At 36.8% G+C, this 288,358-nt stretch overlaps 1 protein-coding gene across 1 annotated transcript; it reads left to right on the forward strand.

Annotated features, from left to right (window-relative positions):
* Positions 1 to 28,785: 28,785 nt before the first annotated feature.
* LOC131031552 (galactinol synthase 1) lies at positions 28,786 to 30,665 on the forward strand. The gene is made up of 3 exons (XM_057962689.1): positions 28,786 to 29,401; positions 29,610 to 30,065; positions 30,304 to 30,665. The coding sequence occupies exons 1-3, from the start codon at positions 29,072 to 29,074 to the stop codon at positions 30,538 to 30,540; spliced, it is 1,023 nt and encodes a 340-aa protein (XP_057818672.1). The 5' UTR covers positions 28,786 to 29,071; the 3' UTR covers positions 30,541 to 30,665.
* The last annotated feature ends 257,693 nt before the right edge of the window (positions 30,666 to 288,358 follow it).

Below are 288,358 nucleotides of genomic sequence, written 5' to 3' on the forward strand. Positions count from 1 at the left end.
ATCCTGATATCATTTGTGAGGCGGCTTCACGGACCATATCGATTATTCACTCTTTGAGTAGCCTTTTGGTTTTTTAGGTTGCATTAGTAGCTCAACCTACTCTTGATGGTAGCGGTGGTGTTGTTGACACATCATCCTCGGCTCCACACATATGCCTGCCCCATAGTTGTGTCATGTGTGGGCACGTAAGCTTGGGTCTAGTTGGAGAGCCCGTTGATCCTCCTATGGATAGTGCAGATTATGAGGTGCATGAGATGCATGATGCAGCAGATGTTATTACATAGACTGGAGGATACCCTGGGGAGTCCTCACATGCTAGAGGCGAGGAGGCACCGTCATCATACATTGATGATGTAGTGGTAAGATTTGTATTTTCACAGTTCATGTTATATTTTAATTAAGTATTTATAGATTAGATAATATTAAGTACTAATTTTTATTTACATGGTCTATTTAGCAATTGATGATCGAGGATGAGCTGAGACAGATTTAGGAGGGCACCTTGTCGGCCATTTCATTTGGCCTTGATAGCTTGACGGTACATATATTATTGCACCTAGTCGTTTGTATTTTATTGTACATACATGCTCATCATTTATATTGGTATTAATTAGATTATGTAGTAACTTGCATGTATATCTTATTTTACTCTTGTAGGGCACAAGCAAGACGAGTGCGGGGCAGTGTGATTTAGGATCTAGTAGTGCAGTTGGAGATAAGGGAAAGGTAATTGAATGCAAATATGATTGAATGAATAGTTTAAATAACTTATAGTGATTATACATGTCTAGACATAGATTGATAGTTTCATATACTTGTTGTGTATATATAAAGAGAATTCTTGGCTTCACATCCTTGATGACTACACCCAGTATACCTGAAGAAGAAGAAGAGATGCCTCGAGTAGATATGTGTTTATTTTATTTTTGATTAGTAGATATAATTTGTCATTATCAGTGACAATTATATGCTAACTTGTATCAATGTCATGTTTCTGAACATATGTAGGTTGTGTATTAGAATATTCAAAACATACCTCCTCTACCGAAGACATACATCAAGAGTCCTACAAAACTAGAGAGAAAACATGGAGATGAGGTAAACATGAATAGTTCAATTATATAGTTCATTTTTATGTTAACTTTTACTAATATTAATTGTGGTTTGTTTTTCTTGTGCGGGATCCTTCAGAGCCAAGCAGTGCAGTGAAGAGGATTGATTTTGATGATCCATCAGTAGCTTAGGATGTTATAGATAGTTTTGGGATGCTTACATGTCTAGTTGGCATGTATATTTTGTATATGGACATACATTCACGTATTTAGATATACATTTTGTTTCAGTTGGCGTTTATGCCATATTTGTGTATGGACATACATTTGTAATCATTTGACATTTTTATATATACAAAAGTTGATATTCGATCATATAAATTGTTGCTCATTTGTGCGTGGTGTTATCATGGAAATCTTTAATCTTCATTCCAATAATTAACAATGGTTAATAATGGCTATTTAATGAATAATACAATTCATTTCATTTCATCATAAGTGTTGTTTTTATAATGAACAATACAATACAATTCATTTAATGAACAATACAATTTATGAACATTACAATTTATTTAATCAACAATACAATACAATTCATTCAATGAATAATACAATTCATGAACAATACAATTCATTTATTGAATAATACAATACAATGCATTTAATGAACAATACTTGATACAATTCATTATTACCCTATGCATGGTCCTATTTTTCCCCCCACCTCAGTCGAATGCTTGGGGTTTTATTAGGGCAGTAATTTTTCTGTTGGCGAAAAAATCATCAGTCTCACTCAATCGAATGTTGTCGCATGGTCGATTTCTCGTTCTGCTCATCGCGATGACGAACCGTCAGCTCTGACATGTCCAGTTAGGCATTATTACCCTATGCATGCTCCTATTTTTCCCACCCACTTGATCCAACGCTCGAGGTCATACCCTACCAGCATCGTCCCTTGAGTGCCCTAAGTGCTCAAAATTGTTAAACTTTGATGGGCCCTAACTCAGAATCTGTGGCACCTACAAATGATCTCTTTGAACCTATGGGCCATGAGAGGGGTCCCTACAAAAGCTTATCTCTATTTTTCAAGTTGCCCTACGGTTTTATTAGGGCAGCAATTTTTTTGTTGGCAAAAAAATCGTCAATCTCACTCAATAGAATGTTATCGCGTGGCCAATTTCTCGTTCTGCTCGTTGCGATGATGAACCGTTGGCTCTGACATGTCTAGTTAGGCATTATTACCCTATGCATGCTCCTATTTTTCCTCCCCACTCGATTCGATGCTCGGGGTCATACCCTAGCAATGTCGTCCCTTGAGCACCCTAAGTGCTCAAAATTGTCAAACTTTGGCAGGCCCTAACTCGGAATCCGTGGCACCTACAAACAATCTATTTGAACCTACGAGGCCATGAGAGGGGTCCCTACAAAATTCTATCTCAATTTTTCAAGTTGCCCTACAGTTTTATTAGGGCAGCAATTTTTTTGTTGGCAAAAAAATCGTTAGTCTCACTCAATTGAATGTTGTCGCATGGCCGATTTCTCGTTCTGCTCATCACGATGACGAACCATCGGCTCTGACATGTCTAGTTAGGCATTATTACCCAATGCATGCTCCTATTTTTCCCCCCCACTCGATCCGACGCTCGGGGTCATACCCTACCAGCATCGTCCCTTGAGCACCCTAAGTGCTCAAAATTGTCAAACTTTGACGGGCCCTAACTTAGAACTTGTGGCACCTGTGAATGATCTATTTGAACCTATGGGGTCATGAGAGGGGTCCCTACAAAAGCCTATCTCGGTTTTTCAAGTTGCCCTACGGTTTTATTAGGGCAGCAATTTTTCTGTTGGCGAAAAAATCATCAATCTCACTAAATCAAATGTTGTCGCGTGGCCGATTTCTCGTTTTGCTCATCGTGATGACGAACCATGAGCTCTAACATGTCTAGTTAGGCATTATTACCCTAGGCATGCTCCTATTTTTCCCCTCGACTCGATCCGACGCTTGGGGTCATACCCTACCGACGTCGTCCCTTGAGTGCCGTAAGTGCTCAAAATTGTCAAACGTTGACAAGCCCTAACTCGGAATCTGTGGCACTTGTGAACGATCCATTTGAACCTACGGGGCCATGAGAGGGGTCCCTACAAAAGCCTATCTCAGTTTTTCAAGTTGCCCTACATTTTTATTAAGGCAGCAATTTTTCTATTGGTGAAAAAATCGCAGTCTCACTCAATCGAATGTTGTCGCGTGGCCGATTTCTCATTCTGCTCATCGCGATGATGAACCATCAGCTCTGACATGTCCAGTTAGGCATTATTACCCTACGCATGCTCCTATTTTCCCCCCCCACTTGATCCAACGCTTGGGGTCATACCCTACTGACGTCATCCCTTGAGCGCCCTAAGTGCTCAAAATTGTCAAACTTTGATGGGCCCTAACTTAGAATTCGTGGCACCTGTGAACAATCCGTTTGAACCTATGGGGCCATGAGAGGGGTCCCTACAAAAGTCTACCTCAATTTTTCAAGTTTCCCTACGGTTTTATTAGGGCATCAATTTTTCTGTTGGCAAAAAAATCATTAGTCTCACTTAATCAAATGTTGTTGCGTGGCCGATTTCTCGTTCTTCTCATCGCGATGATGAACTGTCGGCTTCGACATGTCCAATTAAGAATTATTACCCTACGCATGCTCCTATTTTTCCCCCCCACTCGATCCAACACTCGGGGTCATACCCTACCGATGTCATCCCTTGAGCGCCCTAAGTGATCAAAATTGTCAAACTTTGACGAGCCCTAACTTAGAATCCGTGGCACTTGCGAATGATCTATTTGAACTTACGGGGCCACGAGAGGGGTCCCTACAAAAGTTTATCTTGGTTTTTCAATTTTCCCTATGGTTTTATTAGGGCAGCAATTTTTCTGTTGACGAAAAAATTGTCAATCTCACTCAATCGAATGTTGTCGCGTGGCCGATTTCTTGTTCTGCTCGTCGCGATGACGAACCGTCAGCTCTGACATGTCCAGTTAGGCATTATTACCCTAGGCATGCTTCTATTTTTCCCCCCCACTCGATCCAATGCTCAGGGTCATAACCTACCGGCATCGTCCCTTGAGCACTAAAATTATATATAAACAAGAATTACACTGTAGACACATAATGATCATTAATATTTCCATGTATTGTATACACATAATTACCATTACACTTGCATGTGACATCCATGAAGGGATATGCAAACATGATTTTTTTTTTCATTATCAATACAACTACACCAATGTACTCATTTACAGATACATGGACATTATCATCAATATAACTAAACCAATTTGCTCATGGACATTGTATATCATCATAACAAAGTTACATCATTTCACATCCATATACAAATACAACATCCCACTTCATCTGCATCAAACATCCTCATGTCCTAAGAGAAAAGCTTACGTACAGCAATACCTACATATAAATGAAGACCAAAATAAGTAAACTTTTTATGCAGAATGAATGTGCTACAAGAAACAAATTATAACACTTAATACAAATTATTTTGGCAAATTATAAATAGATCATTTCAAACATTTTTAAGATGCACAAGATTGTATAATTATGAAACTTACCAGTTTCTCTACAAAGTATATAGGCATAACTTTGAAGAAAGGCGCATGTTGATTAAAGCCCTTCTCACTGCATTTCTCTGCATGGTTGAAGACGATGGTAGATATGGTCATTTCTAAATAGCAATACATTCACTTGACTTAATGTTTATGCACAAAATTTTATCTCAATAATGCACAAAAAAATGTGTACCATCACCAAGAGAGGGTCTTGTCAATGGCGAATGATCTAGTATGAACCTGTATATCATCAAAAATCATAATGTGATGTACTATTGTATATCATCAATAAAGACCTGCATGAGCATAAAGGTTTTGCGATAATTATATCATCAAAAATTATAAAACTCATCAAATGCATGATAATAAGTCGTGTTGGAAAAATACGTCCCTTTCGATTATATCATGTACCCGTTATGTGCATGCAAAAACCATGTTACCAAAAAAGACGTTCATCAATAGACCTGCATTTTTAACACATCCTTAATATACATGTAACAAACTTGATCATTAAGGTTTAATGATCATTGTTCGAAATGAAATGCATGATAAAAAAAATAAGGCACCATTAAAGACCTACTACTCAAGTGTGCCTAAAGGGTCATCTCTTTGTTTAAGAGTATCTAGTATTGCTTCATGATTAGTAGTAGTCACTATCCATAGCTCTTTGGTCTTCGGTTTTGCTTGATGCTTCAACAACTTGACATTTGTAGCTATAATAAGGTGTGAATACATTATAATGGTTTTGTGTCTCTCATAGTCTTCAAATGTAGGTATGCCATTCTTTCTAATCATGTATGTTCGCAACCAAGTTCCCACAACAACAACTGAACCTATAGGATATGTGAACCCGTCATCATCTGTCACTAGTTGTGTTAGCTTTTGTTTTCCCTGTACACATCGTGCCAACCAATATTTTGATCTCTCTTCATTCCCTTGCAGTGCAACAACTGCAAAAACATGTCCTGGTTGTACAAGATCTGATAGACGAGCATACTCAAGTGAACTTTCCATGTCATCGTTTGACAAGGATATTATTTGAGATAAAGGAGTTAGATAGTGGGGAACCCATGTATAAACCCACTCACTTGACTCGCACTGATCCCAATCACACCGAACACAACTCTGACAAAAACAAGCCAACATTCGTGTCCAAATGGTCCATGTACTTGCATCTGAGCTAAGAAATGAATGCATCTTTGAAGAATCTTTAATTGTTTGACAATCCAATCTAGCTCCCACTGTTCCCTCCTCAACCAACCAAAAGAATCTACTCACTGCTCAATCAAGAGTACCTCCATGTGAAAATGTTGAACTACACCAATCAACAATAGAACGTGCATCAGAGAAATTTGCACCTGAAATCCTCAATTGCTCCTTAACTAGAGCTCTCTTCAAACATGCACCTGCTCCATCATGCTCTCCCTTCCCATGCCTTGCCTCAAAAAAACACCAAATATGAGGTATACGCCTCTCCACATGCATTCTACTCAACCAATAAAAAATACAGGAATTCTTGAATTGACCCGTACAGTTATCTGACCATATTATATGTCAGTCAATTGCAATATCTTTCTCATGCAAGAACTCAAAAAAATTCTCGAAAGAATGTTGCACATACTCGGAGGAGTGTGATCTATCATCACTCATATAAAAATGATACTCCCTGATTATCTTCCTGTCCTCTTCTGTACTATCAGGAGCATGTCTATATGTAATGTGAACAAAAATAGCAATCTGAACTGAATTGTAGTACTAAGATTGTACCTCATTCTGTGATTGCAATGTATAGTTTTCTGCAAAATCAACCACCGATACAATAGTGCCAATCGGGAAAGAGTTATTACACATCCTGAACTGTTGATCCAACTACTGAGACCTATGGGTGTGCCTTGCATACTTGTAGAAAAGATTTTCCTTAAAATCCAAAATAAATTCAGCAATACTCACTTCTCTTGAGACTAATTCGCATCTAGAACCTTCACCTCCACTCTTCAAAGTATATTTCATTGTCTCGTAACTTTTTTCTCAACATAATTATTTCTAGACTCGTGTTCGTTGCCCTCATGAAAACATGAAACAAACTTTGACAACCCATCGCATTTTGGGCACTTCTCATTCAAACAATCATTTCTATAGAAATAGTAGCCAACATTTCTAGGGCATAAAAATAGATCGTGCAAGTCTCTTGATGATCTCAGAAATAGCATTGCACCACACTCCTACAACATCTCATTAGTATGCATCATAGAACGAATATGACATAAAAGTTCATGGTACATTGAAAACTCCACATGGTACTTGCAACAACAGGTATTGCGAATCTTAAGAGGAACACAATAAAATGGTTTCAAAGATTCAAAGGCCCTTTGTGATATTTTCAAAGTTGGATGTAATTCACAAAAAAAATTGTACAACATTGTTTGGCTTGATTCCAAGAAATGTTTGGGATGCGGTGTGCAGTCTCGATTGCTGATTCTTAATTTTAAAGCATCCTTTACATTGGGTGACACTCTAGAATTAGAGTGCCAAAATTATTGAATCTCTTCCTTCACAATGTCAGTCAAATTTCTATAAACATGTGGAAGCCTACCACCAAATGCCCATGTATCTTGTTGAAGTGGATTGTCAAGTCTTTGTCTTCGTGCAAGTGCTCTATCCAAAGTTTTATGGTTTATGTTAAAATCAACACAAGTTTATCTCATTTGACAAGCCTTCCTTAATTGATGTCTTACTAAGGAGGTTGTAATCACTCTTCGAGCAGCTCTCTTATCTCTTTCTTTGGTATTCTTTCCAATAGAATTGAGAGTGTCAAATAGATTTTTTGCAATAATAGAATTTCTCTCCATCTTCTTGTTCATACGAATCTTCAATTTGTTTAGCAATGGTCTCATCTTTATCATCTTTAGCAATTGAACAAAGAGTTGGCATTGCTCGATCAATGTCTTATTGCTAAAATTTTGGTTGAAAAGTTGTATAGCCCACAACCAAATGGTTCTTGTTGACCTCTTGCCTTCAAGATTCGCAATAATATTCTCATCAATTTCAAATAACCATTTTGGGGTTCTTGAAGGTCATGGATTTGGAATTTGTCTTTCATCCATGAGAGGGTCTTCATTTCTAAAGTAATTAGGTGTTACATATGGTTCACTTGGTTGAGCAATTCCACCTTCAATGTTAAAGTTTTCCACATTTTCACCTCCTATGTCAAAATTTTCCACATGTTGAGCATTTTCATTATCACTTTCAACATTTTCAAAATTTTCAATATTTTCACTTTCAAAATCTACATTTTCATTTTCAATAACTTGTGGCACATTTTCAAATTCAATTTCCTCTTCAGTTGAAGTAACATTAGCAATATTTAACATACCTTGTTCTCCTCCTATGACATTCTCTATCTCTTTCTCTATACACTTCAATTTGGTCATTTGAGAGTTTTCTTTTGCGTTTAGACTTCCGACTACTACTACTCCCCATTTCCCTCCACACATGCTCCTTCATGATTGATAATGTAAGTTTTCACTTTAAGAATCTCCCAAAAGCACAAATTTGTCTCTAGCTATCTGAAAACTCGTGACCCTCGACAAAAAATAGAATATGCAGACTGTGTGCCATTGGAATCTACAAAATGGCCCACAAACCCTTTTTTTCCTAGTTTTTTGTACTAAAATCGGATATCGGATAAAATCGAATATCCGATTTTAGTACAAAAATTTGTGGTCCCCAAAAATTTTCCCATTGCCGCCATTTATTTAGTAAACTGCCACATAGCAGAAATCTGATATTCGATTAAATGGGATATTAGATTTTATTAGTCATATTTTAGCGAGAGAGAGGGAGAAAGACACAGAGAGAGAGAGAGAGGAGGAGAGGGAGAGAGAAAGAGAGAGAGAGAGAGAGAGAGAGAGAGGGTGAATGATAGGGGTCATATGGTGTCTCGGGACACCATAGGACCCCTTAAGACACCAAATCATGTCGTTAGGGGTCATATGGTGTCCCATGATCCCTTATGACCTCTTAGGACACCATATGACCCCTAATGACACCATATTGGGTCGCTTTGGGTCATATTGTGTCCTAAGGGGTCATATTGTGGCCTACGATCCCTTAGGACACCATATGACCCCTAACTGTTGAAATGTGGTGATTGATCAACAAAGTAATGTACACTCAGTGACTAATCAGGAAAGCGGGGGTTCAGGGGCGGGAGCCCCCGAGAAAAAAAAATTTGGGTATTTTTTTTATGAAAACCGACATTGTAATAAAACCCTAAAAAGGCCGACTTTGTTTTTGCCCAAAAAATGCATGTTATAAGTGGCTAGGATGCTTAAGGCATTGGTAGGTTGATGTACTGTTTTTGCTGGATAATAAGAAAGATTGGACGATTGTGTATGGTGGACGTAACCCATTTTGGGTGAACCAAGTTAAATCTCTGTGTTATCTGTTTCTTGTTTTATTCCTTTATCTTTTGTATTTAAATCTACATATAATTGTTAGTTCATATTTGCTTCGGATCTGCTTGAAACCCTAACAATTGGTATCAGAGCGAGGTTTTTCTATAAATTGGCAGGACTTTCAGATTTGAGTGGGAGAAAATGGAGGATTTCAAATTCAAGGTCGAAAAGTTTAACGGCCAGAATTATCAGTTATGGAAAATACAGATGGAGGATTACTTGTATCAAAAGGATTTGTGGCAGCCATTGGAAGGAAAAGCAAAGAAAGCAACCACAATGTCAAATGAAGAGTGGGACATTTTAGATAGAAAGGTACTAGGATCCATTCGATTGTGCCTTGCACTGTCTATAGCATTCAATATAACAGAAGCAAAAACGACTGTAGATTTGATGGCGACATTGGCTAAGTTGTATGAGAAACCCTCGGCTTCGAATAAGGTATTTCTTATGAAGCGTTTGTTTAATTTGAAAATGAGTGAGGGAGGATATGTAGCAGAGCACTTAAATGAATTTAATACTATTACCAGTCAATTGTCTTCAGTAAAAATTACCTTTGAAGAAGAGGTTAGGGCTCTCTTGATTTTATGTTCTTTGCCAGAAAGCTGGAATAGCTTGGTTATGGCTATAAGTAACTCTGTCTCTAGTAAAAATACTTTGGTATTTGATGATATTGTTGGTGTTATCCTAAGCGAGGAAATGCGAAGGAAAAGCACAGGTGAGACTCCAACATCATCAGGTGTTGTTTTGAATGTGGAGAACGGAGGAAGATCAAAGGAAAGAGGAAAAGGCCCTGGGAATGAGAAGTCACGAGGGAAGTCAAAGAAATGAGGCTCTCAATCTAGAGGTAAGAAAGATTGCTGGTACTGCGAAAAGCCTGATCATCTAAAGAAAGACTGTTGGTCTCGAAAAAACAAAGAAGGAGACAAAAATGAAAATGATAGCAAGGAAGCTAATATTGCAATAATACTTTACAAGATGTTTTAATTTTATGTTTGGATAATGTTAATGATTCATGGGTAATAGATTCTAGGGCTTCATTTCATGCTACACCCCATAGAAAATATTTTTTTTAGATTATGTTCAAGGTGATTTTGGACAGGTATATTTGGGTGATGATGAGCCCTATCAAATTGTTGGAAAAGGAAAGATAAGGATCAAGTTGCAGAATGGAAATGACTAGTTTCTGCAGGAGGTAAGACGCGTTCCTAATTTAAGAAGAAATTTAATTTCTGCAGGGCAACTAGGTAGTGAAGGTTGCATAGTTACCTTCTCAGATAGTATGTGGAAGGTCACTAAAGGATCATTAGTAGTAGCTAAAGGTGTGAAGGTAGGCACATTATATATGTGTACTGGTAACACTTACTCTACCTTAGCTTCTACAGATAAAGTTACTGCAGGGACACCAACAATAGATGTTGCAAGAATAGATTCGATAATGTGGCACCATAGGCTTGGGCACATGAGTGAGAAAGGGGTGAAAATCCTTCACTCCAAAAATCTATTGCCAGGACTAAAGAAGATTGGTTTAGAGTTATGTGAAAACTGTGTTTATGGCAAACAGAAAAGAGTCAAATTTCCCAAGGTTGGGAAAGAGAAGAAGAGTGAGAAGTTAGAGCTTGTGCATTCAGATGTATGGGGACTGGCTCAGGTATCATCTCTTGGTGGCTCTTGTTATTATGTTATTTTTATTGATGACTCAACTAGAAAAACATGGGTATATTTCCTAAAACAAAAATCAAATGTTTTTGAAACTTTTAAGAAATGGAAAGCTTTGGTTGAGAATGAGATAGGAAAAAGGTTGAAGTGTCTCAGATCGGATAATGGAGGTGAGTATTGTAGCAAAGCATTTGAAGATTACAGCTCCTTAAATGGGATTAGAAAGCAGAAAACAGTTCCAGGAACTCCATAGGAAAATGGTGTGTCTAAGGGAATGAATAGGACTATCATGGAACACGTGAGGAGCATGAGATTGCATGCTAGACTGCCCTTACATTTTTGGGTAGATGTTGTACATATTGTTGTCTATTTGATAAATAGAGGACCTTCAACCCCTTTGGATGGTGGTATTCCAAAGGAGGCATGGACTGGTAAAAAGGTAAATTATTCTTTTTTGAAAACCTTTGGTTGTGAAGCTTTTGTCCATGTTGATAAAGAAAACAGAACCAAGCTTAATGCTAAATCTCAGAAATGTACCTTCATTGGATATGGGATAGATGAATATGGCTATCAGTTATGGGATTTTGAAAAATAAGAAAATAACTAGAGAAGTAGAGATGTTATATTCAATGAGAAGGTTATGTATAAAGAAAAGATGCAGGAAAAGAAGCATGAACAGGACAAGCAAGATTATGTGGTGTTGGATGAGATTCCTGAAAATGAAATGCCATAGGTACCTGATGCTTAGCAACAATAGAATGTCCCACAAACTCCTGCAAGTGTTAGATGTTCTAGAAGGTCAAGTAGACCCCCTGAAATATTTTCTCCTTCTTTATATTCTATATTATTAACTGATTCTGGTTAACCAGAAGAATATGAAGAAGCAATGCAGGTGGATGCCAAACAACAGTGGGAGCTAGGCATGAAAGAGGAGATGGACTCCTTGATGAAAAATAAGACTTGGGACTTAGTCCCTTTACCTACAGAAAAAAGAGCCTTTCCTAACAAATGGGTTTATCGGCTAAAGGAGGAGGAAGGAGGTCAGAAAAGATATAAGGCCAGACTTGTGGTAAAAGGTTTTGCCCAGAAAAAAGGTATAGATTATGATGAAATATTTTCTCCAGTATGACTTCAATTAGAACTGCACTTAGTCTTGTGGCTGCAGATGATTTACATCTTGAACAATTAGATGTGAAAATAACTTTTCTCCATGGAGATTTGGAGGAGGAAATTTACATGTTGCAACCACAGGGATATGAGGTCAAAGGTAAGGAGAACTTGGTGTGCAGGTTGAAGAAAAGTTTGTATGGCCTAAAGCAAGCACCCCGACAATGGTATTTAAAATTTGATAGTTTCATGGCTGAACATGATTATCATAGATGTCATTCTGATCATTGTGTATATTTTAAGAGATTGGATAATGGCAGTTATATTATCCTGTTGCTTTATGTTGATGACATGCTTGTTGCTAGGTCTAACATGGAACACATAAATGATCTTAAACATAAATTAGCCAAGTCATTTGCTATGAAGGATTTGGGTGCAGCTATGCAAATTCTGGGTATGAGGATTACACGAGATAGAAAAAATAGAACCTTGATTTTGTCCCAAAGTGAGTATGTAAAGAAGGTGTTGAAAAGATTTAACATTCTGGATGCAAAAGCAGTTAGTACACTTTTGGCTAGTCATTTCAAATTGACTAAGGAGATGTGCCCAAAAGCACAAGAAGAAGTAAAGAAAATGTCTAACATCCCATATTCATCAGCTGTTGGTAGTCTGATGTATGCAATGGTATGCACAAGGCCAGATATTGCACATGCAGTGGGAGTTGTGAGTAGGTTTATGAGTAATCCGGGTATGGAACATTGGAATGTTGTGAAATGGATCCTTCGGTATTTGAAAGGAACCACTATGAAGGCATTATGTTTCAAAGGATCTAATGCTACTCTGAGTGGATTTGTTGACTTTGATCTGGCAGGTGATATTGATTCATGGAGGAGCACTACAGGGTATGTTTTTACTATAGGGGGAACTGTAGTCAGTTGGATTTCTAGGCTGCAAAAGGTTGTTGCACTTTCAACCACTGAAGCTGAGTATGTTGCTGCTACAAAAGCCAACAAGGAGATGATTTGGTTACAATGTTTTCTAGAGGAATTGGGTCAGACACAGGAGGATCGACCATTGTATACTGATAGCCAGAGTTCCATTCATCTTGCGAAGAATTTTGCTTTTCATTCAAGGACAAAGCACATTCAGCTCAAGTACCACTTCATTCAGACTATTTTGGAGGAGGGTTAGTTACGGCTTGAGAAGATTCACACAAGTGAGAATCCTGCCGATATGTTCATGAAGGCAGTTCCATAGGAGAAGCTGATTTCTTCATCAATTTTTGTTGGTCTTCTTGATTGATAATTGTGGAATTTATACCAGTCGAGTCCTAGTGTTTTATCTAGCAGATGTTGCATGTACAGTGATGTCATGGTGTACCAAAACAAGCCCTTAAGTGGCAATGAAATTTCAAAAAATTAGAGTTATGCAGCTTGACATGAAAATTTGAATAAGTTGTGAACATTATTTTTAAAATATGTAAGAAGAGAATATATAGAAAATTGAATTTAGTTTTTAAGGTACTAGTTGTTTTTTGAAAAAACAAAAACCTATATGATGAAAATTTCAAATTTCAATGCAGTGGTACTAAAATTTTAGGAAAAAGATAAGAAGTAGACGTATGTCTGACCACCCTAATCACAATCAAATCATAATTTTTTTTATAATATTTATAATATAAGTATTAGACTCATGTCCAGATGTGACACATATTTGTTTTTACTTTTTTATAAAGTAGATAATTATTTATGAATTTTTTACTACAACTTTTTAGAAATTCAGAAACTCCTACGTCTGACCACCTTAACTTGGCCAAAACCTTATGAATTTATTTTTTTTAATTTTTCCCTATAGTAGACAAAGCATAGGATCTGATGCATGTTTCGGATTCAAAAACTATTATACCGTTTGAAAGTTATGAGTGTTTTTCAATCAGTATATCAATCAAGACTATTGTCAGAATTCAATTAGAAAATAAATAATAATTATTTATTAAAGTCGAAATAAGACAAGCCTTATATTGTTGGAAAGCTGAGAATGCCCTTAAAAAACCCTTTTCATTTTATCAATTTTGGCTACAAAAAAGTCGTCAGCCACTAGTGTAAAGTCTGGAAAATCAAGGAATACTGAAAAACATGTTTTTTCAATTGACTTTCCAGGCTTGTCACTTCCAAGCCAAATCCCAAAGCATTCCCAAGCCGAAATTTGAAATTTGAAAATTTAACACAAATCGGATATCCGGTTTTAATAAGTAAATTCACTAACTAAATTTGCACATAATTAATCCAATGTTTATTAATATATTAATATATAATAAATATATTAATATATAATATTTTAATATATTAATTTATAAATAAATTAGTATATGATATTAGGGATAGGGAGAGGGAGAGGGAGAGGGGGGAGTGGGGAGAGAGGGAGAGGGGGGGAGATAGAGATTAAGAAACCAAATTGTGTCGTTATGGGTCATATGGTGTCCTAAGGGGTCGTAGGACACTTGATATGACCCCTTAGGACACCATAGCATCTAAAGAGACCCAATATGGTGTCATAAGGGGTCATATTGTGTCCTAAGGGGTCATATGATGTCTTAAAGGGGTCATATGACATAATACGACCCATTAAGACACAATATGACCCATAACAACCTAATATGGTGTCATAAGGGGTCATATGGTGTCCTAAGGGGTCCTAGGACACCATATGACCCCTTATGACACCATATGGGTCGTTATGGGTCATATTGTGTCCTAATGGGTCGTATTGTGTCATATGACCCCTTTAAGACATCATATGACCCCTTAAGACACAATATGACCCCTTATGACACCATATTGGGTCGCTTTGGGTCCTATGGTGTCCTAAGGGGTCATAGGACACAATATGACCCCTTAGGACACCATAGGACCCAAAGTGACCCAATATGGTGTCATAAGGGGTCATATTGTGTCCTAAGGGTTCATATGATATCTTAAAAGGGTCATATTACACTATATAACCCATTAGGACACAATATGACCCATAACAACCAAATATGGTGTCTTAAAGGGTCATATGGTATTCTAAGGGGTCGTATGACACCATATGACCCCTATGGACACCATAGGACCCCTTATAAAACCATATGGTGTCATTAGGGGTCATATGGTGTCCTAAGGGGTTGTAGGACATAATATGACTCCTTAGGACACCATATGACACATAACGACCCAATATGGTGTCATAACGGGTCCTATGGTGTCCTAAGGGGTCATAAGGGTTCATGAGACACCATATGACCCCTAAGGACAACATATGACCCCTTATGACACCATATGGTGTCATTAGGGGTCATATGGTATCCATAGGAGTTATATGGTGTCCTAGGACACCATATGACCCCTTAAGACACCAAATTGTGTCGTTATGGGTCATATCATGTCCTAAGGGGTCGTAGGACACAATATGACCCCTTAGGACACCATAGGACCTAAAGCGACCCAATATGGTGTCGTAAGGGGTCATATTGTGTCCTAAGGAGTCATATGACATCTTAGAGGGGTCATATGACACAATATGACCCATTAGGACACAATATGACTCATAACGACCCAATATGGTGTCTTGAGGGGTCCTAGGACACCATATGACCCCTATGGACACCATATGACACATAACAACCCAATATGGTGTCTTAAGGGGTCATATGGTGTCCTAAGGGGTCGTAGGACACCATATGACCCCTATAGACACCATAGGACCCCTTATGAAACCATATGGTGTATTTAGGGGTCATATGGTGTCCTAAGGGGTCGAAGGACACAATATGACCCCTTAGGACACCATAGAACCCATAACGACCCAATATGGTGTCTTAAGGGGTCATATGGTGTTCTAAGGGGTCGTAGGACACCATATGACCCCTATGGACACCATAGGACACCTTATGACACCATATGGTGTCTTAGGGGTCATATGGTGTCCTTAGGGGTCATAGGACATAATATGACCCCTTAGGACACCATAGGACTTATGACGACCCAATATGGTGTCATAACAGGTTGTATGGTGTCCTAAGGGGTCATAAGGGTTCATGGGACATCATATGACCCCTAAGGACAACATAAAACCCCTTATGACACCATATGGTGTCATTAGAGGTCATATGGTGTCCATAGGGGTCATATGGTGTCCTAGGACACCATATGACCCCTTAAGACACCAAATTGTGTCGTTATGGGTCATATGGTGTCCTAAGGGGTTGTAGGACACAATATGACCCCTTAGGACACCATAGGACCCAAAACAACCCAATATGGTGTCATAAGGGGTCATATTATGTCCTAAGAGGTCATATGATGTCTTAAGGGGTCATATGAAATAATATGGCCCATTAGGACACAATATGACCCATAATGACCCAATATGGTGTCTTAAGGGGTCATACGGTGTCCTAAGGGGTCCTAGGACACCATATGACCCCTATGGACACCATAAGACCCATAACGACCCAATATGGTGTCTTAAGGGGTTATATGGTGTCATAAGGGGTCGTAGGACACCGTATGACCCCTATGGACACCATATAGCCCCTTATGACACCATATGGTGTCGTTAGGGGTCATATAGTGTCCTAAGGGGTCATAGGACACAATATGTCCCCTTAGGACACCATAGAACCCATAACAACCTAATATGGTATCTTAAGGGGTCATATGGTGTCTTAAGGGGTCGTAGGACACATATGACCCCTATAGACACCATATGACCCTTATCGACACCATAGGCTACCTTATGACACCATATGGTGTCGTTAGGGCTCATATGGTATCTTAAGGGGTCGTAGGACATAATATGACCCCTTAGGACACCATAGGACCCATAACGACCCAATATGGTGTTATATTGGGTCGTATGGTGTCCTAAGGGGTCATAAGGGTTTATGGGACACCATATGACCCCTGAGGACAACATATGACACCATATGGTGTCATTAGGGGTCATATGGTGTCCATAGGGGTCATATGGTGTCCTAGGACACCATATGACCCCTTAAGACACCAAATTGTGTCGTTATGAGTCATATGGTGTTCTAAGGGGTCTTAAGGCACAATATGAAACCTTAGGACACCATAGGACCCAAAGCGACCCAATATGGTGTCATAAGGGGTCATATTGTGTCCTAAGGGGTCATATGATGTCTTAAAGGGGTCATATGACATAATATGACCCATAACGACCAAATATGGTGTCTTAAGGGGTCATATGGTGTCCTAAGGGGTTGTAGGACACCATACAACCCCTATGGACACCATAGGACCCCTTATGACACCATATGGTGTCATTAGGGGTCATATGGTTTCCTAAGGGGTCGTAGGACATAATGTGACCCCTTAGGATACCGTAGGACCCATAACGACTCAATATGGTGTCATAACGGGTCATATGGTGTCCTAAGGGGTCATAAGGGTTCATGGGACACCATATGACCCCTAAGGACAACATATGACCCCTTATGACACCATATGGTGTCGTTAGGGGTCATATGGTGTCCTAGGATACCATAGGACCCCTTAGGACCCCGAATGACCCATAATGACACAATATGACCCATCTCTCTCTCTCTCTCTCTCCCTCTCCTCCTCTCTCTCTCCCCTAATCTCTTTCTCTCCCCCTCCCTTGATGTCTCAATCTCTCTCTCTCTCTCCCTCTCCCCTAATCTCTCTCTCTCTCTCTCTCTCTCTCTCTCTCTCTCTCTCTCTCTCTCTCTCTCTCTCTCTCTCTCTCTCTCTCTCTCTCTTCTAAAATATGACTAATAAAATCGGATATCGGATATTTGATTTCTGCCATTGCCATTAATGTGGCAATAGTAAAAAAAGGCGGCAATGGGAAAAAAATTTGGGACCACAAATTTATACATTAAAATCAGACATCCGATTTTTGTAAATAAAAAAGAGCCTTGTGGGCCATTTTGTGGATTCCAATGGCCCACAGTCTGCATATTTTGTTTTCTGTCGATGATCACGGGTTTTCAGACAGGTTGAGACAAATTTGTGCTTTTGGGAGATTCTTAAAGTCAAATGTTACATTGTCAATCATTTAGGAGCATCCGTGTGGAGGTAAATGGGGAGTAGTAGTCGTTGGAAGTCTAAACACAAAAGAAAACTTTCAAATGACCAAATTGAAGTGTATAGAGAAAGAGATAGAGAATTTCATAGGAGGAGAAGACAAGGTATGTTAAATATTGCTAATGTTACTTCAAGTGAAGAGGAAATTGAATTTAAAAATGTGTCACAAGTTATTGAAAATGAAAATGTAGATTTTGAAAGCGAAAATTTTGAAAATGTTGAAAATGTTGAAAGTGAAAATCAAAATTCTCAACATGTGGAAAATTTTGACATAGGAGGTGAAAATGTGGAAAACTTTAACATTGAAGGTGGAATTGCTCAACCAAGTGAACCATATGTAACACCTAATTACTTTAGAAATGAAGACCCTCTCATGGATGAAAGACAAATTCCAAATCCAAGACCTTCAAGAACCCCAAAATGGTTATTTGAAATCGATGAGAACATTATTGTGAATCTTGAAGGCAAGAGGTCAACAAGAACCATTCGGTTGTGGGCTACACAACTTTTCGACCAAAATTTTAGCAATACGACATTGACCGAGCAATGCCAAATCTTTGTTCAATTGCTAAAGATGATAAAGATGAGACCATTGCTAAACAAATTGAAGATTCGTATGAACAAGAAGATGGAGAGAAATTATATTATTGCAAAAAATCTATTTGATGCTCTCAATTCTATTGGAAAGAATACCAAAGAAAGAGATAAGAAAGCCACTCAAAGAGTGATTACAACCTCCTTAGTAAGCCATCAATTGAGGAAGGTTCATCAAATGAGACAAACTTGTGTTTATTTTAACATAAACCGTAAAACTTTGGATAGAGAACTTGCACAAAGACAAACACTTGACGATCCACTTCAACAAGATACATGGGCTTTTGGTGGGAGGCTTGTACGTGTTGATAGAAAGTTGACTGACAATGTGAAGGAGGAGATTCAACAATTTTGGCACTTTAATTCTAGAGTGTCACCCAATGTAAAGGATGTTTTGACAAACTAATTTGTATTATACAATCTAATTTGGCACTCTAATTATACAATCTTGTACATCTTAAAAATGTTTCAAAAGATCTATTTATAATTTGACAAACTAATTTGTATTAAGTGTTATAATTTATTTCTTGTAGCACATTCATTCTGCATAAAAAGGTTACTTATTTTGGTCTTCATTTATATGCAGGCATTGTTGTACATAAGCTTTTCTCTTAGGACATGAGGATGTTTGATGCAGATGAAGTGGGATGTTGTATTTGTATATGGATGTGAAATGATGTAACTTTGTTATGATGATATACAATGTCCATGAGCAAATTGGTTTAGTTATATTGATGATATATAATGTATCTGTACATGAGTACATTGGTGTAGTTGCATTGATAATGAAAAAAAAATCATGTTTGCATATCCCTTCATGGATGTCACATGCAAGTGTAATGGTAATTATGTGTATACAATACATGGAAATATTGATGATCATTATGTGTCTACAGTGTAATGCTTGTTTATCTATATTTTTCATTGAAAAAAGTTAGGGCCACGGATTCTGAGATAGGCTTTTGTAGGGACCACTCTCGTGGCCTCGTAGGTTCAAATGGATAGTTCGTAGGTGCCATGGATTCTGAGTTAGGGCCCATCAAAGTTTTACAATTTTTAGCACTTAGGGTGCTCAAGGGACGACGCCAGTAGGGTATGACCCCGAGTGTTCAACCGAGTGGGGGGGAAAAATAGGACCATGCATAGGGTAATAATGCCTAACTAGACATGTTGGAGCCGACGATTCATCATCACGACGAGCAGAATGAGAAATTGGCCACGAGACAACATTCGAATGAATGAGAGTGACAATTTTTTTGCCAACTGAAAAATTTCTGCCCTAATAAAACCGTAGGGAAAATTGAAAAACTGAGATAGGATTTTGTAGGGACCCCTCTCATGGCCTTGTAGGTTCAAACATATCATTTGCAGGTGCCACGAATTCCAAGTTAGGGCCCGTTAAAGTTTGATAATTTTTAGCACTTAGGGCGCTCAAGGGACGATGTCGGTAGGGTATGACCCCGAGCGTTCAACCGAGTGGGGGGGAAAATAGGAGCATGCATAGGGTAATAATGCCTAACTGGACATGTTGGAGCTAACGGTTTGTCATCGTGATGAGCAGAACAGGAAATTGGCCACGAGACAACATTCGAATGAATGAGACTGACGATTTTTTCGCCAACTGAAAAGTGGCCGCCCTAATAAAATCGTAAGGAAAATTGAAAAACCAAGATAGGATTTTGTAGGGACCCCTCTCATGGCCTCGTAGGTTCAAACCGATTGTTCACAGGTGCCATGGATTCCAAGTTAGGGCCTGTCAAAGTTTGACAATTTTTAGCACTTAGGGCACTCAAGGGACGACGTCGGTAGGGTATGACCCCGAGCGTTTGACCAAGTGGGGGAGAAAAATAGGAGCATGCATAGGGTAATAATGCCTAACTAGACATGTCAGAGTTGACGATTCGTCATCACGATGAGCAGAACAAGAAATTGGCGACGAGACAACATTCGAATGAATGAGACTGATATTTTTTTGCCAACCGAAAAATTGTTGCCCTAATAAAACCGTAGGGAAACTTGAAAAAATGAGATAGACTTTTGTAGGGACCCCTCTCGTGTCCTCATAGGTTCAAATTGATCATTCGCAGATGCCATGGATTTTGAGTTAGGGCCCGTCAAAGTTTGACAATTTTAGCTCTTAGAGCGGTCAAGGGACGACGTCGGTAGGGTATGTGTTAGGCCCAATATAGAAAGCTAATGTATTGAGAGGGGAGGGGTGAATCAGTACTTCAAAACTTTTCTTGAATAATAACTTTACTATTATGCAAAAACAAAATAGTGCAATAACATAAAATAAAGTTAAAACAAACAGATAACAATCATACATGATTCACTCCATAACACATATATTTTGGTTACGTAGAAACTCTTGGTTAGAGAGAAAAACTGCGGTGGGGATGGCACCCACAACTTCACTACTGCAATAATAAAGAATGCTCAGTTAGAGCTACTTTTAGCTATTTCTGATAGCTTACCCTGTTAGGAGTAACAAGATCAGTTAGATCTACCTTGCTAAAGGATTTTACAACATTTATTCTGAATGCTGCACCTGGTTAGAGGCTTTACAATTTATAGACTTGGTTAGAGTCTTTTACCCTGTTAAAGGTTTCTCTTTCAATCTTCACAATATTACAATAAAATCATTACAAACATCTGCAACTTTACATCTGAAATGTTATAGCAGATTCTATGTGCTCAGAATAAGATTACCTTGCTTATAGCATACCTCGGTAACCCATATAGTAACTCGGTAAACCCTTCTGTTTACTCTGTTCTTCGACTGTTCTCTGAAAACCTTCTCAGTGACCTTTGTGTCTTTGTAACAGTCTTTCTTCATGCATACATGCACACACCTTGCTCTTTTCGCATGCTGTATAAATAGATCTCTTAAAACGGTGATCTAATTCATTGCTTTGATCTTACAAACAAGATTCCTCAAATGAATAACTAAACAAAATATTTCATTGGTTAGATTGACCTCGTAATCATACACAGTCTTCTAGTGCAATTTCCAATGTAATAACGGTTAGATGTGCCTTGATCTTGTAACACGTTTTCATATGCATGTCCAAGTTCAATGTATCTGGTAACACATTTCACTCGGTGTGTTAACCTAACTGCTCGATAGTCTCAAAAAGATACTCGATAGACAGCTCAGTGTATACTGCATTCTGTGACTGCTTTCTTTTGTAACCGACTAGACTGTGCATACCGACTGCATGATTCGGTAGTGCTAACCGACTAGAATATATAGTATGAATTTGAATATAAAACTAATGGCAACTTGATAAGTAGTAACAGTATGACCCCGAGCGTTCGATCAAGGTGGGGGGAAAAATAGGACCATGGATAGGGTAATAATGAATTGTATCAAGTATTGTTCATTAAATAAATTATATTGTATTGTTCATTAAATGAATTGCATTGTTCATTATACAAACAACACTTGCGATGAAATGAAATGAATTGTATTGTTCATTAAATAACCATTATTAACCATTGTTAATTATTGGAATGAAGATTAAAGATTTCCATGATAACACCATGCACAGATGAGCAACAATTTATATGATCGAATATCAACTTATGTATATATAAAAATGTCAAATGATTACAAATGTATGTCCATACACAAATATGGCATAAACGCTAACTCAAACAAAATGTATGTCTAAATACATGAATGTATGTCCATATACAAAATATACATGCCAACTAGACATGTAAGCATCCCAAAACTATCTATAACATCCTAAGTAGCTGATGGATCATCAAAATCGATCCTCTTCATCGCACTTCTCGGCTCTGAAGGATCCTGCACAAGAAAAACAAACCACGATTAATATTAGCTATATTATATAATTCACATTTGAAAAGTTAACATAAAAATGAACTATAATTGAACTATTAATGTTTACCTCATCTCCACGTTTTCTCTTCGGCTTTGCAGGACTCTTGATGTATGTCTTTGGTAGAGGAGGTATGTTTTCAATATTTTCATACACAACCTACATATGTTCAGAAACATGACATTGATACAAGTTAGCATATAATTGTCACTGATAATAACAAATTATATCTACTAAACACAAAATAAAATAAACACACATCTACTCGAGGCATCTCTTCTTCTTCTTCATCTTCAGGTATATTGGGTGTAGTCATCAAGGATGTGAAGCCAAGAATTCTTTGTACATATACACAACAAGTATATGAAACTATCAATCTATGTCTAGATGTTTATAATCACTATAAGCTATTTAAACTATTCATTCAATCATATTTACATTCAATTACCTTTCCCTTGTCTCCAACTGCACTACTGGATCCTAAATCACACTGCCCCACACTCATGCTGCTTGTGCCCTACAAGAGTAAAATATGATATACATGCAAGTTACTACATAATCTAGTTAATACCAATATAAACGATGAGCATGTATGTACAATAAAATATAAATGACTAGGTGCAATAATATATGTACCATCAAACTATCAAGGCCAAATAAAATGGCCGACAAGGTGCCCTCCTGAATCTATCTCAACTCCTCCTCGGTCATCAACTGTTAAATAGACCATGTAAATAAAAATTAGTACTTAATATTATCTAGATTATAAATATTCATTTAAAATATAGCATGAACTGTGAAAATACAAATCTTACCACTACATCATCAATGTATGATGACGGTGCCTCCTCGCCTCTAGCATGCAAGGACTCCCCAGGGTATCCTCCAGTCTGTGTCATAACATCTGGTGCATCATGCATCTCATGCACCTCATAATCTGCACAATCTGTAGGAGGATGAACAAGATGTCCAACTGGACCCAAGCATACGTGCCCACACATGACACAACTATGGGGCACACATATGTGTGGAGATGAGGATGATGTGTTAGCGCCACCGGATGCACCGCTACTATCAAAATTAGGTTGAGCTACTGACCCAGCTTGAGAAACCAAAAGGCTACTCAAAGAGTGAATAGTCGATATGGTCCATGAAGCCGCCTCACAAATGATATCTGGATGCTGCACTGGAGGTGGGGGATCAATAGGAGGAGGGGGAACATATGGGCCCTGGACTACTCTGACTGCCCCAGGTCTATTTTGGGGCATACCTAAACCCACACCCTGGAAAGGTTGGATGTCAAAGTAGTTCGCATGTTTGTCTAAAATAAACTCAACATACAATTTTTTTATAAAGTAGAAGGGGACATCAAGATTGTTGTTGGGTGGTTTGTCGAAAACCATCCACCAACGATCCCAAAATTTTTTCACAATATCATCATTTGTGCACCATTTAATAAAAAGTTTTTCTTTTGGGGGTCTACGGGTTGACCAGTGTGTGGATTCACAAACAATGAGGCGATATCTAGTTTTGATATCTTGAGATCCTTGATCTTTTTATACGACAAGCCATCCACATATTGTTCCCTCATACAATCTCACCACAAAAGGGTGACATTGTGCTCCTCAGTCATGGTTTCCATACTCTTTATGATCGACATGAGAGGATCAAACATTGGGTTTAGACGAGGGATCCTACGATATACGTTTGCAATCCCCCTCAATTCATTCAAATTTTGTGCAATCAAATCCTGAATTGAGGGGGGGTTTGGCAAAGGAGGGTTTGGTTGTTGCAGTTGTGGTTGATCAATGTTTTCATTGTTATCCCCCATTTTTTACCTAATTGAATGTAAACAATTGAATTTAATTAAAAAATTTAAACAATTTTGTATTTGATTTAAAAAAACATATTTTCAATGAAAAATCAAATAAACATTAAAAAAAATACAAAAATTGAATGAAAATGGTTGAAAACAATAAACAAACTTACCTTTCAATCTATTTTTTAGCAATTTTCGGGCAAAACACCGGATATTAGATTTCTATAAAATTGTGCAACCCATGGGTTAAAAATGACTCACGAGCTGTCATAGACGAAATATATTGTCTCAGAAAATCGGATATCCAATTTTTATACTTAAATTATTTTAAAATAACATTTTATTATATAATATAATAATATAATAATATATAATATAATATTATATAATATAATATAATATTTTATAATCTAATATTATATTTTATATTATGTATTATATAATATATAATATAATATAATAATATATAATATAATATAATAATATATTATATATTATATAATATGTAATATATAGTATTACATTATATATTATATAATATATTTTTTGATTTAAAATTACAAATAAAAATCGGATATCTGATTTTATCTGATATCCGATTTGCTTAGGTAATTACCATGCCAAGGTGAATTGACACCTAGGCCAAGCAAAAAGTCAACACGAATTTTCGTGTTTTTAGGCGAGTGGAGAAGACTTTTTTTTCACATCGCCACTTTTTGGCCCCCCATGATCCTGCACTAACCCCCATATATTTTTAAAAAAAATTTGAACCACATTAGCATATATTTAAAAAAAAATTTCTACTAATGTTTCTATAATTCTCAAAGGCATATGTGTTCTTTTTTCTTTATAACTTTTGACCTACTATTTCTCTACACTTCATTGTATACACTTTGAAATTTTTTTGTTTTTACATTTTTTATTATTTTTGGTGCAAGTTTTGTGATGTGCATGCTCAGTGATGTGATTTTTAGGATGCATCCACTTTGAAAAATCAGAGAAAAATACTGAATTAAAAATTACAAAAAAAAATATACAACTTCTAGTACTCACTCTTAACTATGTTTCGACCAATGATGGGTTTTTCAAAACACTAAATGCAACTAAAAAATTAAGGCACACAAAACAGACAACTTTTTAAGTTTTATTGAAAAATAGAACATTTTTGTGTGAGTGAAATGTTTGACCCTCTTAATCTTATCTATTTTTTGAAAACATTAATAGTTTAGAAACTAGATTCAGAGTACTATAATTCTTGTTCTTTTGGTATCTTCAAATTTTAAGTGCATGAATTTCAAATTACACCTCCAAGTTTGAGTTTAGCTATTTTTTTTTTTTTAAAGTGGCCACTTTTGACTCCCATTTTGTGTATCAATGTGGTGCACATACTCATACATGGGTACCTCATCAAGTCTTATAGTCAACATGCATTGATGCATCCATCATTACGATTTTAGCTACTCCCCAAGTTTTACTTAAGGAGTGTGTTGGATTAAATAGGAAATTCACCTATTAATTAATCAATTAATTAGTAGGCCCTTTTACTTTATTCCCTTAAGTTAAACTTATGAGTTTCTTTTATATTATTAGATTCATCTTTTTCAAGTCATGTTGTCTTATGGAATAGGATGAGGACACTTGTCATGATCTAATATAATCCCCACCCATGGTTTCTTCATCCCTTTCTTAAATAATCATAATTCATTATAGCCATTTATTCAAGGTATTGCATCAATGCCAATCAATTGCTTTGATCTCTCTTAGTGGTATACATTTTTATTGCAAATGATTTTAGGGAGCTATGGGGTTCAACCATCAACTCCATTAGAAATGATTCTTCTCCAATCCAGGTGAATTAAACTTAGTTCTTCATTCATGATTTTCACTTCACAAAAAAAATGAGTTTACCTCTCTCCCTTTGGGAGTGTTTATGCCTTGATTTAGCCTAGTAGTTTAAAGTCAATACCTAATCCTAGCTCACTACTTAGAAATTCCTTTACTTAAAAAGCTCCTAATTGAAAATCACAACCAATTCTTTCACAATTGTCTCCTCTACTGTCCCTTCCTTTAGAAGAAAGAAACCTTTAATCACTCTTAGAGCTATCTTCATTCCAAACACATTTGATCTACCATTTTACCTTCTTGCTTGCCATGTTCAATATAATTTTGTATAGAAGATCTATTTTATTGTATTCTTCTCTCTTTCTCTCATAATTAATTCTTAATTTTTTTGGCAAGTAATTGTTTATTTCATTTAGAAGGCTACATGTATAATTGTAGTTTGTAAGTTAATTTATTCAAAAAATAAGTATTTTACCATTTTAATAATAAAAATATATATATGATAAATCTCACTCACCTTTTATTAAAAACTCTTAATATATAAATTGAGTTATCTCAACAAATTGAATAAATCCATAACCAACTTAAAATTAATGAAAATAAAAAATAAAAAATTCTTAGAAAATCACTAATAGAAAAGGTAATCTTTCCAATTTTGAAATGTTTTTTTAATAAAAATTAATTGGACCATACCCAATTTAAATACAAGGACATCCACCATGTATGCCCCGTATGATTGAATGTGACAACATTGACATGTATATTTCAACTGATTTTTTTTTATTTTACTACTATTTTGTATCAATTAGTTGTGCCAAAAAGTTTAATGCTAAACTCTTGTGTTACTCTTTTACTAATTATTCGCAACTTTATTCAATTATTTTACTTTAATCAAAATGATCATGTTTTGTATGATTTGTGGGACCCTTTTAGAAAAACATTTGCGTATATATTTTAATATGACAAGTTGCTATTTTTTCTCCTTTTCTTTTTGGTTTTAGAAAAACATTTGCGTATATATTTTAATATGACAAGTTGCTATTTTTTCTCCTTTTCTTTTTGGTTGTTGATAACGATGGTTGATGCATTTGCAAAAAATCATCTACATTTTCTTGGGAATTAAGAATTGAAACTAAACACCAACGCCAATCACGCTGAGTTTAGTGATTGCTGTCATGTATTTGTCCCTTTCCTTTACGCTATGTCATTACAGATAAGGGGGCTCTACTTTAAAATGATGTTTTAAAAATATTTATTGAAGTAGATATTTCTCATACATTATAATAGGTTAAGTTTAGATAATGACAAATTGGATAAAATAGATAATTCTTTAAATAATGTTTCAAATATAGTTTTTTTTAGGAATGTAGATTAAGATTTATTATTTCTATAATTTAATAACTAATTATTTATAAATTTCTAATATTTTTTTCGTTAAACTAAAATATAAAATTATGTCCAAAACAATTTATATTAATTATAAAATAAATAATTATATTCAAATAAATTGAGAGAATGAAATCCCTTCAATCCTTAATTAATTATTCTCTCATTTCTCATTTCTTAAAAAAATATTTATTTTTTAAGAATATATAAAATAAATAAATCAAATCATAATTCATAATAGTATTCATATCTTTCATAATAACAACAATAAAATATGAATATGAATTATTATTCATATGAAGACATTCCATTAAATATTATATATGTAGACATTTTAAAAGATAAACTTTTAATAAAGTTTTTTTGAAGAAGAGTGGATAACAAAAACAACAAATTACTTAGGGGAAGGGTTCCAAAATCCATTAAAAAATCATCTAGTGGGCTAATAGCCACCCACCCCAGTAGGTGAAAAATAGTTAGTAATTAAAGAATATGCATTTGATGTCAAATTGAAATGACCACTTTTTGACCCATATCCATCTCAGATTGTATCGTTTAAAAACTTAGAATGTGCCAAATTAGCTATAACAACTGTGATAGGCTTACAAAGAAAACCAAAAAAATTGTCAAAATCAGATGTACCCTTCAAAAACTTAGAATGTGCGAAATTAGCTATAACAACTATGATAGACTTCCCCTAATCAAAATTCACAATAGACTATCTATAATCAATAGACAATTGAAAGTAAAAATTGATTGTCATTAGATGTAACTCTTATTTGTTATAAACATTTGAAATATTAAATCTCATAAACCACCTAATCCAATCTAATATAATCTAATTAAATTTTCATTCCCCCCATAACCCCACCAACAAATATCTACGAGATTTGTCCCCTACGTGGAAAAGCAAAAGTTAAAAAAGAGAAAACTAATTAATAATAATATTAAATTAACGCACTAGGATCTTTTGACCAAGGCAGGAAATGGGGGATAAACGTTTTAAAGAATAATTTTTTTAATACTTTTAATGTGTAATACTAAAACGACAGAAAGATCAAGAAGATTAGGCGCCACGTGTCTTCACCAAAGAGCCTACTAACTGGCCGTTAAACGTGAGCCACAAATTAAAATTGATAGAAAACTTCTCCAAGGCTGATAACAACCGTCGATTATCACGTGCCGGAGAAGGATTGATCTGGGCCGTTGGTTGACAGAAGAAGTAGCTTCTAGTCGGTCAGAATTAATTAAAATTTCTGCAGAAATGCACAAATTTCACGAGGAACGGCCATTAAGATCGCGGGGAAACTTCTCGGATATTCGCAGGAAGAGTCTAGACCCCAGAATTTCATTACGTTCAATTTAGTTGAATGTCGCTTAATTTCATGGGAATTTATCTATAAATAGACTGCAACCACCAGATTTTAGGTAAGGAGAATCAGAGATTCCTAGTCGGTGTAGACGCCTAACCGGATCTTGTCGGTTGTTGAAGTGTCCTCATTCCCAATTAGCCCTAGTAAACTAGATTTCAAAATTTCAGTCTGCATCCCGAGTTATTTTGCCAACACCAGTAGAGTTCTGTAGAAAATGGCTCCTGAGGTTCCACCCGAGGTTTTTGGAGAAAAGGCTGTGACCCTGCGCGGTGGATATTCCAAACGCGCGTATGTGACTTTTCTTGCAGGGACTGGAGATTATGTGAAAGGAGTGGTTGGGCTCATGAAGGGCCTGCGCAAAGTTGGAAGCATTTATCCTTTGATTGTGGCGGTTCTGCCAGATGTCCCGGCTGAGCACATGAGAATTCTGAGTGATCAGGGGTGTATTGTGAGAGAGATTGATCCAATTTATCCTCCGGAGAATCAAGTCCAGTTTGCCATGCCTTATTATGTCATCAATTATTCAAAGCTTCGGATTTGGGAGGTATAGATCATCAATTTAAGCTTTTGTCGGATCATGTTTTCTTTATTTTGTAGGATTTCGTCTCAGATGGAAATTCTGTAACAATTACCTATAATATTTTCGTGTTGGATGAAAAATCTGTACACTTACCTCAAATGTTTTCGTGTTGGATGAAAAATCTGTACAATTACCTAAAATATTGTGGTTGTGTGTGTTGTGGAGGATGCAGTTTGAAGAATACAGCAAGATGATCTACCTGGATGCCGATATTCAAGTTTATGATAATATTGATCATCTTTTTGATCTGACTGACGGCCATTTCTATGCAGTTATGGACTGCTTCTGTGAAAAGACATGGAGTCAGACTGATCAGTTTAAGGTTGGCTATTGCCAGCAGTGCCCTGAGAAAGTCCAGTGGCCTTGTGAATTAGGACAGCCCCCTGCTCTGTATTTTAATGCCGGCATGTTCGTATTTGAGCCGAGTAAATTGACCTACGACACCCTGCTTCACAACCTCAGAATCACCCCTCCCACTCCTTTTGCCGAGCAGGATTTCTTGAACATGTTTTTCCAGAAGATGTACAAGCCTATTCCCCTGATCTATAACCTGGTCTTGGCTATGTTATGGCGTCATCCAGAAAATGTGGAGCTGGATAAAGTAAAAGTCGTCCACTATTGCGCAGCTGTAAGTATCTTTACCCTTTAAATACATGAAATTTCTAGACTCCATAATCTTGTCAATATTTCTGGTTTATAGTACGATCTTTATAATATTTGTAACATTTCGGATCTTGATCATCAAATATGATCTAAAATATTGATGAAATACAGAAATATTGGCAAGATTATCTTTAAAATTTGGCCTTTGAAATTTCTTTTTTCTCTGTATTTTCTTACCTGAGTGTTGATCCATGGCGGTGCAGGGATCGAAGCCGTGGAGGTACACAGGGAAAGAGGAAAACATGCAGAGGGAAGATATAAAGATGCTGGTCAACAAGTGGTGGGAGGTTTACAACGATCCATCATTGGACTTCAACAGCGCAGATCTAATTCGAAGTGCCCAAACTCTGTCTGGTTTACAACAAGTGACAGAGAATTCCTTGTTAGCTGCCATTGCCCCAGTGCCCCCTTCTCTAAGATCTCTTCCGCCTGCTGCGTAATTGCATTTGATATATATATCGATTATGCCTTGATATACAAGCGCCAATTTATACTCTGTAAACCGAACTTTAAGCTTATTTTCAAGAATTTGCAAATAGATCAATCTTTACATTTTGGCACTTTACTTGTTCTCTGGACTCTTCTACAGAATGGGTGCATAACCGAATATAAGATTTTTTTCAATATTAAAAAGTCGAAATTTAAGGGGAAATATAAGATAAATAATTAAATTCGGGAGTGAACCGCTTAAAAATAAATAAACAATATATATATAAATAAATATCTGCATGTTACTTCTTCTGATTAGATACTTTCTAATAATATGTGGATAATATAGTTTTATTAAGAAAAATAAAAAAATTATAGTTTGTCTATAGTTTAATGTTCTTCTTATGAAGATGAGATTTGGAAGGCAATTGCCATGGAGAATAAACTAGAAATTACAATGCATATGGAAAACTAGAAAATTCCAAACGAAATACAAGCTATAAAAATGATCTGGTGAGACGAAGTGATATTAGATGAAAAAGTATTAGATCACTAAATTTATCGCTAAATAATGGTTGGGAAGGGCATTGAAAAATTCATAGGTTAAAGACAATGAACGAAAAGCGAAAAATGAGAATTTATCGTTGTTGTAAACTCATTGTTGTGGAGATGATGAACGTGCGAACAACTGTAAGTGGTGGATGACTTCTAAGCGATGTTGATATCAAAAGTTTGAAAAATAAAAATACTTTTTTATGTGAATTTTCTTTTTTTAAGTTTAGTTTAATTTTGATGGCTGTAGGGTTGTATTTAAGATTTTCTATTGTAAAATAGAAATTAAAAAATTAAAATTGATAAACTCTATAATCTCTTGTGGTAAAATTAGTTTTTTATTCATAAAATTTGTTAAGATGTAGGATCTCGTAAGTTCCAACAAGATTAGTTAATAGGGTGTCTCTGACTTTATCTATATAAGTACGCGTTTAAAATTAGTTATTTTTAATATATTATATTATATATTCTTAAATATATATGCAACTCACATTAATGAAGATAGGAAGGTTAATCTTCGGAGAATGTGAAATGGAGGGAGTATGAGGGGGTGGATCAAGGTATATTTCAATGAGGCCTTAAGAGGTAAGCTTGGATCAAGTGCAACGAGATGTATAGCGAAAGATCATAATGATTAAATTCTTAGCAAAAAAAAAAAGCATTTGGGGCTTGAGCAAGCATCTCAAAAAGCCACCTACACTTTTTGTGGCCAGCATTGAAAGCTTTTTTATTAGTGGAATCATAAAAACGTTTCTAGAAGTCAAAAAAAACTTCTGGCCATCCTTTGGTCGGCTCTGCATTCTTTCTACGATTCTCCCGAGCTTGCCTTCTAATGTTTTATTTACGTAGAAGATAATGACTGAAATGAACAAACATATGAATTCCATCATAATTAATATCATCTCCTATATAATATTGCTAATGGTATTGTAAATAAAGCAACCTTTGTTATGTCCTCTAACTTGCCAACTAATACATTACTATATCCATAATGAACAATCATTTAACCATTAGATTTCTAACAGTAAAGTTGACGAAGAGGAAGCTTTATAGTCAAAATTAAAGCAACTCTTTACTAAGATTGCTCAAAATGACCATGGGAAACAACAATAAACTCCCCTATATTTTAAAAATAATCCAATAGAATGTTTCCTTCCTTCATATTTTTAATTGATGTTGTGATTGTATTAAGGAACTATTCTGCTGTGATAAATTGCATAGAAATCCTAGTTTACTGTTTTCGAGGAAGTCTTTTGAAGAGGATATGATTTCCATACAACTTCTCATTACTCTCTACTGCCATTTTAGCCTCTGATCACAAACCCGCGAGCCAGACAATGTCGTTAAAGGGCACTCTTGTCCCCTTTGACTCAAAACATCCTCTTGCACACCATCACAAAAGGCCAGTGACTTGAACATATGTTAGTGTTGCCCTCTTAGTTGTTGCCCTTGATGTCAAAGCCACAAATCTTGGTATTCTTGGTATATTCTACATTCACAGTGGTTGTATACTTGACATTCACAATGATGCCCTTTGACATGTATACTTGATTGATATATACATATGGCATGTGATGCTTGGAGGACAAGTGTATGTGAGTGGTATATTCATTGATGATTGACATATACTTGACATGCTTTGATACATCACTTTAATTATGAGAGTATTACCTTGATGTTGTAACCCTTTAATTAGATGTTGCTACATTTTGATTTTTGTCAAGCACTTGATATTATACACATACTTACATATGCAAGTGATACCTTGCAATACATATATGGAAGTGTGTGTTAGTGATTTGTGTTGATCTGATAGTGGTGGTATGGGTATATGGTCAACAAGCATTCCTTACTATATTGCTTCCATACTATATTGATATATTGCTTGGCATCTTTTATATTGCTTGCCTACGGTATTGGTGCTTACTGATATAATCTTCAGATTGATCCTCGTTTGAGAATGGTGCCTACTACACTTCAGTTTGATACTTTGCAGAGATGAATACATAGTCATTTCAGATTGGTGCTCACTACATTCCAGTTTGGTACTTTGTAAACAGATACTCTTGATTGACAATGATTGGTACTTATGTAGATTACATTCAACCTTCACAATGACAGTGTTGTGTGTTTTAGCATTGATCTACATTTTGTAGTGGATAGTGGACTGGTATACAATGGATAGTTTTATCTGAATTTATACATGCCTGACATATCATGATATATATCTTGACTTTATTCTTCCCAAGGTATTCTACATTTTGTCGTTCGATACATTGAGTATCCTTGTTATTCTTAAGGTTTTGGCATCTTATATATCCTTGTCATTAATAAAGCATTAATGTCTTATCACCATTTCATTGATAAGCTATTGATGACTTATTATACACAAGGTTAATAACTTGTTAAAAAGTTGATGTATACAAGTTTTCTAATGATCAAGTGATAAGATGTTAAATAACTACAAAAGGATGGGATGATGACCTTGGCACTCACAAGTGGCTAGTAAGATGCTTCATTTGACTTTAGGCATGAGATCATTATATATATCACTATTATCTTGATGAATAAAATGTGTTATGAGGCTTTGGCATCATGAGATAACCATTTTTAGGTTATTGAGGACATTATCATTTGTTTTAGCAAGGCATTATTATTATTCACTTTGGCATCATTGTGTGGTTTCAAAGACTTTGAGGTTACTCACGAGTGCATTATCGTATTTTTTTATAAAAGGGACTTAAACTCCATCTTATTCCTTTTCTTGTCTTTCAACATTATGAGCATTTCTTGAAAGAATAATTGGTGTTTTAGGGTTTGAAAGGGATCATTATGTTTTGGTTTCATTTTTCGAAACTCTACGCATGTGGGTTTTAAGGAATGTGCATTTGCAATCATGGTTTGTTCTCAATAATCCTTTGTTTTTGTTTAGTGGTAAGAGACAATTTGTGAGGAGCGATGGGTTAACTTTGAAGATGAAGAGGAAAGCAGTTATGATGGTAGCACAATGGTTATTCAAACATCTCTTCTTGTTTCTGGTAATATCATTATGGTTTAGTTGGTGAAAATATTTTGTTATGATTTGATTATTTTTTTAATAGCAGAAAAGTGTTTCCTTCACTATTGTTTCAAAACAAAAAAAGAGAGAAGGGTTTTGTTTTAGTATTTATGTTTGACTATCTTTCAAAATATACCCTCAAGAGGGTTTCTATGGCAATTTCATCAATGTGTTTGGGCCATTTTATTTTTGTGTTCTGCAAAACAGTTGTATGCAATTTCTAAAGGCAGTATATATAAGAAGTCATTTGGTAGATACCATGTACAAGAGTAAAAAGCATATATGTTTTTGTGCAAAATTTGAATAAGATTTTGTGAAGACTGTGTAAAAAGAAAAGACACAAATTTATTAAAGAATATTTTTTTGGGGGTTCTTTCTGAACAGGGATTATACACTACTATGTCAAAACATACTGACCATATTGTTGTATAGTTGTGCATTATACACAATCTGGCCACATTGTGAAAACAAAGTTTTGTATAAACATTGCATATATACATTATTGTTTCTGTATCTCAAACAATGAGATATTTAGAAAATGCTATTCATTGAAAACAAAAATAAAGCACTAGAGTGTATTGTAACAGGGCAACCCCCTGAAATTATGTTTCTTCTATTCATTGGAGTTTGGTCATGAAGACGATGGACATTTTTCCAGTGAGATTTGTATCCTAGTGAGGGTTTTGCTAGTGAGGTATTTTCTGGTCTGTGAGACATTTCTAAGCCATTGAGGCTTTATAATTGTGATTGATTTGATCAAGCCAGTGAGGCAACTTTTGAGTGGTTTTTATTCCCCAAGAGGGTTTTCCACTCTTGAAATTTTGTGTCCTTATTTTGTGGGTTTGATGTGTTTGGCATGATTATTGTTTTCATGATATTTTTATAATTGTGATGTTTCAAGAAAACACATACATCTATATCTATTGTGAATCATTGTTTAAAATGAAGTTCTCTTCTCATTTTGCATGTTCACTTGTTCATTGTTGTTGAAATGTTGTTTCCTGCTTATCTTCATTATGGTCAATCAAACTTCACAAGTTATAACCACATAAAAGTTATATTGTGTCAAAAATTTCATTCAAAATTGAAATTATTTAATTCAAGTCTCTGAATAGTAGAACACTGATTCACCCCCCCCCCCCCCCCCCTCAGTGTTCTCTGTACTCCAAAATGTGGTATCGGAGCTAAACCTCTATCATAAGTATAACCAACTTAAGGGATTCTTGGTGGTGGAGTACTAGTTGTCATGGGAAAGAGGAATAGGAATAAGAAGGAAAAGTTACAGCCTGCAAAAGTAGAAATGTCTAAAGAGAAATCATAGTTTGTAGAAGAAGAGTTGACTAATGTAAAATTTGGTGAATTTGTGGTAGACATGAATGAATCATATATAGAAGAGTGTGTTGGTGACCATGAAGGAGTAGTTGATCTTGAAGGTGAATTGAGTGTTGCTTTAGATGTGATCAAGCAATTTAGAAAGGAGAATAAGAGATTAGAAGACCAACTTCAACAAGAAAAGGACTCCAAGGACAAAGTACTTTCAAATCTTGCAAAATTTTCTTTAGATCTTGAAGAGTAACAAACTTATTATTGGTTTAAAGACAGAGACAAAAGAAGCAAAATGGGTAGTTGATTTTACAAAATCTAATTTGGAAATAAAAAATATTGAGTGTCAAAAGCTTGAAGGAGAAGTAGTTTCCTTGAGAAAAGATCTTGAAAATATCAAGATGAAAAAATTTGTGAAAGGAACAAATGCATTAAATGACATGTTGAGTAGTCAGAAAAGTCACAAGGATCAATTTGGTTTGGGATATGAGATAGGGAAAACCTCCTCAAGTGGAAAAGAGTCAAAAAATGAAATAGTTTTTATGTCTACTAATGGGAAATGATAGAGTTTTAAGGTTAGAAATAATCCAAGGAAGAAAATGATTTAAGTTATCCTGTTGTTGCTCCTAGGACTAAAGACATCAAAGGAATTGGAAACAACTAGGTCATAGGATCTACATCTACTAGACAATGTCATTCAATGAGGTACAACTATTCTCACTTTCATGGTTATTGTTATATTTGTCATATTTATGGGCATAGAGAAAGAAATTTTAGAATCCATACAAGAAATGGTTTTGGATGGACTAATGATAAAAGTACTTATAGTGCGTCAAATTAGAACTATAATATTATATATTATAACTATAATAAAGTTGGCCATTTAGCAAGAAATTATTGGATGTATGGAAGTCATAACCATATAAGGATTGTCCATAAACAACCAAGTAGATAATATCTTTCATCTCCTAATGATACTCTAGAAAGCAATATCTTGTGCTTTAGGTGTAATAGTTTTGGACATAAATCATAGTATTGCAAAAGTAATCTTGTGAGATCATTTAGATATAACAAAGTGGCAGGTACATTAGACGAGTAGAATAAAGTACCTATTAAAGTTTGGAGAAGAAAACAAGGGCAAGAAAAGAAAGAAAATCCTAAGCTTGTGCTTCCTGCACAAGAGACATCTCCTCTGCATAAATAGAGTCCAAAGGGATCAGGTGGCAAATCAAGGTAACATCTCTTAGTTCCCTATGGAAAGGCAGGTTTGTTGAGATGAACATTAGCTTTTATTAGTATTTCTATAGTAGTACATCATTCCTAAGGACAACATGATGTTCATTGTTATCACTCTTTTTTATCAATTCTTTGGAGTGCTTCAAAATCTATAGAGATCAATGATTCATCTAATCTTTGAGTTTGAACTAATAGTCTTGGCAAGAAATAATAATTGGTTTACTTATTTGTGATTACACACATCAAGACATGGATATAGAGAGGTTTGTGTCTGTTATTAAACAATAATTGTAGTCTTAAAGATATTTAATCAAAGATGTTGAACTCTATTTCAGAACAAACATCATGAAAATTGAGATATTAGAACTCTACTGATATTCATTGCATAATTTCTAAGATTAGCCACTACTATTCATTGCTTTAGCATACTGTTGAAGGGTCATGCATTAACCAAAGACTTAAGAGGATGAATCTACTATTTGGTATCACATTATGAACACGATTAGCTAAATGTACAAGTTGGGACAATGTGGATTAAGATAGTGATCCAATACAATGAGGCAGACCACCATAGATGAATACTAGATATAGTTTAAAGGAGTAATCAAGGGTTGCTAGTACATACAAATAAGGGGAGTTTATTATGCTGCCAAAGGACACTATGGCACACAAGTATTAATTATGGTATACATCAAGTTGTTGGTCTTATCATGGTTGGCATATATGTTTGGCATATACTTATATTGATAGTGACACTCATATACTTATATTATTAGTGACATTTGGTTGGCATATTTTTGACAGTAGCATATGACAATGCACATTGATCTCTCCATGAATTTGGTTTCAATGATCATGCTTAATTTGATTGGTATCATAGAATTGCAAATGATAGTGATCTACTTTGATATATACATATCTTCTTTGATGCATTTCCGATGTTTCTATTATAGTGACAATTTAGTTTCACTATTATAGTGGCATCTACTTGGACAAGTATATTTGGTAGAAATCTTGGATAGGTATATGGTTTGGATGAACAAGTATAACTATATCACATTGTGGTACTTGATATTTCAGATTGGTACCTGATACACAGTAATGTGCATTGCCTATAATTGATGGTATATCTTGATCTATCATTGTCATGGTTGACACATTTGATAATTGGACAATTATCTTTGGCATATGTGGTTATGGTATGAACAGGTGCATACACATTTGATTGGTTCAATAGTGGAATATACTTGCATTAGTTCATCTCCTTGATAGTGGACACACACACACACACACACACACACACACACACACACACATTGTGTGCTATTTCATTCATGTGGTTTATGTTGTTTTGAATACAAGACTAACTTGTATCAGGTGATAAGGTGTCATTACAAAATCATGACTCGCATGGAATGAATTTGCATTTAGACACTACTAGTTGTGGTATGGCAATTGAATTCTTACAATGTAGTTTGGTTTAGCACCTTGTTGTTTATAGTTTGGGTCACTATTATAGTAGCACTTGATATGGTACTTTGTTGATTTCATCTTTGATGATACATGATTGATAATATAGAAATCATGTTTGTTAACTTGTAAAATAAAAAGGTTTATGTCAACAACCATAGTATATATGGTGCAGTGCTATGAAGACTGATTTCATAATACCACATGGAAAGTGAGCTATGAACCTCATTGATTTTGTAATCATTGTATAAGAGAAAGGTGATTTGTCTTTCTGCAACACTCACCACAATATGGTGTTAATTGTTGGCAATAATACAAAGTCTGCTATACTTTCTTTGCTTCAAAGTTTAGTTGTTACTCTTTCTTGATCGGTTCATTAATGTATAGAAGATTTATCTTTAGTATTGTTGGTCATGTAATAGTTCACTGCTATGATTTAGGGAGAGATTTCATGATTATACTACATCTCTGGCATATGAGTTCTTAATGTTTTTCTTGTGCTGTTTGGTTCATAATCTTTGTTGGCATATGTGTAGAGTATGATGACATGATGATATTGTATGTTGTCATTGATGTCAATTTGCTGAAGAGTGAACCGGTATATTGAAGTAAGCAACTAGCAAGAGAACCGGTACGATGTTGTGAACCAGTATATGTGAAAAAATGAAGTGGTATGTTTGTCTAAGTGAACTGGTATGTTGGAATGTGAACCGGTATATGGAATTTTTTGTATCAAGGTTTCATATGGTATGACTGCCGGTTGGTAGTCTCAGCTTCAAAGTTTCTGGTTGAAGTGTTCTATGCCTGTGTGATTCAACCAATGACATCGTGTGATGAGTTAGCATTGTAATGAAGAACAAATGGTGTTGCCACATCAACCTTGTGCACGTAAAGGATCTTGCATGAAGGAGATTGATCCTATCTACCTTAGGAATGTGTGAAGTCTCTGTAAATGGTGGAGAACGTGTGATGGGTTATCAGCCTCCAAGAAGAGGTGAAGAACGAACATTGGAGAACATCTTGAGATCTCTTCAAGACTTTTGTAATCAATGCAATATGTTCAACGGTTAGGATTGAATCGACTGAATTGCTTAACCTAAATGTTTAGGGTTTAGGGTTTATACTACCGACCTATGTTTCCTATAAGGTCAATGTTGTTTTTCATGTTGAGGTTGTTGGCAAATGTTGTGTGTGTATCTAAGTGCAGAGATATGTGATTCTTGCCAGACCAGATAAGAGAATAGATACCTGCAGAGTGTGATTGCAAAAGGAAGGAACTAAAGTGGATCTACATTGGCATTGAAGTGTTGTTACCAGATCATTGTAATACCTGTTGACCTCTAACCACTTGAACAGTTGGAAAATCCCTTAACATGGTAGCTTTAAATGACTTGCTGTAAATCCTTTAACAGGGTGACTCAAAATATTTGAGTTCTTAAAATCCTCTAACAAGGTAACCTTTAATAGGGTTTAACCCTTAACCGGGTGATCCCTAGCAGGATGGGTTCCTAATGGAACCTATTGCAAAGTCTTTAACCAGACTAGGCTCCTAACAGAGCAGACTTCAAAAGGGTTCAAAGGACAGCTTGTGGGTATTCATCCCCACCGTGGTTTTTCCCAATTGGGTTTCCACATGAAAAATATGTGTGTTATGTGTGATGCTTTTCATGTGATGCTTTTTTTTTCTCTGTCAAGCAGTAAAGCATGTTGAACTAGTAAGTCTTTACATTTCTGTTGATGTATTACTAGTGTATGCATATGGGTGTGTTGGCAAATGCACACTCCAATGAGATATTGTAGGTGATTGAAGGTATTGTCATTGATGGCAACCTTACAATCATGTGATATCGACAGACAGACACAAGCACTGGCACCGACAAACTCTACACTAACATATAGAACACCGACACTGAAAAGGAAGATTACCGGCACCCTGGCCGACAATAATTTTGTATTAATGTATTTTATAATTAATTGTAAAATCTTTTGTAAGATGACATGGTAGATTGTAATATGACTCATATATGTATGAGATCATTGTAGATCATTTTATATGTTAGGGTACGATGTGAAAGATAGAAGGTAGCAGACCTATTATGCGAATTATTGGATAAGGGTTTATGTATGTAGCAGAACTTAAACCAGTACTAAATCTGGCATAGCAGGTGCTAATTTGAAGTAGCACAAGACATTGGATTAGTATAATCCATTTTTGTAAGTCAGTGTGACTTCTTTTGTAATTGAGCAGTGAGCTCTAGGCACTTGGCCTTCCTGCATGTGCAGGCCCCTATTGTAGTAGTAATATTCTCTTATTGGCCAGTAAGTGAATATTGTGGGTCACAAATCCTATTGAGGTTTTTCCCACACCGGGTTTCCTCATTAAAACATTGTGTTATGGTGTGCTTTTCATGTTGTGGTTGTTATTCGTATTTGCTACATTATTTCTGGTTTACTAGTACACAGTTTTAATATACTTTTCATGTTATAAGTTAAGAAAATATTATTATCAGTCAGATATTAATTCACCCCCCCCTCTCAGTATCTTTGGGATTCCTAACAATTAGTATCAGAGCCTGGTCCTCTATTTTTAGAAGCCTAACAACTTGAGGAAGATCTTGACACCGGTAGAGATGGAAAACTTGAGAAAGCAATTGGAAACAACTCTTTCAGACTATGATGCAAAAAGGGTGAAAAATATCAAACTTGAGGATGATCTAAAGGCTACTCAGGATATCACTCAAGAACTTCAAGAAAATTACACTATAGCAAGGAATAAAAGAAGAGAACTTTGTGAGAAGATGTAGAAAGAGGAAGATGAAAAGGAAACTCTTAATGATTTAGTAAACAAGCTAAGACAAGAAATCAATACAACAAAGAATGAGATGCAAGATATGACTATGAGATTTTGTAAAGAAATTGAAGACAGAAAGAAGAATGAAGAAGACTTGGTAAGAAGACTAAATGATGCTGGAAATGAAAACACAAGACTCAGTCATGAAAATGATATGTTGAAGATAGATTTAATGCACACACAAAATGACAGAACTGAACTCACAAGATAGAAAGGAATCTTGGAGAATGAATTGACTACTACAAATCAACACAAGGAGAAATTCAAGAAAAGTTCAGAAGAACTTGTTGACATGCTGAAGAATTAGAAACCGAATGGTGATACAAATGGCCTTGGCTTTGAAACTGGTGAAAGCTCCGATACTGCAAACAATCATGATCATAGTAAACCGACAAGACAACCTAATGCTTACAAATTCAATGGGAAATGCTTTAACTGTAACAAGTATGGTCATAGAGAAAATCAGTGTAGATCTAGAAATTATCAGAACACTATTGCACCCACCGGTCAATGTTCTAAATGCAACAAAGTTGGTCATAACTTAGAAAATTGTAGAATGAATGTAAGATGTTATGTTTGTGGAAGATTTGAACACTTATCTAATCAATGCAGAACACATACCGACATAGGATATGGGAAAGCTATTCAGAAAAACAATGTGACTTGTTATGCCTGTAACAAAATTGGACATATTGCAAAATTTTGTAGAAGCAAGTCCCCACCGGCAAATAACAAAGGTTCTAGTTTGAAAGGTAAAGAAAAGGTTGAAGAGGTAAAGCAAGAATTCTCAAAACAATGGATTAGAAAGTCAGATCAGAATGTTGAAGGGAATATCCCTCCACCAGTAGAACAGAGTATCACTCCACCGACAAGTGACTCTTCATCTAACTAGGGGAAAATCCTTTGGAGGTTTAGCAACAAAATGAAAAACATGCTATTATTCCCTCGACTGATGGTGAGAAGTTGAAATTACTTATATACTGGCAGATGAGTTAAGTTGTGACTTAACCGGCGAGCATTAAATGTGGTAGTTAGAGAAAATAACATTATAAAACAAGTGTTTTGGCTCATTTTTCATTCACCGAGAATTCAAACCTTTGAGAGTGCAAAAATTCCCAAGCAAAGGCATCCTTAGCGAAAAAGTGAAGCAGTTCATCAATGCATTCATCCTAAAGGCAGATTGAGGTATTTATAACTATGTGTAGCGTCGTAAATTGTACGCAATTGCTAGGGCAGTACAATTTCACACCTAGTTTAGCACCCGCCTTGGCGCATTTTGCATTTTGCATTGCATTTCCCCTTTAGCACTTAATTAATTAAATTAATTAGGTCTAAGGTCCTATTTTATCATCTCCTATATCATAAAGTTGGGCCCTTTTCATTAAAGTGTGCCCCTTTCCTTTTATTCTTCCAATACATCATTTAATCAAAAACCCTAATTAGGTCCCATTTTGAACTTGGGGGCTTGATTTCGGGGGTCAAAACATCTCGAAATCAGCTGTAACTTCGGGATTCTCTCTAAAATCATCATATCTGACGGCCCTAAAAATTTGGTGAAAAGTTGTCGGGACCATGGCGCCCGGAGTGCACATGGTCCCGGACATTTTTCCCAAAATTTTAGGAGCGCGATCCAATCATAAAATAAAGCTTAACCCCAAGAAATTGGCAGGATATTCAATCTCTAGGTCAGCCAAAAGTTGAAATTAAGATCTAGGGTTTCATATATAAGAGGTCTCTTTCTTCATTTGAAGGGATCGGAATTTTGGTTTCAGGGACCTTCTATGCAGCGAAAGAGCAGATCTTTGAAGACTTCAATAACATTCAACATCCATCCATCAAGCATTCATCAATTTCATTCATTTAGGGCTTGGGAGACATTGAAGAACAATAGGAGATTACCGACTGAAGATTGGCTTGTACTCCTCCCTTAAGGGTTGGGTATGATTTCATGTTGTTTTCATGTCTTTGCATAAGCTTCAATATATCCTTTATTCATGCTTTAGATCACTTTGCATCTTGATTTAGAGCATTTACATTATCATTTACAAGCAATTAGGGTTTACTTTCTAGGTTGCTCTAGTTTGCTTTCTTGCATTTAAGGACCTTGCACACACACTAGGTCTGCACACACAATACATTTTACAATACAACTTGGCTATTCGTGGAGGTGGAAATCACCAAAGCGGGGTTTTGACTAAGGCAAAACCCTATATAGCCGCCCAAACATCTTTTCAGATATAAGTGCAGGTTTCGGGACTCGGACGACGCCGTAGGTTGCAGATCCGGGAATAGCAGGTCGAGACAGCACTCCGCACCAAATTTCAGAGCAAAAGACCAGGACAGGGGCGTGGGGCGCCCTGGTCCTGCCAGGACAGGGGCGCTGGGCGCCCTGGTCCTCCTGACAGACAACATTTTCAGCATTTTTGACAGCTTTTCCAAAGTGCAAAAACAGCAGTTTTCGGAGCAGTTTTAGGGGCAGAATCAAGACAGTGGCGCCCGTGCCCCTGTCCCGAACATTTTCAGTCAGATTTTAACTCCGGGTACGCATTTACATTCTTGTCTTGTCCTTGTGTTTACAGCTTTCCATTGTTTAAGTTCAATTCTACAATCTTGTTATTAGTTCATACTTGCACTTTGGGGTTAGGGATTGAACTTGCATCATTTCATCTTTCAATTGCAACAAAGGAATAGAAATCCTAATAGGTAGCCCGTGGCTCTCTCTTTCACAAGAAGAAGTAGCCAATTGTGTGATACCTCTAGGCTCTTTCGTATTCCACAAGTGTGTGGTTGAAAGTGAGATTAGGGCATGTTTGCTTAGTGTCACTTTTTCTCCCACACACTATGGCTTCTTCATCCACTTCTTAATTTATTGCAAACCCTACTGTGATTGAAGTAATTAAGCACCCTAGACCTGTATTCAAATTGGTTCCTGAAATAGCGAAGAAAGATGATAGCATAGGTGCATTCTCTCAAATTCCTAAGGGAGTAGTATATGCTGAAGACCCTAGGATGTATATACATTATCATATAGAGGAATTAGGTGATGATGAGATAAAAAACATGTATAGCACTGTGATTTGTGATGAATCTGGAAATATCAAACCGGAACATAAGATAGTAGAAACCCTAGGTTTTACTGAAATCCTTAGTGTCTCGGATTTTCCCAAGGATATTATAAGGATTGTGCTAAGTAGAGTTCATGGTGATGGTTGGATACAATTCATAAAATCACAAAGGAAGCCGTTAAGGCAATAACAGGGTTACCTTCCACTGGTAGCAGACCTGACAGAACAAAGAAGGTCTCAAATGACACAGTGATAAACCTAACCAATGCAACATTCGACAAAAGGTCTCTAAGGGTAAATGATGTAAAGGACATAAATGTGAGATTTATCAGTATGATCTTAGGCTACAAAGCTACACATGCAAATAGGTTGAGCTCAGTTTCTAGCCTATGTATTAAAAGTGCTTATGACATGGTTAATGATAATGCAAGAATAGATGTATGTGAATGGCTCAAAGATGAATTGATAGACAATATGGGGAAGATTAAAGGAGATAAGAAAGGAACATTCAGATTTGGAAATTTGCTTGTTTGTCTAATGTTGTACATAACTAAACAAGTACTTGGTATTGGTGCAAGAGATTTTGGCTTTGACATACTGGTAGGAAAGCAACTATTGGATCTATTGAACAACATGGGAGATAACAGGGAGAAAAACTTAAATGAATATTTTCATGCATTGAAAGCTCAAATGAAAACTAGAGTAAGACTGTCACAAGCTATTGTGGACAAATATCAAAAAGAAATTTGTTTTGTAATTAAAAAGGATGAAATCTGGATGGAGACAGTTGTCCCTAGAACTATCTGGGTAACTGAAATATGCTCTGAAACAGATGACAATATTATTGAAACTTATGCAAAATCCCTCCTTGAATCACCAAAGGAACCCACTAAGAAAGTTTTTGGAAATGCTGAAACAATTGAGAGTGGAATTCAGTCTAGAAAAAGGGTTAAGAAGGTCGAAGAAATAGTAAGAAAAGGAACCCGGTAGGCAAAAGAAATTAAGGAATATTTTTTGAAGCAAATTGGTATAAAGGAAAGTGAGTTGGAAGGACTTCAACCGAAAGCTCATCTTTCACCGGTTGGAACCTCCTCTAAGAGTGATATGCCAGTGGTATTTAAAAGGGTAGAAATGAAAAGAAAACCCTCACCGGTACCCTCACCTACACCTAGGAAAACAAGGAAAAAACAACAGGTAGTGAGGCCTCCAGTGAAAAAGAAGTTGACACCTAAGAAGAAAAGAAAGGTAAAACAAGATATTACTCCACTGGATAAACTTCTAAGAGAAATAACTGAAGATGGAAAATTGAAAAACATAAGCAAAATATACAACACACTATCTGTAGATGACAAGGAAAGCATAGAGAAAAGTGTAATCTTACACTTGGGTATATATAAGAAATTTTTGATGGAAGTTGTTGATGAAATACCAAATGATCTGTATAAGAGATTAGAAGCTAGAAGGTTAGCCATCGTTGAGCTGGACAAGAAAATTAAAATTGAAAAATTACTTGCAATACATCCAATCAACTTACTTGATGAAATAGATAAACTAATCAGTGAAGAAAATCAAACAGTATTCTCCACTACTCACTGACATGTAGCACTAATGGCAGGTAGAGTAAATGAAGTCTCTAAGGAAACAATAGATGCATGGGATATATTCTTTGTGGAAAAAGAAAAATAGGAAGAATTACTCAGACCAAAGACTATTAAGGTATACCAAAAGGACAGGGATAAGGGGAAAGGTAAGGTAGGTGGACCTCCAAGCCTAAAAATAACTGATAACTTAACCCCACCTCCTTCGGATACTCCATCGGTAGATACTATAGACAGTCAACTAGCTACTGAGAGTATGGAGACTCCATTAGAGGATACAAATACCAAGTCTAAAGTTTTGTACACTGTGAATATAGATACTCAAGAAGTAAATGTTGTGGTTGACAAAGAAACCACTAGGGACAAGAAGATAAATGTGACTACTGAGTCACTGACTGCAGATGTTGAGGTTGAGGTAAATGAAACTGTAAATATAAACACAGAAAAACCTACTCAAACAGAGCAACTGACATAGGATACCACTGGTAAACCATTAGAGAAACCAGTAGATACAACTAATAAATAGTCAGGAGAACCAGAAATGGATAGTGCAAAGGTACAAACAGAGAAACTGGAAGTGCATATAGAGACATAGATTGAGAAACCGGTTGTTGAGAGCTCAGAGAAACCTTCTGAGATATAGATGGAAAAACCAGAACATGTACAGGTTGAGACACAAGTTCAGATAGAGACAGTGCCACTGGCCAAAACTGAAAAGCCCAAACCTTTGTTTGTAGAAATGCAAACATAGACTGACCTATCAGAGGTCGAACCAAGCAAGGTGATTACTACAACCGGTAGTATGGCTATTGTGAAGACAGTTGGACAAACATCTGGTACTTCTATGGCAGAATTTTGACCTACAAATGTAGCAGAGGTCTTATTGGATTCAATAAAGAAGATCACAAAGTGCAATGCACAAGCCTATAAGGCTATTGATGACACAATTCCCATTCTTAAATTGATAGCACCAAAGTGTATTGTAGATAACAAAGATTCTTTAGGTCAGCTAGACACATTGTCTAAGTTCATCACCGGCAATATATTAACTATTGATCAAATAAATGAGGACACATTCAAGGAAAGAATGATTAAAGAAAAAGATAAATTTTTTGAGGAAATTGTGAAGAAGAATAAGGAGAAAATGGAAACATTATTACTGGAACTTAGAGAGATAATTCTTGACTTCAAGAAACTGTATAGAGATTCTTGTAAAACAAATATTTTAATAGAAGATCTAGACAAGGAAATCAGCAAAGCATAAGATAAGATTAACAATATTGCTGACAATCTAATAGGTACATTGGATTCATTTTTGGAGATAGAGAAGAAGATTGTAGAGCAAGAAGAGAAAATCAAGCAGTTAGAGAAGGACAAAGAAAGAATAAAGTATAAAGTAAAGGACTTGAAATGTAGACTTAGTCCCAAACTAGACTACCTCATTTCTTTGAGAAAAGAAGTTTCTGAGGCTCTGGTTCCTGGACTTAAGACACCAGAAGAGAAAATGTACATACTCACTGGTACAGTTCAGAGAACTCAAGAGGCACTAAAAGAAAACAAATCATTCAGTAATGGTTTAAATTTGGTTTTGAGAGATATTTTTCAGATTGTAACCCACCGGTTACAAGAATCCAGGCAGGACTCCACTGAGAACGAATGACAACCTTTGTCATTGATGTCAAGGGGGAAGTAGTAGAGATGAGAAAAATAAAAAATAGAGATCATCTACTTAAGGGGAGCACACATATGGTATAGTTTTTTGGCAAGATTTTTGGACTTCAATTTTTGGATACACTCTTGAATTGTTCTCATGAGTGTTGCCATCAATACCAAAGGGAGAGATTGTTGGCAAATGCAAAATCCAATAAGATATTGTAGGTGATTGAAGGTATTTTCATTGATGGTAACCTTACAATCATGTGATACCGACAGACAGACACAAGCACCAACATCAATAGACTCTACACCGACATACAGAACACCGACACTGAAAAGGAAGATTACCGACACCCTGGCCGACAATAATTTTGTATTAATGTATTTTGTAATTAATTGTAAAATATTTTGTAAGTCGACATGGTGGATTGTAATATGACTCATATATGTATGAGATCATTGTAGATCATTTTATATGTTAGGGTATGATGCGAAAGATAGAAGATAGCAAACCTATTATGCGAATTATTGGATAAGGGTTTATGTATGTAGCAGAACTTAAACCGGTACTAAATTTGGGAAGGCAGATGCTAATCTGAAGTAGTACAAGACATTGGATTAGTATAATTCATTTTTGTAAGTCAGTGTGACTTCTTTTGTAATTGAGCAGTGAGCTCTAGGCACTTGGCCTTCCTGCATGTGCAGGCCCCTATTGTGGCAGTAATATTCTGTTATTGGCCAGTAAGTGAATATTGTGGGTCACAAATCCCACTGAGGTTTTTCCCACACTGGGTTTCCTTGTTAAAACATTGTGTTATGGTGTGTTTTTCATGTTGTGGCTTTTATTCTTATTTGCTGCATTATTTCTGGTTTATCAGTACACAATTTTAATATGCTTTTCATGTTATAAGTTAAGAAAATATTATTACCAGCCAAATACTGATTCACCCCCCCTCTCAGTATCTTTGGGAATCCTAATAGGGTGAAATGGAAATAAGATGTTAGATTGTGTGGAAAGCTAAGAGTTACCAGTTTATGTCTTTCACATTCTTACTGTGTTTAACTAGTAGTAGTCTAGTTTAGACTAGTGTTATTGCTTGTCAGTCAAGTGCAATGTTTTCGGTCAAACCAGTTCAAGGAAAAGTGTTTTTGTCTATACTGATTCACCCCCCCCTCTCAGTACCGGTTTGGTACTAACTGTTCATCATTGATTCATCAATTGGTATCAGAGCATCTTCCAGGTCCTTTGTGTTGTAAGCTTAACCACTTGAGGGAAAGATCCTATTCTAATGATGAAGAGGGAAGGTCAAAAGTTCAACAGAGATAACTTTAAAATATGGAAGGACAGAATGAATATATACATCAGAAGCATGGGTGCTCAACATTTGAGCTATGTTGAGAATGCTTATGTTATCCTTACCGGTACTCTCATCGATGATCAAAAGAGAGAGATTCAAGAGAATGGGCAAGTCATGGAAGCCCTAATCAGCATTTTATTTGACATTGAGTTTATTGATGTTCAGGATAAAGAGAATCCCAAAGAAGTATGGGATGCTCTTGAGAATATCTATGGTGGTGATGAGCATGTGAAAAAAGCTAAGGAAGAAAGCCTTAGGGGAGAGTTTGAAGGCGTGCAGATGGTTGAAGGAGAGACCATTCAATAATATGGAATAAGAATCAAAACTGTTGTTGGATATATCAAGAGTGCAAGTGGTAAAATGGAAGATTCCACTATTGTTAGCAAAGTTTTGAGATCCTTATTACTGGTCTATGCAATAAGGGTTGCTACTATTTAGGAGTTGAGGTTTGTAGACAAGACAAATGTATCCTTGGACTCCATCATTGCAAAGTTAACAACTTATGAACTAAATAATTATGATGGCAGTATTCAGAAGACTGAATCAGCCTTCAGAGCATCTGCTACACCATCTAGAAAAGGAAAAGAAGCTAGTACTAGTGATGAACCAAGACAAAGTAGAGAAATGGATGATGAGGAGATCCTGATGGAATTTGAGGCTCTTCTTTCCAAGAGACTTCCCAAGGGAACTGGTAAATACAAAGGTAAGCTTCCTTTGAAATGCTTTTCTTGTAACCGGATAGGACACATTGCTATAAACTGCCCTAATGGTGATAACAAGGACAAACCAGAGAGGTTCAAGAAGTTCAAAGGAGGAAACTAGAGAAACTATTTTGTAGTAGTTGATGAAGGTGTCACTGATGAGGAATCAGAAGATGAAGAAAGTGAAGATATTGTGTTTGTAGCAGTCAAGGAAGATGTGTCAGACAAGAAGGCTCTTGTCTCCTGCTTTGATAATTCCAATGAGTGGATTATTGATAGTGGTTGTTCTCACCATATGAATGGTGACCAGAGTAAGTTTCTATCTTTGGAAGAGTATGATGGTGGTGTGGTTCATTTTGGTAATGATGCACCATGTATGGTAAAAGGCAAAGGGTCCATCTCTTTGAATGGAATAAGCAGTGCTGACAATGTGTATTGGGTAGAAGGTCTTAGACACAACCTTTTGAGTGTTGCTCAACTGAATGATAATGGACTCACTCTGGAATTCAAAAATGGAGTGTATAAAATCAAAGGAAAGAATGGTGAACTGATGGCTACCGGTATGCAGACCAAAGGTAACCTATTTCAGCTAAATGCTAATGTCAGTACATGTCTAATGGCTAAGTTTGAGGATATCTGGATATGGCATAGGAGACTCTACCATGTAAACTTTGATAATATTGTGAAGGCCAGTAAGATCAAGGCAGTTAGAGGATTTCTTATGCTAAGCAAACCAGAGAATCCTTTTTGCAGAGAGTGTCAACTAGGGAAAATGTCTTCCTCAACCTTCAAAGGTAAACCTTTCACTGCAGACAATTTACTTGATCTTGTGCATACTGATTTGTGTGGTCCTATGAAAATGAGGAGTGTGCAAGGAGATAGGTATTTTATGATTTTTACTGATGATTTCTCAAGAATTATGTGGGTCACATTCTTGAAGGACAAGTCTGAAGCCTTTGGAAAGTTAAAAGCCTTCAAAGAACTAGTAGAAAGACAAAGCGGTAAGAGGATTAAGTGCCTGAGAACCGATCAAGGAGGAGAATTCACTTTCGGAGAATTCAACAAGTACTGTGAAGAGAACAGAATCAAGAGGCAACTATTTTCCCCCTGGACTCCACAATAGAATGGCCTAGCAGAGAGAAACAACCGAACTATAGTCGAAGCAGCCAGAACAATGTTGATCCAAGGAAAAGTTGCTCACACTTTTTGGAGAGAAGCGGTGAGCACTGCAGTCTACACAATGAACCGGGTACTCATCAAAAAGGGTAAGGATAAAACACCTTATGAGTATTGGACAGGTAAGACACCAGTGGTAAGCTACTTTAGAGTGTTTGGTAGCAAATGTTATATCAAGAGGAGTGAACATCAGAGCAAGTTTGATGCTAAATGTGACGAGAGAATATTCCTAGGGTATTCCACAAAGAGCAAAGCTCTCAAATGTTTCAACAATAGGACTTAGAGAATTGTTGAAAGAATCAATGTTAGAGTTGATGAAACCTCTGAGAAATCTGAGGAAACCGACAATGAGAAAGTAGGAGATGAACCAATAGTAACCTTCTGGGAACCGGTTGCAAAATAGCCTAGCACTAGTAATAGTGCTCCTACACTGGTAGATGTTGATGCTGATGAAGATGAGGATGAAGAAGAAAAGCAAGAGGAAATAACCAACATCATTCCTAGGTATGTAAAGTTGAATCATGATCCAAAGCAGATCATAGGAGACAAGGATGCAGGAATTCTTACAAGAAGAAAAGTCAAAGAAAACTCTTGCATGACCTTTGAATTCGAGCCTAAAACATTCAGAGAGGCACACAAAGATGAAGAATAGATCAAGGCAATGGAAGAGGAACTTGACCAGATAGAAAAGAATGGTACATGGTCTCTGGTACCCAGACCTGAGCATAAAAATGTCATAGGCACCAAATGGGTTTTCAGAAATAAGCTGAATGAAGATGACACAGTGGTAAGAAACAAAGCTAGACTAGTGTGCAAAGGATATGCTCAAGAAGAAGGAGAAGACTATGGAGAAACCTTTTCTCTAGTAGCTAGATTGGAAGGAGTTCATATGCTTCCTTCATATGCAACATTCAAGGGATTCAAAGTATATCAAATGGATGTAAAATCTGCATTCCTGAATGGGATACTAGAAGAGGAGGTATATATAGAGCAACCAGATGGATTTGCCCTATCAGAAGATAGTGACATGGTGTGTATGCTACATAAAGCCTTGTATGGACTAAAGCAGGCACCTAGAGAATGGTATGAATGCTTGCACTCCCATCTTGTGAAGATTGGATTTGAGAGAACAAGTGAGGATAGTAATATCTACCTGAAGTCAAAAGGAGATCAGATTCTAATCTGTGAGATATTTGTTGATGACATAATTTTTGGAGGAGATGACAAGATGAGTCATCATTTTGCAGATGAGATGAAAAAGGAATCTGAGATGTCACTCATAGGGGAGATGAAGTTCTTCATTGGACTACAGATTCAACAAATGAAAGATGGAATCTTTATCACTCAGTCCAAATATGTCAAAGAGGTGTTGAATACTTTTGGCATGGAAGACAACAAACCGGTTGGTACACCGATGGTGACCGGTTGTAAATTATCAAAAGAGGATGACTCAGGGTTGGTAAATGAGAAGGAATACTGATCAATGATTGGTAAATTGCACTATGTAGTACATAACATACCAGACATTGAACATGAAATGAGCATTACTACACGGTTCTAGAAAAGCCCAAGAGAATCCCACTTGGTAGCAGTCAAGCGGATTCTGAGATATCTGAATGGAACTATTGACTATGGATTATGGTATCCATACAGTAATGATTCAACCTAAAAGTGTTTATAGATGCTAACTGGGCTGGTAATGTGGATGACTGAAAGAGCACAATCGGTGGTGCATTCTTTCTTGATGGTAGAGTAGTCTCATGGATGAGTAAGAAGCAGAGCTGTATCTCTCAGTCTACAACAAAAGCAGAGTATGTTGTAGCATTTATGAACTGCACACATACAATCTGGATGAAGCATGTATTAAATGGCTTCAAAGTTCCTATATCTGAACTGGTAAGTATATTTTGTGACAACACAAGTGCGATTAACATCTCCAAGAATCTGGTTTTAGATGCTAGAACCAAGCACTTCGAGCTCAAGTATCATTTCTTGAGGGAGAAGGTTCAAAACAAAGAAGTTGTACTAGAACATGTTTCCAGTAAGGAACAGTTAGCAAACATATTCACCAAGACTCTACCAAAGGCTACCTTTACCTATTTGAGAGGTGAATTAGGGGTGTTACCTCTTTAAGAGGTGAACTAAAGGTATGTGTTCCACATCAATCAGGACTTACATTGATATATCTTTTTCAGGATTGGTGTGTTAAAGGATGCTACTCTTTAGGGGGAGCAGCATATTGGGACATAGTTATTTGTGCCTCCACTTTGGCATTGTTGTCAAAGGGGGGGAAGATGTAAAGTGAAGAAGATATGCTACAGTATTGGGGAGAAGAAGTGAAGCTGAAGCAGAAAGATATCTTTGTATATTTCCATCAATGCCAAAGGGGGAGATTGTTGGCATATGTGCAGAGTATGATGACATGATGATATTGTATGTTGTCATTGATGTCAATATGCTGAAGAGTGAACTGGTATATTGAAGTAAGCAACTGGCAAGAGAATTAGTACAATGTTGTGAACTGATATATGTGAAAAAGTGAAGCGGTATGTTTGCCCAAGTGAACCGGTATATGGAATGTTTTGTATGAAGGTTTCATATGGTATGACTACCGGTTGAAGTGGTCTATGCCTATGTGATTCAATTGATGACATCGTGTGATGAGTTAGCATTGCAATGAAGAACAGATTGTGTTGTGATGTCAGCCTTGTGCGCGTAAAGGATCTTGCATGAAGGAGATTGATCCTATCTACCTCTGGAATGTGCAAAGTCTTTGTAAACGATGGAGAATGCATGATGGGTTATCGGCCTCCAAGAAGTGGTGAAGAATGAATGTTGAAGACCATCTTGAGATTTGTTCAAGACTGTTGTAATCAATGCAATATGTTCAACGGTTAGGATTGAACTAACCGAATTGCTTAACCTAAATGTTTAGGGTTTAGGGTTTATGCTACCGACCTATCTTTCCTATAAGGTCGATGTTGTTTTTCATGTTGAGGTTTTTGGCAAATGTTGTGTGTGTATCTAAGTGTAGAGATACATGATTCTTGCCAGACTAGATAAGAGAATAGATACCTGCAGAGTGTGATTGCAGAAGGAGGGAACTAAAGCGGATCTGCATTGGTATTGAAGTGTTGTTACTAGATCATTGTAATACCTATTGACCTCTAACCACTTCAACAGTTGGAAAATCCCTTAATAGGGTAGCTTTAATAGGGTGACTCAAAATATTTGAGTTCTTAAAATCCTCTATCAAGGTAACCTTTAATAGGGTTTAACCCTTAACTAGGTGATCCCTAGTAGGATCGGTTTCTAACAGAACCTATTGTAAAGTCTTTAACTAGACTAGGCTCCTAATAGAGCGGACTTCAAAAGGGTTCAAATAACAGCTTGTGGGTATTCATCCCCACCGTGGTTTTTCCTAGTTGGGTTTCCACATGAAAAATATGTGTGTTATGTGTGATGCTTTTCATGTGATGCTTTGTTATTCTCTGTCAAGCGGTAAAGCATGTTGAACCAATAAGTCTTTACATTTCTGTTGATGTATTACTAGTGTATGCATATGGGTGAAATGGAAATAAGATGTTTGATTGTTTGGAAAGCTAAGAGTTACCGGTTTATGTCTTTCACATTCCTACTGTGTTTAACTGGTAGTAATCTGGTTTAGACCTGTGTTATTGCTTTCCAGTCAAGTGCAGTGTTTTCAGTCAAATCGGTTCAAGGAAAAGTGTTTTTGTCTATACTGATTCACCCCCCCCTCTCAGTACTGGTTTGGTACTAACTTTTCATCATTGATTCATCAATCTTCATTTGCTTAGTGGTTCTTTATATAAGTAGTTGTTAAGATAAGAACAATGATATACATTTGGTTCCTAAAAGCTGTAGATCTATGGCATTCATATGGAATTATAGACAACTCTTCATGCTTCTTTCTATCCTTTGGTTCTACTGCTATCTTGAAGTCATCATTGATCCTCTTGTATATGACTAGTTGGTTCAAAGCTTTCATGATGCAGGGATTTCTTTGGTTCTCATCTCAGTTGTTGCCCTTCTTGACTTGTCTTTTGATCAAGAGTAGGTTTCTATTCTTTTGGGTTTGCTAGATATATACTTGGTTGCTTTCACATTTCAATTTTGTTAGAGTTACAAGGGTTCTATATTTATAGGCTCAATTTGAATATTCTTAGTTTCTCTTTCAGAATATCGATTTAAGGCATTCCAGTTCTTTTTTGCCCCTTTGTCATTGATGCAAAAAGGGGGAGAAAGATTTATGTTTTTCCATCAAGAACAAAGGGGGAGAAAGATTTATGTTTTTCCATCAAGAACAAAGGGGGAGTTTGTTGCCCTTGATGTCAAAGCCACAAATATTGGTATATTCTACATTCATAGTGATGGTATACTTGGCATTCATAGTGATGCCCTTTGATAGGTATACTTGATTAATACTTACATATGACATGTGATGTTTGGAGGACAAGAGTACGTGTGTGGTATATTCATTGATGCTTGGCACATACTTGACATGCTTTGACACATCACTTTAATTATGAGAGTATTACCTTGATGCTATTACCATGTAATTAGATGCTGCTACATTTTGATTTTTGTCAAGCACTTTATTGTTAGAATCAAGGAACACTAAGAGCATGGGGAGGGGGGAATTAGTGTTCTGCAATTTTCAACTTTGTCAATTTGTCCTTTAAACCACTTAATGCATATGAAGAAAAGAAAAGTGCAGAAACACAAAGCAAAGATCAACAACACCATAACACCAAGATTTTTACGTGGAAAACCTGGTCAAGGGAAAAACTATGGTGGGATCCTACCCATAGTAAAATGATACTATGTTAAAAGTATGTGTAAATGTTTGATGCAAGAGCATCCTCGATCTATGAGCAATCTTTCATCAACCAAAAATATTTCCTTTCAGTTTAGTTCTTGTTCAGTTCAATGTGTAGTTTTTTTGTGTTCTTGCCCGTAGGTCCTGGTAGTTGCTTTCTTTTTATTATAGATCCTATTTTTGGTTTCTAGGTTGGTTCATGTGCTTAATTCCAGATTTTCACTCCATTTGGATTCTTTTCTGGCTAGTTATCGCTCCCGGTACACTATTTCTGGGTTCTTGGATAGTTCTTGTACTTACTGGTTGGTCTACCTGTTGGTATTTTGGTATGGTCTTGTCATTGATGTCAACACCTGCTAAATACACCTACTTTGGAGATCCAACAACATTCACCGGCAAACAGTTATCGGTATATGGTTAACCGGCAGGATATAATGTTCACCGATACCTGCATTGACATGGAAGACACTTGGTAATGTCGAAGACATCATGTGGACTCTTTACTTTGAAGTAATAATCATTGGTATATTCTCATTTGCATATTTGCTTTTACCGGCAAATAGGTCCAGGTTATCTAGGGTTACACTGGTAGGTTTATCTTTTCCAGATCAGCATGGCATACTATGGAGATGATTTATTATTGTTGAAAATGCATTAAGCCAACATGTTCAATCAGTTATTGCATTGAATATTGTATTGTTTGTAAAATATTTTTATTGTAATATCTTGTAGAGCCGACCTACTAAAATTGGTCTTAGGGTATGGTATAAATGTAAGATCTTATTTGTAAGATCAAGTGTGGAATGCGAAAAAAAGATCTAAGGAAAGGTATATGCGAGATCAAGTAGGGATATACACGAAGACATCATTTGAAGGTGAAGTTAGGTTTTTGTAGAAGCATATCAGCATTACACCGGTACTGAATCCAGCATATGAAGATGCTATTTTGTGCAGTACATTCTCATTGGATTTAACCATCCAATTGTAGTCAGTGTGACTCCCATTTGTGATTGAGCAGTGAGCTCTAGGCTATTGGCCTTTCTGCATGTGCAGACCCCTCTTTGTACACTTACTATCTACAGTAGTATCATCATCTGATTGTGGGTAAGGTTTCCCATCGTGGTTTTTCCCCTTACAGGGTTTCCACGTATAAATATTGGTGTCATGTGTTGTGGATGACTTTGTGCTTATGTTTCATGCATTAATTCTTACTAGTACAACAATTCTCTATTAACACTATCTACCGGCATACTTAACTGTCTTACCAGCATTAAGCATTAAGTTGGTTAATAAGTTTTTGGTTTGAATTTATTAGACAATTGATTCAACCCCCCCTCTCAGTTGTCTTCGGGACCTACAATTGGTATTAGAGCCTAGTCCTCGTTTTGTAGAAGTTTAACAACTTGAGGAGATCCAATGTCTACTAATTATTTCAGAAAGGATAGTTCTAAACTTGATGGAACCAACTATGGGATATGGAAAATCAGAATGGAGACACATCTGAATTGCATTGGTAAAGACATCTGGGAAGTTACTAAGAATGGTTATACTACTGTTGTAGCTAGTCAGACTGCTCCCATTACTTTAGCCAAAGATGAAGAAAATGATTGCAAAGCAAGAGAAGCACTTTTGAGCGCATTATCAGATCAACAAATCATGGGATTATCAGATAGATCCACTACAAAAGCTATTTGGGATCATTTGGAAACACTAAATGAAGGGGATTCCACAGTCAAAATTGCAAAACTTGAAAGCTTCCGAGTCAGGTATGAACATCTAAAAATGGAAGAAGATGAAAGGATTTCTGCTTTTATGGAAAGAGTAAATGAAATTGTTTTGGGTATCAAATGTTGTGGAGGAACCTTGAGTGAAGATGAGATTGTTTCAAAAATCTTAAGAGGTTTACCACCGACATACAAAATGAAGGTTACTGCTATAAATGAGTTGAGAACAATGCCTAATACATCAGTAACTAGGGATACATTGATTGGAAAACTTTCAGCTTTTGAAATTGAGGAATTTGGTCCTGTTGCTACTATAAAAACTGGTTTGGCCTTCAAACCATCAACATCATCTACTCCATCCTTCAACAAATCAGACTGGAGAGCCTTTTATGCAAGAGAACTTGAAGAAACCAAGAAGGAGAATGAAGAGCTTGAAGAACTTGAAGCACTATTTGCAAGAAAAATGCCAAAAGGTCCAATTGGAAGTAAGTATGAAGGTAAAGCACCCTTTAAATGTTTTAATTGCAATAAGATTGTTCATATGGCTTCAAGATGCCCTGATAGACATGCTAGACTAAGAGAAGAAGCTAGAAGGACATACAATCCTAATCCTGAATATCAGAGATACAGATTTAAGAAAAACAAAGATAAATCTTGTTACATTGCTGATGAAGGTGTGATTAATGATTCTGATGAGGATCTAGTAGACAACAGATGGGTCTTTGTTGCTATAATAGAAGATCAACCGGTACCTATTGCTCAACCGGTAGAACAAGCCCTAGTAGCTAAAGTTGAATCCAAGGATGAATGGATTATTGACTCAGGATGCTCACATCACATGATTGGAGACAAAGGTAAATTCTTGAACTTTCAAGAACACAATGGAGGTTTAGTAAGATTCGGAGATGACAAAGCCTATTCAACCAAAGGTAAGGGTTCAATATCTCTTGATGGTAAAAATAACACTGACAATGTCTACTATGTTGAAGGATGAAACCATAATCTTTTAAGTGTTGGTCGATTAGTTGAGAAAGATTTTCAGTTACAATTTAAAAATGGAAAATGCAAAATCATGAATAGAACTGGTTTGGAAATTGCAATCGGTAATCAGACTAGAGGTAATATCTTTCATTTGAATAATAGTGAAAAGGCATGCTTAATTGCACATATAGATGAAAGTTGTCTATGGCATAAAAGACTATGTCATGTAAATTTTGATTGCATGATAAAAATCAGTACTTCTAAGGTAGTTAGAGATCTACCTAAAATTGTGAAATCTTAGAATACAATTTGCAAGGAATGTCAATTTGGAAAATAGGTTAGAGCTAGTTTCAAAAGTATTCCAGAAAAATCCAATAATGCTCTTGATTTAATTCACACTGATTTATGTGGTCCAGCTAGAACTAAAAGCTTACAAGGTGATAGATATTTCATGCTAATTATTGATGATTATTCTAGAATGTGTTGGGTTACTTTTCTTAGAGAAAAATCAGAAGCACTTGGTAAGTTCAAGCTATTCAAAGCAATGGTTGAAAATGAAACTGGTAAGAAAATTAAAAGTTTAAGATCAGATCAAGGAGGAGAATTCACATCTAGAGATTTTAATACATTCTGTGAAGTAAATGGAATCAAAAGACAGTTATCAGCACCTCGGACACCACAACAGAATGGAGTTGTTGAAAGGAAAAACAAAACTATTTTGGATGCAACAAGAAGTATGTTATCTAAAGCAAATCTACCACATGTGTATTGGAGAGAGGCAGTAAGCATTGCTATCTATACATTCAACAAAGTTCACATCAAAGGTGAAACCGGTAAGACCCCTCATGAACTATGGTTTGGTAATACTCCTACTCTTAAGTATTTCAGAATTTTGGGAAGTAAATGTTATATTAGAAGAGATGAGTATATTGGCAAGTTTGATCCTAGAAGAGATGAAGGAATATTTCTTGGTTATTCATATAAGAGTAAAGCTTATAGATGTTTTAATAAAAGATTACAGAAAATTTTTGAAAGTACAAATGTAAAGATTGATGAACAATTCAGAGGAACTTCAAGGTATATAGACTTTGAACCGGTAACAGAAATTATGACAAATGAACCAACAGTAAATCCACCAGTATAGAATGATGATCCAGTTACTTCGGTATCATCAGAGGATTCCACTGTATTTGAAGAACAACAATAGACTAAGACACCCCGGTATGTAAGACTGAATCATTCTGAAGATCAGATAATTGGAAGTAAATTTAAAGGAGTCATGACAAGAGGAAGATTGGCGAATGAAGAGGTATGTCTTATTTCTCAATTTGAACCATTATCTATCAATGAGGCATGTGAAGATAAATTTTGGATTAAAGCTATGGAAGAAGAATTAGGACAAATTGAGAAAAATAATACTTGGACATTAGTTCCCCGACCTGAAAATAAAAATGTAATTGGAACCAAATGGGTATTTAGAAACAAACTCAATGAAGATGGTAAGGTTGTCAGAAATAAAGCAAGACTAGTGTGTAAGGGATATTCTCAGAAAGAAGGAGCTGATTACAATGAAACCTTTGCACCGGTAGCCAGAATTGAGGCAGTTAGATTATTCTTGGCCTTTGCAGCTCAGAAGGATTACAAAGTTTATCAAATGGATATTAAATGTGCATTTTTGAATGGAGATCTTGAAGAAGAAGTCTACATTGAACAACCTGATGGATTTTCTTTGACAGATGACAATAATATGGTTTGTAGATTAAGAAAAGCTCTGTATGGATTAAAACAAGCTCCAAGAGCTTGGTATGCAAGATTGGATAAGTATCTTTTAAAGATTGGTTTTACTAAAGGAAATGCAGATAGCAATTTATATTACAAAGTAACTAATGATGACATCTTGATTATGGAAGTATTTGTTGATGATATAATCTTTGGAGGAGAAGATGGATTATGCAAGAATTTTCTCTTAAAATGCAGCATGAATTTGAAATGTCTATGATCGGAGAAAGAAAATTCTTTTTAGGATTGTAGATTCTACAGACTAATAAAGGCATATTTTTGAGTCAATCTAAGTACTTGAAAGAACTACTTAATAAATTTGGGATGGAGAACTCTAAACCGGTAAGCACACCTATGACTACAAATGACAAATTATCTCAAAGGGACGAATCTACACCTATTAATCCAACTAGATACAAATCTATGATAGGAGGTTTACTATATTTAACACAAACCAGACCTGATATTATGAATGCAGTATGTATAGTTTCTAGATTTCAGAGTAATCCTAGGGAAAATCATGAATCAGAAGTAAAAAGGATTTTCTGGTACTTAGAAGGCTCAACAAATCTTGGATTATGGTATCCTAAAGATGAAAATTTTGATCTAAATGCATACACAGATGCAAATTGGGCAGGAGATGTGGATGATAGAAAAAGCACCACTGGAGGAGTATTCTTTCTTGGAAAGAGATTAGTTTCTTGGTTAAGTAAGAAACAGAGTTGTACATCTTTATCAACAGCAAAATCAGAATATGTTGCAGCAGTAACAAACTGTACACAGGTACTTTGGCTTAAGCAAATGTTGAAAGACATAAAGGTAAAATGCAAGGAACCTATTACTATATATTGTGATAACACTGCAGCAATTGATATATCTAAGAATCCAGTATTACATTCTAAAACAAAACATGTTTCTATCAAACTAAATTTTCTAAGGGAAAAAGTTGAAGAAAAAGAGATAAACTGGTTTATGTGAATACTAAGGAACAACTTGCAGATATTTTCACAAAACCTTTGCCTAAGGAAACTTTTAAGTATCTCAGAGATCAGCTCGGAGTCTTACCTCCACCAGTAGAGACTTAGACTGTTGATGATTGTCATCAACCGACAGAAATAAATGGACAAATCTTTTATTCTGGTATTTGATGAGGAAGCTACCTCCCAGGGGGAGTAGTTGGTATATTGACTTGGTTGGTATTTTGTATGAACTTGACCTTTTGTGACTTTGGCATTTGATGTCAAAGGGGGAGATATATATGGAGAAATATTAGGGAGAGATGTATGAAAAATGTATTATCTTTTTGAGGAAAGATTGGTATAAACACATATTACTCCCAGGGGGAGAATTGGTTTTTACTTGGCATTTCTGTTTTGGCACTTTGATGGTTTTTCCATCTTGTGTTGCCATCAATGCCAAAGGGGGAGATTGTTGGTATTTTGGTATGGTCTTGTCATTGTTGTCAACACCTGCTAAATACACCTACTTTGGAGATCTAGCAACATTCACCGGCAAACAGTAAACTGTGCAAACAGTTACTGGTATATGGTTAACCGGCAGGATATAATGTTCACCGATACCTGCATTGACATGGAAGACACTTGGTAATGTCGAAGACATCATGTTGACTCTTTACTTTGAAGTAATAATCATTGGTATATTCTCATTTGCATATTTGCTTTTACCGGTAAATAGGTCCAAGTTATCTAGGGTTACACCGTCAGGTTTATCTTTTCCAGATTAGCATGGCGCGCTATGGAGATGATTTATTATTGTTGTAAATGCATTAAGCCGACATGTTCAATCAGTTATTGCATCATATATTGTATTGTTTGTAAAATGTTTTTTTGTAATATCTTGTAGAATTGACCTACTAAAATTGGTCTTAGGGTATGGTATAAATGTAAGATCTTATTTGTAAGATCAAGTGTGGAATGCGAAAAAAAGATCTAAGGAAAGGTATATGCGAGATCAAGCAGGGATATACATGAAGACATCATTTGAAGGTGAAGTTAGGTTTTTGTAGAAGCATATCAGCATTACACCGGTACTGAATCCAGCATATGAAGATGCTATTTTGTGTAGTACATTCTCATTGGATTTAACCATCCAACTATAGTCAGTGTGACTCCCATTTGTGATTGAGCAGTGAGCTCTAGGCTGTTGGCCTTTTTACATGTGCAGACCCCTCTTTGTACACTTACTATCTGCAGTAGTATCATATGATTGTGGGTAAGGTTTCCCACCGTGGTTTTTCCCCTTACAGGGTTTCAACGTACAAATATTGGTGTCATGTGTTGTGGATGACTTTGTGCTTATGTTTCATGCATTAATTCTTATCGGTATAGCAATTCTCTGTTAACACTGTCTACTGGCATACTTAACTGTCTTACCGGTATTAAGCATTAAGTTGGTTAATAAGTTTTTGGTTTGAATTTATTAGACAACTAATTCAGCCCCCTCCTCTCAGTTGTCTCCGAGACCTACACTTCATTTTCGGAGTGGTTTCTTGGCGTGTGGATCTATTTGGGGTCTTGTTTGATGTTTTTTGCTGTGTGTCCGACCTTCCTACTGATCGACACTTCTTGGTTGTTATTTTCTAGAAGAATTTCTTTCATTCTTAGGGCTGACCTAGTTACATGTTTCATTTTCCTACATTGGTAAATGTAATATTTTGTGGCTGACCCAGATATGTTCGGGAGAGTATATATAGGGTATTATGTAATCATTTGTAGGAAAGAAGAAGTAGAAATCAGAATAAGGATTGAAATTCATGATTAGCGATCCGGTTGATTCTGAGAGTCTCAGATGGATTGTGTCTGGTTGCCTACATGTAACTAGTTGACTACCGAATGTTTTATGATGATAACCGATTGGTTGCCGGAGGTTCTAAGACAATAATACGATCTAGGTTTATGTAATCTTGTTGCTTTTGTTGTGTTACTCTTTCTACATAAGCCGATCAATTCTCTTTTGAGGGTTTACCGGTTATGGTTGCATCAATTGGTATCAGAGATGGTTATGAACCAGTTGGTGGAAGAGTTGTTTGTGAACCTTGAGGCATTCCTTTGGGTGGATAGATCACTGATTGGAGGCAGGATGCGCATGTGTTCAATAGATCGCTGAGTGAGGCAATTAAAACCGGTAGTCAGATCGCTGAGTTGAGGTAGTTCATCGGAGTGGAAGAGGAGATTCTGCCTAGAAGGATGAACCCCTAGAGGGTAGAGAAGATGATGGAGGACTTCAAGAATGAGGTGAAGAACAAAATCTAGAATCCATTGCCTAGTTTATGGAGGAACCTTGAATTTGAGGATGAGTATGAAGAAGCCGGTGAAGAGCTTGAAGCGGAAGAGGCTGAAGGACCAGAAGACAGAAGAGAGGAAAGATTCTTGAGAGCAGTGGCGCAAGCGAGTAAAGTTCATAAAGTGGAAGTTTCAAAATTTTTCAGAATGCTAAACCTGGAGGATCTGATTGATTGGATCAGAGAGTTGGAGGATTACTTCAAGTTTGAGGATGTCAAGGACTCGCAGAGAGTCTGGTTGGCACAAACTAAGTTGAAAGAGCGTGTTGCCTTATGGTGGAAATAATTACAGAAAGATAAAGTAGAGAATGGTGAAATCAATATCACTCGGTGGAGATAGATGGTTGAAATATTGAAGGCCAAGTTCATACCGGGAGACTATGAGTTGGAATTGTTCAAGAAGTTGCAGAACTTGAAACAGAGAAACATGACTATGAAAGAGTACACTAAGGAATTCTACAAGGTGATGATTAGATCTGGACATAGAGAGATGGATAGAGAAAAGGTGGTGAGATACATAAATGGACTTGCATATAACAGGATGAGATGAGTATGTTGAGGGTTTCCATAGTTGAAGAAGCTTACCAATATGCTTTGAAGGCTGAGGAGAAGGTGAGAAGAAGACAACCGAATAACCCTAGAAGGAAGGAGAGATTCAAGGGGAAAATGAGTACAAAGAAGAAGAATGTTGAAGAAGAATCAAAACCTAAGTGGAGTAAAGAACCAAAACATAAAACATGGAGGAAAAGCAGTGGCAGTACCAGTAGAGAATTTCTCGGCAAATGTTTCAAGTGTGGAGAAATCAGGCATTGATTTTATGAATGTAAGCAGGGAATGGAAAGAAGCTGTGTGGCAAATGAGGAAATGGAAGGTGAAGTTACCGGAACTGACTGTACACCAGAGAAAGGAGAATCCCTTATATTCATAAGAGTCATGATGGAGCAGAGCAGTGAAGATATCAGATCTACTTAGAGAAAGAGTCTTTTCCAAACTATGTGCAAATCAAGTGGTAAGTGTTGCAAGGTTATTGTGGATAGTGGAAGTACTGATAATTTTCTATCTGAAGAGATGGTAGTGAAGCTTGGGTTGAAGAGGCTTAAGCATCCTTGTCCTTACAAGGTAAGTTGGTTACAAGATGATCAAAAGTTAGAAGTAAAGAAATAGTGTTTGGTGAGTTTTAATATTGGGCCTTTTAGGGATGAGATCTTGTGTGATGTTGTATGTATGAGTGCTTGTCATGTCTTGTTGGGAAGACCTTGGCAATTTGATAGAGGAGCTATTTATAACTGTAGAAGAAACCTAATCAGTATTGAAAAAGGGGCAAAAGTTCACATTGAATTCTTTGAAGGAGAAAGAGAATGAGGTGAAGAATCTGAGTCTTGAGAAATTTTGCAGTACTGAGAAACTAGTTGTTGAGGTTATACCAAAAGATGGCATGAGACTACAGAAGGATTTGATAGATCAGTTTGATGGACAGATATAACCGGATGACATAAAGCTTATGGTGACAATCTAGATGAATTCTTGTGGCATAAACAAATCAGAGTTGCAGAAGAAAGAGAGAAGTAAGTAGATACAATGTGCATATCAGAAGAAAAGGAAGAGAAACAAAGGGATTTGGGGATTAGAGAATCCGATTGAGATCCCAGAGGAGCTAAAGAAGAGGTTTGCAGATAAGGAATATGTTTGGATCAGAAATGAGCATGAGGTATTTATCTCAAATACTTTTCGATGTTCATGAATTGCCTCTCATGGAACATCTCTTTCTGTAATGCCCCGCCAAGAAACCCCTAAGGGTTTAAGTTAAAAACAGCCAATTAGAGTGTAAATATATATATATTTTTATAATAATACTAAGAGTAGTTAATTATAAGTTGCAACATTAAGATAATTTGGAGTTATCTGAAACTTAGATAACACAGCAGAAGGCTAAATGATCCTAAGAGGTTTCCCAACGCGATTACATAACCTTACACCTAACTCAACTTGCGTCAAATGATACATAAATCTGGATGTCTTAATTGTGGGATAATGCTTAAGACATGATTATATATATGTGTTCGATGATATGACATCTTAGAATTTTAGGAAGCGTTCATTTACTTTGGGTGGTTGGGAGGCCAATGAGAGGTTATTTTCTCAATGCACTTTAATTCATAATTTCACTAGGAGGCCTCCCAATAGGTTCATGCGTTTAATATAACGAAGTTCATTCATTGGGTTTAGGGTATCCATTCACAATTGATATCATCCTTTAATATTATAAGTATGGCTAATAAGATGAGATACATTCATTAAGGAATAAACTACAATTAATAGAGTGAGGTCCCTTCATTTGATTTCATGCATAGCCAACTAATGAGTTGTAGTTCTTTTATGAAAGGTAAATTGTGAGTAGCCATAGATTTCATTGAAGTTTTATTAATACTAATAGATGGCTAAATTCATTAAGGTGAAAATGTATTAGGACACATGAGAGCATCCCTTGAATTAAAATATAGCTAGCAAGATGATATTCATCATTACATGATTAAAACATGAGTACATAGTGTCGTCCTTTCATTAGGATTAAAGTATAATTATCTTATTGCATGTCACTCCTTTCTAATCAAATAAGGTTAACATGAAGAGATACATTTACTAAGGTTGAGATAAAATCAACTATACCCATACTTCCCATTTTAGTTCCATTTTAGCAATTATAAGGGATTCTTTTATTAAGAATTACAATTATGGATAAATAGTTGAGTCCACCCAATTATCAAGTTAATTTTGGTAAGGATTATTGTTAAGATTAAAACGTGATATAACTAAACAAATTCGTCCAATGTAGTGAAACATAATTAACATGGTGTTAATTCATTTAAGAAGATAAAAAGTAAATACCTATATGATGTTTATCCTTTAGAATCCAACTTAGAAATTATAACGTTAATTCTATCTTTGTTTTCCCATACTCATTTGTTCAATTTACATCTTGATAACAAGTTAATCCAATGATGTAACCTAGCAAGATTCTTTCCACTATTACTACTTTTAATTCACATTATCAAAATACTTTTTCCATAATCTTAATTACAAACTTCCATGAATCTGATTACTACGTTTGCCAAGATGAATAATTTTATGCACTAGATTTAATTTCGTTAATTTCCCATTACACACTTATACAAGATAACAACCATACATGATAACTTTAAGCATGAAACAAAGGAAGCTAAAACATCGCATAACACAGATATGATCTCGGAGTTCACCCCTAAAGGGCTACATCTCCGGGTCTGCTCAACTGCAAGACCCCTTTGGTATTATATCGTAGGAATACATGATTTATAAGTCTTTTACATCCTTGCCACTTAGGCAAATACAACCAATATACAACAGCCACCTTGGACGGAATTTACATAATGATCCCTTCTAAAGTGGATCCAACTGAAACACTTCGAAGCAAAACAAGGATTTCTTAACTGGTGGTACCCTAAATGGAGACTGGACCGACGTTGGTCAGACAAAAACAATCAAACGACGGGGACCCAACATACCTATCAAGGCCGTGCTATTATAACAGACGCATCAAATTACCAAAATAATAAGCCATGCTCAAGCGTTAACGGTTAAATACTACATTTTCTGAAGTTGACTCAAAAATCTGAACAGATTATTTAATCCTTAGATACACACAAATGACAAGTTGGTTTTACAAAAATAATCTAGCCCCTTCTCTAACTACACAAAAATTACCCTTTTACTATATAGGAACAAAATAAATTAAGAGTAAATAAAGTAATGGGAAAACCATTTCCGAGCTAAATTTAAGCTTCTATAGCATGCATAAAAAAAAAATTAAGGACTAACACCACCATTCGATTTACTCATTAGCACCTAACCGAGAGTCCCAACATTTCCCCACTTAAATGAATTAAAGACTAAATACACATTTCAACATTTGTAAAGATAATGAAAATCATTGCCATATTACATTTCAAAAAGAAAAGTCAATATAAGTCATCAAAAGTATATATGCTAATTAGATGTTACCTATATTAACATATATTTTAACATATCTATTTATCCCTTTTTTAAAAAAAAAAAAATAGAAAATCGTTACTTATTAGAATGTACATCTCAACTCACAATTTTAATATAAAATATTGCTTATAATATATTTATATTAATAAGCATCTTTTTTTTTTTGTTTGTATAAACTAAAACAAACTAAATCCAATTTTTAACTTACCTAAAAACTAATTAATAAATAATAAACTAAAAAAAAACAATTTTAAATCAGAGGGCGGCCAAACCCTAGCCGTGCCCTAGCCGGAGGGAACTGCAGCCGCCATGACGGGCGCAGCCCCTCGGTCTCCACACACAGTGGAGTCGAAGGTTACTGCGGCCGCCGTGAGGTCGCAACCCTTTCGGCCCCCACTCAGTGGTACTGAAGGTTTCTGCGGCCTTCATGGCGTCGCAGTCCCTTCGGCCGCCACTGTGTGGAGCCGAATGGGAGAGGGAGGGGGCGGGTTGAGCTTCGGCTCCCCCCCCGAAACCCCCAATATTTCATTTTCATTTTTTTCTTTTGCTTATTATATTTTGTGTTTTTCTTTTGATATTTTCTTGATCCAATTTACAGTCTGGATCAAACCATAAGATTTTTTTTTTTTTGAATAGAGATTTGACAAGAACAAAATCTCTCATTATTGGGTTATTATTTTTTTTTAATTCACAGACCCATTTAATTTCTAGATTTTACCAAAAACTACATTATGGGAAAAATAATTCCTCATCAAGTTTAAAATCACAAAATCCATTAAGAACAAAGATTTGATTCAAGAAACAACCAAGTTGAAGAAAATTGAAACTAAACCTCAAAGAAAACATTCATGGGTAATACCCCCTTTCTTTTTTTTTTATATTCAACAAATAAATAAAAGAGTAGATTTGAATCCTACCTCATGACGCATTCTGGGCAAGAAATTTGATGAAGAGCTCCACCTGCAACTCCAAGCAAATCCCCCATTTTTCCAAAAATTTCCCATCTCCATTTTTTTTTCTCTTCCAAAAAGATGACCAAAAGAAAGAACCCGCAAAAACATTTCCAAACTAGGTTAAAATGAGAAACCCTATTTTTGACCTAATTTTCAATTTCGAATTTAGGCATTTATTTTTAAAATAAAATAAAATAAATGAAAATCAAAATGGAAGTCATTCCTTTCCATTATTTATTACATCTTATTTGTTTTCCTTATTAAAATTAAAATGCTTCTATTTCTTATTGAGTTTTAAATTTTAAATTTCTCAATATTAATTTTAGGCCTACTTCATATTTCGAAACTATTGACCAGGGTAAGGGGTTTTGATTAATTTTATTTTCTAAAAATCAATCTTTTATACTATATCAACTTTACAAGTAAAAAAGGAAATAATTTCTTTTAAATAATAAAATTTACCCTTTTTCTTCCAAAATGCGAAAATGAGTAATTTATTTCTATCTCCCAAATGACTTTAAATCTTTCCTTTCTAAAACGCATAACTCATTAAATTTGTTATTATTAAAATTGACTATTAAATTAACTCGCTATAACATAATATGGCGACCTTTTTAATAAATGATTATTCTCATGAAGGAGATCTATTTATTCTAATTTTCTCAACTACAAATGCGTAAATGAGCACATTAATCCAAGTTAAATACTTTAAGCTTGCTACAATAATGATTAAAGCGATCTCTTTAAATTAACGATTAATCATATAAAAGAAAACCACCTATTTTAAATTTCTAATTTACAATTGCGTACATCCACACATTAAATTGAACTAAATACTTAGGATAACAAACTTCACTTACCTCGCACAAGGCACGCAAATCGAAGAAGTCCACCAAAATCACATGACACGCAACCCAATGCAAGGAAAGCCCCACGAATCCACACACGATGCTCACCTGACCATGGCTAAGGCAAGACGAGAGTTTAATGACCCCCAAATCCGAATTCTAAGGATGGAGGAGGTTTACTCAAACCTGCGAACCCCGAAGGAGATGAACCTCGCCTTAGGCGGTGTCGTACCTGCAATCTCTTGCACTCATGAATCATGCAAGCATACATATACATATACATATTCAATGAAGGCGTTAGCTCGAGATTTATCACAAGAGTTAGGAAACAATTACATATACACAAGAATCGATGCAAAAGCACAATAATAGGTATGTACGATTATTTATATTATCTAAACTACACATAGCACCACGGTTAACCTACCATTCAAGAATGCCACATAGGAAGTCAACCAAGGTCAAATGGGTTTTACAAGTCCAACTAGGGTAGGGGCATTACACTTTCTACCTAGGGTGTCTGTTGCAGGAGCATCCCCAATCTATGAGCAATTTTGCATTAACCAAAAACATTTCCTTTCAGTTTAGTTCTTGTTCAATTCAGTGTGCAGTTTTCTATGTTCCTTTCGGTAGGTGTCGGTAGTTGCTTGCTTGTTGTTGATCCTATTTTTGGTTTCTAGGCTAGTTCATGTACCTAATTCCAAATTTTCAGTCCATTTGGATTATTTTCTAACTAATTATCACTCCCAGTTGACTGTTTCTAGGTTCTCAGACAGTTCTTGTGCTTACCAGTTGGTCTTCCTTCATTTTTGGAGTGGTTTCTTGGCATGTGGATCTATTTGGGGTCTTGTCCGATGATCTTTTGCATGTGGTCGACCTTCCTGCTGATCCACACTTCTTGGTTGTTATTTTCCAGAAGAATTTCTTTCTTTCTTAGGGCTGACCTAGTTACACGTTTCATTTTCCTGCATTGGTAAATGTAATCTTTTGTGGCCGACCTAGATATGTTCTGGAGGGTATATATAGGGTATTATGTAATCATTTATAGGACAAAGGAAGAAGAATTCAGAATAAGGACTGAGATTCATGATTAGTGATCCAGTTGATTTTGAGAGTCCTGGATGGATTGTATCTGGCTTGTAGCCTGCATGTAACCGGTTGACTATCAGATGTTCTAGGATGATTGTATTGTTGGCTTGATAATGATTGTAATGTTAATCATTTGTTGTCATTGATGAAACACTCTCACACACACATATGATTATATTGACTACCGGTGTAACTTCAAATTGTTTACTTTGTCAACCGGTATGTTAGAGGTTATACTTAGTGGTTTATCTCTAACCGGTACTTTGTGTCAACCGGTATGTGCATAAGAGACAATCTGTGGTTATACTAAGTCAGCATCAAGATGAAGATCAAGATGGAGATCAGACAGAGATTCAAGGACAACAGTTCATATGTTTTACTCAAACCGGTATTTGATTGTTCCAACCGGTATTTGGTAATTTTGTGATGAGTTACCACATTTCATGATGAGTTACTTGCATCAAGTGCTTGGTGGTAATTTTTGTGATGAGTTATGATCACTTGTCTAGATACACTACACCTAGGAAATTATGTTATGATTTCTTAAGGCTGACATGAAATCATAAGGTCTATATATTGACATCACAATGAATTATCTGATATAGTGAAAAGTGTTATGTTATGTATGAAAGGAAAAAGAGTTAAGTTGCAGAGTATGCAAAAGAGTAGTGTTGAATATGTTTAGAAGGATTTGATTAAACAAGTATTGTGCTACTCAAAACAGATCAAACCATTCTTGTTGTTTTCTAACCATTATAGCAGAATCAAATCCCCTAACTGAGTAAGCTCTAACAAGCTTCAATGTATAAATCCTTTAACAGGGTGATTCATTAGTTTGGATTCAGAAATCCTCCACCGAGGTTACTCCTAACAAGGTACCACCTTTAATAGGGTATAATCTTCTAATCAAGCTTTGGTATCTCTAACAAGATTCGCTCCTAGTAGAGCACTTTGTAGACCTTAACCGGTCAGTTATCTATTATTGTAGATAGTTAATATGTGAGTTCCATCTCAACGTGGTTTTTACCTATTTGGGTTTTCCACGTACAAACACTTGTGTTATGGTGGATGCTTTACTTTTTGTGGATGCTATTATATCATTTTCAATTGCATGCATTGTGTTTAAAAGCTTTATTAAGTTCATCTATCGGTTAGTGTTTGAAGTAGTTTTATTTTTGGTGTCATTGATTCACCCCCCTCTCAGAGCTTTTCAAGTCCATCAATTGGTATCAGATTCTAACTTCTTTTAAGCCTAATCTCTTAGAAGGGAGCCTTGAAACCACCATGGGGGATGGGAGCTACTTCGAGATGGCTAAAGAGCTAGAAGCTAGCAGAAATGAACTTGAAACCCTTAGGATCAAACTGAAAGCTTCACAAGTCAAAAGGAGAGAGATAATTGAACAACTACTAGAGATATCTGATAATAGTTCTTCAAATGAAGCCAATATTGATGCTTTAGCAGAGGAAGTTGAAAAGTTAAATGGTGAGAAACTGAATCAGAGGAGAGAGCTAGAAGGTCTCACTATCCACATGAGTCAGGAACTGAAAGCCAGAAGAGCTTCTGAAGAGATTACAAAGATCAAATAGGAAAGTGTGACTATGTATGAGAATTTGGTTGCTAAAAGAGAAGAAAAGGAGAACTTGCAGCTAGATCTTGAACTGACATCATCTTTGAGAGAGAACCTGTCAAAGCATAATGAAGATCTCACCAAACAACTTACTGAAGCCAATAAAAAATTGGAGAAGTTCAACAGAAGTTATACCATGATGGAAGAACAAATTCAATCACAAAGAATGAAGGGCGATATCTTTGGACTTGGTTTTCACACAACTGTAAAAGGTGAATCCTCCAGTACAAAGAGTAACAATCCTAAGAATAAATCTGCTCCTAAGATCAATAAGCCTACTGGTAAGAAGGTCTTTAAACTTGTTTGTTTTGTTTTCCATAAACTTGGTCACACTGCAAATGTTTGTAGAGACAAACCTAACAGAAATGCAAGTTACAATACTAATGCTAGGTATGTGTCCAAGAAATTTGAAGGTCATTGCTTCACATGTGGAATGTATGGACATAGATCTATTGAGCGCATATATGGAGAAAACAATCCTGCACCACATATGCATCCAAGACCAAATGGTGACCAGATAAGGAACTTTGACAACCGGGTAAACTTGAACTAGCAATGACCCTACAACAACCGATTTAGTCTATTTGAGATGGAAAAGGTAACAAATGTTATTTGCACCATCTGTAATAACTTTGGCCATGTGGCTATGAACTGTAGAAGAAGAATAGGAAGAGGAAATGCAAGACCTTGGAGATCATCTGGTATGGCATGTTATCACTATAACAAACTGGGGCACTTAGCAAAATTCTGTAGATCCAGAAATAGCAAACCGGTCAATTTTTCTAAGGATCAGAAAGGAAAGCAAAAAGTTAATGTTGAAGAAACCAAAGAGGAAATGAATCGGATTTGGAAGAAGAAAAGTGATGACTCACCTAGAGAAGAAACTGTTCCTTCACCTAGTGAAGAGAACCCTGCACCAATGACTTAAGCCTTTTTAATATGGATAAGGGGAGCTTAACAGTCTAATTACCTCTAGACCCCTTGAGAAAAATGAGTGGGAAAAGAATTTTGAAACATGAAATTTTCGTAACTTTTTGTCAATATGTTATCAACCGGTTTTCCCCTTGAGAGGTGAAATTAGGGTTTGTAACCCTAATGGGAAAGCATTTAATATAGTAGGTAAAAAGGACAAAAGCAAGTTTTACCTTGTCATTTTTACCCTAACGCATTCGAAAAAGAAATTTGGAGTGCTTGTTGAGCTGAGAAAGATTGTTTTGCTGTTAATTGTTGAATTATTTCATGATTTGTGAAATTAAGTTGAATGGAAGGTTTTCAGAAGGTCTAATTGGTGTGCACTTGGGCATGTCCACCGTTAAATGAGGCAACATACATGAAATAAGGTATTTCCTTGAACACACTGCTTCGAATCCTATTCATCTGGAATGTCATCAACTTCAAAGACTATAGAGAGGTTAATGATTACTTTTGAGCCTATGGAAGCTGTAAAGGCTGAACAAATTGTGTCATTTAATGCATTGTCACAAGTTCCGAGTGGAGTTTTGGTCAAAGGTGATTTGTCTAGTTACATTGATTGCAAGATAGAAGATTTAAGATCTCTATACATTTACACAAAGTTGAAATCGCTTTGTGATGAGAACGGTAAGATTAAGACAAAGTATGCAATGTTTTTTCAAAAGGGTTTTCATAATGCCGCTTATTTTCTTGAAGATTTCGAAGAAGCATGTATCAGAATCATTTTGAGTTGAGTTCATGGAGAAAACATGTATTTAGAAAGAACTCACACAATTAGAAAGGAAGCCATTCAAGCTGTGACTGGCTATTTCTCAACCAGTGAAGTACCTGAGTTAAGGATAATTTATAAGGATACTGTCTTCAACTTAACTGTGTGGGAGAAAAAGTGACACTAAGCAAACATGCGCTAATCTCACTTTCAACCACACACTTGTGGAATACGAAAGAGCCTAGAGGTATCACACAATTGGCTACTTCTTTTTGTGAAAGAGAGAGCCACGGGCTACCTATTAGGGTTTCTATTCCTTTGTTGTAATTGAAAGATAAAATGATGCAAGTTCAATTCCTCACCCCAAAGTGCAAGTATGAACTAATAACAAGATTGCAGAATTGAACTTAAACAATGGAAAGCTGTAAACACAAGGACAAGACAAGAATGCAAATGCGTATCCGGAGTTAAAATCTGACTGAAAATGTTCGGGACGGGGGCGCGGGTGCCACTGTCCTGATTCTGCCCCTGAAACTGCTCCGGAAACTGCTGTTTTGCAAAGTTGTCAAAAATGCTGAAAACTGTTGTCAGAAGGACTAGGGCACCCAGCGCCCTTGTCCCAGGGACCAGGGTGCCCAGCGCCCCTGTCCTGGCAGGACCAGGGCACCCCACGCCTCTGTCCTGGTCTTTTGCTCTGAGATTTGGTGTGAAGTTCGGTCTCCGTCTGCTTCTTCCGGATCTGTAACCTACGGCGTCGTCTGAGTCCCGAAACCTGCACTTATATTTGAAAAGGGTATGGGCGGCTATATAGGGTTTTGCCTTAGTCAAACCCCTGCTTCGGTGATTTCTACCTCCACGAATAGCCAAGTTGTATTGTAAAATGTATTGTGTGTGCAAACCTAGTGTGTGTGCAAGGTCCTTAAATGCAAGAAAGCAAACTAGAGCAACCTAGAAAGTAAACCCTAATTGCTTGTAAATGATAATGTAAATGCTCTAAATCAAGATGCAAAGTGATCTAAAGCATGAATAAAGGATATATTGAAGCTTATGCAAAGACATGAAAACAACATGAAATCATACCCAACCCTCAAGGGAGGAGTACAAGCCAATCTTCAGTCGGTAATCTCCTATTGTTCTTCAATGTCTCCCAAACCCTAAATGAATGAAATTGATGAATGCTTGATGGATGGATGTTGAATGTTATTGAAGTCTTCAAAGATCTGCTCTTTCGCTGCATAGAAGGTCCTCCAAAGCCAAAATTCCGATCCCTTCAAATGAAGAAAGAGAGCTCTTATGTATGAAACCCTAGGTCTTAATTTCAACTTTTGGCCGACCTAGAGATTGAATCTCCCGCCAATTTCTTGGGGTTAAGCTTTATTTTATGATTGGATCGCGCTCCTAAAATTTCAGGAAAATGTCCGGGACCATGTGCATGCCGGGCGCCATGGTCCTGACAACTTTTCACCAAATTTTCAGGGCCGTCGGATATGATGATTTTAGAGAGAATCCCGAAGTTACAGCTGATTTCAAGATGTTTTGACCCCCGAAATCAAGCCCCCAAGTTCAAAATAGGACCTAATTAGGGTTTTTGATTAAATGATGTATTGGAAGAATAAAATGAAAGGGGCACACTTTAATGAAAGGGCCCAACTTTATGATGTGGGAGATGATGAAATAGAACCTTAGACCTAATTAATTTGACTAATTAAGTGCTAAAGGGGAAATGCAATGCAAAATGCAAAATGCGCCAAGGCGGGTGCTAAACTAGGTGTGAAATTGTACCACCCTAGCAAGTGCGTACAATTTACAATGCTACATTTAGCCCCCACTTTAGTGGTCATATGAACACTACGTGCATATGCAAGCTAAAGTACAGAAAAGTAAACATTATTTGAAAAAGGATATATCCATAAGTCTGTCAAACGAAGCGCCCAGCGGTATCTGCAGTACACAGTTAGGAACCACAACCTATAAAACCACATGTTAGATCACAAAATCACCTAATGCTTACTAAGGAAGGTGATGAAAATTCGAGGGTAGCTATATGCCCCCCCCTGTTTCGGCTTGCTAATTTTAGTGAGTTGAAATAGGGTATCATGTTTACCACTTCTAATTGTTAAAGAAAATTGATGACAAATGCTCACAAGAAGATTTGATATGAGATCAAAAACTAATGGAGAATCATTTGGTAAGAAAGAGGACTAAATCTCAATTCCAACACAACAAAGAGTGTGAGGATTTGAGAGTTCTCTAACACAAGATGAAGGATGTAAATGGAAACAAAATGCAAAGAGAAGAAAAGAAAGGAAAAAAGCATGAATACACACATTGGTGATCCATGAGAAGAATAGTGAGAGAGAAAACACGGACTTCTCGCCCCTAGATCTTGTCTAGGTGATCCATGTGAAAAAGGACATGGAAAACTAGCCCCTAGAGTCTGTCTAGGTGATCCATGTAAGGGAGGAGAGTGAGAAAGTCTAGCCTTATGCCGCTAGTTCCACTCAACCTCGTGCATGTGTGTGTAAGGGTGGTTAGAAGCACCTCATAGGAGTCTATGCCCGAGTATGCTACAACCTGTATATGTATAGTACAAAAGCGTGACATCTCGCTCTAAGAGTCTGTGCTCTAGTAACGAGAATGACCCATTGCTCAAAAAGTGTAAGTTTTATGTCATAAGAAAAGTAGAACAAGGATACCTACCTTCATCACACAAGAAGATACCCCAAAAATGCAACAATGTCATAGATCCAAGCAAGAGTTCTGCACTCCTTAAGCAAGGATAAGATAGTTGAAAAGGGATATCTTGTAGTATGTGTAAAGGAGATCCTTAGAGGAGAAGAGATATTTGTACAAAAGACACCTATCCCTGAGAGAAATTGTCTTAGACAAATATAACATCTTCTAGAATAAGACAAAGAAGAGAATAAGAATGCAATACTTCCTTCTTTTGCGAGGTGAAAGTGATTCTTAATGAAGGATGACGCTCTTTTTAACCCAATTAGGAGAGTGAATTCATTATGGATGTATTTTACCAAGTGCAAAAGAGTTTGTAGTCAAGGACTTACACCTCTTGTAAGAGAGAACCCTTGAACAAACAACAACAAATGCGTACAAGGCATAACATCAAGTAATAAAGTCCACACCATACACAAAATAGGAAAAAGTGGATCCTTAGATAAAAATAAGGAAAGATCATTGCCTCCCAAGGATAAGGACAATGAGAAGGACTTACACAATCTTCTAGGGAGAGATTTGGACATAAGAAAAAGAAGAGATGTATGAAATCATTCTTGTCCCCATAGGAACAAGAAAATTAGGCTATTATGTTGCTTCAAAAAATATGATTGCACTTGAAATTGTACCATCATGAATGACAATGAGCCCCCAGTAAATGAGCTACCAATGTCACATAATGATGAGCAACATAATAGCCATTAATGTTATTTAAAGACATGATAGACTAAATGAGGTATTTGAATATGACATGTTAAATGCTCAACTATAAGTGAGATCAAGAACATGTATAAAATGATAAAGATTGAAGAAGAAAAGTCACATGAAATCTTAGAAGAGGGATGAGTGTAATTTATTAGAGCCTTATCCCTAGAGGAAAGGACTTTATGATGAATAGGAGATAAAGATTCATAAGTGGATTTAGAAATTTGAGGGGATTCATAAAGAGATTTGTTCATTGCCAAGATTTCCTTATGAGGGGAATGAGAGTTGATAGAAGTAGAAGATGATTTAGTTGAAGTGAGATCATCATCACTACTAAATATAGCATTCACATTGAGAGATGGTCTTTTAGATGCTTTGGTACGTTTGCAGGGATTATAGCCGAGTCTAAAGGCATAATTGTGAAAATTAGTCTCTAGAGGAACTTTTATCCCTTGTTCATGAGCGCCACAACCATTTCCATGATACCCATGCTTAGCAAAAATGCGAAAACCACGACCATAACGATCAGGCATTTGAGGAAGAGAAGGTGGTTTTTCATAAGACAAAGAATCAAACTCTTCATAATTAGAGGTGTGAGGAGAAGAAGTTTGAGAAGCAGCCACAAAATTATTGCTCATAGGTTCAGGTAAGATTGATTGATTTTTAGTTTCTTCCTTCTTTTTAACTTTAAACTCTCTAGGAGGAACCCTATACTCACCTACAAAGGTGGGATTAAAGTCAAGAGATCCCCAATCATCATCTGCGAGAACCTTCTCAGGATCAAAAGCCTTTTTATGCGTATATTCAAGTCGAGAAGGATCTTCTTCAGGAACTTCAGACTCATCCAAAGAATTTTGATTATTAGAGGGTAAGGATTCATCCATAGGTATCTTGTTCAAAGAGTCATTACTAGAAGAGGAAGGCTTAGATGTTTGCTAACAAGCTTGAAAATTAGTATCACCTATCAAGGTATATGTCTTATTGTTATAAATGAATTTAACTTGTCTATGCAATGTAGAGGGGACAGCTTGCATACCGTGAATCCAAGGTCTCCCTAATAACAAGTTGTATGTTAGATTTCCTGACATAACATGGATAGGAGTAGGCAAAGTAACGGGTCCCACTATGATGGGTAAGGTGATAATACCTAATGAAGACTTAGCCACATTATCAAAGCCTCGAATGGGATGAGAGTCAGGCTCAATAAGGGATGTATCCACATTCATCTTATGCAATAGATTAATGCTACACACATTAAGGCCAGAACCATTATCTACCAGTGTTCGTCTTATAGCAGTGTCATTTATGATAACCACAATCATCAAGGGATCATATTGATTTTGAATTTCACTAGTAGGCAACTCATCTTGAGTAAACACAATTTGAGTTTTAGGATTCATCACAGAGTTAACCAAAGACACTATATTACTAGATGTATTAGGTGGAGGAACATTCAAATCTTTCAAGGCATCTTGTAACATTCCATGATGAGCAGAAGAAGTTTGGATCAAATCCCAAAGGGATATCTTAGCAGGGGTAGCTTTAAGTTGTTCTATGAGATCATATTCCTTACCAAGAACTTGTGAAATACGTGGAGCTTGGGGAAGAATAGGTTGGGAAGGAGGAAGTGAAGTTGGGATAACTAGAGGAGGATTAGGTTGCCTATTGTTTCTAGTATTATAAGTATGGGCAACCGCATGATAACTCTCTCTAGTCAATTGCTTAGCATACTCATAAGGGCTCTTAGAGGAATAACCTCCTTGCACAGTAATAACTGGTTTCTTAGGAGTGCAAAAAGAATCATTAGCATAACCACCTTGAACCACTAAGATAGGCTTATTTAAAGGTTGAGAATTTTGAGAAGGACAAGCACCTTGGACAGTGAAGAGAGGTTTGTTAGGTGTTTCATTCACATGTATCAAATTGATTGAGGATGGTTTAGAGGAATGAACAAAAGTGTTGGAAGAATTATTGATAGTCTTCTCTTGCACTAAAATCTTATCATAGATTAAATCAATTTTAGGAGAGAGACAAGGGGTAGGCATTGATGTTCTAGTAGGAAGAGTAATACTAGGAAAGGTCATATCATCCTCTATCATCAAAGGATCTACATGGGGAATAAACTCTCTAGGAGAAGGATCAACATTACTCTCTAAAGTCTCACTTTTGAGAGGGAGATCTTTGAAAGAGATGTTAACCATTTTGCTTTGAGCTAGGGTTTCCATATGAGTAGAACCAAGTTGAGGAGAGGGAGATGCTTTATTTTTAGAGGGAGAATAATTGAGATTCAAGGAAGGTGAGAAACTCTCAAGGGAGTTTTTAATCTTGACTTCATCCCCTTTGGCTAGGGCTCTCTCACAGGGTAGAGAATAATCAACACCTTCTTCTAATGGTTCATCCCAAATAGTGAAGTTGTTGAAAGGAATGTTTGAAGCATTGTCAATTTCGGGAGAGGAGATAACATTGTTTATTAATTCTGCATCCTTAGGAGGGAGAGCATCAATAGATGTGTTAAACTCATCCTCTTTCTTCAAAATATGTTCAATAGGGGAGAGAGAATTAAGGAAATTGCTTATTATTTCATCTTCTTTCTCTAAGGGATGCTTATGGGTAAGACCAACTTTAGGAGAAGGGTAAGGATTTACCATTAATTCATCATCTCTAGTGGGAATTTTGTTGGAAAAGGAAAGGCCATCACTAGGAAATGTAGGGATAATGTCATCTTCTTGCACAAAAGGATCCTCATGAAGGGAGTGTTTTTTAGGGGACACAAAGGCATCAAGGGCATCATTCAACAAAGCATGATCATATCTATTAAAAGGTTTATCTTTTGATTCAAAAGGAGATATCTCTTCATAGAGGGGATCATTGAAAACAACCATGTTACTAGATTTAGTGGAAGAGCTGATAGGAATGTACCCTTGAGAGGAATCATTCGACTTATCTTTCTCATCACAACGAAATGGCATAGTAACAATGTTTATGAGTTTTTGGTAAAATGAAGGTTTGGTATATTTAGGTTTCAAAAATTCATCTAAAGCTTCATCTAACTCATAATCATCACAAATATGAACATCTTGCAAATAAAAATCTGACATTTTGAAATTGCATAAAATTTTAAACACACAATGCAAAGAAACACACTTTTTTTTTTTTTTTTTAATGAAAATGAAATGAAAACACACTAAATCTAGATCTAGATCTAACAAATGCAATGCAAGAGGAAGCAATGATAGATTCATGTCGGGTTCACCAAAATGTGTGGGAGAAAAAGTGACACTAAGCAAACATGCCCTAATCTCACTTTCAACCACACACTTGTGGAATACGAAAGAGCCTAGAGGTATCACACAATTGGATACTTCTTTTTGTGAAAGAGAGAGCCACGGGCTACCTATTAGGGTTTCTATTCCTTTGTTGTAATTGAAAGATAAAATGATGCAAGTTCAATTCCTATCCCCAAAGTGCAAGTATGAACTAATAACAAGATTGCAGAATTGAACTTAAACAATGGAAAGCTGTAAACACAAGGACAAGACAAGAATGCAAATGCATAACCAGAGTTAAAATCTGACTGAAAATGTCCGGGACGGGGGCGCGGGCGCCACTGTCCTGATTCTGCCCCTGAAACTGCTCCGGAAACTGCTGTTTTGCAAAGTTGTCAAAAATGCTGAAAACTGCTGTCAGAAGGACTAGGGCGCCCAGCGCCCCTGTCCCAGGGACCAGGGCGCCCCACGCCCCTATCCTGGTCTTTTGCTCTGAGATTTGGTGTGAAGTTCGGTCTTCGTCTGCTTCTTCCGGATCTGTAACCTGCGGCGTCGTATGAGTCCCAAAACCTGCACTTATATCTGAAAAGGGTATGGGCGGCTATATAGGGTTTTGCCTTAGTCAAACCCCCGCTTCGGTGATTTCCACCTCCATGAATAGCCAAGTTGTATTGTAAAATGTATTGTGTGTGCAGACCTAGTGTGTGTGCAAGGTCCTTAAATGCAAGAAAGCAAACTAGAGCAACCTAGAAAGTAAACCCTAATTGCTTGTAAATGATAATGTAAATGCTCTAAATCAAGATGCAAAGTGATCTAAAGCATGAATAAAGGATATATTGAAGCTTATGCAAAGACATGAAAACAACATGAAATCATACCCAACCCTCAAGGGAGGAGTACAAGCCAATCTTCAGTCGGTAATCTCCTATTGTTCTTCAATGTCTCCCAAACCCTAAATGAATGAAATTGATGAATGCTTGATGGATGGATGTTGAATGTTATTGAAGTCTTCAAAGATCTGCTCTTTCGCTGCATAGAAGGTCCTCCAAAGCCAAAATTCCGATCCCTTCAAATGAAGAAAGAGAGCTCTTATGTATGAAACCCTAGGTCTTAATTTCAACTTTTGGCCGACCTAGAGATTGAATCTCCCGCCAATTTCTTGGGGTTAAGCTTTATTTTATGATTGGATCGCGCTCCTAAAATTTCAGGAAAAATGTCCGGGACCATGTGCATGCCGGGCGCCATGGTCCCGACAACTTTTCACCAAATTTTTAGGGCCGTCGGATATGATGATTTTAGCGAGAATCCCGAAGTTACAGCTGATTTCGAGATGTTTTGACCCCCGAAATCAAGCCCCCAAGTTCAAAATAGGACCTAATTAGGGTTTTTGATTAAATGATGTATTGGAAGAATAAAATGAAAGGGGCACACTTTAATGAAAGGGCCCAACTTTATGATGTGGGAGATGATGAAATAGAACCTTAGACCTAATTAATTTGACTAATTAAGTGCTAAAGGGGAAATGCAATGCAAAATGCAAAATGCGCCAAGGCGGGTGCTAAACTAGGTGTGAAATTGTACCACCCTAGCAAGTGCGTACAATTTACGACGCTACATTAACTAGTTCTACTTCTGATGGTCGTGCCTTTTCTATTAACAATATTAAAGACCCTGCAGTGAAACTAGCAGCAATGGTGATAGGCTACTAAGTATTTTACTCCAGTAGACTTAATAGTGTTCCATTTGTAGTAGTTCATACAGCTCATAGAATGATTGTTGATAATGCAAATTATGATCTCTGTGAAGCTATTAGGAGTCAACTATTTCTGAATTTGCAATCTGTTAAAAAGGATAATAGTAAAAAAATCAAGTATGGTCAGCTATTGGTTGGATTATTCTTCTATTTTCAGAACTTTCTACTAGGAATTGGAGACATTGAGTGGTCAAAAGACTCACCGGTCTTGACATAGATTAAGAACAACATTAAGGTAGTAAAAAATACTTTTCCAGTAGCTCTGAATAAGTATTTTAATGAATTTTAGAAAAAAGATGAGCATGGGAATGAGACTACCAGAAGATGTGGTAAATCACTTTGCAAAAGACATAGTCTTTACTGTTACCACTGACTTTTGCTTAATGCAAGCAATTGAACCAAAGGAAGAAGAGATGGAAGACATGAGTTATGAGGTGAATCATGATCTACTGGTTGGTTATGCTAATACCCTATTAGCATCTCCCAAAGACAAAAAGTAGGCAAAATTGGACATTGTGGCTGTCCAAAATGCACCAACAGAAACCAGTACTGCTCCTCTCACTAATGTGAAAGGAAAGAAAAAGAAAATTGACTCACCTCCAATGACAAAGACTACAAGGGTGACTCAGAGTGTCCTAACCAAAAAGGAACTGGCACCTAAAGTATATACAAAGAAGGAGAATGCACCAAAGAAGAGGAATCAAAAAATTATCCTCCAACCAGAATCTGAAGGTTCAGATACTGACGAAGAAGAACCTAAGAAGATGAAGTCTACCGGTAGAGTATCAAAATCAGCTAAAGAAGTGCCAAAGGGAACTGTACCTATTGATATTTCATGTTTCAAGCTAGAAACCCATTTTTAAAGAAAAATGAAGATAGTAGGGAGGAATAGGTTTGACAATGCCAAAGAGAATTTTGATTCCTTCACTGTAAATGAGAAAGAGAAAGTGATTCAATAGGTAATCACCCATTTGTGTCATTATAGTAGATATCCACATGAACTGGAAAAGGATATCTCAAATTATTTTTACACTATTCTTTTGAATAAATGGGAGGAAGCTATTAAATTAGAAAAAAAGATCATTGATGAGGTATTTGTACAATATTTCTCTGAATTTTCTAAGGATGATATTAGTGCCTTAGTTTCTCAATACAAATCTCAGTTTACATTCAGAGCAAGAAGATTGAACTTACTCAGTGGAAAGAAGGCAATTATTGAAACTAAGATGCATCAAATAGCTTGTAAAATCAGAAAAATGGAAGAACTCATCCAATCCAATATGAATGAGGATAATGGTGATGATGATGTTAATCGACCGGAAATGGACGAAGAAGAGATTATTCAACCTGATGAGGTTTATCCTCTCAAAAAAATTGATGACTCCATTATTCATGTTGTTGATGATGTTCAAGACACAATTGACCTATTTGGAGATAACATTGCACAAGATATGGAGCCTCCTGCAAATATGGATGTACAAGTTACCTTAGCCGAGCAACCAGAAACTCAACTAAAAGTGGACAATCCACCGGAAAGAGAACAAATGGAGAAACCCCAATCTCCACTGGTCATTCAATTTATTCAAAAGGAACCTACTGAAATTGTTGTCACATAGTCCTCTGAAAAGGAAATGGAGAAGAATACAGAGAAAGCAATCATTAAGGTTGTATCCTCTGAACTAGGAAAGCAAAAACAACTTGATGAAGATGATGATGATTCTCTAAGTATTTCAGGACCTATTGATATGAACAAAATGAGCGTATTAGAAATGATGAAGATTGCAAATGTCATGCAATATAGAGTGCATAAGAAGAGATTGACAGAGCAAAGGGTTGAAGCTTAAACAATTCAGACTGCTGTAGATATTTTATCTGGCCTACTACCGGAAACATCTACAACACATCTATCTACACATATTAGCAAACTTGGTCAGTTAGTTGTAGATGCATCTGATCAAATCAAGTCACTAGAAGATGCTGCTCAACTATATGATGAAAAGAGTCACAAGAAGAAATATGGAGAAAAAATGGCAAAGGATATTGATAGTGGTAAAATGGCTCTATCACACAATAAAAGTCTATTCAATAAATCTATTGAAATAGAAGGAAAGTATCTTGCTTCTACCTCCAATGTTACTTTCTTTTATTTTGACCTTTCAAAAATTCAAATTGAAACAAAGCAAGAACTAGAAAGGATATGCAAGGCATATGTCCCACTCCAGAAATATATACTTGCCTTTCACAAATCTATAGATAATTTACATAACATACTGGACATCTATGATAATGAGAAGGCAAAGAGACTCCAGTCTCTTAAAGAACTCAAAAGTCAGCTCATATTACAAGTATACATACTTCAGAGAGCCCATTCCAATGTAGAAGCTATTCTTGCAACCCCTAAAACCTGTACGCAAGACTCAATAGAAGAATTTCATTCATAGTTGATGTCTATATTTGAGTATGCTAAGAACATATTGGAATCATGGGAAAATGCTTTGTCGTAGATGAAGAAGAGCTACAATGATATTTTTATGAGATTAGCTAATGCATGAACTTTTAAGTTATTGTTGTATATGCTGAACACTTTGATACAAATTTTCTATATATATATATATTTTGCTTTTTCAATTTGGCATTGTTGTCAAAGGGGGAGTAGAAATATGTATGTGTGTTTTTGAAAATTTTGTATAATGTATGCATTAAGGGGGAGCATGAGTATATGTGTAAATTTGTTGTGTATGCACACTTAGTAGTATTACTGTAAAATTTTCTAAGTGTTGCCATCAATGCCAAAGGGGGAGATTGTTGGCTTGATGATGATTGTAATATATTCATCATTTGTTGTCATTGATGAAACACTCTCACACACACATATGATTATATTGACTACTGGTGTAACTTCAAATTGTTTACTCTATCAACCAATATGTTAGAGGTTATACTTAGTGGTTTATCTCTAACCGGTACTTTGTGTCAACCGGTATGTGCATAAGAGACAATCTGTGGTTATACTAAGTTGACATCAAGATGAAGATCAAGATGGAGATCAGACAGAGATTCAAGGACAACGGTTCATATGTTTTACTCAAACCGGTATTTGATTGTTCCAACCGGTATTTGGTAATTTTGTGATGAGTTACTACATTTCATGATGAGTTACTTGCACCGACTGCTTGGTAGTAATTTTTGTGATGAGTTATGATCACTTGTCCAGATACACTGCACCTAGGAAATTGTGTTATGATTTCTTAAGGCCGACATGAAATCATAAGGTCTATGTATTGACATCGCAATGAATTATTCGATATAGTGAAAAGTGTTATGTTATGTGCAAAAGGAAAAAGAGTTAAGTTGTAGAGTATGCAGAAGAGTAGTGTTGAATATGTTTAGAAGGTTCTGATTAAGAAAGTATTGTGCTACTCAGAACAGATCAAACCATTCTTGTTGTTTTCTAACCATTACAGCAGGATCAAATCCCCTAACTAGGTAAGCTCTAACAAGCTTCAATGTATAAATCCTTTAACAGGGTGATCCATTAGTTTGGATTCATAAATACTCCACCGAGGTTACTCCTAACAGGGTATAAGCTTCTAATCAAGATTTGGGATCTCTAACAAGATTCGCTCCTAGCAGAGCACTTTGTAGACCTTAATCAGTCAGTTATCTATTATTGCAGATAGTTAACTTGTGAGTTCCATCTCACCGTGGTTTTTACCTATTTGGGTTTTCCATGTATAAACACTTGTGTTATGGTGGATGCTTTACTTTTTGTGGATGTTATATTATTTTGGATTGCATGCATTGTGTTTAAAAGTTTTGTTAATTTCATCTACCAGTTAGTGTTTGAAGTAGTTTTATTTTTGGTGTCACTGATTCACCCCCCCCTCTCAGTACTTTTTCAAGTCCATCATGTATGATGATAACCAGTTGGTTGTCGGAGGTTCTAAGACAATAATATGACATGTTTCTGTAATCTTGCTATGTTTTCTTGTTGCTTTCATTGTGTTACTCTTGCTGCATAAGCCGACCAATTCTCTTTTGAGGGTTTACCGGTTATGGCTGCATCAATGCTACATAGGGATGCACATACATTCAGGCACACTGCCTAGAGCTCACTGCTCAAAGTTTACAATAAGGGCTACAACCTAGAAAACTCACTACCTTATAAAAGAGTTACAAATTGAACTAAGGGAAACTTCAAGCAAGGTTAGCAAGTTAGTTTAAATCCAAATAAGCATAAAAAGCCAAATAGAAGCAATAAACTACCTTATACCTTACAAGAGAGGAGTTTCTCTTGTTCCTCTAATTTGGACACCAGTTGAAGCCAAGAATGTGCCCCTACTTGACTTGTTTGGATTGGTCTAATGGTGGGATGTGGATGGCTCTCCAAATTGCACAACAAGGGATGGATATGAGTGAAGGATAAATGCTCAAAGATGGATTATGGATGCAAATATGGCTATGATGTGGATTCTCTTGATGGATGGCTAAACTCAAACTAGCAGCATAAGATTACTTGGATTGTGGATGATCAAGTGAGGGGATGGATACCCCAATTTATAGAATTGAATAGAGGGAAATGGATAGTAAAGATTGAAGAGGAATGAAAGGCTAGGATTTGAGGAGAAGAGTTCACATGGATCAAAGGACAATGACATGACAAGGGGGGTGGAGTGTTAGACAATTTAGATAACCGAAATACAACTGAGACGGGGGGGGGGGTTGAATCAATTGTCACAGATTACAAGAACATTCAACAATTAAACTTTAATAACAGAATAATAGTTAATCCAATTAAGCATAAACAATAATCACAGAATAAAAGCCATCCACACAACACCGAGATTTGTACGTGGAAAACTTGGTAAAGGGAAAATCCATGGTGGGAATCCTACCCACAGTCAAATAATACTTTTGCAGTAAGTATGTGAATTATAATGAAGGGGCCTGCACTTGAAGAAAGGCCAACAACCTAGAGCACACTGCTTATCACAAAAGGAGCCTCACTAACTACATATAAATCCAGACTACAATCTGGAGAAGTGTTAAATTGCAAAAGATAGAATCTCCTATGCCAAAGCACAGTTTCGATTAAGCTCAATATCGGAGGACTAAATCCTCTTACATAAAACCAATTCAATCTCCAATGATCGACCAACTCTTCTGCTTGAATGATATTACATTATTCGCACATTACATTCCTTGACCATGACCTCTTACATTGACCATGATGATCTACAATGAGATCTTACATCTATTTATATAAACCCTTGACCATAAACAATAAGGTCAGCCACCAGACAATAAACCAATTACATAATTACAAACCATTTTGGCCCTAGACAAAATAAATAATATAAACACATAAGACATCCCAAAAATACATCAATAGGTCGTATCCACATGTTACATTAAAGCCAATCCATAACCTAGATCAGCTGGGACCAAGTATAGGTCGACACGCTTCAACAATGATCTCCAACTGCCAAGTCTTGAACATGATCACCAACAACATCCTGAAACTCCATCAGAAGATGCACCAACACCACTTATGCAATTCATCAAAGATCTCCACTAAAATCTCTGCTAGTGAAACCCTTGCCGGAACCAGAAACCAATCTTCTAAGCAAGCAGGATAGCATCCAATCACCAGAATGAAACCAATTGATTAAATATGAGTATAAGTATCATGAACAAGCCAATTCCATCACCAAATTATACTAGAGCCTACCGAATCATACCTGATCCAAGTTAACCAAAAACCACTCATCCTACTAGGACCAGAGGGGTGTCGGTAAAGCATCCAAACAACTAGTGTTGACATCAATGACAAAACATCAATGCAACACATAATCAGTTCCACCAAATGGACAATAATCTCCCCCTTTGGCATTGATGGCAACACTATATGTGAAAAACATCTAAGTACCCAAAAAATGCCAAACAAGTCTCCCCTATGGAAGACAACCAACAATCCCTGCATATAGCTCTGAATATCAACATATCTCCCTTTTCATATCTCTCCCCCTTTGTCTTTTACTTTTTCACATCAATATCACTCCCCCTTTGACATCAATGCCATAAATTTGACAAAAATATCAAAGAAAAAACATAAGCCTTTGAATCTCAAAGCTAACTACTCCCCCTGAGCAGTAGCATCCCACATCAGTGCTATAATGAATAGTATCTCTGATAATGCATGTCATACTGATGCCAAACTGCATCAATCAAGTCTCTACCGGAGGGGCATAAACCCCCAATCTGTCTCTTAGGTACTCAAATGATTCATTGGATAAAGGTTTAGTGAAAATATCTGCAATCTGCTCTTTAGTGTTCACATAAACCAATCTAACTTCATTTGCTTCCACCTTCTCCTTCAAAAAGTTATACTTGATAGATATGTGCTTTTTCTTAGAATGAAATACCAGATTCTTTGATATATCAATAGCAGCAGAGTTATCACAGTGAATAACTATCGGTGCATCACAATTCACCTTTATATCCTTCAACATTTTCTTCATCCATAAAACTTGTATACAGTTAGTAGTAGCAGCAACATACTCAGCTTCAACAGTAGATAAAGTACATGAATGTTTCTTGCTGATCCATGAAACCAACTTCTTTCCAAGAAAGAAAGCTGCACCTGAAGTACTTTTCCAGTCATCAACATTTCCAACCCAATCAGCATCTATATATGCACATAAAGTAAATTTATCATCCTTAGGGTACCACAAGCCATATTCTGATGTACCTTGCAAGTATCTAAAAATCCTTTTCATTGCCATCTCATGATTTTCTCTAGGATCACTGTAAGATTTTGAAACAATACAAACAACATTCATAATGTTAGGTCTAGTTTGAGTCAAATAGAGTAGACCTCCAATCATAGATTTGTATCTTGTAGGATTTACCGATGCAGAAACATCTTTTCTTGTCAATTTCTCACTTGTAACCATAGGTGTACTTACTGATTTAGAATCTCCCATACCAAATTTCTTCAAAAGCTCCTTAGCATATTTAGTTTGACAGATAAAAATGCCTTTGTCAATCTGAGTAATCTACAAACCTAAGAAATTTTTTATCTCACCAATCATAGACATCTCAAATTCTTTCTCCATATTCTTAGAAAATTCTATGCATAATTTATCTTCACCTCCAAAAATAATGTCATAAACAAATACTTCAACAATCAGTATATAATCATCAGTGATTTTATAATATAGATTATTGTCAGCACTACCCTTAGTAAAACCAAGCTTCAAAAGATATTTATCCAACCTTGCATACCAAGCACTAGGTGCTTGTTTCATTCCATTTAAAGCTTTCCTTAACCTGCAAACCATATCTGTATCATCTGATAGTGAAAAACCATCAGGTTTCTCAATAGAAACTTCCTCATCAAGATCCCCATTCAAGAATGCACATTTAACATCCATCTGATAAACCTTGTAGTTTTTTATAAGCAACATAGGCAAGAAATAATCTTACAGCTTCAATCCTAGCTACCGGTGCCAAAGTCTTTCCATAATAAATTCCTTCCTTCTAAGAATATCCTTTACAAACCAATATAGCCTTATTATATATAACTTGACCATCCTCATTCAATTTATTCCTAAAACCCTATTTAGTTCCAATAACATTTTTATTTTTAGGTCGGGGAACCAAAGTCCACATGTTATTTTTCTCAATCTGATCTAATTCTTCTTCCATAGCTTTTAACCAATGTCAATATTTGCATGCCTCAATTACTGATACTGCTTCAACTTGTGAAATTAAATATATTTCATTAGTTTCCAGTCTTCTTGTCATCACTCCATTTCTCTTGTCCCCAATGATTTGATTTTAGAATGATTTAATCTCACATACCTAGGAGTCTTCTGACTCTCTGTTCCTCTTCCCTATTCTTTAGTTACTATAGAATTCTTTGATGTTTCTGGAGTAACTGGTTCAACTCTCTATTTTGGTAAAGGTGCTACTAGTTCAGATATAATCATTTCCATTGCCGGTTCCTTCTCATAAAATCTTATTTGACTTTTGTTCATCTCGTCTACTTTAACATTAGCACTCTCCACAATTCTTTGCAATCTCTTGTTATAACATCTATATGCTTTGCTTTCATTAGAATAACCAATAAATATGCCTTCATCACATCTAGGATCAAATTTCCCAACAGTATCATTTCTCCTATTTTAACATTTACTTCCAATAATTCTAAAATACTTAACTGTAGGTGTATTGCCAAACCGTAATTCATAAGGTGTCTTACTGGTTTCCCCTTTGATATGTACTCTATTGAATGTATAAACCGTTGTACTCACTACTTCTCTCTAGTAGATATGAGGTAGATTAGCTTCCATCATCATTGTTCTAGAAGCATCCAAGATAGTTCTATTTTTCCTTTCCACAACTCCATTTTGCTGAGGTGTTCGAGGAGCAGAAAATTGTCTTCTTATACCATGCTTGTCACAAAAGTTATTAAACTCACCGGATGTGAATTCTCCACCATGATCTGATCTCAAACATTTAATCTTCAATCTTGTCTCAATTTCCACTTTAGCCTTAAAGATTTTGAACTTTTCAAATGCTTCAGATTTTTCTCTCAAAAATGTAACCCACATCATTCTAGAATAATCATCAATGATTAGCATGAAATATCTATCACCATGAAAACTTTTAACTCTAACAGGGTCACACAAATCATTATTAATAAGAGGGAGAACATCATTTGATTTATCTTGTATACTCCTAAAAGAGGTTCTGACCTATTTACCGATTTGACATTCTTTACATACCGGATTATAAGGCTTCATAATCTTAGGTATATCTCTAACAACCTTAGTTGAACTCATCTTCACAATGCAATCAAAATTCACATGACACAACCTTTTATTCCATAACCAACTCTCATCAATCTATGTAATTAAACATGTCTTCTCATTGGAATTCAAATAAAATATGTTACCTTTTGTCTGTGTACCGGTTGCAATCTCCAAGCCAGATATGTTAATGATTTTGCATTTTCCATCCTTGAACTGTAATTGAAATCCCTTATCTACCAATTGTCCTACACTCAAAATATTATGCTTCAAACCTTCAACATAATAAAAATTGTTAGTATTGTTCTTACCATCCAATGATATAGTTCCTTTTCCTTTGATCATACATGCCTTGTCATCTCCAAATCTGACTAGTCCACCATCAAATTCTTGCAAAGACAAAAACTTTTCTTTATCTCCAATTATATGATGTGAACAACCACTATCAATTACCCATTCATCCTTGTCCTCAATTTTAGCGGTAAGTGCCTTCTCTTTAGGTACTTTCTCTTCCACTACCGGATCATCTTCCTTGATAGATAGGAACACCCATTCCTTCCCATTATCAGATCCACTAGTAGAGTTTTTTGCTAGTTCATCATCTGAATTAGTAATTCCTTCCTCATATGCTATGTAGCATGATTTGTCTTTGTTTTTCTCGAATCTATATTTGTTTTGATATCTAGGGTTAGGCTTAAATGATCTTTTAACTCTTTCTTCAAATCTTGAATTTGTTTCAGGATAGATATTTGCAAAATGACCAATCTTATTGCATGCAAAACATTTAAAAGGTGCTTTTCCTTCATACTTACTTCCTACTGGTCCTTTCAGTACTCTTCTAGAAAATAGTGCTTTAATTTTCTCAAACTCATCATCTTCTCTCTTCATATCTTCTAACTCCTTTTCATATAAAGCTTTCCAGTCTTTCTTACCCTTTGTAGATGTAGATGCATGAAAAACAGGTTCAATTTTTACAGCTCCAAAAGGTCCAAATTCCTCAAGCTCAAAAGTAGATAGTTTTGCAACCAAAGTATCTCTATTGATAGATGTATTAGACATTGTTCTCAACTCATTAATAATAGTAGCCTTCATTTTGTAAGCTAGTGGTAGGGATCTCAAAACTTTAGAAACAATTTCATCTTCTCTCAGAGTTCCACCACAACATTGAATTCCCATAACAATCTCATTTACCCTTTCCATGAATGCAGTAATCCTTTCTTCTTCTTCCATCTTCAGGTTTTCATATCTCACCTAGTAACCATCAAGTTTAGAAATTTTCACTATAGGGTCACCTTCATTAAGAGTCGCCAACTTATCCCATGTAGCCTTTCTAGATGATTTGTCGGTTAATCCCATTATTTGCTGATCAGAAAGTGCACACAAGAGGGATTCTCTTTCTCTACAATCATTCTCAAGCTCCTTGTCCAGGTTTGTTGGAGGAGGATTTCTAGATCTTGGATTAAAGGGTGTGGCACCATTTTGTGTGATCTCCCAAATCTCCTTGCCAATACATCTCAAATGAGTCTCCATCTGAATCTTCCATACTATGTAAATTTTTCCATCAAGCCTCAGAATATCCCTTTGAAAGATAGCTCCACAAGAACTGGATGAACTTGAGCTATTAGTCACCATAGGATCTTTCTCAAGTGGTTAAGCTTTCTACAGAGAGGACCAAATCTCCGATACCAATTGTTAGATAGTTCAGATAATCGGAAGACAACTGAGAAGGTGGGGGGGGTGAATTAGTTATCACAGATTATAGGAACATTCAGTAATTAAACTTTAATACCAGAACCCAAAACAATAATACCAAAATAGCAGTTAATCCAATTAAGCATAAACAATAATCACAAAATAAAATTCATCCACACAACACCAAGATTTGTACATGGAAAACTCGGTAAATGGAAAAACTATAGTGGGAAGCCTACCCAAAATCAGATAATACTTTTGTAGTAAGTATATGAATTACAATGAAGGGGTCTGCACTTGTAGGAAGGCCAACTATTAGGAAACTCATAGATACTGAGAGAGACGGGGGGTGAATCAGTATCTAACCGATGATTAGAATTTCTCAACTTAAAACATGTAGAACATATTATAATAGTGTACCAGTATGCAAGAAATAATGAGAAAAATAGAATTAAAAACATCCACATGAAAAGAACACCATAACACAAGGATTTAATGAGGAAACCTGGTGTGGGAAAAACCTCAGTGGGAGTTGTGACCCACAATATCCACTTACTGGCCAATAAGAGAATATGACTTACAAAAGGGGGCTTGCACATGCAGGAAGGCCAACTGCCTAGAGCTCACTGCTCAATGGGAAGTCTCACTGACTTACAATGTGGATTATACAAATCCAATATCTTTTACTACTTTACAATAGCATCTATAATGCCTGATCCAGTACTAGCTTCTTCTCTGTTCTTTACATAAAACCTTTAACCTATATTTCGCATAGTAGGTCTGCCTAATGTCTTCCTTTTTTGCTTATATCACTTACTTACAAAATGTCTACAATGATCTGTTTTATATATAAGAATCATTTTACAACTTGCCAAGTCGGCTTACAAGGTTTTTACAATAATAAACAAAATGTAATATAACAAAAATCCTGTCAGCCTCTGTGCCGGTATGCTTCCTTTCTCTGTGCCAGTGTAGAGTGTGATCTGTTGATGCCGATGAACTATCTTGTTGGTGTAATGCCTTGCTGGTGCCATAGGATTGTAAGGTTGCCATCAATGACAAAACCTTCAATCACATACAATGTCTCATTGGAGTGTGCATATGCCAACAATCTCCCCCTTTGGCATTGATGGAAACACTCATGATAAATTTCAAAAGTGTATCCAAAAATGTAAAGTCCAAAAATGTTACCAAAAAAAATGTGTGCTCCCCCTGAGCATATGATTCCTATGATATTGAATTTTCTCATACCACTACTCCTTTGGCATCAATGACAAAGGTTGTCAAGATGTCAGTAGAGTTTGTAGTTTCAACCTTGTAACTGGGTAGTTAAAATTTTAAATAGATCCACCAAATCAAGTTTATACTCTCCATAAACTTTTTACTGTCTCTTATTGTTGTCTCTGTTCTTTTAACTGTACTGGTTAGGTGCTGGAAATGCTCTATTGGTGTTTTCTGTCCCTATATCAGTGTCTCAGATATTTCCTTCTGCAATGATGCTAGATAATCCAATCTTGGACTCAGTTTTAATCTCAGATGCTTTGCCTTATTCACTATTCTCTCCTTTTCTCTTTCTAATTTAAGTAACTCTTCCTCAAAATTTGTTATCCTTTTCTCAAAAACTGATAATGTATTAGGTGAGTTAACAAAATTATCAGCAAGTTTTTTGATTTCATCCTGTACCTTGCTTATTTTCTTATCTATGTCTACAGTCAAAAAGTTTGTCTTACAGGTGTCTTTATACAAAGTTTTGTACTCTTTTAATAAGTTACACAGTTCCGGTAGAAGTGTGTCAAAATCCCTAGTACACTTCTTTATTTGATCTTCAAAGAATTTTTGCTTTTCAATTTCTACTTTGTCCTTCAATGTCTCTTCCTTTATTTTCTCAATGTTCTCTATGATATATTTACACAAAGTATCAAGTTGTCCTAAACAATCTTTATTGTCTATATTACAGTTAGGAGCAATTACCTTCAAAATTGGGATTGTGTCATCTATATCTTTGTAGGCCTGTGAACTACAATCTGTTATCCTTTTGATTGAATCCAAAAGTACTTCAGTTACATTTGTTGGTTTTGTTGGTATTTTGGTATGGTTTTGTCATTGATGTCAACACCTACTAAATACACCTACTTTGGAGATCCAGCAACATTCACCGGCAAGCAATAATCTGTGCAACAGTTATTGGTATATGATTCACCGGTAGGATATATTGTTCATCGGTACTTGGAATGACATGCAAGACACTTGGTAATGTCGAAGACATCATGTGGACACTTTATTTTGAAGTAATAATCATTGGTATATTCATATTTGCATATTTGCTTTTACTGGCAAATAGGTCCAGGTTATGCACCGACAGGTTTATCTTTTCCAGATCAGCACGACATGCTATGGAGATGATTAATTATTGTTGTAAATGCATTAAGCCGACATGTTTAATCAATTATTGCATCAGATATTATATTATTTGTAAAATGTTTTTATTGTAATATCTTGTAGAGCCGACCTACTAAAATTGGTCTTAGGGTATGATATAAATGTAAGATCTTATTTGTAAGATCAAGTGTGGAATGCGAAAAAAATATTTGAGTGAAGGTATATGTGAGATCAAGTAGAGGCATACACGAAGACATCATTTGAAGGTGAAGTTAGGTTTTTATAGAAGCATATCAGCATTACACCGGTACTGAATCTAGCATATGAAGATGCTATTTTGTGCAATACATTCTTATTGGATTTAACCATCCAACTATAGTCAGTGTGACTCCCATTTGTGATTGAATAGTGAGCTCTAGGCTATTGGCCTTTCTGCATGTGCAGACCCCTTTTGTACACTTACTATCTGTAGTAGTATCATCTGATTGTGGGTAAGGTTTCCCACCATGGTTTTTCCCCTTATAGGGTTTCCACGTACAAATATTGGTGTCATGTGTTGTGGATGACTTTATGTTTATGTTTCATGCATTAATCCTTACCGGTATAGCGATTTACTGTTAACACTGTCTATCGACATACTTAACTCGTTTACTGGCATTAAGCATTAAGTTGGTTAATTAGTTTTTGGTTTGAATTTATTAGACAATTGATTCACCCCCCCCCCTCTCAGTTGTCTCTGGGGCCTAACAATTGGTATCAGAGCCTAGTCCTCTTTTTGCAGAAGTTTAACAACTTGAGGAGATCCAATGTCTACTAATTATTTTAGGATGGACAGTCCTAAACTTGATGGAACCAACTATGGGATATGGAAGATCAGAATGGAGACACATCTGAATTGCATCGGTAAAGACATCTGGGAAGATACTAAGAATGGTTATACTGCTGCTGTAGCTGGTCAGATTGCTCCAACCACCTTAGCCAAAGATGAAGAAAATGATTGCAAAGCAAGAGAAGCACTCTTGAGCGCATTATCAGATCAACAAATCATGGGTTTATCAGATAGGTCTACTGCTAAAGCTATTTGGGATCACTTGGAAACACTGAATGAAGGAGATTCCACAGTCAAAATTGCAAAACTTGAAAGCTTCCAAGTCAGGTATGAACATCTAAAAATGGAAGAAGATGAAAGGATTTCTGCTTTTATGGAAAGAGTACATGAAAATATTTTGGGTATCAAATGTTGTGGAGGAACCTTGAGTGAGGATGAGATTGTTTCAAAAATCTTAAGAGGTTTGACACCGGCATATAAAATGAAGGTTACTGCTATAAATGAGTTGAGCACAATGCCTAATACATCAGTAACTAGGGATACATTGATTGGAAAACTTTCAGCCTTTGAAATTGAGGAATTTGGTCCTGTTGCTACTATAAAGACTGATTTGGCCTTTAAAGCATCAACATCATCTGCTCCATCATTTGACAAATCAGATTGGAGAGCCTTTTATGCAAGAGAACTTGAAGAAACCAGGAAGGAGAATGAAGAGCTTGAAGAACTTGAAGCACTATTTGCAAGGAAAATGCCAAAAGGTCCAATTGGAAGTAAGTATGAAGGTAAAGCACCCTTTAAATGTTTTAATTGCAATAAGATTGGTCATATGGCTTCAAGATGCCCTGATAGACATGTTAGACTAAGAGAAGAAGCTAGAAGAACACACAAGCCTAATCCTGAATATCAGAGATACAGATTTAAGAAGAACAAAGATAAATCTTGTTACATTGTTGATGAAGGTGTGATTGATGATTTTGATGAGGATCCAGTAGACAATGGATGGGTTTTTGTTGCTATAACAGAAGATCAACCGACACCTATTGCTCAACTGGTAGAACAAACCCTAGCAGCTAAAGTTGAATCAAAGGATGAATGGATTATTGACTCAGGATGCTCACATCATATGAATGGAGACATAGGTAAATTCTTGAACTTTCAAGAATACAATGGAGGTTTAGTAAGATTTGGAGATGCCAAAGCCTGGTCAATCAAAGGTAAGGGTTCAATATCTCTTGATGGTAAATGTAACACTAACAATGTCTACTATGTTGAAGGATTAAAGCATAATATTTTAAGTGTTGGTCAATTAGTTGAGAAAGGTTTTCAGTTACAAGTTAAAAATGGAAAATGCAAATTCATGAATAGAACTGGTTTGGAAATTGCAACCGGTAATCAGACTAGAGGTAATATCTTTCATTTGAATAACAGTGAAAAGGTATGCTTAATTGCACATATAGATGAAAGTTGGTTATGGCATAAGAGACTATGTCATGTAAATTTTGATTGCATGGTAAAAATTAGTACTTCTAAGGCAGTTAGAGATCTACCTAAAATTGTGAAACCCTAGAGTAAAACTTGCAAGGAATGTCATTTTGGAAAACAAGTTAGAGATAGTTTCAAAAGTATTCCAGAAAAATCCAATAATGCTCTTGATTTAATTCACACTGATTTATGTGGTCCATCTTGAACTAAAAGCCTACAAGGTGATAGATACTTCATGCTAATTATTGATGATTATTCTAGAATGTGTTGGGTTACTTTTCTCAAAGAAAAATCAGAAGCACTTGGGAAGTTCAAACTATTCAAAGCAATGGTTGAAAATGAAACTGGTAAGAAAATAAAATGTTTAAGATCATATCAAGGAGAAGAATTCACATCTAAGGACTTTAATACATTCTGTGAAGTGAATGGAATCAAAAGACAGTTATCAGCACCTCAAACACCACAACAGAATGGAGTTGTTGAAAGGAAAAATAGAACTATCTTGGATGCAGCAAGAAGTATGTTATTAGAAGCAAATCTACCACATGTGTACTGGAGAGAGGCAGTAAGCGTTGTTGTTTATACATTCAATAAAGTTCACATCAAAGGTGAAACCGGTAAGACCCCTCATGAACTATGGTTTGGTAATATTCCTACTCTTAAGTATTTTAGAATTTTTGGAAGTAAATGTTATATTAGAAGAGATGAGTATATTGGCAAATTTGATCCTAGAAGTGATGAAGGAATATTTCTTGGTTATTCATCTAAGAGCAAGGCATATAGATGTTTTAATAAAAGATTGTAGAAAATTGTTGAGAGTACAAATGTAAAGATTGATGAACAATTCAGAGTAACTTTAAGGTATATAGACTCTGAACCGGAAACAGAAGTTATGACAAATGAACCTACACTGAATCCACCAGTACAGAATGAAGATCCAGTTACCCTAGTATCATCAGAAGATTCTATAGTAATTGAAGAACAACAACAAACAAAGACACCCCGGTATGTAAGACTGAATCATTCTGAAGATCAGATAATTGGAAACAAATTTAAAGGAGTTATGACAAGAGGAAGATTGGCAAGTGAAGAGGTATGTCTTATTTCTCAAATTGAACCATCATCTATCAATGAGGCATGTGAAGATAAATTTTGGATTAAAGGTATGGAAGAAGAATTAGGACAAATTGAGAAAAATAATACTTGGACATTAGTTCCCCAGCCTAAAGATAAAAATGTAATTGGAACCAAATGGGTATTTAGAAACAAACTCAATGAAGATGGTAAGGTTGTCAGAAATAAAGCAAGACTAGTGTGTAAGGGATGTTCTCAGAAAGAAGGAGTTGATTACAATGAAACCTTTGCACCGGTAGCCGGAATTGAGGCAGTTAGATTTTTCTTGGCTTTTGCAGCTCACAAGGATTACAAAGTTTATCAAATGGATATTAAATGTGCATTTTTGAATGGAGATCTTAAAGAGGAAGTTTATATTGAACAACCTGATGGATTTTCTTTGATAGATGACAATGATATGGTTTGCAGGTTAAGAAAAGCTCTGTATGGATTGAAACAAGCCCCAAGAGCTTGGTATGCAAGATTGGATAAGTATCTTTTAAAGATTGGTTTTACCAAAGGAAATGTAGATAGCAATTTATATTACAAAGTAACTAATGATGACATCTTGATTATTGAAGTATTTGTTGATGATATAATCTTTGGAAGCAAGAATTTGAAATGTCTATGGTTGGAGAAATAAAATTCTTTTTAGGATTGCAAATTGTACAGACTGATAAAGGTATATTTTTGAGTCAATCTAAGTACTTGAAAGAACTACTTAAGAAATTTGGGATGGAGAAATCTAAACCAGTAAGCACACCTACAACTACAAATGACAAATTATCTCAAAAGGATGAATCTACACCTATTAATCCAACTAGATACAAATCTATGATAGGATGTCTACTGTATTTGACACAAACCAGGCCTGATATTATGAATGCAGTATGTATTGTTTCTAGATTTTAGAGTAATCCTAGGGAAAATCATGAATCAACAGTGAAAAGGATTTTCCGGTACTTACAAGGCACAACAAATCTTGATTATGGTATCCTAAAGATGAAAATTTTGATCTATGTGCATATACAGATGCAAATTGGGCAGGAGATTTTGATGATAGAAAAAGCACCACTGGAGGAGCATTCTTTCTTGGAAAGAGATTAGTTTCTTGGTTGAGTAAGAAACAGAGTTGTACATCTTTATCAATAGCAGAATCAGAATATGTTGCAGCAGCAACAAACTGTACACAGGTACTTTGACTTAAGCAAATGTTGAAAGACATAAAGGTAAAATGCAAGGAACCTATTACTATATACTGTGATAACACTGCAGTAATTGATATATCTAAAAATCTGGTATTACATTCTAAAACAAAACATGTTTCTATCAAACTGAATTTTCTAAGGGAAAAAGTTGAAGAAAAAGAGATAAAACTGGTTTATGTGAATACTAAAGAACAACTTGCAAATATTTTCACAAAACCTTTGCCTAAGGAAACTTTTGAGTATCTCAGAGATCAGCTTGGAGTCATACCACCACCGGTAGATACTTAGATAGTTGATGATTGTCATCAACCGACAAAATTAAATGGACAAATCTTTTATTCCGGTATTTAATGAGGAAGCTACTTCTTAGGGGGAGTAGTTGGTATATTGAATTGATTGGTATTTTGTATGAACTTGACTTTTTGTGACTTTGGCATTTGAAGTCAAAGGGGGAGAGATATCTATGGAAAAACACATTATCTTTTTGGTAAGAAAAAGAGATTTTAGGGGAGAGATTTTGAAAAACACATTTAAGGAGAAATTGGTATGAAAGATTGGTATTGTTACTTCCAGGGGGAGAAATGGAGATTGTTGGTTTTTGTATTTGGCATTTCTATTTTGGCACTTTGATGGTTTTTCCATCTTGTGTTGCCATCAATACCAAAGGGGGAGATTGTTGGTATTTTGGTATGGTTTTGTCATTGATGTCAACACCTACTGAATACACATACTTTGGAGATCCAGCAACATTCACCGACAAGCAGTAATCTGTGCAACAGTTACTGGTATATGGTTCACCGGTAGGATATATTGTTCACTGTTACCTAGAATGACATGGAAGACACTTGGTAATGTCGAAGACATTGTGTGGACACTTTATTTTGAAGTAATAATCATTGGTATATTCATATTTGCATATTTTCTTTTACCGGCGAATAGGTCCAGGTTATGCATCGACAGGTTTATCTTTTCCAGATCAGCATGACACGCTATGGAGATGATTAATTATTGTTGTAAATGCATTATGCCAACATGTTTAATCAGTTATTGCATCGGATATTATATTATTTGTAAAATGTTTTTATTGTAATATCTTATAGAGCCGACCTACTAAAATTGGTCTTAGGGTATGATATAAATGCAAGATCTTATTTATAAGATCAAGTGTGGAATGCAAAAAAATATTTGAGTGAAGGTATATGCGAGATCAAGTAGAGGAATACATGAAGACATCATTTGAAGGTGAAGTTAGGTTTTTATAGAAGCATATCAGCATTACACCAGTACTGAATCCAACATATGAAGATGCTATTTTGTGCAGTACATTTTTATTGGATTTAACCATCCAACTGTAGTCAGTGTGACTCCCATTTGTGATTGAACAGTGAGCTCTAGGCTGTTGGCCTTTCTGCATGTGCAGACCCCTTTTGTACACTTACTATCTGTAGTAGTATCATCTGATTGTGGGTAAGGTTTCCCAAGGTGGTTTTTCCCCTTACAGGGTTTCCACGTACAAATATTGGTGTCATGTGTTGTGGATGACTTTATGTTTATGTTTCATGCATTAATCCTTACCGGTATAGCGATTTACTGTTAACACTGTCTACCGACATACTTAATTGGTTTACTGGCATTATGCATTAAGTTGGTTAATTAGTTTTTGGTTTTTATTTATTAGACAACTAATTCACCCCCCCCCCCTCTCAGTTGTCTCTGGGACCTAATGGGTTTGTGGCCTACTGAGAAGGAACCAACATTCTGAATTCTGCCCGTGGAAGAAGTAACCAAGCTTGTTGTGACCTCTGGTAGGTCTGTTTGTGTTTGCATTTCTTTAAGAAATGGTTTGTGTACTTCTCCAGTTGCCGATGGCACTGTTTCCTCATGAACCTCTTCCTGTTTCTATTTTGGAGCCTGTTCCTGTTGCTATTGCTTTTCTTGTTGCACTGTCTCAGTCTGAGCTTTTTCCCATTGTTCTTTGTCATCTACTGGTTTCTCTTATGTTTTAACAGTTTGCTCAACTACCAATGGCTCACTAGCCATTTTAGTCTTACCAGTTGTATCTGTGTCTACCACAATGTTGATCTTTTGTGTATCAACATCTACTATGTATAAGACTTCAAAATTAGGATTGACATCCTCTACATCCATACTTTCAACTGTCGATTGATCTTTTGTAGTTGTTGTTACCGGTGATGTAAAAGAAGGTGGGGATAAGTTGTCTTTTACTTTAATACTTGGAGGTCCACCAACTTTTCATTTTCCTTTGTCTCTTTTTTTTCTGATATACCTTTATTGGTTTGGGGTTCCGGTATTCTTCCTGTTTTTCTTTTTCAACTAGGAATATATCCCATGCATTTTCTGTTTCTTCAGTCACCTCATTGACTCTTCCAACCATTAATGCAATGTGCCGGTGTGCAGTAAAGAATACTGACCGGTTGGCTTCAGCAATTAAATCATCAATTTCTTTAGGTGAGTTCACTGGGTACACAACAAGTAGCTTTTCTATCTTGATTTTCTTGTCAAGTTCTATTACTGCTTGTCTCCTTGCTTCCAGTCTTTTGAACAGTTCATCTGGTACTTCATCTACAACTTCCATCAAAAAATTCTTATACATGTCCATATGCAATATAACATTGTTTTCTACTTGTTCTTTTTCATCTTCTATTAGAGTATCATATAGTTTCTCTATATTCTTCAATTTCCCTTCCTCTGTAATTTCATTCAATAGTATATCAAGAGGAGCCAGGTTTTGTTTTGTTCTCTTCTTCTTCTTTCTTGTAATAGTAAGATTCTCTTGAAGTGCCTGAATGATATCCTGAGCTTATTTTAGATCATCTTCTAGTTTGATATTTTTCAATTTTTCTGTATTAGTCTGAGAGAGCTACTTCAAGTTGCTTCATCAGATTTTCCATCTTTACCGGTGTCAAGATCTTCCTCAAGCTATTAGGCTTCTAAAAATAGAGGACCAGGCTTTGATACCAATTGTTAGGAAACTCACAGATACTGAGAGGGGTGGTGAATTAGTATCTAACAGGTAATTAGAATTTATCAACTTAAAACATGTAGAACATATTATAACAGTGTACCGGTATGCAAGAAATAATGAGATAAAAAGAATTAAAAATATCCACATGAAAAGAACACCATAACACAAGGATTTAACGAGGAAACCCGGTGTGGGAAAAACCTCAGTGGGATTTGTGACCCACAATATCCACCTACTGGACAATAAGAGAATATTACTTACAAAAGGGGGCCTGCACATGCAGGAAGGCCAACTACTCAATGGGAAGTCCCACTGACTTACAATGTGGATTATATAAATCCAATATCTTGTACTGCTTTACAATAGCATCTATAATGCCTGATCCAGTACCGGTTTCTGCTCTGTTCTTTACATAAAACCTAACCTATATTTCACATAGTAGGTCTGCCTAATGTCTTCCTTTTTTGCTTACATCACTTACTTACAAAATGTCTACAATGATCTCTTTTATATATAAGAGTCATTTTACAACTTGCCAAGTCATCTTACAAGGTTTTTACAATAATAAACAAAATGTAATATAACAAAATCTTGTCGGCCTCTGTGTCGGTATGCTTCCTTTCTCTGTGTCGGTGTAGAGTGTGATCTGTTGATGTTGGTGAACTATCTTGTTGGTGTAATGCCTTGCCGATGTCATAGGATTGTAAGGTTGCCATTAATGACAAAACCTTCAATCACATACAATGTCTCATTGGAGTGTGCATATGCCAACACCAACAACCTATATCATACTAATCATCCCAAAAGAAGTCTCACTGACTACATATAAATCTAGACTACAATCCAGAGAAGTATTGAACTACAAAAGATAGAATCTCCTATGCCAGTGTATAGTTCCAGTTAAGCTCAATACTAGAGGACTAAATTCTCTTACATAAACCCAATTCGATCTCCAATGATCGACCAACTCTTCTTTCTAAATGATATTACATTATTTGTACATTACATTCATTGACCATGACCTCTTACATTAACCATGATGATCTACAATGAGATCTTACATCTATTTATACAAACCCTTGACCATAAACAATCATGCTGGCCACCAGACAATAAACCAATAACATAATTACAAACCATGTCGGCCTTAGACCAAACAAATAATAGCAACACATAAGACATCCCAAAAATACATCAATATGTCTTATGCACACATCACATTAAAGTCGGTCCATAACCTAGATCAACTGGGACCAAGTATAGGTCCACATGCTTCAACAATGATCTCCAACCGCCAAGTCTCGAACATGATCACCAACAACATCCTGAAACTCTATCAGAAGCTACACCAAAACCACTTATGCAATTCATAAAAGATCTCCACAAAAAGATCTACCGGTGAAACCCTTGCCAAAACCAGAAAATAATCTTCTAAGCAAGTAGGATAGCATCCAATCACCAAACCAAACCAACTGACCAAATATGAGTATAAGCATCATGAACAAGCCAATTCCATCACCAAATTATACTAGATCCTACCACTGGATCCAAGTTAACCAGAAACCGCTCATCCTACTAGGACCAGAGGGGTGCCGGTAAAGCATCCAAACAACTAATATTGACATCAATGACAAAACATAAATGAAACACATAATCAATTCCACCAAATGGCCAAAATGGAGACCAAGAGATTTTCCATAAAGGCATTTCTTGTCTCCACCCTCCTCAAGGTACATGGGGAAGAGTTCCCAATGCACCTATGAGGGATAAAAGGAATTAAAAATTCCTAAGATATTGTGTGTATGGGGATTGGAAAAGGGAAAAGGAATTTTAAAATTCCTTGGGAAGGTGAGAAGCATGGGAGAATGTGATATTTGAAAATCACTCAAAAAGGAAGCATTTAAGGTGGAAGGTGAGAGGGGAACAAAGAGGATTTAGCCATAAATGGCTATAGTTGACTTTTGTGCCTAATCATGGGGATTAGGCATTAGCAAGGGATTAGGGGAACTATTTAGAAGAATTAGGTGATGATTAGGAGCAAGTGGGATTTGTAGGAGGATTTGACTAGGAGAGAGAATGAGTGGAGGTAATTAAAAATTGAAGAATAATGCTAAGTAGGATTAAGAGAGTTTCTAAGAGAATTAATTAGACTAATGATGGATTAGGAAAAGGTGATTTGTAGGAATCACAAGGATTAATTAATTAATTAAAAGGGAGGATTAGGAAGAATTAATTTTGAATGCCTTAGAAGAAGAAAGGAAAAATGATTTATTGAATAAATCAATCATTGGACTATAGTGACAATATTAATTAGATTAAATTTAATTAATATTGAGAAGAATAACAATTAACATAATTAAATAAATTAACTATGTAGGAGAGTTAAATTAATTAAAATAATTAATACAAGTGTCTACATTTTGCCCCTCTTTTACGCAGCAACAAAATTTGGCGATGGGTAATGTTAGGCCCCGGAGACAACTGAGAGTGGGGGGGGATGAATCAGTTGTCAAATAAATTCAAAACAAAAACAGCTCAACCAAATTACTGCTTAATATCGGTCAACCAATTTTTTATATCGGTGGACAGTTTTATCAGATAATTGCAATACCAATAAAGATTAATCCATGAAACAAAAGATAAAGTCATCCACAACACATAACACCAATATTTGTACGTGGAAACCCTGTAAGGGGAAAACCACGATGGGAAACCTTACCCATAATCAGATGATACTACTGCAGATAGTAAGTATATACAAATGGGGTCTGCACATGCAGAAAGGCCATGTGCCTAGAGCTCACTGCTCAAACACAAAATAGGAGTCACACTGACTACAATTGGATGGTTAAATGCAATAAGGATGTACTGATCAAAATAGCATCTTCATATTCTGGATTCAGTACCAATGTAGTTCTAATATGCTTTCACAAAAACCTTGTTTCACCTTCAAATGATGTCTGCGTGTATAGCTCTGCTTAATCTCGCATATACCTTGACACAATTCTTCTTCGCATTCCGCCTATGATCTTACAAATAAGATCTTACATTTATAATCTAACCTAGGACCAATTTTAGTAGGTCGGCTCTAAGAGATATTACAATAAAATCAATTTACAAATAAATTAATGCCTGATTTAATAACCGATTCAACATGTCAGCTTAATGCATTTACAACAATAATAAATCATCTCCATAGCGTGTCATGCTGATCTGGAAAAGGTAATCCTGTCCGTGTATAACTTGGACCTATTTGCTGGTAACAACAAATATGCAAATACGAATATACCAATAAACAAATCTCCAATAAAAGGTGTCCATACAATGTCTTCGACGTAACCAAGTGTTTTCCATGCTCTTCCAAGTGTCGGTGATCATTATATCTTGCCGGTGTATCAGATACGGGTGACTGTGCATAAGTCATTTATTTGTCGGTGACTATTGTTGATTCTCCAAAGTGCTAGAGTTTATAAGTGTTAGTAGGTGTTGACATCAATGGCAAAACCATACCAAAATACCAATAGGTAAAAGATAGAAGAAAGAGGATGCCCCAACGTAAAGCGTGGGTGGTGTATGCCCCCTTGAGAATTTTTTAGAAATTTTTGAAAAAATTATCGAGAAATTATTGAAAAGAAGAAAGAAGGAGGGAAAATAATGAATGAATGAGAGAGAAAGGAAGAAATGATTGAGGAAATAAAAGAAGAGATAAAAGAAGGGGAGAGACAAAGGGGCGGGCCCACGAGGGGGCCCATATAAGCCACACAAGGCCCAATGAAGGGTCATTGTCACACATAAGCATTGGAGCAAATCAAAGCTTAGAAAGCAGAAGGAGAGATGGACTGCATTCCCACACACAAGCACCACATAGAGAGGACCACCCAATATAGTTCACCAGTACGTACCCTAAGCCTGCCCTATGATTTGATAGGTTTAGGGTAGAATTTAGGGGCTCGAATTAGGCTAAAGGTTTAGCAGGGCAGACACACTGATCCACGTTTCAACATGCATGCTCCTAGGTTAGTGCGAACGTTGGTGAATAGAGCCAACACATGTAGGGAATAGGGTTTAAATTTGGGGGTGGGAAAAAGGGTCGCGTGGCGCGAGCGCTTGCACCAATCAGGGTTAGGTCCTAGGTCTGGGGTTTTTAGCGCGTGCAACTATGGCATAGCGCAAGCATTACAGTTTTGGCATGAGTGCTACATGAATCCGCACAAATGCCAGGGAGGTTGAAAAATGAAGAATTTGATGAGTATAGGTGTAGGAAGTGGCTTAGGGGGGATATCACGAATGCTTCAAGAATAGGATAAGCGGAGGGTTAGGAAGAATGACAAGGGATAATGAAGTGATTTGTGTGAATGCAGGTAGATTTAGGGCCATTGGCATCGAGAGAGAAATGGTCGGTGATGATGAGATTGTACAGGTAGTTAGAGGTAGATGACCTAGAGATATTGAATGCCATAGGATTGGATTTTGTCGGTCGATGGTCAAGGATTAGAGTGCACACCGCCATGATGATTGCACTAGTAGAGAGGTGGGATAACATGACCTGTACCTTCCATCTACCTATAGGTGAGGCCACTATGACACTTTTGGATGTATGTGTTAGGGTTCCCACAGAAACTGAGAGGGGGTGGTGAACCAGTATCTGACCGGTAATGAAATTTTCTTAAAACTGAATATGCAGAACATAAAGTAACAATATACCGGTATGCAAGAATTAATGTAAATAACATAATAAAAAACATCCACATGAAAAGAACACCATAACACAAGATTTTTAGCGAGGAAACCCGGTGTGGGAAAAACCTCAGTGGGATTTGTGACCCACAATATTCACTTACTGGCCAATAAGAGAATATTACTTACAATAGGGGCCTGCACATGCAGGAAGGGCAACTACCTAGAGCACATTGCTCAATAAGAAGTCACACTGACTTACAATGAGGATTTACACAAATCCAATATTCTGTACTGCTTTACAATAGCATCTTCAATGCCAGATTCAGTACCGGTTCTTGCTCTGTTCTTTACATATACCCTTGACCTACAATTCGCACATTAGGTCCACCTTATAATTTATTTATGTTTCCTATCCATATCCTACAAATGTCTACAATGATCTCTTTTATATACAAGAGTCATTTTACAATTTGCCAAGTTGGCTTACAATAATAAACAAAATATTACATATCAAAAATCTTGTCAGCCTCTGTGCCAGTATACATGTTCTTTTATGTGCCGCTATACATCATCTGTGCCGTTGCCGGTGTAGAGTGATCTTGCTGATGTTGGTGCACTATCTTGTTTGAATAATGCTTTGCCGGTATAATGTCTTGCCGGCGCCATAGGATTGCAAGGTTGCCTGTGTAATGCTTTGCCGGTATAATGTCTTGCCGGTGCCATAGGATTGCAAGGTTGCCTGTGTAATGCTTTGCCGATATAATGTCTTGCCGGTGCCATAGGATTGCAAGGTTGCCATCAATGACAAAACCTTCAATCACACACAATGTCTCATTGGAGTGTCCATATGCCAATAATCTCCCCCTTTGGCATTGATGGCAACACTCATGAGAAATTTCAAAAAGATATCCAAAAATGTGTAGACCAAAAATGTGAGAGCTCCCCCTGAGCATGTGATCCCTGTGCTTTGAATTTTCTCATCCTACTACTCCCCCTTTGGCATCAATGACAAAGGTTAGTAGATTTTGCAATTGTACCAATCCATAACCTCAACCTTGTAGTTGGGTAGTTATTATCTGAAGAATATCTCCCAAAATTAAGTTTATACCATCCATAAACTTCTTGCTATCTTTTATTGTTGTCTCAGTTCTATATACTGTACCGGTGAGATGCTGCAAGTGCTCTGCCGGTGTTTTGCTTCCCTGAGTTAGTGCCTCTAAGATTTCCTTCTACAGAGATGCTAAATAGTCCAATCTTGGACTTAGTTTAGATCTCAAGAATTTTGCCTTGTTTATTATTTTCTCTTTCTCTCTTTCTAATTTGAGCAATTCTTCCTCAAAATTTGTTATCTTTTCCTCAAAAACTGATAATGCATCGGGTGAGTTAACAAAATTATCTACAAGTTTATTTATCTCTTCCTGTACCTTGCTCATCTTTTTGTCTACATCTATGGTCAAAAAGTTTATCTTGCAGGTGTCTTTGTATAGAGTTTTGTGCTCTTTCAATAAATTGCACAGTTTTGGTAGAAGTGTGTCAAATTCCTTGTTACACTTCTTTATTCCTTCCTCAAAGAATTTCTATTTCTCTTTTTCTACACTTTCCTTTACAGATTCTACCTTTGTTTGCTCAAAATTTCCAGAAATCTATTTACAAAGTGTATCCAACTGGCCTAAAGAATCTTTGTTGTCTATATTACAATTGGGAGCTATTGATTTCAAAATTGCAATTGAATCATCTATCGCTTTATAAGCTTGTGAGCTATAATCAGTTATTTTCTTGATAGATTCAAGCAATAACTCTGTTACATTTGAAGGTGATCCAACAAACTGAGTGCCGGTGGAAGTGACCATGCTAGTATTGACCTCTGGTAGGTCTGTTTGTGTCTCCATCTCTTTAAGCACTGGTTTTCCTGCATCATTTCTTACTGGTGGCATCTGTTTTGGAGCCTTTAGCTCTGTTGGTTTCTTTCTTTGTGTTCCAGATTCCATCTTTTTCTTTGAATCTACTGCCGGTTGCTCTTTGTTTCTTGATTTATCTGTTGTATCCTTATCTACCACTATGTTGATTTTCTGAGTATCAACATTCACAGTATATAGGACTTCAGGATTAGGATTATTATCCTCTGTGTCCATATACTCAGCTGCCGGTTGATCTTCTACAGTTGTTGTTTTTACTGGTGGAGTATTTAAAGGAGGTGGGGGTAAGTTGTCTCTAATCTTGATACTTGGTGGTCCACCAACTTTACCTTTCCCTTTTTCCTTCTGATATACCAAAATGGGCTTGAGATTCCTATATTCTTCTTGTTTTTCTTTTTCAACCAAGAATGTATCCCAACCATTTTCTGTTTCCTTTGAAACTTCTGTAACTCTTCCTACCATTAGTGAAATTTGCCGGTGTGCAGTGGAAAAAACTGTCTGGTTGGCCTGAGCTATCAGATCATCAATTTCCTTAGGTGAGTTAACCGGGTATATTGCAAGTGATTTTTCTATTTTAATTTTCTTATCCAACTCAATTATTCCTTGCCTTCTAGCCTCAAGTCTTTTGTATAGTTCATCAGGAATTTCATTTAAGACTTGCAACAAAAACTTTTTATACATGTCCATGTGTAATATAACACTCTCCTCAACTTGTCCTTTCTCATCATCTGATAGGGTGTCATAGATTTTCCCTATGTTTTTCAATTTACCTTCCTCTAAGATCTCATTCAGTAATATGTCAAGAGGGGCCAAGTTAGTGTTTGTCTTCTTCTTCTTTTTGGGGGTCAGCTTCTTCTTAGGTGTGACTTTCCTGACCGGAGATCTTACAGCTTGTTGCTTTTGTCTTGTCCTTCTAGGTGAAGGAGTGGTTACTGATGAGGGGTCTCTTTTCCTGACAACTCTTTTGAAAGTTGCTGGCATATCACCTTCTGAGGAAGTACATACCGGTGATAGATGAGTTTCAGGTTGTTGGGCTACCAACTCATCTTCTGTTATGCCAGTTTTCTTTAATACATCTTCCTTTATGGCTTTTGCTTGTCTGGTTCCTTTTCTCACAAATGCCTCAACCTTTTTCACTCTCTTTTTAGATTGAATTTGACTTTCGATGGTCTCAACACTACCAAATACTCTTCCTTTGGTTCATTGGGGGCTTCCAGAAGTGCTTTGGCATAAGTTTCCACTATGTGGTCATCTGTTTCATACCCCATCTCTGTTACCCAGATTGTCTTAGGGATGACTGCTTCCATCCAGATCTCATCCTTTTTTATTACAAAACATATATCATCCTTGTATTTGTTGACAATTTCCTGTGATAGTCTGATTCTTTTATTCATTTTGACATTTAGTGCTTGAAAATACTCATTGATATTCTTTTCTCTGTTTTCACCCATGTTGTTGAATAAGTCAGATAATTGTTTTCCTACCAATATGTCAAATCCAAAATCCTTGTTGCCTATACTGGGAGCCTATTTAGTTATATGTAGCATTAAGAATACAAGTAAATTTCCAAATCTAAAGGTTCCTTTCTTATCCTTCTTGATTTTTTCTAAGTTATCAATTAACTCATCCTTTAATGATCCATAGATATCAATTTTTACATAGTCCTTAACCATGTCATAAGCACTCTTTATGCATAAACTAGAAACCAAGTTAAGCCTATTAGCATGAGTTGCTTTGTAACCTAAAATAATGCTAACAAATATAACATTTGTATCAGTCACATCATTAACCCTCAATGATCTCTTATCGGATGTTGCACCAGTTAAGTTTGTTACTAAGTGATTGGAGACCTTCTTGGTTTTATCAGGTCTATTACTGGTGGAAGGTAGCCCTGTTACTGCTTTCACAACTTCCTTTGTAATTTTATGCATTGAGTCAAGCCAAAAGAATGAACTATCTACCCTGCTTAGAACTATCCTAACCACTTCCTTGGGAAATTCAGGAATGCAGAGGATTTCAGTGAATCCTAGGGTTTCAACAATTTTATGTTTAGGTTTCACATTTCCTAAGTTGTCACATATAACAGACTTATACATGCTTTTGATTTCTTCATCACCTAATTCCTCTATGTTGCAATGAATATACATTCTAGGGTCTTCTCCATAAACAACACCTTTTGGAATTTTTGAAAAAGCATCTGTGTTGTCATCTTTCTTAGCTACCTCGGGAACTAGCTAAAATAGGAGCCTAGGTCATTTTATAACTTCGACTACTGTAGGGTTTGCTATGAACTCAGGTGTAGAGGAGGATGCCATGATGGTAAATACCTTTTTCTGCCTTTGGATGGATTGATTGCTGAAGTGCTTTGCCTCTTTGCTCGAAATGCCTTAGCTCAGAAATCTTCACGCTCTCTGAAAGTTTGAATTCAAGGTGAAATGAAATGGAGCCCAAAACCTTATTTTATAAAGTCTTTTATGCTACCTACCACATTAATTGCTTGCCGGTAATGTATTAGCTTAACTTTATTTGCCGGTAATGAATGATTTTCAACTTCTTTTCTCTAACTGAGGGAATAATAGCACATGTGTCATTAGATTGCCAAACCCTCAAGATAATTTTCTTCAATTTGATGAAGAACATCTTGCCAGTGGAGCATTGCTCTGTCCTGCTGGTGGAGCATCATATTGTCCTTCCGGTGGAGCATTTGTTGGTTCTACCGATGGAGGATTATCCCCAATATTTAGATCACCTTTTCTAATCCATTGTTTTGAGAATTCTTGCTTAACCTCTTCAACCTTTTCTTTACCTTTCAAACTAGTACTTTTGTTATCTACCGGTGTACCTTTACTTCTACAAAATTTAGCAATATGACCAATCTTGTTACATGCATAACAAGTTACATTATTTTTTTGAATAGCTTTCCCATAACCTATGCCGGTTTGTGTTCTACATTTATTTGATAAATGACCAAATCTTCCACAAACATAACATCTTACATTCATTCTGCAATTTTCAGAGTTATGACCAATTTTGTTGCATTTGGTGCATTGACCAGTGGGAGGATTGATGTTTTGATAATTCCTAGATCTCCATTCATTTGCCCTATGACCATATTTATTGCAGTTAAAGCATTTTCCATTGAATTTGTAAGTATTAGAAGGTCTTACCGGTTTGCTGTGATCCTGGGTATTTGTAGTACCAGAGCTTTCTCCAACTTCAAATCCAATTCCAGAAGTGTCACCTTTGGGTTTTTGAATCTTCAATAAGGTACCAAGTTCTTCTGAGCTTTTCTTGAATTTTTCTTTGTGTTGATTTGCAGTTTCCAATTCCCTTTCCAAGATTTCTTTTTGTCTCATTAGTTCATTTGAGTCATTCTGAGTATGCATCAGATCTATTTTCAACATGTCATTTTCATAGCTAAGTCTTCTGTTCTCATTTGCTACATCACTTAGTCTTCTGGTCAATTCTTCTTCATTCTTCTTTCTGTCCTCAATCTCTTTGCAAAATCTCATAGTCATATCCTGTATTTCATTTTTTGTTGTCATGATCTCTTGTTTCAATTTGCTTATCATATCATTTAGTGATTCCTTTTCATCATTCTCATTTTGCAATTTTTCACAAAGTTCTCTTCTCTTATTTCTTGTAACACTAAGATTTTCTTGAAGTGCCTGAATAATGTCCTGAGCTGCTTTTAAATCATCTTTTAATTTGATATTTTTCAACTTCTCTACATCATAGTCAGTAAGAGCTCCTTCAAGTTGCTTCATCATATTTTCCATCTTTACCAGTGTCAAGATCTTCCTCAAGTTGTTAGGCTTCTGAAAATAGAGGACCAGGCTCTGATACCAGTTGTTAGGGTTCCCACAGATACTGAGAGGGGGGGTGAATCAGTATCTGATTTGTAATGAAATTTTCTTAAAATTGAAGTAACAATATACCAGTATGCAAGAATTAATGTAAATAAAAAAATCAAAAACATCCACATGAAAAGAACACCATAACACAAGATGTTTAACAAGGAAACCCAATGTGGGAAAAACCTCGGTGGGATTTGTTACCCACAATATTCACTTACTGGCCAATAAGAGAATATTATTTACAATAGGGGCCTGCACATGCAGGAAGGCCAACTGCCTAGAGCACACTGCTCAATAAGAAGTCACACTGACTTACAATGAGGATTTACACAAATCCAATATTTTGTACTGCTTTACAATAGCATCTTCAATGCCAGATTCAGTACCGGTTCTTGCTCTGTTCTTTACATATACCCTTGACCTACAATTCGCACATTATGTCTGCCTTATAATTTATTTATGCTTCCTATCCATATCCTACAAATGTCTACAATGATCTCTTTTATATACAAGAGTCATTTTACAATTTGCCAAGTCGGCTTACAATAATAAACAAAATATTACATATCAAAAATCCTGTCAGCCTCTGTGCCGATATACATGTTCTTTTCTGTGCCAGTATACATCATCTATGTCGGTGCCAGTGTAGAGTGATCTTGCTGATGTCGGTGCACTGTCTTGTTTGAATAATGCTTTGCCGGTATAATGTCTTGCCGGTGCCATAGGATTGCAAGTTTGCCTATGTAATGCTTTGCCGGTATAATGTCTTGCCGGTGCCATAGGATTACAAGGTTGCCTGTGTAATGCTTTGCCAGTATAATGTCTTGCTGGTGCCATAGGATTGCAAGGTTGCCATCAATGAAAAAACCTTCAATCACACACAATGTCTCATTGGAGTGTCCATATGCCAACAGTATGGAGGATCTTGAAAATCCCCATTTGCAACATGATTCCCGAGTACAGTATGAATGCGATAGACTTCTATCTTTAGGAGGTTTGCGAGTGGGATGTGCTGCCTATGATGGATATGACACAAATACATTTAGGGAGAGCGAAGGAGATCTAACATATTCCTCGCTTTGTGCTTGCGATCTTTGCATTTCTTAGTGGATGAGTGATGCCTGACTTGGGAGGGCATGGATTTCCTATTGGGTGGAGCATGTGTGTATATTATATGGTACATGATTGTGTGAAGTATGCATGGGGAGAATCGATGCTTGCTCATTTATATCATGATATGCATCTTGTTGTGTACAAAGATTACACGAGTCTATTGGCAGGGGTTACCTTACTTCACATATGGGGATGGGAGAACATTGTAGTGACTCGACTGCTTGGGGTATGAGAAAGACGACCTTGATGGCCTTAAATAGACTGATATAGGGGCCTGCTTCACTACACACGGATAGGGGCTATATCATTTTAGTACCACATTTTTTATTAGCTCATGCAGTTTACATGGCAACCATTTTTGGACAACGAGCAGTGGAGGGGAGATTGGCAGCTACATTGGACGACTGTTGAGATCTGGGTTTTTGGGAGGTCGGTAAATGTTATGGAGTACAATGTACCTTGTAGGGTGGCCCAATAGTTCAGAGAGGTATAGGATATAGTGGGTGATATACCATTATATTTGTAGATTAGCCGAGAGGTGGGCTTGTGGGGGCAGAGTATTAGTCCACTGGAGGGGAGACCAGTTTTCAGACTGTAGCCTACTTGTTCTGGTGGTGCAGGAGCACCTAGTTTTACCTAGTTTTATTGATGCATTTTACAAATTTTGGAGTGGTTGATCATGTTTGGGATCAATGAATGAATATTGGACTATTGATAGGTCTACAAGTGTGTTTGGGAGTTATTTGAAGGGTGGTTGTCGCCAAAGTTTGCTTGTGTTCTCAGTTTTGGCCAATGTGCCCTTGTAAGCCAAAAATGACATTATTTTGATATAGTGTAAAACTATTTGTAAGGCCTAATTAGGAATTTCGTCATGTTATTTTTATGTTAGGAAATCATCCTAGGGGTTTAGAATGAATACAAATGCATAAGTTGCAAAAATGCAAATTAGAGCAAAAGTTGTCATTGTTGCTTGACAACTTTTTGCAACTTTTTGAGCAACTTTTTAAAATTGATCAAATCGGTGGTTAGGAAACCAATGGGAGGTTGGTTATGATCAAGGAGGAATATAAAATTATTTTTCCATTATTGTAAATGGGTTGGTAATTTCATGATCAGATTTTGAATGAAATTGAAGTCAATTTCCAAGTTTTTTTACTTGAGATTTGTAAATTTGACTATAGCAGCCCGTACCAAATAATCTGATATTGGTACTGTCTTTTCACAGTGGTTTATTGTATGTTGTTGTGGTGCTTAGGAAGTGGTTTTATAATTTCTTAGTGTAGGTTTAGTGTGTGTTTACAAATTCTTTTCTACTGCACTGCTCTCAGTTTGAGTAAGGGTTTAAGACCCTAGACATGGTTCCAACTTGAAATCACATTGATTTTATTCAATGGCCCTTGGGATTCAAGTCATGGAAACTATGGATAATTCACGTATTCTTTTTAGTGTCTTGGAGGTTTCTTAGAAACCATTTTCCATCATATCCTAGGCGAGCTTTACCATAGCTCGACTAGGGATATGACTGTCATTTTTGTCATTGCTTGCAGGGGAGATAAAATGTGGATGTGCCAAGTCTTTGGAATGAAATAATTAAGTCTAATGGAGTCTAAGAAGAAGCATGGAGGTATGACAAGGTGTAGAAACCAATAAACCCTAATGGAGGAGACTAGCAACCCTTAAAACCTCAAAAAAAGCCATTTTTGGGGTCCGCACCTGTATGGCTGTACCAGACAGCCTAACCTACTGAGTCCAAAAGTTTGTCCAAAATTGTATTCGGATCACTAAGGCTCTTAGGAGGTCTTTTGGGATTTTTCTGAGAAATTTCACATAAACCGTGAAGGTAGGGCTAACAGGGGCTCTTAGGGCTACTAGGCCTAGAAAATAGGAAAAGGAGTAAGCAATGGGAAAATGGAGAGAAACCAAACAAAGAACGATGTGAATGGAATTGAAACACCTTCTCAACACCCCCTGAGACCCCTGCAAATGTATACTAGGGATTTGGCAACTTGAAGGTTGGATTTACTCTAGTGAATCCCAACTATGCTTGTGAGAAATAGGAGCAATAAGTTGATAGGGAGCACTCCAAAGGAGTTCACTTGTTTGATTTGAAATTGGACAAGAGTAGGGTGTGAATAAGGTTGGAAAGTCACTAAAACTTTTCCCACCTATTATTCAAAGGAGCAACTCTTTTGTGAGATTCTCCCCATCAAAGTGGTATCAAAGGAAGTTAAGATTTGGGAAGAAACATGTTGATGTCAGAGATTGAGTCAGTAGGTGAAAATAGCCTCAAGATGGTGACCAATATAGAGTTAGCCAAAAAGGTAGAAGACCAAGAGGAAGAGAATAGACTCCTCAGGGCAAGATTGCAAAAATTGGAGAACAAACTAGGTGAAGTAGAAGACAAGACTAAGAAGGTAACAATCAAAATCAATGAAGGGAAGGGAAAAGAAGTAGTAGAAGAGGATGGAACACCTAAACTAGATCCCAGTATACCTAAAGAACCTTTCCTTAGAGCCATCAAATCCTTAGGAGGGAAGTCCCTATAAGGAGTGCCACTTTTTTGTGGAAAAATGGAACCAAAAGTGGTCATGGAGTGGATTGAAGGGTTGGAGAATCACTTTGAACATGATGGAATTAGTGAAGCACAAAAGGTGAAGGTAGCCAAATCTATATTGAGAGGAGTAGCCTTGACTTGGTGGAAGTTCATATAAGAGGAGAGGCAAAAGGAGGGTAAGAACCCAATTGCCACTTGGAAAGAAATGCTAGCCAAGGTGAGAGAAGCCTATATCCGAGAAGACTATGAAATTCAATTACACAAGAGGAGACATAATTTGAGACAAAGAGAACTAGATGTGAGCAGCTACACTGAAGAATTTCAAAAGTTGTTTGAGATCTAAGGTGGTGGAAGATGAAAGGATCAAGGTAGCTAGGTACTTGAATGGTTTGCGGTGGAATATTCAAGAAGAGCTAAGTTTGTTGTGTCTTAGTACTGTCCATAAGTGCTATCAATTGGCACTCAAGGTGGAAGAGAAGAGTAAAAAGAAGCAAGAGCAAAGAAATAGAGGTAGAGGTAGGGGAAGAGATGGCAGAGGTCATAGAGTTACTATCATTGAAGAAGTGTAGACCAAAGCTCCCAAGGGGAATTCAAGTTGGTAGAGCAGAGTGGGGGTTCAAATAGAAAGAGCTGCTATAGAGGAAGGGGGTCTAGCAACTCAAGTAGAGGAAGGTCTAATAGATTGGGAAGAGGGTCTTACTTTGCCACAATGAAGCGTTACAATTTCCATCAACTTGGACACCCAACCTATAGATGTCCTGATAAGTCTTATTCATCCCAAGAAGGTGAGAGGAGAGTAAATTATATTCAGGAAGATGCAGCAAATGTGAAGACATTAGAAGTGAGTTTAGATTCTGAGGTTGGAGAGAATCTCATGATGAGAAGAGTTTTAATCAAAGAACCGGTTAAGGAGGAACCTAGCCAAAGAAGATGCTTGTTTAGGATAAAATGCAAGATCATCGGTAAAGTGTGTAGAGTGGTGGTGGATTTAGGTTCCACTGATAATATAGTGTCAGAAGAAGTAGTAAGCAAACTCAACCTGCAAAGAATTCCACATAGTGATCCTTGTAGGGTTACTTGGCTCAACAAGGGGCATCATGTTTTGGCGAATGAACAAAATTGGGTGGAGTTCACTATAGGAGGCTACGAGGACAAACTCTTGTGTGACATCTTGCCAATGGATGCATGCCACCTACTCCTAGGTAGGCCTTGACAATTTGATAGGAAAGCAATACACCATGGGCAAAATAATTCCTATACTTTTCAAAAAGATGGGATTACCTATAAAATTTAGTCCTTAGGAGATCAAGAAGAGGGAAGATCTAAAGGTTCCAATGTGCTACTAGTTGGTGAGAAGGAGTTCTTAAACACTCTCAACGAAGGAGAAGGAGTGGGGTTTCCCTTGTTGTGAAACCAAAAGAGGAAAGCAAAGACAAGAAAGCAAGCATTCCCAATGAAGTGCAACATATGCTAAATAAGTTCAAGGACATCATAAGTGATGGAACACCTGCAACCTTGCCTCCTCAACATGCCATAAGTCACCAAATTGACTTCATACCTGAAGCCTCATTGCCTAATAAGGCAACTTACAAAATGACACCGGAACAGAATAAAGAGGTAGCTAAACAAATCCAAGAACTCTTGGAGAATGGTCCGATAAGGAAGAGCATCAGCCCATGTATAGTTCCCACTGTTTTGGCACCAAAGAAGGGAGGTACTTGGAGACTTTGCACTGATTCAAGAGCCATCAACTGGATTACAATCAGGTATAGGTTTCCCATTCCAAGAATTAAATATTTGATGGATTGTTTAGGGGGTGCTGAGTATTTTACCAAGAGAGACCTCAAGAGTGGTTACCACCAAATCAGAATCAAGGAGGGAGATGAATGGAAGACAACATTCAAGACCACAAAAGGACTTTATGAATGGCTTGTTATGCCATTTGGACTCACAAATTCCCCTAGCACATTCATGAGGCTCATGAATGAAGTACTCAAGGATTACATTGGTAAATTTTTTGTTGTTTATTTAGATGACATCTTGATTTTTAGTAAGTTTAAAGATGAACATATTAAGCATATAGAGATTGTATTGAAGAAATTATGTGATGAGGAACTAACTATCAATTTGGAGAAATGTGAGTTCATGAAACAGGAGTTGGTATATCTTGGGTTTGTAATATCAAGTGGTGATTTGAAGATGGATACTTTAAAGGTGGAAGCCATAATCAGTTGGCCTACACCTAAAATAACAAGTGAACTAAAGAGTTTTCATGGCTTGCCACAATTTTATAGGAAGTTCATCAAAGGATTCAGTGAGATATGTGCACCTATGTTTGATACAATCAAAGGAGGTGTAAAGACTAAGTTTCAATGGACAAAAGAAGCACAAAGAGGATTTGATCTCTTGAAGACAAAGGTGGCTACTCAACCTATCCTTGTACTTCCAAGATTTGACAAGCTCTTCACCATAGAATGTGATGCAAAAAATATAGCAGTTGGAGAAGTTCTAAGTCAAGACAATAGACTAGTTGCATTTTTCAATGAATAGCTCAATGATGCCAAGAAAAGTTATTCTTCTTATGATTTGGAGTTATATGCACTTGTTCAATCACTTAGGAAATGGAGGCATTATTTGTTTCCTAAATAATTTGTGGTTTATACTGATAACCAAGCTCTTAGTTTTCTCAACTCACAAGAAAAGTTGAATCGTAGGCATATCAAATGGGTAGAGTTTTTGTAGTCCTATACTTTTACCATTAAACATAAGAAAGGTCAATGCAATACGGTTGCTGATGCATTAAGTAGAAGGTTTCTAACAATTCAAGAAGTTATGCTCAAGAGCATTGGAGTGGATAGTTTCAAAGCGTTATACCAAGATGATGAAGACTTTGCTACCATCTACAAGGTTTGTCAAGAGTTTAGAAATCATTTTAATGGTGAATATGCAAATTTTACCTTACAAGATGGTCTTTTGTTTAAATGAGGACATCTTTGTGTACCTAGAGGGTCCATGAAAGAAAATTTGATGCAAGAGAAGCACAATGGCTGTTTAGGTGGACATTTTGGGTTGAACAAGACTTTGGAACTTGTCCAAAGATTCTACTACTGGCAAAAGATGCAAAGGGATATTAGAAAGTATGTGGAACAATGTGTGGTTTGTCAAAAGGGAAAGGGGACCTCTTCTAATGCTGGACTCTATCAGCCTTTACCTATCCCAAACCGGCCATGTGAGTGTGTAAGTATAGAATTTGTTGTTGGTTTACCCAAGACCAAATCGGGATTTGATAGTATATATGTTGTGGTAGATAGATTTAGCAAAATTGCCCATTTCATTCCATGTAAGGTGACACATGATGCTAGTCATATTTCTTATTTGTTTTTCAAGGAAGTCATTAGGATTCATGGTTTACGCATCAGTATAGTATCAGATAGAGATACAAAATTCATTGGTCATTTTTGGAAAACTTTATGGCAGAGATTGGATACTAACTTTTCTTTTAGCTCAGCCTACCATCCCCACACAGATGGGCAAATAGAGGAGGTAAATAGGACACTTGGTAGCCTTATTAGGTGTTTGACAAAGGAGTATGGACAATCTTGGGATCAGATCATCCATCAAGCTGAATTTGCCTACAATGACAATGTGAATAGATGAATCGGTAAGAGTCATTTTAAAGTAGTTTATAGCCTTCATCCTAGAGCTGTGTTGGAACTCAGAGATATTGGGAAGATGGAACAAAAGAGTTGACATTTTGTAGAAATGGCTCAATCCATGAAAGAGATTCATGAGCAGGTTAGGCAGGCCTTACTAGAAACCTCTCAAAGAATCAAGGACAAAGTGGATGAAAAGAGGAGGGATATTCAATTTGTTGTTGGTGACTTGGTCATGGTTCATTTGAGAAAATAAAGGCTTTAGAAATGTGTCCCTATCAAGCTTAAAATGAGGAGGATTGGACCATGTAAGGTCTTAGCTAAGTATGGGCAAAACGGCTACAAACTTGATCTACCCGGGGACATGGTGTTATCTCCTATATTTGATGTTGTAGACTTGGTGCAGTACAAAGGCACACTTCCAGAGGAATGTAGTAGATTCTTAGAGGTCTCCCAATCACTTTCAAACATGCCCTTGCCACCTGCATCTATGCTACAAGCCGAGAAGGTATTGGATTCAAGAATCCTCAAGAAGACTAGGCATACCGCTTATAGGGAACTTTTGGTCAAGTGGCGGCATCTTCCAGACTTTGAGGCCACTTGGGTACTTGAAGTAGACTTTCCTAACCTTGAAATTTCTCTCTCTTTATTTCCTCAAGGAGTCACTTGAATTCTTTCTCATTAGGGGAGTATGGTGCAGGACACCTAGTTTTACCTAATTTTATTGATGCATTTTCCAAATTTTGGAGTGATTGATCATGTTTGGGATCAATGAATGAATAATGGACTATTGATAGGTCCACAAGTGTGTTTGGGAGTTATTTGAAGGGTGGTTGTCACCAACGCTTGCTTGTTTTCTCAGTTTTGACCAATGTGCCCTTGTAAGCCAAAAATGACATTATTTTGCATTATAGTGTAAAACTCTTTGTAAGGCCTAATTAGGAATTTGGTCATGTTAGTTTTATATTAGGAAACCATCCTAGGGGGTTTAGAATGAATAGAAATGCATAAGTTGCAAAAATGCAAATTGGAGCAAAAGTTGTCATTGTTGCTTGACAACTTTTTGCAACTTTTTGAGCAGCTTTTTAAAATTGATCAAATCAGTGGTTAGGAAATTAATGGGAGGTTGGTTATGAGCAAGGAGGAATATAAAATTCTTTTTCCATGATTGTAACTAGGTTGGTAATTTCATGATCAGATTTTGAATAAAATTGAAGGCAATTTCCAGGTTTTTTTACTTGAGATTTGTAAATTTGACTATAGTAGTCCGTACCCGATGACCTGATATTGGTATTGTCTTTTCATGGTGGTTTAGTCTATTTTTTGGTGGTTCTTAAGAAGTGGTTTAATACTTTCTTAGTGCAGGTTTAGTGTGTGTTTACAAATTCTTTTCTATTGTACTACTCTCGGTTTGAGTAAGGGTTTAAGACCCTAGACCTGGTTCCAACTTGAAATCCCATTGAGTTTGTTCAATGGCCTTTGGGATTGAAGTAATGGAACCTGTGAATAATGTACATATTCTTTGTAGTGTCATGGAGGTTTCTTGTAAACCATTTTCCATCATATCCTAGGCAACCTTTGTCATAGCCCGACTAGGGATATGATTGTCATTTTTGTCATTGCTTGTAGGGGAGATAAAATGTGGATGTGCAAAGTGTTTGGTATGAAAGAATGAAGTATAATGGAGTCTTAGAAGAAGAAGGGAGGTATGACAGGGTGTAGAAACCTGTGAGGCCCTACCCCGACTCAGTTTGATATTTTCAGTTATTTGCATATTGAGACTATTATGGATGCTTTATTTTATGCTTTATGGATTTAGAACCTATATGATTTCATGATTTCGATCACATTGACATATATTGATGCTTTATTTTATGCATGATGAATATGAAACTTTATATGTGCTAGAATAGAATAACTTTGAAATGGTGAATGTCATTATTGGAATTGCAGGACTTCATTTTGATGATAGAAAAATGTTGCTTATTTTATGAATGGTTCTATTTTGAGAATTATGTTAATTGCTTATGTGAAATCGAATTTGAATGAATGAGATATTGAATTATTGTTGCCAAATGTATGAGTGTTTGATGTGCAATGAAATCCATGTATTTAATTATGTATAATTGTGATTATTTGGAATTACTAATGTGTTAATTGAGATGCGCAGTAAAATTATACATGTGACCATGGAATTTATATGGAGAACCAAACCTAGACCAATGTACATTTGTTAAGCCAGGGGTTGTCTATTTGGAGAGACAACACCCCATTTGTAATGTATTTTATTTGTGAAGTGTATGATGCTTGAGTGTTAAAATTAATTTTTATGTATATGTGTAATCTTACAAGAGACAAATTTCATGTGTGATTTTCTATATTGTATTTTATTGTGTCACTTGACACATGTGCTGATTAGTGTCATTGATTTTGACTTGTCTCTTGGAGGGAGTTTTGTTTCTACCAAAGCCATTACAAAACATGAGTGTGGTCCCAAATTTGCCTTGGGTAGGGAGTCTTGGGAGTGGTCAACTCAGGTTTGACCCGTAGGTAAACTTCAGTTGGGTTTCTAAGGGGTTAAATGGACTCCTAGGGCCAGTTTTAGGGCTTTTCCAAAGGTCCAAAGGGTATACCTATGGGTTAGGGGTATTTTGAAACATGTGACTACTCCCATGTGACTGTTTAGTCACCTCAAAAAGTGGTTTTTCCAAGGTGAGCGAAAATTCAACTTAGAAAGTTCCTTCGAGGATAGACAACCTTCCCTTTTGATGTCAAACTCTCTTCCCCATCTTCTCTCACCTTTTCCCTTTCCAGTTTTAGTAATGTGTAAGAGTTTGGGAAGAGCAACCAATGGGAACTCTTACCTCACCCAAGGGGTTGGAGAGTGTGTGAGAGGCCTTCTTAGGCAAGAATTGGAGACTTAGTGAGGAATCACCCAATCTCCATTTTTGGAGATTATGCTTTGTTTTGAAAATTAGTTGTAGCATAGAAATTTGGAAAAAGTTGGAGGAAAGTTTGTGTGGATTTGGGCAGCTCATCCCCAACTAAATCTAGCATACCTATTGGCAGAATAAGGTTGGTTTTATTTCCTCTCATTTATGTTGTTTATGTTGTTTTGTTGAAAGAAAGAAAAGCTTGTTGAAAGAGTTGTGTTTATGTAAATTGTTGTAAAAAAAAACAGAGTGTAAGCTTTCATTTCTATGTTTTTGTTATGTGTTCTTATTTTGGGAGTGTCCAAGACCTCCTACTCTTGGGGAAGTAGGATGGTCTTGAGGTGGAAGGAGTATGACAGCCTTGGGTGAGAGGCTCTCCTTATGGAGAGTGATCTCAAGGGTGCCCTTTGTGACCCTTGCTGCATAGCCTTGTGTATGCATTTGGGGGTCATAAGGGAAGAAAATATGACCTTTGAGCGTTTGGGGGGGGCATAAGGTATGTGGAGGTATCTTTTGTTGTTTTGTTTGTATTGCCATGAGGTGGCTTGAGTTGTATTTTGGCTTGCAATCTCCCCAATGGTACTTGGTCCACTTCCACCCGTGGGATGATCATCACAAAGTGTGGTGAAAGTGTAGCTTGGGATGGGAAAGGAAAGAATAAAGTATGTTGTTGTTGTTTTGTGTTGCAGAAAGTGTTGAAGAAAAAAAAAAAATGTATACAATGTTGTAGCTTGTATAAAAAAAAAAGGGAATGTGAGCTATGTTGTATTTATTTTCAAGAAAAGAAGTGTAGTATTTCACTCAAATTACCATGAAAAGAAAAACATTGTTGGGTTTTCAAACCTATTTGTATTCATATTTATTTTGTATCTACATTTGCTAAAGAAATATATATTTTTTTCCTGCTTTGGTAGTTTTGCAAAAGAAGAAAGAAATGTGTTAGTTTGCATTTAAATCTTCATGTTTTACAAAAAAAAAGAAGTAGATGCACTTTTGTGTAAACTGAAAATAAAATTAGTTGTTACTCCATATTCCTTTAAGTTATTTATGCTGCTGCAAATTTAATTAAATCTGTCATTATTTTTCCATTCAAAGCAGAAATAAATCTTGTTAAAGTTAGTCTATTTAAAAAAAAAAAAAAAAAAAAAAAAAAATGAACTAGCATTTAGTTTTAGTTTATTCTGTTATCAAAATTTTTTTTATTATGTATAAGATTGTTGTTCAGAATGCATTAATGGTTGCAGAATGCCTTAAAGCAAATTAACACCATAGTTATCTTCTTTCCTCTAAACTAGGTCTAACATGTTTAAAAAAATAATAATTAGTTGAGTTTGTAAATAGAAAGATAAGAGTAAAAATTTAAAAGCCTAATTTTTGTCAACAAAAGAAAATGAATATTATATCTATTTTATGCTACAACACATTTGTTAGGTTCCAGCATGTTATAAGAAAAATATATATATACAAAGATATTTATATATTTTTACACATTAAAATACAATAACCAGGAAACTCAAATACCTCCTAAGCAAAATGATATGATTATAAATCTACCTATGTATTGATTTATACTAATATATAAATATATATATATACATATATAAATATATATATATATATAAATGAAAAAAAAAATATATATATATACCAAAAAAAAAATGGTTTTATGCATACTGCGGACCGGGGGAAAGGGCCATGAAAACCCTACCCCTACCACCTTTCTTAACCCTGCGGGTGCCGTAGTGGGCAGACGCCGCTCGCTGTGGGCCGTCGCAGTGAGCAGGGCGAAGCCCGCCACTGCGACGGCTCACAGCGGCGGTGACCGCCACTGTGGCCACCCGCAGTGGGTGGCAGCCGCCACTTATAGTGAACAGCAGCTGCTCCCTGCGGGGTGCCATAGAGGCCGCCGCCCGTTTTCCTCCACCCCCTCCTTACTCCTCCGCCATTTAATAACAAAGAAAAAAAAAATATAAACCCCCGGCTCGGCCCTGCGCGCACCGCCGTGGGGATAGCAAAAAAAAAAAGACAAACTCTCGGTTCGGCCCTGCGCACCCACACCTGCACACACGCACATAAAAAAAAGAGGGAACAAAAAGAAAATGAAAAGCCACTCACACACACAAAAAAAGGGGTAAGTAAGTTTTTACACTCATGCCCTAACCCTATGTTCGGGTTAGGGCAAACACACATAGAATTTGAAATAAGTATGTGTGTGGGAGGGAAAAGTGTATTAAAAAGGGGTTCAATAATATAATAAAATAAAAACCCCACCCTCCTTTTGAATATATTCATAAGCATGTGTATAAGTTTATATATATATATATATATATATATATATATATATATATATATATATATATATATATATATATATATATATATATATATATATATATATAAGTGGTTTAATTTCTTTATTTATTTGGATGCAAATAATTAATTGTAAAATAAAGAATATTCTGTTAAATTTAAACGTTGGGTAGGTTAAGCCCTTGGGTAACCCTATCAATTCATGTAGTGCCCTATTGGACCATTTTTTTGAAATTTATTAAACACTTGTTCATTAATGGATATTTTATTTAATAGATTTATCAAAGGGTTAGGGCAAATCAAATTTTAAGACCCACTAAAATTTATGAACTATAAGATAAATATTGATCATTTAAATTTGAGATTGATTGTTAAGTTTGAGACTTTAATTACTTATTAGTGGAAGATTAGTGATAACTTTTTGGGGAAATATTAGCTCGCTTATAACTTGTATTAATTATCGCTTAATTAATTTAATTGTTTGATTCACTCAAAACTTAGTTAAGACCAAACAAGTTTGCATTAATTTAATTAAGTAAGTCATTCTAAGTTCAGTATTTTAAAAAAAAAAAATTATCCCGTTTGTGCCCAAGAGTTTGGGCATGACATTTTGGTATCAGAGCAAGGTTACCAACACTAGGAACCTTACTCCATTACGTTTCGCTATAATTATTTAATTAATTAAATTATATTTAATTTTATTAAATTTATTTTTAAATTAGCTAAAATATTTCTCCTAGAATATTTATTTATCTATTTTTATTTTATTTTCTTAAAAAGGATGCCTCCAACTACGCGACAAGCTCGCAAACGTGGTAGAGGCCCTAGGCATGAACGCATGTCACGCGAAGAGGTCATTAGGGAGGAATCAGTTCAGGAAGTGAACCCAGCAGCTCCTCCCAAACGATTAGTTGACCCAAATTGAGACATCTTGGTAGCTCTACAGAACCTGATTGGCATAGTTCAGGATAGGCTTCCGACAGTAGATCATAATGTTGAGAACCAGAACTCAGGAAGCCATAGGACAGTGGAACGGGAATGGAGTAGGAGTCCACCTCCTAATCCCGTAGAGAGTCAGGCTGGGCATGAGCCCGAGTCCATTCACCCACCAGCACCACCTCCAACCGTAGCACCAGTGTATATTGAGAGGGCACGTCGGGATCCAGGGGATCTAATCAGAGAGGTTATGCATCTTTAGCCACCATCTTTTGGGGGATCTATCGACGGGGTAGAAGCAGAGGCATGGCTTTTAAGCTTAGATAGGTGCTTTGCATTGCGCTCTTATGAGAGAAATCTAAAAGCACGTGCAGTGGTACACCTATTGCGAGGAACAACCTCCACATGGTGGAGACAGGAAGAGTATAAGTGTGGCTTAGAGATAGAAACCCTCACTTGGGAGATTTTCACAGAGAGATTCAGGGAGAGGTACTTATCAGAGCATTTCAGACAGCGTAGGGTGGATGAGTTTCATGACCTCCAGTAGAAGGGTCTTTCAGTGACCCAGTACAAGAACAAGTTCTTTGAACTCTTACCGTATGTAGACTACCTGAAAGATGAGAAGCTTCTTGTCAACCAATTTATCAGAGGATTGAATTCCGGCATAGTAGGACCAGTGAGGATGGCCGATCCAGGGAGCCTTCGGGTTGCCGTGGAGAAGGCTTTAATAGCCGAGGAGATTCAGGTCAGACCGCAGGACTCAAAGGATCAGTTCCAGAACCGTAACCCTACACCACAGACTTATGGGTTTCAGAAACCCCATTGGAAAGGTAACAATAGAGACTCATCAAGGTTCTCCAAACCCCCTCCTCCGCAGCAGTCATAGCAAAACCAGAGGCAAAGGCCTCCGCAGAGTCAGCAGGGCACGAAACCCAAGTAGTGGTAGTCATAGGGTCAGAGGCGAGATCAGAGATCTCAGGCTCCTTACACACCTCCAGCGAGGACTCAGCAGTCCTCCAGAGGTGGGTATAGTGGTTCTAGCAGGACAAGGGGACAGTCTTTCTCCAGACCCCAGGGAGTGCAATTTCAGGCACGTGGTGCTTGCTTCACATGTGGAGCCATGGGACACATGGCGAGAGAGTGTCCTCAGGGTCAGATGGCAGGAAATCAGAGGATGGCAGCATCAGAGCCGACAGTTGGGGATATGGGCAAGTCCCATAGGGTCTTTGCAGCAGTTGACAACCGCCAAGTAGAGCATTAGGCCACGGTTATTGAGGTAGCAGGTATGATTAGAGGTAGCAGTGTATCTATATTATTTGATTCAGGAGCTACTGACTCTTTTATATCTCCATTGGTTGTGGAGCGTTGCGGGCTAGTGGCAATTAGACAAGAGGTCAGTTGGGAAATGGAATTAGCTTCAGGGGCTAGAGTGTCAGTGGAATAAGAGGTTAAGGGTTGTCAGCTTCAGATTGGTAATACCACCACCTTAGTAGACCTTAGAGTTACACCACTCAGATCTTATGGCATCATACTTGGCATGGATTGGCTTTATGCCCACAGAGCCAAGATGGATTGTCGCCTGAAAAGGATCGAGTGTGAGGATGATCATGGTTCTCCCATAGTGATCACTGGAATTCAGAGACCCATGTCTCTTCGTATGATCTCCGCCATGTAGCTTAAGCAGAGCATGCGAAAGGGATGTCAGTTATTTGCCATCACCATTAGTGATAAAGAAGAAAAAGAGGAAAAGGAACCATCTATTGATGACCATCCTATCCTTAAGGAATTTTCAGATGTATTTCCTTCAGAGTTACCCGGTATGCCGCCTCATAGAGAGATTGATTTCCATATAGACCTTGTTCCAGGAGCCGAACCAATTTCATGAGCACCATATAGAATGACCACAAATGAGCTTAATGAGCTCAAGATGCAGCTTGAGGAACTCCTAGAGAAGGGCCACATTCTCCCTAGTGTATCCCTTTGGGGTGCACCAGCCATCTTCATGAAGAAGAAGGATGGATCTCTCCGATTATGCATGGATTACCGTCAGTTGAACAAAGTAACTATCAAGAACCGATATCCATTGCCCAGGATCGATGATTTATTTGACCAACTTTAGGGTGCCAAAGTATTTTCCAAGATTGATCTAAAGTTAGGGTACCATCAGTTGAGGATAGTGGATAGCGATATCCACAAGACCACATTTCGCACTAGTTATGGCCACTATGAGTTCACCATGGTCCCATTCGGTCTTATGAATGCCCTAGCAGTTTTCATGAGTCTCATGAATGGAGTATTCCGCACATTCCTTGACCGTTTTGTGATTGTATTTATCGACGACATATTGATTTATTCATGGAATGAGGAGGAGCATGAGGAGCACTTGAGACAGGTTTTGCAGTGTTTGAGGGATAATTAGTTGTATGGCAGTTTGTCAAAGTGTGCTTTCTTTAGAACAGAGGTCAGGTACCTTGGTCATGTTATATCTGGTGATGGGATCTCAGTGGACCCATCAAAGATTAGAGCCATTATGGATTGGCCAGCACCTACCAGTGTGACAGAGGTTAGGAGCTTCATGGGCTTAGCAGGTTATTACTGACGTTTTATTGAGGGATTCTCTAGAGTTGCTCATCCTATTACTTCTCTTCAGCGCAAAGGGAAGAAATTTGAGTGGATGGAGAAGTGCGAGAAGGCCTTTCAGAAACTTAAGAAGACACTTACTACTGCACCTATCCTTGTAGTACTAGATCCTTCAGCTGATTTCATGGTTTGCATAGATGCTTCCCTAGAAGGTTTAGGAGCAGTACTTATGCAGAGTGGCAGGGCTATAGCTTTTGAGTCTAGGAAACTCAAGACTCACGAGCTTAATTACCCTACTCATGACCTTGAGCTTGCAGCAGTAGTGCATGTGCTTGTGAGATGGAGACATTTCCTTTTGGGTCATCATTTTGAGTTGCACTCATACCATCAGAGCCTTCAGTACATATTCACTCAGCTGAATCTTAATGCACGTCAGAGGAGATGGATGGAATTCTTGTGCGAGTATGATTTTGACATTCACTACATCAAAGGGAAAGAAAATGTAGTTGCAGATGCTTTGAGTAGAAGACGTCATGAGGTATACACCATATCTATGAGCACAGATTTGAGAGATCGGATCATGCAGCAGTTGCTAGAGGATAGATGGTATTTAAAGGTTTGTCAGGCTATACGATCCTAGGAAACTTTAGAAGGGAAATATGTGGATTATTCCTTAGAGTCCGATGGTTTATTACGCCATAGAGGGCGCATCTATGTACCTTCTTCCAGGGGATTGCGGGAGTTCATTATCACAGAGGCTCATAGAGCTGCTTATGCAGCACATCCCGGGGTCAAGAAGATGCATGCAGACTTGAGGGAATTATACCATTGGCCAAGTATGCAACAACTTATTGCTGAGTTGGTAGCCCAATGCCTTGAGTGTCAGAGAGTCAAGGCGGAGCACCGCCATCCAGGTGGGTTGCTCCAATCTCATGCTATACCAAAGTGGAAGTGGGATACTATATCCATGGATTTCATCATTGGTCTCCCCATGTCATCTTGTCGCCATGATGCCATCTTGGTGATGGTTGACAAGTTGACCAAAGTGGCTCACTTTTCACTAGTTCGTACCACCTTCACAGCACCAGCAGTAGCCTAGGTGTTTTTGCGAGACATTGTCAGACTTCCTGGTGTTCCACGTAAGATCATTTTCGACAGGGATTCCCTCTTTACATCTTCCTTTTGGAAGGCATTATAGGCAGCTATGGGTACCAAGCTCAATTTCAATACAACCTATCATTCGGAAATGGATGGCCAGACAGAGAGAGTTAATCAGGTGTTGGAGGATATGCTTCGCATGTATGTCATGGATCACCAGACCAGATGGGAAGAGTACCTTCCCTTAGTGGAGTTTGCCTATAACAATGGGCATCACACATCCTTGGGGATACCACCCTATCAGGCATTATATGGCAGACCTTGTAGGACACCATTGAGTTGGGACCGCATAGAGGACAGAGTTGCTATTGGTCCTGAGATAGTTCGAGATATGGAGCAATAGGTGGATTTGATTAGGCAGCGTCTTAGAGAGGCTCAGGATAGACAAAAGAAATATGCAGATGCAAAGAGGATAGATCGTAGCTACTTGGTTGGAGACAGAGTCTTCTTAAGAGTGCAACCACATAAGAGTCCAATCCGATATGGAAAGGGTTCTAAGCTCGCACCTCGATTTGTAGGACCATTTGAGATCCTTGAGAGGATAGGACCAGTTGCCTACCGTCTAGCATTGCCACCTAGCCTGTCACGCATCCATGATGTGTTTCATGTTTCAGTTTTGAGGAAGTATATCTATGATAAGTCTCATATTCTAGATTGGGATGCCTTGCAGGTGGAGTTGGACGGGTAGTTAGCTTTGGAGCCCATTCGCATTTTGGCATGCCAGACGCTGGGTCTTCGAGGTTGAGAGCTGGACCAGGTTAGGGTCCAGTGGGATTGCTATGATGAGGTCACAGCCTCTTGGGAGGATGCAGCACGTATGAGATCACAGTACCCCCACCTTTTTGATGAACTCCAAGAGGAAGTTCATGCCTAGAGGGGGAGGGTGTGAGGCCCTACCCCGACTCAGTTTGATATTTTCAGTTATTTGCATATTGAGACTATTATGGATGCTTTATTTTATGCTTTATGGATTTAGAACCTATATGATTTCATGATTTCGATCACATTGACATATATTGATGCTTTATTTTATGCATGATGATTATGAAACTTTATATGTGCTAGAATAGAATTACTTTGAAATGGTGAATGTCATTATTGGAATTGTAGGACTTCATTTTGATGATAGAAAAATGTTGCTTATTTTATGAATGGTTCTATTTTGAGAATTATGTTAATTGCTTATGTGAAATCAAATTTGAATGAATGAGATATTGAATTATTGTTGCCAAATGTATGGGTGTTTGATGTGCAATGAAATCCATCTATTTAATTATGTATAATTGTGATTATTTGGAATTACTAATGTGTTAATTGAGATACGCAGGAAAATTATACATGTGACTATGGAATTTATATGGAGAACCAAACCTAGACCAATGTACGTTTGTTAAGCCAGGGGTTGTCTATTTGGAGAGACAACACCCCGTTTGTAATGTATTTTATTTGTGAAGTGTATGATGCTTGAGTGTTAAAATTAATTTTTATGTATATGTGTAATCCTACAAGAGACAAATTCCATGTGTGATTTTCTATATTGTATTTTATTGTGTCACTTGACACATGTGCTGATTAGTGTCATTGATTTTGACTTGTCTCTTGGAGGGAGTTTTGTTTCTACCAAAGCCATTCAAAAACATGAGTGTGGTCCCAAATTTACCTTGGGTAGGGAGTCTTGGGAGTGGTCAACTCAGGTTTGACCCATAGGTAAACTTCAGTTGGGTTTCTAAGGGGTTAAATGGACTCCTAGGGTCAGTTTTAGGGCTTTTCCAAAGGTCCAAAGGGTATACCTATGGGTTAGGGGTATTTTGAAACATGTGACTACTCCCATGTGACTGTTTAGTCACCTCAAAAAGTGGTTTTTCCAAGGTGAGCGAAAATTCAACTTAGAAAGTTCCTCCTAGGATAGACAACCTTCCCTTTTGATGTCAAACTCTCTTCCCCATCTTCTCTCACCTTTTCCCTTTCCAGTTTTAGTAATGTGTAAGAGTTTGGTAAGAGCAACCAATGGGAACTCTCACCTCACCCAAGGGGTTGGGGAGTGTGTGAGAGGCCTTCTTAGGCAAGAATTGGAGACTTAGTGAGGAATCACCCAATCTCCATTTTTGGAGATTATGCTTTGTTTTGAAAATTAGTTGTAGCATAGAAATTTGGAAAAAGTTGGAGGAAAGTTTGTGTGGATTTGGGCAGCTCATACCCAACTAAATCTAGCATAACTATTAGCAGAATAAGGTTGGTTTTATTTCCTCTCATTTATGTTGTTTATGTTGTTTTGTTGAAGGAAAGAAAAGCTTGTTGAAAGAGTTGTGTTTATGTAAATTGTTGTAAAAAAAAAAAGAGTGTAAGCTTTCATTTCTATGTTTTTGTTATGTGTTCTTGTTTTGGGAGTGTCCATGACCTCCTACTCTTGGGGAAGTAGGATGGTCTTGGGGTGGAAGGAGTATGACAGCCTTGGGTGAGAGGCTCTCCTTATAGAGAGTGATCTCAAGGGTGCCCTTTGTGACCCTTGTTGCATAGCCTTGTGTATGCATTTGGGGGTAATAAGGGGAGAAAATATGGCCTTTGAGCCTTTGGGGGGCATAAGGTATGTGGAGGTATCTTTTGTTGTTTTGTTTGTATTGCCATGAGGTGGCTTGAGTTGTATTTTGGCTTGCAATCTCCCCAATGGTACTTGGTCCACTTCCACCCGTGGGATGATCATCACAAAGTGTGGTGAAAGTGTAGCTTGGGATGGGAAGATGTGTGTTGAGTGTTTGCCTTTTTGTTGTGTTGTGTTGTTTGTTTGTAACCCGTCTAGTGCTTGGTTCTCCAAGCTCGGGGGTGGCTTCTAGTAAGCCTAGGCTGGGAGGTGAGCTCTCCATGGTCAAGTTGTATTTTATTGCAGGTTGCTTGGGATGGGAAAGGAAAGAATAAAGTATGTTGTTGCTGTTTTGTGTTGCAGAAAGTGTTGAAGAAAAAAAAAAAAATGTATACAATGTTGTAGCTTGTATAAAAGAAAAGGGGAATGTGAGCTATGTTGTATTTATTTTCAAGAAAAGAAGTGTAGTATTTCATTCATATTACCATGAAAAGAAAAACATTGTTGGGTTTTCAAACCTATTTGTATTCATATTTATTTTGTATCTACATTTGCTAAAGAAATATATATTTTTTTCCTACTTTGGTAGTTTTGCAAAAGAAGAAAGAAATGTGTTAGTTTGCATTTAAATCTTCATGTTTTACAAAAAAAAGAAGTAGATGCACTTTTGTGTAAACTAAAAATAAAATTAGTTGTTACTCCATATTCCTTTAAGTTATTTATGCTGCTGCAAATTTAATTAAATCTGTCATTATTTTTCCATTCAAAGTAGAAATAAATCTTGTTAAAGTTAGTCTATTTTAGAAAAAAAAAAGAAAAAAAAAAGAAAAGAACTAGCATTTAGTTTTAGTTTATTTTGTTATCAAAAAAAAAATTATTATGTATAAGATTGCTGTTCAGAATGCATTAATGGTTGCAGAATGCCTTAAAGCAAATTAACACCATAGTTATCTTCTTTCCTCTAAACTAGGTCTAACATGTTTAAAAAAAAAATAATTAGTTGAGTTTGTAAATAGAAAGATAAGAGTAAAAATTTAAAAGCCTAATTTTTGTCAACAAAAGAAAATGAATATTATATCTATTTTATGCTACAACACATTTGTTAGGTTCCAGCATGTTATAAAAAAAATATATATATACATACATATATATATTTTTACACATTAAAATACAATAACCAGGAAACTCAAATACCTCCTAAGCAAAATGATATGATTATAAATCTACCTATGTATTGATTTATACTTATATATATATATATATAAAAATGAAAAAAAAAAAAAATATACCAAAAAAAAAATGGTTTTATGCATACTGCGGACTGGGGAAAGGGCCATGAAAACCCTACCCCCGCCGCCTTTCTTAACCCTACGAGTGCCGCAGTGGGCAGACGCCGCTCGCTATGGGCCGCCACAGTGAGCAGGGCGAAGCCCACCACTGCGACGGCTCACAGCGGCGGTGACCGCCACTGTGGCCACCCGCAGTGGGCGGCAGCCGCCACTTATAGTGAACGGCGGCCGCTCCCTGCGGGGTGCCATAGAGGCTACTGCCTGTTTTCCTCCGCCATTTAATAACAAAGAAAAAAAAAATATAAACCCCCGGCTCGGCCCTACGCGCACTGCCGTGGGGATAGCAAAAAAAAAGACAAACTCCCTGTTCGGCCCTGCGCGCCCACACCTGCACACACGCACATAAAAAAAAGGGGGAACCAAAAGAAAATGAAAAGCCACTCACACACAACACACACACACAAAAAAATAAGGGGTAAGTATATTTTTACACTCATGCCCTAACCTTATGTTCGGGTTAGGGCAAACACACATAGAATTTAAAATAAGTATGTGTGTGGGGGGGAAAAGTGTATTAAAAAGGGGTTCAATAATATAATAAAATAAAAACCCCACCCTCCTTTTGAATATATTCATAAGCATGTGTATAAGTTTTTATATATATATATATATATATATATATATAAATGTGGTTTAATTTCTTTATTTATTTGGAAGCAAATAATTAATTGTAAAATAAAGAATATTCTGTTAAATTTAAACGTTGGGTAGGTTAAACCCTTGGGTAACCCTATCGATTCATGTAGTGCCCTGTTGGAACATTTATTTGAAATTTATTAAACACTTGTTCATTAATGGATATTTTATTTAATAGATTTATCAAAGGGTTAAGGCAAATCAAATTTTAAGACCCACTAAAATTTATGAACTATAAGATAAATATTGATCATTTAAATTTGAGATTGATTGTTAAGTTTGAGACTTTAATTACTTATTAGTGGAAGATTAGTGATAACTTTTTGGGGAAATATTAGCTCGCTTATAACTTGTATTAATTATTACTTAATTAATTTAATTGTTTAATTCACTCAAAACTTAGTTAAGACCAAACAAGTTTGCATTAATTTAATTAAGTCATTCTAAGTTCAGTATTTTAAAAAAAAAAAAATTATCCCGTTTGTGCCCAAGAGTTTGGGCATGACAAAACCAATAAACCCTATTGGAGAAGACTAGCAACCCTTAAAACCTCAAAAAGAGCCATTTTTGGGGTCCGTACCTATACGACTATACAAGACAGCCTAACCTACTGAATCCAAAAGTTTTTTCCAAAAGGGTATTCAGATGACTAAGGATCTTAGGAGGTATTTTGGGAGTTTTTTGAGAAATTGCACATAAACTGTGAAGGTAGGGCTAATAGGGGCTCTTAGGGCTACTAGGCCTAGAAAATAGGAAAAGGAGGAAGCGATGGGAAAATGGAGAGAAACCAAACAAAGAACAATGTGAATGGCATTGAAACACCTTCTCAACACCCCTTGAGACCCCTGCAAGTGTATGTTAGAGATTTGGAAACTTGAAGGTTGGATTTACTCTAGTGAATTCCAACTATGCTTGTGAGAAATAAGAGCAATAAGTTGATAGGAAGCACTCCAAAGGAGTTCAGTTGTTTGATTTGAAACTGGACAAGAGTAGGGTGTGAATAAGGTTAGAAACTCACTTAAACATATTTGCCCACATATTATTCAAATATTCAACTCTTTTTGTGAGATTCTCCCCATCATCTGGGAGGAGCAGAGGGGTACAGGGGAGGATCTAGGCACCACAAGGGGATACAAGAGCTAGTGGGAGGTGCACCTACCAGTGCGGTTGACCATTCCAGGGGTGTTGGAGGATGATGAGGTGCAGCTGGCTATGGAGGAGATAGTCAGAGGGGAGGAGGGTTCTCCTGGGGATAGGGCTTTGGTGGGAGGAGGCAGGGGTGCCGTGAGGCAGAGGAGGAGGATAGTACGAGGGAGAGGGCCATAGGAAGCCATTCCAGCATGGATATAGTTGGTTGCAACAATGATAAGGTAGGTTGCAGGGGAGGGGGTGGGTGGAGGAGATGAGGCAGTGCCAATGGATATTCCTGATGTATAGGAACAAGACACTGGAGTGGAGGGTGGTGGTAGAGTTTCTCAGGAAGATTTTTGTAGGATCATGTAGGAGAGGGATGTTGCTAGAGTGAGAGTACACTCGCTGGAGGATGAGCTACAGGTGGAGGTTACAGTGGGAGATTGATGATTTGACAAAGAGCTTGGAGATGGCTAGGATCGAGGTGGCTGATTTGTAGAGGGAGGGAGAGGAGGCAGAGAGGATGCTAGATGAGGGGAGGAAAAGGACCTCCATTGGGGACCTACAGAGCACATTACAGTAGCAGGATGAGGAGCTGGAGAGTCTATGGGTGAGGGTGCAGAGGGTAGAGGAAAATGTTACTCGCTTGTGGGGGGAGAGGTACTCGACACAACATATGTTAGTCCTTGCAAGGCTAGGGAAGATATACTCTGATATGATGTAGCAATGGGAGAGGACGGAGAAGGTAGGATGAGAGGTTTCATACTATAGAGGATTATATCATGGAGTGGTCCCAATAGAGAAGAGAGCAACATCATACACAAAGAGTGTATGTTCTCACAGGACCCACACCCAATGTCTGACGCAGAGCCAACAGACAGGTAGATTGATGGGTATGAGACCACATAGGATAGGGGGATTGAAGGGATCTAGAGGAGGAGGGGATGAGGAGAGGGCTAGAGAGACATAAGGGGAGAGTTAGCTCCATATGATATTATGTATTATTTTTATCCTTCGGGGCGGCCATTGTACTATGACTGTTATTTTCATTTTCTGAGAGACATATATATGTGATATATGATTTTTGGCGGTGCTTATGCATCCATGTACTTTATTATGGACATTATTTATTATTTTATGATGTGATGCATTGATGATGATTATGAATGTTTTGTGTTGAAGTATTTATGATGCAGGATGGATGCTTACATATGCCTATACTTATGATATGTTATTGACACTTTGGTGGGTGCGGGATGGATACTTATATATTCATTTGTTTATGATATATTACTGACACTTTGATGGATGCAGGATGGTTGTCTATGTGGATGCATATGTTTTGGGATTTTATGATGTGTATATATATTTCATGATGTATTATTTTTGGATTTTTCTGATGATTTTGAGAATACATAGTGTGATTTAATGGATTAATCTATAATGAAATGAATATGTACACTATAATGGATAACCTAAGAAATACAAACTAAGTGATAGGCACACTGTACAAAATAAAAATTGAGATGCAACCTAAATGATGGATAAGAAATGGCTAATGCAACAAAATCTGAGATGCAGCCTAAATGATGGATAAAAAATGAATAATGCAACAAAATTTGAGATGCACCCTAAATAATGGATAAAAAATGAATAATGCAACATATAAAAATGAGTAATGTCCCTATATGAATAATGCAGAATTTGTTTGGGAATATGTCAATCATAATACAATGACCTTAGATAGGATAGAAGAACATGGGGTGGAAATAACTTGAGGTCTCCAAGATGTGAAAGGGTGAATGATCAGAGAAATGTGATGATATGGGATGAGTAGGGATATTTGTTGCGCATAAGATGTGAAGAGCCAACCTAGTTTGATATTGCCAAGGGTAGTCTACACCACTGATTATAGGAACCATGATGTAATGAAAAACCCAAGGTGTGGATTTACTCTCAGACAAATAGGTATGCCTTGCACACAATCATGTAAGTGTTGATAAACACTAATGCAGGGTTGCTGGTACATACAAGGGAAACCTTCAAATACACCATACCACAAAAAAATGGTCAGGTATGTCCCTCCCCACAACATACCAAGATATAGATTGATCCTAGCAGCCATAGGTAGGACAAATTGATGCAAATCAAAGTAAACAAATCAAATCATGCAAACAAAATGCACAAGGTCATAGGACAAATTGATGCAAATCAAAGTAAACAAATAAAATCATGCAAACAGAATGCACAAGGCCAACCGACATCTCTTGCCAAGAGTAGGACTTAAGTGATAATATGATGAAACTATAAGGATCTGGTCAACTACTAAGAGGGGGGGGTGAATTAGTAGATATAAATTAAACTAAACTTTCACCAAAAAAACTTTCAACTCAGAATCCAATCACTAAACTTAACTGGTTTAGTCACTGTATCAAAAACTGCAACTGCACTGTCAAACTTTACCAATTGACCAAAACATAAATGTGATGAAAATGACTTCTTAAACCTAAGGAAAAGTAAAAAAGGTTAGGGTCTGACCCTTCAAATGAAAAAAATGACCCTACAAGGAAGGACTCCACATCTTAAGGTTTTGAACTACTCTCCACTAGTCAAGCCTAACACCTACTCAAGATGAGTAAATGGCTTCAACTCCTCTAACATGCCTCACCAATGACTCCTACTCTTAGGGGATTTTTAATTAGTCCATTCATGACTACTAAAGACTTTTCCAAGCCTTGGTTTAGGTTTTTGTCTTCAAATCCTTATACCTCCTTTGGAAACCTACCCCCTAGGCTAGTAGCCCTATTTAGCGAGAGAATTGACCTTAACTCCAAAATATTCCACACACTCTGACAAAATACTCACCATTATAGATACCCTTTTGGGAGTTACACTCATCCCCAAAATGGATTGGCAAGATCTGCAACCTAAGGGTCTAACCCCCTTAGAGGCCTAGAGACCTAATTAGGGCGATTAGGCCTAATTTACAAAGAAACCCCCATTACCGTTATCCCAAATGAAAAACCAACTTTATGAGAATGTGGTTAATGGTGAATAAACTCTAATTCCAAGGTTTCACACATGGAATCCACCACTATCAGATTTTATGATGACTATCCTAAATTTGCTTAAGGTAGTCACATAGAGATGCTTACCTAGTTTTTCTTCTTTCTCCTCACAACCAAGACTCCCCTACAAAAACCCATGAAAATACTAAAATACATAGTCCAATCCTACATTACACCAAAGGAAGAAACTTCTAGTTGACTAGAATCCAAGATATGGCCATTTTTGGCTAAAACCCTAGCAAAACCCTTCCTTTCCGGGTTGTCAGAAAATGGAGGGTTCTCACTACACAGAAATAATCAAAGCCTCAGACCACCACCAAATAAAATATATTTCATTCCTCCATATACTCCATAAATTTTGTGACTCAATTCACTCCGTACAAGATCGTACAACTTCTTTAAACTCAGAATTTCTGGGAAAACTCAATCTTGTTTGTGTCTTATTGCTTCCAACTTCAAATCACAACATCACCCCCCTTGGGAATCATGTCCAAAAGGATTATAGACCTCTCCAATGGTTTCCAACTGAATTTGTAAGAGGTTGAAGCCATTGAGAGGCTGACATCATCCACATTTTGAAAAGTTGCACTTTTGCACTCAAAAGTTGCACTTTTACATAAAAAGTTGTCAAACTCTCTAAGGTTGGGATCCACACACTTGGATCAACCAAACACCCCTAAAACATCCTAAAAACCTATCAAACATAAAGCCAAACATTCTACTACCCCTATTGACCACATTGTCCCAATTGGCTTATCAAATTGCCTAATTAGTGACATGGGTTTACATGGTGGGGTCTTTATTGAATACATGAAACTTGCATAAACACAAGACACTAGGACAACCACTATGATCCTAGTCTTCATCCTCATAGCCATGATTTTCTTGTTGATGAGGTGCTCCTCCACCACAAAGATACAATGCAACAGATTTGAAACTCAAATACCATTTAACCAAAATATTAAACCACTTCATTAATATCAGTAATAGCTCATTTCAGATCATTTCTGGTCATCTAAACATATCTAAGTGGATTTACCAGTTATTCATATCAACCATATAAAAACACATCCACAAAATCATTCACCACTTGACACAATGATTTTTCACATGGAAACCCAAATGGGAAAAACCACGATGGGGATGAATACCCTTAAGTATTTTGAATTCTTCTGAAGTTCACCCTATTAGGATCCAAGCCTTGTTCGAAGCTTATATAATAATGTCCGGTTAAGAAAAGATCCAGTTAAGGACCACCCGGTTAAGGGATTGACTACAATACCCCGTTAAAGGTAATACACTGTTAAAGGTAACTGCAGTGGAGGATTTCAAATCCAAGCTAATGGATCACCTAGTTAGAGGATTTTAACATGAAGCCTATTAAATCTTACACAATTAAGGGATTTAACTATTGTAATGGTTAGAGAACAACATGTTCTTTGTTGATTTATAAATAGTACTTCCTTTCTTAATCAAATCCTTTTCTTCTCCTATCTACCTTCACAACATTCTGCAGACACTCCTTCTCGTTCGACAAGAATCACCACCACACTTAACCAAATTTGCCAACACATCATTGAAACAAATCATCAACCTTATAAGAAAATAAAATAGGTCGATAACACAACATAAAACCTACAAATCTCATAGAGATTACAAACATATCGGTTCAATCTTGACCGTAAGATTATATAGCAATTGACTACACATTGTTCAAGACAACTTCTACCGCTCCTGGATCACCGCACATTGGATCTTGTAGCTCATCATGCATTTTTCACTTCATTCTATGCAATTGATCATTCCCAAGATAAACGGTTATCTCTACGTGCCAAATCTACTTTGAAACTCATAACGTGCATCATGCTTATGTGGCATCTTCATCTCTGATCACCATTCGGTCATAGATCATCACAACTGATTCTCCAAGGTCCATTGGTTAGGGTTCTGCTTATCAACTGGTTAAGGTTACTGGTTGATCTCTCTGCTTCAATAATTATACCAATACCAGTTGCCTTCACTGCTTTATTACTGGTAGCTTAACTGCATCATTACCAATTGTAATACAACTTCATTACCAGTTACTATTGACATCAATGAAAACACTATACTTCATAAATCTAATCTTCATGCAATGCCAACATTAAGATTCATGGATATATTGCCAGATAGGGGAAGGATGCATCCCGATGGGAAAGAGTGACTGATGGATGTGAATAAGAAATATAGCAGATGACATGGACACTTGAGTGTAAACATTCGACTGCTGAGACCTGATGGAGTACATGTGGACGAGTTTTTTAATAATGCACAAGTCAAGAAGAAGCTCAGGATTGGAAATTAAGCTCAATTTGGTGGGATGAAATCTCAGTTTGATGGGCTGAAAGCTCAGTTTAATGGGTTTATCCTTATTCATGATTTAGCCAAAGACTCATCATCATGCGGTTGATTGTTGTGTTGAGTATGGCTAAGTGGATGAGGGGATGGTTTTCATGCTAGGATGAAGGGGAGAAACAATGACAAACATGATGATGGATGTGGTTGTGAATATGGATATCTGAAGGGTGAGTGGTTGAGACAAAGTCTGACTTGATAGACAATGGCTCCAAATTGTTTACCTTGATGCTTGTGAATAGATTTTCACCAAGGTACTTTCCCATAGCACCACAAAGTGGTTTTCACTAATAGACGAATTGATTTTTTGTCTTAGGTTTTGCCTTTCTTTTTCATTTTTTTTGTATTTTTCTTGATTTTTTGATTTTTTTGAATTTTTTCTTGATTTTTTACTTTTTTGAATTTTTGCGATTTTTAGACAATTGGTGACCTTCTGAGGACTAGGCATATAATCTCTTCAGGTGCATGATGTTCATAGGATCATCCAAGGGATCTCCTTCAGGAGTAGCCAACTGATATGCTCCTGATCCATACTTTGTTGTGATCACATAAGGTCCAAGCCAATCGGGCTCGAACTTGCCTTTATTTTCTCTTTCTTGGAGGTTTCTTTGATTTTCTATAAGGACAAGATCACCAACTTCAAATTCCCAGGTTCTAACTTTCTTCTTGTAACTCAATCGTAGGCAATTTTGATATACTCGGAGATGGTTTAAGGCCTTGAGGAACCTTTCATCCAACAATTCTAGCCCTTTCGACCTGACAACTCTATATTCCTCATCTGGGAGGATATTCTATAGCGACACCCTTAAGGAGGCGATTTCGATATCAAGAGGAAGGACAATTTTAGAGCCAAAGATGAGGGAATATGGAGTGGTGCCTGTGGGTGTGCGGATGGAGGTACAGTAGGCTCACAGGACAGGATGGAGTTGGAGGTGCCAATCATGGCCAACTTCATTGACTATCTTTTTAATAATTTTGATTAATGTCTTATTAGAGGCCCCAACTTGACTATTACCTTGTGGGTAATAGGGAGTGGAGAAGCGGTGGTGGATATCAAACTTTTGACATAGCTCTTTAACATCCTGATTTTTGAAAGGTTTTCCATTATCTATGATAATAACCTTGGGGATTCCATATCGACAGATTAAATAGTTCAAAATGAATCTAGAGATCTATTTACCAGTGGTGAAGGTAAGAGGAATGGCCTTCACCCACTTGGTGAAGTATTCAGTGGTGGTAATGATGAATTTATGACCATTGGAGGATGCAGGGTGGATTTTTCCAATGAGATCAAGCCCCCATTGTGAGAAGGGCCAGGGTGTGATAAAAGGTTTTAGATCTTGTAATGGAGCATGAATCTTGTCACCATGATTTTTGCAAGGGATACATTTCTTTACATAATTATATGCATCTAATTTCATTGTAGGCCAGTAGTATCCCATTCTCAAGAGTCTTGTAACCAAGGTGATACCACTTGAGTGTGTCCCACAGATACCTTCATGTACTTCACATAGTTCTCATTCAACCTCTTGTTTGTCTAGACACCTTAGGAGGGAACCATCAAAATGCCTTCTAAATAGGGTGTCTCCAAGGATAGTATAATGAGCACATCGATGAATAAAAGTTTGTTGTTGGGTTTTGGTGAGGTGTCGGGGAATGGTTTTATCTCTTAGATAAGTGAAGGTCTCCTGATACCAAGGGGATTCAGGACCAACATGTATGCACACCATTTCATATTCTAGTAGGTCATATACCGGTATGAAGAGTTGATCAACCAAAAACTCACACTTCTGACATGTGCCGACATCTGAAGGAGGGAAACTGTAGCTCTGTTGATAGTACATGGAATCTAATCAAACTTGATTGATGTAAAATGTTGCTTAAGGTCCTCAACCATACTACGATAAAGAATAAGTTTGTCATCTTTTGTTTGATACTCATCATTGACTTGTTTAATGACAATTTGGGAATCACCATAGACATGTAATTCCACTATCTTCCATTGGATAGCCAGATGGAGTCCAGTGATTAGTGCTTCATATTCTACAATGTTGTTAGTGCATGCAAAGGCTACCTTGTATGATTTGAGGATACAATCTCCTTGGGGTGTGATTAATAGTATGCCTACCTCTGATCCATTTTGGGTGCAAGAACCATCAAAGTATAACTACCATGTGGAAGATGTAGTGAAAGTCATTATGAATTCATCTAGAAATTCTATGAGGATAGGGTGATCACATGGAAGTGGAGAATCGACTACCTACTCTGCTATCACTTATCCTTTGGTTTCTTTTCTATCTACATATTCTATGTCGAAATCACTTAGTAACATGACCCATTTAGCAGTTCTACCAATGAGAGGAACCTTTGATAAAAGATACTTGAGAGGGTCAATCTTAGCAATCAATTTTATTTTATTGTTAAGCATGTAGTGTCAGAGCTTTTGTGTGTTGAAGAGAAGTGCTAAGCATGCTCTTTCAATAGGGGTATAATTGAGATCATACCCTACTAATGTATGACTGATATAGTATATAGCATGCTCTTTTCCCTAATCATTTGTTTGTGCCAATAATGCCCCCAATGCCACTGCAATAGCTGATATGTACAAAAGAAGTGGTTGTCCTAGAATGGGAGGTATAAGAACTGAAGGCGATGCAAGATATTCCTTGAGTTTCTCAAAAGCCTTTTGACACAGGCAGTCCCATTTGAATTTGGTATCCTTGCATAGTAGGTGTGCAAATGGGTGACATTTGTCTGCAAGCTGTGAGATAATCCGTCTAAAGGATTTGAGCTTTTATTAGAGGCTGAGCAACTATCTGGGGGTCTTTGGGGGAGGAATTTCCATGATAGATTTCACCTTTGTAGGATCAACCTTTATGCCTCTGTGAGAAATACTAAAACCTAACAGTTTCATAGATGTGACGCCAAAGATGCATTTCTTGGGATTTAGGTGCAGTTTATATTTTTCCAATCTCTGAAAAAAATTTCCTAGGATAGGGATGTGCTCATGTCTTGTCTTGGATTTTCCTAGAAGATCATCCATGTAATGCTCCATGATTTTGTGCAAAAGTTCATTTAAAATTGTTGTCATTTCTCATTGGTATGTAGCACTGACGTTCTTGAGACCAAAAGGAATGACTTGATAACAAAAGGTGCTCCATGGTGTTGTGAATGTTGTTTTGTGTTGGTCTTCCTCTGCTATTCTGATTTGATTGAATCCAGGAAATCCATCCATAAGTGATAACATTTCATGTCCTGCTGTGAGGTCTACAATGATGTCTATGTTGGGCAATGGGAAATCATTGTTAGGGTAGGATTTATTCAAATCTTAGAAATATGTGCAAATACGGAAGCCCCCAACAAGTTTTCCAATAGGTACAACATTGGATACCCATTCAAGATAATCTATTGGTTTTATGAATCCAACATCCAACATCTTTTGAATCTCTTCTTTGACAAGGAGTGCAATGTGTGGATGCATCTTGTGTGATTTTTGCTTCACTGGTTTTGCATCCGGATGAACAACAAGATTGTGAGCTACCAAGTTGGGATCTAGGCCTGGCATGTCAACATATGACTAGATGAAATTGATCTTTGTTTCTGTGATCAAATTGATAAAGCTCTATTTCTCTTGATCCGTCAAGGACCTAGCAATGAGCATGTTCTTTGGGGTGTCTTCAATACCAAAATTGATAGTGTACATTTCTTCTATTAGTAAAGCTTAACCTGTCTTGTTGTGGAGGCACAATGGTAGGGAGGTCAAGTCCCTTATCCTCAAGTGCCTGATCCAGGTTTTCACTTTTGGATACACCCTTTGATTTTACTTTTTCGTCATCCAAAGGTGCCTCTGAGAGGTTTTCACCTAGGGAATCATGATTTTTCTTTTTATTATCTTTTTTGTGACTAAGGGCATTGTCCTAAATACCAAAGTATCCATTCTCATGTAATTGAATCCCATGAACTATGTTGTAGTTTTCTAAGTTGCACATAGTCAAGAGTGCCATGATAGCATTATCATCTACACATATGTCTAAAGCGGGTTTTTCTCATTGGTCCCAGTCTATAATCTCGGGGTGAACAAGTTGCAACTCATATGGGGTGGAAGGGATTATGGGGGTGATGGTGTTGACATGGGTGTCAAAGAAGATGCCATCTTCATTCTCAAAAGACATTTCATAGAATTATTTCTTCACCTGAGTCTTCGACCTCCAACGAGGGACTTGAAGGGGTACCAGTGATAGTGATCTTAGGTACTGGAGTATAACCCAATCCCCTGTTATACTTGTATGAGATTGGATTTATCAGTGTTTTGATTCCTTTCTCTTTTAGCCCTAGGCCATGTCCTTTGTAACCCATCTTATCCACTATAGCTGATGCTTTTGGATACATCTTCTTGGGAATATTTGTTGGTTCTTCATCTTCTTCATGGTACAACCACAAAGAAATTTTTTTCTTAAGACTTTCTTCATCAAGTGGGCCCCATTGCTTGAAGGTGGTATCCTTAAATTGTATAATAGGTTTCTAGTCTTTTTTTATTTCTTTGGGCTTGCCAAATGACTTAGGAGACACAGGGAGATTTCCTATTAAAAAGACATCCTCAAGTTTGTATTCTCTACAGCCATTGTATAAGATCTTGAGTTTGGGCTCTGTTTGAGATGAGGTGGAGGAGATGGAGTGGGTCTATTTAATGGGAAATGGTATGGATGTTTTCCTTCTAAGAGCTTGCAATACTAGAAAGATTATGGATCGCCTCTAATAGGGATCTTTCTACCATTAAAGGGAAATTTAATGCATTGATGGTAAGTGGAAGGAATGGCTTGAAGGGAATGAATCCACGGGTAGTCGAGGAGAATGTTATAGGGGAGATCAAGATCTAGAACTTGGCAAGGGGTCTCAATTGTAATAGGGCCCACTTGAAGAGGTAAAGTGATCATTCCTTTGAAAAACCTTTTTTCATCATCATAGGATTTGATTGTGATTCATCCTAACATATCAACTAGGTCCTCAGAAAGCCCCAATTACTTTATTAACTTATATATGTAAAGATTGAGTCTAGATACACCATCTATCAAGATGCATTTAACCTTGTGTTTCTAGATAAGAGATTCAATATGAAATGGTTAATTATGATCATCATCTGTAAGAGCATCACTGGAGGTGAAAACAAGGTGTTATTGGGCAGTGAGGTTTCCAATGAAGGCTTGGACTTGGGAAGCATTGATGTTGTCAGGGACGTGTGACTCGAGGATGGCTTGTTCCAAAATTTCTTTGTGGATAGGGGAGGTCTTGAGGAGCTCTAATATGGAGATCTATGCGGGGGTCTTCCCAAGATGGTCAAGGAGGTCATATCAACGACTGGATGACATGGGGGGAGGGTTTGGTGGAGGAGGGGCTCCTTGGACATTTACCCTCCCATGATGGGTAGTTACATTACAGTCATTCTAAGAGTGGGAAGTGGAAGGTGTGGCGCCTTGAATGACTATATTAGTAGGGTTAGATCTACTTTCTGGTTGAGGAGGGGTGGGATCACCTTGAACAATGATCTTAGGTTTGCTTTGGGAAGGGGGAGGATTAGTTCCCTGGATAGTGATGACATTGACATGGTTATCTGCATGTTCAATGCGAACCACAAAAAAGTCAAAAGACAGTCATATGATTGGTATAATCATAGTTCACAACATTAGATGATGAGCCCTTTCCTTTGTTATGCTCCAGGAAAGGTTCCTGGTACATCATGAGTTTGTCATTACTATTACCAGGTTTTGTTGTTGCTACCTCAATATCACCCTTATCAATGAGATCTTATATGTCATTATTCAGTTTGATACAATTTTGTGTATCATGTCCGTTGATACAATGATAGTCACAATACTCATTCTCATTATACCACCTAGGTTTAGGTTGATTAGGGTCAAATGGGCAAGTTATTGGAAACACAACTGCACCCATCTGGACAAGATTTTGGAACACAACCTCAATAGGCTCAACAAGAGGAGTGTACTCTCTTGGAGCCTGATTATTAAATAGAGGTTGTCACCCCTGGACTGAGACATTTTTGGGAGGCCTCTGAGATTGATTTTTATTGTTTTGGTGAGTATTGAATTGGTGATTAGTGGTGGTGGAATTTGGAGGGGTAGCCATGGTCTAAACCCACTTTGCATCAATGACACCATCGTCGACTACGTTCTTGTTCTTAGACCAAAATTTGGGTTTGTCATTGTGATAAGAGGAAGTATTCTTACTTGATTTTTGATAATGCTTTAGGGTACCTTCCTCTAACAAGACACGTTCAAGGGATAGGCCCTTGTCAGTCAACTTCTGGAAAGACTTTATGCACTGAGATGTCAAGGGTTTTGATAGTTCGGGCTCTAGATTTTTCTAAAATAATTCAATTTGGTGTTGTTCTAGGCATATCTCACTGGAATTTCTTGATAAGGTGTCGACACCTCTGCAAGAAGTTAGCGAAAGTTTCCCTAGGCCTCTGTTTCGTGTTACAAAGGTCCATCATGGAAACATCATTGACAATGTTGTAAGCATAGTGGCCCATGAACTTTTCTGCTAAGTCTGGGAAGGAGGTGATAGAACCTTTGGGCAAGGATGAGAACCATTTAAGAGCATCTGCCATGAGACTCTTGGGGAAGAGATTTTGAAGATATAAATCACTATAGGAGACTTCTTGGCATAAGACATGAAACTGATGGACATGGTCTCGGGGGTCCCCTTGGCTCTCATACTTTGTGAACTTAGGCATCTCAAACCCTAGTGGGTAAGGTGCAACTGATATTGAAGGATTATAAGCACAAGGACAAAATTTCTCAAATGAATAAGGTTTTCTTTTGTTAGTCCCTTCCTTCATATTTTTGATGATGTTTTTCTTGTCCTGGATTTCCTTGATTATATCTTTTTGTGGGTCTTGGACACGATGGACCATGTTTTCCTTGAGTATTTGGTGAGTCATGGGAGGTATACCACCACCACTAATATATTGATATGATGAAGAAGTGGGAATGTGAGATGTGAAGATTGATGTAATGGGAACTTGAGTGATGATTGGTCGCGACCTGCAAATTGTTGTGACTGGAGGAAGGGAAGCATTGATGAAGTTAGAGGAATTATTGAGAGGAATGAAAGATTATGGAATAGAGACATGTGGTTGGGTAGAGGAAGATGGGATAGAATCATGTTGGAAAATAGATGTGATCGGATTGGATAATGGTATAGATGTCAAGAAGGAAGAAGGTTGGATAGAAACCACATGGATGAATACCATGGATGATATTGATGGGGATTGAATAATAGGCAGGGGTGCGATTGATTGGGGTTTAATGATAGGCATAACGATATGGGTAGGAGCAAATTCTCCTTGTGATTGTTGATCAAGAATGGATCTATCAAAATAAAGGGGGAAGGCGAGATCCATGTTAAATAAGAGTCTTTAAAAGACCACTAGAATTGTGTCAGATGAATTTCTCCATCATTTCTTGATTGTAAGAATCCTCTAGGAATGTTCGCACTTCCGAGGAGAGGTCATCTTGATCAACCATGTTAGCGTCCCCATGTGGTTGTGGATCTTGAATGTCAGGTTCTACACTTTGCCCTTGTGTAGGGTCTTGATATAGGACACTAATGCCTAGCATGCCATATTGTTGCTGGGCCATCTTCTTCTTTTGGGATCGAGTTGTGACCATGCAGGAATAATCTTAGGAATATTTACTGGAAGAGAAGTTTTTGATGAAAGGACTTAGCTAGAATTTTGGATTTTGATGTGATTTGGATTTTGATAAAGTTGGATAGAATGATTGATGGGGTCCTTAGATTAAGACAAGAGTTTGATTAAGATTGTACCTTAGTCCTTGGATGAGGATTTTAGGTGGGGGATGTTGATGAAACCACAAGCAAGCTGGGTGAAATTTAGACCTTAGGCTAATGATCAAAGTCTCTCTTCTACTAAGGATTGACTAATGATCCCAAGAAAAGTAAAGACGTAGGATAGGAGTCTTGATCAACTCAAAGATGAGGCAAAGGTACTTGGGAGAGATTCTTTCCCAAGCACAAAAGCCAAATGATTAATTGATTTAAGATGAGGTCTAAATAGAACTTCACAAGGTATAAAACCCTAGAGTGAGGTTGATTTGATTGAAGGATAATTGATTAAGGATGATTGATTAAGGATTGATTGATGTGCTAAGTCCTTAGAAAGTTTTAGTGATGAAAGATCAAAGGAGGGTGATAATGATGACTAGAAGAACTTGATGACTAGATTATCTTTGGTATGGAAATGACTCAATAAGTGATAGGTTCAGATGGAAAATTGTATGAAGGTATGCGACCACCCCGATTTTGATGATAGTTGGTATTGAAAGACAAGCCCGATCCTTGGTGTAGGGCATAGACTCTTAGTTCCTCACTAGCATCAAACTCATTTCTATGACCATGAATGAAATTGTGATATTGATGCGAAAAGGTCCTATGTTTGAGCTTGGGTGAGATACATTTTGACGTCTAATGAGTTGGGCTTGGGTGAGATTATTTTTCTTGATTGTATGATGGATTGACTTCTTAGGATTCTTGTACAAATTAGGGTTATGGAACATGAGGTGAAAATGTGATGGACTAGATTTGGACTTGAGAATGTTTGATAAATGTGGAAAAATTAGGGGATTGTTTCTCATTCTACTCTTAGCAAGAAAGTATCAAATTTAGCAAACACGTCGGTCGAGTGTGACTTAAAGACAATCATTCACCTTATGATATTTCCTAAGGTTGGCAAGGACAATAGTCATGGATCTCACTTGGTTTCCTAGCTATGCTTACTTAGAGTGGATACTTAGATGCTTGACCCCACTGGTTCCACCCTCGACACTCACTTCTTCAGGGCAGCCAAGAATTAGTTCCAATAAAAAATCCCCATGGCAAACTTCGTATCTCTACTAAGAGCTATAAAAATGTGAGCGCCTTCGGAGGTCCAACCTCCTGCACCAATGACTAGAGGGTTTTTGGCTTCTAAAAATAAGAGTTCTTAGAGGGCATCCGTTCCTATGGCCATACATGCATCATGTTACACTCCGTAGTTACGGAAGGCTCCCAACCTATAGGGTTTATGGGGAGACATAGTGTCGGTATGAACTAATCAACACACATTACTTGCAACTTTCGTTGCAAACATATTTATTTATAGTGGTTTGGAAGAGCTTGGATTTAGCCCATTACCACTTGGGTTGTTCCCTTCTCACTAATTCCTGTGCGAAGTGATAGGCAAATCGGGAAGGCACAACTTCTAAGGGTAAAAACATGCAATCAAAATAAAATAAGACATGGCAATCATGATGTTGATTGACCCTTAAGAAAGCAAAATGTGCTACTAATCTAAAGAAGACACTTGTTAATTTTAATTCCCAAAACAAAATATGTGGTAATCTAGAAATCCACGAAAGATAACTAGGATAGTAAAAAAAATGAGTCTTCTCCCAACATCTTGCAAAAAAAATAGTTAGTAGTTTTTGTTTCTAGTCTTGGACCGATCGTACAGACTTGCAAAACTCAAAATCTGATTAGAAGACAAAAAGTCACATATGCACAACAGACGCACTGATATACAAACATACACACTGAACCGCTTGCGCAGGCACTGAAACACCTACGTATGCGCTGAAGCAGTGCCTTCCTGCTAAAACAGAAAATACAAAAAACAAAACGTAAAATTCCTAAAAATAGAGATTATACCTGAAAAATGGTCGTGCTAAAGCAGAAACGCCTGTGTTGAACTATGAGCTTACACGTTGTAACAAAAGATTAGCAGAAAATAGAAAACTTTGAAAAATTCAAATTTGAACATTTTACAGAAAGAGGGAAATAGAAGCGTTGAAATGCTTGTGCACACACTAATTTGACAGAAATATAAATAGGACAAAATTATAAAAAAGAAAGAATTTTTTTTCTTTTAATTGATTTATTAGATTTTTTATTTTTTTATTTTTAGATTTTAAGTGCTAAAAACAAAAAGTACAAGGAATTGCAATCTAAGAATGACGAAAAACTTTTCCTAAATCGGACTCGCTGAAATACAGATTGCAGAAAAGGGCAGGTTAGTAGATTTTATATTTGAAATGCACACGCTGGAGCGCCTACATCCACACCAAATTAGAGGCACACACACTAAATTTGGGGCACACACGCTGGTTTGCAGACTCTTGTGCTGATCTGGAACCTGCGACTAAAAATTATGAAAAACCTGCAAAAAAATGGTTAGATTTCTGAGATGTGGGTCCCACAGGGCATGCCAAAATGAACCAAGGGAAACTTGAAGCAATGTTAGTAGGTTATTTAAATCTAATTAAACATAAAAATCCAAATAAAAGCAATAAACTAACTAACTTATACCTTGCAAGAGAGGATTTTCTCTTGTTCCTCTAATTTGGACACTAGTTGAAGCCAAGCATGATTGGTCCAATGGTGGGATGTAGATGACTCTCCAAATTGTGAGTGAAGGATAAGTGGTCAAAGATGGATTATGGATGCAAATATGGCTATGATATGGATGCTCTTGATGGATGGCTAAACTCAAACTAGTAGTATAAGATTACTTGGATTGTGGATGATCAAGTGAGGGGATGGAGACCCTAATTTATAGAATTGAATAGAGGGAAATTGGCGGTCAAGATTGAAGAGGAATGGAAGGCTATGATTTGAGGAGAGGAGATCACATGGATCAAAGGACAATGACATGACAAGGGGGGTGGAGACCAAGAGATTTTCCATAAGGGCATTTCTTGTCTCCACCCTCATCAAGGTACATGGGGAAGAGTTCCCAATGCACCCATGGAATTAAAAATTCCTTGCGGGATGCACATGGAATTAAAAATTCCTAATATATTGTGTGCATTTGGATTGGAAAAGGGAAAAGGAATTTTAAAATTCATTGGGAAGGTGAGAAGCATGGGAGAATGTGATATTTTGAAAATCTCATATTCACACAAAAGTGGAGCATTTAAGGTGGAAAGTGAGAGGGGGACAAAGAGGATTTAGCCATAAGTGGATATAGTTGATTTTGGTGCCTAATCATGGGGATTAGGCATTAGCAAGGGATTAGATGGACTATTTAGAAGAATTAGGTGAGGATTAGGAGCAAGTGGGATTTGTAGGAGGATTTGACTAGGAGAGAGAGTGAGTGGAGGTAATTAAAAATTGAAGAGTAATGCTAAGTAGGATTAAGAGAGTTTCTAAAAGAATTCATTAGACTAATGATGGATTAGGAAAAGGTGATTTGTAGTAATCACAAGGATTAATTAATTAATTGAGATTAATTAATTAAAAGGGAGGATTAGGAAGAATTAATTTTGAATGCTTTAGAAGAAGAAAGGAAAATTGATTTATTCAATAAATCAATCATTGGACTATAGTGACAATATTAATTAGATTAAATTTAATTAATATTGATAAGAATAACAATTAACATAATTAAATTAATTAATTATTTAAGAGAGTTAAATTAATTAAAATAATTAATTTAAGTGTCTACAAAAAGGTAACATACATGAACAATGAAAAATGAAATAGCATCTACAAATGCTTGGAATACTTCTGGTTAAGCACAAAATATTGTATCTTACTCAACTTTGTAGAGCTGCTATGTTCTAATATTCTACATCATACCGAAGCTCAAATCTTCACCATGCACATGTGAAATTGTGCACAATCACTTATACACAATTCACACATCACCATCTATATCCAAAATGATCAAATAAACATGACATATATCTGCATCACTAATTTAGGTCACCACCATGTCGCCTTCAAGAACATGTCACAAAAGATGAAACATGTACTCAAGTCAACTCAATCTGATCCAAGGACCATGTAGAACAAAAAAAATGTCCACACACTTTCCACATGTCTGCACATCAACCTTGAACACATAAACATTCACCAAAATTGATCTGCAAGATCCGCATAATGCGTTTCCACATGTTACCACTGATAACCACCGTTTTTACCAAAAACCAATCTACTGGACCTTACCAACCAACACAAAACTTAATGTTGGAGGCCACAAACCTCGAATAAGATAAATTTCATATCCACAACATATCTCCTAGATCTGCAAAGAAAAATACTTAACCAAAATAATCTGCTAACCAACAAACTATACACTCTGTCAGATACATTGTTCTTCTCACTGGACCTCACCAATACCCGATCAATCTTCAATCAATCTTTTGAAATGATGAAAACATGAATTGGGAATGCCAAATCTGATATAAGTTGCCATGAATGACAACATCTCATCATGCATACAATGTCTCTTGGCAACATTGATATCATACACATACTTACATATGCAAGTGATACCTTGCATACATATGGAAGATTCTTATGATAGTGCTAGTTAGTGATTTATGTTGATCTGATAGTGGTGGTATGGGTATATGGTCAACTAGTATTCATTACTATATTTCTTTCATACTATTGATATATTGCTTGACATCTTTAATATTGCTTGCCTATGTATTGGTTCTTACTAATATAATCTTCAGATTAATCCTCATTTAAGAATGTTACCTACTACACTTTAGTTTGATACTTTGTAGAGATGAATACATACTCATTTCAAATTGGTGCTCACTACATTCTAGTTTGATACTTTGTGAATATATATTGCATGTTCACCTATTCATTGTCATGGAAATACTGTTTCCTACTTATCTTCATTATGGTCAATCAAACTTCACAAGCTATAACTACATAAAAGTTATATTGTGTCAAAACTTGCATTCAAAATTGAAATTATTTAATTCAAGTCTCTAATTACTAGAACATTGATTCACCCCCACTCTTAGTATAATTTGCACTCTTACAGTTAGTCCATGGTGAAAATAGAATTTTGGTAAACATTTTTTTATATGAGAACAATAAGAGAATTTATTGGAAGTTTTGTGATATAGAATTATTTAAAGATGCAAATATAAACATTCCCTCATGAGTTGATTTTGTTTCAGATATCAATGAGAGGCGTGGCAGTGAGTTGCAAGTAGAAACAACAAATAATATACCTTTGGAAATCCATCTGTCAACCAACTTTTTGGTGTTTAAATATAAACAGTCTATTCTAAAAGATTTGGATTTGTATTTCATCAAGCTTTATAAATTTTAAAAAGGCTTTTCACTTCCCTAACTTTTTGTTGGGAAGAGATTATTTGCACAAGTTTGTTTTACTTCACAAAGATGATGATCATAATCTAAAAAAGTTTAATTGATATAAACTAAGACAATCATTTAGTTTTTTATTGTAAATATATAGAATAAAAATAACAGATGTATTTTACTTGTGATAAGTCCATGTCAGCCTAATGACATCATCACGTTATGAGTGTCTTAATTGGCTTGTGACACTTTTATAATGTTGTGAGTGTTAGATTCAATGATACTCCCAAAGACATTGAGAGTGGGGGTGAATCAGTGTCTAACCGGTTAATAGAATATTTTAAACTTATTTATAACTTTGCAACCCAAACCAATGTACTGGTAAACAAGAAATAATGAAATTAAGAGAAATAATAGAGACAACATAAATGCACACCATAACAAAAAATATTATGGTGAGGAAACCCGGTGTGGGAAAAACCTCAGTGGGATTTGTGACCCACAATATCTACTCACTGGCCAATATGATAAATATTAATTACAACAGCGGCCTGCACATGTAGGAAGGCCAACAACCTAGAGCTCACTGCTCAATAGAAGAGTCTCACTGACTACAAAATGGATAATTAAATCCAATACAATGTATTGCTCAAAATAGCATCTGCAATGCTTGATTCAGTACCGGTTTAAGCTCTATAGAAACCTTGCCGGTGAATATCATTCACTTACATAACCTATCTGCCTTATTACAAAATCCTTTCACTATCTTCTACATAATATTCTTCTATTCCATGCTCTTCATTCTAATACAAAAATGACATAATAGATCTCATACATATATGACTCTTTACAATATATCATGTCGGCTTACAAATAATTAATTACATTTACAATACAATTCACATAAACAAAACTTTGTCTCATGTCGGTGTAATCTGGATGTCGGTGTCAGTGCCTACCGGTGTATGATGTTTGCGATGCTGGTGCATGTGTAGAAACCTATTACCAGTTGGTTGCCATCAATGACAACATCAATCATTCTCATTGAGTGTATAATGCCAACAATCTCCCCCTTTGGCATTGATAGCAACACTCATGAGAAAAATCCAAAATAAAGTGTGCTCCCCCTAAGCAAGTGATCTCCTCTGTGCATTTATTTTTCTCCATACTACTCCCCCTTTGACATCAATAGAAACTGATGTAAAAAAGAATCAAAGAATACAAAAGTGCTACCTCATAGCCTATAACCGGTTGCTTACAAGTTGAAAAATGTCCGCCAAAAATAGATTCAAGTTCGACATGAATTTGTTACTATCAGAAAGAATGGTTTCTATTTGCTGGATCATGCCGGCCAGATAGTGCATCTATTTCTCTGGTGATCGTTCTACTTGAATTTTTGCCTTTGATAGCTCAACCCACTGAGTAATAAGACTGTCCAATCATGGACCAAGTTTTCCTTTTAGTTCTCGGGCCTTTAACCTTATCCTTGCTTTCTCTTTCTCAAGTTTCTCTAACTTTTCCTCAAAAACTGCCATTTCCTATTCAAAAACTGAGGTAAGTCTTGAAGAACCTATCATATTATCCGCAATGTCATCTATCTCCTTCTGTGTCTTCTTAATTTACTTATCAATGTCTTCAGTCAGGTAGTGAGGCTTGCTAGCTTCTCTATACAACTCCTTATATTCCAAAATTGTTGAGTTAAGTACCAATAATAGTGAATCTATGTGCTCAGTACAGTCTTTGATAGTTTTCTCAAAGAATTCACATTTCTCTTTATCTACTCTTTCCCTTACAGTTTCTTCATTTACCTTATCTATGGTTAGAACATTTTCAGCAATAAATTTGGACAATGTGTCCAATTTACCTAAAGAATCCTCAATGTGATCTATCTTATAGGTTGGTGCAATCATCTTCAAAATAGGTATTGTGTCATTAATAGCCTTAAATGCTAAAGCATTGCAATTTGTTATCCTCTTAATTGAATCCAATAGAACATTTGTTACATTAGTACGTCAAAATTCTCTAGTAGATGTGCTTGGTTTTGCAATATATTTCCTTTCAACATATACTTGCCCAATAGCCTTAACTATTTCTTCCTTGTTTCCATCAATTGCTTCCTCTTTATTCACATTTTCCATCGGTTTCTCTGTCTATGTTATTACCTCTACTTCTTTTGGTTTTTCAGTCTATATAAGTACCTCTGTAACTACCGTTTTCTCTGTCTCTAGTTTCCCAGTGTTAGTTACCTTAGCCTCTGCCAGTATATCAATGTTCTAAGAGTCAATAGTGTGTGCTGGTGACTCAGAGATCTCACTGTTCTTAGCATCGACTACCTTAACCTCTGCAGTCTCTTTATCCACAACAATATTAAAATATTTTGTATCAACATTCATAGTGAAAAGAAATTCAGAATCGGGGTTAGTGTTATCATGTGTTACTTCTTTAGTTGCCTTATCTGGCTGATTGTCTCTATGTACCGGTGTATCTAAAGTTATTGACAGAGTATCCTGTGTTGGTGGAGGAATGTTGTTTGTGATATTTATAGCAGGTATACTACCAATTTTGTTTTTACCTTTGTCCTTTTGGTATACCTTTGCAAAAGATTTATCCATTTTATGTCTCTCCCTTTCCTCCTTCTTTTCTTTTTCAACAAAAAATATGTCCCATTTGTCTACAGTTTCATCAATAATTTCTTTTACTCTCCCAACAATTAGGCTAACCTGTCGGTGTCCACTCACAAAAACTGATCGGTTTTCTTCAATAATTAGTTCATCAATTTCCTCTTTAGAATTTACAAGGTGCACTGCCAATAATGCTTCAACTTTTAACTTTTTATCTAATTCCATCATTGACATTCTTTTAGCCTCTAATCTTAGATACAAGTCATTCGGCATATCATCTACAGCTTCAATCAAAACCTTCTTATAGATGTCTAAATGCAAAATAATACTTGCCTCTATTGTGTCCTTGTCAGAATCCTTGAATGAATGATACAATTTTCTCACATTACTGAGATTACCTTCTTCTGTTATCTCATTTACTAGTTCCTCTGGTGTAAGGGTATTCGGTGTCTTAAGTTGTTTCTTCTTTGGAGTTAGCTTCTTCTTAGGCTCCCTTACAACCTGTTGCTTCTTCCTTAAAGTCCTTGCCTTTTTAGGAGAAGGAGAAGGTACCGGTGAGGGTTTTCTCTTCTTCCTCTCTACTCTCTTGAACTCAGCTACTTTTCCATTGTCTATATCTGAAGAAGTGACAATTAGTGAAACATGAGCTACCGGTTCCAATCCTTCCAGTTCACTAGCAGATATACCACTCAGGTTTATCATATTTTCCTTAACCTCCTTAGCCATCTTGGATGCATCTCTGATGATTTTTTCTCTTCATTTTATTTGCTTCTGCATCAAAACAACACTCTCAATGGTCTCAACACTACCAAAACTTTCTTCAGATGGTTCCTTAGGTGCATCAAGAAGTGTTTTAGCATATGCTTCAAGAATATTTAGATCAACTTCATAACCCATTTCTATTATCCAAATAGTTCTAGGAGTAACAACTTCCATCCATGTCTCATCACATTTGATTACAAAGTAGATTTGCTTGTCATATTTATCTACTATGCTCCGTGGTATCTTTTCTCTAGCTTTCATCTTAGTTTGGAAGTTTTTGAAGTAGTCTGCTATAATGTTATCACTGTTAGATCCCATACCGGTGATAGCTTCCATGATTTTTTTGCCTACCGAGATGTCATATCCAAAGTCCTTATGACCAATGTCAGGTATCTCTTTGGTGAAGTAAAGCATTAAACACACAAGTAGGTTGCCAAAATGGAATGTCCCCTTCTTGTCACCCTTAATCTTTTTCAAGTTATCAATCAGTTCATCCTTAAGCCATTCACAAATATCAATCCTAGCATTGTTCTTGACCATCTCATATCCACTATGAATACATAAGATGGAAACAAAGTTTAATCTATTTGTATGAGTTACTCTATAGCCAAGTACCATGCTTACATATCTCACATTTGCATAAGTAATGTCATTAACCCTAAGAGATCTGTTGTCAGATGTGGCTCTAGTTAGGTCCATAACACCCTTTTTAGGTATCTTCTTTGTTTTGTCGGGCCTACTACTGGTTGAGGGTAAACCAATAACTGCCTTGATTGCTTCCTTTGAGATTTTAAAAATAGAATCGAGCCACATAAACTCTCCATGAACTCTGCTCAGTACAAGATGAACTACCTCCTTCAGAAATTTAGGTATGTTCAGAATTTCAACAAATCTTAGGTCTTTTCTTGGTTTATTAATGTAATGTTATGTTTTATGGGTTGTGATCCCTTTTTGTTCGGTTGGGATCCATTTTAGTTTTTGAAGTGATCAAGCACGGTGTTTTCTAGCTCTTTCTATATATCATGCTTTGTAAAAGGTTCAGGTTCCTTTCAAAAACCTGATTTTACTTAATCAAAACAAATCCTAGGTTCCTACAATCTTATGTTCTAGTTTAACCAAACCTTTTTCATCAGTAATAACATCATTGTATATGTTATTTAAGTCATCAGTCCCTAAATTTTCTATATTGCAGTGAATGTAAATCCTCGGGTCTTCGGCAAAAGCGACTATCTTAGGAATTTTTGAAAAAGTTTCGATATAATCATCTTGCTTGGTAATTTCAGGGATGATTTTAAATACAGGTCTAGGGCACTTAATGTTTTCTACCACAATAGGGTTTGCAATAAACTCAGGTGCAGAAGATGAAGATGCCATTTCGAAAGATAAATACCTCTTGCTTGAAATATTGAATGCCTAAAAATACTTTGTTGCTTTGCTTTAGGATGCCTTTTCTCTCTCTTTGCACTCTCTCAATGCTTGGATTCTTGGTGGTTTGAAATGAGGGTTTTCTGGTGCTTTATAACCAAAAAGTTCTCCAAAAACTGCATTAAATGCTTGCCGGATAAGTTATATATTAACACATCTTCCGGTAAAGAAGAAATGTATCTTCTTACCATCAACCGAGGGTAGAATGCATGATTTTCAACTTGTTACCATACCCCCTATAGATTATTCCTTAGTTAGATGAAGAATCTCCTAACGGTGGAGGATTACTCTGTTCTAGCGGTGCAGAGACAGATTCATCAACTCTCCAATCTCCCTTCTTAATCCATTGTTTTGAAAATTCTTTCTTTATTTCATTTACCTTTTCTTTTCCCTTCTCATTAGATCCTTTATTGTTTGTCGGTATAGTCTTGCTTCTACAAATTTTTGCAATATGCCCAATCTTGTTACATGCATAATAAGTTACATTATTCCTTTGAATAACTTTTCCATCTCCTTGACCGGTTTGTGTTCTGCATTGATTAGATAAATGTCCAAATCTACCACAAACATAGCATTTCACATTTATTTTGCAATTTTCTGAATTGTGACCAACTTTATTGCATTTGGAACATTGGCCGGTGGGTAAGTTTGTATTCTGTTTATATCTAAATCTGCATTGATTTTTTCTATGACCAATTTTTTTACAATTAAAAAATTTCCTATTAAATTTATAAGCATTAGGTTGTCTTACCAGTTTGCTATGATCTTGATTATTTGCAGTCCTGAAACTTTCTCCATGTTCAAATCCAAGTCTAATTGTATCTCCATCAGGTTTTTATCTTTTTAGCATGTCATCAAGTCTTTCTAAACTTTTCTTGAATTTGTCTTTGTGTTCATTTGTAGTGATCAACTCATTTTCTAGAATGCCAATTTGTCTCCTAAGATCCTCTTTATCATGTTGCATGTGAATCAGTTCTGTCTTTAGCATATCATTCTCATGACAAAGTCTCAGATTTTCATTTGCTCCATCATTAAGTCTCCTAGTCAAGTCTTCTTCATTCTTCTTTTTGTTTTCAATATTCTTACATAGCCTCATGGTTAAATCTTGCATTTCATTCCTCATGTTAGTGTTCTCTTGCCTTAACTTCTCTGTAATATCACCGAGAGTTTCTTTTTCATCATCATGTTTCTACATTTTCTCATGAAGTTCCTTCCTCTTGTTTTGTGCTTGTAATGCCCCTACCCTAGTTGGCCTCGTAAAACCCGTTTAACCTTGGTTGACTTTCTATGTGGCATTTTTGAATGGTTGGTTAACCGTGATGCAAGGTTGTAGATTTGATAAAATAAATAATTGTGCATACCTATTATTGTGCTTTTGCATCGATTTTTGTGTAAATGTAGTTGTTTCCTAATTCTGGTTATAAATCTTGAGCTAACGCCTTCATTGAATATGTATATGTATATGTATGCTTGCGTGATTCATGGGTGCAAGAGATTGCAGGTACAACACCGCCTAGAGCGAGGTTCATCTCCTTCGGATTCGCAGGGTTGAGTATACCTCCTCCATCCTTAGAATTCGGATTTGGGGGTCATAAAACTCTCGTCTTGCCTTAGCCATGGTCAGGTGAGCGTCGTGTGTGGTTCGTGGGGCTTTCTTTTCATTGGGTTGCATGTCATGTGATTTGGTGAACTTCCTCGGTTTGCATGCCATGCGCGGGGTAAGTGGAGTTTGCTATCCCAAGTATTTAATTCAATTTAATGAGTGGATGTACGCATTTGTAATTTAGAAATTTAAAATAGGTAGTTTCTTTTATATGATTAATCGTTAATTTAAAGAGATCGCTTTAATTATAACTGTAGCAAGCTTAAAGTATTTAACTTGAATTAATGTGTTCATTTATGCATTACTAGTTGAGAAAATTAGAATAAATAGGTTCCTTTCATGAGATTAGTCATTTATTAAAAAGGTCGCTTTATTATGTTGTAGCGAGTTAATTTAATAGTTAATTTTAATAATAACGAAATTCAATGAGTTATGCGTTTTAGAAAGGAAAGATTTAAAGTCATTGGGAAATAGAAATAAATTAATCATTTTCACATTTTGGAAGAGAAAGGGTAAATTTTATTATTTAAAAGAAATTATTTTTTTTACTTATAAAGTTGATATAGTATAAAAGATTGATTTTTTGAAATTTAAATTAATCAAAATGCTTTATCCTGGTCAATAGTTTCGAAATATAATGTAGGCCTAAATTAATATTGAGAAATTAAAATTTAAAACTAAATAAGAGATGGAAGCATGTTAATTTTAATTAGAATAAAACGAGTTAGATTTATTGAGTAGTGGAAAAAAGAATGATTTCCATTTTTCATGTTCCTTTTATTTTCAAAAAAATAAATGCCTAAATTGGAAATTGAAAATTAGGTAAAAAAAAAGGGGGTTTCTCATTTAACCTAGTTTTTGAAATATTTTTGGGGGTTCTTTACTTGGGTCATCTTTTTGGGAAAAAAAAAAAGAAATGGTTTTGGAAGGGAGATTGGGGATTTTGGACAAAGATGGAGATTTAGAGCAGCAGATTTGGGGGCTCATCATCAAAATCCTTCCAGGAAAGCTTGTTGAGGTAGGAATCTCTTTTAACAAAAAAAAAAAGAAAAAAGGGGCTTGTATGTTGTTCTTGCAATTTTGGTTTTTCTGATTTTCCATTGTTTGCCCATGAGTAAGTTTCATTATAGAAAATTGTTAAAGATTAGTTTTGTTGGATCTTTGTGTGAGAAGAGAGCTTCCTTGTGCCAAAGATTTGCTTAATGGGAGGGTTATTCAACAATTTCTTCTATTATTTTGAAACCCTTGACATTCAAAAAAAAAAAAGGAAGAGAAATGGCTGTGACTGTGATTGTTTTCAAAAAATGGGGTTTGTTGGAAAATGTTTTAAGTCCGTGTTTCAGACTGTGTGGGCTGTTTTGGAGAGTTATTCATTTTTTTATCAATATTTACATATACTAGTTTTAAAAAAAATATATATTCAATAAGTAAAAATAATTTTTATGAGAGTATTTCTTGGCTGGGTAAATTTTGAATACACATTTTGGCAGTCTGGTTTTGGTCTGTTATTGTTATTTAATTTTTTTTTTTTTTTTTTTTTTTTTTTTATCGCAACCCCCATATGACTGGAAGGTAACAGGCTACCAAGGGTAGCACTGCTACCAGCTGGTAGCAACGCTACCATTGGTAGTGAACTGCTACCAAATGGTAGCAGCGCTACCAGAGGTAGCAGCCTGCTACCATTTGGTAGCAGCGCTACCAATGGTAGCGTGGGCTACCAAGGGGGCCCACGTGGGTAACCCCAAATTTGTATTTTTTTTTCTTTTTTTTTATATTTATTGTTATTTATTATTTTGTTTTAAAAAAACACAATAAACTAACGTTATAATAGTAAGTTAATAAATAAAATAAAAAAATAATAATTTTAAATGGAATTTTTTTTAATTATTTAAATTTAGTTTTTTTTCTTTATTCATTTAATATTATTTAATTTGAGTATTAAATAATATTTGGGATCTAGATAATTGATGTTTAGATAACTCATATAGTAATATATGTTATTAATCATGTATCGATTTTTGCTACACTCTGATTAATATATATAGCATGAATAATTATTAATTATTAGTTATGGATAAATGTGGGTGTTATTTTTAATTGGTTAGATATAAATTGAGGTTCACGTATACTTGCTTTATATATACGCAAGAGATTTATAGATCTTTGGGGAGTGTTTTCTTTTCATTTCAAAGGTTCCTTTTAAAGTATATTTTCTTTGATTAGGGTATAGTTGTGTTGCTAGAGAGGGGTACTAGTGTATAGTTCTAGACCAATATGTCTTATCTAAGGATTAACATGTCTGGATGAGAGATGCTTACATTTATGTGAACTTGGTTGGAAAACTTGTAGAGATGTATTTACTGACCGAAGTGGTCATTTGTATTACGGTTGTAATCGCCTAAAAGGCATGAATGTATATGACATGTATCTTATGTAACCCTGAACAAATTTTATTGCCAGAAGGGTCTTGCAGTTGAGTAGACCCGGAGATGTAGCCCTTTAGGGGTGAACTCCGAGATCATACCCGTGTTATGTGATGCCTTGTCTCTTTTACTTCATACTTTGAGTTATCATGTATGGTTGTTATGTTGTATAAGTGACTGATGGGAATTAAATGAAACTAGATCAAAGTGCACAAAAGTAGACATCTTGATAAATGTAGTAATCAGGTTCATAAAACATTGTAATTATGATTATGGAAAAATATTTTGTTTATATTAATCAGAAGTAGTAATAGTGGAAGGAATCTTGCTAGGTTACCATTATTGGATTAACTTGTTATTAAGCATGTAAAATGAACGAATGTGATTGGGAAACCAAGTTAGAATTAGTGTTATAATTTCTAAGTTGAAATCTAAAGGATGAACCTCATATAGGTATTTACCTTCTTATCTTAGTAAATGAGTATCGCCATGTTAATCATACTTCACTATATTGGATGAATTTATTTAGTTATTTATGTTTTAATCTTAACAAATAATCCTTACCAAATTAACTTGATAATTGGGTGAACTCAACTATTTATCCATAATTATAATTGTAATAAATGAATTTCTTTATGTTTGCTAAAATTGAACTGAAGAGGGAAGGATTCATATAGTTGTTTATATCTTAATCTTAGTAAATGTATCTCTTCATGTTAACTTCATTTTTTTACTAAAAAAAAAGAGTGACATGCATTAAGTTAGTTATATTTTAATCCTAATGGAAGAACGTCACTATGTACTTATGTTTTAATTCTAAAAGAATGAATATCATCTTGCTATCTATATTTTAATTTAAGGGATGAACTCATGGGTCGTAATACATATCCACCTTAATGAATTGAGTCCATCTATTAGCACTATTAAAGCTTCAATGAATGAACTCTATGGATTCTTGCATCTTATCCTCCATAAAAGAACTTAGACTCATTAGTTGGTTAGGCTTAAACTCAAATGAAGGAACCTCGCTCTATTAATGGTAGTTTAATCCCTAATGAATGAATCACATCTTATTAACCATACTTTTAATTATAAAGGATGATAACAATTGTGGGTGGTTACCTTAAACCCAAATGAATGAACTACGTGATATTAGTCGTATTGAACCTTATGGGTGGCCTCTTAGTTTAATTATGTTTTAAAGTGCATTGAGTAAATAACCTCACGATGGCCTCCTAACCACCCAAAGTAAATGAGCGCTTCCTAAAATTCTAAGACGTCAATTTATCAAACATAAATATATGTCCATGTCTTATGCATTATCTCGTAATTAAGATATCCAGCTTATTGGATCATTTGACGCGAGTTTAGTCAGGTGTAAGGTTACGTAATCACGTTGGGAAACTCCTTAGGTTCATTTATCCTTCCCCTGTGTTATCTAAGTTTTAGATAACTCCAAATTATCTTAATGTTGTAACTTATTATTAACTCTCTTAATTATTATTATTATATAAAAAAAAAATATATTTACACTCTATTTGAGTGTTTTTAACTTACACCCTTAGGGGTTTCCTGGTGGGGCATTACACTTGGTATCAGAGCCCATGTTACAACACTGGGATCTCTGGTTTCGCTTGTGCCTTATTTAGTGTTTGTGTGTCTACCTTATGTTGTGTGCTTGTCCAGATTGATGTGAGGGTGTGATTTAACAAACCCTACTTGTGTGTAACCCGTGTGTTCACACCTTATTTACACCTTCCTTATGTGGGTGTTTTGGGAATGATTATAGGTGTTTTGTTTGCTTATTGAGGTCTTGGTCTATGATTTCTCTTACTTTGAAAGGGAGTCGTATGTACCTTCATTCTTGATTTGTTTTACTCTTTTGACTAATCCATTTGGGTTGGTTGGTAGTATCTTGAATCTAAAAGTGTGAAATGTGCTTGTTTATGGTTTTGATCTTTCTTAATGATTGTCCACTTGAAAGACTAGTATGGCAAATATTAATGCTTATTATGTTGTAAATTGAGTGATTATGACTCTTCCTCTTCTCGCTCTAGTAAATTAAAAGGAATTGATATGTGTAATTATCTCTTATTTAAGTTCTCTTATTGCAAGAGAAAGGATGATATATCTTGAGCCCTTGTGTGAGCCTTATAACATTTTTGTGTTTTAGATTGTGAAAGGGAATTGGTTTGGGAGTTAATTTTTGGTTAATGCTAGGAAATTGTATGTTTGCTTTAAGGATTCTCTATGTGCTTGGTAGGAGTAATATAATTTAGTAACGCACCTTTTAACTTGCTTTGGATATGGGTAATTGTCTTATTATGTTTAGAAAAGAGTAAATGAAAGACTTGTTAATTTGTATGCATCAAACGTGTAATATCTAGTAGATAGCTCTTCATTTACCTCCTTGTCGTATTATGAAATTTCAATGTTAAATTTGATGTATTATTGTATTGTATTGTATTATGAATAGTGATTGTTCTCAAGAAGACTTGTATTACAAAAGAAAATTTGATTGTCTTGAATTCTTGATCGGAAAACTAGAACATTATAGTGCAGCAATAATGAGTAGAAATGTCATGTTAGGTTGCGTTGGCACCTTCCTAAAAGATAGCAAAATGAAAACCGTGCAACTAAAATGATAGACTTATATCCGAGCATATGGTGTGATCTTGAAGTTCTTGTGTATTCGTAGGAAATAGATGATTTTCCAACTCTTTTCCTCCTCTTGTCTAAAATATAGGAATTGTTGTTTTTGAAATACTATTTAGAATGCAGTGATTTAAACGAATTTTGTTATAATGCATATGAAATTGTATGTTTGCTTTTGGCTTCTAATTGAAAGAGGAAAGTTTTTTGCTTGGAAAAGAAAATTGCATAGTTAGTAATGTGAATGAAAATGCTTAGAGAGATTTGAGAAAGATATCAGAATGATGTTATTTCCTTGTGTAAATTTGAATTGTTGAGAATTTCAGAACGTATATCTAGAGTAAAATTTATCTAGTGATTCATGTGTAAAGCATAATTAAAACTTCCCTTAAGTATATGTTAGCATAATGTAAAGTACCCCCCGTAAATGTGACTAAACCAGTAATGGTGCCATTCTGTGAGTGTTGTAGGAAACCCGTACTTGCTATGTGTGCCCATGGGATGGTGAAGTAATCAACCATGGGGAATATGTTTGCTTATGAATATGGGAAACCATACCTATCTATGTGATGTTTCTTAATTGTTTCCTTACTGAGTGCCAACCCACGGGTTGTTGATAAGTCAATATGTGAAGGGGTAGTAGTAGAAGTCACCATTCCTTGAATAGTATGAACAACGTATGAGTAATGTCGATGCGAAGCGACTTTAGCTTCCCTATTTTGAGGAAAAGTATAGTTTTGTAATGAACTGTAACATAGGTGTACTCTATACTTCCCCTTGTGATGAATTGATTTACGAGATTCATGTGTGCCAGCCTAATTCCTATCCTTTATTTTGAGCATATAGATGACAGTTCTTGAGCATATGGATGGATTTTATTTGAGCATCTTTTGCCTTGTCTTCATGAGAGGCATGTTATTTTTCTTACATGAGTTGCCAACAGACTAGTGTTGGTAGACTTGTGGGTAGACCTTAGCCATGTATACCTCTGGCTTATGGCGAGTATCTTGAGAGGAACATCGCTATGCGGAGTGTGACCGACGTGTGCCTTATCCGTGGGGTACACTGCCATGCGGGATACATCCATTGCGTGCCCTGTCCGCTTGGAGTATTGTCATATCGTGCTGAGACATGATGCGGGATGTAGTAGACATTTCCATGTAGCCTACCGATAGGTAAAGGGTAGAGCCATGCCGCGTGACGACGTGATGTGGGGTGATGTCGAGGTGCACACTGCCATGCCATGCAGATGTGTGACTTGGCCACACCGCATGATGAGCTGCTATGATAGCTAGATGATTGTCCCTTCCTTCCTCGTTGGTGGCTAGCTACTAGTCACGTAGTGATGTAATGTGCACTTATGATTTTCTTTTATTTATTTCCTTGTGGGCCAACAATTTATTTTACTTTGACCTTGACAGTTTAGCCACGATCTTGCAATCTTGATTTTACTTGATTTGATGTTGCAAATCCGGAAATTATTTTCTTTTCTTATTGTTGGAATTGACAATTATTATCTTTATTCTTTTGTACTTTTGTGGCTAAACTGGTTTATCCTTGTTGTTTTCGTATGCTGGTCTTGTGTTGCAATGTGAATTCCTCTCCAAGGATGTAGGAGACAGTCTTGGATGAGTGTATACAAGGAAGTAGACATAGGGAACCTTGAGGATGGAGGTATGTGAGGCTGTGAGATAGCTAGGATCCACTACCTACCTATGAGTGGTGACTATCTCTTGGAGGCTAAACACCTTACACAGCAAGGGATATTCATGAGGGACTTGTATGGAAGGTAGCACCGCTATGGTGTACCCTAGCACCATCAAGCCCTTGAGTGAGATGATGGATATTGTTGATCATGTATTTGTTCTGAGAGCAGGCATAGAGATGTTGATCATATATGTTACCTTTGACTGAGCATTAGACATGCTCACATGTGGCCTTTTGTGTTGTGCAAACCAGTTTTGTGGATGGATATTATGTGTAATCATAGATTAAATAGTATTAACTTGTCACTATGTTATGGGGCATAGTCATTGGAAAGGTTCTTGTATGTCTGAAAAGTGTAAACAATTGAGTTCTTACATTGCTCTTATTTGTCAAAAGTTGGCTTGGTTGTAGAAATTGATATTTAAAGCTAGTTCTATGCGATAAAGTTTTATAAAAAGAGATGAATTGGTGAAAGAAAGTGATCTTGAGGGCATATTTTCTTGTCATGTTTGATAGATGAGTATGATAACTGTGTCTATATATTTTAATTGCTTTAATTTGGTGTAATAAAAAGGGAAAATTCTCGTTCTCTAATATGATTGTGTGTAAATTCTAGAATATTTTAAGATGTGAATGATGTTAGATGCATTCTGTTAATGGATAATGACATTCATAGAAGATTATGAATAATGTTCTAAGATGATGACAAAATAGTTGGTTGTGCAAATTGATAATTGTTAATTGAGTTTAAGGGCTAATACGTGTTGCATGACTTCCATTTAGCTTTGCGACTTCCAGGAGTAAGTCGGAGCCTGGGGGGGAGAATGTAATGCCCCTACCCTAGTTGGCCTCATAAAACCCGTTTGACCTTGGTTGACTTTCTATGTGGCATTTTTGAATGGTTGGTTAACCGTGATGCAAGGTTGTAGATTTGATAAAATAAATAATTGTGCATACCTATTATTGTGCTTTTGCATCAATTTTTGTGTAAATGTAGTTGTTTCCTAATTCTGGTTATAAATCTCGAGCCAACGCCTTCATTGAATATGTATATGTATATGTATGCTTGCGTGATTCATGGGTGCAAGAGATTGCAGGTACAACATCGCCTAGGGCGAGGTTCATCTCCTTCGGATTCGCAGGGTTGAGTATACCTCCTCCATCCTTAGAATTCGGATTTGGGGGTCATAAAACTCTCGTCTTGCCTTAGCCATGGTCAGGTGAGCGTCGTGTGTGGTTTGTGGGGCTTTCTTTTCGTTGGGTTGCGTGTCATGTGATTTGGTGAACTTCCTCGGTTTGCATGCCATGCGCGGGGTAAGTGGAGTTTGCTATCCCAAGTATTTAATTCAATTTAATGAGTGGATGTACGCATTTGTAATTTAGAAATTTAAAATAGGTAGTTTCTTTTATATGATTAATCGTTAATTTAAAGATATCGCTTTAATTATAACTGTAGCAAGCTTAAAGTATTTAACTTGAATTAATGTGTTCATTTATGCATTAGTAGTTGAGAAAATTAGAATAAATAGGTTCCTTTCATGAGATTAGTCATTTATTAAAAAGGTCACTTTATTATGTTGTAGCGAGTTAATTTAATAGTTAATTTTAATAATAACAAAATTCAATGAGTTATGCGTTTTAGAAAGGGAAGATTTAAAGTCATTGGGAAATAGAAATAAATTAATCATTTTCACATTTTAGAAGAGAAAGGGTAAATTTTATTATTTAAAAGAAATTATTTTTTTTACTTGTAAAGTTGATATAGTATAAAAGATTGATTTTTGAAAATTTAAATTAATCAAAATGCTTTATCCTGGTCAATAGTTTCGAAATATAATGTAGGCCTAAATTAATATTGAGAAATTAAAATTTAAAACTAAATAAGAGATGGAAGCATGTTAATTTTAATTAGAATAAAACGAGTTAGATTTATTGAGTAGTGGAAAAAAGAATGATTTCCATTTTTCATGTTCCTTTTATTTTCAAAAAAATAAATGCCTAAATTGGAAATTGAAAATTAGGTCAAAAAAAAGGGGGTTTCTCATTTAACCTAGTTTTTGAAATATTTTTGGGGGTTCTTTACTTGGGTCATCTTTTGGGAAAAAAAAAAATGGTTTTGGAAGGGAGATTGGGGATTTTGGACAAAGATGGAGTTTTAGAGCAACAGATTTGGGGGCTCATCATCAAAATCCTTCCAGGAAAGCTTGTTGAGGTAGGAATCTCTTTTAAAAAAAAAAAAAGGAAAAAGGGGCTTGTATGTTGTTCTTGCAATTTTGGTTTTTCGGATTTTCCATTGTTTGCCCATGAGTAAGTTTCATTGTAGAAAATTGTTAAAGATTAGTTTTGTTGGATCTTTGTGTGAGAAGAGAGCTTCCTTGTGCCAAAAATTTGCTTAATGGGAGGGTTATTCAACAATTTCTTCTATTATTTTGAAACCCTTGACATTCAAAAGAAAAAAAGGAAGAGAAATGGCTGTGACTGTGATTGTTTTCAAAAAATGGGGTTTGCTGGAAAATGTTTTAAGTCCGTGTTTCAGACTGTGTGGGCTGTTTTGGAGAGTTATTCATCTTTTTATCAATATTTACATATACTAGTTTTAAAAAATATATATATTCAATAAGTAAAAATAATTTTTATGAGAGTATTTCTTGGCTGGGAAAATTTTGACTACACATTTTGGCAGTCTGGTTTTGGTCTGTTATTGTTATTTTTAAAAAAAATAAAAAATAAAAATAATTTTTATTGCAACCCCCATACGACTGGAAGGTAATAGGCTACCAAGGGTAGCACTGCTACCAGCTGGTAGCAACGCTACCATTGGTAGTGAACTGCTACCAAATGGTAGCAGCGCTACTAGAGGTAGCGGCTTGCTACCATTTGGTAGCAGCGCTACCAATGGTAGAGTGGGCTACCAAGGGGGCCCACGTGGGGTCCACGTGGGTAACCCCAAATTTGTATTTTTTTTTCTTTTTTTTAAAATTTATTTTTATTTATTGTTTTTTTTTTTAAAAAAACAATAAACTAATGTTATAATAGTAAGTTAATAAATAAAATAAAAAAATAATAATTTTAAATGGAGTTTTTTTTAATTATTTAAATTTAGTTTTTTTTTTCTTTATTCATTTAATATTATTTAATTTGAGTATTAAATAATATTTGGGATCTAGATAATTGATATTTAGATAACTCATATAGTAATATATGTTATTAATCATGTATCGATTTTCGCTACACTCTGATTAATATATATAGCATTAATAATTATTAATTATTAGTTATGGATAAATGTGGGTGTTATTTTTAATTGGTTAGATATAAATTGAGGTTCACATATACTTGCTTTATATATATGCAAGAGATTTATAGATCTTTGGGGAGTGTTTTCTTTTCATTTCAAAGGTTCCTTTTAAATTATATTTTCTTTGATTAGGGTATAGTTGTGTTGCTAGAGAGGGGTACTAGTGTATAGTTCTAGACCAATATGTCAATGATGTTTATCTAAGGATTAAGTAACATGTCTGGATAAGAGATGCTTACATTTATGTGAACTTGGTTGGAAAACTTGTAGAGATGTATTTAGTGACCGAAGTGGTCATTTGTATTATGGTTGTGATCGCCTAAAAGACATGAATGTATACGACATGTATCTTATGTAACCCTAAACAAATTTTATTGCCAGAAGGGTCTTGCAGTTGAGTAGACCCGGAGATGTAGCCCTTTAGGGGTGAACTCTGAGATCATACCCATGTTATGCGATGCCTTGTCTCTTTTACTTCATACTTTGAGTTATCATGTATGGTTGTTATGTTGTATAAGTGACTGATGGGAATTAAATGAAACTAGATCAAAGTGCACAAAAGTAGACATCTTGATAAATGTAGTAATCAGGTTCATAAAACATTGTAATTATGATTATGGAAAAATATTTTGTTTATATTAATTAGAAGTAGTAATAGTGGAAGGAATCTTGCTAGGTTCCCATTATTGGATTAACTTGTTATTAAGCATGTAAAATGAACGAATGTGATTGGGAAACTAAGTTAGAATTAGTGTTATAATTTCTAAGTTGAAATCTAAAGGATGAACCTCATATAGGTATTTACCTTCTTATCTTAGTAAATGAGTATCGCCATGTTAATCATACTTCACTATATTGGATGGATTTGTTTAGTTATTTATGTTTTAATATTAACAAATAATCCTTACCAAATTAACTTGATAATTGGGTGAACTCAACTATTTATCCATAATTATAATCGTAATAAATGAATTTCTCTATGTTTGCTAAAATTGAACTGAAGAGGGAAGGATTCGTATAGTTGTTTATATCTTAATCTTAGTAAATGTATCTCTTCATGTTAACTTCATTTTTTTACTAAAAAAAAAGAGTGACATGCATTAAGTTAGCTATATTCTAATCCTAATGGAAGAACGTCACTATGTACTTATGTTTTAATTCTGAAAGAATGAATATCATCTTGCTATCTATATTTTAATTTAAGGGATATGGGTCCTAATACATATCCACCTTAATGAATTGAGTCCATCTATTAGCACTATTAAAGCTTCAATGAATGAACTTTATGGCTTCTTGCATCTTATCCTCCATAAAAGAACTTAGACTCATTAGTTGGTTAGGCTTAAACTCAAATGAAGGAACCTCGCTCTATTAATGGTAGTTTAATCCTTAATGAATGAATCACATCTTATTAACCATACTTTTAATTATAAAGGATGATAACAATTGTGGGTGGTTACCTTAAACCCAAATGAATGAACTACGTGATATTAGTCGTATTGAACCTTATGGGTGGCCTCTTAGTTTAATTATGTTTTAAAGTGCATTGAGTAAATAACCTCACGATGGCCTCCTAACCACCCAGATTAAATGAGCGCTTCCTAAAATTCTAAGACGTCAATTTATCAAACATAAATATATGTCCATGTCTTATGCATTATCTCGTAATTAAGATATCTAGCTTATTGGATCATTTGACGCGAGTTGAGTCAGGTGTAAGGTTACGTAATCACATTGGGAAACTCCTTAGGTTCGTTTATCCTTTCGCTGTGTTATCTAAGTTTTAGATAACTCCAAATTATCTCAATGTTGTAACTTATTATTAACTCTCTTAATTATTATTATTATATAAAAAAATATATATATTTACACTCTATTAGAGTGTTTTTAACTTACACCCTTAGGGGTTTCCTGGTGGGGCATTACAGTGCTATAACCAGGTTCTCCTAAAGTCCTTTAATGAATTCCTTAGCAGTCCTCAGATCATCTTCAAGTTTGATATTCTTTAGTTTTTCTGCATCATCATATTCAAGAGCTCCTTCCAACTATTTCTCAAACTCTCCATCGTTACCAGTTTCAGAATCTTCCTCAAGTTGTTAGGCTTTTGATAGAGGACCAAGCTCTGATACCAATTGTTAGATTCAATGATAGACCCAAAGACACTAAGAGGGGGGGTGAATTAGTATCTAACCGGTTATTGTAATATTTAAACTTATTTATAACTTTGCAACCCAAATCAATGTATAAGTAAACAAGAAATAATGCAATAAAGAGAAATAATAGAGACAACATAAATGCACACCATAACAAAAAATATTTTGGTGGGGAAACTCGGTGTGGAAAAAACCTCGGTGGGATTTGTGACCCACAATATTTACTCACTAGACAATATGTATAAATATTACTTACAATAGGGGCCTGCACATGCAGGAAGGCCAACAATCTAGAGCTCACTGCTTAATAGAAGAGTCTCACTGACTACAAAATGGATAATTAAATCCAATACAATGTACTGCTCAAAATAGCATCTGCAATGCTTGATTCAGTACCGGTTTAAGCTCTGTCAGAAACCTTAACCAAAAACCTTGCCGGTGAATGATATTCACTTACATAACCTATCTGCATTATTACAAAATCCTTTCGTTGTCTTATACATAATATTCTATTGGTATTTTGGTTATATTGATATGGTTTTGTCGTTGATGTCAACACCTATTAACACTTATCAACGCTGGCACTTTGGAGGATTGGCAATGTTCACTGGCAAGCAAGTGACTTTATGCACAATCACCGGTATCTAGTTCACTGGCAGGATATATTGTTCACCAACACTTGGAATGACATGGAAAACACTTGGTTATGTTGAAGACATCATTTGGACACTTTGTCTTGGAGATTTGTTCATTGATATATTTATATTTGCATATTTGCTGTTACTGGCAAATAGGTCCAGAATAAGCACCGACAAGCTTATCTATTCTAGATCAGCACGACATGATTTGGAGATGATTTTGTTGTTATTGTAAATACATTAAGCCGACATGTTGAAACGGATATTGCATCGGTTATTGATTTACTTGTAATTGATTTTATTGTAATATCTTTTAGAGCCGGCCTACTAAAATTGGTCTTAGGTTATGGTATATATGTAAGATCTTATTTGTAAGATCGATATGCGATTGGGAAAAGGAATTGTAAGAAGGTATATGCGAGAATAAGAAGAGCTATATACGCAGACATCATTTGAAGGTGAAGCAAGGTTTTTGTGAAGGCATATCAGAACTACACCAGTACTGAATCCAGCATATGAAGATGCTATTTTGAGTAGTACATCATTATTGGATTTAACCATCCAATTGTAGTCAGTGTGAATCCTATTTGTGTTTGAGAAGTGAGCTCTAGGTGCTTGGCCTTTTTGCATGTGTAGACCCCATTTGTATACACATACTATCTGCAGTAGTATCATTTGATTGTGGGTAAGGTTTCCCACTGTGGTTTTTCCCCTTACAGGGTTTCCACTTACAAATATTGGTGTTATGTGTTGTGGATGTTATTGTCTTTCTGTTTCATGCATTAATCTTTATCGGTACTGAAATTAACTAATAAACTGTCTACCGACATAAAGTTTGGTTTACCGGTATTAAGCATTAAGGTTGGTTAAGTTGTTTTTGGTTTGAATTTATTTGACAACTGATTCATCCCCCCCTCTCAATTGTCTATGGGACCTAACATATTCTTCTATTCCATGCTCTTCATTCTAATACAAAAATGACTTATTAGATCTCATAGATATATGAGTCTTTACAATATATCATGTCGGCTTACAAATAATTAATTACATTTACAATACAATTCACATAAACAAAACTTTGTCTCATGTCAGCCTGAGTGTCGATATACTTTATTGCCAGTGTAATCTGGAGGCAAGTGAATGTGCCTGCCGGTGTATGATATCTGTGATGCCAGTGCATGTGTAGAAACTTGTTACCAGTTGGTTGCCATCAATGACAACATCAACCATTCTCATTGAGTGTAGAATGCCAACAGTGAGATCCATTCATCATTTTTTTTGAAGTGTTTAAAATATTATCATTTACAGTATTTAGTTTAGGTTTAAAAACGAGCACACAATACTGTTATTAATATTTCCATATGGCATTGACACATTTCTCTAGCTCTAATAGTAAATTTATTAAATAAGGCTAATGATTAGAGTCTGGTTCATTCTTGTGATTTTGAATTATTTTATATAACTTTAATCAATTAAAACAAAATACTCTTATTATGACAGAGCAATTATCACTTATTTCTTGGTTGGAAACAATAAATAAAATTTGAACAGGGGAATTTTAATCAAGAATGTCTTGATAATTTTTTATTTTTATTTTTGGTAGGTAATAGGTCGAAGCCGTAGTATTTTGAATTATTATTATTATTAGTCTTGATAAATATTATTGATGACTAATTTAGGAATAATAATGTAAAATGAACAACAATTATTATGTTTTATTGTGTAAATATTTTTATTATTTTATATTTCTTTATTATTATATGTCTATTATTTTAATTTAGTTATATATTATAAATTATTTTATTATTTTATAGTATATTTTTTGTAATATAAATATTTATATTATTTTTAATAAATGTATTTTATTTTTATTGTATATCACTTTTGTTATCATTATAAATAAGATATTATTTAACATAAATTATTAAATCTATTACATTTCTATCTTTTCTTCAAATGTATTTATTATTATTGAAATAGGGATTTGGCTTACTTAAAGGGTGAGATCATCTCTTTTGAAATATATACTTAAAGTTTTAAAAGTTCATTATAATTTTTATGAGTTTAAGGTGTCATCGACTCTTTAAAAAGAACATGTGAAAATTTAAGAGCTTGGATTTTAAAGAATATTTTTAAATTTTCAAGATGATTTAAATATAGGGAGTCAAACATTATTAAAACTAAAAAAATTATAAGAGTTGCAAAAATATTGAGTTATATTTAAGTTAATAATACGTTGATACTATTGATTTAAAAGTGCTTTATGGAAAGAGATAAAAAATTAATAGGTTGACAAAAGCATTTTCAAAGGTTAGATAATGCAAAAGTCATTGTGTTGTATCACACAAAACTACTGTTATATGTTGTATAGAAAATGACACACATAGATGGACCTACATAGATTGAAATAGAGAGGAATATGCAAAGAGATATATAGCATGATAGAGAGGAATATAAGAGATATGGAAGGGAAGAGAGATAGATAAAATATACTCTTTTGATTAGTTGTTTCATTCCACTAATCCAACAATGACATATATCCTTAGGGTGTTATGCTCAAGGTAGCATGTCATTTGATTGAGGGTATGATAATTCACCTTTAGGACTGTTGATCTCTAAAATTAATTCTAGAAATACAACCTTATGGGAAACTCAGTGTTAGGGGGACCTATGCATTTTTACTAAGTAACCTCTGACATTTTAAAAGTTGGTTCTTCATTCATTGATATGGGAAAGGGGAGACAAGAACATAAAATTAAATCTAATCTAAGGCGATACACATGAATGGATTTCTTTGTCAAATAATTGGCACAAAGAACTTCATATATATGTAATTATAAGACCCTATCAACAATCTACATGTCTTGAACACTCCTCAAGATACATTTAAAGATCCTTAAAATATGAAGTAATGCACACATAAGAACATCTACCAAAATAAAAGAGTGTATAGCATGATTCAATCAATAGAGATTAAGCATACATTAATAGAGTCAAGGTTGAATTTGAAATTGCACAAAAAACTATCAATGCATGCTAAACAAAATAGTCCTAGAGGCCCGAGGCATAGTTTGATTACTTTAATTCAGAAGCACGACAACAACTTTGAGGCTAAAATTCTTGCCTAGAAACTTTATCTGTATATCTCCCAAGAAAATTAAAGCTCATAACCCCTCATTATAAAAACATTCCTCTTTAAATAGAGGAGAGCCTAATCACCTGCTGTTGGAAATAAAAAAACCTCCTGAAAATGCACTAGCTGGCACTCTGTGTATTCATCAAATACCATGAAAGTGATGACCGCTTTGACCTTTTTCAAAGATAGGCACACCTTTATGTTAATCAGATCAAGAAAAAGGGGATCCTAACCATTCCCCTACAACAAACTCCCTAGACTTAACTGGAATGATGCCCCAAAATTGGTTCGTGGCTAACCACTTCACTGCCCACCTCATGAGAAGTATCATGCTTCTGAAATTCAAATGCATGGAGCCTTAAGAAACTTATTTAGAAGGACACGTGGTGGTAGGACAAAGAGTCTCACCTTTCGGCAAAAATGCAAACCCTAAAATCCTGTGAGGCTGCCACATGTATTTAAATGTGTGCCTTGTCAAAAGGTGAGCAAGTATTTATGGGAGAATGGGAGATGACACCATGTGGCACTCGGGTGTGTCTTTGTGGCCAATAAAAGAAAAATATACCATCAAAAGGATGTGTTGTGCCAACACATGGTAGGCGTGTGCAAACTGCAGTCCAAAATGCCCTTGCCCGAAAAGAAAACTGTACTTGGACCAAAAAGAAAAGGAAAATCCCGCATATGCAATGTGAATTAAAATTCACATCTTTTGGCAAATTTTGGGTAAATCCTACCTGCGGGATGCTGATACCCAAAAAATTTGGTTTTGCAAGCCAGAGTTATGCATCTGTTCTAAAAATTTGGTCAAAGACCTGTTGCAAGGGAAGCCAATCATCTTCTGAGGGTGGAACTTAGGATTTGAGAGCTTGATGATTCTAATCCATTTCAATGATTTCCTTGAAAGGCAAATCATTCAACTCCTTATGAATTAATTCAAATAGAGTGAGGATCCAAGCTAGGGGATGGATCAAATTATCAACTTCACTTGCATCATGTGGGCTGCTTAAAGATTGAAGGTATGACTGATCCTGCTATTGCTATTCTATTAGGTTCATAACCTACTTGACATGCATGACTAAACCATTAGAGAGGAAAGGTGAAGGTAAGCGAAAACTCATAAAACGTTCCCTTATGTATGCGGTTGAGGATTTCAATGCTAACAAGCTTGATGTGGCTCATGCTACTATTTTGTTGTAATTTAAATATTCATTAGCCTTCTTCACCATTTCTTTGTAATGTCCAATTCCCGCAACAGCTAATTTCTGATTGGAAGTAATATACAACCAATTTACTAGCTTTTGAGCATTAGGGATTTTAGGTGCGATGGATTGCCCGACCTGCTCAATAGTGGCATTTCCTTCAGTGCATAGGGAGTGGGAGTCTGCTAAGAAATTTAGGTCTGACTATAGTAAGGGAAATAATTGCTTTACTTTCTCCTAATAAGAGATATAGATTTATTGAATTATGGGAGTAAAATGCGCAAGAGGAGAAGGAGGTACCGAGGGTTTTGAGAGGAGTTCAACTTTGTCTTCTTTCGACTCTATCCTCCTATATAATTCTTTCATTTTCTCAACTAAATTAGATACTTGATGTTGTAACACTACCATCCTAGATACTTGAAGCTCTCTCTCTAACTGGGCTTGTTTGTCTTGTAGTTTCAGCAGGGCCTGTTATTTTACCTTTCTTTCCTCTATAAGGAGAACTTGTTCATTAGACAACTCTTGATAATATTGATCCTTTTTCTTAATAAGAGTTTGCAATTAAGCCCAAATCTGAGTCACATCCAAGGAACTTGCCCAAATCTGCAGAAGCTCCTGTTCTTTGTGATAGAACTCCTTGGTTAGCTTATTCTTTGCAACCTACTCTATCTATAACAAGGTTGTTGCATTATTCAATACACTTTGGAGCCTATCTTTTTTTTCTTTCTCTTGCTACATTGTTGATTGAAGGTGAGTAATTTCTGATTCTTTGGCTCGTCCTTCCTTTTGAAAATGTTTGACAATAGACTTAACTGTATCTAATTTGATTGTGAGTTTATCCAGGCATCAAGTACGCTTCAAATAAGAAGATGATACAACTCTTTGAGTCTGCTCCATGAGTTCCACTTTATCCTATGGCTACGCCTATTTTACATTGATGCCAATGACATGCACTGCATAATCTTCTGGCTGCATTTGACTTGCATGCTTGATGATGTTAGGTGCCATAGCTACAAACAACAGATTCTCGTGATTTTTGTTGTAAAGCATCTATATGCTAGGTTTGATAGCTCTTTGAGAATTTCTTTTCTTTTCTAGTGCCCTCTAAGCTTGAGCAAGCTTGGGAGAACTTGCATGTTGCATGAACTCTGATGGGGAAGGAATTATTTTCCCAAAAAAAGGAGCCCCAAGTGGAAGAGAAAATAGAATTGGGACTGTAGGGGCTTGTGACTGAGTCTATGTGGGCAAGGTGAGAGAAACAGGGGAGAAATGAGGGATTCCTTGCAGAACACTATCAGGAGAGGAGAACAACAGACCAACACTTGATGATGTCATATGTGTGTAACTTATGAACCCTAAATCTCATGCTACTGAGGATGAAACTATTGACTGACCTGGAGTCATGGCAAAGTGGGAAGCACTTACTACTATGCCGAATGAGGTGACACTAAGTTGGGAGAACGTGACAAGGTTAGTAGATATAGGAGCTGATTGGGATTGCATATCATTTGTAGAAGATATTACCATGGTCAAGGCACTAGATGCAATAGACAAAAAATGTGAGGAGAAGGCTGTGAGTGAGACTAGAGACTGAGAAGAGAGAAAAGAGGAAGAAAAGTGTACATGAGCCTAAGAGGTTGCTAAAGCGGCTGAAACTTGGGTTACAACAAGTACTCGCATTTGTGCACTTCTTGAAAAATCAACTATATTTTGTCTCTTCTTTTGGGGAGCCATGCTAGCACTTGGAAGACTCTTAGATTCTCCTTTTCCCCTTGTGACGTTTCTTCTAGAATAGCTAGATCTGTTGGATCAGTGCCACCTAAAAAATGCCTATAGGCAGGCTTTGTATCATCATCACCTTTATATTTATTTCATTCTTTCTCAAAAATCTCATTTGAGGAGATGTTACCCAGCCCCACTCGGGTTCACTAAATTTACTACTTGTATATCCAAAAGGCTAGCCTCTTTTCTTCAAGCCAAACATCATCATCCATTTTCCTCTGTTAAATGAGGGGCAATTTCTTGGTAGAATCTACTTCTACTTTTGTCTTGTAGAACTTCAACCATGGCAGTCATTCCTGTTTAGGAATGAGGGCTAGATTCACATACAACTTTGGATCGTCTTCTCATGGATTTACCCAAACCTCCCAGAAATCACGTGGTATGTGCACTATGGATATCTTCCTATTTGAAAGGCAACCATCTAGGTCATAGTTCCATTTATCATCAATAACTATAAAACCTAGTTGAACTAGCTTCGAGGTGAGCACACCCTCTAATTGGAGCCTTTTGTCAACAACAATGGGTCTTATGATCTTATGATCTTGAGTTATGGTGGTTTCATGATTTCCCACACCTATACGGGTCTCAATCATAGCTAGCTACCTAAACATTTCTAAGGCTAAGGTACGCTTGGTGACACATGTTGGGAGATGAAAAGGTTCTTCAGTAAAGCCATAGATTTTGATAAAGGAAAAGCTTTGACCCAGGAACTAGCCACAAGGGTGTTGGCATGATAGCATCCAACCAATTTGGTTATTAGAGAAGCAAATAATAGAGTCAGGGTCTCTCTTATCTAAATCTTGCATGGGGGGAGTCAAGAAAGCATCTAGAAAATGCATATGTATCATGCATAGAAGACAAAATGTGGGTCCACACGGTTACAAGTTTATTTTTCTTTTGATTATAAAAAATTGACAAGTCCATGTATTGACAAAATAAATCTATATTTTGATGCAGAAATATATGGACTAGAAATGAAGTGTACCCGAACCTATATTGCTTCAAGAAATTTTTTAACTATTCTACAATCTCTTGAACAAGGATGTCTGTAAAGTCATACCAAATTCAAATTCTTTATGCTTTCATAATTTGAGCAAGAAACCCATCTGAAAGGGATAGATACTATGATCATCATCAAAACCAAAGATATACGATAGCATGGAGGTAGCGTCTTACAAATCTTTTTGCTTCAAATCACCATATGACAATGAAAAATTTGAAAGATCTTCAATACTTCGATCCCTTTCCATCACGTTGTTACAGAAACTTACATCATCCCTCCTTCCTCACCAATATGCATCTAATATTTCTCTACAAAAAATTTGTGTGCTCTCATCAAGCAGAGGAATACCTAACATATCCCTAATAGCATCCACACTTATCACCACTCTCAAAAATTTTCCTTGAATAATTGGTGGATTTGACTTGAAATTTGCAGCACATGCATCAATGAACTCAGGACAATGGGGAACTATTGGTACCATGTATTGTGGAAGGCCAAAATTCCAGAGTTTAATCACATGTGCCTTTGAATCGCCATTGTTTTTCAACATCCTGTGGCAAGCGCTTTCTTAGAGATTTTTCAGATGCTCATGTAGGTCTTGGTCATAAACCTCTTCATATTTATCTACCACCACATAGGGGTTTTTAGTCATGCGTTTTGCCTTCGGTTTTGTCTTTGAATGAATAGATTTTGGGTGCATGACATGAGAGGCATAAGATATGTCTCCAAATATGTCCACAGAGGAATTCATCATGAAATATCCTATGACACCAACTGAAATTCTTTCTTCTAAAGCCATTCTTTAGTTCTTTGTTTTCAAAATTCTACTTCGACGTTAATAAAAGTTCTCTTTACATAAAATTGCCTTTACATGCACCTTTTACACGTTGCTAATCTTCGTCAAGATGCTGCAACCCTTGATTATCGTGTTGACCAACACGTTAACTATACGTTTTGCCCAATGCATGTGCCAACTCAAACATTCATGTGAAATTAATTTGCATGATACCCATGATGCTGCCATCTTAGCAAACCTAAAAGCCATTACGCTTTTTGTCATCATCATATAAAAGTCGAGATGCCTTTCTTGGGAAAAGCACATTCCCTCACTTGTTGCATATTTAAGACAACTTGCTGAACATATATGAGCGAGGGTGTACTCAAGATATGCCACAATAGGGAAATTCTATGAAAGGATGTGTGGCTCAATATTGTGCGTTGCACACTCTCCAATCCTCTATACAACCAAATTATAATTTTTTCAATTTCTTTCACTTGTCGCGAAATCAATTGGCATTATGTATAAACTTACACTGATTTATGAGTTGTTAATATTGCTTTCAGCTCATGTTATTTTGATTATATAAATACCCCTCAAATGGATAATCACATTCACAATGGTATTTTGGTTTTACTATTGAGTATAGAGGCTATGGACACTCCCATTAGACTAGAAATCACTGTGACTCAGATAGCTTTCCTAGGCAATATCTCTAATCATCGCTTGTAGAGAATGACTGGTCATAAAAGTCAGGTGCTCATTGCGGAAATTAAGTAGGTATTGGTGTTATTTCTGATACTTAATGTAAAGTACAAATGCCAATGGCTAAGAAGATGAGAGGGGGGGGGGGTGAATCATACAAACCTAAACTTCCATAAAATCAACAGATTCAACCTCGGTAACTTATACTTTAGCAACTTAACCAAAAAACTACTAAACATGCAAACTTATGAACACATAATCATAATAACACTCATAACACCAGATTTAACATGGAAACACAAATAGGGAAAAACCACTGTGGGATTTTGGACCCACTAAGAAATATACTCTTCTAGAGTATGCTCTATTAAAAGAAAATCTTGTTAAAGATTACAAACACATTGCTAGATGTGACTCGGTTAAGGGATTTCCCTCATATCTGTTAGGATCTTCACTTTGTTAGAAGTGACCTTGTCAAAGGATTTCAAACACTCATTTAGAATTTTACCTTGCTAGAGGGTTTACATATAAGACTGTTAAGTCCACTCGGTTAAGAGATTTTCTGTCACTTACAAAATAACAGTAATAAAAATCTATTTGCAACTTCACATCTAAAATGCTAAAGCAGATTCTTATTTGCTCAAAACAATATAGTCATAGGACTTATCTTGTCACTCTGCTGGGCTCTCTACTCTATTATTCAAACAGGTCTTCAAGCTTTTGTGCTTGGTAATCACTATGTAGCATCCCTATGCATACAGTACTTGCTCGCATACATTGTTTATTAACAATTCCTTATTTATAAACAATTTCTAACCACTGAATCTCCTTGATCACATTTCCCATGATCAATCTTAGCCATCAGATCTTCAAACTTGACTAGGTTCAATGTATCCTTCTGATCTGAATTTTTTTTACCTTACCTCAAGATTTGCATTCCCTTCTTGGAACTTTCACAAGGTTATTGTGATTCAATCTGCGTTGTAGATCTTCTTGCCAATTTTCCTTTTCTATAGATCCTTAACAAACTCCATGTATGGAATACCAATCATTTATACATTTCTAGCTAATCATTGTCCTTCATTAAATAATGCTTTTATCCATCCAATGCACACTATCATAACTCGGTTGCAACTCAGTAAATACTAAACTTTACTCGGTAGACATTTCGCCTTCATTAACTGATATCGATAACCTTAGGGTTTACCGACTAGGTTCTTTGCTCAGTTGCATAGTATAGTATTAACCTTACAATCAACAACATATGTAGGATATCAAAACAATCTAAACATCATGATCTCACCATTGTCTAACTTGGTAATAGTTGCCCATTGAATAACTTATTCCTCCCTTTATTCATCACATTCTTTCTGTGTCTTTTATCGACATCTTAATTCTCTTCTAATCAATCTTCTCAAGATATGGCAACATCATACTGAATCAGATAATCAATTTCTTGACATCAATGAAAAAATAATGTTATAAAGATAGTTATCATCCTTCTTCAGTTATATCAATAATCTTCAACAACCTTCCCAATATCCTTATTGAATATCAACAATCTCCCCCTTTGGCATTGATGGCAAAACCAACAATTAAATGGTAATACCAACAAGATATTCAAATTGATTTGGATTCAGATTATTGTTAGGCTTCTCCTGTTATCCTTGATCTGTTGTCTTTTGAAGTCTTCTCCATTTTTCATTAGGATTTTGAGTTGTTGACTTGCATTTAGTCTTCTCCATTTTTGAAATCTACTCCCCCTGTCATTAGTCTTCTATTATTTCCATCATTCAAGGCTTTACCATGTAGTCAACCATTTAGTCTTCTCCCCCTTTGACAACAATGCCAAAAAGTAAAAGAAATAAATCATGATTTCTTCCTCTGTGAAGTGATTTGCCTTGCTATGTAAGATCTCAGTCTTGGTCAGATCAACTTGTCTCTATTCACTTTTTCCTGCACAACTTTAGGTGACCTCCTAAAGTGCATAAATCAACATCAATCCACACATAATATTTTGTAGATTCATCAAATTGATGCTTTCACTGAACTCGGTCAGTGAGTAGAAGATAGGGGTAGGACCCCTAACTTGCTTCTAAGATACTCAAAAGTGTCCCTTGGCAGTGGCTTTGTGAAGATGTTTGCTAATTGCTCCTTTGAACTGATATATTCCAACACAACTTTCTTGTCTTGAACTTCTTCTCTGAGATAATGATACTTTATAGATATATGCTTTGTCTTAGAATGCATTACTAGATTCTTTGAAATGTTAATGGCACTAGTATTATCATAGAATATAGTTACTAGCGCGGTAACTTTCTCATTTATACCTTCCAACAGTTGTTTGATCCATGCTATATTGGTACAATTCAATGTTGTAGCAACATATATAGCTTCTGTTGTAGACTGAGAAATACATCCTTGTTTCTTGCTTAGCCAACATACTAGTCTTTCTCCCAAAAGGAAAGCTCCACCACTTGTGCTTTTCCTGTCATCTATGTTGTCTTCCCAATCAGCATCAGTATAAACTTTTAAATCAAAATTATTCCTCTTTTCATATATTAAGCCATAATCTTCAATGCCTCTCAGGTATCTGAAAATTCTCTTGACTGCTATCATATGGGTTTCCTTGGGATCTATAGAGAATCTTGCTACAATACCTACTGCATGTGCTATATCCGGTCTACTATGCACAACATATTGAAATTTTTCAATCATAGATCGGTAAAGTGTCTCATCAACAGATGTAGATTCATCATTCTTTGATAATTTACAGTTAGTAGTCTTAAGAGTACTTACTGGTTTAGAATCCTCCATTCCAAATTTCTTCAAGATTTCCTTTATGTACTTGGATTGAGTAATGAAAATCTCATCTTTCATTTGCAATATCTGTAAACCTATAAAATACTTTATCTCACTGATTAGTGACATCTCAAATTCTTTGCATATTTCATTTCCAAAGTTCTTGCATAAGGAGTCATTACCACAAAATATAATGTCATCAACAAATATGGCTAAGATCAGTATTCCATTGTCCTCATCTTTCTTCATGTACATATTATTGTTTTCACTTGTCCTTATAAAACCAATCTTGATTAAATAATAGTGCAATCTTTCATACCATGCTCTAGGTGCTTGTTTCAGACCATATAAGGCTTTGTTCAGTTTGCATACCTGATCTTTACTCCTGTCTTCAACAAATCCTTCAGGTTGTTCAATGAAAACTTCTTCTTCTAGTATACCATTCAAAAATGCAGATTTAACATCCATTTGATATACCTTGAAATTTTTGAAAGCAGCTAATGCCAATAATGTTCTTACTCCCTCAAGTCTAGCCATAGGTGCAAAAGTCTCACCATAATCTATTCCTTCTTCTTGAGCATAACCTTTGCAAACTAGTCTTGCTTTGTTGCGAATGACCTCACCTTTTTCATTTAGCTTGTTTCTGAAAATCCACTTAGTACCGATTACATTTTTGTCCTTTGGTCTTGGGATTAGTGTCCATGTGTCATTCTTCTTGATTTGATCAATTTCTTCTATCATAGCATTTACCCAATCTTCACTGTTAAATGCCTCTTTCACTATTCTCGGTTCAAATTCAGGAATCAAACATGTGTTCTATCTCAGTTTGTTTCTTTTCATCACTAGATCATCTTTATCTCCTATAATCTGACTTGATGCATGATGTCTTCTCACATATTTGGCTAAAATAGGCTTGGTAGGTTCTGTATGATCTTCTTCATCACTTGGTAACTGGAAATTATCTTTATTTTCTTCAACAACTTTCTCGGTGGGACTTCTCGGTTGAACATAAACAAATTCTTCATAATCTTCTGGTTCTTTGGAATTTCCTTCATCATTTCTTTCTGCAAATTCATTAATTTTCACATTTGCACTTTCCACTATTTTGTTAGATGATTTGATCAAACATTTAAATGCTTTACTTCTAGAAGAATAACCAAGAAATGTTCCTTCTTCACTTTTCTGAACAAACTTTCCATTTTTGTCATCTTTTTGAACATAGCATCTACTTCCAAAGATTTTAAAGTAACTTACATTAGGTTTCTTGTCATACCATATCTCATATGGTGTCTTCATAGTTCCTTTCTCCAGTTGAACTCAGCTCAGGGTGTAAACTGCAGTGTTGATTGCTTCTCTCCAAAATGTTTGAGGTACCCTCTTTTCTATCATTAGGGTTCTTGCACAATCCACAATTGATCTATTTCTTCTCTCGGCTATCCCATTTTTCTGAGGTGTTCTCGGTGCAGATACTTGCCTCTTTATACCATGATCATTGCAGTATAAGTTAAATTCATCAGAAGTAAATTCTCCTCCTCTATCAAATCTAAGACATTTCAATTGTCTTCCTATTTCAATTTCAACTCTTGCCTTGTACCATTTGAACATTTGAAAAGCTTCTGATTTTTCTTTTAAAAACATGACTAACATCATCCTTGAGTAATCATCCACAAATAATATGAAATATTTATCACCATAATAACTTTGAACTTTCATAGGACCATAAAGAGCAATGTGTACTAGATCTAAAATTCCTTTAGAAGTGTAGGACTTACTTGTAAAGCTTGATCTTGTCATCTTACCCATCTAGCATCCTCAACACGTAGCATTCTCAGGTTTTTTAAGACTCAGTAGACCTCTTACTCGATGCTTCTTACTTATTTCGATCAGATATCAAAATTTACATGACAAAACCTTTTATACCATAACCAGGTATCGTCTATCTTTGCATAAAGACACTTGTTCCGAGTTGAGTCAAGATGAAATGTATTACCTTTTGTTTGTGTCCCGATAGCAACTAACTTTCCATGCTTGTTATGAACTTTGATAATTCCTTTTTGAAATTCTATTTGGTGTCCTATATTGTTTAGTTGTACTACACTCAACAAATTGTATTTCAAACCTTCAACCCAGTATACATCATCACATTTAGCATTGTCAAGAAGTGTTATAGATCCTTTACCTTTTACTGGACATAGTGCATCATTACCAAATCTTACATAGCCTCCATCATAGTCTTCTAATTTAACAAACTTGTGTTTATCACCTATCATATGATGTGAGCATCCACTGTCTATGATCCAAGAATCATTATTATTTATGTGAGATATTAGGGATTTTTCTTCATACCTTTCTTCATCAGATCCATCTTTAATAGCCACATAAAAAACTTCCTCAGTATCAGTTTCATCAGATTTGTCATCATTGGATTCCTCATCTGCTACTAGACATGTCTTTCTATCTCTCCTTCTGAAGTCTTGGTGTCCTCTTTATTGGTTATCTTTCTTCCTGTTATCTCGATATTCTCTCTTTTCACTAGATTCTTTGTCAGGGCAGTTAGAGGCCATATGTCCTATTTTATCACAATTGAAACATTTTAAAGGTAGCTTTCCTTTATACTTTCCTTTTCCTCTCGGTAACCTTCTAGCTAATAATGCTTCAAATTCTTCTTGCTTCTTGATTTCCTCATACAATTTGTGCACTTTTTCCATGTTCATGCGAAATCTTTCACTTGCTCCACTATGATCCCCTTCAGAGTACTTACTCATTCTATCAATGTAATCATCAGATTCACCAATATGAAAAGAACTAAATGCAGATTCTACTTTATTTACCAAAGACCCCCTATTATCAAAATTACTTAACTCAAATGCATGTAGCTTACCAATAGTAGCATCCAAAGAAACTGGCATGTTAGGTACAAACCTCAATTTATTGATTGCAGAGACTCGAATAGCATAAGCTGGTAGAAGGGTTCTCAACAACTTACTTGTTATATCCTTTTCTTCAATAGTTCCACTTGCTCCTTTAATTTGATTGACAATCTCCTTTAGTCTTGTACTGTATTGGGTTATGTTCTTGTAAAGCGGAAAATCGCGATCGAACCGTAGTTGCTCTCCCCTCTTCCAACTCCAAGGAGAGAGAAGGGAGATTCACTAGGGTTGATGGTTTTAACTTAAGGGAGAGACTTTACATTCAAAAGAGGGGTTGAAACCCACAAGATCCAATCCCACGCAATGCAAGATTGGATTCTATATGAGTTTCAAGGGTTAAGAAAGCAAGGCTACCCTCTTTTGTAAAGAATGTAGATAGAATGATTAAGCTAGGAATGCATAGAAAGTGACAAAGATTCGCTTATAAACTAAGATAGGGATATAGGATGAAGCTGCGGACCTGGAATTAGCAGTAAAATGTCGATACGGCACTGTCCTGCAAATTTGAGCAAAAGTTGTCGGGACGATGGCGCCCAGCGCCACGGTCCTCCAAAAAATCCGCGAAACGAAGGGGGATCTGTTCATCTCTGCACAAGGATTCCAGATCTTCAATTTCAGCCACGTACCTGCAACCTACACACAAAAAAGCGAAGACGATTGGGGGGTTAGGGATTAGGGGTTTGCCTTTAGGTCAAACCCCGGTTTTGGAATTAACCAAGAAATGAGAAATGCTGTAAAGTGTAAATGTCTGTAATGTAAAACAAGTACTAATACCTTGTTGTAAGGATGTTTGTATCCTTATGTGTGAAGGTATAGATGTTGTTGTTTGTTGTATTGTTGTATGTTGTATGTAGCATGTAGTATGTGATCTCCTCTTCAATGGTTGAATCCTTGTCTTGAATGCAACACTTAGCCTTGAATGGAGACTTAGAATGATCAATTGCTTGAAAGAATGCTTGAATGCTTGAATGCTTGAGTATAGTTTCCATGCTTTTTCCATCATATCGAATGAAAGAGGAAAATGCCATTTATATACTTGCCAATTAGGGTTAATAGACTGATTTTCCCGACCTTAGGCCGACCAGGAAAGTTTATTTTCCAATTTGCAAACATAAAGACCCGAAGTCCAAAAGAGACTGGGCCCAAAATAGGACCCAGGGACTAGGGCACTGGGCGCCCTGGTCCTGAAGGACCAGGGCGCTGGGCGCTCTGGTCCCACCTCTCGGGACAGCAGGGTGCAAAGGAGGTTCAGGCCAGGGTGCAAGAAAATGCAGTTTTTGGTGTCATAATTAGGTTTTGGGGTCTCCATTCAGGTTGCGTGTTGCGTTGCCATTGTGAAGACCGAAATGCAGTCGAAATTGCAAGTGTCACAATTTTAGGACGCTACATTTAGCCCCCACTTTCGCGGGAGTATAAGCGTACGCTCATACTTCCGGTAAAGTACAAGGAAACAACATTGAAAAACTTTCACCACGTCAAGGAGGCAAGATACACCAATCCCCCAGTGGACTAAGGATCTTACGACTTCGATTAACAAAGTAAAAGGGAAGATCATGAGGAAGAACCATGACTGTCAGTAGTAAGGTTCCCTCACTATGAGTCATGCAAGAAAGATATCAAAAATTTCAAGGCAAAGCTAAATTTGTCAAGAAATTTTCAAGTATCTTGAAAAGATATGAACGGGATGTATGCCCCCCTACGTTAAAGCGATTGCACACGCCTCACCGAGGGTGATTGCTTTAAGGTAGTGATACATATAAGAATGAGAAGGGAAAGGAGCACGTTATCGCAAGGATTTAGCCCCCAAGTGTGAGATAAGCCCAAGGATAATAGACACAAAACACAAAGCACAAGGTGACTTCGCTTTCCTCGGGGTCAGTATGCTGTATGATAATTCATGTATATCATATGTATGTATGCATAATTGTTCTTCATTCCCCAATCAAGGAAGGTCACCTAGAAGAAGGGAACACATGTGTCTTTTGAGTCAACATGAGAGAGACCAAAAGAGATCTCAATGCTTTGCATCGTGCTCAAGTAGACAACACTAAGGACAACAAATAGAAGAATGAGAATAACATATAGAAGAAGTAACAAAAGAGAGGGGGAGAGAATCTGCTATGCTAATGAAACTAGTCTAGCACGTCATCTACCCCTCGATCTTGCTGATCAATGTTTCGGGAAGGTAGGGAACACGCTAGAGGAGGAACATCCAACACAGCAGATGGAGCTATCACAAGATCCAAACAAGGGCTATGTTCATATCCCAAGCCGCGGTGTTCTTGTCTAGGAGCTAGGATAAGTGCTTTAGAAAATTCATTAGATAAATGGTTATCAATATCGATAAGTTCATATTCACTATCAGAATGAACAGGAGAAGTAGCATTTTCATCATGAATAACATTTTCATCTATATCATCATCAAGATTTATAAAAATAGGATCTTTTACTCGCACAGGATCAAGACCATCATGCATCTTATGTTTAGGAGATTTCGGCTCAATCTTCGGCTGAGGAGAAAATGGAATAATGCTTGTTGAAGGTGTTTTTGGGGATTGCAAAGTTTGAGCTCTAAGATGACACTTTCGTCGGCGTTCACGTGCCAAACGATTTCATCTAGTCTTAGTAGGAAGTGGAGAAGATTGAGGAGGAGGAATGTTCTCATCCTTATCACTTGGGTGTTTAGGTTGTGGTCTCTTAGGTTGAATAATAGGAGAAGAGGAGGGTCTCTTCTCTCCATAAGAGGAAGGAGGAGGAACTGCTCCATATAAGAGAGGAATATTTGGTTTAGGAAGGAGACCAAGCCCATCATGACGAGGAGGTATAGGTCTACTTTTAGGAAGTTTATTAGATATAGACATAGTCACATCCATAGCAATGGGTTGGGAATCTTCTTGAGGAAAGACATTGGTTTTATCTTTCAAAGGAAGAACTTCCTTCTCAAGAATGATAGGAATGTCAAGTTTGGGTGTTCTAGGTTCACTTAGAGATAGGATCATGTCTTTTTTCCACTTTTGATAGGATTTGAAAAGATAATCACTTCGCGGAGGAAGGGATTGGAATTGTTTAGGCCAAAAGTAATCAATAGGAACACTAGAAGTTCTTTCAGCTGGTTTAAAGAGACTATGATTGACAGTAACAACTTCACCATTATGGGGAAATTTCAAACACTTGTGAATAGGAGAAGCAATAGCTTTCATGGAAGATAGCCAAGGATAGCCTAGCTTCACACGAAATTGTTCGGAAGATGGAATAATAGCAAAGTCCACGTCAAGGGATTTGTTATGGACCTCAATAGGTAATGTAAAAGAACCAATTGCAGGAGAAGAAAATGCATCAAATAATTTCACAATCACATCTGTTTTGTCATAGATCACTTGATTCAATTGCAAAGTAAAAAGAAATTCTTCAGTAATGACATTAACCATACAAGAAGGATCAATAAGCACTCCACGGCAAGGTGTATTTTTGACTTTTGCAACTATATATAAAGGACCATCAGGTGCCCTGATAGTTTCACTAGAATCAAAGGTGATGGAAGGTTCTTTAGGGATTTTCTATTGCTCCACAAAGTTAATCACATTCGGAGTCATGGACACAAGATCATCAGGTAAGATAGAGGAATCAGTAGTATCAATCACATTAGAGGTATGAGAAGGTAATGGATCAGTGAAAATCTGAAGATTTTGGTTAGGAGGAGCTACAGATGTATTGCCTTTATCATTCACACCAGAAACAGAGATAGTATTATTATCAATCAAATCTTGAATCTTCCCCTTTAAAGAAAAACATTTTTCAGTATCATGCCCAGGTTGATGATGAAATTGACAATAAGATTTGTTATCAAAATAGGGTGAATTAATTTTTGCAGGATCAATTTGCCTTATAGGAGGAAGAGTAAGCACATTTTGTTCCAATAACTTATTCATAATACTATGCAACGATTCATTCAAAGGAGTAAACTTTCTTTCTCTCTTGAAAAACTTAGAAATAGGAGACACACCTGATGCTGCATTCACATTGTTGTTGATGATGTTTTCATTGAATTTAATGGACTCTCTGTTCAGTTTAAACTTCCCAAATGGTTGTTGACTACTATCACCCTTATCACTCGGAGCCATAGGATGTGATTGTTCCATTTGACTCACAGTCAGTTGATAATTGTGAAGAGTTGCGCACAACTGTTGGAAAGAAGTAAACTCAGAAAACAGGAGTTTGTCTCGAATGTCTTTTTGTAAATTAGAAATAAAGATTCTTTGAATATCATTGTCAGGTACTGGAAAAGAAATTTGAGCATACAAATGCTTATATGTACCAATGAAATCAGTCACTTTTTCTTTAACACCTTGTTTACAATGCATTAAATCAATCAAAGTAACTTTAGGACTTATATTGTTTTGAAATTGTTGAATGAAAGCATTTGCAAGTTGTTCGAAAGAAGTAATAGAATAGGAAGGCAACGAGCAATACCATTGTAGGGCTTTGTCTCTTAATGTTCTAGTAAACAGTTTTGCAAGCAACCTTTGGTCATAAGCAAAATCAGTACATATTGTTTGAAATGTCTTAACATGCGTTAGAGGATCACCCTTACCATTATAAAGCTCCAAATGCGGAATTTCAACATGTTTAGGGGGAATAGCTCGGACAATGTCAAGAGAAAGTGGGCTCGCAACATCAAATGTGGGCACACTAAACTTGGATTGATTCATAGAGGCAATTTGTTGCTGTAAAGAAGAGATAGTTTGTGCAAGATTGTTAATGGTCGCTTCAGTCGAAGAGTTCATATTAGACGTGTTAGATTGTGATGGAGGTGTTATGTTATTGAAAGAAGGTAGAGAGTAAGGTGGTGGGACACTATGATAGTTAGTCATAGGAGATGATTGGAAAGGAGGAACACTACAAGGAGGAATGGAAGGGTTAAATGAATTGCCCCCTTGTGTCATGTTCATTTGTGGAGATATAAGAGGAACACTCACTGAAGGAATGAATGAAGAAGCTGGATTGAATGAAGGAAGAGGGTTGATTGAAGAAGAGGGATTGCCCCCATGACTAGTGATCATAGGAGGAATGTCTTGGATTGAAGTAGTCATTATGTTTGATGTAAAAGTAGGTATGCTAGCAATAGAAGTCGTCAAAGGAATAGAATGATTGTCTTGAGTAGGAGGTTGTGTATAACCTAAGGTTTCAGCACAACTCTTCATAGGCATCACATTTGAATCCACAATGTGTGCAATACCACGCAAAATATCAATTCCATTCTTATCACTTTGAAGCATACGTTTTAGACCCTTAATTAAAGGAAGAGCTTGACTATCGGGATACTCATGAGAAATCCATTGGTGAAAATCATCAAATTGGTTATCCAATTTTGAAAGTTGTTCTACAGAAACCTCATGGAGAGCTTCTTCATCATTAAGAGGATTAGAGGAATTACCCATGTCCTCATTAAAAAGACCATTCAAATTAGGTTCCATCTCCTCAGTAATTAAACCTTGGAAGGACTTAATTCTAAGGCTTCGTCTAACGGGAATAGTGTAAGTAGGGCTTATTGTTGTAAAACTCATGCACTAGAGAAAGAGAGAAGATTTTGAATTTTAGAGGTAGCAAATTTCAGTAAAACCAGCCAATCTTCCAGATTTAAGCTGTTAAATACAATCAGGACAATCTCCCGAAATTTCGGAAAAAATGTCCGGGACTGTGGCACTCGGAGTGCACACAGTCCTCGCAACTTTTTTCGAAATTTGCAGGGATGAAAGTTATGATGATTTTACAGCTAACCTAAAAAAATTGAGTGATTTCACAATCTGTAGGTAGGCCAAATTAAAGTTGCAATCTCAAAATTGAACCCTACCAAGATTGTCGAAAAATGCAAAATTTGAATTTTGAAAAAGAGAGGGAAACTAAAATTTTGAATTTTATGGTTTTAGAGGGAATACCAAAAGCAATGCAAGTTTTGAAATTTGAAAGTTGACTCAATTTCACGCAAAATTCAATTTTGAAAGCGGAAATCAAAGTTGTTGTAATTAAGCACTTAATTTCAAAAGTCACAAATTGCAAAAATTTGGATAAATCACTGAAATTTCGAATGAATGATAACACATTTTTCAGATTTAGGATTGTAAGAAACACAATTTTAACACAAATTTCAATTTCAACAATTTTTGAATGATTAGAAGCCTCAATCCAAGCAATCACTAGACCAAATTTGACTGTAATTTTGAAGGTGTTAAAATTGATAAAATCAGCCAAAATTCTGGAATTTAGCAGAAAAATACAGTAAGATCTTGCTCCCAAAATTTCGGAAAAAATGTCGGGGACGATGGCGCTCGGAGTGCACACGGTCCTCGCAACTTTTTTCCAAACTTTCAGGGATGAAAGATATTGTGATTTTATTGCGGAATCCAAAGTTACAGCTGATTTGGAGATGTTTTGATCAGTGAAATTGTCGGACAAAGGTTGAATCAAGAGGGTTTCAAAAATTAGGGTTTTGACACTTAACCACTTAATTTTCAAAATTAAGGCACAAATATGGATTGATAATTTGTAATAGAAGGGCAGATCTGAAACAAGCATCAACAATTAAACATTTCACAAGTTTAATTACTTAAAAAGAAAATTTAGGGTTTTTATGCAACTAACCTCTAAAATTTTGCAAAAGATCAAACATGGAAATGTAATCAAGGAATCCAATTTTCAGATCTAACTATGAATAATCAGAAAGGATGTTCACGTCGGGTTCACCAAAATGTAAAGCGGAAAATCACGATCGAACCCTAGTTGCTCTCCCCTCTTCCAACTCCAAGGAGAGAGAAGGGAGATTCACTAGGGTTGATGGTTTTCACTTAAGGGAGAGACTTTACATTCAAAAGAGGGGTTGAAACCCATAAGATCCAATCCCACGCAATGCAAGATTGGATTCTATATGAGTTTCAAGGGTTAAGAAAGCAAGGCTACCCTCTTTTGTAAAGAATGTAGATAGAATGATTAAGCTAGGAATGCATAGAAAGTGACAAAGATTCGCTTATAAACTGAGATAGGGATATAGGATGAAGCTGCGGACCTGGAATTAGCAGTAAAATGTCGATACGGCGCTGTCCTGCAAATTTGAGCAAAAGTTGTCAGGACGATGGCGCCCGGCGCCACGGTCCTCCGAAAAATCCGCGAAACGAAGGGGGATCTGTTCATCTCTGCACAAGGATTCCAGATCTTCAATTTCAGCCGCGTACCTGCAACCTACACACAGAAAAGCGAAGACGATTGGGGGGTTAGGGATTAGGGGTTTGCCTTTAGGTCAAACCCCGGTTTTGGAATTAACCAAGAAATGAGAAATGTTGTAAAGTGTAAATGTCTGTAATGTAAAAAAAGTACTAATACCTTGTTGTAAGGATGTTTGTATCCTTATGTGTGAAGGTATAGATGTTGTTGTTTGTTGTATTGTTGTATGTTGTATGTAGCATGTAGTATGTGATCTCCTCTTCAATGGTTGAATCCTTGTCTTGAATGCAACACTTAGCCTTGAATGGAGACTTAGAATGATCAATTGCTTGAAAGAATGCTTGAATGCTTGAATGCTTGAGTATAGTTTCCACGCTTTTTCCATCATATCGAATGAAAGAGGAAAATGCCATTTATATACTTGCCAATTAGGGTTAATAGACTGATTTTCCCAACCTTAGGCTGACCAGGAAAGTTTATTTTCCAATTTGCAAACATAAAGACCCGAAGTCCAAAAGAGACCGGGCCCAAAATAGGACCCAGGGACCAGGGCGTTGGGCGCCATGGTCCTGGGGGACCAGGGCGCTGGGCGCCATGGTCCTGGGGGACCAGGGCGCTGGGCGCCCTGGTCCTAAAGGACCAGGGCGCTGGGCGCTCTGGTCCCACCTCCCGGGACAGTAGGGTGCAAAGGAGGTTCAGGCCAGGGTGCAAGAAAATGCAGTTTTTGGTGTCATAATCAAGTTTCGAGGTCTCCATTCAGGTTGCGTGTTGCATCGCCATCGTGAAGACCGAAATGCAATCGAAATTGCAAGTGTCGCAATTTTAGGATGCTACAGTTCTCACCTTCATTCATCCTCATGGATTCAAGTTGTCCTCTTAAACTATCTACTTTTTCTCTTTTAACATGTTCATCACCTCCATACATAGATATGAGCTTAGTCCACATTGCTTTTGCATCATTACAACCTTCTAGATCATTAAACTCTGAGTCGATCAATGGTGATGTTATTTCAATCATAGCTTGAATATGTTCTTGCTTTGCCTTAATCTCTTCCAAGGTCATAGGGTTGGTGCTCGGTACAATGTCATCATTCTCCAGATAATATGTTGCATATTCTCCAATTCCTGATAAATGTAGCTTCATCTTTTTATGCCATGTGGAGAAAATTGACTTGTTCAGCTTTGGTGGATCCCTTTTATACATCTTCGGATCTTTACCTCAAGTACCTTTAAACTTTTTCTTCTAGAGTCCAAAGCTCTGATACTAATTGTTAGTTCTGATACTTAATATAAAGTACAAATGCCAATAGCTAACAAGATGAGAGGGTGGGGGTGAATTATACAAACTTAAACTTCCATAAAATCAACAGATTCAACCTCTGTAACTTATACTTCAACAACTTAACCAAAAAACTGCTAAACATGCAAACTTATGAACACATAATCATAATAACACTCATAACACTAGATTTAACATGGAAACCCAAATAGGGAAAAACCACTGTGGGATTTCAGACCCACTAAGAAATATACTCTTCTAGAGTATGCTCGGTTAAAAGCAAATCCTATTAAAGATTACAAACACATTGCTAGATGTGACCCAGTTAAGGGATTTCCCTCAGATCTGTTAGGATCTTCACTTTGTTAGAAGTGACCTTGTCAAAGGATTTCAAACACTCATTTAGAATGTTACCTTGCTAAAGGGTTTACATATAAGACTATTAAGTCCACTCGGTTAAGAGATTTTCTGTCACTTACAAAATAAAAATAATAAAAATCTATCTGCAACTTCACATCTAAAATGCTAAAGTAGATTCTTATCAGCTCAAAACAATCTAGTCATAGGACTTATCTTGTCCCTCTGCTAGGCTCTCTACTCTGTTATTCAAATAGGTCATCAAGCTTCTATGCTTGGTAATCACTATGTAGCATCATACACTTGCCTGCATACATTGTTTATTAACAATTCCTTATTTATAAACAATTGCTAATTGCTAAATCTCCTTGATAACATTTCCCATGATCAATCTTAGCCATCAAATCTTCAAAATTGACAAGGTTCAATGTATCCTTCTGATCTGAAATTTTTTTACCTTACCTCGGGACTTGCATTCCCTTCTTGGAACTTTCACAAGGTTATTTTGGTTCAATTTGCACTGTAGATCTTCTTGCTGATTTTCCTTTGCCACAGATCCTTAACAAACTTCATGCACGACATACCAATCATTTATACATTTCTAGCTAATCATTGTCCTTCATTAAATAATTCTTTTATCCATCCAATGCACACTGTCTTAACTCGGTTGTAACTCGGTAAATACTAAAATTTACTCGGTAGACATTTTGCCTTCATTAACCGATATTGATAACCTTAGGGTTTACCGATTAGGTTCCTTAGGGTTTACTGACTAGGTTCTTTGCTTGGTTGCATAGTATAGTATTAACCTTACAATCAACAACATATGTAGGATATCAAAACAATCTAAACATCATGATCTCATCATTGTCTAACTCGATAATAGTTTCCCATTGAATAACTTATTTCTCCCTTTATTCATCACATTCTTGTGTCTTTTCCCCACATCTTAATTCTCTTCTAATCAATCTTCTCAAGATATGGCAACATCATACTGAATCAGATAATCAATTTCTTGACATCAATGACAAAATAATGTTATAAAGATAGTTATCATCCTTCTTCAGTTATATCAATAATCTTCAACAACCTTCTCAATATCCTTATTGAATATCAACAATCTTTCTTATTGTAATGCCAACAACTTTGGCTTCTAGGCTAGGACAAAACACACGGCCTCAAAGAAAGAGGAAACAAAATGCTATTTACAATATTTACATGACTAAAATGAAAGGGGATCAATTGAAAGGCTTAAGTTGGATTCCATAGATAGGAATCCCGAGCGCCTCACCTTGTATACTTTCTAACTCAAAAGCATGTAATTTATTACAGTCATAAATGTGGAAGCAGCTTCCCACGAGCTATCAAATTTAGCATGCTAGCCTAGCTTAGCACCTCACTCATTATATTTTAAAACAAGGTCTTCACACTTAAAATCAGGGTTTGAGATCTTCTTGTTGAGCCATTTTTTAACAATATGCTACCTGTTATTTAAGGCATTAAAATCTTTCTCCCTCTCCTCTTGTAATTCTTAAAGTTTTGCCAGTCAGACTTCCATAGGTTCATTCTTCTCTAATTCCATTGATTTGAGCAATTGCAGAGTTGGAATTTCTAAGGAAATAAAAAATTGAGCCTCTTTTCTGTAAACTAACTCATAGGGAGAGGTCTTCAGTATCTGCTTAGGAGCTATGTGATCTATGTAGAGTGCACTCCACAAATATTTATGCCGCTCCATTTTGTATTCTTCCCTTGTCCTTTTGATGAGTTGAATTAGGTTCTTGTTTGTTGACTCTAACAAACCATTCCCTTGTGGGTAATAGTTTGAGGAGGTTTTTTAAGTATACACCATGACTGAGAGAAAATGGCATGAATCGAGAGCCCAAGAATTCCTTAAGGTTATCTAAGATGATTGTTTTTGGTAGACCAAATCTGGTAACGAGCTCTTCTAGGAAACTTAAAATCTCTATCTCTGTTGCATTCTTTAGAGGAACCACCTCCGTCCACCTAGTGAAATAGTCTATTGCAATGAAGACCAATTTGTGGTTGGTAGTGGATACTGGGTTGATCATCCCTTTGAAATCCAAATGCCACTGGGCAAAGGGTTCATCTACTACTATAGGTCTCAAAGGCATAGCTTCATTCCTATAACTACCAACATAAAACTGGCATTCTTTGCATACACGGATTAAAGCATGTGCATCATTGTGATGCAAGAGCATCTTCGGTCGATGAGCAATCTTGCATCAACCAAAAATATTTCCTTTCACTTTTGTTCTTATTTAGTTCTTTGTGTAGTTTTATGTATGTACCGGCAATTGCTTGTTCCTCGTGACAATCTTATTTTCGGTTTCCAAATGGTTTTATGTGCTTGATTCTAGATTTCCAATACATTTGGGTCCTTTACCAGTCCGTTATCAGTTTTGGTTGATTGTTTCTGGGATAGTTCTTATGCTTACCAGTTGGTTTTCCTTCTTTACTGGTATGATTCTGGGCATGTGGATCCATCTTGGGTTTTGTTTGATGTTCTTTGGCATGTGTTCGACCTTCCCCTTGAACCGTATCACTTGGTTGTTATTTTCTGGAAAAATTTCTTAATTCTTAGGGATGACCTAATTACACATTTTATTTTCCTGCATTGGTGGATGTAATCTTATGAGGCCAACCTAGAAGTGTTCTGGTGGGTATAAATATGTTATCATGTATTAATTTGTAGGGGGTAGAGTAAGTAGAACTAAGAATAAGGATTGAGATTCACATGTTGTGATCTGGTTGGTTCTTAGAGTCCCGATTGGATTGTATCTAGCTTGAAGCTTGCATGTAACCGGTTAATTACTGGATGTTCTTTGATGATTGCTTCTTTCATTATGTTTTCTTGCTGCTTTAATATGATCTATTTATGTGAATTTGTTATGTTTTGTTGCTTCTTTTTTTGTGTCCATCTTGCTTCATAAGCCAGTTGACTCTTTTGAGGGTTTTTACCGGTTATGGTTGCATCACATTGAAAAGAGAAGGCCAGTAATAACCTGGGAAGGTGATTTTGATAGCTATTGTCTGAGATGAAAAATGGCCTCTTGCAGAGCCATTTTGAAATTAGTGCAAGATGTTTTCTTCTTGCTACTTATCTACACATCAGAGAAGCAACCCATCAAAATTTCTTTTGAATAAAAATCCTTCTATCAAGTGGTAACCACTATTCTATAGCCTATAGAATCTTCTCTTATTGTTTGGGAGATTAGGAGTAAACTTCCCAGTTTGCATAATCTCTAACCTATCCATAACCCAACATCTCTCAACAATAGGTTCATTGACAAGGACTGTTTCATCTTTTTCCTCTTCAAGGACCTCTTTTTCTTGGGCTAAGTACTCATAGATACCTTTCCCTCGAACAAATTTTGTTGGTCTTATATCAACATCATATTTTAGGATCTTTGTAATCTAATTAGCCCTCTTTTCTATTATCTCCCCTTCTATTATCTATCCTCAGACACTCAAGTGAGCCAGATACACTGTAGTCTTATTGCAAGCAATGATATATCTAAATTTCATCAATCCTTTGACAATTACATATACTTTATTTTCAACAAAGTTGTATTTGACTTTGTAGTCCTTCAAAGTTTTTGAATGGAAAGCAATCGGGTGCTCTCCTTTTCCTTCGTCATCCTTTTGTATCAGAACTACAACAATGCTAAAATTACTAGCATAAACATACAATTGGAAGTATTTGGACAAGTCAGGGTTAACCAAAACTAGGGCGGATGAAATGGCCTCTTTGATCTTTTCGAACGCCTCAACTTCCTAGGTCCACTTAAAATGCAAATCCTTCTTCAACATTAAAGTGATTGGTTTGACCGTTTTGACAAAGTTAGATATGAATCTGCTGACAAAATTGATTTTGCCAAGGAAAGGTTGAACACCTTTCTTATTCACAGGAAAGGGAAGCTCTTTAATAGCCTTCACATAGTTTGGATCAATGTATACCCCATCCTTGGACACTATATGTCCCAGTAGTTTTACTTGTGGAACACTGAAAAATACACTTCTTTGGATTGAGGGAAACTCTGAACTCTAAGCATTTCTAAAAAAATAGCTCCAAATGATCAAAATGATCTTCCTTACTCTTTGAAAACATAGTCAAATCCTCTAGGTAGATAAGGATGATTTTGCTTATTAGCTCCTTAAAAGAAATATTCATTTCTCTTTGAAAAATGATAGGCATTTTAAAGGCCGAAAGGCACTTTAGCATACACAAATGTTCCCCACTTCATGGTGAATGTTGTCTTATGTTGCTCTTCTTATTTAACCAACATCTGGTTGTTCCCAGAAAAGCCATCAAGCATGAAAAACATTTCTAAACTAGCTACAATGTGTAAAATTTGCTCCATAGACGAGAGAAAATAATGATCATTTAAAGATGCTCTATTTAAATCTTAGAAATTATCCACACAAAGGTAGATATCTCCATTCTTATTGCAAATAGGTACCAGGATGGAAACCTACGTGTTGTGCTTGATCGGATAAATGATCTGAAAATCAATCAACTTCCAAAGTTCTTGGGACATCAGGGACTCAATTTTAGGATTTCCCGACTGCTGCTTCTATCAGATTGGTTTTTCTCCTTTAGCAAGCTCAATGGTGTGTTGAATTATGTTGGGATTGTATCCCTTGATCTCGTCATAAGACCATATAATCACTCCCTTATACTTTTCACAAAAATGGATTATCTTGTCTTTGTCTTGTTGAGAAACATTCTTACCGACCTTAAGCTTTTTACCTTCTCCAACCTAAAGGTCTATGTAATCTCTTTTATTAGCATCAAACTTTCTTTTATCATTTCTTGCGTCATCACAATCAAAAATATTTTATAATGTGATTAGGCCTTTCAGAAGCTTGTTTGACTTTAGTTGAATGACTTGATCATCATATGCTTCAACTACTTTAGGTTGTAATTGCTCAACAAATTCACATGACCCTTGTATGAACATTTCTATCTGTTCATCATTTTCAAAAACCTGCCAGTGTAAATCATTGTCTGGTATAGTTGGTTTGACAATCACCCAGATTGAGTGCTTGTTTTCTAACAAGTCTAAGACAAGGTCAACTTGAGATCCTATCATAGCCATATGATTTGCAACTTTGTTTTGATTTTAGGGAACTCTTTGGATATTGAAGGCTTCAAAACTCTCAATCAAATCTCAGACTTGATGATGGTAGGAGTGCATGTAGAAATTTTTTGTGGAAGAAATACCCCGGACTTGCTAGACTATTGACTCATAATCCCCCAAGACACTTAGCTGTTTGATGCCTAAGTGTTCTGTAAGGCTTAGTCCAAGGACTAGCCCTTCATATTCTACTTCATTGTTTGAGAAAGAAAATGGAAGGGAAAAGACCTAATGGTCTATTCTCTAAAAGGAGATGTTAGGAAAATGCCTTCTTTGGATCCATTTTTACACCTTGCTCTAGAGAAATGTAAAGTTGAGAGATTTGAGGTTCGATCCTCTTCTTATTTTTCTCTATCTTGTGAGTATTTTTACACTTTGGGAATTATTTGATCCTCATCAAAGATCACATAGGTTCCAAGGCTAGTGGCATGATAATTCCCATAGGGGTCATCATCTATGAACTGATTAAGAAAAACCTCTTGATTTGAGGTGCGGTTGCTAGTTACTTCTTCATCTTCAAGAAAATCAACACACTTCATCTCATCTCCAATAATGGAAGTATGAGTTGCCTCAAAATTAATCATGGCTTCATCAGCTACATGCTTAGTATGTAGGGGTTTAGATAATATTTTCAAATTATCCCCATGCTTGGTCCTAAGAAAAAGTGAGACTAGTCTAGGGAAAGGTATCCTCCTTTTTTGGCAGTAAAATCTCTAGATAGACAGAGGCCGGAAATGGGGGGAATATCAATGACCACCACTTCTTGAAGAATCATTATGCTTGGAAAAGCAAATAAGGTTAGCAAAAGCTTCTTAATTAAACATATGGCCTAGAATTTGCTTCCATCAAGTTGCATGACCCCTTTGTTCAAGGGCTCATAATCTAGCTTCAAGACTTCAACTATTTGCTTAGGCATCACTGTAGTACTAGCTCCAAAATCAATTAGAGAGTTATGAAACAATTTATCTCCTACAATAAAAGTCAGAAAGAATGAAGTAGGTTTTGGTTTACCAACCTCTCCATTGTTGGGAACTTCTCCTTCATTATTGAGCACTGCAGATGATTGTGATAGATTCTCGGGTTCTAGATCTTTGCCCTTCGTGCTTGTTGAATATGTTGCAAGTTTGATAGAGGGCTTATCTAATTCACCCAGTTCTTCCCTTAAAATGGTCTTTTTCTCTGGAATAGCAAGGATATCCCATAAGGACACGTTTGTCGACACTTTCTTTAGTTTCTTCACCATATGAAGAACCATATGAATAAGAGGCTTTGATTATTTAGGCTTGTGAGGTATAAAGTATTTGGGTTTTTGGATAGTGGACACTATGACGAGATTCTCTTGAGGCTTATATGGGCTCATCTTTGGCTATTGTATAATAGGTTCTCCCATAAATCGATGCTTAGAGAAGAGATTATTGTATACACCTAAAAATGGTATGAAGATAATTAATTAAATAAGCAATTATTTAATTAATCCCCCTTCCCAATTTAATCAAATTCATTAGCAATTTGATTAAATTCACCCTTTCACCCGCTTATTAATAAATCTAAGGATTTATTTAATAAGTTCATTTCAATAGTCACCTTTGATTAATTAATCTAAATTACTTAATCCTCCCCCCATTTAATTCATTTCTTCTAATCCCCTAATTATTTAAAATAAATCAATTTATGAGTTTTTAAAAATTAATTAGCCTTTTCCTATTATTTTAATTTTTAAATTTAAATTTCCCACATGCCTCCTAACTTCTAACCACCTAACATAACCATCCCCTAACCTGACCCATTTCACCTAATCCTGGGTTTAACTAACCCTATCCTATCTTTCACATCCTAACCTCCTTATCATAACCTCCTATGGGTTGGATATTCTCCCCTTGAGACACACGTCACTTTTGCCACATGTCTCTTCCCTTGGATAGTTGCCCTCTTATGGGAAAGATTCCTTGACACTTGTCACCATAGAGATGACAAGTGTCCCTCCCTCCAACCTCTTCTCCAACCTCCTCCAATTTGACCCTTGATATCTTCAGACTCAATCTTGACCATTGATTCTTGCCACCTCACCCCTGGCCTTGGAAATCATATAAATATTCCCCATTTTAGAGCACAAAGGATCCCATCTCATATAATTTTAGGCATTGTTACTATAGGCATATCCATTCTATCATTTTACTTAGGCATTGTTATTATAGGCAATTGCATCTTAGATCTAGTTTAATTTGATCATATTCTAGCATAATTGTTGAATCATATAGCATAATCAATCTATATTCTATCTTAATTGCATCATCATCATACATTAATCATGCATCTTGTTAGCATAATTATCCTCTTGAATCAATATAGTTTAATCATACACTCATCTAGCTTGCATATCATATCATTTTAAATCCTCCATCTAGGTGTAGTCAAGTAATTGGGATTGCTTATCCAGATTTGAGAGCAAATCCATACTCACATCTCTTAGGAGATGATAGGTCACTTTGTCATGATTTATCTTTCATTTGATTCCAATTTTCTAACCATACTTGCAATGATCTATTAGGTGTTTGTGTTGCAGCTGCATGTACCCTACTTCACACACAAAAAAATTATAATCAGATTATACCAGACGTGTCTTTGAGGATGACGGGGAAGCATCATTCACAAACACTATATATTTGCCTTCCACCCATGAGAAAATGACATGGTCAGGGGTGATCTCCACTTCTTGTTCTAAGGACATACCTTGCATTTGAGTCGTGAACGTAGCATCCTTCATCCTTGGGGAAGTGTACACTTTAGCATCAGGGTTCATTCCTTGACTTCTTTATTCTGCCACCTTCTGTTGTAGGTTTCCTCGTGGGAAATTTCACAGCATGTGGGCATCATTACAAGGGAAAAACCAAGAGTTAGTATCATTTGCTAGGTTGTTCTGACCTACCACTAGCTCTCTATTCTGGTTAGGCAGTAAAGATTACAAGGGGGTCGACACAGGTACAATTTTATTGTTAGGCTATGTTTGGGTTTCCTTTGCTCCTCCTTGGGATTGATTTTTATAATACATGGCCTTCCACCTTCATAGTTATGGAAAGGGGGCCTATCTGGTGTTTCTTGTTACCTCTTAAGGTTGATTATTTCATTAGAAAAGGTCCTTAGCAAGTTTTACATGTCACCTACTTTAGCAGCTAGAGATGTGGAAGTAGAAGCGCTAGTTTGTTGGGCATTCGGGTACACATACATGGATTGTAGCATGAATGTTCTTGGGAAATTTTGTTCAGGCATTTGGTTTGACAACTCAGGAAAAATTGACATGAGGCCTTGGAGGAATCTTTCCTACATCAATAAGGTTCTTTTCTATCCTGACTGTGAGCTCATGGGCGCTAGGAAGGGTATTTCTACCTAAGAAATGAATCGTAATAGATATATCTTAGTTGAATGCTTTAAGGTAGAAATCAAAGGCCATATCTGCAAGAGGACGAGTGGCCAAATGTATCCTCTGCCAAGTCTTTTGGAATCTGGTATTAAAATCCATCACGGCCTCTTGGGGAGCCCATCTGATAGTTATTAGTTGCTATAACGAGGATTTGTCTACTTTTTCTATGAAGCATGCAAAGAAAAAATGTCCCAATTGATCCCAATTAGCTATTGAATTTGGTTGGAGAGACCTATACCAATCTTGATATTTTCATTTGAAAGAGGTAGTGAGTAGCCTCAATGCCACATTCTATTGTGTGACATTATGCATGATACATACATCAGTCTCTTCAAGATTTTTGGGATCTTCCCCAGTTAAATTTGGTAAAGATTTTAATGTAGAGGTTGGAATGATATCCCATTGATTAGGAGGGGCTAGTGGAATAAGGGGATTCCTACTATTCCATGCAACAAAATTTCAAGGAGGAACTGCAGCCATTGGCACATGGGCTTGTATTTGGGCTTGTGTACCTCATCTTGAAATTATAGCTTGGACTATTACTAGAGGTGGAACTAGCAAATTTGGATTTAGAGAAGTTTGGGATTTGGTAACAGGTTTTTTCTTAATACACACACTTAAGCTAAGAGAATTTCGGTCCCACTAGGCATGCTAGAAAACTAACTGTTGATCTCTAAAATTACTTCTACAAATATAGCCTTATGGAAAACTTAGTGTTAGGGGGACCTATGCGTTTTCATTGAGTAACCTCCGGGATTTTAGAAGCCGACTCTTCATTCATTGAGATGGGAAAAGGGAAGTTGAACCAAGGGAAAATCAAAGTGAGGGTTAATGGTTAGTTTGATCCATAAAACATTCAAATACATCAAAAACAAGATTAAATACCATTATACCATCACAACCCTTCACTTGTTCCTCAGATTGAGCCTTTGATGAAATGGAATGCACCCAAATGCTCCACTTGATTGGATTGGCTCCAAGGTTGGATGTGGATTGCTCTCCAAGATTCACAATAATGATGAGTGAAAGAGGGATTGGGTGATGGATACTCAAGTGATGGATATGAATATGTATGCTATGGATTTTTGCCTATAATGAGGATGTTTTTGATGGACTTCTAGAGCTATGTTGACAGAATGAGATTACTTGAGTTGGAGATGAAAATGAAGGGAAGGAGACCCCAATTTATAGAGTTGAGGGAGGATGAATGCATGGGTGAGATTGAAGATGAATCAAGGGTGAAGATTGAAGGAAAGGGGAGTACATGGATTGAGAGGACATGACATGACAAGTGTGGAGACCAAGAGATTTTCTATAAAGGCATTTCTCGTCTCCACACTCCACAATGTACATGGGGAAGAGATCCCCAAGTACATAGGGAAGACCAAAAGGAATTAAAAATTCCTTGCAGGATGAAGAGGGAATTAAAAATTCCTAAAATATTGGATGCATGGGGGGATGAGACAAGAAAAGGAATTTAAAATTCCTTGGGAAGGTGAAAGGCATGGGAGAATGTGAGATTTTTGAAATCCTTGAAATGACCCAATTGGGTGCATTTAAGGTGGAAGGTGAGCAGGGGACAAGTGGATTTTAGCCATAAATGGCTATGGGTTGACTTGGTGGCTAATCATAGGGATTAGCCACTAGAAAATGATTAAGAAGGAGGATTAGGTGAGATAATGAGGAATTAGAAGACAAGTGGGATTTGTAGGAGGATTTGACAAGAGGAGAGAGAATGAGGGGGAATTTAAAATTGGAGAATAATGTTAAGAAAAAGAATTAATTAAGGTAATGGAGGATTTAGAAAAGTGATTTGTAAGAATCACTTAATTTAGTTAATTAATTTATATTAATTAACTAAAGGGAGTTTAGAAGAAATAAATAATTAGATAACTTTAGAAGAATAGGGAATAATTGATTTATTAAATAAATCAATTATCTGGACTATGATAATAGGATTAATTTAATTTAATTTAATTCCTGAGAAGAATAAGGACTAACATAATTAAATAAACTAATTATGTAGAAAGGATAAAATTAATTAAACATTTAATTTAATTAATTTTTGGATGTCTACATTTTGCCCCTCTTTTATGCAGTAGCAAAATTGGTGATGGGTAAAAGATAGAAGAAAAGGATGCCCCAACGTGAAAATGAGGGTGGTATATGCCCCCTCGAGAATTTTAACTAGGAATTTTGAAGTTTTTTGAGAAAATTCTTGAAAAGAAGAAAGAATGATAGATGAGAAGAAAAATAAATGAAAAGGATGATGAAGTGAAGAAAGCGGTAATAAGATGAGAAAGGGGCCCATAGGGGGCCCCATATAAGGCTCACAGGGCCCAAGGAAGGGTCATTGTCACATATACCTATTAGAGAATAGAGAGCATAGAGCCCTTGGAAAGAGAGATGGCACGTGTTCCCATTCACGAGCACCACGTGGAGAGGGTCTGACAACACAAGAGACTAGCTCACTATGGCCCATCGGTACGTACTCTAGATCCACTCAGTGTTTTGGTAGAATAGGGAAAATTTTAGGACTAGAAATAGAGTTTGAAGGGTAGTGCAGTGGAGGAATTGATCTCCATTTAGGCAACACCGCCCTAGGTTAGCGTGTGTGCTTACACGCAGTGCGAGTGCACACTAGGTAGGGGTGAAGAAAGGGGATATGCATAGGTGCATGTGGTTAGAACATGTGCTCGGGCTGGTCGACGCGACGAAGGGGTCAACGAGGTCAAAGGTGTGGAGGTCTATAGATTAGTGCATATGTCTGTGGCGTAGTGCATGCACCACAGTTATGGCATATGCATGTGACTGATTCAATGTGTGCACTGGGTAAGTAGAGGTGGGAAAATGAAAGGTGGAATAAGGATTAAAAAGGCTCAATGGGGCACTGGGATTCCCTAGGAGTAGGTTATAGGCTATAATTAGCTAGAATAAAAGAGGATTAGGCTAACGAAGTGGATTAATTGGGTGCAGGAGGATCTAGGACCACTCCCATCGCATGAGCATTGGCCACCATGAGGCTATATAGGATGTTGCGAGCAGATGAGCAGGAGATATTGAGCGCGGTTAGCCTGGGTTTCATTGGTTGATGGCCGAGGATTAGGGTACATTCAACTATGATGACTGCACTAGTGGAGTGATGGGATAGTAGGACTTGTACCTTTCACCTTCCTAGAGGAGAGGCTACCATCACACTATTAGACGTTTGGAGGATCTTGAAGGTCCCCATTCATGGCATTATTCCTGAGTACCGACTAGATGTGACACATTACTACATTCATCAGGTGTGTGAGTATGATAGATTGGTGATGGATGAGACATAATTACATCTTGGGCAGGTGATGCGAATCAAGCACATTCCACACCTGGTGCTCATGATTTATGGATTGATCAACAAGTGAGTGATGCTAGATCTTGGTGGACATGGTTTCCCTATAGGGTGGAGCAGGTGTGTGTACTACATGGTACATGACTGTATGGAGTATGCATGGGGAGTGGCTATGCTAGGGCAGTTGTACCATGACATACATTTAGTTTTGTATTGAGAGTATCAGGGTCTTTCTGTAGGAGTGGCACTTTTGCATATATGGGCGTGGGAGCATATTGCAGTGACATGGCCAGTGGGGGTTCAGGATATATAGTGATGGTTCCCATATGTGGACCAATATAGGAGACTGCTCCAATATACCAGACTTGTGGTGATATAGTTTTGGAGGAGGGTCTTCGATGAGCTATTATTCTTCACCTAGAGACCCTTTTTAGGTTGCGAGAGATGGAGAGGAAACTGGAAGCTACACTGGGAACAATCCAAGATTTGGTTATTCGGTGATTTAGTACATGTTATTGAGCACTATGTTCCATATTGGGTGGCCCGACAGTTTGGGGATATCCAAGATACAGTGGAGGTAGAGCGGTTATATCCGAGGATCACTTGCGAGAATGAGACATGGGGGCAGGCAATTAGCCCTTTGGAGGTTCGAGTAAGTTGGGAGGGTGCAGCCAAAAGGGCATGGGATGAGCGGGGGGAAGTGGGAGATGAGGAAGGTATGACCGATGCATATAGGGGCTTGTGGGAGGCTCACTTGCCAGTTCGCCTTATTGTTCCTAGAGTTCTAGAGGAGGATGAGCTATGACCATCTACTTATGAGGTTGTATGGGGGAGTATGAGGGTCCTAGAGAAAGGTCAATAGCAGTAGGGAGGGGATGGACGACAGGGTCAAAGGAGAGGAGGTGTGAGGAGAAGAGGGGGTCCATAGAGGAGGCGAGGGAGGCAACAGGCATAGGTCCAGTCATCGGTCATAGAGGTTGGGTCGATTGGGGGAGATGGAGAGGGAGGGGATGGAGGACAACCGATGGAAATCTAAGACATACAGGTGCAATGTGAGGGGGTACCAGTATAGGTACAGGGGGAAGCAGAGGAGAGGGTATCAATGGATGACTACGACAGAGTCTTACGAGAGAGGGATGGTGCTCGGTCTAGGGCTAGGAGCTTGGAGGATGAGTTATAGGGACAGGATGCTTCCAGGGAGAGGTACAAGAGGGAAGAGGAGGATACACAAGTGGAGAGGGTGAGGGAAGACAACCTATAGTCAGAGGTCACATGGCTAAGGTGGGAGGTATATGACTTGGTGGGGAGCTTGGAGGCAGCTCAGGAAAAGGTGGCAGGCTTGAGGGAGGAGAGGGATGATACAGACTGACGACTAGAGGAGGCTGAGAGTGGGGGAGCCATTAGGTAGTTGAGGACATAGCTAGATAGAGTGGATTCACTTCAGGCATGACTTATTAGAGCTGAGGCAGATGCAAGGAGGTTGCAGGTAGAGTGGGATGTAGCTCATCGGCTTTTGGAGAATGCCAGTTTTGCATAGGTCTATGTAGAGCTCACTAGCCAGCAATGATGAGAAGAGAGTTTGGGTCGGGAGGCAACATATTATAGGGGTCTATATCATGGGGTAGTCCTAGCAGATCAAAGAGCTACATCTTACATTGAGAGGGGGCATTCTCAGGGGACTTGGAGTCAACGCTTGACCTAGATTCAATAGATAGGAGGATTAGTGGCCATGAGGCCACCAAGAGGGGGTGCAAGACACCCTAGAGGCATGGCAGGGGGAGGGGACATAGATGAGGAGATAGGAAGTGTGGGCTAGCCCTATTATATGTGGCATTGTATTTTTACCATTCAGGGATTTATATCATTATACTATGATTGACACATTCACTGATTTTTGAGATATATATGAGATATGATTTTGACAATGTATATGCATGTATGGACTTTTATTATTATTTTATTATTGGATGATGATGCTATGATTATTGATGCACGTGATGGATATTGTCTAACTTTTTATGATGTAGGATGGATGCATATGCATATGTTATATGATATGTAATGTTGCTGACATGCTTGTGGATGCAAGATGCATGTGGATTATTTTATATGTATTCATATGTTGTCTAACATGTTTGTGGATGTAGCATGCATGTGGATGATATGATGTGCCTATTTTTCAGATTTTTTATGTGATGAGATCTAAAGAATATATCCCTAAGGTTGTGCCTTTTGGGACCAAATTCATAATCTGTAATGAAAAATAAATCCTAGTCCAAAACATCTAATCATCTCGTTGCAAATTAATATGGAATAACAGTACTTTTTGCATTTAATTTGATGCACTGATCAAATATTTTCTTAACGATTTGATTTGGACTTGTTTGTTTTTCTATTATATCTGATTTGCTTTGCTCATAGACTAGGGATTTGATAGTTGATGTGACCTATTACTTTTGTTAAGAACTTTACTTTTTTAGGCTGTTAAATTTCTTATCATTTGTAAAGTGTCCCAAAATGAATGACTGTGGGATTTTGAAGCATGATGTGTTGAATGTGATTATATTCAAATATTTTATATTGAATGATGTGATCATTAATTCTATTTGAGATGCTAATGTTTGAATGATTTCTAATTAACCTTACATTATTATGAACCTACGATGTGTGATTGTGAACATGCATGACATATACATTTTGATAGATAGTCAATATTGTATGTACCAATTTTCATGTTTGTAATGAATAATGCAATTAAATGCTACTAAATTATCAAAATGATTATGATGATAATAATAAAATGATAATGCAACTAATGGTTATGTAACTTAAATGGACAATGCAATTGATGTTGAATGATAATGCATAATGAAGTGATTTTTTGGAATGTGCCAACCGTAGTACAAAAATATAGGACTAGAAGAAATTAAGAAAATGAATAAATTGAAGTCTCAAAAATGCATAGTGATAGGATGAAATGTAGATGAGTGGATGGAAGGGATTTATTGTACAAAATATGGAGAGCAAACCTAGTTTTGATTTTGCCAAGGATAGTCTACATCATTGATTACAGGAACCAGGATGTTATGAAAAATCCAAGGCTTGGACTGATTCTCAGACAAACAAGAATCTCTAGTATGCAACCATGCAAACACCATATAGATGTAGGTACAGGGCTGTAGGTTTGTACGAGAGAGATATTCAAACATGCCATACCATAAAACATGCCCCAGTATGCCCCTTTCTATAATTTACCAAGATATAGATTGATCCTAGTAGTTGTGTGTAGGAACAATCATAGGACAACGTGATGCAAATCAAAGAAAAGAAAATTCACAAGGCCAAATGATATCTCTTGCGAAGAGTAGGACTTACAATTTGTGGATATATTGTTGGATAGGGGAAGGATGCATCCTGATGGGTAGGACTGACTGATGGATTTGAAATAGGCAATAGCGTAGTTGACATGGACACATGTGTGTAGATGTGATACTTGACTGTTGATACTTGATGGAGTACATGCAGATAAATGTTTCGCTAACACGCAAGTCAAGAAGAAGCATAAGCTCAAGACTGGGGATTAATCTCAGTTTACTAGGATGGAAGCTCAGGTTTATGGGATGGAAGATCAACTTGATGGGATGATCCTTATTCATGATTCAGGCAAAGACTCATCATCATATGCAGGGGAATAGATAACTAGCCTGCTAAGGATAGTTTAGTGAGGGAAGTGGATAGGGGTGTTGCAAAGGATACTAAATGGATTGCAAAATCTATGGAGGTGGTCAGGAGCACCTTGTTCCTTTTCCCTTTGTTAGTGAGGGGGATGGTAGGGTCATCGGATCAACTTTATTGATAGAATGAAGGAGACAATTGGCAACAGCTAGGGTGATGGATGTCATGGGAGAAGTTTTATGTAATGATGTAAATTAAAGAATGAAGGAGACAAGTGGTTGTAGGTAAGCAAGTGGGATGTGGAGAAGTCTGACCTGATAGATGATGGATCCAGATTATTTACCTTGATGCCTAAAAAAAGGTTTTCACCAAGGTACTTGCCCATAGTGCCACAAAGTGATTTGCACTGATGGATGAATTGATTTTTGTTTACTTTTTTGTTTTGTGTATTTTTCTTTATTTTTTGGATTTTTTGACAATTGGTGAGATTCTGAGGACTTAGGAATAGAATCTCTTCAAGTGCATGATGTCCATAGGCTCATCCAATGGATCTCCTTCAAGAGTAGCCAATTGATATACCCCTGATCCATATTTTGTTGTGATCACATAGGGTCCAAGCTAATTAGGCTTGAACTTTCCTTTCTTTTCTCTTTCTTGCAGATTTCTCTAATTTTCCATAAGGACAAGATCACTAGCTTCAAATTCCTAGGTTTGACCTTCTTGTTGTAGCTCAATCGTAGGCAATTTTGGTATACCCTGAGATGGTTCAAGGCCTTGAGGTGCCTTTCATCCAACAATTCTAGCTCTTGGAGCTTGAAAAATCTATATTCCTCATCAGGGAGAATATTATGCAGGGATACTCTTATGGAGGGGATCTCGATCTCAAGAGGGAGGACAAATTCGGAGCCAAAGGCAAGGGAATATGGAGTGGTGCCCATGGGTGTGCGGATGGAGGTGCAATAAGCCCACAAAGCAAGATGGAGCTAGAGGTACCAATCACAACCAGATTCATTGATAGTATTTTTAAGGATCTTGATTAAGGTTTTATTAGAAGCCTCAATTTGACCATTGCCTTGTGGGTAATAGGGGGTGGAGAAGCGGTGTTGTATGTCAAACTTTTGACAGAACTCTTTAACATCCTGAATCTTGAAGGGTCTTCCATTATCCGCGATGATAACTTTGGGGATTCCATATCGGTAGATTAAATAGTTCAGAATGAATTTAGAGATCTAGTTTCTAGTGGTGAAGGCAAGAGGCATGGCCTCCACCCACTTGGTGAAGTATTTAGTGGTGGTGATGATGAATTTGTGAACATTGGAGGTGTTGGCATTTGCATGATGATTGCATTAATGAAATTCTATGTTATCATTGATGTCAATTATAACTGGTAATGATGTTGTTATAATGTTGTTTTGTAACTGGTAGGTGAGTTTGTGGAGTGAACCGATATTTCTAAGAAGAAGTGAGTTAAACCAGTAGACCCTACATGTTGAGGTGATAAACCCTAACCGATTACATTTGGTGAATTGGTTGTATTGGTTTATAATCTGATGATGAGCGGTAATGATTATGACACGTATGCATGTTGTATGAGAAAAGTATCAAAGTGTTTTTGGTGCATTGAGATAACGGTTTTTGTCTTGGGAATGAGCAAGCATATTGCATGTAATGCAAACCATGTAATGAGTTATAGAGTTCAATGAAGTGGTGATCAAGGAGTGGTCAAGGCTATCTTAAATGATGTGCAGAGATTGTTATGTAATCCAACGATCATACTTGAACTGACTTGTTTGTAATCTCTATGAGAGAATTAGGTTTTTGTTGTGTTACCGACCTATTGATTTGTTTATAAGGTTGATGAGTTGTTTTGTTGAAGTGTTGGAAAATTTGTAGTTGAGTGTAGTTTCTGATCCAGATGATGTATCTGTAGTTTGTGTAAAGACAGATAGGAGCATGAAAAGGATCTGAACAAGCAAGTGTAGTGTTATTCAAACAGATCAACAAACCCCTATTGTTTTCTAACAATTACAGTAGTAAAATCCCCTAACGGGGTAAGCTCTAACAAGCTTAGTGTTATTCAAATCCTCTAACCAAGTAGTCCATTAGCTTGGATTTCAAATCCTCTACTAAGGTTACTCCTCATAGGGTATTGCTTCTATTATGGCATTATAGTCGATCCCTTAATCAGGTGGTCCCTAATAGGATATGTTCTTAATAGGCCTTTTTGTAAAGCTTTAACATGCTTGGCTCCTAATAGAGAAAACTTCAGAAGAGTTCAGAATAATTGTGGGTATTCATCCCCATCGTGATTTTTCCCATTTGTGTTTCCACATCAAAAATATTGTGTCAAGTGGTGAATGTTTTTGTGGTTATATTTACTATAGTTTAATTGCTTAACTGCTTAATCCAGTTTTACTTATGTTAGTAAAGTATTTGGATGTTTGTGAGTTTCAAGTTGTTTTAATGTTAATTTGTTATAACAATCAACCGGTTTAACTTGAAAGTGATATTGCATTTGTAGTTCAGTGGTTTAACTTGTCAGTTTAGAGTTTGCTTTGAGAGGTTGATTTTGAGTTTGGTGAATGTTTATATCAGTTTTCTATCTACTGATTCACCCCCCTCTTAGTAATTGACTGGATCCTTGTTCTTTCATTATACCATCAATTGGTATTTGAGCTTCTCAAGTCCTCTAAGGTCTAAGCCTAACAACTTGAGGTAAACATCTTATAGAACATGATGAAGAAGGAAGGTCCAAAGTTTAATAGAGAGAACTACAAAATATGGAGTGATAGAATGAAAATTTATATTAAGGGTCTAGGAAGTCAATATTGGGAACATGTTGGTACTCAATATGTTGCACCTAGTGGGATTATGACTAATGATCAGAAGAAAGAGCAACAATAAAATAATCAAGCACTAGAGACTATTATCAGTTCTTTGTTTGATCCAAAGTATGTAGATGTCCATGGTCTGGAGACTGCATATGAGGTATGAAAGAAACTTGAAGAGGTTTATAATGGTGATGAACATGTGAAGATTTCCAAAGAAGAGAGTCTAAGAGGAAAGTTGATGACATATGTATGGACGAAGGTGCAAATATCCAACAATATGGTCAGAGGATAAAAGAGATAGTTGGTGAGATCAAGAGTGTTGGTGGCAAAGTGGAAGATGCCATGGTGGTTAGCAAGGTGTTGAGAACCCTTCTATCGGTCTACACTATCCAAGTTGTAGCCATTCATGAGCTAAAGTCAATTGATAAAACTAAGGTAACCCTTGACTCCATCATTGGAAAGCTTACTGCTTTTTAATTAAATGGTTGTGATTGTAGTGTTCAGAAATCTAAATCTACATTTAGAGCTTCAGTTTGTAACCCATCTATGAGGAAAAGTAGAGATGTTAGTCATAGTTATGAATCTAGATCCAGCAGAGAAGTGGATGATGAAGACAATTTGGTTGAGATTGAAGCATTGTTGGCCAAGAGGTTGCCTAGAGGAACCGGTAAATACAAAGGTAAATTACCTTTGAAATGTTTTGCATGCAACAAGATTGGACACATTGCAGCTAACTATCCTAATGGTGATAATGAGCACAAGTGAGAGAAGTTCAAGAAATACAAGGGAAAAGGAAAAAGAGATTGTCCTATTGCAGTTGATGGTGGTATCACTGATGAGGAATCTAAGGGTGACTCTAATGAAGACATTGTCTTTGTAGCCATTAAAGAGGAGACATCTGATCAGAAAGATTTAGTTTCTTGCATGGATAATTATGATGATTGGATCATTGATAGTGGTTGTTCATATCACATGACCGATGACCAGATAAAATTTATTTCTTTGAAGGAATTCGATGGTGGACTTGTGAGATTTGGTAATGACTCACCTTGCATGGTAAAAGGTAAGGGAAATATTTCTCTTAATGGGAAGAGCAGTGCAGATGATGTTTATTGGGTTGAAGGACTAAAGCACAATCTTTTGAGTGTTACTCAAGTTAATGACATAGGATATCCATTAGAGTTTAAGAATGGTATGTGCAAAATCTATGGGAGCAAAGGTGAACTGATTGCAACTGGCAAGTAGACTAAAGGTAACCTATTTCACCTAAATCCTAAAGTCAACAACTATTTAATTGCTAAAGTATATGATAGTTGGCTTTGGCATAGGAGATTTTATCATATAAATTTTGATAATATTGTTAAAGTGAGTAAAGTCCAAGACAGTGAGAGGTTTTCCTTAGTTGGACAGACCAGTTAATGCTTTATGTAAGGAATATCAGTTGGTAAAGATGACATCCTCAACTTTTAAGAGCAAATCTTTTTTAGCGGAACATCTGTTATATTTGGTTCATACAAACCTCTGTGGACCAATAAGGACCAAAAGTATTCAAGGTGATAGATATTTTATGATCTTCACTGATGATTGCTCAAGAATGATGTGGGTCACATTCTTGAAGGATAAAACATAAGCATTTAGTAAGTTCAAGGCATTCAGGGCCTTAGCTGAAAAAGGAGAGTGGTAAGAAGATAAAGTGTCTAAGGACTAATCAAGGCGGTGAATTTACTTCTGAGGAATTCACTAGATATTGTGAAGAAAATGGTATCAAATGACAAATTTCAACACCGAGGACACCACAACAGAATGGTATTGTAGAGAGGATCAACCAGTCGGTTGTTGACGCTGCTAGAATGATTTTAATACAAGGAGGTGTAGCAAAAACTTTCTAGAGAGAAGTTGTCAGCGCAACTGTCTACAATATGAACCAGATTTTGGTAAAAAGAGGTAAGGATGAGACTCCTTATGAGTATTGGTATGGTAGATCACTTAATGTTAGTTATTTTAAGATATTGGGCAACAAATGTTTTATTAAGAGAGGTGACTATGTTAGCAAGTTTGAGGCTAAAAGTGATGAAGGTATATTTCTTGGTTACTCCACCAAGAGTAAGGCCTACAAATGTTACAACAACCGGACACAAAGAATCATTGAGAGTGTTGATGTTCGAGTGGATGAGTATCATGAATTCTTGGGGGAAACCAGTGTGGAGAAAAAGGATGAAGATCCTTGAATTCTATTTTTTGAACTAGAACAGGTGAAACCTGAAACTAGGAAAGAGAATGCTGTTGTACAAGCTCAACCGGAACGGGTAGATTTAGAAGAAGATGATGATAATGAAGTACAAGAACCTGAAGATAATGATCATGTTATTCTGAGGTATGTGAGACTCAATCACAATCTTGACCAGATTATTGGAGATAAGGATGTTGGAGTATTAACCAAAAGAAGAATTAGAGATAATTCTTTCATGATCTCCACTATTGAGCCTAGAATTGATAAGGAAGCATTTGGAGATGATCATTGTATTAAATCTATGGAGGAGGAGATTGATCAAATTGAGAAGAACAATACAAGGACCCTAGTACCTAGACCGGTGAATAAAAATGTGATAGGTACTAAGTGGGTATTCAGGAACAAGCTAAATGAAGATGGTATAGTAGTCTGAAACAAAGATAGATTGGTTTGCAAAGGTTATGCATAAGAAGAAGGAGAAGACTATGGTAAGAATTTTGCACCATTTGCTAGACTGGAAAGTGTTAGGACTTTACTTGCATTTGCAGCATATAAGGGATTCAAAGTATATCAGATGGATGTGAAGTCAACATTTTTGAATGGAATACTAGAAGAAGAAGTATACATTGAGCAGCCAGATGGTTATGCTTTGAATGATGAAAAAGATATGGTATACAAATTGCATAAGGCATTATATGGATTAAAGCAAGCACTAAGAGCATGATATGGAAGGCTTCATTCACACTTGATGAAGATAGATTTTCAGAAAACTAGTGAAGATAGCAACATATATCTCAAATCTGAAGGAGATAAGATACTGGTTAGTGAAGTGTTTGTAGATGATATCATATTTATAGGTAATGATGACATGAGCAATGACTTTGCAAATGAAATGAAAAGTGAGTTTGAAATGTCTCTAGTGTGAGAGATAAAAAATTTCATAGGCTTGCAAATACAACAAATGAAGAGTGGTATTTTCATCACACAATCTAAATATGTGAAAGAGGTATTAAAGGTATTTGGTATGCGTGTCTGTAAATCAGTTGGGACACCAATGGTTATAGGTTGTAAATTGTCTACAAAAGATGAAGCCACATCTATTGATGAAAAGAAGTACAAGTCAATGATTGGAAAATTGCACTATGTTGTTCACAACAGACCGGATATAGCTCATGTAGTTGGTCTAGTTGCTAGATTTCAAAAGAATCCTAAGGAAACACATTTGATAGTAACCAAAAGGATATTTAGATATTTGAAAGGCACTATTGACTATGAATTATGGTATCCATACATAGGTAACTTTAACTTGAAGGTGTATACAGATGCAGACTGGGAAGGTAATGTTGATGATAGGAAAAGCACAACCGATGGAGCATTCTTTCTTGGAGGAATACTTATTTCATGGAGTTTCAAGAAGCAAAGTTGATATCACAGTCTACTGTTGAAGTTGAGTATGTTCCAGCTTATATGAATTGTACCCAGGCTATCTGGATGAGGCACATTCTAGAAGGTTTCAAGATGAAGGTTTTCAGAACCTATAAAGATCTTATGTGAAAATACCAGTGCCATAAATATTTCCAAGAACCCTATTTTGCACGCACGAACCTAGCATATTTAATTGAAGTATCATTTCTTGAGGGAAAAAGTGTAGAGTAAAGATGTGATATTGGAGCATGTTTCTACCAAGGAGCAACTTGCAGATATCTTTACTAAACCTCTTCCTAAGACTACTTTTGAGTATCTTAGAAGTCAGCTAGGGGTTGTACCCCTTCATGAGGTCAATTGAGAATGATGTAGAGTACATCAATCCTGGAGCTACTTGTATAATTTTATAGCAAGATTGGTGTATAGTGGAGTTATTCCATAGGGGGAGCATCAAGTTGCAGGTTGTTGATGCTGAACTGTGAATTTTGACATTGCATGTTTTACTTTCACTTTGGCATTGTTATCAAAGGGGGAGAAGAATTATATGATTAATAGAGAAAAGATCTTTAGCTAGCTACCAGCTAAAGACAAGGAGAGTACATGGTAAAATGTAAACTAGGATTCTTATTCACAATCATAGCAATCAATGGTATTGATATTTGTATTGCCATCAATGTCAAAGGGGGAGATTGTTGGCCTTTGCATGATGATTGCATTAATGAAATGCTATATTGTCATTGATGTTAATTGTAACCGGTAATGATGTTGTTATAATGTTGTTTTGTAATTGGTAGGAAGAGATAGTGAAGGGAACTATAACCGGTAGGTGAGTTTGTGGAGTGAATCGATACTGCTGAGAAGAAGTGATTTGAACTGGTAAACCCTACCTATTGATATGATAAACCCTAACTGATTAAGTTTGGTGAATTGGCTGTATTGGTTTATGATCTGATGATGAGCAGACATGATTATGACACAAAATGCATGTTGTATGAGAAGAGTTTCAAAGTATTTTTGGCACGTTGAGATAACGTTTTTTGTCTTGGGAATGAGAAAGTATATTACATGTAATGCAAACCATGTGATGAGTTATAGAGTTTGATGAAGCAATGATCAAGGAGTGGTCAAGGCTATCTTGAATGATGTGTAGAGATTGTTATGTAATCCAATGATCATACTTGAACCAACTTGTTTTTAATGTCTATGAGAGAATTAGGTTTTTGTTGTGTTACTAACCTATTGATTTTTTATAAGGTCAATGAGTTTTTTTGTTGAAGTGTTGACAAATTTGTAGTTGAGTGTGGTTGCCAGACCGGATGATGTATATGCAGTTTGTGTAAAGGTAAATAGGAGAATGAAAAGGATCTAAACAAGCAAGTGTAGTTCTATTTAAACGGATCAAGAAACCCCTGTTGTTTTCTAAAAATTTTAATAGTCAAATCCCCTAACCAGGTAAGCTCTAACAAGCTTAGTGTTATTCAAATCCTCTAACTAGGTGGTCCATTAGCTTGGATTTCAAATCCTCTAACGAGGTTACTCCTTACAAGGTATTGCTTCTAATAAGGCATTATAGTCAATCCCTTAACCTGGTGGTCCCTAACAAGACTTTTTGCAAAGCTTTAATAGGATTTGCTCCTAACAAGGAAAACTTGAAAAGAGTTCAGAATACTTGTGGGTATTCATTCCCACCATGGTTTTCCCATTTGGGTTTCCATGTCAAAAATATTGTGTCAAGTGGTGAATGTTTTTGTGGTTATGTTTGCTATGGTTGAATTTCTTAACTGCTTAATCCATTTTAATATGTTATGTTAACCGACAATAATCTAAAATGAGGTTTTACTTATGTTAGTGAAGTATTTGGATGTTTGTGAGTTTCAATTTGTTCTACTATTAATCTTTTATAACAGTCAACCAATTTAACTTGATAGTGATATTGCATTTTTAGTTCAGTGGTTTAACTTGTCAGTTTAGAGTTTGCTTTGAGAGGTTGATTTTGAGTTTGGTGAAAGTTTATATCATTTTTTCTATCTACTGATTCACCCCCACCCTTTTAGTAGTTGACCGGATCCTTGTTCTTTCATCATACCATCAGGAGGATGCAGGTTGGATTTTCCCAATGAGATTGAGCCCCCACTATGAGAAAGGCCAAAGTGTGATAAAAGGCTGCAGATTTTGTGATGGAGCATGAATCTTGTCAACATGCTTTTGACAAGGGATACATTTCTTCACATAATTATATGCATCTTCTTCCATTGTAGGCCAATACTATCTCATTCACAAGAGATTTTTAGCCAAAGTGAGACCATTTGAGTGTGCCCCATAGATATGCTCATGCACTTCACATAGTTCCCATTCAACCTCTTGTTTGTCTAGACACCTTAGGAGGGAACCATCAAAATTCCTTCTAAATAGTGTGTCTCCAAGGATGGTGTAATGGGTGTAGCGGTGGATGAACGTTTGTTGTTGGGTTTTGGTAAGATGGGGAGGGACAGTGTTATCTCTTAGGTAGGCGAAAGTCTTGTTGTTCACCAAAAGTGATAACCCAAGAACACCTACAAATCTATCTATGAGATAGCCAATCTCAATCAATGAAACACTTCAAGGCTTGGACAATAACATAGGATCCTAATGATCCTCCTACACTTTAGGTTCTGCTAGACCTAGGGGGGGACACCCTTTTGATGCATGAAATTAACTCATTTATTCACTATGACAACATCAATGAAGTAGATAAATCATTCCACAAGCTCACCCAATTTAGAAAAACACTACAGATTGGCTAAATTTGTATAAACCATAAATGAAGACAGAGCTTGGAATGAAAATAACACACCCCTAAACATAAAGGGAAATAGATTTGTCTTTGATTTGTATAAATCTGAAACTATCCCCAAATCTGCAAGACCAGTGCCTTGTTCATTGGGCAATAGAGTCACACACAAAACTATAAATGTACATCTTAGTCACAAATTGGTTTTCCTTAAATAATATTCTTGCATTAACACCTTATATTAATACATTACTCAATTCCATTCATAGAATTATAAGATCTGGGACACATTCCATTATTCATGACTGATTACAAAGTTTAAAACCTTCATTGAAAGATACCTATAGACAATCACACAATATCCTTGAAATTGACAAACTTCATCCTCCTTAAGGATTCATTTCATAATAATGGAAATAAATACACAGAGATAATACTGTGGGAAATTTACTCATGCCTGACACAAGTAAGATCTGCAACTAGAAAACATCTGTCATCTTGCAATGTAGCCTCTATACCCTGAAAAGATCCATAGAATTGTACACATTTGGGTCAAGAATTTCAAAAAATGGAAGCCATGAAAACTGGAGCACTTCCTCCAAAATTCTAGAACCCTTACAATTGAGAAGAATTGAGAATAAGAAGACGAGGGAAAGATTAGAATCCATCAGAACATGCCATATGTCTTCTTTTTCCTTAATTGCAAAAATATCTTCTTCATTCCCATGGAAACTGCTCTCGAAATATCCCATATCTGTTGAAACAAACTACTTGATCAGATTCCTTATCCCGAGAGTTTTTCGATGATATATAATACTTGGTGATGCCCTGCAAAATGGCACAAGGTTAGCAAATGATAAATAACACAAAAGACATGAAACCGTTAGTGTTAGTCAATCAAAAACTAATCTAAAAAGGCATACCAAGAGAGATACTAAAAACATGCAAGCATATTTAACTATCAAAGCAAACATGATGAGGCATCTCCAAATACCTCCTAACATGCTCTTAGTTTCTTTCTCCCTTGTTCCTCTCCTCTCCAAGTTCCAAAATAGTGTAGCTCTCAGCAGCTTTTTGGACTATGGATGCTTATGGAGGATTGAGATTGTAGTATTGTGCTTCAAATGTGAAATGAAAAGCTAATGCTATGATAATATTAAAATGATTGATTTTAACTAAAATAAAAAAGATATAAGTTTGCTATGCTAAAATGCTCTCTTAAAAATGCCTATAGCTTAAATGCATACAAGTTTTCAGGATCTGGATTATGAAGAAATGGGCTCTATTTATAGGAAAAATGGAGCAATGGATGGTTGAGATTGAGTAATCTCAACAAGGGTTAGGATTGAATGATTTCAAATCCATGTGGAGGCTTTCAACCCAATCCCAGGATGACAAGTGTTAATGTGAGATAGGTTGAGAGGGGAGGGAATAAGCATTAAATGTTTGATATGACCTTGGGAGTTAAAGTCAAGGTTGGTTGAATGAATAAACTCTTTATTCAAAGAATAAAGCTTTTATCCAATGGATAAATTCTTGTGCAAATGTGAAATGGATGAATATGGTCAAAACAATAAATGTTTGGGGAGACAAGTTTGAAATAACCATAAATGGTTATGTAAGAGCCATAAATGGTCATGTAAGAGCCTTTAGTGGTCTTGGAAGACTTTGGGGGTTAATTTGTTGAACACACAAAGTATTAAATGTTTTTTAAAGACTTTGCAGTCTTTGAGAAGTGACTCCATTTTGCTTAGGAATGTGACAATAATTAGAAGATGGATTAGGCTAATTAGGAAGGGGTTAGAAGAATCTAGAAGGGGATTAGATTTTGCAAGTGGATTTGGTGGGTGAGGGAAAATAGGATTTTATTAAAATAAAAATTCATTTATTTCAATAAATGTGTGCAAGTTGCATTTGTAGGAAAATGCAAGTGGGGTGGGGATAATGATTTAAATAAATGTTTTATTTGATTTATTTAAAAGAAGAATAGGGAGATTTTATTAAATAAATAGATTTTATTTATTTAATTGATTTGAATAAAATAAATTGAATAATTTATTCAATTAATAGGAGAATGTTTGAAGATGAATTAATTAAATATTAATTTAATTAACTAGTGGCTAGTAGATTTTTAATCAAATAAATAACGAATATTTATTTAATTAAGCTGGACAGATTTGTGTGACTACATTTGCCCCTCTTTGAGACGGTGCGGTTTATCGCATCGTTTCAAAAAAAGAAAAATGGGTGTGAAGAAATATGCCCCATAAATGTAAATTTAATGGGTGGTAGGCCCCCTTGAGAGATGGGCCGAAAAAGTTCAAAAACATCGGGCGATCTCTCGAAAAAGAATGAAAAGTGGCGAGGTGGTAGAAGAGAATAAGTTAGCAACACGGGTGAAAATTAGAAGAAAATGGGGGAAATATGGAGAAATGGGAGGCTCAGGAAGTTCATGGGGACCACGGCGATGAGCGGGGGGAAGTTACGGTGACGATAAAGAGTATAAATGGGGTGAAAGGGGTGAAAATAGGATCATTTGTGACCGCGACTAGTTGAAAACGAGAGCTCTGATAGTGACATTTGGAGGAGCAAGCAGCAGCTACGATGTCGATTCTGATCACCGAGCATAGATTCGAGCGAGTCCGACGGTTCCAGCGCCCAGATGACTACGGACCAGCGGTACGCAAATTCGAAAACTTAATTTTTGTGCATTTTTTTATAGGTTTTTAGCTGAGTCCAAGTCAAGTCGGAGCAAGAGCGCTGGAACTGTTGTTTTGGCGCTTTTGCTCCATAAACTAGCGCTATTGTGCCGCAATAGCACTATTGTCCCCTTGTTTGAGCGCTTTTGCTTTACATTAGCACTATTGTATGCAAGTTTTAGCGCTTTTGCACTTCTAGCGCTATTGAGGGCTTAATTGAGCACTATTGATGTCAAGTAGCACTATTGCGTAGTTGATTTAGTGTTGTTGTAGTTGTAGCGCTATGGTATAGCTGATTGAGCTCTTTTATTAGGGTTGTAGCACTATTGTTGAAAAACTAGCGCTTTTGTTGGTAGAATAGTGCTTTTGCTTGAAGATAAAAGGATGCCCCAGTTTGGATGAAGAAAAATCTCCCGATGGCAATGATTGATGGATGGCGAGGTGAAGTGGGAGTTGTTTTGAACCATAGCAGCCTAATGAGACTTAAGTCATTTGTTAGGATAAATGCCCGTTGAAGTCTAGGTGGCCATGATTGCTTATCTGTTGAGACCCGAAGATACTTGATCAAAGTATCTATTGATAGTCTAGGTTTAAACTTTAAGAAAGTTTGAAAATAAAACAACTGATGGTGATTGATGAATGTCTATGTGCAGGAGGATCTGTGCGTGTTGCAGTTACGCGAGCGCCAGCCTGCGACACAGGGGTTGTGGGACCGATTGACTGAGGCAAAGATAGACTACATTGCCGCAACTAGATTATACAAGGTGATGCACATGCCCGTGATTCGTATGAATCACGGATTGATCACAGCACTAGCAGAGCGGTGGCACAGTGAGACGTGCACCTTCCATTTGGCACAGGGGGAGATGACCGTGACTTTAGAGGACATGTGGTGCATCCTTCGGATTTCGATTCGAGGAGAGCTGGTCACCTATGATAGATCCTGGGGGACTGTGGCAGTGCAGAGGATTTTTGATGAGGATGTGTTTATTGATGATGGCTCGATCGCATGGGAGGATATAGCAGCACTATATGAGCCTCTTTCAGTAGTTTTGTTAGGGATTGTGGGAGGTCTGCTGTGTCTAGACAAGCGGTCACATGGTTTGGCGATGGGATGGGGACAGGTTATCGAGATGATGATGACCGAGGGGACTCGATTTGCATGGGGGCCGTGCATGCTGGCTTACATGTATCAGGAGCTCCATGAGGTAGTGTACCGGGGGAGGGGTTCCTTAGCAGTGGGCATGACGCTGCTATATATTTGGGCTTGGGAGCACCTACCAGTGACTCGATCGGTGAGTCTCAGATTCCATGCAGTAGATCAGCTGTACATGTTTATGTACAGCGACATGATGAGTCAACCCCACTTGGGGAAGTTAGAGTGGTGGCGGCGGGCATTGGATGCAATGATATGGTGGCCATACTTGGAGTGTGAGCCATGGGATGACGATGCAAAGGCACTGTCGTATGTCTTCATGACCCGATTCCTCATTGGGAGGACCTCATACCATGTAGAGAGACAGGTGCTCGGGAGGGTGATGAGGCAGTTCAGATGGTAGTAGGGACTGCCCAGTGGATCTGGAGAGTATGCACAGGTGATTCGAGAGAGGTATGCATGGGGTCCAGTGCTACCTTATGATCAGGCACTGGCAGAGTTTCAGACACTGCAGGCGAGGCCATGGGACCTACGACTGAGGGTCATTGATGCAGGGGTGATAGATGAGTACACGCAGTACCAAGCAGCGCACCCAATCCCATGGATATCGGATCCAGCAGAGCCGATCCCAGCTTTTGAGGATGAGAGGGGACGGAGATGGAGGAGGAGGAGGAGGAGGAGGTGGTGGAGGAGATGGAGGAGGTGGAGGAGGTGGTCGAGGAGGAGATGGAGGAGGTGGTGGAGGTGGAGGAGGATTGGGGATGCGGAGTCAGTGGAGAGGGAGAGGTGGACTGCCTCTACATATCTCACAGGGACCACTGATACCGAGAAGAGTTCAGCTGAGTGGGAGGGGGATGGAGAGAGAGATCCTGATGGATAGAGGGGAGGGGACTACTAGAGAGGGTGGTGCAGGGGAGGTAGCTATGGACACTGGGGAGGGAGCCACTAGAGATCTACGGGATCATGTGATAGTATGCTTGCAGACGTAGATAGAGGATTTGGAGGCGGAGGTGGCAGCTAGGGATGTGCAGCTATTTGCACGGGAGTCAGAGCTGATGGTGGTGTTGCGGGAGAGAGATAGTGCCATGGAGAGATTGGCGGAGCTACAAGAGAGAGTGCGGATTGGAGTAGGAGCACAGGGGCCTATAGGGGAGGTGATGAGGGAGATGCGGCAAGCTCAGGCGGAGATAGAGTACTGGTGGGGGTTATATGAGCAGGTGGTGCCAGTGAGTCAGTGAGCTCTTAGTTATTCACAAATGCGGCAGGCGAGATCAAAGCGATCATAGAGGATGCAGAGCAGTGGGGGTGTGATGGGTCCTTTGAGGAGGGAGAGATCAGGGGATGTAGGAGGGAGTGGTGGTTCAATGAGGCCTCCACGGAGAGATGGATCAGGTGGTGCAGGCACTAGTGGTGGAGCAGGGGGAGGTGTTGGGACAGCATCTGGCTAGAGTGGCATTTGAGAGAGCATTTTTGCATGCATATATGTATTGTATCATTGTCTATTTTTTGGACTGTATCTTGGATGGCTCTTGGTAGCTGATTTTGTAGACTTCATTGTACTCTGATATATGAGATGATATATATGAGGAGATCCCATATTTTGATGATATGTAGTTGATTATGTATGGATGTTTATGCAGGATGATGAGTTTATTGCTTAGATGGATATGTGTATATGTATGCATTGATGAGATGTTCCTTAAATGCATGTTTTGATGATGATACTGACATATGAATGCAGGTTTATATATGTATGATTTGTTTGATTTTGGATGTAATGCTTTTATGTATGTAATGTCATGATGATGATGTATGCTTATGATGATTTATGAACAAGATTTTGGTGTTTCCTATTTTGATATAATGATGAGATGATGATGTTAATGCAATGGTCGAATGAATGATGTTTATGGGTGAATATGCATCTAGATGTTTGTCAAATGAATGCAATATGGATAAACAAAATGTAAAGTACAAATGTTTATATGATAATGTGTTAAATGAATGCATATGCATAATGGATATAAAATGTTAAGAACCAATGTTTTGTAAACAAATGGATTTATGATTCTAAATGCTTTAAATAGGATTTAAGTACAAATGATAATGTGATGATACTATAACTAATGTTTTAATAACTGCACCTTAATGCAATTAAAAAGAGGATAAATGAATGCAAATGTGAATGAATCCTAAAATAAGCATAATAGGATACTTAGTTAATGGATGAATGAATGCACTTTTTCACTAAATGGATAAATGAATGTATGCAATAATAAATGATAAAAGATGATAAGATGATAATGGATAATTGACACTAAATGAATGCCTAATAAATGATTTAAAACAATCAAAGACAATTGGATCCCATGAATGAATCTAATTATTGATGATTGATGCAATGATGCAAATGATTTAATGAAAACTAATGTCAAAAATGAACTATATGCAATGTTAAGTTAAAAAATGACATGAATGTTCTTAATGCGAGATGCAACTAAATGCGATGATGATATGACCATGAGGAATGCAAGATTTTTTAAGACTTTGCATGATGCATTGATGATGTATCAGAGTACTTGGTCGTGATTGTATCGAAGACCAGCTTTAATGGTCACTTTTGCATAAAAAGCCTACATATGAATGAATGAATGGATGGGTGATATGCAACAGAATGTAATATATAAAAAGATGAGATGAAATGATGATCCATAGTGCTCTATTTTCATCATTGAGCTTTTAAAATGTTGGAAGAGAATACAAGCATCTTGACATAATGATCCAAGATGACCTGAGTATTCCTTACATGGATTTTAATATAGCAAGTTAATACAAATGACTTGATATAAGGGTCAAGTCGACCAGAGTATTGCTTGTAGAATAGACAAGGATTATCTCCATTCATGCATGACTTGGATCGTCCTCCTTGATCTTAGGCTGATCATATCCTGAGACAAGTGCATACCGTACTAAGAGATAAAAACCTTTATCCAGTTTGGATGAGGTAGGAGGAACCAAAGGAAGAGCATTGTACCTACAAACAAACAGTATATACATAAAGAATAAAGAATAAGGATCCTTGGTAATGGTTCATGCCCATATGGTTGAGGTATACACTGTAGTTAGCAAGCCGTAATGAGCCATGACTGCATGTGGCATAAGATCACGTAGCTTGGTGAACTTCCCTTGTAGACACCATTAGTACATGCCCCAAAACTTCATCGGAAATAATGTGCAAATGATACAAAACAATGCTAAAAGATCCCGATACAGATAAATGAATGATTGTACTCACAAATCAACCAAGTATTTGATAGCTTAACATAATTTTCTTGTCAAAGAAAATGTCACTTTTTGTCTTTGTTTTGGTAAGGAAGGATGCATCCTTGTTGAAGACAATTTTGAGTGTTGATGTTGATTGTGTGGTTTGATAGGTAACTGGTCATCGTGTGAGTATTTTGTCAATGTTTGTTTTGGTATCTGCATGGATGAGTATGTACAAGGTGTTGCCATGTTTTTGTGTGATCTTCGATGTTTTGTCAATGTTTTTGGATTTTGAATTGTTTTGAATGTTTTTTTGGATTTTGTGTTGAGACATTTATGAATGTTTTTGGTATTTTGATGATTGCTTGAATGAAGAACTTGAATGAATCATAATACAATGTAGAATCCACTTCCATCAATAGGTTAAGGGCATTGCCCCCAGTTTTAGACATGACTATGAAAAAGTGGGATGCTTAGACGCATGAAGTATTTATCATAATTGCAGAGAAATAACAAGCCATGGTTTTCGGATGGATGGATGTATGTATGAAGTAGATGTGATCGCAACAAGTCTGAAAGACAATGGAGCCATAGCCTTTATGAGTGGCACCTGTTTGCTAGGTTTTCACCACCGTACTTACCCAAGGTGCCACCAGAGTGGTTGTTCACCATTTGGATGCATGATTTTTCTTTACTTTTTTTGAATGCTTTTGTATTTTCTTCAGGACATTTTTCTAAATGTTTTTGGTATTTTCTGGTATGTAGGGGAGCCTAATGCTCTGTACAGCTTAGGTATAAAACTGTTTGAGGTGCATGCTATTGATTGGATCTGCAAGCAGTTCTCCTTCTGATGTAGCCAACTGATATGCCCCGGACCCGAACATAGCAGTGACAACATATGGGCCCAGCCAGTTTGATTCAAACTTGCCCTGATGTTCTCGGTTTGATTGGTTGTGAGTATTCTCTCGTAGAACAAGATCACCTACCTCAAATGTATGAGGTCTAACTCGGTGATTGTAGCTTCTTCTCATGCACTGCTGATAGGCTTTGAGATGGTTGTATGCAGCTTGTCGCTTCTCATCTAGTAACTCTAAGTCCTGAAGACGGGATACTCTGTATGCTTCATCATCTATTAGATTATGCAAGGAAACCTGTAATGATGGTATCTCGACCTCAATAGGCAAGATAGCTTCTGCACCATAGACCAAAAAATAAGGAGTTGCACCTGTAGGGGTTCGAATGCTAGTTTGATATGCCCATAGCGTTGGATTTAGTTGAACATGCCAATCACGACCGACATCATTGACCCTCTTCTTGAGGATTCTTAATATGTTCTTATTTGATGCTTCGGCCTAACCATTGCCTTGTGGGAAATAGGGGGTGGAAAAGCGGTGTTGGATGTGAAATTTCTCACAAAGTTCACGAACATCCTGATTTTTGAAAGGAAGACCATTATCTGTGATGATGGACATGAGTACACCATACCGACAGATGATGTAGTTGAGGATGAATCGGGCGATCTGCTTGTCGGTGACTTGGGTAAGTGGAACAGCTTCGATCCACTTTGTGAAATATTCGGTGGCGGTAATAATGAATTTATGGCCATTGGATGAAGATGGATGAATCTTACCCACAAGGTCAAGGCCCCATTGACAAAAAGGCCATGGTGTTGTGATTGGTTGCAGTTCCTGAGCTGGTGCATGTATCAGGTCACGATGAACTTGACATTTCTTGCATTTTCTGACAAAGTAGTAGGAATCTTTTTCCATAGATGGCCAATAGTATCCATTGTGCAGGAGTTTCTTGGCGAGTGATGGACCACTTGAATGAGTCCCACAAATGCTTTCATGGACTTCTTCCAAAGCCTTTGTTATCTCATCTTGTTCCAAACATCGAAGGAGAGTACCATCAAGACCGCGTCGGTATAGGGTTTCGGCAATAATGGTATATCGAGTAGTTTGGCGAATGAAGGTTTTACGTTGGTTATTTGATTGGTTGGGGGGAAGGGTGTGATCATGGAGATAGGTGTAGAACTCACCGTACCATGGGGATTCAGAACCAACAAGGCGACATATCATCTCGGATTCAGGGATATCATAAGCGGGGATCCAAACCTGTTCTACCAAGAACTCGTAGCGTGTTGAATTTTGTGGAAGATCTAGGAGAGATGCAATGGTAGCCATAGCGTCAGCAGCTCGATTCTGATCTCTTGGCATCTGCTCAAAAGTGATAGTAGTAAATGATGTCTTTAAAGTGTCCACCATTTTCTTATATGGCATGAGTTTATCATCCTTTGTTTGATATTCATCTGTTGCTTATCGAATGACCAGTTGTGAGTCACCATATACTTGTAGTTCTTGTAATTTCCATTGTACGGCTAGCCTGAGTCCTGTGATCAAGGCCTCATACTCTGTTATGTTGTTTGTGCATGGAAATGTGAGCCTGTAAGACTTCAGGATGCTATCACCTTGGGGTGTGATAAACAAAATGCCTACCCCCGAGCCATGCCTAGTGTACGAGCCATCAAAGTAGAGTTTCCATGGTTCTGTTGTTGTGATCATGAATATCTCTTTGTCTGAAAAATTGGAAATAAGAGGATGATCGCCTATGAGAGGTGCATTGGCCAACTGATCTGCAATAACTTGACCTTTGATAACTTTACGGTCCACGTACTCGATGTCAAATTCACTTAGAATCATCACCCATTTGGCCAAGTGACCTATTAATGCTGCTTTGCTGAGTAAATACTTGAGTGGATCAATCTTTGCAATGAGTTGTACCTTGTGTGTCAACAGATAGTGCCTCAATTTTGTGGCTGCTAAGATCACTGCTAGGCAAGCTTGCTCAATAGGTGTGTAATTGAGTTCATAGCCAACCAGTGTGCGAGAGATGTAGTATACAACACACTCTTTGCCTTCTGCATTATGTTGTGCCAGTAATACACCTAATGCTGTACTTGTTGCCGAGATATAGAGTAACAATGGTGTACTTGGATCTGGTGGCATCAGCAATGGTGGATTCATGAGACAGTCTTTAAGCGTCTAAAATGCTTGCTGGCATCGGACATCCCACTGAAAGTGGATGTTCTTGTGTAGCAAATGTGTAAATGGGTGACACTTATCAGCCAATTGTGCAATGAATCTTTGGATGGATTGAAGTCGGCCTTGTAATGTCCTTAGCTAGTTGATATTCTTTGGTGGTGGCATATCCATGATTGCCTTAACCTTTGCTGGATCGACCTCAATACCTTTGCTTGAGACAATGTATCCTAGAAGTTTCCCGGAGGTTACTCTAAAGACACATTTCTTTGGGTTGAGTCGAACATGGTATTGTTCCAGTCTATCAAAGATTTTATCTAAGATGTGGAGATGCCCTTCTCTGGTGAGTGATTTTGCTAGTAAGTCATCCACATAATCTTCCATCATAGTATGCATCATGTCATGGAAGATGGTGGTCATTGCTCTTTGATAGGTTGCTCCTGCATTTTTGAGACTGAAGGGCATTACATTCCAGCAATATGTGCCCCATGGACATGTGAAGGCGGTCTTATGTTGATCTTCTGGTGCGATCTTTATCTGATTGTATCCTGAAAAACCATCCATGAGTGAAAGCATGGCATGTCCTGCTGTTAGATCCACTATGATGTCGATATTTGGAAGGGGGAAGTCATCCTTAGGACAGGCTTTATTCAGATCTCTGAAGTCAGTACAAATGCGGATGCCCCCTTTTGGTTTTCCGATAGGCATAATATTGGAGATCCATTCTGCATAATCAATTGGCCTAATGAAGCCAACATCTTGAGCTCTGTTTTGACTAGCACTGCAATCTAAGGATGCATCTTACGAAGCTTTTGCTTGACAGGTTTGGCTCCTTCTGCTACTGTGAGGTGATGCATGACTAAATCAGGATCAAGCCCAGGCATGTCTGCATATGACCATGCAAAGTTGATCTGACGCTTTTGGAAGAACTCTATAAATTTAGGCTATTCCTCTAGAGTGAGAAGAGATGCCAGATGTATGACATGAGGATTTTCAGGAGTCCCCACATTGTATTCTTTGGTTTCCTCGATGAGAATCATTGATCATTCCTATTGTGTACTATCAGGGAGAATGTCAAACCCTTCATCCTCAGGCACCTCAGAGAGGTTTTCATCATTGGATACGCTCTTTCTTTTTACTTTTGTCAGATTAAACAGTGCCACAGTGTGGTTTTCATTGGAAGATCCATGTTTTATTGTTATATTTTTGTAGCTGAAAGGTTTGGCATCTGCCTCAAAGTATGCTGCGCTATTAAGTTCAATGGCGAATCCAGCTTTGTGATCCTCGCTTGGTAGGTTATCCCTTAATTCCAAAAAGTCAATGATGGCCTCATCGTTTTGGAAGAGGTCAAGACATGGGGGATTTGGTTGGTTCCATTCAATGAGTTCAGGGGGGATAATGGGCATTAATTCATCGATTAGGTTAAGTATGTTGGACGTATCAGTGAGGGTTAAGACGTTGTGGTGAAGGTCGTTGATGGTACTTTCCCTATCAAAATCAGGCATAGGATGAGACGAAGGGTCTGTGGAAGATGTTTCCAGTTCAGGAACCCAAGTGGTCTTTATCTGTGCTTCTCTGTAAACAAGGATATCTTTGCATGGTGGAGGTGGTGATGTGTCTTCCTCATCTAAAGTGTTAAGCTGTACCGAATCAAATTCCCATTCATGTGAGTCGGTCTCTGAATCACTTTCCAACATCCGATTACTATACCATACTGGGATGCCCTTTGAGTTAAATATTGCAGGTGTGATTGGTTGATGTACCTTTGTAGTGATCGGTGCTGTAGGAAGGTTTATGGGGATTAAAGGATCCAATACGGGGAGTATCGGTAATATTGACTTGGTGGCTTCTATTGGTACTGCTGGTGCCATGGATGCTGCTGCGGGTTCTGATACAGTTGGTGTTGCTGATGGGATTATGAGTTTGCTTGGTAGGATGATTGGTATTGGTGATGGTTGCATTGGGGTTTTGAGCCTCAATGGGGAAGTCGGGATGGTGCTTGAAGCTGCTTTAATGATAAAAGGTATCCTTCTTGCCGTAGGCGGACAAAATGGTTTGCTGGGTTTTCCTTTGAACTTGAGTTTAGGAAAGATCTCTTTTTCAAAGCCTAGGCCTGTATTACCTTTGGGTTTTAATTCTGGTAGTAGAGGTTCATGTCGTCCTTGTTTGCAATATCCCAAAGCACTCTGACCATCATACCCCATTCATTGCATAATGAGGAGACCTTTGCCATACTGATCTATAGGAAGTGTAACGTGCGGTATATCAGTGGTGATGGGATCTTTATAAATCCATTTCGCCAGGTCCTCATCTTGAGTTTCTTCTTCTTGACTCTTTCCAAGAACGAAAGGCGTTAAAGCACATGCTGGTATGTTTAGTGGTTGCTGGAGTAACTGCTATGGTTTACCATGTGTTCTAGGAGAAGTGGGCATCTGTCCCACACAAAAGAGTTGACTCAAGTTGTATTCCCCAGGACCTTCCTCTGCGATCTTCATCTTAAGCTTTTCTTGCTTGGGTATAGTGGTGTTTGAACGGGCAAGAGAGGCGGGACTTATATATGATGTGGAGGAAATGGCTTCTCTATTATTAGGAACGGTAATCTCTGGTTGATGGTTGATATTATGGCAATATGCAAAGGGATTTGCATCACCCAGAATTGTGATCTCTACACCATTATGTGGGAACTTGATACATTGATGGTAGGTAGATGGAATGGCTTGCATGGCATGTATCCAAGGTCTTCCTAACAATAGATTATATGGTAGAGGGAGGTCTAGAACCTGACAAATGATGTGCTTTACCATGAGGCCCACTCGGATTGGTAGTACCATAGCTCCTTTGGATGAACGCTCCACATTGTCATAGGCTTTGATTGTGATCTTCTGACGAGGATCCACTGATTCTACCGCATATCCCAATGCTGTGACCAACTGTAGTGTACAAATATTTAGGCTTGCTCCATTATCGATCAAGACTCACTTGGTCCTATGCTGGTTAATAAATCCATCGATGTGTAGTGAGGCGTTATGAGGTTGTTGGAAGGAAGAACTGTCACTTTCGAAAAAAGTGAGACAAGGTGATGACTTTAGACTTCCAACCATGGCTTGAAATTGGTCCGTATTCAGATTTGCAGGGACCGACGCTTCTTGGAGTGCTTGATCCAAGATAGTTTTATGAGAGGGTGATAGGCGCAAAAGCTCTAAAATGGATATAAGTGCAGGGGTTTTGTCTAATTGTTCCACAAGATTGTACTGCTTTGGGATGGAGGTGGTGCCTTGTGGAGCTGCCTTTATGGTAACTTTGCCGCGACGCGTAACAACATTGTAATTTGAGTTGGGATTTTTGAAGGTCATGGTTGCAACTTGCTCACTAGCATCATACAGATGATTTACAGTGTAATTATACGCAGCCTGTGTATAATCAGTAGTATCAGTGCCTCGCCTAGAAGTGGAAGGACCCCTTTGATCTTGTGATGGAAGTGGATTTTTGAACATCAGATGATCATTATTTGTTGTTTTTGGGTCATGTCCTTCAATTTCAATTTCTCCTCGATCAATAAGATCCTGAATGAGATCTTTTAATTGGTGACAATTACTTGTCTTGTGCCCTCTTCCTTGATGGAATTCATAGTGTTCAGTACCTCTCCACCAGGCCGGTTTGACCTGAGGCTCATAGTTTTGATAGTTTAGGTAGAGTGACCAAATTTTGAGAAATGAGTTGTCGCAATACTATTTCAATGGGTTCCCCTAAGGGAGTGTATGTGCATTTCTATTTTTGCTGACGAGGTGTAGCTTCATCATGAGATGTGATGCGACCTTGATTAGAAGGAACATTTGTGTTGTTTTGAGGTGGAGGATTTTGTCCTGCAAACCGAACCACAGGTTGTGCATTTTGGATAGTCCGGGCATCGACAACCCCATCATTGACGATATTCTTGTTTTTATTCCAGAAGTTTGGTTTATCGCTATTGAAGCGTGGGCAAGGACCATCTTTTGGTTCATTAAAGATTTTGATGAGTCCTTTCTTGATGAGTGCCCGTTCACATTTTAAACCCTTGGTGATCATATCATTAAAAGAGTCTGTATCTTTGACATCCAGGTGAAATTCCATTTCTTCATTTAAGTTGGAAATGAATATTTCTACTAGTTCTCGTTTAGGTAACTGTAGAGAATGTCTGCTAGACATTTGACACCATCGTTGCAAGAATACTGAGAATTGTTCACTTGGTTTTTGTTTGGTGTTGCACAGATCAGCCATGGTGATGTCGCGTTCAATGTTATGAGAGTAATGAGCTAGGAACTTCTGGATGAGTTCCTCAAATGTTCTAATGCCTCTTGGTAGTCGGGAAAACCATGATGTGGTTGTTCCTCCCAAGCTTTGGGGAAAAAGGCGCATTAGGTAGGTGTCTTCATATGCCACTTCAAGACAAGCGGAATGAAATTCTCTGACATGATCACGAGGATCTCCCTTTCCCCTATATTTTTTGAATTTGGATGTTTCGAATCCTCTTGGAAAGGGTGGCATATAAAGATTCCTATCAAAAGGATAGGGACAGATGTCATTGAGTGGGAATTGGTTAGTCTTGATACCACTATGAAGCTGTTGGGCGAGATTCTCGACTTGTTGCCACAACATCTCCATTTCATTTGGAGGAGGAGGTGGTGGGTTACCTCGAGGAATGTTATATCTGATGGGATCTCTACCTCTTTCTTCTTCATGGCGACTTTGTCTTTCTGATGCTTGTCTTAATTGGGAAAGATCAAAGTCTAAGGGGAGTTTGGCTCCTTCTTGAGCGAGTTTTAAGAAGTGAGCATCCGCATTGCTCCTGAGTATTTAATCAAACAATTTGTTAAAGAGAGGGTTATGTTGAGCCCTTTCTATTGTTGCAGGAGTAGGAGTACTTGGGTTTTCGTCATTCGCATTTCCTCCAAGTGCTTCTTGGAATTCATTGAGATTTTCCTCTTCTTCTTCTATTTCTATTTCTCATTGTCGCGACTGTGATCAGGTTTGAGCCATTTTGTTTATGAGTCTTTGTTGAAATTGCATGAAAATGATGATGAGTTTTTGATGAAATGAGAGATTGATGATTGGTGAATTGTGTTGCATGTGGATCTCTTAACACTTTTAAGGTAGATGTAACCGAAATTCCTTCTTTGAATTGCTTGCTTGTTTGATAAGATTTGATGTGATAAGGTGTAGAGAAATCTGAGATGTGTTACAGATTGAACTACCTAGTAATGAGAGGATTCACTCATGAACTAGTTTTAACCTACGTAGATGTGTCTCTTAGGATGAGCTTATCCTAGATGTAGAAACAATCTAAAAAGTGATGTGAAGTGTTTGATTTCAAGCAATATCTAAAAAGAGAACTTTGGAGCAAGAACTTCTTAATGTTTTGAGAGTTGGGACGGATTGATAATAAAGTGATGATGTATGAGTAAGATAATGGATGAAATGTTTTCAACTTCAATAAAAACTTTGTGTCACAAATGGGACAAACTCTACCTCTTCTCTTTCAAGTGTTGGTGGTATTTCTCGAGCTGTGTTGTAGGTGATGCAGACGTTTGGGAAGAAGTTGGGATTAATCTTTCCTCCTTGATTTTTGTGATAACTCAGAGCTCTATATTGCATAAATCTCTATAGTTCAATGATTCTAAATCAAATTCGTTTGTTTTACCTTGAAGGTATAGACGTATGCGATGTAGAAAGAGTCTATGGGAGACAAAGATTTGTCGATTGATATAGAAGAATTTTCTTCTTTTGATCAAAGCCTTTGAGCTTAATGGTCTTCTTTTCAAGTTGATATTCTGATGATACTTCTTCTTTCGCAAGATGTGAAGAATGGTCATAAAATTTGACTCTTTGTTGTTTGTACCTTGTTTTTGATGTTTTTGGTTGTTTTGACAGATGTTTGGTTGGATGAATACTTTTTTTTTGGGAAGTGATTTTCTGATTTTTCTTTGACAAGAAAACAAAGCAAGCACACAAACACAAGAATGTTGCCCCAAGGGCACAAATGAGTATGGGTCTAGATCAACCCAATCCTTGGACTTTTATATAACTCTTCCTTTAGATGTATTTTAAGGTGTATTTCCAAAGCCTGAAGTTGGCTCAATTTGCACTTGGTCTTTAAAATGAACACACTTCAAACACTTTTTATCCCTAAGGTCAAATGGCCAGTTGTGATAAATTTAGCCCACATCTTGATATTTCTTCGACTTTGGTACTACATACCTTATAAATCCCACCGTGGCAGGTAAGGATGTGATATACTAAGTCTTGCACGAGCATAACAAATAGATGATCCCTATGATGGGGGAGTCACCACTTTTATCAAGCCACAAGTGACTTTTCAAAAAGCTATGTTTCTACTCAAGGAAATATGTATGGTGAGTATCTTGGGAGCAAAACCATCTATGCTCTTGCACTAAATTATATCACAAATATTCTCAATCAATAGAACGAGTGGGCTACTACTTAAAGGTATTTAGTCATGTTCGATGTTTTTGGACATAAGTTCATTATGCAGTGACTCACTTAAAAGCCTTGTAACTGGTGGTGGGGCCCATTTGTCCTTTCGACTAGTTACACTGTAGGAACAACTATACCCAAGGCTATAGCTTTCGCTCTCACCTGATTTCTATAGCGGCTCGAAGGATTTACCGCTCGAGGTCGTTCCCAAGAGTATCGATCCCTTGGTAGGCCTCTCTTAAAAAGATAAAATTTTTGAGTGTTACTAACACTTTTCTCTTGCACCTAGGACCATGAAAGCCAAGGGAGAGGATAGTGTGTGTTAAAGGTAGGACCACTCAATCGACTTTTTGCACAAGTGTGCCAAACACAAAAGACACTTGTTCTTTTTAATCCATCATTTCAAAATGTGGTCTAACTATTTGGAGATGTTGCTCCAACAACCATGGTGTTCTTTTTAATTTTCAAAGGCAATGTGTTTTGTAATCTAGAATTCAAAAATCCTGGTCAACTTAATGAAAAACACGTTCGCTTGAAGTAAAATTTGTTTTGCAAAATCTAAACAAGTGGATTGTTCTTTTTATTTGCCCAAAATTGAAGTGTGGCTTGTGATTTTTGAGTTTGATGTAAGGAAAGCAAAGTTGTTTGTTGATTTTAAGCACCAAAAGACAATTTATCCTAACTAGAAAGCAATACAATTTTGTGTTTTGTCAAGTTTTTAGGCACCAAAAGACAAGTTTGTCCTAACTAGAAAGCAATACAATTTTGTGTTTTGTCAAGTTTTTAGGCACCAAAAGACAAGTTTGTGATTTTTATGGTGAGTTTTTAACTTGCACAAACAAAAACGTGTTAGTAAAATCGATGTTCAAGGGGGGCTTCCACAAGCCTAAGAATTTCCATTTTTGTGGTTACAAGGCGATTTGGATGACACTCTGTTACAATAGCACTAGTCTGTGTTTAAGCAGAGGTGCTACTTAACACAAAAGCGCTTAAAGAAGGGGAGAGACAGAGAGGCCAAAAGCGCTAGAAGAACTACCAAAGCGCTAAAACAGTTGTAAAATCGCTAAAATTGGTCAATAGCGCTATTGTCAGAACAATAGCGCTAAAAGCATAAATGACGGTAGCGCTGGAACGTGTTCAATAGTGCCAAAGCGCAACCTGTGTGACAATTTCGACAATTAGACATGCTAGTTAAAAAAAAATGATATGTGTTTGGTGCTCGGATTCACGTCGGGTTCACCAAATGATGCCCTGCAAAATGGCACAAGGTTAGCAAATGATAAATAACACAAAAGACACGAAACCGTTAGTGTTAGTCAATCAAAAACTAATCTAAAAAGGCATACCAAGAGAGATACTAAAAACATGCAAGCATATTTAACTATCAAAGCAAACATGATGAGGCATCTCCAAATACCTCCTAACATGCTCTTAGTTTCTTTCTCCCTTGTTCCTCTCCTCTCCAAGTTCCAAAATAGTGTAGCTCTCAGCAGCTTTTTGCACTATGGATGCTTATGGAGGATTGGGATTGTAGTATTGTGCTTCAAATGTGAAATGAAAAGCTAATGCTATGATAATATTAAAATGATTGATTTTAACTAAAATAAAAAAGATATAAGTTTGCTATGCTAAAATGCTCTCTTAAAAATGCCTATAGCTTAAATGCATACAAGTTTTCAGGATTTGGATTATGAAGAAATGGGCTCTATTTATAGGAAAAATGGAGCAATGGATGGTTGAGATTGAGTAATCTCAGCAAGGGTTAGGATTGAATGATTTCAAATCCATGTGGAGGCTTTCAACCCAATCCCAGGATGACAAGTGTCAATGTGAGATAGGTTGAGAGGGGAGGGAATAAGCATTAAATGCTTGATATGACCTTGGGAGTTAAAGTCAAGGTTGGTTGAATGAATAAACTCTTTATTCAAAGAATAAAGCTTTTATCCAATGGATAAATTCTTGTGCAAATGTGAAATGGATGAATATGGTCAAAACAATAAATGTTTGGGGAGACAAGTTTGAAATAACCATAAATGGTTATGTAAGAGCCATAAATGGTCATGTAAGAGCCTTTAGTGGTCTTGGAAGACTTTGGGGGTTAATTTGTTGAACACACAAAGCATTAAATATTTTTCAAAGACTTTGGAGTCTTTGAGAAGTGACTCCATTTTGCTTAGGAATGTGACAATAATTAGAAGATGGATTAGGCTAATTAGGAAGGGGTTAGAAGAATCTAGAAGGGGATTAGATTTTGCAAGTGGATTTGGTGGGTGAGGGAAAATAGGATTTTATTAAAATAAAAATTCATTTATTTCAATAAATGTGTGCAAGTTGCATTTGTAGGAAAATGCGAGTGGGGTGGGGATAATGATTTAAATAAATGTTTTATTTAATTTATTTAAAAGAGGAATAGGGGGATTTTATTAAATAAATAGATTTTATTTATTTAATTGATTTGAATTTTATTTAATGAATTAATTAAAATAAATTGAATAATTTATTTAATTAATAGGAGAATGTTTGAAGATGAATTAATTAAATATTAATTTAATTAACTGGTGGCTAGTGGATTTTTAATCAAATAAATAGCGAATATTTATTTAATTAAGCTGGACAGATTTGTGTGACTACACTTGGTATTTTGGCCAAAAATTGAGCCCTGAGCGAATTAATTCTTCAAGTGTGCACAATCATTTAAATTTTTCATTTTTTAATATAGTTGAAACTATATCATTAATCTGATTTTAATTTTAATTTTTTGGCCCCTTTTATGCCTTGACACCCTACGACGTGGCGGTCTCTGATTGGTCGATGGGGTCCATTGGGTGCCACCTCAGATGACACCTCATCACTCCGCCACTTATCGGCCACGTCACTGCCACTTGTCTGTCCACCTGTACGCCATGCGTGTGCCATGTCACCACCTTCTATGCGCCACTAGGACGAGACCTGCCTGCTGGACCGCCATGTCACATTGCCACCTGGCTTTCGCCATTTCGTAACCCTTAACCTTTGTGCATCTTCAAGCTCCGAAATCATGCGGGCTGTTGATCTGCTCGAAACCTGCTCGATCTTTACCTCGGTTCCACGCATGTGGATTTCTCTATTTTGTGAAGGGTATCTTCAAGCTCCGTAATCGTGTGGGCCATTGATCTGCTCAGAACCTACTCGATCTTTACCTTGGTTCTGCGCACATGGATTTCTCTATTTCGCGAAGGGTATTTTCGATCATCTTCCCTTCGCGAATCAACGTGAGTCATTGATCTTCTCCAAACCTACTCGCTGGTTAAGTCGGCCTTTCTCTGCAAAATTTTGCTCGGCTACCTTAGGAACCGTGCTTGTGTGTGGTCCACCTGTCGCCACCCATCACCTCCTCGTTCACCTACCTTGGGATCCGCACCCATGCACGTGGGGTCCGCTTGAGCGCCCAATGGGACCGTCCGTCAAAAGCCTTGATGGCTTTGACATTATAGATGTGTGTCTTATTTGTTTTAAATACCATAAAATCCCATTTCCCAGTGAATGTGGGATATATGGTTTTGCCCAAAAAATGCATTTTGAAGCTTTTGCCTGAGCTTTAATGGCTGCCAATTGGATCTATTGAAACTTGAAAGTTCCTTCTTCTTATTTCATGCCATTTGCACTCGCTTGGAGGGATCATGTGGAGGGAGGATGTTGTTGTTTGCATTTTGCTTAAGGTTTTCTATGGTCTTTTCAACAGTTACAGTAGAGAGGGAGCGTTGGCTTGCTGCCAAATACTATTACTTCTAAAAAACTCAAATTGCCCACTCCACTTGTAGGGAGGACATTGTCACCAAATTTATTTGTCAATGGAGCTCCTTCTCCATCACCACACAAGGGGAATTCTGCCAGCCAACACGCATTTTCTTGAAAGTCTTCATCAAAACCCTCTTACCAGCCACGCAAAGGGAGGATTTTAGAATTTGTTTGATTGGTTTTGATATCTTTTCCAACCAAAACGTGGTAGGAAGGAGGATGTTGGCAGAATGGTATGGAGTTTGGATTTAATTTAAAGTTTAATGCTGCTACTAACATCTCTCAAGATGCCCCTTTACATGCCACACCACGTGAGCTTTGGAATGTCCATGTGACTATTGTTTATAAAACAAAATACCCACTCCATACATTGCGTGGAGGATACCATGCCATTTGTAATTTCTGAAAGTTAAATGAGCTGTTGTAGCTGCTACCAGAGACTTCACATGGGGGGAAACAACACATTTCACTCTTGCCAATGAACTTGTTGCAAGTTTCAATGCCCAACCATTGCATTTTCTCCATGTTTTAATTGTTGTCCCTTATATTCAGAAAATGCTACCAGAAGGTGTGGAACTTGGCTTTTACGCTTGACATTTGCATTGTTTGAAAACTTTTGCTCTTTATCCAATCAAAAGAATAAAATGAAATCCTCTCTCTAGATCAAAATGTCCATTACAGTTGAGCTGGTATTGATAAGCATTACTTTGAATTAAGACTATTTCGCCATTAAAAATAATGCATGGGCATGAGCCAGGTCGGGCCCCAAAGTGGGTCCGACTAAAAAAAATTCATTTTCATGCAACTGACCTCTGAAATGCTTCATGAACCTCAAACACACCTCTGAAAATGATCGACATCATTTTCGAATCATTAAACTGAGTTTCGCGACTTTCAGGCAATTATGCCATATTTTCGCATTTAATCGTGAAGACGTAATTTTCAAAGTGGTCAAAACACCTTTCTGGACTTTGCCATCTAACAAGCGTGTACTCTGATATACAAGGATGAACTCTACCAAACGGTTTCTCAAGACGAGTCCCAAGAAAAGAGATATTAATTTTTGAAAATGCCCAATTGGCTTTGTTGACACTGCGGACCTGATGAAGTCAATGTTCTAGCAACACATGATGCCTTTCTCAAAAATATCAAACGACCTCCGTAGGCTCTCAAATTTAAAACACAAGTACCTTGAAGTACATACTAAATCTTTGGATTCTCAATTCGACCAAAATTCTGACTGGGTGCAAATGGCGTACTCATGAAAATGGCTACTTTAACTGATATAGCACTGAAAATACGGATCACTGAAAACGATGACTCAATGAACCCTTTTGAAAACTGATCAAACGGATTGGCAGAGGCTTGAAATTTGAAACGTAGCTCATAATTTATGCCAACATTATCCCAGAACAAACATTACATAATAACACTTACTAAGGCAACTTTTTCACTTATGCGAAACAGGGCTCCGACTAGGCATTGAAACAGGGACTTGTCAAACCATACAAATTGCAAACATATTGAGCTTTGAAAACTGAGCAAATCAATTCATGAAGACTTGAAATTTTGTACAGAGGAACACTTTTATGCATATAATTCAATCCATTTTGAATTTCATCATGAAAATCAGCAGGGCAAAAGATATAAATGCCAGAAGTAGGCTACTTAGTAAAATATGTATTTGTGCCTAAAATGCAATTTCAGCTCACCCCTCAAAATGGGTACCTCATAAACTTATCCAAACTGAATTCTGAAAGTTGCACATCACTGAATAGGCCAAATGAAAGGTGTAGGACATGAATCTCGAGCCTTACCCATTGAAAATCAACTAGCTCCACTTTACCCTCTTTAACTAGGCCATTCAAATTGACTCATTTGGAAATGCAAAGCAAAATTTGAATTGGACCTCAAAACTTGACTCAATTTTAATAAGTCCCAATAGTGGCTCTGACTGGGGATGGTTGATTGCAAGATCAACACAAGAATCTAGAATCAATGGTTAAGTAGACCACCCAAAAATGGATCGCATCTCTTCTCTTCTCAAAAACAGGGCTTCCTTATTCTACCCAAACAACAAGGCATTTTATTGAAAACCACACAACTGAAAGCAAAGCAACTATACAATATTTACAAATTATAAATGGCCCCGGGCCATCAAAACTGAAATCAATTCTTACCTCTGTCAAACACTTGATTTTCATTTCCACTAACCGGAGGTAAGTTGAGATCATCATTCCAATTTGCCTGATCAAAAACACTTCCACTTCTAATCAGTTGGTCACATAAAATATAATCATCAACATGTTTATAATCATGATATCTCTAGAAATCAAACACACGCTAAGAGGGTTGGTCACTAGGTGAGCAAAGAGTGCCATATTTATAACCATCACTTCTTTGCTGAAATGAGAAGTAATCCGAATCCCTCTAAAAGTTGGGAATATCAAACAGATCCTTATTGCTAGTTTGTTGAAATAATAAACACTCTTTCACAATAATATCCTGCAAACTAGAGAGGAAAAATTCCTCATAACATGACTGTGCTTCAACTTGCTGATCACAATTTCTATCAGCACTTTGCATACATGAAAATACATGATTTTTACTTGCCAATGGTTCATTTCCTCCTTGCAAATCTAAGAAAAACACCTCAGATCTATCATGTCTTTGAAAAGGTAGATCCACATAATGCATATCAAAGCCAGAGTTTATATCAACATATGAATCTACATCACCATACCTATCAACCATATGTGCATTATCATTTTGTCTATCAAACATAGGAAGAGAATCAACATCATATGTATCATTTTTTACACCCTCAAAAACATCATCAGTATCAAAACATATATTGAATGGGTATGAAATATTGGGCACATTTTTTAATCCACATCTCTAAAAATCAGCAGCTAAGAGTTCTAAAATTTGCTCACTACATAGTGAACCTCCTTCTTCATTTTCATTTTCCTTGGCTTCATCCTCTGAGCTGTAAACATTGTCCCAATCTGATAAGGGTATTGGATCTGTAGTTCTCATGTCTCTATGCACATTTATTTCATCATCACAACAACTTGCATCTGCATCATATCCTTTATCATGCTACTCATAATGTGTTGCTAGATGTTGTAACATAGTTTCACAACTTTGTTTGCCAACATTTTGTGGATTGAAATCAACAACAAGGTGATCTACATCATTAGCATCTGAAACCTCAATGGGCTCATGACTAGTTAAACAATTACTGTTCTCACAAATTTCTTCTCGCTCTAAATACACATCTAAACTGTCATACTAAGAATAATCGCATTCAGCATCATAGGAGGTACATCCACTTAGGGGCTCATCTCCTTCATTATTTTTAATCTTGTGTATATTTTCAGATTGAATTCTTTCAATCATATCTATCCATTCTTTAATACATTCAACACATTCTTCTTTGAAGGCAATAGACCAATTAACTGAGTCAGGCTCATAAAGCTCTAAGAATAACTCAATCAAAATAGACTCATGGGGTCTAGTATTAGCTGAAAGCTCATTTGATGCAGCTAAAAATCTTCCATAGAAAACATATGATGATTCTTCTTTTTTTCTTGTCCCTACTTTCCTTTTTAACAATCAGACAAATCTCTCTTGGATCATTTGAAGACATATTATAATTTCTCTATCGATCTCTTTTAGATTTTACAAAGGATTCAGTTATTTGAAAGGCACTATTGACTATGGATTATGGTATCCATATGCAGGTAACTTTAACTTGAAGGTGTATACAGATGCAGACTGGGAAGGTAATGTTGATGATAGGAAAAGCACAACCAATGGAGCATTCTTTCTTTGAGGAATACTTATTTCATGGAGTTGCAAGAAGCAGAGTTGATAGCACAGTCTACTGCTGAAGCTGAGTATGTTGCAGCTTATATGAATTGTACCCAGGCTATCTAGATCAGGCACATTCTGGAAGGTTTCAAGATGAAGATTTTTAGAACTTGTAAAGATCTTATGTCAAAATAGCAGTGCCATAAATATTTCCAAGAACACTATTTTGCATGCACGAACCAAGCATATTTAATTGAAGTATCATTTCTTGAGGGAAAAAGTGCAGAGTAAAGATGTGATATTGGAGCATGTTTCTACCAAGGAGCAGCTTGCAAATATCTTTACTAAACCTCTTCCTAAGACTACTTTTGCGTATCTTAGAAGTCAGCTAGGGGTTGTACCCCTTCATGAGGTCAATTGAGAATGATGTAGAGTACATCAATCCTGAAGCTACTTGTATAATTTTACAGCAGGATTGGTGTATAGTGGAGTTATTCCATAGGGGGAGCATCAAGTTGTAGGTTGTTGATGTTGAACTGTGAATTTTGACATTCCATGTTTTAATTTCACTTTGGCATTATTGCCAAAGGGGGAGAAGAACTATGTGATTATGGGGAGAAGAATTATATGATTAATAGAGAAAAGATCTATAGCTAGCTACCAGCTGAAGACAAGGAGAGTACATGGTAAAATGTAAACCAGGATTCTTATTCACAATCATAGCAATCAATGGTATTGATATTTGTATTGCCATCAATGCCAAAGGGAGAGATTGTTGGCCTTTGCATGATGATTGCATTAATGAAATGTTATATTGTCATTGATGTTAATTGTAACCGGTAATGATGTTGTTATAATGTTGTTTTGTAATCGGTAGGAAGAGATAGTGAAGGGAACTATAACCAGTAGGTGAGTTTGTGGAGTGAACCGGTACTGCTAAGAAGAAGTGATTTGAACTGGTAAACCCTACCTATTGATATGATAAACCCTAACCAATTAAGTTTGGTGAATTGGTTGTATTGGTTTATGATTTGATGATGAGCAGACATGATTATGACACATATGCATGTTGTATGAGAAGAGTTTCAAAGTGTTTTTGGTGAGTTGAGATAATGGTTTTTGTCTTGGGAATGAGAAAGTATATTGCATGTAATGCAAACCATGTGATGAGTTATAGAGTTTGATGAAGCAATGATTAAGGAGCAGTCAAGGCTATCTTGAATGATGTGCAGAGATTGTTATGTAATCCAACGATCATACTTGAACCAACTTGTTTTTAATCTCTATGAGAGAATTAGGTTTTTGTTGTGTTGCTAACCTATTGATTTTTTATAAGGTCGATGAGTTTTTTTGTTGAAGTGTTGACAAATTTGTAGTTGAGTGTGGTTGCCGAACCGGATGATGTATATGCAATTTGTGTAAAGGCAAATAGGAGCATGAAAAGGATCTGAACAAGCAAGTGTAGTTCTATTCGAATAGATCAAGAAACCCCTATTGTTTTCTAAAAAAATTAGTAGTCAAATCCCCTAACCAGGTAAGCTCTAACAAGCTTAGTGTTATTCACTATGACAACATCAATGAAGTAGATAAATCATTCCACAAGCTCACCCAATTTAGAAACACACTACAGATTGGTTAAATCTATATAAACCATAAATGAAAATAGAGCTTGGAATGAAAAGAACACACCCCTAAACATAAAGGGAAATAGATTTGTCTTTGATTTGTATAAATTTGAAACTATCCCCAAATCTGCAAGACCAGTGCCTTGTTCATTGGGCAACAGAGTCACACACAAAACTGTAAATGTACATCTTAGTCACAAATTGGTTTTCCTTAAACAATATTCTTGCATTAACACCTTATATTAATACATTACTCAATTCCATTCACAAAATTATCAGATTTGGGACACATTCCATTATTCATGACTGATTACAGAGTTTAAAACCTTCATTGAAGGATACTTATAGACAATCACACAATCTCCTTGAAACTGACAAACTTCATCCTCCTTAAGGATTCATTTCATAATAATGGAAATACATACACAGAGACAATACTATGGGAAATTTACTCATGCCTGACACAAGTAAGATCTACAACTAGAAAACATCTGTCATCCTACAATGTAGCCTCTATACCCTGAAAAGATCCATAGAATTGTAGACATTTGGGTCAAGAATTTCAGAAAATGGAAGCCATGAAAACTGGAGCACTTCCTCCAAAATTTTGGAACCCTTACAATTGAGAAGAATTGAAAATAAGAAGAGGAGGGAAAGATCAGAATCCATCAGAACATGCCATGTGTCTTCTTTTTCCTTAATTTCAAAAATATCTTCTTCATTCCCATGGAAACTTCTCTCAAAATATCCCATATTTGTTGAAACAAACTACCTGATCAGATTCCTTATCCCGAGAGCTTTCTGGCGATATATAATACTTGGTATTTTGGCCAAAAATTGAGCCCTGAGCGAATTAATTCTTCAAGTGTGCACAATCATTTAAATTTTTCATTTTTTAATATAGTTGAAACTATATCATTAATTTGATTTTAATTTTAATTTTTTGGCCCCTTTTATGCCTTGACGCCCTGCCACATGGCGGTCTCTGATTAGTTGATGGGGTCCACTGGGTGCCACCTCAGATGACACCTCATCACTCTGCCACTTGTCGTCCATGTCACTGCCACTTGTCTGTCCACTTGTATGCCACGTGTGTGCCACATCACCACCACCTATGCGCCACTAGGATGAGACCTGCCCACTAGACCGCCATGTCACATTGCCACCTGGCTTTCGCCATTTCATGACCCTTAACCTTTGTGCATCTTCAAGCTCCGAAATCGTGCGGGCCATTGATCTGCTCGGAACCTGCTTGATCTTTACCTCGGTTCCACGCACGTGGATTTTGCTATTTCGTGAAGGGTATCTTCAAGCTCTAAAATCGCACGGGCCGTTGATATGCTCGGAACCTGCTCGATCTTTACCTCGGTTTTGTGCATGTGGATTTCACTATTTTGCGAAGGGTATTTTCGATCATCTTCCCTTCGCGAATCAACGTGAGCTGTTGATCTTCTCCAAACCTGCTCACTAGTTAAGTCAGCCTTTCTCTGTAAAATTTTGCCCGATTGCCTTGGGAACCATGCTTGTGTGGGGTCCACCTATCACCACCTGTCACCTCCTCATTCACCTTGGGATCCGCACCCATGCACGTGGGGTCTGCTTAAGTGCCTAATGGGACCATCCATCAAAAGCCTTGATGGCTTTGACATTATAGATGTGTGTCTTATTTGTTTTAAATACCATAAAATATCATTTCCCAGTGAATGTGGGATATATGGTTTTGCCCAAAAAATGCATTTTGAAGCTTTTACCTGAGCTTTAATTGCTGCCAATTGGATCTACTGAAACTTGAAAGTTCCTTCTTCTTATTTCACGCCATCTGCACTCACTTGGAGGGATCACGTGGAGGGAGGATGTTGCTATTTGCATTTTGCTTAAGGTTTTCTATGGTCTTTTCAATAGTTACAGCAGAGAGGGAGTGTTGGCTTGTTGCCAAATACTATTACTTCTGAAAACTCAAATTGTCCACTCCACTTGCAGGGAGGACATTGGCACCAGATTTATTTGTCTATGGAGCTCCTTCTCCATCACCACACAAGGAGAATTCTGCCAGCCAACATGCATTTGCTTGAAAGTCTTCATCAAAACCCTCTTACCAGCCACACAAAGGGAGGATTTTGGAATTTGTTTGAATGGTTTTGATATCTTTTCCAACCAAAATGTGGTAGGAAGGAGGATGTTGGCAGAATGGTATGGAGTTTGGATTTAATTTAAAGTTTAATGCTGCTACTAACATCTCTCAAGATGCCCCTTTACATGCCACACCACATGAACTTTGGAATTTGCATGTGACTGTTGTTTATAAAACAAAATACCCACTCCATACATTGTGTGGAGGATACCATGTCATTTGTAATTGCTGAAAGTTAAATGAGCTGCTATAGCTACTACCAGAGGCTTCACGTGGGGGGAAACCACACATTTCACTCTTTCCAATGAACTTTCTGCAAGTTTCAATGCCCAGCCATTGCGTTTTCTCCATGTTTTAATCGCTGCCCCTTATATTCAGAAAATGCTACCAGAAGGTGTGGAACTTGGCTTTTATGCTTGACATTTGCATTGTTTGAAAACTGAGCAAATTAATTCATGAAGACTTGAAATTTTGAGTGGAGGCACACTTTTATGCATAGAATTCAATCCATTTTTAATTTCATCATGAAAATTAGCAGGGCAAAAGATATAAATGCCCGAAGTAGGCTACTTAGTAAAATATGCATTTGTGCCTAAAATGTACTTTCAGCTCACCCCTCAAAATGGGTACCTCATAAACTTATCCAAACTAAATTCTGAAAGTTGCATATCACTGAATAGGCCAAATGAAAGGTGTAGGACATGAATCCCGAGCCTTACCCCTTGAAAATCAACTGGCTCCACTTTACCCTCTCTAACTAGGCCATTCAAACTGACTCATTTGGAAATGCAAAGCAAAATTTGAATTGGGCCTCAAAACTTGACTCAATTTTAATAAGTCCCAACAGGTCTCTTGATACTACAGGGATTCAGGACCAATGATTACACACACCATTTTGGACTTAGGTAGATCGTATGCTGGTATGAAGAGTTGCTTGACCAAAAACTCACATTTCTAACTATGTGCCGACATCTGAAGGAGAGAACCAATAGTAGACATTGCATATGTAACTATATTGTTTGTGCGTGGAATCTGATCAAACTTGATTGATGTAAAGTAATTCTTGAGATCCTCAACCATACTATGATAAGGAAGAAGCTTGTCATATTTTATTTGATACTCATCATTGACTTGTTTAATGGCAAGTTGGGAATCACCATAGACGTGTAATTCCAATATCTTCCATTGGATAGCCAAGCGAAGTCCAATGATTAGTGCTTCATATTCTGCAATGTTGCTGGTGCATGCAAAGGCCATCTTCTATGATTTAGGGATGTAGTCTCCTTGATGTGTGACCAAGAATATGCCTATCCTCAATCCATTCTACATGTAAGAACCATCAAAATAAAACTACCATGTGGAAGACATAGTGACAGTCATTATGGATTTATCTAGGAATTTTGTGAGGATAGGGTGATATCCTTGAAGAAGAGCATTTTCTATTTGATCTGCTATCACTTTTCCTTTGATTGCCTTTCTATCCACATACTTAATGTCAAATTCACTTAGTAACATGACCCATTTATCAGTTCTTCCTGTGAGAGCAACCTTTGATAAGAGGTACTTGAGGGGGTCAATTTTAGCAATCAATTTTGTTTTATTATTAAGAATGTAGTGCCAGAGTTTATGTGTGCTGAAGACAAGTGCTAAGAATTCTCTTTCAATAGGGGTTAATTGAGCTCATACCCTACTAATGTGGGGTTGATGTAGTAAATAGCATGTTTTTTTCCTTGATCATCTGTTTGTGCCAATAATTCCCCAGTGCCACTATGGTTGTTGATATGTACAAAAGGAGCAACTGTCTTGGAATAGGAGGCATAAGTATGGGAGGTGATGCGAGGTATTCTTTGAGTTTCTCAAAAGCCTTCTGATAGAGGCAGTCCCATTTGAATTTGGTGTCCTTGCATAGTAAGTGTGAAAGTGGGTGAAATTTATCTATGAGTTGTGAGATGAAGTGTCTGATGGATTGGAGCTTTCCTTGAACACTACATAGTTGTCAAAGAGTCTTCAGGGGTGGAATTTCCATAATAGGTTTCACCTTTATGGGATCAACCTCTATGCCTCTATAGGAAATAATGAACCCTAACAATTTCCTAGATGTAACACCAAAGACAAACTTTTTAGGATTTAGGCACAACTTATATTTTTCCATTCGTTCAAAGATCTACCTTACTATAGGGATATGCTCATCTCTTGTCTTTGATTTTCCTAGGAGACCGTCTACATAATCTTTCATGATTTTATGCAAGTGGTCATGAAAGATGGTTGTCATTTCTCACTGATATGTTGCTCCAACGTTCTTGAGACCAAAAGGCATGACTTGATAACAAAAGGTGCCCAATGGCATGGTGAATGATATTTTGTCTTGGTCTTCTTCTACTCTCTTGATCTGATTGTATCTGAAAATTCCATCCATGAGCAACAACATTTCATGTCCTGCAGTGAGATCTATGATCATGTGTATGTTTGGGAGAAAGAAGTCATCCTTAGGACATGCTTTATTTAAATATCTGAAATCTGTGCAAATACGGATGCCCCCAGTAGCTTTGCCGACGGGGAAAATGTTGCAAACCCACTCAGGATAATCTATTGGTTTTATGAATTCAGCATCCAACATCTTTTGAAGTTATGCTTTGACAAGGAGTGCAATATGTGGATGCATCTTGCATAATTTATGCTTTATAATTTTAGCATCTCGATGGAGAGTGCAAGATTGTGGACTACTAAGTCTGGATCAAGGCCTGGCATGTCAGCATATGTCCAGGCAAAATTGATCTTCATTTCTGAGACAAAATTGATGAAGTTTTATTTCTCTTGATCCAACAGGGCCTTAGAAATGAGCATGTTCTTTGGGGTGTCTTCAGTGCCTACATTGATAGTGTATGTTTCTTCTATAAGTAGGGTTGACTTGTCTCATTGCAGGGGAACCATGGTAGGGAGGTCAAGTCCCTCATCCTCAAGTTCCTGATTTAGGTTTTCAATTGAAGATACGCCCTTTTTTTTTACTTTTTCCTCATCCATAGGTGCCTTAAGGAGGTTTTCACCCAATGAATCATGATTTTTCTTTTTATCATCCTTTTCACGACTAAGGGCATTCACCTAACTACCAAAGTATCTGTTCTCATGTAGTTGGATGCCATGAACTCTATTGTAGTCTTCCAAATTGCACATAGTCGGGAGAGTTATGAGAGCATTATCATTGACACATATGTCCAAAGTAGGTTAGTCCCATTGGTCCCAGTCTATAAGATCAGGGTGGACAAGTTGTAGTTCATATGGAGTGGAAGGGATTACGGGGGTGATGGTGTTGATATGGGTGTTAAAGAAGATGTCATCTTTGTATTTAAAAGGCATTTCATGAAATTCCTCTTCATCAGAGTCTTCGACATCCAAAGGTGAATTTGAAGGGGTGCCGACGATAGTGATCTTAAGTACTAGAGTGTAACCCAAGCCCCTATTATACTTGTATGAAATGGGATTTATTGGTGCTTTGATTCCTTTCTCTTCTAGCCCTAGGTGGTGTCCCTTATAACCCATCTTATCTACTATGGTTGATTCTTTTGGATACATCTTATTGGGGATATTTTCTGGTTCTTCATCCTCTTCATGATACAACCAAGAGGAAACATTTGTCTTGAGACTCTCTTCATCAAGTGGGCCCCATTGCTTGAAGGTGGTGTCTTTTCATTGTATAGTGGGTTTCTGATCTTTTTTTATTTCTTTAGGATTTCCAAATGACTTAGGAGATAAGGGGAGATTGCCCACAAGTAGGACATCTCAAGTTTTTACTCTCCGTAGCCATTGTCTATGATCTTGACCTTAGGTTCTGCTTGAGATGAGGTGGAGGCAACTTTAGATGCATTATATGGGGGAGGTGGAACAGGGCTATTTAACGAGCAATGATATGGATGTTTCCCCTCTAAGAGCTTGCAATACTGAAAAGGTTTCAGGTCACCTCTGATAGTGATCTCTCTACCATTGAAGGGAAATTTAAGGCATTGGTGGTAAGTGGAGAGAATGGCTTGAAGGGAATGAATCCACGGATGGCCAAGGAGAGTATTATAAGGGAGGTTAATATCTAAGACTTGGCAAGGGGTCTCAACTATAACAGGGCCCACTTGAAGAGGTAGGGTGATCATGCATTTGGAAACCCTTTCTGCATCATCATATGCTTTGATTATGATTTTTCCTGAAGGGTCAACCAAATCTTCAGAAAGTCCCAATTGCTTTATTAACTTGTATGTACAAATATTGAGTCCAAATCCACCATCTATCAAAGATTCATTTAACCTTGTGTTTCTAGATAAGAGCTTCAATGTGCAAAGGTTTATTATGATCATCATCGGAGGGAGCATCATTGGAGGTGAAAAAAAGGTGGTGTTGGGCGGTGAGGTTTCCAATGAGGGCTTGAAAATGGGTAGCATTGATGTTGTCAGGTACATGTGATTCGAGGAGGGTTTGTTCCAAAATATCCTTTTGAATGAGGGAGGTCTTGAGGAGCTCTAGGATGGAAATCTATGTAGGAGCCTTCCCAAGATTGTCAAGGAGGTCATATCAGTGGGTGGATGACATGGGGGGGGATTCGGTGGAGGAGGAGCTCCTTGGAAAGTTACTCTTCCATGGTGAGTGGTTACATTGTAGTCATTATGAGAAATGGGACATAGAAGGTGCGATGCCTTAAATGAATATCTTAGCAGGGTTGGGCCTTCTTGTCGATTATGGAGGGGGAGGACCACCTTGAAGAGTGACCCTAGGTCTATTTTTGGAAGGGGGAGGGTTAGCTCCCTGGATAGTGATGATGTTGACATTATTATCTGTAGGCTCTATACAACCCACCAAGGAGTCAAAAATGGTTATATGATTAGTATGATCATAGTTAATAGCATTAGATGATGAGGCCTTTCCTTTATCATGCTTCAGGAAAGGTTCCTGGTACATCTAGAGTTTATCATTATTATTACCAATTTTTGTTGTTGCTACCTCAATATCACCCTTATCAATGATATCTTGGATGTAATTCTCTAGTTTCATACACTTTTGTGTATCATGCCCATTGATGCGATAATAGTGACAGTACTCATTCTCATTATACCACCTAGATTTGGGTTGGTTAGGATCAAATGGGTGACCTATCTAAAAGACAACCACACAAGCCTTGACAAGTTTTTGGAACACAACCTCAATGGGCTCAACAAGAGGAGTATACTCCCTTGGAGTCTAATTGTTAGACCATGGTGGTCGCCCTTGGATTGAGACATTGTTAGGGTGTCTTTGAGATTGATTTTGATTGTTCCACTGATTGTTGAATCGATTGTTAGTGGTGGAAGGTTTTGGAGGAGTAGTCATAGTTTGGACCCGCATTGTGTCAATGACATCATCATTGACTACATTCTTGTTTTTAGCCCAAAATTTTGGTATATCATTGTTATATGAGGAAGTGTTCTAATTTGATTTCTGATAATGCTTTAGAGTTCCATCCTCTAACAAGACATGTTCAATGGCCAATCCTTTATTAGTCAACTTTTGGAAAGATTTTATACCCTAAGTTGTCAAGGGTTTTGATAGTTCAGGTACTAGATTATTTTGAAATAACTCAATTTGATGTTCCTCTAGCATATCCCACTATTTTTTTTTGATAAGATGTCACCACCTTTACAAGAAGTTGGCGAAGGTTTTTCCAAGCCTTTGTTCTGTGTTACAAAGGTCCATCATGGAAACATCATTGGCGATATTTTAAACATAGTGGGGCACAAAATTTTCTACTAAGTTCAAGAAGGAGGTGATAGAACCTCGAGGCAGGTATGAAAACCATGCGAGAACATCTCCTGTAAGGCTCTTAGGAAATAGTCTATGAAGATATAAATAACTATAGGAGACCTCTTGACACAAGATGTGGAACTCATAGATGTGGTCTTGGGGGTCACCTTGGCCCTCATACTTTGTGAACTTAGGCATCTCAAACCCTAGCGGGTAAGGTGCAACCGATATTGATGGATCATAAGGACAAGGACATAATTCCTCAAATGAATAAGGTTTTCTTTTGTTAGTCCCTTCCTTCATATTTTTGATGATATTTTTCATGTCTTGAATTTCCTTGATTATATCATGTTGTGGGTCTTGGACATGATGGACCATGTTTTCCCCGAGTATCTGGTGAGTCGTGGATGACATACCACCACCACTAATATATTGGTAAGATGAAGAAATAGGAATATAAGAAGTGATGACCGATGTGATGGGGACTTGAGAGGTGGTGATTGGTCATGACCTGCAGAGTGTGGTAGCATGAGAGAGAGAAGAATTGATGAAATTAGCGGTATTATTGAGGGGAATAGAAGATTGAGGAATAGAGACATGTGGGCGAGTAGAATAAGATGGGATAGAAGCATGTTGAATGATAGATGAAATCAATTGGATAATGGTATAAATGCTAGAAAGGAAGAACAAGGTTGGATGGATACCACGAGGATGGATATAGCGGGTGCTATGGATTGAGGATAGATAATAGGATCAACGATGTGACTAGTAGAAAATTATCCATGTTGTTGTCGATCAAGAATGGATTTATCGAAATCAAGGGGAAGGTGAGCTCCATTTTCAATGAGGGTCTTTAAGAGACCACTAGGATTATGTTGGATGAATATCTCCATCATTTCTTGATTGTATGAATCCTTTAGCAATGTTTGCACTTTCGAGGAGAGGTCATCTTGATCAACCATGTGAGGTTCCACTTGTGATTGTGGATCTTGAATGTTAGGTTGTAAGTTTTGTACTTGTGTGGGATCTTGTGTAGGATATTTATATAGGACACTAATGTTTGACATACTGTATTGTTGCTCGGTCATTTTCTTCTTTTGAGATCGAGTTGTGACCATACAAGAATAATCTTAGGGAAGATTGATTGGAAGAATGAGCTCGATGAAAGGGCTTAGAAAAAATTCGGATTTTGATTTGATTTGGATTGGATGATGTTGGATTGAATGATTGATTGGGTCCTTAGATTAGGACAAAGTTTAATTAAGATTGCACCTTAGTCCTTGGATGAGGATTTTAGGTGGGGGATGTTGATGATGAAAACCACAAACAAGATGACAACCAAGTTGGGCAAAATTTAGACCTTAGGATAATGACCAAAGTATCTTTCTACCAAGGATTGACTAATGATCCTAAGAAAAAATAAGACATAGGATTGTGGATCTTGATCGACCCAAAAGATGAGGCAAAGGTACTTGAGGGAGATTCTTTCCCAAGCACAAAATCCAAATGATTTATTGATTAAAGATGAGGTCTAAATAAAACATCACAAGGTGTAAAATCTTAGTGTGAGGTTGATTTGTTTTGGATGACTGATTGAGGGATTGGATGATTGATTGATTTGATTAAGGTTTGATTGTTGGATTAATTGATGTGCTAAGTCCTTAGAAAAATTGAATGACGAAAGATCAAGGGGGTATGATAGTGATGACTAGAAGAAGGTGATGATTAGATTATTCTTGGGATGGAAATGACTGAACAAGTGATTGGTTCAGACGACAAATTGTATGAAGGGATGTGACCACCCTAATTTTGACAATAGCTGGTATTGAAAGACAAGCCTAATCCTTGGTGTAGGGCATGGGTTCTTAGTTCATCACTAGCATCAAACTCATGTTGAACATAGAATACCACTGAGAGGGGGGTGAATCAGTGGTTCCTAAATCTTTCCTCTTACCATTCTAACTTCAAACACTCAACTATTTACTTAACCACTAAACCGTCATACCAGTAATGCAAGAGAGAAAACCAAAGTGATTATTCACACACAATAATTTCACAACACTAGATTTACAAGGAAAACACAATATGGGAAAAACCTCGGTGAGAAGAGCTGCTGGAGACTACTACTCCAATCCAACCTCACAATTAAAACATAGACTTACAAATATTTTGGGCACCAACCCAAGGAGCACCAACCTAAGGAGCACCAACCCCTACACCCAGCTTCAACTTGGCAATGTATATTGATATACTATTTGAATACAATTAAGGTTTCTTATTGCAAATGAATTCTGCAACTCTTGAATCAAATAACTCTCTGTTATCTTTCTCTCCCTTTCACACACAGTCTCTCAACACACTATATCAGACTAGGATGTAGCCTGCTCTGCCACACCTTACCTGTTAGGTTCAACTACTAGACTATGATACTGTCGGTAGAATCCTCTAACTGCTTTTCTCACTCACTCACACTACAACTTTCTCAGAACACCTTCTCAAGTTTTCTTCTTGCTCACTCTCCCTTCTCTTCTCTGCTAAATCTTCACAACATCAACAACATATTCTATTCAGAGTACTCATTAATTATAGTTGTTTTACTGCAAGAATGCAATTCAAAAACTTGAGCGGTTAGGGTTTTCTATTTTTGACACAATCTTCATGAGATCCAATCCCACCTTTCTTGGATCAATCACCTGTCCTTGAAGACTGCACCTACACATAGTTTTCATTATCCAATGCATGTTTTTCTCGAAGTGGCAATCATGTATCAGATCTTCTATCATGAAGTCAAACGACACATAAAGTGTTCCAGAAGTTTCCTTTATGAAAACATCCTGAATCAGATTTCCTTTGCCTTGATTCAGGCACCAACTACTCCCTGATCTTCCTCTATCATTTCTTCTTCCTCAAGTGCAATCAGTCAGATGCAATCTCTTGATTTGTGGTTCCTTCATTAATGGTGATTATCTGTTTCATCAACCCTATCGGTGAAGCTTCACCAACCACAACACACTTGCCACCTCAACTCCACATGGCATCACACTGATCAAGACATGGCCTACCAATACACAATCAGTCCGACAAACACATATCGATAAAACCCTTTGCCAGTAGAGTGTTCTTCTACTAATCGGTAGAGAATCCGGTACCGGTTGCACATCTTCACCTCTGATGTTGTGAGACAACTTTTAACAATCTGCCTCTTCATCATAAACAAGCAACCATCCTTCAAACCATTTTGTACTTTTATCCTTTATGCTCAATCTCCATCATGCCGGTTGACATCAATGACAACTTAATGCCAAAATGCCAACAATCTCCCCCTTTGGCATTGATGTCAACTTCTCACAATCCACTCCATACTGGTACATTTCTCCCCCTTTGACACAATGACAAAGGTTACTTGCACACTCCCCCTTTGACTATTATTAGCCCCCCCTAAGCCATATAAGGCCTTCCTAAGTAGATGACACAACTCCCAACTTGTCTCGAAGATACTCAAAAGTACTGACCGGTAATGGTTTGGTGAAAAGGTCTGCTATTTGTTCACCAGTAGGAACATAATCCGTTCTTACCTCTTGTCCTTCAACCTTCTCTCTGAGGAAGTGATATTTGAGTGCAATGTGTTTTGTTCTAGAAAGCATGACCAAATTCTTTGCTATGTTGAATGCACTCGAATTATCACACCGAATGAGAATAGGATTAGTGATATCCACTTGTATATCTTTGAGAGTCTGCTTCATCCAAAGAACCTAAGAGAAGCATGTAGCAGTAGTGATGTACTCAGCTCCAGCAGTAGAGAGGGAGACTGAGTCCTACTTCTTGCTATGCCAAGAGACCAACCGGTTGCCCAGAATGAATGCACCACCACTTGTGCTCTTTCTATCATCAATTCATCCTTCCCAATCAGCATCAGTGTATTCTTCCAAGATTAAATCTCCCTATTTAGGATACCATAAACCATAGCTGAGCATTCCTTGTAGGTACCTAAAAATTCTACTAACAACATTCATGTGTGACTGCTTTGGTGCATCTTGAAATCTGGCCACCATGCATATTGCCTGAACTATATCTAGTCTTGAAGCAGTTAGATACAGTGGACAGCCTATCATGGATATGTACAGAGTTTGATCCACCACCGGTGATTTATTATTCTTACTCAATTTGTTGTCGGTCACCATGGGAGTACTTACCGATTTGCAATCTTCCAGTTGGAATTTCTTCAGCATCTCCTTTGCATACTTGACCTGTGAGATAAAGTTTCCTTTATCTTTCTATAATATCTACAAGCCAAGGAAGTAAGTTAATTCACCAAGCATTGACATCTCAAATTCTAACTGCATCTAATTAGCAAACTCTTTGCAGAGAGTATCCTTGTTTCCTCCAAAGATGATGTCATCTACATACACAACCACAATAATCATGTGATTCCCATCTTTCCTTATGTACAAATTGTTGTTCGCACTTCCCTTTTTGAATCCTTGCTCCTTCAGATACAGATATAATCTTGAGTACCATGCTCTAGGAACTTGCTTCAAACCATATTGAGCCTTCTTTAACTGACACACAAATGTCTCATCATCATGCAACAGAAATCCTTTTGGTTTCTCCATGTATACTTCTTCCAAATTTCCATTTAGAAAAGTAGACTTTACATCCATTTGGTATACTTTATAGCCATTGTAGTCAGAGTAGGCTAGAAACATCCTAACTGCTTCTAATCTAGCCATTGGTGCAAATGTTTCTTCAAAGTCAATCCCCTCTACTTGAGAGTATCCTTTGCACACTAGTCGAGCTTTATGCCTTACAATCTTACCTTCTTAATTCATTTTGTTCTGGTCGACCCACTTTGTGCCAATGATGTTCTTGTCTTCCGGTCTAGGGACTAATTCCCAAGTCTTGTTCTTCTCCATCTAGTGCAGTTCTCCTTCCATGGCATCCATCCATTCTTGTCTCTTGCTAGCCTCATTAAAAGTTTTGGGTTCAACTTTAGTCATGAGGCATAGGTTGATGTGTTCATCATTTCGGGCAAGTCCTCTTCTAGTCTGCACACCATCACTCTTATTTCCCAAAATTTGTTCTTCTAGGTGATTCAGCTGTACATACTAGTTGGGAACCTTCTGGGATGCTACCTCTATTTTAGTTTCTCTCTGAGCTTCATAATATTCATCACTGAAGTCATCATATCAGTTAACTTGTGGTTGAGATCCTCTGTGCATATCTTCATCAACTCTTACATGCACACTTTCAATAACTCTTCTTAGTCTTTTATTGTAGCATTTGTAGGCTTTTTTGTTAGATGAGTAACCAAGGAAGATCCCTTCATCACTCCTAGAGTCAAAAATTCCCAAACCATCCATATATTTCTTAATGAAGCACTTGCTTCCAAATACTTTGAAATATTTGACTGATCGCTTTTGGTCATACCATAACTCATAAGGTGTCATCTTGTTGTTTCTTCTTAATTGAAGCCGGTTCAAAGTGTATGTAGCAATATGCACAACTTCTTTCCAATAAGTATCTGATAGATTGGCCTCATTCAACATGGTTTTGGCCATCTCCTTGACTATCCTATTCTTCCTTTCTACCACACCATTTTTCTATGGTTTTCTAGGAGCAGAGTATTGCCTTCTAATTCCATGTTTTTTACAATAATCTTCAAATTCATTTGATGTGAAATCTCCACCCCTGTCTAATCTTAGGCATTTTAATTTGTACCCACTTTCCTTATCCACCATATTTCGAAAGATCTTGAATCTTTCAAATGTTTGTGATTTATCTTGCAGAAAGGTGACCCATGTCATCCTTGAGTAGTCATCAATGAAGAGCATAAAGTATCTTTCACTAGCAAGTGCTCTTGTTCTAGTTGGACCACACAGTTTTGTATGCATAATTTCAAGTGGCTTTGAGGTGTTGTGCTCCTTTGTCCTGAAACTCACTTTTGTTTGCTTACCTTTTACACATTCATCACAAAATGTGTTTATCAGTTTGATGATGAGTGGAATATTCCTCACACACCCCTTTTTGCTTACTGCAACTAAGTTATCAAAACTTATGTGGCCTAATCTTCTGTGCCACAACCAACTTTCATCTACTTGTCCTAACATACATTGGGACTCATAGCATTCCTTTAGATTATAAACATTTCCATTAGTTCTCTTTCCTTCTTCCACAACTTTACCAGTACTATCTTTCTTTATCTGGCAACCGGTTGAGTCAAAGGTGAATTTGTAACCTTTGTCACACATCTGACTCACACTCAACAAATTATGTTTGAGGACTTCCACATAATATACATCACGTGCCTTTAGTTTTCCATCAATGCTTAGCGTTCCTTTTCCCTTTATTTTAATGGAGGAATTGTCTCCAACCCTTACCGATCCACCATTCCAATCTTCAAGTTTAATGAATTTTCTTTTTTCACTAGTCATATGGTTTGGGAAACCACTATCTACCACCCATAGATTTTTCCTTTCAACATGCAAGGCAGTCTGTAATATGAGACTTGATTCTGCCTTTTCCTTTTCTTTCTCAACCCAAACTGGTTTGATTTCCTTCTTCTTTTCAGCTGCTATATTCAACTCGGGTTCAGTTACTAGTTCTTGATCTAGATTTTTCTTCATTTGCTTGATCTTTTTGTTTTTGCATAACTTTTCTATGTGTCCAAATTCTTGATAGTTATAGCATTTTATATTTTCATTAAAGGGAATGTCTATAAAATTATTATAGGATACCTGTTTGTTCTTCCTACAATCAAAACTCTTATATCCATATCCATTGCACTGATAGCAGACAACATTCATATCCCAGAGTGTATTAAATTAATTTCTACTTTCATAATTCATAGAAGGCTTATTGTTTAACCTACAATCAGCTATTTTGTGCCCAAATTTATTACATCGGTAACAATAACCATGAAAGTCTGATACATATCGGTTTGGCTGTCATGGTCCTAAATGGAACTACCTCATTAGGGGTCTTCCCTTCATGTTGTTAAATCTGGTGAATCCTTCTTGGTCAATTCTGGCATTCCTCCTTGCATCTGCATATTTATGCATGGAATGTGGCCTCTAGTTCATTTTTGCATACCGGTTTGGATGTCGATTTCCAGCAACATCTGCATATGTCTTTTTGTCGGTATCCTTTCCTATAGTGAATGTCTTCTTTTCTTCACCTTCAATTAAAGAAGTGAACATTATCTCTTTGTTGAATTTACCTTTGTGGGTTGAACCTTGACCAACTTCAAAGCCTAAGCCACTGGTGTCTTTGGATTACTTTTGTTTGCTCAACATCTTATCCAAAGCCTCAGTGCTACCTTCATACTTATTATTTTTATTTCTTTCTTGCTTTCTTCAATCTCCTTTCTGAGCTTTATTATTTCTACTTCCAGCTCTTGATGCTCCTTTTCTTTCTTTATTAGATCAAGGGTTGTAGCTTCACCGATCTTCTTAGATTCTTCCAGCTCTAGCTTCAAGTTAGATATGATTTGACCGGACTCTTCTAGAGATTGCTTCAAGAGATCTTGTTTATCTACTACAACAAGCTTAAACCTCTTGAGTTCTCTTCTTATTTTACTCAATTCTTCAAGTGCACTGATAATTTCACTCTCCAAATCCACTTCAGCCTCAATATCCTCTTCTTCCTCATCTTCATCAGTAGGTCTATCAAGTGCCATGAAAAGATTTACTTTTCTGTCATTCTGATGGTCATCATCTTCTGATGGATCTTCATCATCTGTTGTGTCATCCTCAATGGTATATAGGCTGTTTTGGTTCCAGTAGCCTCTTCTTCCCTGCCGATAGTCATTCATTTCTTTGTCTTTGCTGGTAGATCTTCTAAACTCTCTTGAATCATCTCCACTGGCTTCTTTGTGAGGACAACTTGCAATGAAGTTTCCTACCTTCCCACAGTTGAAGCATTTAAGTGGTAGCTTTCCTTTGTATCGGTCAAATCCTCTTTTGAGATTCCTGACAAAGTTTGCTACCTTAGCATTAAAGTCTTCACTGGATTCTTTATGAGTAACAACTTCTTTTCCCTTTTTGGTGATGTTGAATGCTGCTTCTTTCCTTGAGGAAGTCTCACCGGTTGTTCTCATCTCATAGGCTGTCAAGGAGCCAAATAGTTCATCCATTGTAAAAGTCTTTAGATCCTTGGCTTCTTCTATGGCTGACACCTTAGTATCATATTTGGGAGTGAGAGATCTAAGTATCTTTTTGACAAGAATCTCATATGTGATCTATTCTCCAAGTCCTCTAATAGTATTCATAGTGTCATCAAATCTGTGACAATAGTATGCAATCTTTTCATCATGTTTCATTTTTATGCTTTCAAGTTGGCTCCTTAGTGTTTGCAGCTTGGCTTCCTTGACCTTTGCATCTCCCTCAAACAACCTCTATAATTTGTCCCATGTCTCCTTTGTTGAACCACAATGCATGCCTTTGATAAATTCATTATCAGATAGTCCACTCAAGATGGCATGTTTTGCCTTTGCATTATTCTCATACTCCCTTTTTGCATCCAGATTAATGGGAGGAGTATTAGGAATGGCATACCCATTCTTGACTGACATCCACACATCAAAACCAAGAGATGAAATATAGGTCCACATTCTTCTGCTCCAGAAGGCATAGTTGGATCCATCAAACATGGGGGCTTTTGAGGAAGCAGACTTGCTTCTTTCCATTGTGCTCAAAGTCCAGAATCTACCCAAGGTTTAAAGATAACTAGGAACTTGGCTCTGATACCAATTGTTGAACATAGAATACCACTAAGAGGGGGGTGAATCAATGGTTCCTAAATCTTTCCTCTTACCATTCTAACTTCAGACACTCAACTATTTACTTAACCACTAAACCGTCATACTGATAATGCAAGAGAGAAAACCAAAGTGATCATTCACACACAAGAATTTCTCAACACTAGATTTACGAGGAAAACCCAATATGGGAAAAACCTCACTGAGAAGAGTTGCTGGAGACTACTGCTCCAATCCAGCCTCATAGGTGAAACATAGACTTACAAATATTTTGGGCACCAACCCAAGCAGCACCAACCCCTGCACCCAGCTTCAACTTGGTGATGTATATTGATATACTATTTGAATACAATTAAGGCTTCTTGTTGCAAATGAATTCTGCAACTCTTGAATCAAATAACTCTTTGTTATCTTTATCTCCCTTTCACACATAGTCTCTAAACACATTGTATCACACTAGGATGTAGCCTACTCTGCCACACCTTACCGGTTAGGTTCAACTGCCAAACTATGATACTACCAGTAGAATCCTCTCACCAGTTTGCTCACTCACTCCCCCTGCAACTTTCTCAGAACACCTTCTCAAGTTTTCTCCTTGCTCACTCTCCCTTCTCTTTTGTGCTCAATCTTCACAACATTAACAACATATTCTATTCAGAGCACTCATTACTTATACCTATTTTCCCACCAGAATGTAATTCAAAAACCTGAGCGGTTAGGGTTTTCTCTTTTGGACACAATCTTTATGAGATCCAATCACACCATTCTTGGATCAATCACCTGTCCTTGAAGACTGAACCTGCACATGGTTTTCATTACCTAATGCATGTTTTTCTTAGAGTGGCAATCACGTATCAAATCTTCTGTCATAAAGTCAGATGACAAATAAAGTGTTCCAAAAGTTTCCTTTATGAGAACATCCTAAATCAGATTTCCTTTGCCTTGATTCGGGCGCCAATTGCTCCCTGATCTTCCTTTGTCATTTCTTCTTCCTTGAGCCACAATCAGCCAGATGTAATCCCTTGATTTGTGGTTCCTTCATTAATGGCGATTATCTATTTCATCAACCCTATTGATGAAGCTTCACCAACCACAACACACTTGCCACCTCATCTCCACATGGCATCACACCGATCAAGACATGGCCTACCAAACGCAGTCGGTCCGACAAACACATATCGGTAAAACCCTTTGCCAGTAGAGCGTTCCTCTTCTATTAATTGGTAGAGCATCCGGTACCAGTTGCACATCTTCACCTCTAGTGGTGTGAGACAACTTTTAACATTCTACCTCTTCATCTTAAATAAGCAACCATCCTTCAAACCGGTTTGTACTTTTATCCTTTATGCTCAATCTCCTTCATGTCGGTTGACATCAATGACAACTTAGTGCCAAAATGCCAACAACTCATTGCTATGACCATGTACGTAATCATGGTAATGGTGTAAAAAGGTCCTATGTTTGAGAAAGATTTTAAGGTTGGTGTACCAAAACTTTCAATGTCTAATGAGTTGGGCTTGGGTGAGTTTCTTTTTCTTGACTTGATGATGGATAGACTTCTTGGGAAGCTTGTACAAATTAGGCTTATGGAACATGAGGTGGACTAGATTTGGACATTGTTTATGCAAGTGCAGAATTAGGATTTGGAATGTTTTTTAAATATGGAAAGTGAGGAAGTTGTTTGTCGATCTACTCTTGGCAAGAAAACATCAAGCATAGCAAACAAATTAGCCAAGTGTACCACTCAATGATGAGTGTGCAATTGATGTGGGGCCTAGATTATCCCAAATTAATTTTACGAGTATAGAACAAATGAAGACACTTGAAGACAACACAACTTAGGATGGAAAGTGGAAACCACTATTGAACACTAGATGTCACTAAGAGGGAGAGGGGTAAATCAGTGGTTTCCAAATATTTTCCATTTTGTATCCTATGTGTATATTCTGATTAACTTATCTAACATAAAACAGACATATCGGTTAGATGGGAGGATAACACAAAAGCAATCACACATAAAAGGAACATCTCAGATGTACGAGGAAAACCCAAGATGGGAAAAACCCTGGTGAGAGATGTTGTTGGAGACTACTGCTCCAAACCAGCCTCAGAATGAAAACCTTGGATACAACATTTAGGGCAGCAACCCAAGGAGTACCACTCCTTCTTTAGAGCACCAACCCAAGAAGCAACAACCCCTAATTTTTGGGCACCAACTCCTACACTGACCTCCAGCTCAGTGATCTACAATGAATATATATCAGATACAAAGTAATATCCTTGTTAAAAAAGAACTTTGTAACACTCATGCAAATCTCTCCACTGGTTCTCCTCTCTAGAATTCTCTTCCAGTTCTCTACTCACCTTCTCACTGCTGCAACTCACTCTCTAATGTACCATACTAGTTCAGTCTCTTCTTCTTCTCTATCAGTCCTTCTCTGTATCAATTCTCTTTTCTCTCTATCACATTGTTGCTAGCCACCACCAGTCTTCTTCACTCAGTCATTTGTCTGCTATCTCATTACTGTTTGTTCTCACCTTACTGATTCTTCACTGCAATCTTCACCGTGCTCTTCTCTTTTCTACACTCTTCTTTGGCTCTACTCTATCAGCACAATCACCACCAATGTACCCCTATGTCTGACTTAATGGCAGACTACTGGTTGCCTCACTCTTGCCAGTTGAACTCTTCTAATCGGTTCTCTGTAGCACCCCCAGTCTCTTTAGTGATTGTCGTTTTACACTAGACTGGTTAACTCTCTAGTTTTTCTCCTTTCATTGGCTTTTCTCTCTTACACAACAACACCAACTACATCTTTGGCTAATGCACTTATCACCAAACTTTCTCACCTAAACATGAGTTCAAACATATTTGAGCTGGGGTTTTCGCCATGTACTGAATCTGCATCAGATTTCTTCTCTGATCATCATGACATCATATACGATTACATCTCATGTCATTGATCGATGATCAACACCCCACCAATGATCATCACCATTCTATTTACCTTGTGATTCACGTCTTCTAACTTTAGCTATCAAAGGCATGATTTTCAGCCTTATGTCTGGTCAATCACATGAATTATGTGGTCTCCTTCACCCACTTTGATCTCCTAGATCAGTCTATCCTGGATCTCTACTATTTCCTAAATCTTGAGCTGCAATATTTTGTCATCCTTCCTCGAGCTTTGTAGTCGCCATTTAATGTTGGACCAACAGCCAATGACCTCACCGAAACACCACACCGACCTGTGCATGCATGCCACTTCAAGTCCATGTGGCCCCTTTTTCAACATCCACCATTTATAGGTCTTGTGTGTTAGTATAGACAATATCAACGACCAATAGCACATAATCAAGTTTATGTACCAGTTCACAAACCCTGCTAGTTATACCCTAACTGGTTTGTCTTCATCCTTGCACTTTTCTTCTCTTTCAATGGAACACCTAAACTGGTCGACACTCTTGCCAACCTACTTCATGCACATCTTCAATAGATGGGAGCCTTTCACTTCTACATCTTGTCAGCTTTAATGATGGACATACTTACTGGTAGCCACTTTGATGACACCATGTCATCAACCTTCTATTGGCAATTTGGAGGAATTGATTATGTGTTGCATTGACATTTTGTCATTGATGGCAAGACTGGTTGTTTCGGTTGTTTATTGGTTTCCGGTTGGTTCTAGTAAAGTGGTTGGTTTATGATATTGATCTGGTATGATTTGGTTTGTGGAATTGGTTTGGATCTATTATTCATGCTATTCAAATGTGTATCACGATTAATTGGTTTGGGATTTGATGACTCGGGAGTTATCATTTGTTCTAGTGAGCCTTTTGGTTATCGGTAAGGATTTTACCGATAGAGTTTTGTTGAAGATCTTTTGACGCATGTGATAAGTGGTGTTGGTGTGACTTCTAGATGGCTCTTAGGATGCTATTAGTTATCTTGTTTGTGTTCCAGTTCATCAGTGGTGTTGGATTTGGTTTATGGCGACCTATTTTGGGTCCGGTATTATCTAGGTTATGGATCGGTTTCTATAACATGTTGGAGGATGTTCTTGATGCGTTATCGGTGGGATTTAAGGATTGGTTTACATTATTTTTGGCCTAAGATGACTTGGTTGATCATTGGATTGCAGGTTTATGTTATGAACTTATTGTATTATGTTTTTGGTAGCTGACCTAATTGTTTAGGTCTTGGGTTGGTATAAATATGATGTAAGATCTCTTTGAAGATCATAGGAAAATGATATAGGTTTATCTATATGCGAATAATGTTGTAATCATATGCAGAAGATTTGGTCAATCATAGGTGATTGAATTGGGTTTGTAGGAGAGGTTTAAGGGCTCCAGTATTGAGCTTAACTGAAAATGTACTCAGGCATAGGAGATGTTATACTTGCAATTCACTCCTCTTTTCGGATTGTATTCTGATGTTTTTGTAGTCAGTGAGGCTCCTTTTTTGTGATGAGCAGTTCACTCTAGGCTATTGGCCTTCCTACATGTGCAGGCCCCTCATATTGTAATCACATACTTACTACAAAAGTATTATCTAACTGTGGGTAGGCTTCCCACTGTGGTTTTTCCCTTTGCCGGGTTTTCCACGTACAAATCTTGGTGTTATGTGCTATGGATGGATGGTAACTATTCTATATTTTATTCTTATGTTTAATTGCTTTATCATTCATTCTGGTATTTGGTTTATGAATTTTGGTATTAAGTTTATGTGTTTCGGTTATAAGGATTTGAATGCTTAAAGTTCTATAATTTGGTGACAATTGATTAACCCCCCCAATCAATTATCCTCTGCATATTTGAGCTATCTAACAATTGGTATCAGAGCTTGGTCCTCTTTGCAGAAGCTTAACCACTTGAGGAAGATCCTATGGCATCTAGCAGTTCAAGTTCATCAAATAAATCTGTAGCTATTTTCCAGAGAGAAATTTCTAGGCTTGATGGAACAAATTACAGGGTATGGAAGATTCAAATGGAGACTCATCTGAGATGTCTTGGAAAGGATATTTGTGAGATCATTGAGAATGATGTTACATCATTTAATCCGGTATCTAGTAATCCTCCTCTGACAGGTCTAGATAAAGAGCTTGAGAATGATTGTAGAGCTAGAGAAGCCCTTTTCTGTGCACTTTCTGATCAATAAATAATGGGACTAACTGACAAATCAACTGCAAAGGCTATATGGGACAATTGGAGACTCTGGATGGAGGTGACCCCACTATTAAAATTTCTAAACTTGATGGTTACTGGGTGAGGTATAAAAACCTGAAGATGGAAGAAGATGAAAGGATTGTTGCTTTTATGGAGAGAGTTAATGAGATTTTTTCAAGAATTCAATGTTGTGGTGGATCTCTGAGCGAAGATGAAATAGTTGCTAAATTACTAAGAGCTTTTCTACTAGCTTATAAGATGAAGGCTACTGCAATTAATGAGTTGATGACTATGGCAAACACCTCTATTAATAGGGATACCTTGGTTGGGAAGTTATCTTCTTTTGAACTTGAGGAATTTGGACCTTCTGGTGCTATGAAATTTGAACCTGTTTTTCATGCATCTACATCATCTACCAACAAGAGTGATTGGAAAGCTTTATATGTGAAGGAACAAGAGGATATGAAGAAAGAAGATGAAGAGTTTGAGCAACTTGAATCCTTATTTACTAGATGAGTACTTAAAGGAACAACATGAAGTAAGTATGAAGAAAAATCACCTTTTGAATGCTTTGCATGTAATAAGATAGGTCATTTTGCATCTAGATGTCCTGAAAGGAATTCAAGATTTGAAGAAAGAGCTAGAAGATCTTTTAGGCCTAACCATGATTATCTGAACAAGCATAAGTACATGAAAAACAGAGACAAATCAAGCTACTATGCAGATAAGGAAGGTGTGACTGATCTTGATGATGAACTTACACAAGATTCAGCTAGTGGATCCGACAATGGAAAGGAATAGGTAATTGATACTGGATGTTCACATCATATGACTGAAGATAAAAGGAAGTTCTTATCTATGCAAGAATGTGATGGTGGTCTGGTTATATTTGGAGATGACAAAGCATGTATGATCAAGAGAAAAGGAATAATATCATTGGATGGTAAGCATAACACTGATAATGTTTATTATGTTGAAGGTTTAAGGCATAATCTTTTGAGTATAGGACAATTGGTGGATAGGGGATTTTAGTTACAGTTCAAGGATGGAAAATACAAGATTATCAATAGATCTGAATTGGAAATTGCAACTAGTACACAGCCTAGTGGTAATGTCTTTTATTTGAACTCTGGCAAGAAGACATATTTGATTTCACAAATTGATGAGAGTTGCTGATGGAATAAGAGGTTATGTCATGTGAATTTTCATCGCATTGTGTAGATCAGTTCTACTAAGGTAGTTAGAGATATACCTAAGTTTGTAAAGCCCTATAATTCGGTATGTAACTAATGTCAAATGGGAAAGCAAGTCATAATTTATTTTAAGAGTATACAAGACAAATCTAATGATGTTCTTGATCTTATTCATACTGATTTGTGATCCTTCTAGAATCAAAAGTTTTCAGGGTGATAGATATTTCATGCTAATCATTGATGATTATTCTAGAATGATGTGGGTTACTTTTATAAGGGAGAAGTCTGAAGCATTTGCAAATTTTAAAATCTTTAAAGCTAAAGTTGAGAATAGACAATATTAAAGATTGAATGTTTAATGTCATATCAGGGTGGAGAACTAGCATCCAGTGAATTTAATAGCTATTGTGAGAAGAATGTGATAAGGAGATAGTTGTCGACACCCAATACACCTCAACAGAATGGAGTTGTGGAAAGGAAAAACAAAACTATCTTGGATGCAGCTAGAAATATGATGATGGAAGCTAATCTGCCCCATATCTACTGGACAGAAGCTATAAGAATGATGGTATACATATTCAACAGAGTTCATATCAAAGGAGATATCGGTAAGGCACCTTATGAATTATGGTTTGGTCATACACTGACAGTTAAGTATTTTAGAATCTTTGGTATTAAATGCTATATCAAAAGATGATTCCATTGGAAATTTTGATCCTAGATGTGATGAAGGAATATTTCTTGGTTATTCCAATGAAACAAAAGCATATATATGTTATCACAACAGATTGGAGAGAATTGTGGAGAGCACAAATATCAAAGTGGATGAGCTGAACAAAGGTCGAATCAGAACCTATGAGAGAGAATCAACAGTGGAAATGATCATAACTGAACTGGTAGCACCTACATCGGAACAAAATGTTGAACTAGTTACTCCAGCAGTATCATAAAATTCAACAGTGAGTGAAGATCAAGATAGAGGAAAAGAAAATCAGAAGACTCCTAGGTATGTAAGGTTGAATAATTCTGAAGATCATATCATTGGAGACAAAAGAAAATGAGTGATGATAAGAAGGTTGGTAGCTGATGAGGTATGTTTTATTTCTCAAGTTGAACCAGAATCAGTAATTGAAGCTTCTAAAGATGAAAGTTGGATGAAAGCTATGGAAGAAGAATTAGATCAGATAGAAAAGAATAACACGTGGACTTTAGTTCCCCGACATAAAAATAAGAATGTTATTGGAACTAAATGGGTTTTTAGGAATAAATTGAATAGGGATGGACAAGTTGTGAGGAATAAAGCTAGATTGGTTTGTAAAGGATATTCTCATAAGGAAGGAATTGATTATGGTGAAATATTTGCACCAGTAGCTAGGATTGAAGCTATGAGATTATTTCTTACTTATGCTACACATAAGAACTATAAGGTTAATCAGATGGATGTTAAGTGTGCATTTATGAATGGAGATCTTTAAAAGGAAGTTTATATTGAGCAACCTAATGGATTTTCACTTTCAGATGACAAAAACATGGGCTGCACATTAAATAAAGCTTTATATGGATTGAAACAAGCCCCTAGAGCTTGGTATGCAAGACTGGATAAATATATTTTGAAGCTTGATTTCACTAAAGGTAATGCTGATAGTAATTTATATTATAAGATCATTGATGATGACATATTGATTATTGAGTTCTTTGTTGATGATATCATTTTTGGAGGTGAAGATAAGTTATGTATGGAATTGTCTAACAATATGAAGAATGAATTTAGATGTCTATGATTGGGGAGATGAGATTTTTCTTAGGTTTGCAAATTACTCAAACTGATAAAGGTATTTTCATCTGTCAAACTAAGTATACTAGAGAGGTGTTGAAGAAATTTGGTATGGAAAATTGTAAACTGGTTAGTAATCCAATAGTTATAAGTGAGAAATTGACAAAGAATGATGCATCTACACCGGTAAATTCTACTAGGTACAAGTCTTGATTGGTAATTTGTTACATTTGACTTAGACTAAACCGAATATAATGAATACAGTTTTTATTGTATCAAGATATCAGAGTGATCCTAGAAAAAATCATGAGAATGCAAGAAAAGGATTTTTAGGTATTTGCAGGGAACAATTGAGTAAGGTTTGTGGTATCCTAAAAATAATGACTTTACATGATGCGCATATACAGATGCAAATTGGACTGGAGATATTGATGATCGGAAGAGAAAATCTAGTGGAGATTTCTTTCTTCAAAAGAAACTTGTTTCATGGATTATCAAGAAGCGGTCATGCACTTCTTTATCTATTGTTGAAGCTGAGTATGTTGTTGCTGCTACTAACTGTACACAAGTTCTATGGATGAAGAAAATGTTAAAGGATATAAAGGTGGATTGTAATGAACCAACAGTTATTCACTATGATAACTCTTCTACTATTGATATATCAAAGAATTTGTTATTTCATTCTAAGACAAAGAAGATATCTATCAAGTATAAATTTTTAAAGGAGAAGGTGGAAGCAAATGAAATCAGACTAGTTTATGTGAAAACTAAATAGTAGATTGCCTAAAGAATCATTTGAGTACTTCAGAAATAGATTGGGGGTTTCTGCCCCTCCACTAGAGACCTGAGTGATGCTGATTGGCATTAGTCTAGTATGCATTATCAGAGCTACTATTTATTCTGGATTGATGTGGTGGTGTTGCTACTCAAGCGGAGTAGTTAGCTATAAGAATCAGAGGATTTATGAATTTTGTTTGATGTTTATGTCATATTTTTGGCACTGATGCCAAAGGGGGGGAGATATATGTGAAAAACAAAGCTTAACAAAATCTTAGTCAAAGGGCGAGTTTGGTTCAGAAATTCATTGCTATATCATTTTGTGGGAGATTGTTGGTTGTCTTCCATTGGGGGAGAATTGTTTGGAATTTCTTGGCACTTGGATTTTTTTCACATCTAGTGTTGCCATATGCCAAAGAGGGATATTGTTGGAAATTTGGAGGAATTGATTATGTGTTGTATTTATTTTTTGTCATTGATGGCAACACCAGTTGTTTTGGTTGTTTACCAGTTTCTGGTTGGTTCTGGTAGAGTGCTTGGTTTATGATATTGATCTGGTATGATCCAGTATGCTTTGGTTTGTGGAATTGGTTTGGATAAGTCATTCATTCTATTCAAATGTGTATCACAATTAGTTGGTTTGGGATTTGATGACTCAAGAGCTATCATTTGTTCTAGTAAGCCTTTGGTCACCGGTAAGGGTTTTACCGACAAAGCTTTGTTGAAGATCTTTTGATGCACGTGATAAGTGGTATTGGTGTGGCTGCTAGATGGCTTTCGAGATGTTGTTAGTTATCTTATTCGTGTTCCAGTTCATCGATGGTGTTGGATTTGGTATTATCTAGGTTATGGACCAGTTTTTGTAACGTGTTGGAGGATGTTCTTGATGCATTGCTAATGGGATTTAAGGATTGGTTTAAATTGTTTTTGGCCGAAGCTGACTTGGTTGATCATTGCATTGCGGGTTTATGTTATGAACTTATTGTATTATATTTTTGATGGCTGACCTAATTGTTTAGGTCCCACGTTGGTATAAATTTGATGTAAGATCTCTTTGTAGATCATAGGAAAATGATATAGGTTTATCTGTGTGCGAATAATGTTGTAATAAGGTTTGGTCGATCATAGGTGATCGAATTGGGTTTGTAAGAGAGGTTTAAGGCCCCCAGTATTAAGATTAACCAGAACTATACTCAGTCATAGGAGATGCTATACTTGCAGTTCACTCTTCTTTTCGGATTGTAGTCTGATGTTTTTGTAGTTGGTGAGGCTCCTTTTTGTGATGAGCAGTGAATGCTAGGCTATTGGCCTTCCTACAGGTGTAGGCCCCTCATATTACAATCACATACTTACTACAAAAGTATTATCCGGCTGTGGGTAGGCTTCCCACCATGGTTTTTCCCTTTACCAGGTTTTCCACGTACAAGTCTTGGTGTTATGTGTTATGGATGGATGGTAACTATTCTATGATTTATGCTTATATTTAATTGTTTTATCAATCATTCTGGTATTTGGTTTATGCATTCTGGTATTAAGTTTATGTGTTGCGGTAATAAGGATTTGAATGCTTAAAGTTCTATAATCTGATGACAACTGATTCACCCCCCCTCTTAGTTGTTCTTTGGTTATTTGAGTTGTCTAACACCTTAAACAATCAAGCCATCTATGTGCAAATTTCTTAATCTTTCCTTCTTCATCAATAGATCGCTTCTCCTATCAACTGGTTTGTCAAAGTGACAAACCTGTTATCTTCAAAATCTGATTCACTTCAACATCCTTATAACAAAATGATTAAACTCTATGCAGAAGAGATATTAAACGGAAGGAAACTCTTAGGACAACATATGACAAGGCTTGATTTAACCTTCTACACTTTGGACATACTCAGAGTCTAGGCGGGTATACCTTTGTGAACTAAATTCACACCTTCAAAAGATAAATCCACAGCAAACTAGTCCAGAAAACCAGTGGATCTAATCACCTTGAAACTAACTGAAACAAAGGAATGAAAATTATACTCATATTTAGTATTTTGACCTACAAAACATGTAATAGACAACCTCGATGTATACTAGTGCCTTATCTAAGGTCACAGAGTCATCTAAATTCAAACAATACTCCCCAAACAAAATATCTTTACACATCCCATTGGCTCGGCTTTTGTTGATCCTTATATATGCCTGACACACATAAGAATTTATGTTAATCTATGCTCATCAAGATTCAAAGTATCCTATAGAGAATTTACTGGTAGAAATAATCCTTGCATATTTAATTCCCCTCCTAAAGAGAGAAGCTAAGAAGAATATCTACTGAAAGTTGTCGTACAACTCTATTCAAACAAAATAACCCTGGATTATTCAGAATGAAACTAGTAAACAATTGCAAACACATTTGAAGATGACACAAAGTTTTCACTCAAATCCGATGGTCTATATACTGATATTATCTTCAAGAAAGTATTACAAAAACTTTTGAATATTCTCCATTAAACTTAGAAAACCTCAGATAAATTTCTGCAGCATTTTCTTACAATTCTTTGTAATCATTTTCTATTAGTCCTGGTATCCATTTATAACAATATGGATGCACATAGCTTCAAACTTTCCTAGGAGAATTTGCTACAATCATTTCTTTTCTAGAAGAAGTTACAAAGCCTTTTACAAAAATAGTTACAAGTCCTTTTCGACCTCTGCAACTTCTTCTACTTGCTATCCAGTTGCAATCTCTTCTAACTATTTAGGAGCGCCCTCTAACTGCTCTACATCCCGGATGGCATATTTTCTTGTCCACTCATTTTTAACTGTCGGGTTAGAAAATATTATGTGGATTTCTAGACTTGTGACTTTTATACTTGGCATCCAAATTGCTTGGAGGGGGAAAGGAATGCATGGATGGATATGAATGAAATGGACTTCTTTTGGATGGATGAAATTCACTCAAGGATGTGTGCCGTTTCTGACCTTGCATAGAGAACGAAGGGATATAAGGACCTAAGATGGATGGAAGGGATGATGGGGAAGGTGTATATTTTGATTTTGATGGAGGGATACCAACATCTTGAGAATGAGTTGTGTAGACATGACCCTTAAGATCTTCTTTGATATGAAGGGATTATTGCTTATGGAGATCTACTCCTTTGCCTTTATGAATATCTTGACTTGTAGGATACTCTTTGCTTTGAGAAGAAGACGCGAGTCCATTATGAGGTGGATATGATATGAGAGAAATAATGAGATCTTGAAGTGGATCAGATTGCATCAAAGTGGAAGAACCCATTATGCATGTCGAAGGTTCATGAACATCTTGCACTGACACGTTAGAATCATGAGGGAGATTAGGATCATGAGGGGGACTAGGATTGTGTAGTGGACATGGTTCAATGACAGGTTCTTCAAGAGATGTAATGGGAGAAATAATGGGATCATCAAAATAAATGAGACCTTGGAGTGGATATGCTGGATTAGGACATGGAGATGGAGGAACAAAAGGATCTTGTGGAGGATTTAAAGGAGTAGTTTGATCTTGACAAGGAGGAAGATCATTGGAATCCTCTTTAAAGTTGCTTTGCTCTTGACTTTCAATGGGATCATTATAAAGGATGGAAAGGATATCTTGATCTTTCTCAGGAAGTGGAATGTCAATGGGATTTGAAAGGACATTAGTTTCATGAAATGGAAGGGGATCGTTTGGGATTGGATGGACTGGGATATCTTGATCTTGCCCGAGGAATGGAGTGTCAATAGGACTTTGGATAGGATGGACAAGAATAGGGGAATCATCGTGAGTTTCTGGGAAGATGAGATCCTGGTCAACAATTGGATGGGATGATAAGGTTTCAGGATCTTGATCTTGATATGTTTTAAGACACTTTTCTTCATGCTCTAAATTATCCTCTTGACATGGGGTTAGACTTTGGATATGCATGGGGGATTCTGACAAGGAACCAATGTTTTGGCATGAAGGAAATGCACTTTGAACATTTGTGATGGATTCTAGCAAGGAATCAATGCTTGAACATGAGGAAGAGAGACTTCGAATGGGGTCCTCTAAAATAGGTAATGGGAATAAAGTGCATGGTGGCATTGGGTCTTGTATTTCTGAAACATGACAAGGATGTGCATCATGAATTGGATTATCTTGGCAATCAATTATGGATAGCTCTTGGATAATTGCATCCTTGGGTGTATTATTTGAGGAGAACAATATGGAAGGTTCTTGTGAAACTTCTAGAGGTGTAGGGATAGATGCCACTAGAGAGTCAATTTGTTTGCGGGGGGATGAGGCATTGCTAGACAGAATTGTATTATCTTGATCTTCTTCAAAGAACTCACTTGGTAGTTTCCTTAAGAGCATTGCAATAAAGCCACCTTTCTTTCAAGCTTTTGACATGATTGGATCTGGAATTTGAACTTGTTTGTGGTTTGATGTCATGTTTTGCTATTGGACTTGGTTCAATTGTTCTAACATGTTTGAAACTTGGGTTGGTGTGTGCTGCAACCTTTGTTTTTGAATGTTTGGTTGTTGTTGTTGACATTGATATTCCACCATTGGTTGAACCATTTGTTGACATTGTATAGTTGGTTGGACATATTGTTGAAATTGGACCATTGGTTGTGTTGGTTGCATATGTTGGACAATTGGTTGAGCCATTGGTTGTATTGCTGGAAAATCGGATTGATAGTAAACACCTTCTTGTTCTTGTTGTGAAGGCACATAATGTTGTTGGCTCTTTTCTTGAAATTGTTTCATCATCTCTATTTGGGAGAGGAGAGCTGGTATGTCTGATCATTCAAGAAGAGATCTTACATCAATTGGCTCGATCTTTGGATTTCAACCTGGAAGTTTTCGAAACATTTTGGACATTTGTGATCTATTCTTCGCAATGTTTTTCACTCTTTGTTCCAAAATCTCATTTTCTTGAGCTAGTTTCTCCTCTAGTTTTTGTATTTGGAGACTTGTTTCATCATAAAAAGTTTGATCAATATTGCCTTGTTGTTGGGTTGGATAGAATTGTGATTGCATTGTTGGTTGATATGTCAAACTTTTTTTTATCATTGGTGCTTGGAACTTTGTTTCAATAGACATGTCACTATGCAAATGCAATATTTTTTGGAGTTTTTCAAGGATAATATATGATATGCAACTAAATGCAAACTAAATAAATGAACATGCAATCTATGGCAAAAGTGCAACCTATGTTTTTGGTTGTTTTTCAAGATTTTGACAAACTTTTTGGAATGCAAATCTAAAAGAGACCCTTAGGAAATTGAAATGATGTCTAGACCTTAAAGGACAAAAGGACCAAGTGACAAAAGGAAAAAATGAAAAAATCTCCCCTATATGTTTGGATACTAAGCTAGGTTTGACCAAATGACATTGATGACAAAAAGAGAAAAGGTTGACAAGGTCTAGACTTCCTAACAATGACTTAGGGTTTATCAAAGATTTGGATTACTCAAGTATGACAAAACCTAGTTTTGACACTATATGCTAAGGGACAATTACTATGCAAATGACCCTAATATGATATGATAATGACCAAAGCTTAATGAAGAGACCTAGGGTATGCAAATATGAATGTATGACAATGGTATGACTTTAATGCAAGAGGACACATGCAAATGGATGACCCTTATGCAAAGGAGTATGACCTAGATGAAACTTAACCTTGGTACTTGACAATGACTTTGCAAAATGCAAACCTAGGATGAACCTAAATGTAAGTGACATGCTTGTTGAGATAAGATTTTGAACAATGTTTGACAACCATGCTTGAAGATGAGTTTTGAAGATTTGTTGGACCTTTGTTGGATGAATGTCTCTTATGTTTAATCTTATGCTTTGAATCAATTTGTTTTTGCTTTTTGAAATGGGATGCAATTCAACTTTTGACAAGCAAAGAATACAAGATATTGCAACTTAGACTCAAGACAATCATGCTCATTTCCACATTTCTTATGGTAGGCAAAGACATTAGGTACTTGAGAGGTAGACTCATTATGAGATTCAAGGAGAATACATAGATTCTTGACCCCACGGGCTCCCCTCCATGGCACTCACTTCTCAGGGCAGCCAAGCATCAGTCCCCATGGAAATCTCCCCATGGCGAACTTAGTATCTCTTCCAAGTATCCGAATTTGTCCTTCTCAAGCAACTAGAAGGGTTTTTGGCCTCTAAAAACAAGGTGTTTAGTAAGGATTTCTGTTAAGCGTTACTCCTTGATGTCACGAAAGCATGATTGAGACATTAAGCCCATCAAGATACCAAACAAATGTAGTCGCGCAAGAACAATTTAGACCAAGAGGCCCTACTTAGATGTTGATATGAGAAAGAGTTCAAGGGTCATCACTTCCCAAGTAACTGCAATTCCCACGTAACACTTCCTTCAAAGCTTTCACTCATCAGGTATTTGCTTATAGTGAGTTAGAATGCCAAGGTATTCTAGCCATACTCACTTTGGGTCATTCCCTTCTCATGATTATCACTTGCTTGCAAAAGCAAAGTGGTCGAGAAGGCAGGCCCTCTAAAGGTAACACACAATCAAGACAATGAGAATGGTATTGAAGATCTAGATTTCTGATCACCCTAAAAGGATGAGAGCATACTCTCCTACTCCAATGTGACACTCAACAATCAAAGAAAAAACATGTTCATTCCAACCTATTAGAAATCACTAGGTGCCTAAAACATTAATAACAAACACTAAGTTTAGTTGTTTCTCCAAGGCAACCTGCAAAACCCCAGTCAGAAGTTTGATATGCTTAGTCTTTGACTATCGAACCTGCATAAAACGTGTTAGTAGTTTCATTTATTGCCTTTGTCATGCGCATGCCAAGGTGCTGCACAGAGAATCAGTACCAAAAACCAGAATGCAAAAAAAACAGAATGAAAACCACAAAACAAAAAAAAAAAAAAAAAGTGAAAAAAAAATTGAAAAAAAAAAGTAAAGAAAAATAATTCGTCCACTGGTGAAAACCTGGCAAACAGGTGCCTTGGGCAAGTACCGTGATGAAAACCTGGCAAACGAGTGTCATGCGTAATCTATGAACTTCTTGCACACCACACTTGGGGGCAGGTTTCCTCCTTCATATCCTATTGCCCTTCATTATCCTATCGAACCCCTGTCATTACCCTTCATATCCTATTGCCCTTCATGTCCAATTTCCTTTTCCACCTTTGATATTGACAAGGCTGAGGATCGTCATGAGCATCATGCATCTTATTTGCAGCTTTTAGTCCATCATAGCTTTTGGTCATTTATCCATTTGCTTATTACAACCTTTCATCCATATTCCCTAGCTTATTGCAACTTTCTGCCACTATCCCGTATCCTATCCCGACCTTCAGTCCATGTCCCTTATCCATTCTTGGTCTTTCTTATCCTATCCATATCTTATCACTATCCATACACTCTTTTTCATTCCTTGATCTTGATCTGACATAAGGACGCAAAAGTTAAACATGGTTTCAAACACCTCTTGACATGTCCCTCATGCCTTGTCACTACTTTACATTGTCATATCCAGTCTCTTGTCCCATCACGCCATAGCCCTTGAAAATTGCATCCATATTGTCTCCATAATAAAAGGCCTTTGTCTTTCCTCTATCCACCAACATTTTAGCAAGCCTATTTATTCACCTGTCATATTCCTTGCCTTGCTAGACACTGGGGGCAAAGTCATTAAAAATCAAAAATCATAAAAAATCACAAAACGTCTTGAAAAAAATCATAAAAATTTAAAAATGTCCTGAAAAAATCTCAAATTTTTTTTAAAAATGTCCTGAAAAAATCTCAAAAACATTTAAAAATGTCCTGAAAAAAGATCATAAAAATCGAATAATGTCCTGAAATAAGACCAAAAAAATCAAATAATGTCTTGAAAAAATCTTCAAAAAAATCGAATAATGTCCTGAAAAAATGAAAATCCATAAAAATCATAAAAAGTTCTAAAAAAATGAACACAAAAACATTTCAAAAACATTAAAATCCAAAAACAAGCATTTTGCAATAAAGGATCTCTTTTTGTGCATAGACAGATCACTGAGCATACATCCAACGACACGCCATCACACATTGTGCTTTAATGAAATCATGCATTAATAGATGAACTTTTTACTCAAACCAGACATTCAAATTGATCGCACTTGTCATATCAATCAACCTCCAAATCAATTTGTCCTTGGCACATTATCATGGGTCTTATACAGGGTGTGGTATACTCGAAACCAGACTGTGTCCTATCTTAGACGGGGTACTGCAATTCTTGAAACCAGACAGCATGATTGTCCTATCAACACTTTCAACTTTTGACAATGAAGATCAAGATGTTTGTTTGATTTGTTGGAATTTGTGCATCTTATCCTTTTACTGATTTATCTTTGGCTTCGATCATGTTCCTATGTTGCTCAATGATGTCACTGAGTGATTTAGAGTGACCGGGATGGTTCATGGTCCTTTTCTTTTTGGTTGTGATTATTGTTTGTCTGCGATGTGTCTGTGTTTTGCAAAAAAGGGTTGCATTTTAGCTCTGGCCTTCAATGCCATGATGCTACGTATCCGTTTTGCTACATAAAAATAAAGGTTCTCACCTACAAAGTGCATTACTGAAAGCAAGTTTTTCTTCGTCTCTAATTGTCCTCTGTCTCATTTTCTTCTTACTAACATTTCTTCCATCAGTCTTGTCAATCTATTTGCTCCTATCATTTTCTATCATTCTTATCGGTCAATTGGCCTCTTTTCTGGACATTTCTGGCCAATTCCTCGAGGGGGCATGCATATGTCATTGTCATTGTCTGGGGCATTTTCATTACTGTTCTTTGAAACAACGCTTACAATCGCATTGTCTCAAAGAGGGGCAAAATGTAGACACCTAAAAATGGTCAACGCTTGCGGAGTCATACTTTAACATTTGCGCATTGCCTCATTTTAGGTTTTAGCGTTGCATTAACATTTCTCCTATGATTCATACTTGGTTTTTATCATTTGTGAACATCGAGTCTTTCTTCTACATTCTTCCTTTATCTCGCTCTCGAATTTGGTCTTGTCGACAACAATTTCCAATCATGATTTTGATCAATTTTATCCTATTGCATCAATGTGAGTGCTTATTTGTCATCATTTTGGACATCGTCAATCCTAATTAGGGTTTTGTCCTCTTGTCAATCTTGTGATCGATTTGTCATCGATCGTTGTCCTCTTGTCAATCTTGTCCTCTGGCGATCGATTTATCATCAATCCTTATCATTTTCAATCTTATCGTTTGACGATCGATTTGTCATCGGTCGTTGTCATGTTTGATTTTGACATTTTGCGATCAATTTGTCATTGATCGTGGTCATTTTCAATATTGTCATTGATTCTTGTCCTCTTGTTCAATTTTGTCATTTTGTGATCGATTTGTCATTGATTGTTGTCTGTCTCAATTATGTCAATTTGGATCAATTTGTCATTGTTCCTCGTCAATTGGCGCATTTTATCAATTAAATCATTTATCACATTGGTCCTTTGTCAATTTAAAATCATGATCGATATCAATTATCTTCAATCAAGACCTAATTGTCATCTTTGCATTTCTAATTCATCTTCTAGGGTTTCATGATTTAATCATTTAACCTTGTTTGTCATTTCTCCCTTTAGGTTAAATAATTTATTTATTTATCCTAAGTCTTCTTGTCACAATTAAATGTTCATTTAATTGGCTAATTATTCCTCTTTGTGAATTAATTAATAAATGACAAATTATTAATTAATTTACCTAATTTCTAATTTCCATCAATTTCTTAATTCCTAAATTCCTCATTTTTTTTTTCCTAATTTCTTAATTCCTAATTTCAATTTCCTCCTATTTCTCTCCTAAATTCATGGAAATGACATAGAAATTTGTCATAATTTGTCATAATTGACATAATTGATTTGCAATTTCCATTTGAATTGAATCATGCTAATCTTGTCATCTCTCCAATTCTTCTATAAATTGGATGATCTTCATCAATCAAAGCTAATTGGTAATCAGACTATCGAATTTATGCTTCTAGTACTCTTGATCAAAAATCTCGTCTACTTGCTTTCAATTGTGTGTGTGCACTTGTAGGTGAGATCCACAACCAAACCATTTGAAGAGGAAAGAAGAACAATGGAGCCGCATGAAGGAGCATTCAAATCACATATTTGGTTTGCATAATCTTTGCTTTTGAATTTTTTTATTTCATGTCTCTATTGAGTGTTGTTTAGGATAGATCATTGCAATGAATGCATTTGTGATTGAGCTATTATGTTTATCTTGTTTTGTGATGATTTCCTATTTCCTAACCTACATTAATTGGTGAACCCGACGTGAAAATATTTGTCATAATAATATTAAGTCTTCTAACTGTCCACTCATTTTTGTCAATGCTTGCGGAGTCATACTTTAACATTTGCGCATTGCCTCATTTTAGGTTTTTGCGTCACATTAACATTTCTCCTATGATTCGTACTTGGTTTTTATCATTTGCGAACATCGAGTCATTCTTCTACATTCTTCATTTATCTCGCTCTCGAATTTGGTCTTGTCGACAACACTATCCAGTCATGATTTTAATCGATCTTATCCTATTGCATCAATGTGCGTGCTTATTTGTCATCATTTTGGACATCGTCAATCCTAATTAGGGTTTTGTCCTCCTGTCAATCTTGTGATTGATTTGTCATCGATTGTTGTCCTCTTATCAATCTTGTCATTTAACGATCGATTTGTCATTGGTCGTTGTCATGTTCGATCTTGTCATTTTGCGATCGATTCGTCATTGATCATGGTCATTTTCAATCCTGTCATTTTGCAATCTATTTATCATCAACTCTTGTCATCTTGTTCGATCTTGTCATTTTGCGATCGATTTGTCATCGATCGTTGTCTGTCTCAAATATGTTAATTTGGATCAATTTGTCATTGTTCCTCGTCAATTGGCGCATTTTCTTAATCAAATCATTTATCACATTGGTCATTTATCAATCCAAAATCAAATCATGATCGAGTCAATTATCTTTCATCAAGACCTAATTTGTCTTCTAGGGTTTCGTGATTTAATCATTTAACCTGGTTTGTCATTTCTTCCTTTAGGATTAATAAATTATTTATTTGTCCTAAGTCTTCTCATTGCAATTAAATGTTCATTTAATTGGCTAATTATTCCTCTTTGTGAATTAATTAATAAATGATAAATTATTAATTAATTTACCTAATTTCTAATTTTCTATCAATTTCTTAATTCCTAAATTCTTAATTCTCTAATTTTTCTTTTTTCTAATTCCTAATTTCAATTTCCTCCTATTTCTCTCCTAAATTCATGGAAATGACATGTCAATTTGTCATAAATTTGTCATAATTGACAATCAATCAATTTTGACATAGAAGTTGTCATAATTTGTCATAAATTATCAATCAACAAATTTTGCATAGAAAGTGCATAATTTGTCATAATTTGTCATAATTGACATAATTGATTTGCAATTTCCATTTGAATTGAATCATGCTAATCTTGTCATCTCTCCAATTCTTTTATAAATTGGATGATCTTCATCAATCAAGGCTAATAATTGGTAATCAGACTATCGAATTTACGTTTCTAGTACTCTTGATCAATAATCTTGTCTACTTGCTTTCAATTATGTGTGTGCACTTGTAGGTGAGATCTACAACCAAACCATTTGAAGAGGAAAGAAGAACAATGGAGCCGCATGAAGGAGCATTCAAATCGTACCTATGGTTTGCTTAATTTCTAGTCTTAAATGTTTTTGTTTCATGTCTCTATTGAGTGCTGTTTAGGATAGATCATTGCAAAAGAATGCATTTGTGATTGAGCTATTATTCATATTACTTGTTTGTGATGATTTCCTATTTCCTAACATACAGTACACATCATTAGTTGGCCATGCGAAGTTAATCACTTTTGCCTTAGCCTTGGTCAACCTTTTCCAGGAATTTCTCATCTTGTTGACTTCTGAATTGAGAAAACCATAATGAGATTTGATTTTCTCTATCTCCTGAATTGTTACAACAAAAAAGGAAGCATCATCTAAATCAAAAATTCCTTTTATTTTGGCTGACAGTTTGGCCTCTAATTCCTTAAGCCACACTTGTTTGTCCTTCAGTTGATCTGGGCTGACAAAAACTCCTGGGAGCAATTCAAAAACCTGATCAACATACTCCTTTTTGTACAAGTTGATTTTCTTGTTAGCATTACCCACCCCTTCTACCAATTTTACTAAGTCCTTGGTGGTGTAACAAGTGGATTTGATGATAGGATCAGCCACTGCTTCATCATAAGATACACAAATAAGCTCCAAGTCCTGCTCTCTAGGCTTCCAATTATCAAAAATAGGTGTCAAAATGGCCTTATCTCCATTAAGTTCATTCCACATATCCAAAATCTTGCTTATGTTATTATATAACAATGAGGCACTCATTGTATCTGCAAAACTTGAAATGGTAGCCCTTACTCTTTCCTCATACTTCTTCGCATATAAGGCCTAAGCCTGTTTTAAATTATCTAATTCTTGAGGAGTAATCTCAATCAATTGGGAGCTAGAAGGTGCTGGACATGGTGGGAACTCAATGATGGGGTTGGTAGGTGGAGGTCTTGCAGGAGAAGAGGAGATCATGAGTGTTGAAGACTCACCTTGATGGTACTGCCCTGTCAACTGGCTTTGTAGCTTAGCAATGATGCTATCTTTACCTCTTATCTCTTCCTTAACACTGGTTTAAGCCTTCAAAATTGTTTCCAACTTGACTTGGAGGTCTGCTTTTTCCTTAGCATCCCTTTTTGCTACTGCAACACTAAATTTTGCAGTCTCTAGCACAGTGCTAGCAATTTCCACCACCCCTGTGTTCTTCACTCTCTTCACTATCATTCCACTAAGGTAACTTGACCCTAGGGTGTCCTTACTTCTCTTATTCTCATCTCTCTTGAGAGACCACATGACGAGTGCAACATTATCTTTGCTGAATGTGATTCCCTCCATGGGCTTGGTTTCTTTTCTCACTACCTCCAGTACCAAGGCATCTGCTATGTCCCACTCAGGGAGAATGAGCACTCCAACTTGTGCCACCATATCTCTTCCTTGGTCAGAAGTGATGGTCTTAAATTCATCCATCATTTCTTGCTTTATCTCCTCCTCCACCAGAGTTGGATCTTTGTGAGGTTTCTCACCTTTTCTCTTGTCACATCTTGCATTGTATTTGTTTATATTTTTCTTCCATACAAACTACATAAATGCTCCTGATGTAACAAAATTATTGTCAGCCAAGAAGTCATCACTAGCCTGTTTGATCTTAAGATCCCACTCTTGGCCCATAAATTCATTCATAGTGATGTTCATTTCAGCAGCAAGGGGCTCTTCTAGCATTCCCTCTTCTACTTCATCATAAGTGTAGGCTATTTCTCCTAGACTGCCTAACTATATCAGTTGCTCAGCTGCTGCCAGTTCATCTCCTATATGAATAGGGGATTGGGATGGAGAGTATAAGGGCATATCAGATTGTACTTCTTTTCCTACTCTCTGCTGCTTTGGGCTCTCTTGGATGTCAATGACATCTTGTATCTTCCTCTTTCCTTTGGAAGTAGAGGGCTCCCCTATTGTAGGCATCAACACACTATAATTAGATTTCTTGTACAGTGTATAGTCACCAGGAGGGATTTCTCTGGTGGAGGCGGACCTACTTAGAACCATTATTGCCTTTTCAGGGTTGCTTTTAATCACAACCTTCCTCTTTTCTTTCAGAGTTTGCATTACATCCTCAAAGAAAACAATTAGGAACTTTATTTTCTCCTCAAAAGAGAAAAAGCTAGACAATGGGTCATAGCTAGCATCAAACTGATGTACAAAATCTAAGGCTTTCTTATAAGCCACCCATTTTTCCTTCCTCATCTCCTGCTCATCTAGATCAAACTCATTTCTAATAAGGTCTTCAGTAAACTAAAATTGATGGGGTCTACCTCTGCACACTACTCTCTTTCTAAACATGCCATTGAAGAAGTCTTCTGGATCGACACACCTGGATATTGCAGTTGAAAAATGATAATGTTTGAGGAAATCCTCAAAACAATTCCAACCTCCCTTGGTTATTATAAATGGATGGGCTATAGTAACCATAGCGAAAATAGTCCCTTTACCCCTGCCTGTCAGCTCTGCTTCTTGCACACTACCAATTTGTCTGAGAACTTCTACAATTCCCACTTTGAGAGGGACCTGATAGGGTAATAAGAATGGAGTGCCTCTGAAACCAAAAACTCTGAATACTGTGGATATAGCGTATAAGTAAATATCACCCCAATTATGAACAATATTTATAATTTTTGCAAATTCTTTTGGTCTAATAAATTCCAAAAGAACCTTGGGGATTCTTGGGTTTTCTGAGTAGAGAAGAGTCCTAATCTTTGATGCAAAATATTTATCAAATTTTAAGAAACTGGCATCATCTTTGTCCCATGACAGCACTATACTCCATAATTGCACTGGCATCTTTTCTCCCTCTTTCCCTTTAATGAGGTCCAGTCCACTTGCAATGTAATCACCACCTTTGAATAAAAATAGATGCATGAGGAGTGAATACCATCCGAAAGGTCTATCCACCTTCCCATTTTTTATTCCTATCAACCCTCCATGGATAGCATCAGTAATGAAAGAAGCATAATCAAATGTTACTACAAGAGAAGGATTCAAAATCTGAGCAATCATTAGCGAGTAATGATTGGGCATATTTGCCTCAGCATCCTCTCCTAAAATCTGGCAAAGTGACCAATACATTCCCTTAGCCCTAAGGGTGAATAGGTTCAATGAAAAGGGCTCTTTAGTGTTGGGTCCTACAACTGTCAACCCACCTATTTTCACAAAAAATTCCTTAAGAGGCCCATTTCTAAGGTGGCTCCTCTGTGCACTATATACTTGAGCTAATGATTTGAAGTTAATGGGTTCCAGAAAATTGGTAAACTCATTAAGCCCAAAAGCACTTCTAAATTCCTCATTATTGATTTCAATAAGGACTTTCCCATTTATGTCGCTAATGCTTCTTGTGACTGGATCATAATTATGTGCAATCTGAGTCAATAGATCCATATCCATGAATACTCCTCGAACTACCAACTTCCCTACATCTAACTCCCAGATGCTATTCTACGGGGCTGGAGAATTTCTCATTCCAAATCCAACTTTGAATATCTCCAACCCAGACAACCCAACCTATGGATCTCTCAACCAGTTACCCTTATCATACAACCCTTCTCCTATTTTC

This window comes from Cryptomeria japonica, chromosome 8, assembly GCF_030272615.1.
Source record: "Cryptomeria japonica chromosome 8, Sugi_1.0, whole genome shotgun sequence".
Lineage (NCBI taxonomy): Eukaryota > Viridiplantae > Streptophyta > Pinopsida > Cupressales > Cupressaceae > Cryptomeria > Cryptomeria japonica.

What these genes read in the sequence shown, in the direction of transcription:
- LOC131031552 (XM_057962689.1), top strand. Translation starts at nt 29,072, where the DNA reads ATGGCTCCTGAGGTTCCACCCGAGGTTTTTGGAGAAAAGGCTGTGACC. An exon ending in CAAAGCTTCGGATTTGGGAG is followed by an intron (nt 29,402 to 29,609) that starts GTATAGATCATC and finishes TGGAGGATGCAG; the next exon opens with TTTGAAGAATACAGCAAGAT. An exon ending in TCGTCCACTATTGCGCAGCT is followed by an intron (nt 30,066 to 30,303) that starts GTAAGTATCTTT and finishes ATGGCGGTGCAG; the next exon opens with GGATCGAAGCCGTGGAGGTA.